The sequence below is a fragment of the Pongo pygmaeus genome, chromosome 14 (assembly GCF_028885625.2).
Source record: "Pongo pygmaeus isolate AG05252 chromosome 14, NHGRI_mPonPyg2-v2.0_pri, whole genome shotgun sequence".
In the NCBI taxonomy this organism is placed as follows: Eukaryota; Metazoa; Chordata; class Mammalia; order Primates; family Hominidae; genus Pongo; species Pongo pygmaeus.
Genome location: NC_072387.2, coordinates 54,388,488 through 54,632,280, shown reverse-complemented (window position 1 = coordinate 54,632,280; position 243,793 = coordinate 54,388,488). Strand labels below are relative to the sequence as shown.

The following is a 243,793-nucleotide window of genomic DNA, read 5'->3' as shown; positions in this document are numbered from 1 at the left end:
AAACTATGAATTCAATTACTCTAATAGATACAGGGCTATTCAGGTTATCTATTTCATCTTGAGTGACCTTTGACAGTTTGAATCATTCAAAGAATTTGTACTTTTCACCCAGGTAATCAAATTTATAAGCATAAATTGTTTATAATATTTTCTTATTGTATTTTAGTGTCTGTAGGATTTGTAGGAATGTTCCTACAAATTCATTCCTGATGTTGGTAGTGTGTATATTATTTCTTTTGTTCTTGATGAGTCTGATCAGAGGCCTATATCAATATTATTGCTGTTTTCAAATAACCAGTTTTTTTGTTTCATTGGTTGTATCTATAATTCCCTTTTTTCTACGATATTGATTTCTAATCTTATCTTTATTGTTCCCTTACTTGTTCTGGATTTACTTTGCTTGCTTTTTTTCTTAAGTTTCTTGAGGCAGAAGCTTAGGACATTGGTTTAACATCTACTTTTTAAGTATCTAATCCCATACATTTTTCAGTAGGCACTGCTTTAGCTGCATCTCACAAATTTTGATATGTTGTGTTTTAATTTTCAATCAGTTCAAAGTATGTTCTAATTTTTCTAATTATTTTTCATTGTGTCCCATGGACTTTAAAAGAGTCTATTATCTAATTTCTATACCACGATAGAAAAACTGTAATTAACCATAATATATTATGTAGTTTTAAATAGCTAGAAGATAATATTGAAGGTTCCCTACACAAAAAATGATAAATGTCTGGAATGACAGATATGCTAATTACCATGATCTGATCACTATACATTATATGTATTGAAACAACACTATGTACTCCACAAATAATTCAATTATTTTTCATTGGTTAAAAAATACAATTTAAAAAAATAAAAAATAAAAAATTTCCAAATATTTGGGGATTTTCTATATAATTTTTTGTTTTCTATTTCTAGCTTAATTCCACTGTGGTCAGAGAGCATGCTTTCTGTAATTTTAATCCTTTTAAATTTCTCAGTTTTTTTTGTACATGGCCCAGAATATGATCTGCCTTGGTGAATGTTCCATCTACACTTGAAAAAGTATGTATTCTGCCATTGCTGGATAGGATGGTCTGTTAATGTCAATTAGGTGATACTGGTTCATAGTGTCCAAACATGCTATATCCTTTCTTATTTTAGGGAAAGTGACGCTATGTAATTTCCATGCCTAGAGCATAAAAGATGAACCTTGCCTGCTAGAATACTTGTTTTTGGAAGCGTCAACCCCTACACAGTTCACATACCTGGAGGTTACCACGCTATGAGGAAGCCTAAATTAGCTCACATGGAGAGGTCTCAAAGCCAGATAAAATGAAAGCGACATCTGACCAATCCCTAGATTCTCTTAGCCCTCTGCTGTTCTGGCTCCAGCCACTGATCACAACAATATGGGAGACCTTGAGCCAGAATCATTCACCACCTTATCCTCAAATTTCTGACCCAGAGAAACTGTGAGAGATAAAAGATAATTATTGTTATTTCAAGCCACTACGTTTTAGGTATTACACCATGATTAATAGTAATAGTAGTGACGTATTACACCGTAGTAGCAATGGCACCACCAGGTTCCTCCTTACTCCGTATAGATAACCTTATCTCTTTCTTAACTAAGAAACTAGAAGTTATCAGCACTAACTTACTCAATGTCCAGACTTCCTCAAGTATAAATATATCTGCCTCTATATGACTTTATATGCATCTGTATGTCCGTCTTTCTCATTTCAGCAAAACAGAGTACCCGGATTCTCTCCTACACCACTTGTCATCACCCAGTCTTCCTTGCAAGCTCATCTTTCTTCACTTGGGCCTTAATTTTCTGTGCTCCTTAGAGTTTCCATTTTCTCTTCTCATCTCAAACTCCATACTCTTCCAGGCCCGTCTCTTCCTATCCTTCTCTCCTTTCTTAGTTTGTAGCATAACCATCTACTCAGCTGCCCATGCCAGAAATCAGGAAATCATTTTTCCTTCGCTATATTCCTCATTGTCTATATCCAGTCAATCACAAAGTCCCATCGCTGCTAACTCCTTCTTATTTACTCTCATATCCATGTAGGTCTTTTCATTCATGGAGCTAGTATTTTAGTTTGTTCCACCAATCATTTCTTGCCTGCTTTGTGATCAAAGAATTTAACCTAGAAAATTTTTACAGTTAGGAATTTATTATATTTTTAAACTGTAGCCTTATAGTTTGCGGTCAAATTTTGCAATAATTTCACAGAAAATTGGGAAAATTATACATACTCTAAAAACTAAGTTCAATACATGTCTATTAATTTAACTTTGTTATTTATATCATTCAATTTCTGAATTCTTTGAGTTCATCCATGGGAAGCTCAAGCAAGAGAACAAAGGAAAGAAAGAAAATGAGGTCAGGATTTTTATTCTCCCAGCTCCCTTCCTGCAGAATTAATAAAAACTGCCTGAGGGCTGGGTGCAGTGGCTTATGCCTATAATCCCAGCACTTTGGGAGGCCATGGCAGGAAGATTGCTTGAGCCCAGGATTTTGAGATCAGACTGGGCAACCTGGTGAGAGAGAACCTGTCTATAAAAATACAAAAATTAGCCCGGTATGCTGCTGTGTGCTGAGGATGCAGTCAGTCATGATCACACCACTGCACGACAGCCTACATGAAGGAGCAAGCCCCTGTCTGAAGAAAAAAAAGAACTGCCTGAGTCCTTCAATGGTAAGTCACAGCTCCAGCCAGGCAGCCCTCCCCTGTGGCTCCATCACCAGGTTCTGGTCACTCATTCTTTTCCTTTCCCTATCTTTTCAGCGCCCCATGTTACTATTCTTGGGACACTGCACCATACCTTGTAATTTCTTTATACCCTTCCCACACCAATATAAACAATACTTTTATTAAACTCCCCACAAATTAATAACATTGATTATACCATCTTGCAATGCTCACCAGGGAATCCTCTTAGGTTCAACCTGGCATTCAAACTCACAAGACTTCCATCAGCCTCATTGGCAACAGTTTATTCAGAGGTATGTAAGGTAGAAATCAAAGCTTGATGGTAAGACACTGTTGGGAGCTCCTCTCCCACAGGAGTAGTTCTTGGAGCAGCCATGCAGCAGCCACACCGCTTCCCAGGCTTCCCAAATGATGTTTCAGGTGTGAAGCAAGAAGATCCACATCAGGCAGGTGTAAGAATCATCCTGGCCTAGAAGTTCCATGCACCACAGTAGCCAATATCTTGTAATAACTTCATAGATGCAGCTTTCAGGGTCCCTGTGGAGGCATATGGAGTTACAGGAGTCAGCACACTCAGGGGAACTGAAAGCTATGATGTCCCAATCAGATATGAGGTCCCAAATGATTGTCCCAATCATTTATGGTTATCCTGAGTCCAGATGCAATTTATCCAACAGGAGTTATTTCTACCAAAAGTAGTGTTGCCTAGAGACATAGTTGACATTTTACCTTTATCAAGTTATTAGAGGAACAGAGTAAGGAAGATAAGTGAAGGTCAAATTTTTATGCAGAAAGAGGCATCTGTTTCCCATTGAGACATGGGCTATATATTCCCAATGTCTCATTTTGTCTATCTAAGCCATCCTAGACAAATGGGAGTGTGCTACAGTCTTCTCCTGTGTTTTTATTTATTTCTTCTTGATATTTCTATCATGTTTTGCTTTATATTATAATGGTATTTCTTTTTCTTTTTTTTCACTCTGTCTTACGGTGTTGAGGTATTTTTCAACTCATAAAGTTTAATGACTGTTGTGTATTAATTAAATCTGTTGTCAATTCCAATTGATCTTTGTCACACTTTTTGAATTGCATAGCTTAATTTTGCTTTGTCTGATTTTAATAGTGCCATGTTTTTGTTTGTGTTGTTTCATTAATAGACTACTTTTTCTACAGCAGCTTTAGATTTACAGAAAAATCGATTGGAAGATAGAATTCCCACATGTCCCCTCACTCTCCTACACTCATCCACTCCCCAACACACACACAGTTTCTCCTATTATTCACATCTTGTATTAGTGCGATACATTTATAATTCTTGCTAAACCAATATTGATACATTATGATTAACCAAAGTCCACAGTTTGACTAGGGTTCACTGGTTTTTTTTGTTTCTTTTTGAGATGGGGCCTCCCTATATTGCCCAGGCTGGTCTCCAATTCCCGGACTCCAGAGATCCTCCCATCTCAGTCTCCCAAGTATCTGGGACTACAGGCACACACCACCATGCATGGCCAGGGTTCACTCTTGTGTTGTACATTCTTCGGTTTTTGACAAATGTATAATAACATGTGTTCATTATTACTACGTCATACAGTGTAGTTTCACTGCTTTAAAAATCTTCTGTGCTCCACCTACTGATTCCTCCCTCCCTCCCACCTGAATCCCTTTTTGAGAATGTCATATAATTAAAATCATATTATATGTAGCCTTTTCAGATGGGCTTCTTTCACTTAGCCACGCGTATTTAAGTTTCCTCCAGGTCTTTCTGTGGCTTGATAGCTCATTTCTTTTTATTTCTTTACCCCAGTGTTTGTTTCTGTTTCATTGATATCTCCTTCTACATATCTTCTATTTTTAACTTCTGTGGATCATTTTATTTTAGGTGTATAAGTCATACAAAGCATAGAGTGGAGTAAAAAGTTATTTGAGAGTTTGACTTTTACTGGCACGGTTCATATTTTTTTCCTTGTACATATTCTTGTCTTATGTATTGTGTCTAGTCTTTCTCTTTGGAAAGTGAAGCACCAGAGGTGAGGTTTGGGGCCAAGAAACAACCACTAGAATGAGCAGAGCAAGAGAGAGGAGAGACAGATAGAGGATAGTGAAAGCAAGGAGAGAGAAAAACTCAGACCCAAAATGAAGGTGAGTAATGAAGGTCACTTAGACAGGTGAATGACTTGGGAAGTGGATTGGAAATCTTGTCAGATTTACACCAATGCAATCTCTTTGTCTCATTCTCTGGAGGGACATTTTGGAGAAGGAGCTCAAATGCTAGCCCCACCTCTTCTACTCACCACCAAAATGATTTCATTTCCTTCAAAGTATAATTGAACAAATTGATTTTATATTATATCTTAACATAAAAGATTAATTTAATGTGTTAAATATTAAGATTTAATATTATTTTATATTAAGATTAATATAAAAAGGTGAAGGTAGAAATAAACTAGGAAAAGAGAGAGAAATACAAAGTAAAGCACTAGAAAGTAAAAGCAATTGAAGATGGACACAGAGAAAAACAAACTACAGGAATATAAATAAAAATAGAGAAGAAAATAAATATCCTATTTACTCTAATGAAGAGATCCATAGACAAATGCAGGGAGGGAGATTTCCACGTCAAGACAACTCAAAGAGATTATGGTTTAATGAGACTTTCCGCACCTCTCCCCAATCACACAAAATTGGAGGAAAAGATATAAAAGGACAAAACCCCAAAGACAGCAAATGAGAGACAATCTCAGATACAAGAAATGGAATGTAAATGCAGAGTGGTGGCAGGTGTTGATGGCATGAGACAGGCAGTGGTGGACACTGTACGTCATGGAGACATACTAGGGTGCTACGGGTAAGCTGATTGCTCAGGGCCAGGGACCAAGTACATTCTTCCCAGCTTGTGGAATCAAAAAGCAATAGGCTGGGTGCAGTGGCTCATGCCTGTAATCCCAGCAATTTGGGATTACTCACCTGAGGTTGGGAGTTCGATACCAGCCTGACCAACATGGAGAAATCCCATCTCTACTAAAAATACAAAATTAGGCAGGCATGGTGGCACATGCTTGTAATCCCAGCTATTCGGGAGGCTGAGGCAGGAGAATCACTTGAACCCAGGAGGCGGAGGTTGTGGTGAGCCGAGATTGCGCCATTGTACTCCAGCCTGCGCAACAAGAGCGAAACTCCATCTCAAAAAACAAAAAAAAAAGCAATAAAAGTTGTGCCAGACTTTTGCTTCCATTAGGATACAGAAAGGTACAGACAAATGTTGTTCCTACCTTAGTAAGAACAAGCTGGACAACCTCCAAAATCATAATTTTTGCAGCTCATCAGACAGCTGATGCTGCAAAGGAAACTAATGAACCAAAATTGAGGGAGGGACAGGAGAGCAGAAAAGGTCCTGTCTGACGCACAGACATGCTGGTCTGCCAAAGTCTGAGAGCAGAGCAGGAAAATTGGAAGCAATTCTTTATTAGTCTAGGTTATCCAGAGAAAGAGAACCAATAGGAGATATATGTATGTATAAATATATATGTGTTTGTGTGTGTGTGTATATACGTGTATATAAAGAGATTTATTATTAGTAGTTGGCTACATGGTTATGAAGCTGAGAATGCCCCAAAACAGCAGGTGACAAGCTGGAGACCCAGAAAAGCAGATGGTCTAAGTTCCAGTTTTAGTATAAGTCTGAAGGCATAAGATTGATATCCCAGCTCAAAGTCAGCCAGGCAGAGAGAAAGAAATCTTTCTTACTCAGCCCATTTTCCTATTCAGGCTTTCAGTGGATTACGTGAAGTCTACCTTCTTTGGGCCTGTTTTATAATCAACTGATTCAAATGCTAATATCATCTAGAAACACTCTCACAGACACATTCAGAAATAATGCTTAACCAATATCTGGGCACCCCATGGCCCAGTCAAATTAATGCATACAATTAACCATCACAAATCTCAAAGGACTCTGAGCCCCAGACTGAGAACAAGACAGTGGTCATCTGTACTGGGGAAGAGTCAAGAGATCGGAGAGAGATGATCTCTTTGAAGCTCAGAGCCTGCTGACCCTCTTTGAAGCTCAGAGCCTGCTGACATTTGAGGTCAGGGCAGGAAAACAGAGAGAAAACCCATAATGAACCCAGCCTTACGCTGAATAGGAGGCAGTAGCTGCCTGTGGCTACTGGTGGGGAAGAGGAGAGCGGGAGAGCTGAGACCCCTCCTATGGCGCAGGAGCACTGGGACTGACGATGGGTGCAGGCAGGGCAGGAGAACTAAGACAAACCCTCCAGGCACTCAGATCTCAATGCTGGCTAGAGGAAATAATCTGATCTTGCTATAATAATATAACAAATAAAATTTAACAAAAATAACAGCAAAGCCTAGACCAGCTCAAATGCAGCCTAGATTGGCTCAATCCTTCACACTGGTGGCATGAGAGAAGAAGATATGGGACCTATTCTGGGCTTATCTGCTAGTTACTTTAGTCTATCCTATCCTTTTATACATAACATCTGTGATTCAATAAAAAATTACAAGTATATGAAAAAGGATAAAAAGTGACCCATCTTCAAAAGAGAAAATGGTCAAAAGAACCAGATGCAGAGATTGCTCAAAGACAATCTTTGTTCATACATGTATGAACAAATGGGAAATGCAGCAGTGAAAAGTAAACTCTAAAAAAAAAATTCAAATAGAAGTGTCAGAAATGAAAAATATATCAGAAATAAAGACTTCTTTCAATGGGCTTATCAGCAAACTGGAACTGCTGGGAAAAGAATAAGTGAACTTGAAGCCAGATCAATAGAAAATATCCAGATTGAAACATAAGGAGAAAAAAGAGATAAGAAATAAAACAGACACACTCTAGTTATTATTGTTGTGAGGAAAAAAATTACTGCAAACTTATGGATGTAGACTTATACGTACAGAGCCAATGGATTTTTTCCAAAGATGGCAAAGCAATCCCATGGGAGAAAGAAAAGTGTTTTCAGGAAATGATGCTAAAACAATTGAATATTTATATGGAAAATTAAAGAACATCAATCCCTCCCTCACAACATACACAAAAATTAATTTGAGATGGATCATAAACCTAAAAGTCAAAACTATAAAGCTTCAAGAATATCTGCATGATCTTGAGTTAGACAAAACTCCTTAGACAAGACCCAGAAGGCACTAACCACTAAAGAAAAATTAATACATTGAACTCAGCAAAATTAAAAACTTTTGCTCTGCAAAAGACATCAATAAAAAATGGGGGAGCCGCAAAGTGTCAGAAAATATTGACAATGTATATGTCTGACAAAGGAGTTGTATCCTGAATATATAAATAACTCTCGCAAGTTAATAATAGAATGACAAACAACTAAATTTTCCAAAATGTTCAAAAGAATTTGACAGGCACTTCTCAAAGGAAGATATATTTACAATACATATATCTGACAAAGGACTGATGTCTAGAAAATGTGAATAACTCCTACAAATCAGTAATAAGACAAACTATCCAATTAACAACCAGGGAAATGATCCGAACAAACACTTCACTATATATATATATATTTAAACTCTAACTGTACACTTATGATCTGTGCATTTCACTGCATGTACCTTAATACAAAGGAAAAAAATGCTGCTCACTTTTACCTAGGACCAGTTTATAAGTAGCTGCTAGTTAGTATGAGACAGAGAAGTAACTACACCAGGAGTAACTAAGCCAATAATTAAGTCAAGTCATTGCTGTTTGGTGACTGCATCTTTGAAATCCACTCCAAAAACCAGTGTAAGACAGGGCTGTGGACTGGAAGCGCAAGGACTTCCTGGAGGCATGTGCCAAGCAGAGAGCATAGGTGAAGAGAGAAAGAAGTGAAAGACTTCCTACTTGAAGGAAGACTTCCTACTTAAAATGAGCCTGCAGACCAGAGTTCCAAATCACAGAAGAATTCAAATACCAATAAAGGCAGCTAACAAAATCAATACTCAGAACATGAATTCACCCAAACATAATTAACCTCATAAAGCAGTGCAACACCGACTTTAAAATAAGTATTCTGAGGATTCTCAATGAGAGATCTAAAGGAATCATATCCACTAAAAAATTGAAAAAAATCTTAAATGATATTTTAAAATACTGGTATAAAAACAAAATCGGTAAAATGCAAAAGAACCAGCTGTAAATGATTTATATAGTCATCGAGGTAATTATTTAAAACACCTCAACTGACTATGTAGTCTAAATTAGACTCAAAGAATGAATTAGTGGATTTGAAGATAGTGCTGAGAAACTCACCCAGAATACAGCATACAGAGACAAAGATGATGAGTTTTTAAAACATGAAAGGACAGTTACAAGACATGAAAGATAGATCAAGAAGCTCCAACAGGAGCCCCTACAGGGCACTAGCAGAGATACAATAGCTGAAGAAATAATAAAATGATTTTCCAGGACTGAAGAAATGTCTAAATCCTCGGATCAAAAGTACATCCTGTGTACTGAGCAAGATAATAAAAACTAAATCCACATCTAGACCAGAGTAATGGATCTGAGAAGCACCAAGGATAAAGATAATCCCTTAAAAGTCACCAAGGAGAAAGGACAGCTAAACTGCAAGGGAACAACAACTACCTGGGCAGCAGATTCCTACCATGCAACAGGAAATGTCAAACAACAATGACGCATCCGTCACACTCGAATATTACATTCAGCTAAACTAGTACTTGAAAGTGAAGGCAAAAGAAAGTTATCGTTAAAGATACAGAGCATAAAAGATTTTATCACCTGTAGACTTTTGCTATAGGAACTTTTAAAAGATTGCTTCAGCAATAAGAAATGTAATTTAAAATTTATTATTTTTTGTGCACTCTGCTTCTTTTGTATCCTGTTTCTGTTTCCCCAGAGAGGAAACAGGACATAAAATAAAGAAGAAACACAGATACAAAATAAGTAGCACAAAAATTCATAGAATTTATTAGCATATTTTAACTATTTTGACTGTTTATTTTAAAGTTAACTTTTACGTTAAAAAGATAACGTTAGTTTTTCTCTCTCTCCTTCAGTGTGATTATGTTATTCATTTGAAACTCAGGTTCATTTGTTTTTGTTTGTATTCTTTTTTAAAATTTATTTGTTTGCTTGTTTTAAGTACATATGGGAAAACAACATGGTTCTAAAATTCAGAGTAGTTCTAAAGTTCAGAACTATTCAAAAAACTTCACCCAAAGAAGCATCCCTCCCCGTCTCTTCTATCCTGTCTTTTCCACTGTGTTTCCACTCACCTCCTGTGGATAACCAGTCTCATTGATGTCTAGTCTATCCTTCTTGTGTTTCTATCTCCACAAATGAGCGGACACACACGTATTTTCTTATTTCTTCTTCTTTCTTATACAACAAGTGGTTACATGGAGGTCACCTTAATTCATTAAATATCATTCAATAGCTTTGAATCTCAAAAGGAAAAGTTTGAAATCTCAATCATTTTCTTCTGGCCAGGCATGGTGGCTCACACCTGTAATCCCAGCACTTTGGAAGGCAGAGGCGGGTGGATCTCCTGAGCTCAGGAGTTTGAGACCATGCAGGGCAACATGGTGTAACCCTGTCTCTACTAAAAATACAAAAAAAATTAACCGGGTGTGGTGGGGCACATCTCTAGTCCCAGCTACTTGGGAGGCTGAGGCAGGAGAATCACTTGAGCCCCAGAGGTGAAGGTTGCAGTGAGCCAAGATTGCACCTCTGCACTCCAGTTTGGGCTACAGAGTGAGACTCTGTCTCAAAAAAAAAAAAAAAAAAGAAAAAAAAAATCATTTTCTTCTCAGAAGTTAATTGTGGGCAGGCCGATTTATTTTGCAAATTTGCCAATTCTGACTTCAAGAACATTCAAGTGCATTAACCAATGGGAATGTAGGGGAAGAGGGCTCCACCCACTTACAGAGGGTAGGATATGGCCTCATACTAGACAAAATGTTATTCGATGCTACTTTCAAGATGATAGGGGATGGGCCTGGATTTAATTGATGGCTATCATGGTGACCTTTAAATAAATGAGATTCAAAGTGACCTGATGTCTGTACTGCTTGAACCAGCTTCCATGAAATAGTATTCCTATCGGGGGTGGGCCCATCATTCCATATGGTCAAGGAAACATCTTTTTGAACAGAGTTCCTGTAATCATCCTTACAAACTGCACTTCAACATTGGATTGGATTAGCCAGATTTGAGGAACTCACTTTTTATGTCTTCATAAATTTAAAATGTTGAAAAAGTCAGAGGCAAGGGAAGACATTTATACTACTTCATGGTAGATCTCCCTCAACATGGGCTATATATCCATTAGTCAATATTCTATAGCTATTGTTCTGCAACAAACCAGACAAGATCCTACTGTATTACTATCCTTTTATTCTTGGCCCTATCTTCCCCAAGGAGTTACACATTTTCTAGATAGTCTAAATTAAGAGCAACTCTCATCATACTCTTTTTGAGTGTTTAATTATCAAGCAACAGCCTAACTAAGCCAATAGTATTTCTCTTTTTGGGAGTAGAAATGGAAGCTAAGTTGATTGACCCACAGGAACAAGAGGGAACATGCCGTTATATTTTAACCAGTGTGTAAAGAAGGCTGTTATGCAATCAATGATCTGGGTTTTTCTCTTCAGAGAAATTTTTTGTACAGAAAATTGCTGTTGGGATGAAGCTTTGCAGCCTCGCAGTCGTTGTACCCATTGTTCTCTTCTATGAGCAGCATGTCTTCGCGTTTCAGAGGTAACCCAATAGAATCTTAGACTGTGGTGGGCCACTCTCCTCACTTATTTGCCTCATGTCGTGTCAAGTCAGTGCACTGAGCTGGTGGGCAAAATGGTAAACTTTGAAGGCCAGGTCTTTCAGAACTTTCCAAGTTGCCCTGACAAATAAGTAGACTTTAGCACAACGGGCTATCACTAAAGACAGGGTCTTTTTTCTTTCCTGGCTCTGGTTTTGTTATTGGGAGAACCTTGGATGATATGCATATCCAGTGACTATGGAGATTCAAGAAATTAAATCTTTTATAAACGTAACTATTTATACTCTAACTTGATGTATGATTCATATTCTTCCTGTCTTCACATAAAAAAAGTTAACTATGGATCATGTATTTTCCCCTTGTACGTGGAACATAGGAGGAAGAAGAGGGTGAAGTGTTAAATAGGAGGTTTGGATCATGCATGATTATTTAGCATGGAATATGAAAGGAAGAAGAGTTGTGTGATAAAGAACTATTACCTGATTCTTATTTTGCTTAGTAGATTCCCTTAGGATAAACTATCTAGAAGAACACAAATGAACTCATGCTATAGCACATGCAATGCATGGAGTGAATAGTTCCAGGGTACATGTAATGTAATTTATTAAGTAGTCAATTTTTAGGCTTTAAAACATTGATATTGTTTCCTTTGGAGTTATCTTATTTTTTCCCCTTTGTTTTGGTTCTGTGATCGCTTTCTCCTCCGATTATCTTTAAGACAGATCCCTCTCCTCATGTTAGTAAATGACCAAGAAAGAAGAGACGTAGGGCAAAGGAATATACCAGGGACAGGGAACATTCTACCACCAAAAAAATGTTCACAGTCATAAATAACCATAGGACAACGGTTTGGAAAATAGATCTTGACTTGTGAGCCTGAAGCTGTGTTTGTACATGATCACTGAACTGATTATAGTTGATTGATCTTCTTTTGTTCAATATGATTGTCTAATGTTGAGCAACAAATTCTATCATCAAATGATATTATTTTTGTTATTTAATTGACGTGGGGGTCAAGACTGCTGCAATGATCAGTGACTTATGTCTTTCTCTGTATTTTATTGGTGAATCATATGGTCAGGATTTCTAAGGTTCTTGCTAGTTCTAATATTCCATAAGTTGATGATTGGCTTCAGTTAAGGGAAAGGGGGAGAAGAGAAAAATTGGTATCAACATATCCAACTTGGCTACTGTACACAGTGGCAGTACCATTGACAGTTAGGGGAAAGGGAGGAAACCTCTGCTTATTTAGTGCCTGTGTTTGTGCCAGGCACTGAACTAGTCACTTAGAAATGTTATCTCTTTAAATGCATAAAATCCTACATGCTAGGAATCTTTACTGACATTTTACAAAGGAGGAAACTGAGCCTCAGGAAGAATAAATAATTGGCCCAAGATCAAACAGTAAGGGTAGAGCTTGGATTCAAACCCACTTTAGCCTCATTTCAACTCCATGCACTGCACAGCATTGCCTCTATAAAATCTGGAAATTAGGAAGAGAGCCAGTTTGAAGGGAGGTCAGATTTAGTCAAAGGGAGTTGGAGGCAGCAGTTGGTTTGGAAAGTAGCTTGGAAGAGAGGTTCGGGATTAGAGGTTCAGTCTCATGGTTCTCACCCACTAGCAGATCTAATCATGGCCTTGGCATCAGCCCAGTGCAATTATCCTCAGCTGGTTATTGCAGAGGTTGGTGGGCAGGTGGGCTCACCGCAGACCGCCATCTTGATCGTAGAGTAACCCAAACTCTTGGATAGGATAATCAATAGCAAAACACACCAAAAGCTTTAGCACATCTCTTCAAATGAGTACATGTATAGCAGCTTAGTGACACTAAATATAATGCAAATAAAAGAAGTAGCCAACAATAAAATAGTAAAAAAAAAGAGTGAGAACATATCTTCATGCGTGGGTTTTCTTACTATTTGTTGCTTCAGCTTATACTCTGAAATCTGACGGATACTTATGCTTGAAAAAAGGAATGAGAATGTGACTATATTTTAACCAAAGAATATCACATTAAAAATATTTAATACTTTTGTATACTGCGAGGGTCCCTTTGCAGGGGAGAGGAGGTAAGAGGACCTCAGTATTGTAGACAGATGAATATCTGAATCCTGGTTCCCATCCCTTCACTAGAAATAACATTGCAAATTACTCTTTCTGTGAGTAAAAATAAATTTTTTAACCAAATGTTTCTGCGCTCCACTTTTCCAGGAATGGCCTATTCCTGAAGCTAAAAAGGAAATCTAATTTCATTCAGGGCGACAGACTTTGATAAATTATTGCTGGGGTTGAGAATATCAACCCTTCTAAAAAAAAAAAAAAAAAAAAGCTAACAGTCTGGCTTTTTCTTAAAGCTGTTCTTTGTTGTTGTTTTTTTTTTTTGTCATAATCATTTTCCTACTAACAGTTTTTATTCATGCAGTTTCTTAGTGGCTGATTTGTAGGTTCATTTTGATAAATTTCATCAGTGAAATGCCCTGGAACAACAACAACAAGTTTTAAAGGCATAAATATCATATGCCAAAGAGAAAGGCAGCCAAAAAATCATGACTCCATATTCATTTGCTTTTAAAAGCCAAACACTATAAAGGGTAAAAATAAAATACTAGCAAGAATCTTTGTAAACAGAATCAGTAATTGTATTGTGCAGTGATTACCTAAATGCAGACTGCCAGCCCAGACTATTTGGAAAGAGGAAGTAAGAGACACTAGGAAGAAGACTTAGGAATTAGAGAGTGGAGGAGGGTTGAGGATAAAGGGCTTCTGAATTATTAATAGACCACAGGATGTGTTCCTCTGTTGACTTCACATATTATTTGGGTACCAGGAGACCAGTTTACTCTCTTTCACTTAGCTCCTACTGATGTATTGTTTTCATCTCAAAGAACAGGCCACCAGTGGCCTTAAAACACTGTAATGTGTGCAACAAAATTGCAGCCTTGGGCTATGTTCCATTGTTCAGAGACATCTTGCCAGCTTTTTAAATTCAAAATAATCTTTCAGAACGATGAAAGTGTGAACCCTCCCCTGTAAACCATAGCAGGAGATACACCCCAATGAACATAATCACATTCTCAGAAGGGAAGGAACAGAGGAAGTGTCGCATAGGTATTAAAAGCTCAGGACCTGGATTCAAGCCCCAGATCTGCTACTTATCACCCATGCAGGCTTGGGCAATTTGCTCGTCCCCTTTGAGTCTCACTTTACTTTTTGTGTAAAGTGACCTGTTACTTCACTGTGCTTGTACTTCTCATTCTATTTTTGGTGCAAGGCTGTTCTTTTTTCTCAAGTGGTTATTGTGTAAGTGCTATAATCGTATCATTCAGAGATGCAGTTGAAACACAGCTTTATTTTTTGTCTCTCATGGCCCCATGACATTTTGCATAGTGGGGTTATCTATCACTGCTCTTGCATGGAAAGTTAGAAAATTTCAAGGCTTTTTAGCCTGCTTTTAAGTGACAGTCCTTGGGTCCTGCTAAAAATACAAATAGCCTCAATTTAGAAATTAGAATGTCAGCTCCAACCAAGGTATCATTCAAATATCCCCATCTTTGTTGTTAAAAGAAAATCTCTAAAAGAATTATATTTAGCAAAGTTTAATTGAACAAAGAACAATTTTCTAATCAAGTAACCCTCAAAAACGAAAGAAGTTCAGAGAGTTCTGCTCAGCAAGGTGGGCAGGCAGCACTTATAAACAGCAAATGGAAATGAGGTCCAGAAGCAGCTTGAGTAGTTACAGGTGAGCAGTTGACTTACTGGGCATGGGCTGATCAGTTGGCCACATGGGATTGGCTGTAGCTTAGCTGCTGTGATTGGCTGAGACTCACCTCGTTAGTACAAAAAAAAAAATACTCCTAAGTTAGGTTGCAGTTTGTTATGTAGCGACTCAAGTTACGAGGCATCCTCAGACCAAATTTAGTTTAATTTAACATTATTTATAGGAAAACAACTGCCTCACCTCTTCCACACACACACCCCTCTTTTTCTTGTTAGTCTTTTTCTCGAGTTCTAACTTCTTAGAGTTGTGTGAGACATCTTTATTGGGGAAGCCTCTGGACCAGGACAGATGCTTCTTTGTCTAGGTTTTCACTTGCCACTCCATCCTTACCCCCTAAGAGTCTTGCTTCTACCTCTGGGCTCTTGCTGCTGAGAACCTTCCATCACTTTAGGTGGCCCTATTGGACGGCATCTAACATTAAGTGTTTCTTTTCATTTTAACTACTACTATCTAGCCAACTAGAGACCAGCCACATGCAGGTTTAGCTTTATCAGGAGAAGCCAGGCACCAGTCTTTGTGTCTATAAATTTGAGGAAACATCAAACTCTCTCATTATCTCCTGGAAGTCCCCCTACTAGGCTGAGGTCAGGGGAGTGCACCCCGAAACTTCATCCCTTTGGGAGGGTGGTGCTTTACAGAACCTTAACAACTTGCTAAAAGAAAAAAAAAATTTCACAAATCCTTTCCCTCTTTCCACTCTGACAGCTTTTTATATAGCCTGTCTATGACTAAGGGGAAGCAGTCATGAAAACAGTTTCCAAAAATAGAGTGATCTGACTGACCCTCATCCCATTACCTAACTCTGTTTTGTTAGCACTTTGCTCAAATTCTGCATAAGAAGAGTCTGTTCACTACAAACTGAACTTGGACCTATCAATAAATTTTTGGTGAATTTTTAACTTCATAATTTTACTCACTATTTCCTAACTTATGTTTTGAATTTCCTCAATTTTTTCTTCTTAAGAAAGAGGCCTCATTTGGATAATATACATTTTTGCCTTTATATTTTCTTTCTTTCTCTGCTTGTTGACTAATTTTTGTACTTTTCTCCTTCTTTAATACATTTTTTTAATTTAATACTGTCCACTCAGCATTTTTTGTTCATTATTTTCTTTCTTTATTTCTTTCTTTTGAGACCTAGTCATGCTCTCTTGCCCAGGCTGGAGTCCAGTGGTGTGATTTTGGCTCACTGTAACCTCCACCTGGTGGGTTCAAGTGATTCTCGTGCTTCAGCCTTCCGAGTAGCTGGGACTACAGGTGTGAGATACTACGCCAGGCTTATTTTTGTATTTTTAGTAAAGATAGGGTTTCACCATGTTGGTCAGGCTGGTCTTGAACTCCTGACCTCAGGTGACCCACCCGCCTCGGCCTCCCAAAGTGCTGGGATTACAGGCGTGAGCCACTGTGCCCGGCCCATTATTTTCAATATAATAGATAATCTACCATACTGCCTTGTGAGGATTAAATAAGAATACCTGTAAAGCACTTAGCACAATATCCAAGTTAGTAAATATCAGTAAAAAAGAAGAAAAGTCCCCCCAAACATATTATGTTCTAGTCAACACAAGACTTCCTCTACATGGACTTGAAATTCAGCTTCTGTTTAGATAATGGAGAGCTCATTGCTTGATAAGGTGTCCTATCTCATGGTTAGCTCAAATTGTTAGAAGTTCACACTGAAATTACAGTGATTTAGTGATATGAACCTCCACTTCTCTATACTTTACATGAAAAGGAAGCTTTGAGTTTGCCACATCTTTTGTTACAACTCCCAAAATCATGCCCAACCAACTTTTAAGTAAGGACCACAATCTTGACCCCAGCACTTAAGACCCTTAACAATCAGGTCCTACCCTGCCATTCGACCTGGCTTTATTTCCTGGTATGTCTCTATATAGGCCCCATATTTCTGCCCAGCTGGATCACTTCCCCTTCCTTGAGCTCTGATTTTACTTTTCTACTTGTGCACCTGCACTTATGATGTTTCATCTCCAATTCGTTTAGCAAAATTCTGCCTATGTTAGTCTTATACCATCTCATCTTCCCTTCACCTATTGAATCCTACTATCTCAGAAGTCGAACTCAGAATATCTCCATTCTCTGACTACCTAAGTCAAAAATGATATCTGACTTTGTATTTCTGTAGCAGAATATTTATACCACTCGCATTGTACTTTTAGTGTTTTATCTCACAGAATAGGCATTTGTATCAGTTGCAGGTTAGTTTCCCCAGGAAAGAGACTCTGAGATGAAGATTGCATGGAGGAAGTTTACTGGAAAGGAATCTCAGGATCAACATCTGTGGAGGAATGAAGGAAGAAGGCTTGGGCAGAGGAGAAACTGAACTGTGATGTAGTCACAACTATGGCCTCACCTGTTCCTGCAGAGAGCCTTGAGGCTGGGTTGGCCTGGTAAAGTTTTCCCAAATTGGGGCAAGCAGGCATGCCTTTGTAACCCCTGTTTATTAGTCAGTGGGTGTGGATTGTACCTTGGAGGAGGCATCATGTTGGGCAACACAGCTCTCTTCAGGCAAGGGCAAGTCCTAGAAAGGGACTCAGGTGAGAATGTCAGCTGCCAACCCTCCCAGAAGCTGAGGAAACAAAGAAGCTGAGGAAATAAGAGTTCATCCCTGGATGGAGATCTAGGCAGCAAAACGTGACATCTACTACAGTCCAACCCTTTGTGTCACTCAGGTCAATTTTCTTCATGAAATAAGCTTTGAGATCAACTCTTCTGGGATTTTGCTTGGTCCCTCTTCCTAAAGGAAATATACAAGAGGAACGTTAGTGAAATAAACTACAACCTTCACAGCTACAGCTAGTCTTGAGGCCATAACCAATACTTGTCATTCCTCTTCTCCCCTGCCCATTCTGTTTTCCCCTCACCCTTTGCTAGCACCTCTTCTACTCTAGGTGGTTTACCTGGTGAGACAACACAGACCCTCAACCCTCAACGATCTGAGTCATAGTCACTGGGCCCTCTTGGGCCATGGCTGCTGCAATTGTCTGTATACATCAAATTTGGACAAGGGAATATTACAGAACGCCTAAGCTGCATTCCAAACATATCCTTCCCTGCCACATTCAGTATGTAAGTGCAGTCCTCAATATCCTTCTGATTATTGGAGTCAATTACCCTTCCTGCACGGCTAGAAAACCCATGGTAACTCCTCTCCTTCCTGATAATCGATCAGCATGAAGAAACTGAAATGACTGGACAGTAACAACAGCTTTCAGTTTAGAGGAACTCTTCCTATGCTCTCTGGAAACCAGAACTTTTAAAAGTACAGAGTCCATATTTGTTGATTTAAAGTACTAATTCTCCGAGTGGATTACTTGGAGTGATGGTATATGGAAACACTCCAACTTGGTTCCTGGAACCATGTATACTACCTAGTAGGGACAAAGCACCATATGAGTATTGATTTAAAGTGTGTACTGGAGGATGTTGCCTTCCAAGTTAGCACCTCAATTGATCCTTCAACAAACCATTTTTATTTCAGTAAAAGGATAGCAGCAACTAGGTATTGTGGTATGTGAGAGGCTAAGTGGATTCCATGATAATGGACCCATTTCTGCAATTACCTTGTTGTAAAGTGGAGCCCATGATCTGATAGGATGTTATGTGAGATGTTGTATCAGTGGGTCAAACACCCCATAAGCCCTTGTATGGTGATGCTTGCCTGAGGCCCTACAGGCAGGTGAGATAAACCCATACCCAGAGTGGAAGAGGACAGATGTAGTCAACTTACCACCAAGTGACTAGCTGGTCTCTTTGAGGAATGGTGCTGATTCCGGGGCTCAACTTTGGTCTCCGTTGCTGGCAAATTAGACATGGGGCAGCAACAGTAGCTAGATCAGCCTTAATGAGAGGAGTCCGTGCTGCTGGAGCCATGCACACTTCATCTCTGCCATCAGGCTATTCTGTTCTAGTGCCCTTTGTGCCAGCATTGGGGTGGCTGTTGACACAGGCTGACTGACATCAACTGGCTGAGTCATTTGTTTATGCAGCTGTTTAATGTCTATTCTGTTGTGAGTGCTCCTGGTTAGGCATTAATAAGTGATACAAAGATCTTCACACTTTCTGCCCACTCTCATAGTTCCATTCACATCCCCCTTTCTCCAATCTCTTTGTCTCCAATCTGTCAAGATTTCTTCTTCCAGGTTCTTGAGGGGTTTTCCAGTCATGTCACTTGCCACTCTCCATGAATTCCTGCATATTCTAACACTGGAAACACCTTTTCCACCCAAGGTGTATGATGAGATGCAACACTGAAGCTCTGCCTATTTGGGACGATTTCCCTCTCTGCTCTCTTTCGGTCACCCGAGTGAGTCCATAATGCAGCACCACTTCACTTTTTTTTTTCTTTTTTGAGATGGAGTCTCCCTCTGTCACCCAGGCTAGAGTGCAGTGGCGCGATATCAGCTCACTACAACCTCTGCCTCCCGGGTTCAAGCAATCCTCCTGCCTCAGCCTCCCAAGTAGCTGCCATTACAGGTGCCCACCACCATGCCCAGCTAATTTTTTGTATTTTTAGTAGAGATGGGATTTCACCATATTGGCCAGGCTGGTCTCGAACTCCTGACCTCAGGTGATCCACCCGCCTCAGCCTCCCAAAGTGCTGGGATTACAAGCGTGAGCCACCGTGCCCAGCCCACTTCATTTTTTACTTGCACCCATGCACTATCAACTTGACTGTCCACGTATCAGACTTCTTCTTCCTACTTGTGTCAGTTATGATCCTCTGAGAAGCAGACACCAAGATGGGATTAGCTGTGCAAGAGGTGTGTTGAGGAAAATGCTTGGGTGCAAGAAATGGGGAGAGGGCTGGAGGAGGCTGGGAGAGCCATGAGACTGCAATGCAAACTTAACCCCTGCGGAGGAGAGAGGAAAGGAAGGAAGCAGGTAGGGAACATCTCAGGTCGTAGTGTAGTTCTAAGAAAGTTTTGGCAAAACCAACCAAGAGTCCTGGCCAGGTACGGTGGCTCACACCTGTAATCCCAGCACTTTGAGAGGCCGAGGTGGGTGGATTACCTGAGGTCAGGAGTTTGAGACCAGCCTTACCAATATGGTGAATCCCCGTTTTTACTAAAAATACAAAAATTAGCCGGGTGTGGTGGTGCGTGCCTGTAATCCCAGTTACTAGAGAGGCTGAGGCAGGAGAATCACTTGAACCCACGAGGCGGAAGTTGTAGTGAGCTGAGATTGCTCCATTGCACTCCAACCTGGGTGACAAGAGCAAAACTCTGTCTCAAAAAAAAAAAAAAAAAAAAGTCCTATAGCCAGAGTCACTCACCAGAAGAGTTTCCAGTTTTGTAGAAAGAGCCTCCCTTAGTATCCCCACCATACTCAGTTATTAGCTGCAAGCAGCCAGTGGGAAATGTGGTATTAGCACTAACACAGGGACAGATTTCAGAGCACAGTAGTTGGGGGCTTATATCAAGTACACATCTTGCAGCTGGAGAGTGAGAAAGTTAATTAAAGCTGAGGCAAGACTGTAAATATGCACTGGTGTCTGTCCCAAGTGGATGTTAACTGTTCTGATGCTTTTTCCGACTGGCATATCCAGCGCAATAGCTGAATACCATATGCCTGAGACTCTACCACAGCAAAGATGCCACATCAAGCACTATGGCTGCAATTGAGATTGTTGCTTGGTTGAGTTTGATTGTTTGCTGTCGTTTTCCAGGATCCATCTGTTTTTTGTGGGATCCAGATGGCAAATTAAATGTGGATTTGATGGGATCTACCATCCCTGCATCTTTTAGGTCTTTAAGGGTGGTACTGATACTTGTCATTTCCCCCCAAGGATGAATTTTTTTTTTAAATTTTGATATCTTGGCTGGGAGGTTGGGCAATTTCAGAGGTTTCCTTTTGGCTTTTCCCACTATGATAGCTCTTGTCTTGCAGTCAAGGAAACAATGTGGAGGTTCTGCCAACTACCTAGTATGTTCATGTCAATTATACATTTGGTGACCAGGGAAATAATGATGGGGGAGTCCATTGACATGGTGCACCCCCTATGAGCTAGTCTTAGGCTAGGACTCCAGATACCCAGGTTTCAAAATCAACTTGGATAGTGACCCTGCATCCAACACACCTGAAAATATTTGAGTATTACCCTTTCCCCAGGGTGCAGACTTACCTGAGGAAATTTCCATAGGTCTCTTTGGGAAAGGACTGAAGGAGTCATGATCTTTTTAGATTCTTTTTTTATACAGTTGCAGGGTCTTTCCTTGTGGGGACCTGACTCCTCCTTCAGGCAAGAAATTCTGGGTCTAAGAACAGCTCAGATCTGGAAAAGGGCAATGGATTATGACTTTTGATTAGGATAGCTGTCCTCAGCCTCTCTCATTATCCAGCCTTGATTTATTTTTATTGTAAAGATTGAGCAATCCTTTCGTTGGCTGCTCCTCTATCTTGCCCCTAAGAACTCTGTGTTCTCCTAACCGACTCCACAATTTTCTGAGGGTCATGGTCCTCTGGCTGCCACTCTGACCTTACTGCTTATTGTAATAACTGTGCCCAACTTGTTACTGGTGGTTAAGCCCTCCCGCCTGGCTTCTCTATATAGGGATCTTAACATCTCCATTGGTATCAGAGAGCTCAGTTCTGTAATGGCATGTCCTATAGTTAGCCCTCAGGATCTACTCCCATCTCGCCTCCTGGCCTTCAAGCCAATAACTTGGGGTAGTCACAACATAAGCTGGCTGTGAAAGTGCTGGGCATGTTAACAAAGGAAAGGGACTATACCCCAAAGGAGATGCACTCACCCATGCTACAGAATTTAACATTCTAGTTAGTTCCTTGAGAGGTGGTACAAACACGCTGCTAGGGTGGTTTTTGGAAGCTTGGAGAAAGTATGGCCTGCACCGTCTGAGCTAGAAATGTCAGAGCGAATGCGGCAGATGGTGAAAAAAGAGATCGAGCACACTAGAATAAAAATGCTATGTAAGGCTAGAAAACCCCCTGGGTGACTATGCTACTCCAAGAGCCCAGAGAACATTCTGTTTATGAAACCAATAAGGAATGTGCTGGTGAGATGAGAGGGTTACCAGCATCACTGAGAAGCTTGTTAGTGGCTTTTTCACAGTCAAAGGAGATTTTTCTTTAAATTTAATTTTCTTGAATAAATACAAGAATAAGAGTTCTTTTGGGTTTAAAAAGTAAATAATACAGAAAAGCATAAAATTAGGGAGAAAACACTAAAATTTCACCATCCTGGGAAAATATGAACATTTTTGTGATCATCCTTTCATACATTTCTCCATGTAGTTATATCTCCCTGTGTATAATTGTACATTAGTTGAATGTTGTATCTCCTACTGGTACTATAGAAACCTTTCTTTTAAAAAGAATCTCATTTATTCTTCCCCTGCCACTTACCCAAGCCTTCAATTGCCATTTTCCACCCTCCAAATCAAAGCTAACAATGTGTTGTTTATTTATGTATAATTTTCTCCTGGTTTTAACACATTTAATTTTTCTTTATCTTAGGTCTAACATTTTTTCCAAAAATAGGATCATATTTCATAAAGTTCTCCATATCTTGCTTCTCTCCCTTAATATGTCATTTAAAGCCCCCAAGTTAACTGTTATAAATCAAACTCATTTTTTATAATGACTGAAAAGCATTCTAGAATGTGGAGACACTACCAACATTCGACAATTCTGTTACTGCTGAGCATTCACATGGTTTTTAGGTTTTGTTACTATGAATAATGCCGTAATACATATCCTTGAACATACGTCTTTAATCATTGGTTTAATAGTTGATGCTAAACTTGTACCAGAAATTGACATAAAATTTCTCAGTCTAGCTACTTTTCCCCTCTTCTAATAATCAAGTCTCTCCGTAGACTTATTTCCAGAATTCAGAATATTTTACTCAGGATTTCCAAAATAAAGCCACCCTTCACCCTTGTTAAAGTTATCCTTGGTGGGTGCGGTGGCTCACGCCTGTAATCCCAGCACTTTGGGAGGCTGAGGCAGGTGGATTGCCTGAGGTCAGGAGTTCAAGACCAGCCTGACCAACACGGTGAAACCCCGTCTCTACTAAAAATACAAAAATTAGCCGGGCATGGTGGTGCACGCCTGCAATCCCAGCTACTCAGAAGGCTAAGGCAGGAGAATCGCTTGAACCCAGGAGGTGGAGGTTGCAGTGAGCCGAGATCACGCCATTGCACTCCAGCCTGGGTGACAGAGCGAGACTCCATCTCAAAAACAAACAAACAAACAAAAACAAAAACAAAAACAAATAAAATTATCCCTATAAATCACAGCTCAAATGTTACCTTTCTAACTTCTAATTGCCTACAAGATAAAGTCCAAATTTCTCAGCATGCATTCAAGACCTTCTCTAGGGGAGGACAAACATAACTTCCCACACTCATTTCTGTTTAGCTCCCGTTCTTCTCTTGCTTTAAACATCTGTATCCTATACTTGGCAACACTGAACAAGAGCCATTTTTCCAACAATGCCCTTTATCCCTTGCTATTGTGCCTTTACCCACTCTTAGACATTCTTATGCACCCAGACATCCCTTCTATGAAGCCTTTGCTAATAACGACAAACAGAAGTTATCATAACCTCTTTTGTGCTTTCAGAGCTATTGGTACATGGTTTTCTTAAATAAGATGATTTATTTGGAATATTTTTAGATTTACAGAAAAGTTGCCAATTGTAATACAACTGTATACCCCTCACCCAATATACCCTAGTGTTAATATTTTATATTATCATGATGTATTAGTAAAAACTGAGAACTCAACATTTTTATATTACTATTAACTAAACTCCAGACTTTTTTGGATTTCACCAGTTTTCCCACTAATGCACTTTTTCTGTTCCGAGATCTAATCCAGAACACCATGTTGCATTTAGTCAAAATGTTACTGTTGTCTAATGTCTTGAGTGCTGTTGTTCCATACATTTTGTCCAGGTTTTTAGTTATTTCATAAAGGAGGGTATAACTGGAAGCAAAGTCTAAGATTAGTTTTAAATAAAGCAAGAGGAAAGCATTTTTTCTAATTTAAAATATATCTATCATCATATTTCAAGGGCAATATTTGTTTGCAAATGAAAGAAAAATCTCGTTCAGTTAAAAAAAAAAGGGGGCTCCAAGCTGGCAAATGCCACCAACATAGCTTAATTTTAATTTAAATAAAATAGTTCTTGTGAGGTTACTCAGTGGTATACTGGAAACTCGAGAATGCCATTGCCGTTAACAGAGTCCACAATCCCTCACCTCACTGCTTCCTTTCTCTCCTTATCACTTACCTATAAAACTGGATGGAGAGCTGCAGAGATGAGGACATTTGCTAAGAAATTCTTTCTTTTCTAAGTGGTATGTGAAAATAAAGTAAATTCATGTTGAGTCACATTAATCTATTGCCTTGGCTGTGTAAGAATCACCAAGAATTCTCACAACCTTAGCAACAGTTGCAAAATAGAAATACAACAAAGCAAAGGTGAGAAAACCAACCAAGTGTCTGCTTTTTAAACAATCTATTGATATCATTCACCACATTAAGATATTAAGCCAGAAAACCCATATGCTCATCTTATATAAAGCATTTAAAATTCAAACCTATTCATCATAAAAACCCTTAACAAAGATCAAGGAGTTTTTTTAAACTGATAAAAGGCATCTACCAAAAATCTACAACAAGCATTCTAATGGTAAAATATTATAAGGTTTTTCTTAAAAATTAGGAATCATGCATTTTACCTCCACTTCTATTCAATGTTGTACTAGAGTCCAGGCAACACAGCAAGACAAAAAGGAAGGGGAAAAGGGGCTCTATAAGCACTGAAATTAAATAAGTAGAATGTATTAAAAGTACATTAAGTACATTAAAAGTAACGGCAAAATCTGCAATTACTTTTGCACCAACCTAATAGTATGTGCAGATATAATGATTACTTGCAAAGAGAAAAATCCCCCCAAATATCTATACGAAAATTATCAAAACTACCAAGGGAGCTGAATAGAAAATCAACATCAAAAATCATTTTTATTTCTATATCTCAGCAAAAAAGAGCTTAGAGGTGGCATGTTAAAAGTTATCATTTACTAACGAAAAGGCAAATTTGTTAGAAGAAACATGATTTAAAAATGTGCAGCTGGGCACGGTGGCTCACACCTGTAATCCCAGCACTTTGGGAGGCCGAGGCAGGTGGATCATGAGGTCAGGAGTTTGAGGCCAGCTTGACCAACATGGTGAAACCCCGTCTCTACTAAAAACACAAAAAATTAGCTGGGTGTGGTGGTGCGCACCTGTAATCCCAGCTACTCAGGAGGCTGAGGCAGGAAAATCGCTTGAACCAGGGAGGTGGAAATTGCAGTGAGCCAAGATGGCGCCACTGCACTTCAGCCTGGGCAAAAGAGCAAGACTCTATCTCAAAAAAAAAAAAAAAAAAAAAGTGCAACATCTTTATGGATAAAATTATAAAACTTTTGGAAAGGCATTAAAGAATAGACAAATAGGCTGTGTGCAGTGGCTCACACCTGTAATCCCAGCACTTTGGGAGGCTGAGGCGGGTGATCGTGAGGTCAGGAGTTCGAGACCAGCCTGACCAACATGGTGAAACCCCATCTCTACTCAAAAAAACAAAAATTAGCCAGGCATGGTGGTGTGCACCTGTAATCCCAGCTACTCAGGAGGCTGAGTCAGGAGAATTGCTTGAACCTGGGAGGCGGAGGTTGCAGTGAGCCAAGATTGTGCCATTGCACTCCTGCCTGGGTGACAGAGTGAGACTCCATCTCCAAAAAAAAAAAAAAAAAAAGAAACAAATAGACAAATTCACTCTATTTACTAATAATGACACTCAGAATCATTATTCTGTTCAGATATCTGTTCTTTCCAAATTATTAATCTATTGATCGAATATAATTCTAATGAAAATTTCATTTTTTTCATGAAACATAACAAGCTGATTTTTTAAAATTATGTGAAAAAGCAAAGGATCAAGGCAAGAGGCTTGTAAAAAAAAGAACTGGGCAGGGCAGAGAGGAAGCAAGAGTTTGTTCTCTAAGATATTAGGATGTAATATGAAGCTACCATCACTAAGATGAGTAGTATTGGCTCAAGGGTAGACAAATATATCAATAGAACATAACAGAGAACTAAGAAATAGAGCACATTATATTAGCAAGGGTAATCCTTGATTATGCTACAATCACTAATAAAACCTGAAATAGCTTTACTTAACACAATAAAGGGTTAATTCTGTCTTAGTCCGTTTGGGCAGTTATAACAAAAAATACCTTAAATAGTGTAGCTTATAAACAACAGAAATTTATCGCTCACGGTTCTGGAGGCTGGGAAGTTCAGGACAAAGCACCAGCTAATTCTTGTGTTTGGGGAGGGACTGTCTTCTGCATAGACAGCACCTTCCTGCTATGTATTCACATGGTGGAAGGGGGAGGGGATCTCTTTTTTAAGGTCACTAATCCCATTCATGAAGCCTCTCCCCTTGTGACCTAATCACCTCCCAAAACCCTCACCTCCTAATACCTTGGAGGTTAGGATTTCAACATAGGAATTTTGGGGGGACACAAACATTCAGATCAGAGCAATTTCTCACTCATAATACTAATTGATGAAGGTCATAAAACTCTCCCTGGTGCTCTCCTCCAGCTTGGAGATCTTGGCTGCTTCCATTATGCAACTCCACATTTGGGGCTCTTTGCTTCTGGCTGCAGGATGAGAGGGGGCACATGCACATGAAGACACACCTAATCTTAGGCACCTATAACACTCCCATGCATTCCCATTGGCAAAGCTCAGGCACCGGGTCTCAACTCAACCACACGGAAGGCTGGGTAATGAAGTTTTTCTGTCTGCGCAGGAAGAGGCAGTGGTGTTGATGAACCAACATTTTCTCTGCCAAACAATATGGAAACTTGATATATGACAAAATTGACATAGTGGATCCCTGGGAAAAATATCGATGATGTAAAAAATCATAATAATAAACAATGATAAGAAGAAAAAAAAAGAAGTCTATTTCTTCTTTACACTGCACCCAACCAAATAATTTTCCATTGAATTTAAAATTTAAATAAGAAGGACAGAAGAAGTATATGACAATATCTTTATATCCCAGATATCTAGAAAGATGTCTTAAACCACACAAACCTGAAAGGAAATGATTAAAAAAAAGCACATCATCAAGAAAGAGAGAAGACAAATTACAAACTACTAGAAGATATTTGCAATACATATAACTGACAAGAAATTAGTATTTAGAATACATAAAGAAATTGTACAAATTAACTATTACAAAAATACAAGTAAATTAGAAAAAAATGGGCAGGTGATCTGAATAAACATAACATATAAGCAAAAATATGAATGGCCAATAATCAAATATAAACAACTGTACTCCATTAATAAGTCAGAAAATGAAAATCAAAATCATGAGAAAATTTCATTTCATAAAAATTTAATTGGAAAAGTTGAAAAGTCAGAGAGCATCAGGTATTGGCAAGGAGGAAGAACAATAGGAAATCTTTTCCACTGCTACTGACAATATAAATTGATACAAAAAACTTGAGGACTGATATGACACTATCCTATGAAATTAAAACTGTGCATATCCCATGAAATGGCAATTCCACTTGTAAGAAAATGCTTTCACGTGTGAACTATGGCTAGCTACTTCAACACAGATGATAATCTTGAGAATACAATACTGAGTAAAAGAAAAACAAGATTCAGAAGAATACATATAGTATACCATTTTTATAAAGTTGAATCAGGCAAATCTAAGGGTATTGTTTCAGAATCCACACATACATGTGTTTAAAAATCCATGCTATAAAGAAAAACAAGGGAATGAGCAAAAGTCAAAATTTAAGGTAGAGGATACCTCTGGCGATGTGGCAAGGGGGTAGGGCAGAGAGGAGCACACAAGGATCTTCAGGATGTCAAGGAAGCTGGACTTTTTAAGTGGGGTGATGGGTTCACAGGCATTCATTTTATTGTGTAATTAAGTAGGATCAGCATAAATATTCCCTTATGCATCAAATATTTAATTTTAAAAATTAAAACACACATGCACGCACAAGAAAAAGGAAAGAAATAAATACTCTGTAAACTGACCCCCAGTCAAGAGAGCTTTTGATTTTGCAATTGCTTAGGAGCATAAAGACTGAGAGTATATGTTCTCTTACTACACTGAGTCTGTAGTGAGATCCTCTGTCTTAATAACATTTTAAATTTTGTTTCACTTTTGCAATTACCTAAAAGCTCCTCACAGTATAATATATTCCATCTTTACTCTTTATTTAATATCAAAATCCTCTTTTATTTTTTTCCCCAGTGGCCAAGTTCTAGCTGCTCTTCCTAGAACCTCTAGGCAAGTTCAAGTTCTACAGAATCTTACTACAACATATGAGGTAATTTCTCCCTAATTTATGTTTATATTGGTTTCACTTTGTATAAGCACTGGGTGTTGAGTTTCCTCCTGTATGTTGTCCGGCTTACATGTATCTGGTATGAACTCTTCTTCTCATAGTCTTCTCTCCCTTCTCATAATCACATGATTTTGTTGGTTCCTCAAATCAAAACTTCTTCACTTGTGCTATTGGCTTTCCAGCCCATTTCATAATAGTACCTTGGGATATAAAGTGTGCACTTACAAAGAGGCTACAATAACAGAAATTAAAATATTTATAAATAAAACCTTACTCATGAAACAATGGTTCTTAACCAAGGATGCACCAAAAACACATAGTACATTTATTAAAATTCTCACCCAGGGGCCCATCTCGACATAATGTCTAAGATGTAGAAAATTGACAAGAATTACAGAATATTAATGGCAGTGGCGGCCCATCTAGAGCGGCTGCTGCCATGGGGGAGGCACTGCTGCCATGGGGGAGGCACGGCTGGGGCTGTGCGCTCCACGGAGCCAGCAGAAGCCAGGAAGAGGTAAAAGTCCCGCCCCCTTCTGTGATGGCAGAGCGGCAGCCTCATGCTCCCCAGGCGCAGCTGCAGCTGCCCGCTGCAGCTACAGACCTGGACATCCCTGTGCTCTTGGGGGCCAGGAGCAGGCAGGAGCCCTGCCCTCCTGGGTGCAGCTGCGGCTGCCCAGCTGGGGTTGCAGACCCAGGCATTTCTTCACTCTCAGTGTTCTCAGAAGGCCCCCCATTCCCCTACAGACTCAGAAGTGCCTGCTCCCACTGTCTGGCCTCTCCGAGTTCCTGGTGCTCACTCCAATCTTGGAGCAAAATTGAGGCTGAGCCTAGGTGTTGTCACAACCTGGCTGGCTGTGTGCATGATCAGGGCAGTACTGACATGCTAGCCCCCTGCTGCCTCAGCCCCCTCTGGACTTTGGGTACTGACGAGCACAGGAGGGAAGCCAAGGGGGTTGCTGAGGGCATCTCGGCACTGGCCTGCAGGCCCCCTCAGCTGGAAAAGCCTGGGTGCCATAAATAGCCGTAGGAGGCAGACAGGATCCTAGGCAGAAAAGGGCGGGTCCCTGGTGAAGCCCCACCTTCAATCCCACCGCAGTGGGAACTGACAGTGAGTTTTCCGCACCCGCCCATGGCCACCCATGAACCAATCAGCACGCACTTCCTCCCATCTGAAGCCCATAGAAACCCCCCAGATTCAGCCAGACTCTTCTGGAGAGACATGGGGAGGACCAGCTGTAGAGAGGAGCCACCCACTCCAGGGTCTCCTCTCTGCTGAGAACTAACACTCATCAGGACAACCTGGCTGCAGAGAGGAGCTCCCCACTGCGAGTCTCCTCTGAGCTGTTCTTTTACTCAGTAAAGCTCCTCTTCACCTTGCTCACCCTCCGCTTGTCCACGTACCTCATTGTTCCTGGGCGCTGAACTTGCCAAATGGTGGAGCTGAAAGAGCTCTAACACAAACAGGGCTGAAACACGCCCCTAGCTTGCCACGTTGTGGGTGACAAGAAGGAGAGAAGAGCTGCAGCCTTTTGGGGAGCTCAGACCTAAGAGCTCCCCGAGGCAGGACTATGACACCCTCTTTAGGGCTCTGTGGTTCCTGACGTCTCCAAACTTCTGGGTGCCACCACCTTCCCCGGTGCCAGCCATGGAAGCTGCTTGTGGGACACCTGGTCCAGCCACAGCCTTGCAGGGAGCCGAAAGATGCCTACCCTGCCACAGCCAGCATGCCTCGCTGTGTGTAGTAGCTGGACCCCACCCCTGCTCACTCACACACCCCTCACCGCTCAGCTCGCCCTTGGCACGAATGAGACCCAAGCCAGTAGCACGAGATGAGTGCAGCCTGCCAGGCCGAGTGGGCTCAGCGGGCCTGAGCAAAACTTAGGCAAAGGCGCCACTGACCACAGAGGTTTCTGCTGGTGAAGCGACCCCAGGGATCCCGTAACAATACCATGGTAGAAAATGGATGGCTCCTTGTTTGTTACTGTTTTCCAAGAAGCAGAGGTCAAGATTAGACTGGAGGAGCAAGCGATGAGGGGAATGCTGTTGGAGGATAGAGGCGGGAGCTGGAGAAGGCAGGGAGCATCATCAGACCATGTCACAGCTCTGACACCTCTGCAGAAAGGGGAATTTTGTGTGGAGAATCTCAGATGGCAGGGCAGGTCCAAAGAAGGCTGGGCTAGGACAGTCTCAGTCTGGCAAGAATGGGCCTGCATTAACACTTCCACAGGGCTCAGTTACTGGCTGGCTGCAGCCCTGAGACCACATGGCCTCAGCTTCTAGTGGGTCACCAGGGCAGCCACTGAAAACACCAGCCAACTGTATTTCTCTCAACCGAAGAGCTAAATGGTGCATATTCACGACCACAACATCATGGTAAAGAAGAAATACTACAAGAGGAAGCATCTGAGATTTAGAATTCTAGTTCTTGTTCTGTCACTTCTAGGTGTATGATTTTAGATGTTAGGTATTAACCTTAATTTCTTTACCTGAACAATGCAAAATAATAACACCTGCCTAGTCTATATCAAAGCGTTATAATTATCAAAAGAAATGAGTATGAAAGTGCTTTGAAAAAGTACATTAAGGCCGGGTACGGTGGCTCACACCTGTAATCCCAGCACTTTGGGAAGCTGAGACAGGTGGATCACGAGGTCAGGAGACCGAGACCATCCTGGCTAACACGGTGAAACCCCGTCTCTACTAAAAATACAACAAATTAGCCGGGCGTGGTGGCGGGCGCCTGTAGTCCCAGCTACTCGGGAGGCTGAGGCAGGAGAATGGCGAGAACTTGGGAGGCAGAGCTTGCAGTGAGCCAAGATTGTGCCACTGCACTCCAGCCTGAGAGACAGCCAGACTCCATCTCAAAAAAATAAAATAAAATAAATAAATAAATAAATAAAAAGCACATTAAGAGAGAAAAAATGTAAATCTTATTGGAAGCCATTGCCCAAAGTCCATAATTAGATTTTTTTTTAAAAAAGGAACAATGACATGATGATAATTACAAGAACATGAAATTTTTATTAAATAAAATCAATGTTTAATCAATTTTCTTTCTAGACAAAATTTTATTTCCTTTCAAATATCTGATGTACACATGCAATTTTACAGTTAAGCCATGAATATAGTCATTCATTCATCATTGTCTCATCAAATATTTATGGATTATCTTGTATGTTCCAGGCCCCCCCCTTTTTTTTTTTTTTTTAGCAACTAGAGTTATAGAAAGGAATTTTAAAAAACTCACTGCAAAATAAATGTTTATATTACCTATGTGTGTGGATCGGGACCAGCGCCTGGTAGTGTCCTTTTCATACTCCTTATAGATAAAACTGTCATGGCTCTAGCTACAGATGAGAATGATGTGAACAACTCTTTAATTTTATCAATTTTGCCCCTTAAACTGTAGATTGTTCTCTGGCAGCCAGTAACAGCTGACCTTATTGCGAAGAAAAAACAAGTCCATTTTTTTGTAAATGCATCTGATGTCGACAATGTGAAAGCCCATTTAAATGTGAGCGGAATTCCATGCAGGTAGGCACCGTTCAATACATATTGAGTAGTTATTATAAACACCTACTATGCAGTTGACTAGGGTATGGTATAATTGCTTCCTGGAAAAATAAAATGTATTAACCATGGCAGCATAGAAGTCTCTGACTGGACCAAATAGACTGGTGATAAAGCCTAAGGTCCAGCTCTGTGATCTTGGATAAATGGTTCAACCCCTCATGACCTCCATCCCTTATCTAAAATGCAGGTTAGACTCAGTGATTGGTAAAGCCTGTCATAGTTCCTTTTTCTCTGACGACTCTGTACCCAGACTCAGGGAGCAAAACTGTCATTTGCCTTGGTAGGCTTTTTGATATCTCCTGAAAAAGCAGCTGCGGGAGGGGATTTAGCTTCTGCTAATTCTTCTTCACAAAGACAGTGACCATTTCTGAATGTCTGGCTTTAAAAAGTGTAACAGGTGGTTGGACTCTGCAGAGATCTCGGGTTGGTCTAGCACTGCCCCTTACCACCTATATGACCCTGGGGGAATTATTCACCTCTCTGCTCCCAAGTTTTGTATATGAAGGGTAGAAACAGCACCTACCATGTGGATTAGAAATGATTTCCTTTTCTTAAAAAGTGTATCAGGTACAATTTCTGCTCAGAGTCTAGTCTTCTTCCTATGGAGTCTCCTGTCTAATATCTCCCCTCCATATCCACTGCCCAACTGCCAGTACCTTCCTGGTGGCCTGGCCCTTTGAGACCATGCTCTCTTCTGTGTATCAATGGGTGCCCCCTGGATAATATGCTATATTAATCATTAGTAATATATTATAGAGTATATTATAGGTGTGTATTGTTTTCCAGGAACTGTGCTGAACCTTTCTATTAATTGACATTGTGTCTATTAATCTTCATTTAACCCCGTGAAGTAGATGCAATCCCCATTATATAGATGAAAAAATATCCTTACTTATAAAGGAATTTTTCAGGGTAAATCAGAAAGAACATGGCAGAGTTAGGAGTCGAACTTAGACCTTTCTGATGTCAATGCTGCGGCTTTTATTTATTGGCCTAAATAAAAGTAAAGAACCCTTTATTAGTATGATAGCTAACTTTCAACTTGTCCACCTCAGGTGATAGAATGCCTGAATTCAGTTAAAATATTTGCCTGGTTAACAAATGTGGTGGTCTGAAGAGAACTTGAATGAGATGCCTTTCCTGTACTTCCCTTTTCCTGTTCTATTTCTTTGGCTCTGCAGAACATCTGATGCAGGTCAATGGGGGAAAAATATGAAAAAAAAAAAAAAAAAAGAAAGAAAAGGCTTTTCTGCTTCTTCTTCCTCTTTAACTGAAAACAGCATAATACAGTGTTAGTCTGGATTGAAGAAAGGTACATTAATCCATATGTTCATATAAAAGACACTGAAGAATCACCACTGAGTAATGTTGGTAATGGTGGGAAAGGGTGGTTTTTATGGAGGTCCTGAAAATATACCTAATAGGAGCTACTTTTTCTCTAGTGCCCATGTGGGCTCTACTGAAAGGTTTGTCAATCAGTTTATCACAATGTGAGATGTCTTACTTTTACCTTGATGAAATGCTTATGAAGTTTCTTAGTGATTTTTTTTCTTCATGCTCACCTGCTGTGCCTGCAATAGGCCATGTGGGAAGATCCACTCTCTGCTTGGAAACTAGCTCACTCTCTGTTTCATCACCTAGTGTCTTGCTGGCAAATGTGGAAGATCTTATTCAACAGCAGATTGCCAACGACACAGTCAGCCCCCGAGCCTCCACATCGTACTATGAACAGTATCACTCACTAAATGAAGTAAGCCATCACACAGCTCTTCAAAGCTACTATTTTCATTTAACCAGCACTGCCATTTCAACCAGGGGAATATTCAAGAATCATAATTGGTGGAAGATGGTAAAAAATAAAACACATACACACTTAGGTTAATTAAATGGTGGTCATTCATTTTTTTGGTAGATATCTTCCCTGAGAAGACTGCATCATATTTGGTAAACTGCAGGATGTTTGTCTACAGCTAAGAATATCTCTAACTGCTGGGAGTAACACTTTATGCTATGGAACAACAGAAATTAAAGAATAGGGGCTTTTAATTAAAACTGCCACCAAAAAGTTACCAGTCCAATTAATCATGTCTCTTTGGACCATTACCCTAATTTTACTATTACTAATTACCAGATTAGCTCACTGAATTAAAGGAATATATTCACTTATATGTAATACACTAAAACTAATTGTATTTTATTCCTTAGAAGGAAGCTATTTAAATGAATAATAATAATAATGCCTTTGTTTTAATCTTTAAGAAATTGGATTTTTTTTCTATCAGTACTTACAGGTTCCACTCCTTCTAGAGAGAACTTGAGTAAGATGTTGATTTGCAGGTGAGACCTCAGCAAGCTTTCACATAATCCACTAAAAGCCATTCCCTGTATTTGTTAGTTGAAAGAATAAATTCGCAGGAGGACTTTCTTTTTTATATGACATTCTCCAAGTAGTAAAAACACCTTGATGCCTTTTTATGAGTATGCAGCTATATTGCCTAATATAACTATTTTTGTCATCTTTGACTAAGTGCCCAGAAACTATTAGGGACCATATCCATATTTTTAAGACATCTAAGACTTAGGTAATGAGAATCAATTTTATATATATAATCTTTAAAAGCATCTGTTCCTTCCCAGTTAATTAATCCAGAAGTCAGTATGTTTCTAGAATGTATGCCTGGTTGATTGAGGGGGTCTTACGATTGCGCCCCCGCTTGTTTTTATTTCTCCTACATCTATCCAACTTAGACCACCTCTCTCCAGCATCCCTCAGCAGGACTGCATGAGCAAACTCGATGCAGAGAGGCTTCATTGGTGGGATTTGCAAAATACAGAAGGTGAAACTGTCACTGCTGTGATAAGTTTGGTGGGGAGAGGGGAATGCCACAAACAGAAGTATTTTAAAATATTTGTTAAAACATATTTTAATTATTTTGTCCAAAAAAGTTATGTTTTCTTACCATATCGTCAGGAAAGAGTTGGAATGACACAGGAGGAAAAAATAAGCACATGGCTCTATTAGTTTGCTAGGGCTGCGGTAATAAAATACCACAGACTGTGTAGCTGAAATCACAGAAATTTATTTTCTCACGATTCTAGAGGCCAGAAGATCAAGGTGTCAGTAGATTTGGTTTCTACTGAGGCCTCTTTCCTCAGCTTGCAGGTAGTTGCCATCTCACAGTGTTCTTCCTCATATGGCCTTTTCTTTCCTTTTTTTTTTTTTTTTTTTTTTGAGACAGTTTCTCTCTGTCACCCAGGCTGGAGTGTGATGGCATGATTTTGGCTCACTGCAACCTGCGCCTCTAGGATTCAAGCAATTCTCCTGCCTCAGCCTCCGGAGTAGCTGGGACTAGAGGCACACACCACCACGCCCAGCTAATTTTTTGTATTTTTAGTAGAGATGGGATTTCACCATGTTGGCCAGGCTGGTCTTGAATTCCTGAGCTCAAGTGATCTGCTCGCCTTGGCCTCCCAAAGTTCTAGGATTACAGGCTTGAGCCACCATGCCCAGCCTCATATGGCCTGTTGTTTGTGCACATGCATCCCTGGTGTCTCTCTCTGTATATCTTAATCTCCTTTTCATATAGGGACACCAGTCAGATTGGATTCGTGCCCACTCTAAGGGCCTCATGTTGACTTGATCATCTATTTAAAAGCCCTATCTCCAAATACAGTCACTTTCTAACTTACTGGGAGTTAGGGATTCAACATATGAATTGGAGAAAGGGGTACAACATTTAGTCCTTAACTATGACATTCTAGAAAATATCTTGTACTTCTCTCTGCACCCCCGCCCCTATTATTTTCTAAGAGGTTCATAGGAACCATAACAATTTTGTTCTCAGAATATTCCTCTAAGTGCTTCTTTCCCTTTGATCGGTGGTCTCTTGATCAGCCCTCCCTACAAGATGAACTGGTGGGCAGCAGATGTTATTTTGTCATTGACTCACACCAGGAGATCTTAAATGATCTGGTGTAGGGAGAAAGAAACAAATGGCCCAAAATTACTTCTTAGAAGAAATCGCGAGAGAAAAGAGTTATTCAAAGCATGTTACATTATTACCCCAGCTTAGTCTGAGAAATGAATAAAGTCTGTCGGTTAAACTGCCTTCATATTACACAGCCTCCCCTGTTAGAGGAAATCTACTGAAGTATCAATGCATAAATTATTTTTCTGTGGTAGCTTTCTCAGATGTATTTATGCCTAGAAGAGTAACACGGGAAATGGAGTTTCAATTAGGAAATTGCTGACGGTTACATTTCTGACACCCCAGACACTGACAGGGTCGGTACTTGGTGGCAGGTGGGCAGGAGCCCTTAATTCTCAGCATGGGGACAACCACTCACACCTACCACTCATGTTGGTTATGCGACCTCAGAGAACCCAAGGATAAATGGTGCTCCAGTTTTTACCAGCTAGGATTGCTATTTGAAATCACCTCTAGAAAAGTTCCCAGAGATAAAGCCAGGGTTTGATTGCTTCCATTTCAGAAGGCAGCAGAGTTTAAGAATGGACCCTGGAAAGTCGGTCCACATTAAAACATAACTCAGTTCAATCCCAGCAATCTCAAACCAGACAATAATTCAATGCTTGCTTTGAAGTGGGTGCTAGCCTAAAGTCAGAATTTTTTTTCTTTTCTTTTTTTTTTGCTTTTTCCTTCCCCTGTTATCTTGACAGAACCTCAAATACAACTGGACTTCCACCCAAGAGAGAGGTCCAGGATCAAACTACTTTTTAGGGGGATAATTGAGTTTGTTTGTTTTTCCTCCAGATTGTCCCCACCTTTGCCTCTCATCATTCTGCCAATCTCACTGTGCTTGCACAGGTCTTTAGTGGGAAACATTTATCCTGTGTAAAGACAGTGCTCAGGGCTCCCTTCATCTTGAAAAGTGCATTTTTAAAAAAGTCTCATATAAAAGTGAATTTTTGAATGAATGATAACGAGAATTTCATACACAGGGGCAGTGACTCAATGTGATGACTTTAAAAATAACTTTCAGGGGCCATAGTTTAAAGATTAACTTTTCCTACCTCGTTATAAGTATCTTAGCACTTTTTCACTCTTTCTCAAAACCTTGACACTTATCAAAACTTTAATTTTATTAATTTCCCTAAACAGCAGAAGAAACATCCTGCCCTAAGTGCTTTAGGTCCTCATGCATTCCACATACAGAGGTTTTCCTTTCTCTGAAGAAGTTGTCTGCTTCCTTTGGTCAGGGAAACGCTTTGAACTTGGCTTCGTGACTAACCTCTGGTTTCCATTTTGCTAGATCTATTCTTGGATAGAATTTATAACTGAGAGGCATCCTGATATGCTTACAAAGATCCACATTGGATCCTCATTTGAGAAGTACCCACTCTATGTTTTAAAGGTATGTTGTGGGGAAAGTTGTTGATCTTTCAATGTGAGGGGAGGGATTAATTCTCCAGTCGTGTTTGTTAAAACTTGAGTTTCTTTCCTTTGAGTTCTGAAAATATTTGCGTTACAAGTGTTCCTCAACTTTAATACCTGGCTATTTAGGGGTTGGTTATTTTTCCCATTAATAGTACAGTTTTGTCCTGGTCTGTATGTCCTAATCTCCTCCCACAAGGACACCAGTCAGTCTGGATTAGTACCCACCCTAAGGGCCTCATGTTAACTTAATCACCTCTTTAAAGGCCCTATCTCCAAATACAGTCTCTAGGGGGTTAAGGCTTCAGTTCTAGATGAACCCCAGTTCTAGAATTAACTCTGTTTCTGTTTATGTGACATTAGATAAGCCATTTAACATTTCCATAAAATGAAGGAAGTGGTGTTTATTTTTTTCAAGTCCTTGCTTTATTTTCTGTTAGTGGACAAACACTATTTCTGTTAGTGGACAAACACTAACAGAAAATAAAACAGGAACTTGAAAAATTAAATTAAAAATTAAAAAAAGTGGTACAGCTTTTTGATGTTAATTTTTAAAAATTGATACATAATAATTGTACATGTTTCTGGGGTACATGTGATATTTTTTTTCTCCCTCCCTCCTCACATGTGATGTTTTGATACATGCATACAATGTGTAAATCAGGGTATTTGGGATATCCATCACCTCAAACATTTATCATTTCTTTGTGTTGGGAACATTTTAAGTTCGTCTTCTAGCTATTTTGAAATATACAATAAATTATTGTTGATTCTAGTCACCCTACTGTGCTACTACACACTAGAACTTATTCCTTCTATCTATTTTGTACCCACTAATCAATCTCTTTATCCCCCTTTCTCAGCCTCTGGTAACCACCATTCTACTCTCTACCTCTATGAGATCAACGTTTTCCACTCCCCATATCAGTGAGAACACGTCGTATTTCTCTTTGCCTGCATAGCTTATTTCACTTAGCATAATGACCTCCAGTTCCAAATGATAGGATTTTATGCCTTTTAATGCCTGAGTAATATTCCATTTGTGTATATGTACCACGTTTTCTTTATCATTCATCTGTTGAAGAACACTTAGGTTGATTCTATATCTTGACTATTGTGAATGGTGCTGTAATAAACATGGGAGTGCAGGTATCTTTTTGATATACTGATTTCCTTTCTTTTGGATACATACCGAATAGTAGGACTGCTGGCTTATATGGTAGTTCCATTTTTAGTTTTTTGAGGAAGCTCCACATTGCTTTTCATAGCGGCCGTACTAATTTACATTCCTACCAACAGTGTACAAGGGTTCCCCTTTCTCCACGTCCTCTCTAGCATTCGTAATTGCCTGTCTTTTGGATAAAAGCCATTTTAACTGGGATGAGATGACATTGCATTGTGGTTTTAATTCACATTTCCCTGATGATTAGTGATGTTGAGGATTTTTTCATATACCTGTTGGCCATTTGTGTGTCTTCTTTTGAGAAATGTCTGTTCAGATTCCTTTCTCATTTTTAAAATTGGATTATTTGTTTTTTCCTTTTGAATTGTTTGCGTTCCTTATATATTCTGGTTATTAAGTCCCTGTTGGATGGATAGCTTGCACATATTTTCTCCCATTTTTTTCTTTTCACTCTGTTATTTCCTTTGCTGTGTAGAAGCAAATTTTCAGTTTGATGTAATCTCCTTTATCTATTTTTGCTTCTGTTGACTGTGCTTTTGAGACCTTACTCAAAAAATCTTTGCTGAGACCAAAGTCCTGAATTGTTTTCCCAATGTTTTCTTCTAGTAGTTTTATAGTTTTCTGTCTTACATTTAAGTCTAATCTGTTTTCAGTTGATTTTATATATATGGTGAGAGATAGGGATTTAGTTTGAATTTTACGAATAAAATTTTTCCCAATACCATTTATTGACAAGACTGTCCTTTTCCCAATGTATGTTCTTGGTGCCTTTGTTGAAAATGAGTTAACTGTAAATCTGTGGATTTATTTCTGTGTTCTCTATTCTAATCCATTGGTCCATGTGTCTGTTTTTATGCCAATACCATGCTGTTTTAGTACTCCAGCTTTGCTCATTCTGTTCAGCATTACTTTGGATTTTCAAGATCTCTTATGGCTCCATATGAATTTTAGAATTTTTTTTCTCTTTCTATGAAGAGTGTATTGATATTGACAGGGATTACATTGAATCTGTAGATTCCATTGGGTAGTATGGACATTTTAACAATATTAATTCTTTTTTTTTCAAAGCAAATTTTGTTGGTTCATTTATTTATTTATTTATTTTATTATTTTATTTTATTATTATTATACTTTAAGTTTTAGGGTACATGTGCACAATGTGCAGGTTAGTTACATAAGTATACATGTGCCATGCTGGTGTGCTACACCCATTAACTCATCATTTAGCATTAGGTATATCTCCTAAAGCTATCCCTCCCCCCCACCCCCCACCCCACAACAGTCCCCAGAGTGTGATGTTCCCCTTCCTGTGTCCATGTGTTCTCATTGTTCAAGTCCCACCTATGAGTGAGAATATGCGGTGTTTGGTTTTTTGTTCTTGCAATAGTTTACTGAGAATGATGATTTCCAATTTCATCCATGTCCCTACAAAGGACATGAACTCATCATTTTTTATGGCTGCATAGTATTCCATGGTGTATATGTGCCACATTTTCTTAATCCAGTCTATCATTGATGGGCATTTGGGTTGGTTCCAAGTCTTTGCTATTGTGAGTAGTGCCACAATAAACATACGTGTGTGTCTTTATAGCAGCATGATTTATAGTCCTTTGGGTATATACCCAGTAATGGGATGGCTGGGTCAAATGGAATTTCTAGTTCTAGATCCCTGAGGAATCGCCACACTGACTTCCACAATGGTTGAACTAGTTTACAGTCCCACCAACAGTGTAAAAGTGTTCCTATTTCTCCCCATCCTCTCCAGCACCTGTTGTTTCCTGACTTTTTAATGATTGCCATTCTAACTGGTGTGAGATGGTATTCTCATTGTGGTTTTGATTTGCATTTCTCTGATGGCCAGTGATGGTGAGCATTGTTTCATGTGTTTTTTGGCTGCATAAATGTCTTCTTTTGAGAAGTGTCTGTTCATGTCCTTTGCCCACTTTTTGATGGGATTTTTTGTTTTTTTCTTGTAAATTTGTTGGAGTTCATTGTAGATTCTGGATATTAGCCCTTTGTCAGATGAGTAGGTTGCAAAAATTTTCCCCCATTTTGTAGGTTGCCTGTTCACTCTGATGGTAGTTTCTTTTGCTGTGCAGAAGCTCTTTAGTTTAATTAGATCCCATTTGTCAATTTTGGCTTTTGTTGCCATTGCTTTTGGTGTTTTAGACATGAAGTCCTTGCCCATGCCTATGTCCTGAATGGTAATGCCTAGGTTTTCTTCTAGGGTTTTTATGGTTCTAGGTCTAATGTTTAAGTCTTTAATCCATCTTGAATTAATTTTTGTATAAGGTGTAAGGAAGGGATCCAGTTTCAGCTTTCTACATATGGCTAGCCGGTTTTCCCAGCACCATTTATTAAATAGGGAATCCTTTCCCCATTGCTTGTTTTTCTCAGGTTTGTCAAAGATCAGATAGTTGTAGATATGCGGCGTTATTTCTGAGGGCTCTGTTCTGTTCCATTGATCTATATCTCTGTTTTGGTACCAGTATCATGCTGTTTTGGTTACAAGATTAATTCTTAAGCCTGTGAGCATGAGGTATCTTTTCATTTTTTTGTGTGTTCTCTTCAGTTTCTTTCATCAGTGTTCTATGATCTTAATTGTAGGTCTTTCAATTCTTTGGTTAGATTTATTACAGGTTTTTTTTTTGGTCATTGTAAATGGTATTTCTTTCTTGATTTTTCTTTTAGGTTGTCTGCTATTGTTGTATATAAATGCTACTGATTTTGTGTGTTGATTTTATAACCTGCAATTTACTGAATTTATCAGTTCTAACACAGTTTTTTGGTGGAGGCTAGGTTTTTCTAAATATAAGATCGTGTCATCTACAACCAAGGATAATTTGATTTTTCCCTTCCAATTTGGATGCCTTTTATTTCTTTCTCTTACCTGTTTGCTCTGGTTAGTACTTCCTGGTACAGCTTTTGAAACTAAAGTAAGACCAGGACAACAAATCCCAGCAATGGACAAACAGCAGGACAAAGCTGAAGTCCTTTGCAGTAGGGTTATTATGATGGTTTCTACTCCAATTGCCGCCCATTTGGTTATTTATTTTCAGTTGCAAAATGTTATGCAAGAGAAGTTGATTAACCTATCTTGGATTGGATGTCTTCTCTCTTGAATAAATTGACCTTAGTAAAGGTCAGTGAACATAGCCACAGCCAGTTGTTTTCAGAACTAGGAAACAACTCTATAGTTCTGTTTTCTACCTCCCTCTCTTAAAAAAATTTTTTTAAAAGCTCTGGAAAATAATGTAGTCACTAAAAATGTACATTTAATTTAGTAAGATATAATTTATGCACAGTATCCCAATATTATCTAAATTGTGATAGGTGAGCCTCTTCAGTCATTCAAAGATAAGACTTTGGGTTAGGACTTCTCAATTTTTATCTGTCGTTTACAAGAACTTACAGTGCAGACTCAAGGCAGACATATGAAATGTTGGGTCCCCTTGGTCATTGAGTTGGTCAATCAGATTGGATCCATATATCATGGCATATCCACCCATGACATTTGCTTTCAGCCATGTTGTGTGTAGTCCTTGGAACATGCTTATCTGGAACCTGTACATGTTGAAAAATCATGCATTCTGGATGGTTTGGTCCTACTCTTACTTGATCAAGGATGTGCAGATAATGTGAGTCTCTGGGATTTTGCCAACTTTTCGGTGTCAGACCCAGTGCCAAGAAACTTGGCCCAGGACTTAGAAAGGCCAAGTAAATTAACTAATCCAGACAACTTAAGATTTTCTTTGCATTGAGTAGAATAAGCTAGGTAGTTCTCTTTGACTATACAATTTGACAATTAGTGGCCAATGCCATTGGGCTTTCTCACTTACTATCTTGTTAAATATTGCTAGCTCCAAGTTAGGAAAAAACCTCCTAGAGTGGTTCAAATGACAATCTAAATATCTAACTCTTTCTTTTTTCTTATTTTGGAATTGCAAGTCTACATATTTGTTTGACTTTACAACAGTCTTCTCCCTTCCCTCTATACCAGTGGTCCTCAACCCCCGGACTGCAGACAGGTACCAGTCCATGGCCTGTTAGGAACGAGGCCACACAACTGGAGATGAATAGCCAGAGAGCAAGCATTACTGCCTGAGCAATGCTTCCTGTCAGATCAGCGGCAGCATTAGATTCTCGTAGGAGCACAAATCCTATTGTGAACCGCGCATGCAAAGGATTAAGTTGCACGCTCCTTATGAGAATCTAATGCCTGATGATCTGAGGTGGAACAGTTTTATCCCCAAACCATCCCCACCGCTGATTCCACCCCACCTCTGCCCCATCCATGGAAAAATTGTCTTCCATGAAACTGGTCCCTGGTGCCAAAAAGGTTGGGGACCACTGCTCTATGCCCTAAACTATGTTGTAGCTGACTTTTAAAGGCAAATACATATGATTAATTTTGGAGTTGTTCTTGATAATTCTTCTAAAGACATCAAAGGCTATCATTGAGAAAAGGTTGACAATTCTTATTCCAGAGTTAGCAGCTTGTATTAGCCCACCATACTGGGAAAAAAGCCTCTGTCCCTGGATTTGCTGGTAAGTTCATGAGAAGTTAGATGTGTGCTTCTTTTTGTGTGAAATAAAGAAATAATCCACACCAAAAAAAAAAATATGCACTCAGAGGAAAATCTTGAGGGAGTTTCTGCTCCTGGTGTGTCTCCACACCTCCCGGGGAAGATTGCCGTCCAACTCACACCCATTTACCTCTAAATGAAGCATGAAGATACAGCCCAAATCATTAGTTCTCTGGTCTCTTCTTCTAAACTTCCACGTGCAGCTCTGACATGACTGCATAATTGTGGGAGGATAAAAACAGTTTTAAATCAGAGTCCTGGCTTCAAACTTCAGTTTCAATTCACATCAGCTTTGCTACCTTAACTAGTGTCACTTAATATCACCAGTGTTTAAATTTCCCTCGAGAATTTTCAGAGAAATGCAGAACAATGCATATCTCAGAGATTTGCTGAAACTATTAACTATAAGCATTATATAAATGAAAATTATTATCCTGAAGCTTATTGTTATTGTTTTTGCTACTTTTGGGGTTTCTTTGAGCAGGTTTCTGGAAAAGAACAAACAGCCAAAAATGCCATATGGATTGACTGTGGAATCCATGCCAGAGAATGGATCTCTCCTGCTTTCTGCTTGTGGTTCATAGGCCATGTAAGTATTCACATTCTCTTAACCATATTTCTCAACATGGTGCCCAAGATCACCTGTGTCAGACTCAACTTGGCTATTTATTAAAATGCATTTTCCTAGGTCACATCATGAAGCTTGGGAATCTACAATTTTCACAAGTTTCCCAGGTGACTTTTATGCATTAGTAAGTTGAAGAACATGACTTCAAGCATTTAAATCACCCAAAACATTTTTGGTCTTTTCTACATTTCTGCCCGGAGCTAAACAGTGGAAAATGATTAATAAATAGCATATTGATTATAATATGTTTACTAAGTAGAGGAAAGGACTGAAGGAATTATCTAAGTTGGGGCCCAATTAATTTATTTCTCTTTTGGTTTTAATTATCCAGACATCTTTTGCCACTTTTGCCCTAGGAAATTGAACATAAAGCACAACATTACAGAGGTGAAACAGAATATGTTTTCTCATATGTCATAATAGGGAATTTTGTCCCTGAAGAAGGGTTTTGCATCAAAAAAGCCATATATAAGACAAATTGTATGTTGGAAAAGTAAAAGATACAACCACTATTAACCTCCCTGATAAATGAAAACAGTAAAAATTATGCTTCAAATCCTATAAAATGGGCATATATGTTCTCTACACTGATTTCTACAAAGAATCATAGCCACTGGAAAAATAACTCAAAATATGTGTCTTTCTGATAATGATTTTTGCAGTCTTTGCATTCACAGATACATAGTAACAGAACAAATGAGTTAGGAAATTAAGATATTGGCACTTATTAAGTACATCAAGATAAAACTGTTTCTGCCTTTGCTGGACCTTGACAAATGCAACATCCCTATTTGCCTTCATTCACTGTGAATCTTCTATCCTCCATTCCCCATGGATGGGAGCTGCAACCTCCCTGAGTCTACTGGAAATTCCCAAACACCATTGGTATTACCTTGGCCAAATAAGGATGATTCCAACTGATCAGACCCTTAACATATCCCAGTCACATCATTATCTGGAACCTTCCCCAAGTTGAGTAGTTTGGTTATTTTAGGTAGTGAAGGGAGCATCAGTTAATAAAGAGAGAAAGGTCCAAAGTAGGGGAGTAAGAACATTTATTTTCCATTCTATCACTGAACATGAGAAGGGCCAAGAAGAAACCTCCATTCATATTGACTCTAATTTATATCGGTGAGGTTGTCCCTAATGACTGCCCTTCTCACCGTGACACCTCTGCCCTCCTATTAGACATCCTACCCTCTACCCAAGCTGCTTGCTGAATCTTAGTAAGATTAAATTATTTAATCCACAAATATTTATAAATTGCCTATGATGTTTCAGATCCTGGAAATACAAGAATGAACAAAATATAGCCCAAGGATCTTATAGCTGAGTATTTTGCTCCAACAATGTGAACCTGATTTGTGTAGCCCAAAGAAACACAATCAATAAGGTCTTTTTAAATGGACATTTAAACTCCATTCTTGCCTGCCTAAAACTAATTCAGATCATCTGATTCTCTTAGTGCTTCAAAGCATGGGGGAGGAAAAGTAAAATAAAATATTTACCTTTCAACAATTGTGAAGGTAGGTTTTATATTCAAAAACTAAAGCACCCAAAGGCAAATTAAAATCTTAGCTTTTAAGTCTCTCACTCTTTTCTACAACTCAATAAGGATTTCAAAAATCTTATAGTCTAGTCTCAGTGGAAATCCACTACACTACACTTTGAGAAGCCTGAAGCCAGTCATTTCTTTCTAAGCTTCTAATTCATGTACTCTCGGGAGGCAAATTTGGATCCTTCTCTTTCTGCAAAGGCAGAGCTGACACCAATTTGTGCATGACTGCATCACCAAGCCAAAATCCAGCACAGGGCTGGCACATTGTAGGACCCAGTGAATATGTGTTAACCATCACAACTTGCCAAGTACTTTTTCTGCCAAATGGCTTTTCTCACTGCTAACCTCCTGCCAAACCTCTGCCCTAGAAAACTCTCATCTAATTGCACACAAAGTTAGAGCTCTACAACCTCAGGGCCTTCACAGAATTCTCTCTGACCCTCCTCACCACAGCTGACACATGACCTAAGGACACTGCTCCCTGGTGGCTCCTTCAAGTAGAGGGACTGCTCTTTCTTTCACATCACCATGTGCTGAGAGGCCTGGTGGAGTGGATCAGCATTCTCTTCTCCTGATACTACCAATGATCCTTCTCTTCTCAGAAACTTACACAATCTGGTTGCACTCTTATTTTATTGCTATCATGCACTGACCTTCAGATAATTTCCTGGTACCCGGTTCATGATTCTTTATTCTCCTCCAACTCTTGCCATCATTCTGAGTGAATTCAAAGTTCATGTGTGAGAGTCACCTAACAACGTATCTTCACAGTTCCTTGTTCTCTGTTCTACTAAACCTCATCTCAACTCCTCTTTAGCAGATTTCTCCTGTAGCCATCCTCTGGATCCAGAAGTAATGTTTTGCTGATCCTTAGACCCAGAATGTGGCCATGGACGGCAACAAGGAAGGTTAGAAGAAGCCATCTAGCAATGTAACTTCTTAATTTCCTGTCTTCTCTCATTTCTCACCCCTACTATGACTGCTTTTTTTTCAACCTTAGTAGATTTCTAGTTCCTACACAGATCTACATCATTTTAATTTATCAGTCCCTTTCCAGGAACACTTTCTTCACTAATTGGTCCCATCACAAATTCACCCGAACCCTCAATTTCTTGCTCCCTTGACCTGCTCTTCTGGAGTTCCAACCCCAAACACTCCACAGAATTAACCATCCTTTTTCTGAGCCACCTTGTACATCTTGCCATTGTTTATTATCATACTTACATTAATAGCATTGAATTGCTGCTTTTCGCTTTCCAACTTATCACTTCTATCAGCTTTCTGAAGGCAGAGACCAGCTCTAAAGTAATTTTTTTGTTCCCCATAACCTGGTATATTGTTTGGTCAACATAATTGGTGCTCAATATCCTCTTGTGGAATTTGAAATTTAAATTAATGTTGAAGGTTTAGGCTGACATACAATTTTGGGTTCCAGAGAGTATCTAAACAGTACCTACTGTTGGGATACTTTATTGTCATTGGCTACAGTTCAAACTATACATACATATATAGAGATTGGAGTAAAAACTGAGATGGATAGCTCTCTGATATATTTGTAATGGTAATGAAAATGACATTTTGTTTTAAAATTTTCCCTTCATGTGTCTTATATATTTTTTTTAGCAACCCCATTAACTGACCTATATGTCGTTATGTACTAATTTACTATCTGTCAAATGGTCATTGGTTAATTCCTAGGCAGGAATTGTTGTTGTTGTTGTTGTTTAGGGCCACATTAAAGGCAAAGCTTGAGTGCACCCCAGGCAAAGTAAGAGGAAGAGCTGAGTAATCATTGACCACAGGCCAGCTGATGGGAATCAATCCCACCCTCTCATCACTCACTCAGTCTTACACTCTTCTCCATTCTCCTCTATTCTCATCTTCTTTTTCTTTTATACAGAGGCTTCTCAATTTATGGTGGGGTTATGTCTCAATAAACCCAATAAACAATCACAACTGAAAATATTCTGAGTAAAAAATGCATTTAATATACCTAATCTACCGAATACTGAATATCATAGCCTAACCTTCCTTAAATGTGCTCAGAACACTTACGTTAGCCTACAGTAGGGCAAAATCATCTAATACAAAGCCTAATTTATAATAAATTGCTGAATATCCATATCATTATTAAATACTGCACTAAAACTGAAAAATGGAATGGTGGCACGGGTATGGTTTCTACTGAATATGCATTGCTTTTGCGCTATTGTAAAGTCAAAAAATCATAAGTGAAATCATTGTATATTGCAGACCATCTCTAGTAGGACAGGATTTCAATTATGTTACTTGCCATGTTGGTAAATCGTACCTTCAACAAATATTTATTTGTTGTCAGGCAAAATTTCTTCAGTCACTTTGAAAAACAATGTGGAAGTTCCTCAAAAGATTAGTATAGAGTTACCATATGACCCAGCAGTTCTACTCCTAGGTGTATACCCAAGACAAGTGAACACATATGTTGACAAATGATTATAGCAATATTATTCATTATAGTCAAAAAGTGGAAACAACTCAAATTTCCATCAACTTATGAGCAGAAAAACAAAATGCAGCATATTCATGCAATGAAACATCAATCAGCAATAAAAAGGAATGAAGTACTGATTCATGCTACAACATAGTTGAATCCTGAAAATACTATGCTAAGTAAAAGAAACCAGACACAAAATGCCACATACATTATTCCATTTATATGAAATGTCCAGAATGGGCAAATCCACAGAGACAGAAAGTTCGTTAGTGATTGTCAGAGGCTTGGGGAAGTGGCGGGAGGGAAAGGGGAGTGAGTTATAATGGGCATAGGCATGGGGATTTTTTATGATGAAATGTTCCAAAAATCAGATATTAGTGATGGTTGCAAAACTCTATGAATACACCAAAAACCACTGAATTTCACACTTTAAAATGGTGAATTTCTGGAATGTAAAGTATATCTCAATAAGCTGTTAAAGAAAAAATGGGCACCCCTTCCTTCGGGATTATAGCTATAGCCACACTTGAAGGTGTGGCTTGGCACACAGCACAGACTGTATCTCAGCCCTCACTCACTCCTTCTGTCTGGAGTCCTACCTATTAGATAAAGAAACAGGTAACATTGTTCTGGGCCTAACATTGGTCATCTCTCAGAGCATAACTTTTTGTAGAAAGATTCCCATCCAACCAGAGGTAAAGGTAGGAAGGAAATTTTAAAAGTGAAGCAGAAAGAGAAGCTCATCATGCTGCATCTATTAAAAGTTTGGCCCATGTTATAGAAATGAAAATGAGAAATGCTTTATTATTTGCTTTATTATTTTGAAAGGAACAGGCTCTCCTAATATTTTTCTAATGATGAATGCTACCTTATTACTGAAAAGTGATGCTAACATAAATTTATAAATTCGTAGCATAAAAATGTATTTAACTGGTTGCTCGACTATTTAAAGCATGGCTTCCCTGGAAACCATCATTCTCAGCAAACTAACCCAAGAGCAGAAAACCAAACACCGCATGTTCTCACTCGTAAGTGGGAGTTGAACAATGAGAACACCTGGACACAGGGAGGGGAACATCACACACCAGGGCCTGTCGGGGGTGGGGGGCTAGGGGAGGGAGAGCATTAGGAGAAATACCTAATGTAGATGACAGGTTGATGGGTGAAGCAAACCACCATGGCACGTGTATAATGATGTAACAAACCTGCATGTTCTGCACATGTATCCCAGAACTTAAGTATAATTAAAAAACAAACAAACAAACAAAAAACATGGCTTCCTTCATTCTACAAATTTTGCTTCCTTTTCATTAACCTTTTATTTCTGACCTACAGTAGATTTTAAAATAACTTTTTTCTTTCCTTTCTCTCCAATTTCATAAGTATTTATTCATGGCAAAGATTTTTAATGTGACTCTTGTGATTGTTCTAGGGAAATATGAATATAATATTTTAAACGTTTAAAGGGAAAATAGTAAAGTTTATAAAAGGCTTGTTTTTATTTTGTCAATAATGAAAAAGACATTTCTTAACAATGTCATGAGTATACTTTACGGCAACAAACAATTATAAACCAAATTAAATATTTAATGTAATTAAATGTGAATTAAATTAAAATATAGCAATGTTGCCACAAATTAAGGTTTTGAACCAAAAGCTTTGTCCTAGGTGAAATGATTTGACCAGCTAAAATTTGTCTTTATAGTTCTCCTGCCTGTACATTTTGTCATTTTGGGGTAAATTTCTCAGCCACCAAATTTGGATGCCATTGGATCACATTGCAATATGTGCTGCTAAGCTGGATGACTCTAAAGTAGAGAGGAACAAGTTTGAGATGATGTCTGTTAGGAATTCATAGCCAGTACCTAGGAAAAGCTACCCTAATTCTAAAGCTAGATGACCAGAGCCTTGGGAAACACACTCAATTCTAGCAAAACTTGAGCTCCAGAAGTTCTAAGGACAATGTAGCAAATATCATGTAATCACATCTGGGGATAAAACATGGTAGGTAGTTTAAGCTCTGATGAACATGAATTACAGAAAAAGGAGCTAAACTAAATCTAGGTTTTTGTTTCCTTAAATCTTCTTAGTGGGCTCTATGGCTTTAATAAAGAGTTAATTTTATTTCTTAAGGAAAATTTAGAAAGTTTATGGTTCGATTGTCTGCCTTCATTAACTAGGAAGACTGTACCACTTGTAAGGCATTTATCACCACTTCGTAGCACACTAAGTTCAGTTCTTTTGAGGAATTAGCACTCTTTCTGAAAGTTAAATCTGCAAATCTGAACATGCCAAATGACAAATTAAAAAAAAAAAAAAAGAAACACACTAAGTTTAGAAGAACTTAAAACAGATCTAATTAAATATACTTGGTTTAATCTGCAGATAACTCAATTCTATGGGATAATAGGGGAATATACCAATCTCCTGAGGCTTGTGGATTTCTATGTTATGCCGGTGGTTAATGTGGATGGTTATGACTACTCATGGAAAAAGGTAGGAGAAAAGGCAAAGAAGACAAATCATGTTCTCCTTGGGGATATAGGATATACAGGTTGAATTATTCATAGAATTCTGGATCTAGGCACAGTGGCTTTATCATTAAATTTTTTTAACTTTTATTGTGGAAAATGTCAAATATATATATAAGTGCACATAATTGTGTAGTAAACTTCTATCTACCCATCACAGAGCTTCAACAATAATTAACTCATGACCAGTCTTGTTTCATCTGTATTCTCTCTACCCACTTCTATCTTACTCATTTTATTTTGAAGTAAATCCTAGGTACCATATCACTTCATCAATAAATATTTCAGTATGCATTTCTAAAAAAAAGAACTCTGAAAAAAATAATTATAGTATAATTATACCTTAAAAACTAGCTGTTTCTGAATACCATAAAGTATTGCCAGTATTTTCAATTGTATAACAACTTTTTTTTTTTTTTTTGAGGTGGTGTCTCGCTCTGTCCCCCAGCCTGGAGTGCAGTGGCTCACTGCAACCTCCACCTCCTGAGTTCAAGAGATTTTTCTGCCTCAGCCTCCTGAGCTGCTGGGACTACAGGTGCCTGCCACCATGCCCGGCTAAGCTTTTTGTATTTTTAGTAGAGACGGGGTTTCACCATATTGGCCAGGCTGGTCTCAAACTCCTGACCTTGTGATGCACCTGCCTCTGCCTCCCAAAGTGCTGGGATTACAGGCATGAGCCACCTCACCCAGCCTCCTAACTTTTTAAAAAGTATGTTTCTTTGATTCTGGATCCAAATAAGGCTCTTACATTATGATTGGTTTATGTGTCTTTTAATTCTATTTTAATCCATGAACTCCCATTCCATCTTTTGCTCTTTCTCTCTCTTTTTTTCCTTGCAATTTATTTGTCAAAGAAAAGAGTTTCCCATTATCAGGATTTGCTAATTGCATTACCATCTTGTAGTTTAACATACTCTTCTGTGTGTATTTTCTGGTCAATCAACATGGTGATTCATGTAAAATTACTCAAGCAATATGAAATACTCTGCTTTCTAATTTAAAGAGGGGCACATAGAAACATAACTAGGTATATATAAATTTAGAAAAACCTACTTGAGTAGCACATATAAATACTAAGAGGAATAAGATTAGTTGGTGTGATTGGAAACATATGGAATTACACATTAATTATTTCATGTAGGAGGTAATTTATGCAGAAGATATGGAAATGGCACAGGAGATTGAGGAAAAAGTCATCTCTGGTGAGAGGAATACTGTAACTGAAAATTTTGTAGGTGGAGGTGGGCAAATGCCAAACTAAGTAAATGAGAATTACCTAGCATAATGCCTAACACAAATTTGGTGTCCAATAAATGGTCATACCTGTAAACTGATAATAAAGTATATTCACACCTTAAACTGAATCACAGTGGAATTCAGTCACCCTTTAGATTTCCAGCTTCCCAACTGTTCTTTGTATCATTACCCTATTATTAATTTCCGCAGTTTGAGAGCTGGATATCCCCAGGGCCTACTGTTGCCACGGAACCACAGGCCTGGGAGTGGTAACAGGCTGGAAGGCTTGGCAGAGGGTTGGTGAGAGTAGGAGAAAAGGGTGCTATATCATCCCAAACTCAGAACTTAAATGAAGTATGTGCAACTCTTTTTTTTTGAGACGGAGTCTTACTCTGTTGCCCAGGCTGGAGTGCAGTGGCAAGATCTCGGCTCACTGCAAGCTCCGCCTCCCAGGTTCACGCCATTCTCTTGCCTCAGCCTCCCAGTAGCTGGGACTACAGGCACCCGCCACCACGCCTGGCTAATTTTTTTGTATTTTTAGTAGAGATGGGTTTTCACCGTGTTAGCCAGAATGGTCTCGATCTCCTGACCTTGTGATCCACCTGCCTTGGCCTCCCAAAGTGCTAGGATTACAGGCGTGAGCCACTGTGCCCGGCCTGTGCAACTCTTTATATGACCAAACTTTCCCAGTTTGCCCCAAGAACCCAATAGGGAATTTGCTTTATATTTAAAAACCAGAGTCAAATCAGCACAATTGAAAAAGTCACCAGATTAAAGGTGTCTTCACATCTCCACCTTTTCTAGCTTTGAAAGGGGAGTGGTAAATTCAACCTAAAGAGAGCATTTTAACTTATGACTCAGTGTTGAGACACAAAGTTATTTTGCTTTTCTTCGAAGGAGCTCAGAATGACCCTGTGCATAAAATTAATGTAAAGGAAACAAGACTAAACAAGAAGGCTAATAAGCAGCCTAGTGGAACGAAATGAAATCTTTATTTGTATCAGTCAAAATTGATCACATATTGCCATTTTGTTTGGTTCAACTAAAATAGTCTGAGTGGATTGACTGAAACCTGGATAGCAATAGGGACCGTGCAAAGGAATATTGCAACAACAGCGATGTGATGAAGCCATGCAAGGTATGGGGTTGAACAAGAGAAAGGCAATTCTGGCTTCATGGACTTTCAAATGCGTGTCTTTCCTCAGGCCTTGAACATGGCTACCCAGGTTGTCTGTTTGTATTTTGTTTATGTAGAATCGAATGTGGAGAAAGAACCGTTCTTTCTATGCGAACAATCATTGCATCGGAACAGACCTGAATAGGAACTTTGCTTCCAAACACTGGTGTGGTAGGTTGTTGGCTTTATTTCTTGCAATGTCTCTTCACTGGAAGGGTGATGTTCACAGAGAAAGGCCCATGAATTCAAATTAAATACAGAGCTGGCCTGTCTGAATCAGGGAATAATTTAAATGATAAATGCTTAGGTAAATGTAATGCTGCGAATGTTGGCCAGAGTCAGCAAATCACTTTGGCCTCTCCTCTCTCCTGTTTCCCTATCTTTAAAATAAGAAAGTTGAATCAGTTTTTTAAGATCCCTTCTAGCTTCAAAATTCTAAAATCTGTTATCTTGGAATAATAAAGAAGTGACAGTTAAAGATCCTATTTTAATAAACAAAACATTCATCATTAGAATAGCAAAGACCTGAGATGGGGGGAGGACCTCTCTTTTTTTTGAGACAGAGTCTTGCTCTGTTGACCAGGCTGGAGTGCAGTGGCACAATCTTGGCTCACTGCAGCCTCTGCCTCCTAGGTTCAAGGATTCTCCTGCCTCAGCCTCCCAAGTAGCTGGGACTACAGGCATATGCCACCATGCCTGGCTAATTTTCGTATTTTTTTTTAGTACAGGTGGGATTTCACCATGTTGGCCAGGCTGGTCTCAAACTCCTGGCCTTAAGTGATCCGCCCACCTCGGCCTCCCAAAGTGGCTCACAGGAGTGAGCCACTGTGCCTGGCCTGGATCCCTCATTTTTAATTGCACAAGTAAATGTTTACTTCTACAGTGTTTGAAGACATGTTTTTCACTATTCACTTTCTTAATTTCTTTAATAAGTAATATAAAGAAAATGTAAAAATAATAAAAATATTAAAAATAGTATAAAAAGCAGCACAGTGGGAACTTACTATTTCTTAACTTGAATGAGTTAAGGCGTTCGATGATGTTGAGTTATGCATTCAAGAACAGTCTGCTTTCAGGAGTTCGAAAATTTTTCAAAGAACTAAAAGTAGAATTACTGTTTGACTCGGCAATCTCATCACTGGGTATATATTCAAAGGAAAATGAATCGATCTACCCAAAAGACAAATGTACTCATATGTTCATTGCAGCACTATTCACAAGACCAAAGACATGGAATCAATCTAGGTGTCTGTCAATGGCAGATTGGATAAAGAAAATGTGGTATATATACATCATGGAATACTACACAGCCATAAAAAAGAACAAAATTATGTCCTTTACAGCAACATGGATGCAGCTGGAAGCCATTGTCCTAAGTAAATTAACACAGAAACAGAAAATCAAATACTGTATGGTCTCACTTATAAGTAAAAGCTAAACACTGAGTATACACAGACATAAAGATGGGAATAGACACTGGGGACTCAAAAAAGGGGCAGGGAAGGAGAGAGAGGGGAAAGAGTTGAAAAAGTACCTAAGTGGTACTGTGTTCACTATTTGGGTGATGGGTTCAATAGAATCCCAAACCTCAGCATCACACAATATACCCATGGAAAAAACCTGCACGTGTACCCCCTGAACCTGAAGACAAAGAAGTTTGCTTTTAGGGGGGTAGGTGTTAGTTGACTCTTTCTTCCCACCCACTCAACATTATTTTTCATAGTACCACATTTCAGAAACAGCCACGAAAATAAACTAACCTGACAAGGAGTATGCATCATCTATATTTTTGGGCTCCATGGGGCCCATAAGGGAGAGAAGCTATTGTACCCACAGAAACATCCTCTTCCTCCCAGACCTGGACCCTATACAATCCTATGCACATAATTTTGCCTATTTCTTTTAAAAAAGGTAAAATTTCATGATTTTAAACATTTTATCAAAATCCCAGAATACCTATTAAAACCTCACAACATTCAGCCTGGGAAAGCTGATTGCCAAAACAAAAGAAAACCAAACCTCACAACAAAGTACTTACTTTATTTCCTTATTTTTTTCCCTCTCTAGGTTAGAAACTTCATGCAGACAGAAACTAACACCCATTACCTAGTGCAGTGCCTGGCACAAGGAGGGTTCTCATAAAATATTAACTAAATGAGTCCATGAATGAATTTAGTTGCTCTGAGAGCTACAGATATGGTAGGAACTCAGAGGAAGAAGCAGTTCATCCTGACTTAGATTCCAGGGAATCATTTAGTGGTTTCTCCCTAAGAAACCACTCGTGTTCCCAGAGGCCCAAAGGTTGCTGTGGCACTAATAACGTGCCAGGGGCTCACAGGAACAGCAGTGATGTAAAAAGAATCTGAGTAAATAGAGCTGACAGTTACTCAGCGCTGAGCCATTGACATAGTTCATCTTCCAGATTTCATTATCTACGAATCATAGATGGAGAAACCCGGGCTGAAAACAGTTAAGTCCCTTCCTCAAGGGCACGTAGCAAGTATGTGCAAGTATGTGGCAGAGCTGGGCTATAAACCCAAGTTCTCAGTTCCCTTTTGGAACTTTTTATTTTATCTTCGAGCTCTTTTGGTGCTTGATTTTACTTAATATTTTTCTTGGTGAAGTCAGTGTTATTTAATTTGGATAGCCAAGTAGTCAAAATATATTCTGTTATTGTCATCAAGAAATGTCTCAGTCCCCTCTTGGGCATGGTGCTATATTGTTATGTATCATAAGAGTGAAAAACAGAAACAGAAGCAGCAAGCATATGGGTTTTTAATTTAAAAAAAAGACCCAAAATAAAAAGTAATTGTAAGGAACTCTTCTTATTACCAACTGTTCCAGTATCTATTCTGTACTACGTAAGCAAGACAGTGAGCAAGAAGAATTTACTCTTATCTTTCTCATCCCTACAACTAGAATGTGCCCCTATGATTCTTTATATAAAGGATCCAAAAAACACCTCACTTATTAACAGGAAGTGACATATCAAACCTACTTACTCATTTTATGCTCCTCTGTATTAAAATTGTGTGTGTGTGTGTTGGAGATGAGAGTGGAGGGTAGGTTGTAGGGGTGTCTTTGTCTTCTCAGGCTGCTATAACCAAATACCATAGGTTGGGTGGCTTAAACAACAGAAATTTATTTTCTCACAGTTGAGGATTGGAAGTCCAAAATCAAGGTACCAGCAGAGTGAGGTCTTCCCGAGGATTCTCTCATTGGCTTGTAGACGGCTGCGTTCTCTCTGTGCCCTCACATGGCCTTTTCTTTCTGCACAAACCTCCCTGGTGTCTCTCTTTATTCCTACAAGGGCACCAGTCACATTGGATTAGAGCCCCATGCCTATGACTTCATTTCACCTTGTCTCCTTAAAGGCCTTATCTTTAAATACAGTCACACTGGGGCTTAGGGCTTCAACATAGGAATTTGGGAGGATGCAATTCAGTTCATAACAGGAGCACATTATGAGAACCTTTGGTCTCAAACTTCCTAAGATAGCACCACACATTTTCTAAAACACTGAGTTCAACTACAAAGTTTTTGCAACTGGCTTGAATGGAAAATTCTTTATTTCTTTTTCTAGGAGACTATAGTGTTTTTTGAAATTATTTTTTATTATGGTAAAATACATGTAATATAAAATTTGCCATTTTAACAATTTCCAATTGTACAATTCAGTGGCATTAAGTACATTCACAATTACTACTATCTATTCCTAAAATTTTTTAATTGTCCCAAAGAGAGATTTTTACCTATTGTAACCAGTAGGCAAAATCTCCTCATCCCTACCTTCTCCCCAGCCCTTGGTAATTTCTTATCTACTTTCTGTCTCTATGAATTTGCCTATTATAGATAATTCACAGTGTGCTTGGTTCCATGTCTATAGATCAAAGAATGCTTGAGCTTGGAGGGATCCATTGGCCCAAGTTCCTTCGTGATACAGATGAGGCCCCTGAGGCTGGGACGGATGAAGTTGTTGCCCAAATTAACATGACTGCTTAATGGTAAAGCAGAGTCTCGACCTCAAGTTTCCTGCCTCTTCAGGGCTCTTTCCACTAAAATGCTTGAAATCTCTAGAATGACAATCATAGAATGAGAATCTGAGGCTCACTGTCCAGCATAGTAGCCACTAACCATATGTGGCTATCCAGTGCTTAAAATGTAGCTTGTCTGAATTGAGACATACACTGAGTGTTAAATACACACCAGAATTTGAAGGCTTAGTATGAAAAAAGTAACATAAAATATTTCAAGAATAATTTTTATATTGGTTACACTTGAAATGATACTTTGTACATATTTGGTTAAATAAATTATAATATTGAATTAATCTCACATATTTCTTTTTGTGTGTGTGTGGCAGGGTCTCGTTCTGTCATCCAGGCTGGAGTGCAGTGTCACGATCTCAGCTCACTGCAACCTCTGCCTCCTGGGTTCAAGCAAGTTTCGTGCCTCAGCCTCCCACGTAGCTGGGATTACAGGCGTGTGCCACTATGCCTGGCTAATTTTTTTTTGTATTTTTGGTAGAGACAGGGTTTCACCATGTTGGCCAGGCTGGTGTCAAACTCCTGATCTCAAGTGATCCGCCTGCCTCAGCCTCCCAAAGTGCTGGGATTTTAGGTGTGAGCCACCGTGCCTGGCCTTCTTTTTATTTTTCTTAAAGTGGTAACTTGAAAATTTAAAGTAAATATGTGACTTGCATTATATTTCTATTAAACAACCCTGGTCTGAGGATTCATATTAGGGCACCACCTCTCTATTTAGTGGTTATGTCTTCCCCGACCTCCATACCCAATATATAATCTCTATTCTCTAAGAATTGTATACCACATAAAAGGGCAGGAATATTCAAAGGTGACCGAACTATCAAAAATGGTTTATCCAATCACCTTATTGGTTAAAAATGAAATACTTGAGAAGACCTTAGATGTTCACATTTCCTCTCAGGGAAACAATTTTTTAACAAACATTAATGTTGTGTTTGTATAATAACAGGAAGAAACCAGAATGAGCTTAATTAAGAAAAGCAGGCTCTGCAAGGATAGTGAGTAGCCTCAGCCATGGAACCCTGAGGCAGAGATGCAGTTGGACTCAGAAACAGAAAGAAACTGGGCCTGGAGCCCTAGAGAGCCTCAGCGAATCCTTCCTCTCCCCTTCTCATCTCTGTGATGCACACTGGCTTCCTTCAGGTCTCAGTCCACATGATGATGATGATCATGATGATGATGATAAACAGCAGCAGTTATGAAATGCATACTACATGCCAGGCACTGTGCAAAGCACTTTGTATGAACTAGCTCATTTAATTCTCATTCAATCAGCATTTAATGTATAATTTTTCAATTTTGCAGATAAGGAAATTGAGATACAGATAGATTTTTAAAAATTTACCCAAGGCCATATAGCTAATCAATGGTAAAGTCAAGATTTAGAATCAAGTAATTGGGTGCTTAACAATATGCTGTATAGCCTCTTATTCTGAAGAATGGTTACCACCAAGAATATCCAGATTGCATCTCCTAAAATGACAGTATTTACTTCATAGGGCTGCTGGAAGAATTACATGAGATGTGGCAAAAATCTTAGCAGAGTTCCTAACGTACAGCATGTGCTCCACAGGTGTCAGCTGGTAGTATTACTATTTTTACTGTCTGTTCAAGAGAGCAGCTAGACTGAGACTAGACTCTTAGTATTGATTTCAAGTTATCTTTGAAGGGATTCAGATTGGCAAGCACAAGAGTCAGACCCAATCCTGAGCCCTCAACTGTTTGCAGGAAGGAATAATCTCTTGTGTCAGATGCAGCTTGTGGGGGCTTCACCTTGTGAATTAGGGACAGGGAGAGAAGTGTTGGAAGGCAGGCTACCATCTCAAGTGATGCAAATTATAATCTATCAAAGGAATGAATGAACGTTGGTCTGGCAACAAATATCACCATCTCCTTTTATTTACTAAACCACTTTAGCAAGTTAAAAGTAGCACTGAAGGCAGACTTACATATTCTGAGCTCTGAAGTGAGGCTTTTCTTTTATGGACTATATTGATGGTAGCTTTAAAACTACAAATATCAGAAAAACTAAATTTACAGTGGATTAAGGAAAATGGGGTTTCTTTTTTCTCACATAACCAGAAGTCTGGAGACAGGGCTGGCATCTCTGAGGATCTCTTAGCCACTTTCTCAAGGTTGCAAGGGAGACAGGTGCTGGGAATGACTGTTAGAAGGTCAGCTATGTGAGCAGATAAGTATTTGACTTCACGAGAAACATAAACAACACTTAGTGGAAATATGTTCTTTGCAGAGCCCTACCTAATCCATTCATCTAAAAATGTTGCAACATAGATAGGAGAATACGTTGTCTGGGAAACCACAAATTACAGTACTATGTGCATCCCCTCATAATTTCACCTTAACAATTTCGTTACAGAGGAAGGTGCATCTAGTTCCTCATGCTCGGAAACCTACTGTGGACTTTATCCTGAGTCAGAACCAGAAGTGAAAGCAGTGGCTAGTTTTTTGAGAAGAAATATCAACCACATTAAAGCATACATCAGCATGCATTCATACTCCCAGCATATAGTGTTTCCATATTCCTATACACAAAGCAAAAGCAAAGACCATGAGGAACTGGTAAGTGCTACTTAATTATTTTTCTCATTAGCATTTTGGAAATAAAATAATACTTAGTTGAAGAATCAAAAACTGGGAAAAATTTTGTCCTCTAGAAGGCAAATGATAGATGTTTTAAATCATGGTGTGATCCTGTTGAGAGTCACCCTGGGTCAGTGTTCTTTAAGGGAATATAAAGAACGTGCCTTACCCTAACAACACGCACTTTATTCTAGCACGTGGGCTTCCTAAGAAAATGTCAGACAAATTCCTTGAAGGTTAGGAAGGAACTACTACTATACTTGACCTGATCTGCATGTGAAGCGGTATAAGCAAGGATGAGTATGGAATCATGCGACAGCTTTGTGGTCACTAGCTTCCTACAACAGCACACCACAGATTAAGTCTCAACACAGCATTCATTGTTTTGGTATTAGCAGCAGGAATTGTTCCTGCCCTGACTTCCTTAACCGTCAGGGTTTTGGTCCTATTAAAGTACCTCCAATTTTAGCATTGAGGAAAGAGTCTGTTTTTTGGAACATAACAGACAATACAGGAAATTCAAAGAGGACTCACAAAATTTGATACTTTTGCACTTTTTAGTGCAAGATACTGTATGTTTGGGTTCATGGCAAAAGACGCAAGGATTCTTGAAGGATTGTAGCTAGGCTTTGACAAATCCTCATCCCAGATGCTCTCCAGACAGTGGAAGTGTTACATCAACAGCCCCATTCTTTGGAAGGGACTAATTTTTAGGTAGTAGCTTGTTTCTTAGTGACTCATTTTTTTTCTGGCTCTCTTAACAGAATAAAATATAGTCACATTACAGGAGCTAGCAATTGCTGATGACAAATGTAAGATTATTTGCATTTTCTGAAAATAGCCCATTAGAACATAAATGTACTTGATACTTGAGCTTTTTTCTTCTCAAGGGAAAACTCTTAAGGAAAGCACCTTTTAAAAATATTATCTTTGAAGAAATAAAAGGAAATTTATCATGATTTGGGAGTAGAATTAGTCTAATTATGCTTTTTTTTTTTTTTTTTTTGCATCACTGTCAGCACACATATTTGTTGAGAGCCATTACATGTAAAATACCTTGTCAATGGATGTTTAAAGAAGCATTAGGTAAAATCCTGCCCTTTAAGAGAATGTTTTATGGTTAGGGAGCTCAACCATTAGCAAATCATGTACTCTAAGGCAACACAGAGTAACTACTAAATAAGTGGCACAGACAGTACAACTCACTTCTAACTAGAATATCAAGGGATGGCTTCACTAATGCATTCAGAGGGAAATGCTGAGATAAGTGAGGAGATAAAGTAGTTACTGTCCTTGAGGAATTTACAATCTACTAAGGGGGGAAAAACTACGAATAATAAAGTGCTGTTGATGTCAAAGATCAGCCACATTTTAGACAGGCATTGAAAGAGGATTTCTATAGGCAGACAGGGAAGGAAGGACCTTGCAAGCAAAGAAGTTGGTGTTCACCATAAGAGGATGCAAAAGGGAGGGTGATAGCATCAGAAAGTAGATTAGGTTGGCTTCTGAAGGGGTGTGACTGTCAGATAAATTTGTATTTCATTATGTAGACAATGGGGTTACATTAAAACTTATTTTTTGAACAAAGAGATGGCATAAAATAATATCCGCTGATAAATCTCTGAGTTTTTCAAGGTGACAGTGTATACCATGATGCTAGTTCCGATTTCCGAAAAGTTCCAGATAAGTGAGAACTTCAGAATAAATTTGACAAAATGAACATCAACAGACAAAATGAAGTCAAATGGGGGTCTTAGTTATTATCCTGCTCCATTCCAGAGGCATAATCTTTTTTGATTTGATGAATCTATGGAAGTCATTAGACATTTTACACAAGAAGAAAATAGAAGTTGTGAGAAGGATAAGAAGTGAGTCATGCATGCATTAGATGTGTGTATGTGTTTAGAAAGGTTGGATTTAAAGTTTGGTGATAATTTTGTTCAGAAATGGAGTACCTCTAAGCCTTTGAGATGTAGTTATACTTCATTTTCCATAATAAATGAGTTCCCGAAAAGGCATGTGATAATTTTTTTCTGCAAATTAATATATTTATTTATATAAATTATTTCAATATATTGAAATAGTTTACGTTTAAAGCCACCCAATTGTGATTGCCATAAAGTGCACATATTTTAAGTTAATTTGTGTACCTTATTTATTTGCCTTTTAGATTAATCTAGATTTTCTACATGTATACTTTGATTCAATTAATGTATGATTGTTTTTTAGAAACTTCTACTTGTCATGTTTCAAAGCTGCACATTAACTGAAATTCCATATCTTATTGCTTCCAGTCTCTAGTAGCCAGTGAAGCAGTTCGTGCTATTGAGAAAACTAGTAAAAATACCAGGTATACACATGGCCGTGGCTCAGAAACCTTATGTAAGTATTTCTTCTTATGATCTTAGAGAACTTTGAGCTACCAAAGAAATCTGTGTGATTTGTTTTTCTTTGTGTATTTAATTTTTCTGAATTAAATAGGGTCACATGTAATAAAACTGAATTGTAATAATTAGGAACAGAAGATAATAGCTATGACAATGCTGAACAAAGCTATATTAATAAATGAGTTACTAAAAAGAAGCCAAAATGCTATTTAAGAAATTATATTTATCACAATCAAGTAGGAATTACAGAATTGGCATCATACTAGTTGAGTGAAGCAGAAAAGTTCATAAAACTTTTGTATGATTCCTAGGGCCACCGTGAAAGGTTGTGCAGGTTGTACACTACACTAATCTAGGGCATGCCATTTGCATCAAGTGTTTTTTAGTGTTAGCCTGTCCCCAAGAGTATAGCTCATAACACATTACAGTTGATTGTCTTTAATATATATTACACATACAAGAGCTTGTGACAAACTCTTAACAAAAAGTTTTGATTAATTTTTGCTGAAAGATATTTAGTGAGTAACTCCTATCTACACACAGTGGGAGGACAGACTGATTTTGCCATTTTGAAGTTTGAAGGAAGATGGGAAAAGAGGAGCATAAAATAAACCTGTAACCAGGCATCAGAAAACTACAGCCTGAAGGCCAAATCCAGGTTTTTCCATTTTTTTTTTTTTTAATGATTAGAAAAAAACAAAAAGAGGCCAGGTGCTGTGGCTCACGCCCGTAATACCAGCACTTTGGGAGGCCGAGGCAGGAGGATCACTTGAGGTCAGGAGTTCGAGACCAGCCTGGCCAACATGGTGAAACCCTGTCTCTACTAAAAATACAAAAATTAGCTGGGCATGGTGGCGGATGCCTGTAATGCCAGCTACTTGGTTGGCTAATGCATAAGAATTACTTGAACCTGGGAGGTGGAGGTGGCAATGAGCTGAGATTGCACAACTGCACTCTAGCCTGGGTGACAGAGTGAGACTCCATCTCAAAAAAGGTCAAAACTGTATTTATCATGAACACTAAAATATGTACACATTTTAGTTAACATGCATTAAACTGTAACAAGTCTTCTGGCAATTGTAGCTTTCATGAGATGCTTCCCAAACTGTATTAGACAGATGCTAAAATTATAAATTAAAATTTTGGGTCAGACTTTGCCATAAACCTGGACTCAATTTAGCACCCCCCCAAAAAAAGTCAGATTATTCAATTAATGGGGTTGGAAAACCTAACAAGTTACTTAGAAAAAAATTAATTGGATTATTAACATGTCTTTCACCAAAGTAAATTCCAGGTACAGCATATATTTTCATATGAAAACCCTGCATAAACTAAGTTGAAAGCTCAGTAAGGAGAAAAAATTCCTTGTGAAAGGAGAAATGAATGAAAGGAGAAAAAAAGGTCTATATGCCAAACAAAGCTAATAACATTAATGTTGTTTTTATAAGCAATTGATAAAACGAACCAAGTAGACAAATGAGGAAGGACAATTGATAGGAAATACAAAGATAGCCAATAAATATGCCAAACAAAATGTGCAACTCACTGATAATCAAAAAACATAAATTAAGACGGTTGGATATTATTTTTCACCCATAAAATTATCAGAATTCATAATTCTTATTGATGGTATGGGAAGGGGAAATGGGCAAATTCATACCTTGCTTGTGGAGGTATAAATTAATTCAGTTCTTTTGACGTCCATTTGGGAACATGTCGTAATTGCAAAAAGTACAGAGCCTTAGACTAGCAAATCTATTCTAGGGAAGAATATTCTAAAGAGACAAAGAAGCAATTATGTATAAACAAGGGTACTCATTGTAAAGTTGTTTATATTAGTTAAAAACTGAAAAAAATCTAAAGGTATACAAACAAACATTTAAATCAAACAATTCCCAGTTTGTTAATTAATTTGAAACATCTGTATTTCAACAATTTCTTTCTTCTTCTTTTAGACCTAGCTCCTGGAGGTGGGGACGACTGGATCTATGATTTGGGCATCAAATATTCGTTTACAATTGAACTTCGAGATACGGGCACATACGGATTCTTGCTGCCGGAGCGTTACATCAAACCCACCTGTAGAGAAGCTTTTGCCGCTGTCTCTAAAATAGCTTGGCATGTCATTAGGAATGTTTAATGCCCCTGATTTTATCATTCTGCTTCCGTATTTTAATTTACTGATTCCAGCAAGACCAAATCATTGTATCAGATTATTTTTAAGTTTTATCCGTAGTTTTGATAAAAGATTTTCCTATTCCTTGGTTTTGTCAGAGAACCTAATAAAGTGCTACTTTGCCATTAAGGCAGACAAAGGTTCATGTCTTTTTACCTTCTAAAAAAAATTGTAAAAGTCTAGCTACCTACTTTTTCTTTGATTTTCGACGTTTGACTAGCCATCTCAAGCAAGTTTACTAACTAGTTTCATGCTGATCATTGGATCCTACTCAACAAAAGGAAGGGTGGTCAGAAGTACATAAAAGATTTCTGCTCCAAATTTTCAATAAATTTCTGCTTGTGCCTTTAGAAATACAACCATGCATTCCGTTTGCTCCGCGATAATTAGGCGATGGCCCAGAAAGGGGAGGGGTGTCAAAAACGACAAACATAGCCTCTCATTCCAGCTCAGCTGCTCAATAAACACTGTTGAACAAATGAACGAATGGCTCTAAGTACTGTCAACAAATGCCGCATTTTGCGCATTTACAACAGCGGTTTATGGTAAGGAATTATGTAATAAAAAGAGAAAACTCACTTAAATTCACTTTTAATTGGGAATTTTAGTTCTCCTGGGCTCCCAGTTTCCTCTCCTAGGATCTCTCACAGAGCACAGATTCGATTTCCACGTCCCGCCGCACTCCTACAGCTCGCATGGGACGTTACGCCTAGAGGGCGTGTCCACGGAGGGCGGTGTCTGCGCACTGACGACTAATCTGACGGCCGGAAGCTGCCTGGATCTATAGAGGAACAGGGCAAACCTCTGATTTCCGGCGGCATTTTGAGGCGGTCCTCCTAGCGGCCTGGTAGTGTTTTTGTTGCCTTTTCTTAATCTACAATCTCTTCGTTATTTTTCTTTCTACGACCCAGTTTCGCTTGACCCTGGCGAGGCGGCGGGCGGGTTCTGCTTCTCAGCATCCCGGGGGCTCCTCGCTAGCCAAGGGCCGGTTCCCGGGAGCCGCGCGCGCACCGCTTTCTCCTCGTCGTCGTCCTCCTGGGTCCAGGCGCGGGGACAGAGAGTCGTCTCCCCCGCTCCTCGGAGCGGCGGCGGCGGTGGTGCCTCCGGACTGCACTTGCGAAGGGAGCTTGGGGAGGAAGTAAGCGTTCTGTGAATTGGTGTGGGTATCTGGGGAAAGGCATTGGGCGGACCCGGAATGCGGAGGCCCGGGTTACCCCCCGTCTTCGCTTGAGTCACTGGGATTTTGAGCTTTCCTGCAGCATCCCACCCTTAACTCTGCAATAGCCGCCTGTGCTCAGGCATAATTTCTCACTCTGATTATGATTCTGGCATTTGTCTAAGGGGGTAGGTAGACTCAGACAATAGGCTGTACCCCTCATTACCATTTAATGTAAGCACGGGAACCCTTGTATGGTGTTCGTATTTGTGTGCGATGGAAGGGTGCAGCAATTTGGGCTTAAATTTAGAATCTTCCTCTATACGCATTCCAGATCTATTAGAGAAAAACATCTTACTTGTGATTGGTCTTGTTTTTTTTTTTCTCAGCAGTGATAACGATTTAGGTCCTGGGAATTGAGTGCTACTTTATCTTCACATGCCTTAGGTAGTTAGTTTTGGCAACTGTCAGAAACGGGGGAAAGTGGACTAGAAAGAAGAGAGCCTGTTTGGCGGCATTATCTCTCTATAATAGGCTAACGCAATTTATGTGGTTTGAAAATTATTTAGAGTTGATAATACTTGAATTATATTGGTAAGATGTTGTTTGTGAAGGGTAGTCTTAAGGTATTTGGTTATACTATGGGGCTTTCAGGTAATTCGAACTACTTTGAGAATTATGGGAGTATGAAGTCTCTTAAGATTTTTGGATTTTTAAAAGTAGTTTTAAAAATTTGGAAAATATCTTTACACCTCAAGTTTTCGAAGTCCGCGATACCGTTGGAGAATAAATACTTATGCAGTTCAGTCTATGGGTATGTGGTGCCAGTTAGCGGGGTCTAGTTCTGTAACATTTGAAATTACTGGCTTTAGTACAGTATATTGGAGCGTTTTGTGAATACAATCTATAGATTTTCAGATAATTTCTAATTTCTTAATGAACTATTTAGATTGTAACAGATGACAGTTTCAACTAGAGACTAGCAAAGTTGATGCAAGCTTGTAACAATTGTGGTTTAAAAATAGTTGCACTCTGAAACTAAGGCTTTCACTGTGCATCTGGTAGGATTCAGTTTTATCAAATGTATGCCTCTTACTGGCTTCCTGATAACTGGTCATTCTAGATGAACATTGCATATTTTGAGATTTGCAAGCTTATGTGATTTTCATATTTGTAATATGAATTTAGCATACTAAAATCCAGCAAGTGGATGGTATCTTAACATCTTTACAAATTATTAAAATTGTAATAAGTTATCAGTGTTTATTTATAATATGCATTGGCATTTACATAGAGGAAACACATTGTTTAACTTACATTTACTTAGAGTTGGTTTTCAGTGGATGGTAGTCTTCCTCACCACCTCATCTCTCCCAACTCCATCTCATATAGAGGTGGAGCTATTTCTCCAGCTGTTAGTAGTAGTTGAAACATTAACTGCTGTTGATATAGAAAGAGTCTTTTATTATTTTCTTTTTGTATTTTTGTATGATGCAGTTCTTTTTACTTTACTTTAGAGTAGCTACCAGCATGGGATGTTTTCTGTGCACAGTGTTTTTAACAAATTGTTTTTTCTGCATAGTACTACAGTGTTGCTTTGCTAATTCCTATGTAGTCAGCTGAGTTCTGTCAGTTGTGTTTGGAATTTAGTTTGGAATTGTTTTAGCATTAAATTTACGGAAGCAATCTGAAAGTTTGTTTTAGAAAGTTCATTTTAAAAAATTCTCTCAAACTATGGATCAAATAAACTTAATTTTTTCTTTCTAAAAATATGAAGTATAAATGTGAAGATACCTTATTTTTAGTATCACCTTTTTAATCTTAGAAATTCAGAGTATAGGGATTTATCCTACTAGTTAGTACATTCATGTAGTTTTAATTGCCTAATTGTTTGAAATTTTCCTAATATTATGCCGCTACTCATCCAGATTAAAGTGTTATGCTTTCACTTATGCTTCCAGTAGATGAGACCTGAAAAAGATAATTAATTATGGTTTGAAGTGAAGATACTAGAACGGATATGTGTTTATTGACAAGGTTTTAGTAATTGAGCTTCTGGAGTCATTATTCAAAAAGAGACCCTTTTGTATGCTTCTCGTTTCTCAGCCGTAATTATAATGTGAACCTTCTGAGTACAGTGTTATTCTAAGTTTCCCGGGGCAAGGGAGCAGTTCCCATTTAAGACCCTCTTTTGTTGTGTCTTTATTAATAGACTCAAACTTTGTGTCCCGGATTTTCTTTTTCTTTTTCCATTTTCTTTTTTAATTGAAAAGGATTATAAAGACTTCAGATATTCACTTACTCTGCAAATGGAGAGGAGAAATAGGAAAATAATGAAATAGACTTTCACTAGTGCCACTCTGTCTTTGATAGTGCTTGTGTTTGGGAAAGACTTGATGATGTGGGTGGAAGTGTGATGGCAACTTAAACCAAATAATAATTTGAAAACAAAAATGGAGGAAAACCTTCATAGAAGAGTAAATTAGTAAGTTATTGGTATGACCTCGATTTCTATTCTCTATGATAGGAAAGACTTTAGTATTTACATTTTTGTCTTATTATTTCTAATTTTTCTCATATACGTTGAAGCATTTACTTGTCATGTTCAGCCTGTTCAGACATAATTTGAAAAAGTTTCCCCCCCCCTTAAAATCTACATTTTAACTGTTGTGGTGTTCATTTTCCTTTATGGGCCCAAAGTTTTAAATAGGATTGAAAATTCTAATTGTCACATTAGTTGGTAACGTTTAGTTTTAATATATGAAAAAGGAAATGTTTTTCTGTTGTATTGTAGATAGTGTGTATATTTTTAGACAAATGGGATTTTTAAAGTTACATATTGTGTTCTTTACAAACATGAAGCATTTTGTTTATTCAAACTCATGAATGTCTCATGAGTAATATTTAAGTAACATTCTATTGTTGACTACTTGTGGAAGTTTTTACATGGATGATCGGAAGAATTTTTTCAGTTAGAAATCTTCAGTTTCTACTTTTTTCTTTTTTCACCAGACATTTTACACACACACACACATATCACATTAAAGAACATTTTATTAAGAATATGTGTGTCTGTGTGTGTGTGTGTATTATTGTTGTTATTATTATTCTTGTTTTAAATGTTCAGTCCAGGACCTTGCTGTAACCCAGACCGCATACTCAGATGCTGTGTTACTTTAGGACAAAGTCTGGTACTCTTGGAGTCTGAGAAAAAGGAGAGTACATCTTTTTTTTTTTTTTTTTTTTTTTCAGACGGCGTCTCCCTGTGTTGCCAGGTTGGAGTGCAGTGGCGCGATCTCGGCTCACTGCAACTTCCACCTCCTGGGTTCAAGCGATTCTCCTGCCTCAGCTTCCTGAGTAGCTGGGATTACAGGCGTGCACTGCCACACCCAGCTAATTTTTGTATTTTTAGTAGAGATGGGGTTTCACCATGTTGGCCAGGATGGTCTCGATCTATTGGCCAGGATGGTCTCAATCTCTTGACCTCATGATCCGCCCACCTTGACCTCCCAAAGTGCTGGGATTACAGGTGTGAGCCACTGCGCTTGGCCACATTTTTACTTAATTTCATTTCTTCCCTAAATTGGGAGACTCAGTACAGTAGTAGCTGCAAGTGAAATTCCTGGGATAATTACAATGTAGGTGAATCTTGAATAGTTCTTGATGTCACTGGTAAAAGCAATTTTGTCTCTGTGGAAAGAATATGGGAGTAGGGTGAGGGAGGTGAGGAGGTGGATCATTAGTCTTCACTTGATTGTCTTTCATAGCAAGTCCAACCCTTGAAATCTTCAAAGTTTGTCTTAGGGAGTCTAGGATTGGAGAGAAGCTCTCAGACCAGCAAAGCAATAGGTCAAGGGAGGAGAGTAGTGTGAATCAAGCAACAGAGGACAGACCAGAAAAAGAAACTGTAGAGTTAATACCTGGAACCCTCAAAAAATAAAAAGAAAGGAGATGATAGATGACCAATGTTTTAAGTATAATAGGTACGATAATAAATAGCCTGTTGTCCTAACTGGAAACCATTACCATTGAATTTTTTGAAGGAGACTGTGCTGGGAGTGGAGGCATGTTGGGGGTAGTAGAGATGTTGGGGGCAGAACTAACTCATTTCCAGTGACAGTGGAGGGAAAAATAAAAAATGAGTGTTAGTCCACTTGAGGCAGTGTGGTGGGATGGTGTGCCTGTTTTCTACGTTCTACATAACTAGCAAATAAGGAAATTTTGGAACCTATTCAATTTTGTTTATTAAGAAATGTTTTAAAAATTGAATTAATGGTTGAGGATTACACTCTATATTTGTATATTAATGTAGCAGTATATAATGAAACTTTATGTTTTTCTCAAACTTCTTATTCATTGTGTGATACATTTACTTATTGAATCATGCTTGGATATATATTGTTAAAAAAGTGTTTTTCTCAATCAAAGCTCTACATTTTCTAGATCTTTCTCAGCTCCACTTCTCTTAGCTTTCAGTTTTTTTGTGCTCAGTAAATCAAATAGACATAGGAAATTTTACCAGCTTCTCCTCCGTATGTTCACATTTCAGCTGAGAATGAGTCTAAGAAAAATTAAATCAAAGATTATCTTATAATGCTAACACCAGTATGTAGAATTGATGTGTAGTTCCTTACTTGGAGAACAATTAATATTTAAGTGATTGTGTGTTGCAGCAAATTATTGTTTATGTGATGCTCTCCACTGGTTCTTAAATTTATAATTACTGTGAAGTAATTCTGTTTTTAAAATCACTAAAAATTAATTGCTATTATATCAAAAGAATTATTACATTTTATATTGATAAAAATATAGGTTTTCCAATTTAAAATCACCATATATTATTTCATATTTTCCTTCCTTGATGCACCATCTTTTATTTATCAAATGTTGTTCTTAGTCTTTGGATTATTTTAAAAATGTGACCCGAAATACCTCATTGAACCAAACACTGTTTATAATTTTTTATTGCTGTTTCAATTAGGTACTACCACGATTTAATTTCCTTTGAGGTGATATGTCTTTACTTTGAAACCACATTAAAGAACATTTGTGATCTTTATAGAGACTAAATTAAACTTTTTTAGCTGCTGTGGTTCATTCTAGTAACTTTTGGTGATAGATAAGATTTCAACTAATATTTCGTTTGTATAAAGCGGGATATAGTATGGTGTTTTTTTTCCTTTCCCTTATGAGGCAGTTTCTACCCTCTTCCCACAGTAGTGTATGCTCTGGATTGTTTCTTGGTCTAGAATTTAATATTGTTTTCTAATGTCATAATATACTGTCATTATCTGATACTTGCATCTCTAGTTGAATTACCCAGTTGTGTCATTGGATTAGATTTTTACTATAGTTTCAGTTTTTGACTGTTTATATATATATATATATATATATATATATATATATTTTTTTTTTTTTTTTTTTTTGAGATGGAGTCTTGCTCTGTCGCCCAGGCTGGAGTGCAGTGGTGTGATCTCGGCTCACTGCAAGCTCTGCCTCCTGGGTTCATGCTATTCTCCTGCCTCAGCCTCCTGAGTAGCTGGGAGTACAGGCGCCCGCCACCATGCCCAGCTAATTTTTTTTTGTATTTTTAGTAGAGACGGAATTTCGCCATGTTAGCCAGGATGGTCTCGATCTCCTGACCTCATGATCTGCCCGCCTCGGCCTCCCAAAGTGCTGGGATTACAGGCGCGAGCCACTGTGCCTGGCCCTTAAAAAATATTTTTATGTTTACATCAAATCTGACAGAGCTTAAACGTAAAATAAAATAAAAATATTTTTACAATTTGTCTTTTTTCTTATTACTAATAATGGTGAAAAAGTCTGTTAATTACTTTTAACACCTTTGAATTTTATGTCAGTGTAGTATAGATTATAGAAACACCTTGACTTTTTCTAGTTCTACAATCTATCCTGTTTTGAAAGTTGTTTCTATCAACATTGAGTTTTGTTTTGGTGTTACTGGAAAATAAATATGCTTGATCAGATTGTTTTGACTTCTGTAAGGCAAAGAAAATACCAAAATATCATTCATTTTTCTCAACCTGATTTTTGGAACATAACTACTGTTGTCCCTTAAACTTATGAAACATAATTTCTGCTATGAAAATTTTCACCCAATTTTATTTTTCCATTTTCTTTAGCATAACTCTTTTTCAGTTAACCAGTTGATGGTTAACAACTTTGAGTTACTAAATTTTGAAGCAATTTTTGTAAGTAACTTTTATAAAGTAAACATTTTGTACTATATCTTCTGAGGTTGATTGTACTATGAAAACTTCACTGTGTGAGTAGGATCATATTCGTTCACTCTGCAGAAGAGGTACAATTCTAGCCAACAGATCTCACAGCTGTTATAAATTCACCAGTAAGGCATGTGTTAGAAGATACTATCTCTGTTTACCTGTGACCTCTCGTATGCTTTTTTTTTTTTTAATATCCCAAGGAAAATCTCCTGTAATTTTACACTGTTACCTATAGTTTTATCTACTTGTAAGCTGTGGGCTCATTTAAAACTGAAGAATTTTACAGTTTTGCCTCTTTTTTTTTGGTTAGAGTAGTACAAAATGTCAAAAATTAGAAGGAAGGTCACAGTGGAAAATACCAAGACCATATCTGATAGCACATCCCGAAGACCCAGTGTATTTGAGAGGCTTGGACCCAGCACTGGCAGTACAGCAGAGGTGAGTTGTCACTAGTATAGTCACAGGGGTTCTCTTAGAATTCTATTATTGAAATGCTTATTTGTATCATAAAGGTGAACAGGTTGTTTTATTGTAGGAATGTTTGTTCAGTAAATTTTTTAAAGTGTGTTTTATAAAAAGAAGTGAAAGGGTGATAAGGTTTATGGGTTTTTCCATATTTTTTTCCTGAAGTTTTTATTATTTGGGGAGTAATATATCACAGGTTAGCTGGAATTTTGGTAGCATTTGTTTTAATTTTGTCCCGCTAGCATTTTTTTTTCCAGAAATAAATATGAAATTTACATAGTAATATCTGTCTCTTAGACACAGTGCCGTAACTGGCTGAAGACTGGCAACTGCCTCTATGGAAACACATGTAGATTCGTACATGGCCCTTCACCTCGTGGTAAAGGTTATAGCAGCAATTATAGAAGGTAAACTGAGAACTTTGAATTGTTCATGTACTATTAGAAGATGGCTTTTGTAATTTATCTAGTATAAAAATCTGAAATACAACCATATATTTGGTCAGATTTTCTATATTGGTGGTAGTCTTACCAGTAATCGAAGATTGACAAGATCTTTTTGTTATTATTTTCAAGATTAATAAAATGTTTGCTTTCAAATTAACTTATTTGTTCATTATTTATTTGTTTTGACAGTAGATCTTTTTGTAATATGTGTATGGCTTACTTTTTTCCCTCTAATTATGTATTGCTGCTTAAGACAGCAGAATTCCATGGTGTCTGAATTTCTTTTTAGTGAGGCTATTTTTAACTCTTAAAATAGTAAAATTCAAATAGGGTATAATTTTAGCTGTTTAAGATGTTCTGAATTCAAATTTTGTACAAATTCTATAGGTTAAAATGCATTTGCCAAATCCCTTATCACAGTATGTTAATGAAAATATGTATTTATATGTGGATGAATGTGCTCCATATTTCAAACATCGTTTTGCCTTTAATAAAGGCTTGGCTTAATAAGCTTGCTTAATAAAGATCTTTTATTTTTCTTTTGGTTCCCTCATGATGATTATTTTATGGTGTTTAAAGATGTGACATAGGCCGGGCGCGGTGGCTCACGTCTGTAATCCCAGCACTTTGGGAGGCCGAGGCGGGCGGATCACGAGGTCAGGAGATCGAGACCATCCTGGCTAACACGGTGAAACCCCGTCCCTACTAAAAATACAAAAAATTAGCCGGGCGTGGTGGCGGGCGCCTGTAGTCCCAGCTACTCGGGAGGCTGAGGCAGGAGAATGGCGTGAACTCCGGCGGGCGGAGCCTGCAGTGAGCCAAGATCACGCCACTGCACTCCAGCCTGGGCGACAGAGCAAGACTCCGTCTCAAAAAAAAAAAAAAAAAGGTATGACATAAAGTTTGTCACAAAAACAGTTTTAACTTGATTGGTAAACAGATAATTTACCTAGATCCAAAATTGGTTATGCTGATTGTTTTGGCTATAGCATAGCAACACTGTAAAAACTAAATGTTAGCAATTGGAATTTTTTTTTTTTAGTTGGATTTTTTTTTGGGGTAGTGTATGGGTAGATTTTGTTTAGGAGAATTTAAAATTCAAGCCCTCAACATTAACCAACTTCCTTTTCACGTAAACATTGTATGTTTTAGTTTATTTGTGATTCTGAATACTGTTTTATTTCTATTTAGATTGTCATTTGTCACTTCCGTTAATGTGGGAAAATTAGTGTTTATTGTATATGTGTGTTTACTTGTATATATATACACGTAGATACATACCTGGTAAAACTATTTCAATAATTTTAATGTTTTGCTTTATTAATACTATACTTTTGATACATTTTAAAATTTATCTTTGAAATTTATTAGCTGACTCCATTTTTATTCAAGAAATCATTTTGAGAAAAACGGTCAGAGAAATTTGTCTAAAATGGGAAAAAGTAATGTCATTACTAGACTTAGAATAAAGGATATTTATTATAATTTTGCTATTTGGTGTGTGTTTTTCCATCTGATAACTTTGTATTTGTGCATTTTTTTTGTCGGGAGGAAAAACATAGTTCATAATGCGAGTCAAAGATGAGAAGAAAAGCAATGTATTTTACAAAATGCTTATTTATATGTTTATATACAAGACTTTTATGTAATTAATTGAGAATTTGCTGTGTGTAAAACATTCATTCTGTTGGGTGCTGTTTAGGATAGAAACAAGTTCATACTAAACTGTTTTATTATATAAAGGAAACCAGGGCACATAGGATTTACATGTACATCATAATTATAATTTAGGGCACTTAAGTACTGGTTCTTAGTAAGAGATTCCAGTTTCAAGTTTAGCTTTAACTGTTAAAACATTTAATATAAATCTATTACATGTGCATGTAAACATTAATGAGATCCTTTAAAGTGAATTAACTCAAATTATTTCTTTACTAACCTTATGATTTATATTCATAAAATCAAGGAATTGATTTGATTGCTCAATGACTGCTTGAAATAGATGTGAATATTTATATGATTTGTTTATATCTTTCTTATATATAGTACTTTTTGGTAGTCAAAGAGGAACAGAGCATTCCTTAACTTCTTTTGCCCTGTTTTAAAGGTGTTCTAGAAATAGTCTTTAAAGGCAGTGTGTTTTCTATCTCTCCTTTGTTTTTTCCCACTGATAGTGAAAATAATTGCATAGCCATATAATGTCAGATTTCTAGTATAAATAATAAAGCCTTACCACTGTTGAGTATAAATATGTATTTTTCCTTTAGTTAAAAAATTTACAGCAGAATATGAAAATCACTGTTGTAAAATTGCCTTGAATCCTTTATCTTTATTCTGAAATAATTTAAAATTTAAGATAAATTTTAAAGCTCCTATATTTGCTTTGATTCTTACTTAAGGTACATAAAATATTTTCTCAGTTGTTGATGTTGCATCCAACCACAGGCATGTGTATACAAGAAACTTATTTCTTGTAATATCTTCTTATATCTTTCATGTATAGATGATAATGCTGCTACCTCTAGATTAATTTTGCAACTTTGTAGTTTAAAACTTTGTGTTACTACTACATTTTGCTCCCACATGTAACTAATGTATTTATATGATTAATAGGAAAACAAGTCAAGCTATTAGTTCCTTTTTCTCAGTTCACATGTAATTTCTTATTCACATCACCAGTACCTGCCACTTCATGGAATTTAACGTATACATTTTGATTGTTGTTGGGAGAAAAACTGTAAGTGTTGCTCGTGTTTTGCATATTAATATTTAAGGTGAAATTTTTCAGAAATTTAGGAGTCAAGGTCAGTTAGAAAAAGTGTATTGAGATTTGTGAGGTTATTTCTGTAAATACATTCTTATAAAATGTTATTAATATATAAATATAGATTTTTGTTGTTTTGTTTCGTTTTTTGTTTTGTTTCTGTGTTTTGGTTCAAAGGTCACCAGAAAGACCTACAGGGGATCTTAGAGAAAGAATGAAGAACAAGCGCCAAGATGTGGACACTGAGCCCCAGAAACGAAATACAGAGGAGTCATCCTCACCTGTTAGGGTAGGATTGAATTTCCCAAAACAAAGTTAAACTTCAGTAGTGATTTGTTAATTTAAGTTTCATTTTAAATATTATTTGTGTGCTAAATATATGGTAAATGTGTAATACGGCATTATAATGTTCTATATGGATAATGTAATTTAGAGGGAAAGAGTCCCCTGAGAAAACTCTGATTGGTTCAGTTCTTTATGATAGTTAAGATGAAAGGGATTAGTAGGCAGAACTCAAGCTGAACTTAGTGGGGATTTTGTGCCTTGACGAGGATCATGAGTATCTTTAAGTTTTCAGAATTCAGCCAGTCATCACATCTGCTTCCAAGAAAGATTGAAGTGGCTTGCAGTAGAACACTTACAAACTAAAACAATGAAAGCAAAACACATAGGTTTAACAAACTGAACTAGAAAGTTGAGGTAAAAGAAAGCACATATGACCACAAATTTTAGCTGTGAATTTGTTGGCAGTGAAGCCAAGAGAAATAAAATTTATAATGTAGTTCATTGAATAAAAGAAAACAAGTGTTTGTCAGGAATGGAAATCTTTCTGAGAGCTAATTTTTTTCTAGAAATTTATCATACCATATTTCACATACCATACAGTTCACTCATTAAAAGTGTTATGCCTCAGTGGTTTTTAGTATATTATTAGAGTTGTGAAACCATCACCACAGTCAATTTTAGAATATTTTCATTGCTCCGTAAAGAAACCCCAAACTTTTCAGCAGTCACCCTCCTAGCCACCAGCCCTAGGCAACCACTAAATCCTTCTCTCTCTAGAGATTTGCCTATATATTTCATATAAATGGAATAATAAAACATGATTTTTTGTGACTAGCTTTTTTCACTTAGCATAGTTTTTCAAGGTTCATGAAAGAGTATGGGATGCATCAGTATTTTATTTCTTATTTTTGTCAGATAATATTACATTGTATTGATAATATCACATTTTGTTTATCCACTCATCAGTGATGGATATGTGGGCTTTTTCAACTTTTTGACTCTTGTGTATAATGCTGCTATGAACATTTATGTACAAGTTTTTATATGGATATGTTTTTATTTCTATTGGGTTTATATTGAGGAGTGGAATTGACAAGTTCTACGGTAACTGTGTGTTTAACCTTTTAATGAACTGCTAGACTTTCATTAAGTGGCTGTATCATTTCACATTGTTGACAGCATATGAAAGTTCTAGTTTCTGCACATCATCACCAACACTTTTGTTATCTAACTTTTTTATTATAGCCATCCTGGTGGGTGTGAAATGATGATCTAACTGTGGTTTTGATTTGCATGTTGGATTCTAATGATGTTGAGCATCTTCTTGTGTACTTATTGGCCATTTGTATATTTTCTTTGGAGATTCTTTTTCCCATTTTAAAAATTGGGTTGTCTTTTTATTATTGAGTTATAAGTGTTCTCTTTATTTTGGATACAAGTCCCTTATCATATATGTAACTTGCAGATCTTTTCTCCCATTCTGTGTGTTGTCATCACATTCTTGATGGTGTCCTTTAAAGCATACACATTTTTAATTTGATGAAATCTGACTTACCTGTTCTTGTTTTTTTTGTTATTATTGTTGCTTGTTTGTGCTTTTGGTGTCATCTAAGAAACTATTGTTTAGTCCAGGGTCACAAAGATTTACATCTATGTTTTCTTTGAAGCATTTTATGGTTTTAGCTCTTATATTTAAGTCTTTGATACATTTTGAGCTAATTTTTATTTATGATGTGGTAAAGGTTCAGCCTTATTCTTTTGCATGTGGATATCCAGTTGTCCTCTATTATAGTCTTTTTATGGAAGTTACTGAATTGTATAAGCAACAACTTCCTTGATCACTTAAGGTATGTAGAAGTTTTCTGCAGCTCTTTTTGACCCATGGTAAAAAAGTATTATAATTTGTGAAACTTATTTCTTATAATACAGTTTTAAGTATTTAGTTTTCTAAGTCTAATGTTACACAGTGATACAGTCTTAAAAATCTTAAATAGTTCTCAGCTGTAGGTTTTTATCAAAATTCCTTTTGAGGGAAGATCTTTTTCGAAATACACATGCCAATATTCCACCCCTAATCTACTGAATCAGAATTTCTGGGTTGGGGCTAAGCATGTGTATTACATTTTGAAATAACCTATTGATTCAGAATAACAGATGCCTCAGCGGTCTGCTGGTAAATGTACTGCTACTCTGAAAAGAAGAAAGCCATGCTTTCCAGGGTTTGCCAGTTCTTTTATGTAAATACTCCCACCATGGTCAGTTTCAGGCTTTCAAAGACGTCACTGATAGATGCATAGTTGGGAAGAGATGCTAAGTGACATTGTATACAGTGTTCCCATTATGTATATTATAAACAGACACACAAAAAATGTAAATAACCTCAGGAGTAAAATTTACTATGAGTTCTGAGTAATTATTACCTTTGTTTTTAATAGTTTATTTGTTTAATCATGGCTGTGTTTAACAGTGGCTTCCAGAATTCCTAAAAATTTAAGTCAGCTCTTATGAGTCAGTACAGACTGACTCTAGCATACTACTAGATGAATTGTTATTAGTATAAGGAGCAAACATTTGGAATCCATATTTAGAGCATATTACTTTAGGAATTGTTAAACTCTTCTTCTTGTCTCCTTATCCGTAAAATGGAAATGCCGGCTGTCCATGTTGCTGTGAAGAATATACATGTAAATGATTTACTATTCCATGATGACATGTGCGTAATAAATGGTATATACTGGTATTGAAATGGCGCTAGCTTTTTCTAATATAAATTGTCTTTAGGCTCTTATAGAAGATGAACATCAGCCTTGGAGGTTTAGGTTGTTGACAGATAACTGGATGTAAGTGTGTTGTTTATCATAAAGGTTTTTATGTACATCAAATAAAGTTAGTACAGTGCCCTCAAAGACACTGAGCATCGTGTATACCTAAGGGATAGAGTTACAAATTTCAACAGTGATCAGGTTTTAGGTAATACACTATCTAAACTTAAACAGAACTGTTAATAACCTGGGACACCAGGATATTAATTATTATTTATTAGTATTCTTTTGAGACGGAGTCTCACCCTGTCTCCCAGACTGGAGTGGAATGGCGTGATCTCTGCTCACTGCAACCTCTGCCTCCTAGGTTCAAGTGATTCTCCAGCCCCAGCCTCCCAAGTAGCTGAGATTACAGGTGCGCGCCGCCACACCTGGCTAATTTTTTGTATCTTTAGTAGAGACGGGGTTTCACCATGTCGGGCAGGTTGGTCTTGAACTCCTGACCTTGTGATCCACTGCCTCAGCCTCCCAAAGTTCTGGGATTACAGGCATGAGCCACCGGCGCAGTATTAATTATTTTTAGTGTTGTATTTGACAGGTAACAGATACTGATCATTTTTATGGTGCATTCCTGCTGCAACACGTGACTGCTGATCTTCATGTAATGAATTTCTGTAGGAAGATCAGGCCTATGTTAGGTAAGGGCAACTGTAGAATAGATTACATAGGCATAGCTAAGATGGAATGGGTGTGATTTTCAGCAAATTAGCTGTAATTCTTCCTTTTCTCTGTCACTGATGTCAACTCCAGTGTGTTTGAATTATGAGGTTGATAACCCCTGATCTTGTGGTCATCAAATTCATAAATGGATAACTTGTAATTCTGTAGCATGTGATAGTGTGTCAGAAAGATATCAGCAAAATGCACAATGGAGAGAGTAAGTAATTACCTGGAGAACCAGGGAACGCTTCAGGGAAAATGACACTTGGACTGGTGTTGAAGGATCGACGGGGTGTCAGAGGGGAGGGAAGAAGAGAAAACCAACACAAGAACTGTAAGGAGTTTTAAAGGACTAATGTGTTTGAGAAACTTGTGAAGCTGTGTGCCTAGGTTATAAAAATGATAACATGTAGACGTGAGATGAAGGCTGAAGTAGATTAGGACCAGATTATCAGTGGTCTTGTGTGCCAAACTCACAGTTTAGCAATAGAGAAAAGAGACATGCTGAGATCTGTCTTGGTCACCAAGACAGAACTAGTAAGTTCACTTACTGAATTAATGGAAAGTGGTTCTGATATGCAGCCATGATTGAGAACCCCCGCTGATCTAAGGTCTGTGCTGTCAAATGTGGGTAGTCTGAATTGAAGTGTGCTGTAAATATAAAATACATAGTGAATTTCAGAGACTTAGTATGAAAAGAAAGTAAAATATCTCAAATTTTAAAATGTAGGTTATATGTTGAGAGGACAATGATTTTGGATATGCTGGGTTAAATAATGTTATCAATATTTTAATTTTACCTTTATCTTTTTTCTTTTTAATGTTACAACAAGGAATTGTAAAATTACTTAAGTGTTTGCATCATGTTTCTGTTGGAAAGGGCTGGTCTAGGTGATGTGACTCAGACTTAATACAGTGGAACTGAAAAGTGAGAGGCTTATTTGAGGTAGTCAGTAGGAAATAGTTGCATTTAATCAATAGAGGTTTTCAGATTAAAATGGAATTGTATTTTCATTTTGTATGACAGAGACTTGTTATTTTATGGAATTTGAGCACAAAAGATAAATTAGATTTGAAAGCAAAATTAGACCCCTAAATATAGTCAGGAAGAATATTCAAGCATTTATTGATGACAGAGACATACAGGTGCTGTAGGGCATCCTTATCTCTTAGTAGAAGCTTTGTGGCTTCATTCAAGAAAGAATTAGATAATTCGTCACTGTGGGAAGATACCTAATTTAGGAGTTAGAGGTGCCCTATGAGTATTGCTTACCTAAGTCTTACGTCAGAGCAAATTGGCAAGAGCAGTGATCTAAGTTTATTTTTCTTTATTGATCTTTGTTTTTATTTTCATTTTTTTTATTGTGGTAAAATACATATAAAATTTACTATTTTAACAATTTTTTGATGCACAGTTTATTGGCATTAAGTGCGTTTACACTGTTTTGCAACTGATACCACCATTCATTTCCAGAACTTTTTCATGATCTTTGTTTTTAAAGTGTTAAGTTTTTTGTTGTTGTTTATTCGTCCTCATATACAATATTAAAACAATTGGGATAGCTGAGTGTGGTGGCTCACGCCTGTAATTCTAACACTTTGGGAGGCTGAGATGGGCAGATCACTTGAGGCCAGGAGTTGGAGACCAAACTGGCCAACATGGCGAAACCCCGTCTCTACTAAAAATGCAAAAATTAGCCAGGTGTGGTGACTCATGCCTATAATCCCAGCTACTCGGGAGGCTGAGGCAGGAGAATTACTTGAGCCTGGGAGGCGGAGGTTGCAGTGAGCTGAGATCATGCTAGCCTGGACAACAGAGTAAGACTGTCTCAAACAAAACAAAACAAAACAAAAACAACAATTGGAATAATATTTTAACTGATGTTAATTTTCTAAATGTTAATTATTTCAACTGGTTAAATACTTTTTCTTAACCTGTTATTTTAATAACTTTTTCTGGTTCCTGAAAAAGTAATTTTTAGAGGTTTTGTTTTTTTTTCTTTTCCACCTCGAGGTTTTTCTTTTGAGACTTCACAATGTTGTTCTCTTTCCCTTGTCCACTGTTTTTTCAAAGGACCATTTCTGTCATTTGTTTGTTTCCTACCCCACCCCAACCTAATTGCTTACCTTCAAACAGATCATTTGTTTAGACTTGATATTTGTCCTGAATTTATTTAAGATGACTACACTCAAATTACTTTTTCAATTCTCAGTCTATAGGTGGATCTCAAGTTGATTATCCAACTTTAAACCTATTCCAAGTGTCTTATACTGAATTGAAAATGTATTTCTAGTATGAAGTTTACTGTCTCTGGAAACTGTACCTCCTAGAATGCCCATGCAATTATTAGTTTTGTTTCACAGTTGCCTCCTCAGTTTTCTTACTGCCCCCCGACATCCCCTATCTTGTTCTTTTTTTTTTTTTTTTTCTTGACATGGAGTCTTTCTCTCCCTCCCTAGCTAAAGTGCAGTGATGCAAACATGATTCACTGCAGCCTCCACCTCCCAGGTTCAAACAGTCCTCCTGCCTCAGCCTCCAGAAATGTTGGGATTACAGTCATGAGCCACTGCACTTGGCTTTACCTTGTTCTTTTTCTGCATCTTGATATTTCTGGCTAGATGAGAAAAAAAAATGGCACTGACTCTAGGGGAAGGGATAATACTGTAGCTGTTAGAATTAGCAGGACTCCTGCAGTGGAGGACTTTTAAGTTAGAAGGCCTTAACATTGTTACTAACTATATCTTGAGTAAGTCTCTTGACTTTGTCTTTTAACTTGTAGGATAGATATACCTGCCCCAGTTTATCACAAGTTATGGTGAGAACCAAGTGAAGAAGTACGTATAAAATTCTTTGGAAATAATAAAACATAGTTTAAATGCAAAATAGAAATAGTAGAAAGTCACCAAAGTAAAAATTTAGGAAGCTGATCACTGTAGGGGTGAATAGATCAAATGACTGTTGTTTGTTTATTTCAAAAGAAAAGGCTTAGAAGGATAAGAGTATAAGTAGAGATACAGTGTATCTACCACCTGGTAGAAATTTGGTAATGAATATGTAGTACGGAGATAATTATGGTGATTTTCCAACATAGCTATATATTTTCATTTTATATGGAAAAAACTTTTAAGTTTTAGCCTAGTATGACCTGCAAATGTATTCTTTGATAGCATTAAGAGTTGTTCCAGTTGCTATTCCTTGACGTAAAACAACCATTTATGATGTGCTCAAATTCTGTCAGTAATTCAGAAAGGGCACAGCAGGTATGTCTTTTCTCTTGATCTCTGGGCCTCAGTTAATGTACTGGAAGCACGTAGGCTGGAATCACTTGAAGGTTTATTCGCTCACCTGTCTGGCAGACGATGCCGGCTGTCAGCTAGAGGCCTCTGTTTGTCTCTATGTTGTCTCTTCACTTGGATAGCTTGGGCTTCCTCACGGCCTGATAACTGAATTCCAAGGGTTAGTATTCTGAGACACATGCACACTGGCACACACAGCAAGGGAATGAGCATGTGCATGTGCCCTGGTTTCTTTTATTGTAGAATGGTATTAGTAACCAAAACCTGGACGTTAGCTGTGTTTGTGCTACTGGGGTATTGTTTCTTTTAGGACCTCTCAGCTAGCAGAGCAAATAAATATATGCGTGTATACTAACTGGTATATATAAATATTTCTAGTGACCATCTGTTATCTGTATTAAGCTAACCATGAGTTTTTACTGATTTCTCTAACTGTAATCCATTTCCACTATTAGTATTTTTATGCCCAGATGTCCCTTCCTTAGCTTGTGGGTGATCTTTGTATTGGATCCTGAGCCTTTTTTTAAATTTACCTTATTGAAATATAATTTTCAAACATTGAAATGCACCCATTTTAAGTATACAGTTTGAGTCTTGGCAGATGTGCCACCTGTGTAACTACCACCACAATCAAGATACAGAACATATCTGTCAACCCAAAACATATCTTCATGCCTTTTTCTTGTCAGTCGCCTCCCAAACTCAGTCCTGATAACCTCTGTTCTGTCACTGTAATGGAATCATATATATTCCCATGTCTTGATTCTTTCAGCATAGTACTTTCCAAATTCAGCCACATTGTTGCATATGTCAGTAGTTCATTCCTTTTATTGCTGATTCATGTTCTATTAGATGGATATATCAAAATTTGTTTAGCCATTCTCCAGTGGATGGACATTTGGGTTGTTTCTAGTTTTCAGCTATTATGAATAAAGCTGCTATCAACATGTGTATATATGTTCTTGTGTGAAAAAGTTTTCTTTTGGTAAATATCTAGGGGTAGAACTGTGTCTTACGTATATTTTTAACTTTATAAGAAACTGCTGAACAGTTTTCTGAAGTGGTTGTTCCATTTTGCATCTCCACCTACACTGAATAAGTTTCTCTCTGTATTCTTACCAATGCTTGGCATTGTTGGTCTTTTTCATGTTATCCCTTCTAGTGGGTATATAGTAGTTTTAATTTTCATTTCTTGATGGTTAGTGATGTTGAACATCTTTTCATATGTTTATTGGCTATTTTTGATCTTATGTATATCTTTTATTGGCTAATTGTTTGTTAACATCTTTTGCTCATAAATTAGGCTCTTTGTCTTATTACCAATTTGTAATATTCTGTTTACCAATCCTTTGTGAGATATATGTGTTGCAAATATGTTTTCCCAGTGTGCAGCCTGCCTTTTTATTTTTTTTTGTGGTCTTTCAAAATGTCTTTCAACTTGAATGAAGTCCAGTTATATCATGTTGTTTTGACACCACTTTAGTAATCCTCTGTAGTTTCTTTGTTTCTATGAAGATCACGTATTCCCAGCACATTGTGTATTTCATACTGTGTGTGTGGAATCAGCCATTTTCCTCAAAAAACTTGGTTCCTTTTGCTGAGAGTACTTGAAAGCTTTTACCACTAGATTAGTAATTGTCTTTGGGGCTTTTCATTAGGTATGCTTAGGAAATTCATATAGATCTTCTCTTTAAAAACAAACAAACATGAATTCAAATAATTCAGATTTGGACTGCAGGACTTCTACTTAACTTTGATTTTTTTAGTTGTATGATTTTTCTCTTCTGCTGAAAATTTTGGTCCTTGTTGACATTGTTCATTTGCTTGACCTTACGTTACATTGAATAGTTTCAGAATAACAACTATATTATTTCTAATAGTGTTATACTGAGCTGAATTTAAGGTTTCTATATAGTTCTTAAGACATATCCTATTAGGATAATATTGTTAAATCTGTCTATTAGGAATATATAGTCAAATTCATATATTTTAAGTTACTTGAAACAGGTCTTCTCTATGTGGTTAAACCACCAAATTGATACTTAGTTGGGTTAACCGAAATAATCAGATAATTAAAACTAATTTTGAAGTTTTTAGATTTCTTTTTTCTTTCATTTTTTAATTACATAAAACGTTTACATGATTTTAAAACTAAATTTACAAAACAGTTTTACATTCAGAAAAGTCTAACTTCTGTCCCATGATTGCTGTACCCTTTTCCCTATAGGTAACCATATTTATTTAGTTTTTGGGTAATCCTGCTGTTTTAATACACACATATAATATATATATTTAATATTTACATATATATGCACACACAAATTAGTGTATATATAATCATCTTTTTTCTTTTTCTTAGATAAAAGGTAGCATTACTATATACATTTTTCTTCCCCTTGCTTTTTTAACTTAACACCGTACCAGAGATTGTTCTATAGCAGTATGCAAAGCTGTATCTTAAGCTTTTTTATAGTTACATAGTATTTCACTGTGTGATTGTGTGGTACATTATTCAACCAGTCTTCTATTAGTGGAGATTTTAGGTTATTTCAGTGTTGCCACTAAAAGTAGAGCTACAGGGAATGTATGCAATTGTTATTTTGTATTTTTGTGTCTGTGTCTTAGGGAAATATAAATCTCTAGAAATGGGATTTCTGTGTCAAAGGGTAAATGCCTACCTAATCTTACTACATAATGACATTTGCATTGTTGCCAGCAGCACACAGAGCCAACTTACTTCATCTTTGCTTTGTTAGTATGTGTTTTCGAACTTGTCTTTTTGCCAATTTCATAAAAATATTATTTCATCATAGTTTTAATTATGTTTCTCTTGTGAGTGAGGTTGTGCATCTTCATGTATTTACAGGTAATTTACTGTATCCCCTACCCATTTTCTCTCTCTGTGTTTTTTTTTTTTTTTTTGGTCTTTTTCTTCTCTGTTTTAAAAATTCTGTATTTTAGGGAAAATCTTTTACTTAAGATATCAAGTACAGATAATTTTACTTGTCACTTTTCTGGTTTTAGAAAAACACTATGTTTTCTACAGTTTTAGGATCACAGCAAAAGTTAATGGTAAATACAGAGATTTCCCATAACACTTCCTCCCCCAGCATATGCAGGACTTGCACCACTATCAGTGTCTCACACTAGTGGTGCATTTGTTGCGATCAGTGACCTTACACTGACACATTATTATTACTCATAGTCCCTAGTGTAAAGTGTGGCTATTCTGTTTATTTGTCCATTGACCTACCAAAGGACATGTTGGTTGCTTCCAAGTTTTGGCAATTATGAATACAGCTGCTATAAACATCTGTGTGCAGATTTTTGTGTGGACATATGTTTTCAACTTCTTGGGGTAAATAGGAGTGTAATTAATGGATCGTATGGTAAGAATATGTTTAGTTTTGTAAAAAACTGCCAACTGTCTTCTAAAGTGTCTATATCATTTTGTATTTCCACCAGCAATGAATGAGTTTCTGTTGCTCCACATCCTGTCAGCATTTATTGTTGTCGGTGAATTGAATTTTGACTATTCAGATAGGTGTGTAGTGGTATCTCTTTGTGGTTTTACTTTGAATTTCCTTATTAGATAAGCTATACTTATTTGCCATCTGTATATCTTTGGTGAGATTGTTCAGGTCTTTTGCCCATTTTTAAAAACAGGTTGTTTTCTTATTATTCAATTTTAAGAGTTCCTTTTATGTTTTTGGTAACAGTCCTTATTGAATATGTCTTCTGAGCTTATTTTTCCCAGTCTATGGCTTGTCTTATTATTTTGATGGTTTTTTTTTATAGAGTAGAAGCTTTTAATTTTAATGAAGTCCAGTTATCAGTTATTTCTTTCATAAATTATAGTTTGATGATGTGTCTAAGATGTCATTGCCATACCCAAGGTCATCTAGATATTCTCTTATGTTACTTTCTAGGAGCTTTATTTTTTTTTTGTCTTATGTTAAGATCTATGATCCATTTTAAGTTAATTTTTGTGAAGGCTGTGAGGTCTATGTCTAGATTCTTTTTTTTGTTTGTTTTTGTTTTTTTGTTGTTGTTGTTGTTTTCTCTTTTTTTGCATTTGGTTGTCCAGTTGTTTCAGCATGGTTTGTTGAAAAGACTATCCTTTTTTCATTGAATTGGTTTTGCTTCTTTGTTAAAGATCAGTTGACTTTATTTGTGGGAGCCTATTTCTGGGCTCTTATTATTTTCCACTGATGTATTTGTCATTTCTTTTGCCTGTCCCACACTGACTTGATTGCTATAGCTTTATAGGAAGTCTTGAAGTCAGGTAGCGTCAGTCTCATGACTTTGTTCTTCAGTATTGTGTTAGCTATTCTGGTATTGTGTTGGCTATTCTGGGTCTCCATATAGAATCAGTATGTCAGTATCTACAAAGTAACTTGTGGGGTTTTTTGGTGGGGATTACATTTAATCTATTAATTTGGGAAGAACTGACATCTTGACAGATATGTAGTCTTCTGTCCAAGAGCATGGAATAACTTCACTTATTTAGCTCTTTGATTTCTTTAATCAATTTTGTTATTTTCCTCATATATGTCTTATACATATTTTGCTAGATTTATCCTTAAGTATTTCATTTTTTTGTATACTGATGAAAATGGTATTGTGTTTTAATTTTAAATTCCACTTACTGTTGTATATAGGAAAGTGATTGACTTTTACGTATATTAGCCTTGTATTATGCAACCTGAACTAATCTATTTGTCAGTTCTTTTGCCCACCCACAGTCTTGATTGCTATAGCTTTATAGGAAGTCTTGAAGTTCTTGAACTTTATAGGAAGATCTTGAAAAAAGAACTAATTCCTGAAGTTCTTCTGTTAGTTCTTTCAGAATTTCTACATAGACAATCATGTCTTCTGCAGACACTTTTGTTCTTCTTAATAATCTGTATTCTTTTTATTTCCTTTTCTTGTCTTATTGCATTAGATAGAAATTTCAGTATGATGAAAAGGAATAGTGAGAGGGAACATCCTTGCCTTGTTTCTCATGTTAGCAGGAAGACTTCTCACTTTTCACCATTAGGTATGACGTTAGCCGTAGGGTTTTTCGTAGATGATCTTTATCAAGTTGAGGAAATTCGCCTCTGTTTCTAATTTACCAAGAGTTTTTATTATGTCTGAGTGTTGGACTTTATCAAATGCTTTTCCTATAGCTATTGATGTAATCATGTGAGTTTTCTTTGTTAGTCTCTTGATGTGGTGGGTTAGATTAATTGATTTTTGAATGTTGAACCAGCCTTGCATACCTAGGATAAATTCTTCTTGGTTGTGGTATATACATTGTGGGATTTGATTTGCTAATTTTGATTAAGTTTGACTTTTAAAATTATATCTAATTTGCATAACATGTTATGATACAAATATACATAGTGAAATGATACCTTCAGTCAAGCAGATTTCCATATCCATCATTTTATATAGTTACTTTTTGATTTGCTAATATTTTTGATACAGATTTTTGCTATTATTCATGAGAGATATTGGTCTTTAGTTTTTTTGTAATATCTTTGTCTGGTTTCAGAATTAGGATAATGTGACCTCATAGACTGAGTTAAGAAGTAGTCCATCTCTTCTGTCTCTGAAGAGATTATAGAGAATTGGTATAATTTCTTCCAGAAATATTTGGTAGACTTTACCTATAAACCATCTGGTGCTTTCTGTTTTGAAAGGTTATTAATTATTGATTCAATTTTTAAAATAGATATATACCTATTTAAATTGTTTGTTTCTCCTTGTGTGAGTTTTGGCACCTTGTATTTTTCAAGAATTGGCCCATTTCATCTAGGTTGTCAAGTTTGTATTCATGCTTTGTTCATAGTATTCCTTTATCATGTTTTCAATGTTCATGGGATTTGTAGTGAGATCCCTTCCTTTGTTTCTCCTATTGGTAATTTATGTCTTCTCTCTTTTTTTCTTAATTAGCCTGGCTAGAAGCTGATTAATTTTATTTATCTTTTCAAAGAAAACAGCATTTGGTTTTGCTAATTTTTCTCTATTGAATTTCTGTTTTCTATTTCATTGACTTTTTTCATTCTAATTTTTAAGTTTATTTTCTTCTGCTTACTTTGGGTTTAATTTGTTCTTTTTCTTGTTTTCTAAAGTGGAAGCTTAAATTAATGATTTTTGGTTGTCTTTTCTAATATATACATTCAATGCTATAAATATCTCTTTGGGTACAGTGTTTACTGCATCCAACAAGTTGTCATAAGTTATATTTTTATTTTCATTTAGCTTAAAATATTTTAAAATTTCTTTTGCAATTTCTTCTTTGACCGATGTGTTTATTAAAATTGTGTTGTTTAATTTCTAAGCATTTGGGGATTTTCCTATTCTTTCTGTTATGAATTTCTAGTTTAATTTCATTGTGGCTGAAAGCAGACATTGTATGATTTCTTTTACATTTGTTAAGTGTGTTTTATGGCCCAGAATGTGATCTGTCTTGGTGAATGATCTGTATGAGCTTGAGAAGAATGTGTATTTTGCTGTTGTTAGATAAAGCCATCTATAATCAATTATATCAGTTTTGTTGATGGTACTGTTGAGTTCAACTATGTTTTTACTGACTTCCTGCTGAATCTTTCCATTTATGATGGAAGAGTGTGAAATCCTCAACCATAATAGTGAATTTCTCTTTGCAATTTTATCAGTTTTTGCCTCAGGTATTTTGATGCTTTGATGGTAGGGTCATACACATAAGAATTGTTATGTATTTTTGCAGACTGGACGTCTGTATCATTATGCAGTGCTCTCTTTGTCTCTGATAACTTACCTTGCTCTAGAGTCTACTCTGTCTGAAATTAATATACCTACTCATACTCTTTTTTGATTAGTGTTAGCATAGTATACCTTTCTTCATTCCTTTACTTTTAATCTATTAATATATGTGTTTATATGTGGGTTTCTTGTAGACAGCATACCATTGGGTCTTGTTTTTTAATCCACTCTGAGAATATCTATGTTTTAATTGGTGTATTTAGACCATTGATGTTTAAAGTGATTGTTGATGTAGTTGAATTAGTATCTACAATATTTGTTACTGTTTTCTCTTCATTGCCATTGTTCTTTGTTCCTGTTTTTGTTCTCACTTGTTTTGTGCCTTTTTTGGTTTAAAATTTGTGGTTTTAATTGAGCATTTATGTGATTCTTTGTTCATTCTTTTTTAGCATATCAATTATACTTCTTTCTTCTACTTTTTTTGGTGGTTACCCTAGAGTTTACAATGTACATTTACAGCTAATTCAGGTCTGCTTTGAAACAGTACTATACTACTTCATCTATAGTATAGATAATAACAAAATATTCCCAGTTCTTTACTCTGGGATATTTTAAATGCATTTAGATTTTCTGCTCTTTAAAGGATTGGTAAAATTCCCCTGCGAAACCCACTTGGTGTGGTATACTATTTTATGAAGGAGCTTTAACTGACTTTATTTTTTCTTTGAAAAATGATGTAGACTTTTGGTTCTGTTAAAGTCAGTTTTGGCAAATAGTATTTTTCTAGAAATTTTATCCGTTTTTCATCTAAGTTTTCAAACTTGTTTGCATAGAGTTCTGTAAACAAATCTCACCAGACACAGTATCTCACCAGGCACAGTGGCTCATGCCTGTAATCCCGCACTTTGGGAGTCCAAGGCAGGCAGATTGCTTGAGCTCAGAAGTTCAAGATCAGCCTGGGCAACATGGCAAAACTCCCATCTCTACAAAACGTGCAGAAATTAGCCGAGTGTAATGGTGTGTGCCTGTAGTCCCAGCTACCCGGGAGGCTGAGGTGAGAGGGTGGCTTGAGCCCAGGAAGCAGAGGTTGCAGTGAGCCAAGATTGCACCACTGTACTGCAGCCTGGGTAACAGAGCTAGACCCTGTCTCAAAAAATAAAAAAAAAATAAAAACACCTCATAGTTTTATTTTTTCATTTTGCTTTGTTCTTAGAGATACTTTTACTTTGTCATTTAGGATTTTGAATTTGTGCTTTCTCCCTTTTTTCTTGTTTAGGTTAGCCAGTGGTTTATTTTCAGAGAATCAGCTTTTACATTTGTATATTAGTTCCTTCTTTGTGCTTTCTAACATTTATTTCTGCGTCTTTAAATTCCTTCTTTGGTTGCTTATTTTTTTGTTGTTGTTGAATTTGTTGAACATTTGTTTTCAGTTTTATTTATGTTCTTTAATGCTGTAAGTTCTCATCAGATAACTGCTTTAGCTGAATCTCGTGGATCTCATATGTCAAACTATGACAATTATTTTCGGGAAATTCTCCTCTTTAGATTTGGATTCCAGCCATTATCTAAGAATTGTTTAATGGAATGTTTTAAAATTTTCAGGTTGAAGGACATTTTGTTTTTTATGTGTGTATGTGTGTTTTCTTTTGATTTTTAAAAAGTAACTTTCATGTTTTTCTTCATATTTTTGAATTTGATGAGATTTTCTTTGTAGCCTAAGACAGTCACTTTTTCTCAATTTTCCACCCATGCTTTAAAAAAAAGGTATATCTTCTAGTTCTTGGTTTTTAGGTTCTATAAGTGTATATAAAACATCTATTCTTTGGGTATCCTATTTTTTAAGATTCTTCTATATTTGATCTATTTTGGTTTGAGAACATTATGTTAAAGTATCTTAGTAGTAGGTTTCTGTCTCTTTTACTCCATCTCCTATAGTTTCTGCTCTTCACTACTGTATTATTAGGTACATAGATACAGAAGTATTAATAACTGTTTCTTTTTCATTTTAATTCTTTTTGTACTTTTTAGAGATGATGTTATTTTGGTTATTTGTATATTTCTTACTTGTTTTTTCTGAGATGGGCTAATTTAATTTATATGAGCACTTCATAAAAAGAATCTCCAATAATCCTATTTGGGTATTTTTCTTTAGTATAAACGAAATAAACTACAGTTTCATTAAGTGTAGGACTAAATTACTCTCTTTGTTTCTATAATATTGAAAGGATCTGAAACTACAGATCTGTGAATAATTTCAAAATTTCAAAATATTAGGTATATATATTCTAAAACTATATATAGACTGAGCAGGCTGTTGGGCTAACGTTCAGGCCAAAGCACAACAATGAGCCATTTTACTAGATTAATAAAGTTTTTTTTTTTTTTTAGCTTTAATCAGATGTGTCAAATTATAAAGGTTTGAAAACATTAAGGTCGAAACCCTAATCTTTTTAAAATTAATAATAGTTGCTTCACTTGTTAATAATTTTGAGATACCACATGGCAGTAAATGACAGAGAAGAAAAATTGGTATTAACATTAATTCTAGAGCTGCTCAAAGAAAATCCTGGAATTCATTGATAATGTTAGTGTTCTATGAAACTAAGTTTATTTTTAGAGCAATAGGATTTGTAATAGCATTATTCTTTTAAAATAAAATGAGAAGTTAGACCTGATATCGTGGATCACGCCTATAATCCCCGAACTTTGGGAGGCTGAGGTAGGAGGATTGGTTGAGTCCAAGAGTTCAAGACCAGCTTGGGCAACATAGACTCTGTCTCTACAAATAAAAAAATTGTTTTAATTAGCTTGTCATAGTGGTATGTACCAGTAGTTCCAGCTATGGGAGGCTGAGGCAGGAGGATTGCTTGAGCCCAAGAGGTCAAGACTACAGTGAGCTGTGATTGCGCCATGGCTCTTCAGCCTGGATCATAGAACAAGACCCTGTTTCAACTAGATAGATCGATAGATGGGATAGATAGATAAGATCAATAAGATGGGTAGATAGACAGATGACAGGAGAAGAAAACAAAGTTTTATGTAAAACATTGAATGTTTAAAATCCTCTGATGTCAATATAATAAATAGGGAATTATTACTTGAATGATAACTTTAGTAGTGGATAGATTTGTATAGATGTTTATAAGTGAATATTAGTAGCAGATGAGAATGTTACTGACATACAAATAATTGAGTCATTCTTTGACTAAATGTTCTGAGATAATTTTTGTATATTAACTTCAAAGGAAATTTCTCCAAGTAATTGTGGAAAGATGTAAGTAAATCCAATATAAGAGGTGTGATTATATAGGAAGCTCAGAAACTGTTAGGGATAAACATAGAGTTGATTTTAGGCATAGAACGTTAATTGCACTGGTGTAGAATAGGGCGACTTGACCTGACAATAGTTGTCAGCTGAAGAATTTCTCCAGAATTCATCACATAAAGAGAAGTTATGGAAAGTATTGACAAGGTTTAAAAACATGGGGGAAATACTTAGAAAATTCAATATGCATCTAATTGGAAACCCAGAAGAAAAAAAAAGAACGTTGGAGAAGCAACATTTTAAGAAATAGTAGCTCAGAATTTTCCATAATTGGTGAACCATAAATCTGCAGATACAAGATGTGCAGTACATCACAGATAGACTATTATAATGAAACTGCAAAGCATCAGAGACATAGAGAAAATACTAGAAACCTCTAGATACAGAAAGACAAATCCCCATGCAAAGAAGCAACAGGATGACATCAGTAACAAACAATGGAAGCTAAAAGGCAGTGAAATAATACTTTCAAAGTACTGAGGTAAACCTATCAACCCCAAAGTATGTACCAAAGTCTGACTTTCAAGAATGAGAATAAAATAAACACCTTTTCAGATAAAATTGAGAGTGTTTACTACCACAGATCTTCACTAAATAGAGAATATTTAAAAGGATATACATCAGGAAGATGGAAAAAGACCTTAGAAGAAGGGTCGGAAATGTGAATAGTAAAGGAGAAATTTTTATTAAGTTGGAAATTCTGTCTTGTTATAGCCTTTGAAGTTATCAAAAGTGTAGCATTGTACCATGAGGAAGCGAAGTGTACTATGAAGTGTCAAGAAGATCGCTTTGGATTCCCCAGAACCTGTTCCACCACTTTTTCATTCTGTATCAGCATTGTGATTTGGGGAATTGATCCCACTTTCATGGCTGGGCCTTGATTAGTAGAATCCAGTTATAATAATCCCATTCTCCTTGCTAATTCAATTGATTCAGGAAGCAGGCCTAAGCCATTTATCCCATGGCTATTACCTTGATAGTTATTCATTCATAGGTGGCCATGTGACTGAAGTTGGCCTAGTCACTCTGAAGGAAGGAATTCTTATTTGTGCTTGTGGGAGAGATACATCGAGGAGACCCAGATTGCTTCTTATTATGGTAAGAAATAAGCTTTAATGTGAAGTCAACATTAGGAATAGCGGAGCTGTGAGAAATGAAAACAAGAGTGAATATTTGGTCTTTGATGATTTCACTGTTACTAAGTCACTTAGGCCTGAAGTTTACCCTATTTATAGACTTCATTTTATGTGAAATAATAGTTCAAGTTTGTATACTTTAGGAGATTATAGTTTCTTAGTTGAAGCTCCATTCTTCTCTCCTAAAACAAGTTAGGCTTCATTAATACAAGTATAATTTCAATTCTAAGTTAGGGGAGTTGGAAGCTGTATGCTTTATGCTGTTCTGACAAGACTAGATTAATTTGGGGTATCATGTTTCATTGAAGCACACTGGCCGATTAGTATGCCCAGAGAAGATGACAGAGTGATGAAGAAAGGGCTACACGTGAAAGAAGTTATTAGATTTGTTTTGCATAATTCCAGAGGTTAGGACTAGTCCCAATCAGTAGAAGTTCTAGAGAGGTTAAGAAAGATGCGATGGGCATGAGAAATAATTTTCTAATAATTAGAACTGTCTGGAAATGGGACAAAAGGGTGCAACAGTAGAGAGCTAAGATTTTTGCCCCCAAGAGTCTTCTAATAGAGGGCTTCCATAGCTCTACAAATATTATGGAAAATTGTTCTGCATGGGCTAGGAGGTTGGATTATATTACTTACACAGGCTCCTAACCATTTTTAAACTCTAGTTACTAATCATCGTTCTCAACTCTCTTAGCCTTGACACTTCCTTTTTGTTTCATATTCTTTGTAATGCTTGCTTTTTATCTAAAATTAGTGATGAACATAATCTGCCCACACATATAATGTTCAAGAAATAAACATGCATATGAGAGTGGAAATGAAAGTAATATAAACATCTAAAATCGTGTATTACATTTTGAAATTCAAAAAACTTAAAACCAAACATTTTTCCTAAGGCACAGACATTTGGGAGCAAAACCTGGTCTTAATTGAAATAAATTTAATTACAGTTTTTATACAAGTGGTGGTGAATTTCTGTGTTTTGCTGCAAAAATGTTAGTATATTTGGTCACAGGCTACTGTTCCAGACTCCACTGGAACAGTAGTACTACTTAATATGCTTTGAAATGCAAAAAAAAAAAAAAATCTGAACTCTTAAAATACCTGATCCTAAGGGTTTTCGCTAAAATACTGTGGTTCTTCAAGTATTTCAAGACTTAGATGTTCCAGGATGACTAATTTAGAACACATAGTAATCAGTAGGTTATACTTTTAATTAATATGTTTGGATTTAAGAGAAGATGAGAAGCCATTCTGTTCAAGAAATACAGCAAGGTGGAATAGTAGACTGTGCTACACTACATTGGACGAGTAATACCATACCCTGTTTATTTGAATATAAGATAAAATGGGAAATAACTTTGTTTGATAAAAGGAATAACATACCTAAACAAGTTACACAGTGTTGAAGTGGGGAAAATTAGGACATAAGATATTTTTTAAATTAGCTAGACCTTCTTAATAAATGTTACCAAAATAATTTCCTATATTATGATTTGAGGTAAGAACTTGAAATTCCATCACCTATTTAAGCCTGCATTCAGTCTCTGGTACCTAATAATAAAAGTTATATATGATCTCTGGGAGTAGCGTCAGAGTCATATTGAAAAACATGGACAATTCAAAAATTATAATTTTAATATTTAGGGTAAATATGAAATATTTACATACATCATTATTAATGACATTTATTGATACAACATTTCTGGCTCTAAATCTGATAAAAAATAATGTTGCAAATTTATAGATTGATTTTGCAGCACCAGCACTACTGCTCTGACACCCTTTTGAACTAGACTTGCAGTTGGATTTTACATACTTTTAAGTGGACAGAAAGCACAGAATATGTTATTTAATAATTTGGAGATACCCTTCTATTAAATATTTTTGGTATGGTTATTCAGTATATTCAGTAATATTCAGTATATTCAGTAATATTCAGTATATTCAGTATATTCAGTAATATATATTTATAGTGAGTTTAATCCACAGAACATTCAAAAATTGTTTGGGATGTAGGATAGTTCTTCATTGATGTTCCACAGAATATGTTTTAAGAGTAAAAGTAAATTATATTTCTTCCTTTTGTCTTCTGTGCAAGTAGAGGCCCATTTCTATTTTCTTGACTCTTTGCCATTTTTTTCATGGGAGGTTTTACTCTCATATAACTTACAAATTATTTTCGTCAGCCTCTGTTGTCTTACCAGCAATCCCAAATTTTGTCAGTAATATTTACAATATGACTTCATGCCTAAATATGTAGAATTTAGGGGCAGTTATATATACTAGAGTTCTTTAAAAAGAAAACTACAAAGAGAAATTAATTTGTGTTTTAAGCAGCCAAATTTTATGATTAGTAATGCTCAGAAAGAAATTTGAGCGCTTAATATCCTTGTGTGTAAGTGTCTTTCATAGTGTTTACAATGTTAGTAAAAGTGAGACTTTTACTGTGGTGGAAGATAACAATTATATAACACTGGTTACTTTTATTTTCTTAGCACCTAGTAAAATATGATTTGGAGTTCTTATGTAATAAGACATTTAATTGACTTTTATAATCTGAATTAATTTTGTCCTTTTTTGTGTGTAAGCTGCTTTTATACCTGGAATAAAATGTAAAACCTGTTTTTTAGCAGCAGTAGTGAGGACTAATTTACTGACTATTTTAGGTACCATTTGGTTTAATCAAAATGGATAAAATATCTTTTTGTAAACCTTTATAATACTATTAAATGAGTTTGGATTTATCCTTAGGTGTCTAGGAAAATGACAATTACTTGAATATATGACAAGTCCTAGATCAGTTATTTTTAGAAGTCTATGGTGAATGGTTTAGCCGTTTTTTGACATTTTAAAATATAATCATTTACAAATCTTTCCATTGTATTTTATTCATTTTAAACTGTCTTTTCCCCAGTGGTTTTCACATGGAAGCTCACTATGTAGCTGAATGTCACAAGTTTGTTAAAGTATTAGATTTGCATTGTATATTTTTACATCTTAGCTACTCTTTAAAGTTTTTGTTCTTTAGTAAAATAGATGTAGTATAGTCTACATCTCTTTTAGTTTTTGTTATTTAGTAAAGTTTTTGTTCTTTAGCAAAATAGATGGAGTATAGTCTTTTCATTGTGGTGCTAAGCTAGAATTTGTTACCTTCTCTACTTAGTGGATAAGTGACTGTTTACAAAACTGATTCTTTGATGAAACGGAAATGAATGAAATTAAAATGTTCTCTTATTACAATAAACTACCTCATAATTTTTAAAAATATAGTAATCTGAATGTATGTATGTACTTTTTTAGAAAGAATCTTCAAGAGGGAGACATAGGGAAAAGGAAGACATAAAAATCACTAAGGAGAGAACTCCAGAAAGTGAAGAAGAAAATGTAGAATGGGAAACTAATAGAGATGGTGAGTTTCAGAATCTTGGTTTAAATGGCGAATTCTTGATTATTTGCTTTCTAGAGTTTTCGTGGGCTTCAGAACACCTTTCGACTGTGATCTCCGTCTTGTTTCAGAATCATCTTATTGACATATTTCTATCTTACTGAATTATAAGGCAAAAACTGGCATATAGCAGCTGTACAAAGGCAGAGAAAGTGGTTTGCGTTGCATATTTTTATTTTCCCATCCTAGTTTTCTCTCTAGAACTTTATTGTGCAGCATTACAGCCCTTCAGGATTGTATTGCATATGTAAATTTAAAAATTCCTAACACTAAGCTTAAAATGAAATCAATATTTGTTTTACATAAAATATTATAAATGAGATTTTTAAATCTTAAGGACTTGGGAAAGTTATTTCCAAGAAATGTTTGACTTTTATCTTTCAGAAGAAATCAAAATCAGATTAAGATAGAGACTTGGATTTATTAATAAAAAATTAGCCAAAAAATTTTTTTTCTTGAGACATGGTCCCACTGTGTCACCCAGGCTGGAGGACAGTGGTACGATCATGGCTCGCTGCAGCTTATAAGGCCTCTTGAAGTCAAGCAATCCTCCTGCCTGTTATCTCAGCACTTTGGGAGGCTAAGGCTGGAGTACCACTTTAGCCTAGGAATTTGAGACCAGTGTGGGCAACAAAGTAAGACCCTGTCTCTACAAAAAAAACAAAAAAATTAGCCTGACATGGTGGTGCATGCCTGTGATCCCAGCTACTTGGGAAGCTGAGGTGGGAGCAAAATCATTTTTGAGTCATCATCTTAACAAATAAGCATTTATTTTCCACCCCTTGAATGTTTTCTCCACCTCTTTGATGTTCTGAAAGATAGGCACCGTAATGTCATATTACCAAACACAGAGAAAGAGAACTTGTATTTGTTAAATGCATTGAGTGGGGGGTGGACAATTTAATGTAATTTATATAATTGTCTAATTATTTCAATAGCTTTGTTACTCTACTTACAGATGACAAAACTAAAGATCTTAAAAATTTAAGCAACTTTTTCAGTGAGAAGCTGAAAACTTAGACCAGGGATTAGAAAACTAGAGTGTGTGGGCCAGTCACTGGTTTTTGCAAAAAAAGTTTTATTGGAACGCAGCCATGTCCATCCATTTGTTTACATATTGTCTGTGGCTGCTTTTGAGCTACAGTGGCCAAGTCGAGTCCTTATGACAGAGAGCTGAGAAGCTACAAGACTAAAATATTAACTACTATATTTCAGAATTATCTCTGAAGACTTAATAGACTAACACTTGTAAAGTATTTTAAATACATCTTTCCAGTAATTGTTACATCAGTACTTAAAGGAAACCTGTTCCACCTTTGGACAGTGCTGTTAAAAAATTGCTTCTAAGAACAAATAGGAAACTTGTTTATGGTTACTCAGGATTTCATAATCCAACCTAATACCACTTCTACAAAATAGCAATAAAGGCAGCTATACTCTCCCATTTTAGTTGACTAATTAGTATATTTAAATAAAATATTATAAACCATAACTGTTCAAGTTTGGAGAGCTAACTTTTCCTAAATACTGAGGGATTACCTCTTAACACACCCAGCATCCTTTCTTTTCATTTTAATTTTTTTGCATAAAAAACATTTTAAAATGTATTTGATACTTCTTATCTTTAAAATTTTTTCTGTTGTCATTACAATAATTAATAATTGTTGAAAATATAAAAGGTTCAGAAAAGCCCAAGTCTGTTCTTTTTCTTCCTAGTAGGTATGTGAAACCTTCTCCATAAATCTATGCTTTCATTTCTCTTTTTTGCTATCTACTAAGCAGAGACGATGGAAATCTTTAGGAATTCCCTCAACTTCCTCCTACCACACCTTCAAACTAATTTTTTATTCGTGCCTAAGCTTTTTTACTTCCCTCTTATTCGGTGTAAGAGGCCTCCTTCCTGCTGTATAAAGTTGATGAATAATTCACTTGTATTGTAGATCTGATTTCCTCCTACTTCAGCAATCTTGTTCATTTATGATACACTCTCTTCTATATCTTTAACATCCATTTTCTCTCCTCCCTATATTACTGTTAGTCGCTATCCTGCTTATCCCCACTTAACAACTAAATTCTTAAAACAGTTCTGTACCTTACTGTTTCTACTTGATACTGTTTCACCTGATACTTACTGTTCAGTCTTCTGACCCAACTCTCCACTGAAACTGCTTTTCAAAGTCACTAATGACCTCCTCATTGCAGAATAAATGGAGATGTATTTGTTACTATCCTAATGGCCCTTCTGCAGCATTTGACACATCAAGAGCTCCTGTTTTCTTGAAAAAGACTCCTCTTTTGGCTTCTATTTATCACTCTTCAGTTTTGTATCTTCCTATTCAAGCCCTTCAGTCTTACATAGAGGCTCCTTGTATTCTGTCTGCCCCTTAAATGTTGATTCCCAAGGATTTGCACTTAACTATATTCTTTTAAAAAATCTAAAGTGATTTTATTTCAAGAGCTTTTTATATAGGAAATTCTTTTAAAAGGTGAGTGTAAATGTCTTTAATAGGAATTTCTTATGCTTTTCCTTGATTGAAACGCACAGGTTTTGACCATTGTGTATCTCTGTGATTTGAAAGTATCTGTTCAGGGAATATTGAAGCATTGAGTTAAGTGCCCCAGTCCCTGGATGGTGAGACTAAACTGGTTCCATAGACTTACCTTCTGCCTTGTTATTCTATCTGGAGTAACAATTTTAGCTGGATTCAGAAAAAATTGGTATATTTATAAACTTTCTGGTTTTTAGGCCACTTTTATATGCTTTTTCAGAACCCCCAAATAACTTTTGTCCTTGTGTATTTTATGTTTCCATAACTGCCATATTATGAACCTGAGAAAATTTTAAAATATTTATGTATTCATTCATTTAACAATGACATATAAAAATCCAATATATGCTTTTATGAAAAGTAACTATTTTGCAAAGCAAAATAATAATTGTGAGGAGTTGGCAGTGTTTTGCATCATTTTGCAAATTGTTTTAATATCTGGCTTAATAGTTGATAGGTAGATTTTCTTACCTGCTTCTACATTCCACCTGTTAACCACATCACATATTCTGGGAAACTCCACTGTCTACTCATGGGAGAATGAGTACACCAGGCAAACAATGTAATGTTATAGAAATAGTTTGATTTTGTAGAACTCCTGAAATTGTCTCAGGGACCTCCTAGGTATCCTCAGACCACTCTCTGAGAATCACTTGTCTATAAGGACAGCTTTTAAAACTTGGTTGTTTTCCTATTGCCTAGCCATCTTTTCTCACTTTTAATTTTTCCTTCTAGATGACATCATGTTCCCAGTGCTTCATTAATGTCGTATGTGTAGTGACTTCAAAATCTGGAGCTCTCAATTTAGCATTGACCAACTGGGCATCTCCATCTGAGTTATGTATCTTAAGGGCATCACTTTTCCTACCAGATACCAACAGTCCTGAGAGTCATCACTGACACTCCTTCTTTCCCTCCACCCAGGCATTTAGCAGATATTTTTATGTACCAAATACGATTGAAAACCATCTGTTTCTCTTGATTTACTACTAATATTCTAGTTCTTAAGGTATTTGTTTATTGCCTACAAATAGATTTTACCAAAGTAACCTCCTAATCCCATCCCTTGCTGATAGTCTTGTCTCCTAATTTATCCTCCACTTTAAAGCAAGAATAATCTTTCTTACAAAGTTTTTCTACTGAAGTATACTGTACGTTCAGAGGAATGCACAATACATGTGTCCAGCCCACTGTATTTTCACAAACTGAACACATTTGTAAAACCACTCAAATCAGTAAGTAGTAAATTACTAGTTTCCCATAGTCCCCTTGTGTTTTCTTCTAGTCACTTCTCCCTACCCTCACCCCTCAAAGGTAACTACTGTCCTGATTTCTAGCACCATTGATAAATTTTGTGTGTTTGAGCTCCATATAAATGGAGTTGACAGCATGTACTCATTTTGTGCCTAGCTTCTTTTGTTAACAGTATTATCCGAGATTGTAGTTTATTTCACATATCATTCATTAATTGTTATTGCGTCATTAATTCTTATTGCTATATAGTGTTTTATTGTATGACTATACCATAATTTAGTCTACTGTTGATGAAGATTTAAGTAATTCCCAGTTTGGTGCTATTATGCATAATAAGGTGCTATTACTATTCTTAAACATATTTTTTGGTAAACATGTACAGATACATACCAATTCCTCTTGAGTTTATGGTTCGAAGTGGAATTGCTGGGCTGTGGAGTATGTATGTCTTCCCCTTTAGTAGATAATTTCAAATAAAAAATGGTTGTACCAGTTACCCATATGGTATTTTTGCCTTTTTCATCGTAGCTATTCTAAAATTTTGTAGTGGTATCTTACTGTGGTTTTAGTTTGCATTTTCCTAATGAAGTTGGAAACTTTTTCACATGTTCACCGACCATTGCACACCCTATTTTGTGAAGTGTCTATTCCAAATGTTTGCTGTTCTTCTATTGTGTTACCTGTTTTTTTTTTCTTGTTAATTAGAGGAATTCTTTATGTTTTCTGGATATGAGATTTTTATCAGATATATAAATATATTGTGAGTATTTTCTCCCACTCTATGAGTTGCAGAACAGTCTTTTAAAAGAATAAATTGAATGTTCATTTTATTTTCCTGTTTCAAATTCCCTAATTTCCCACTGCCTTCAGGAGCAAGTACAAATTCTAACTACGCCTATAAAACTTTTGATTATCTGGTTACTCTTTGTATTTCCAGGCCCCACTCCGAAGTCTGTGGTTTTTGTTTGGTTCCTTAAACTTCTTGTATTTGTTCATTGTGTGTTCTTAAGGACCAATGAAGTAACATAAAAAGCAAAAGTATCGTTGCAGTAGAATGTGTGAAAATATTTTGGTAATCTTGGAGGTTAGTACATCCTCCTTAAATAGGGCATAAAACCCAGAAGCCACAAACATTTGATTACATAAAACTAAGAGTTTCTGTGTAACTAAATGCAGAAGTTAAAAACAGACGAAATGCTAAAAGAAAATACTTAACGTGTAACATGTGTAAGCATTAATAAAGATACTATATAGACATATAATGAGTTTCTATAAATACATAAGAAAAAGACGGCCTAGTTAAAAAATGAGTAAAAATATGTATGTATCAGAGAGGTAACTCACAGGAGAAATAGAAATGGCCAGTAAATGCTCAATCTTACTGCAGGGAAATACTGATGAAAATAAAGAGATATGATTATTCACCCATCAGTTTGGCAGAAATGAAGAACATTAATGTTTTCAAGTGGGGGTTTACATTGGTAAAGCAGTTTTGGAGTACAGTTTGGTGATATTAGAAATAGAAATTACACTTATTTTCAGTCTAGCAATGTAGTCTGAGAAATAATGTCATAGAAAAATACTTGCACTTGAACCAAAGTATATATCAAAATGTTCATATAAGTCTTGTTTTTAACAGCAAAATACTGGAAACAGTTCATCTGTCTTTAAGAAGGAAACTCCTTTATGTAAGCTATGATAAAGTATGATCATATTAATGAAATGCTTTGCAGATGTTAAAATGAAGATAGTTGAACTCTATGACTTGGAAAGATCTTGTTATAAGGCAGTGTTGAATGTTAAAGGGAAAAATGTAAAGCATTATTTTCATGCATATAACACTAAACTGTTAGCAGTGTTATCACTGGAGTAAGGATGGCCATAGGAGGAATATAAGGGAAATTTCATATTTTACTCTGTGTATTCAGAATTATTTAAGACTTTAGCAATGAGAGTGTATCATAAAGACAAAGTACAAAATATAGAATGGAATTCAAAAACAAGTGTCTGAAATCAGTTAATAAATTTAGAAAACGTCTCAGCTTGAGGTTTAAAAACTGATACACATAAATGATTCTAACTCATTGGAAAAAGGTTAAATGTAATTAGAATGATGTAACGAGGCAATTCACAAATATTTATAGTTTTTAATCCTTATATATAAACCTTTTATATATCTATGATTATTTTTATGCAATAAATTACTAGAAGTTGCTGATCAACACAGGGAGGGGAACATCACATACCAGGGCCTGTTGTGGGGATGGGGGGTGAGGGGAGGGAGAGCATTAGGACTTAATGCATGCAGGGCTTAAAACCTAGATGACAGGTTGGTAGGTACAGCAAACCACCATGGCACATGTATACCTATGTTACAAACCTGCATATTCAGCACATGTATCCCAGAACTTAAAATAAATAAATTAAATTTTTAAAAAAGTTGCTGTATTAAAATTAAAGTTACATATTGATGTTCTTAAGGCTTTTACCCATATTGACAAATAATTTTACAAGATAGATGTACTAGTTTACATTGCTACCACCAGAGAATGAGTATGTCCTTTATTTGTACCTTTACCAACTATTAATATTATAATTAGAAAAAATGGCTCCTGAATACATGAAAAAGTATGTATATACTTTCTTCATTTCTTTTCTCTTTGTGAATTGCCTTGTAATATCCTTTGCCTGTTCTGTTAATTAGTAAGAATTCTTTATATAGAAAGAATCTTAACCTTTTCTTATGTGTTGCATATATTTTTCTGTTGTATATTCTTAAAAATATCTACCTTATTAAATATACCATTCTAATTATACTTAATATTTTTCTGATGACTTACAATCATTAATGTGAATCAGTTTTTACAAGGCAAAATTGTAGTGATAACCTGAAGCTACATGAGAGACATTTTCTAAATTTATTAACTGGCTTCAGACTCTTGTTTTTGAATTCCATCCTGTATTTTGTACTTCCTGTTTTTTCTTTTGTTGTCAAAATACTGTCAGTTGCAATGTGCCTATCTTGTAGTCCATCTCTTACACGTTAGGAAAACATCTGAGTTTTTATTATATGCGTAAAATAAGCACCTTCAGAATAAAGACCTGAGAGCTTTTCTTCTGAGCAAACTGTATTAGTTATATTTACTACATTGACTAGACTTTTTATTTATTTTGTTTTTTTTTGAGACGGAGTCTCGCTCTGTCGCCAGGCTGGAGTGCAGTGGCACGATGTTGGCTCACTGCAACCTCCGCCTTCCAGGTTCAAGTGATTCTCCTGCCTCTGACTCCTGAGTAGCTGGGACTCTGGGCAGGCGCCACCATGCCCAGCTAATTTTTGTATTTTTAGTAGAGACGGGGTTTCACCATGTTGGCCAGGATGGTCTCAATCTTTTGACCTGATGATCCGCCGTCGTCGGCCTCCCAAAGTGCTGAGCTTACAGGCGTGAGCCACTGCGCCTGGCTGACTTAGACACATATTTTAACTGCTCAAGCCTCTCCCCCTTGGTTGGATAGTTGAAAATTGAGAACTGAAAGCCGGCTTCTTCTTTCTTTTATGTGTTCTGTATTGGTGATATTTCCAGTTGTGAATTTTTAGATCGGCAGTGCCTTACTGATAATACAGTACCTTCAGAAACACTGTTAATCATTCTTCTCAATTAACTACTCTTTCCTTGTTTTACCTGGGTGTTTGGTTATGGAATTTTATTGAATTTAGGAACATAATCAAACCAGATCATTGACTCCTATTATTCACTGATGTAAAAGTTAGCTCAATAGAGTACAAAATAATAACTGGAGTTAGCTAGTAGTCACTTAATTAAATTCAGTGTCTTCATTTTATCTAGTGAAAACTACTTGCCCTTAATTAAATATTTAGTAATTGCTTTCTGACTGAAAAACATGATTTAGCCTATTTCATATATTTACTGAGAAATTGTCATCATATTCCAACATAAGATGAGTAATCAAGCTTAGTCACACAGGTAGTGAATATATATAGTTACCCTCTCAGTCCCCAAGCATGAATGGATAGTTGTCATTTGATATAGGTATAAAAAATATATATATATAATTGTCATATGATATAGATATAGATATATAATGTATATGTCATTGTCATATGATATAGATATATAATGCATTTGAGCAATATGTAACAGTGATGTTCATTTTCTTGGGTTTTAAGCTGTCAGGTAGGACTTCTTATGTTTGTTGCTTTTTTAGTTCTCATTTTATTTCTTTTCCCAAGGTTAAGATATGATCTAAAGTGCTAGAAGTATAGCTTGAGAAGGCACCTCAGTTTGTGATCAGTCAAGTCCATCGTGGTCAATGAAATTCCCACCTCTAGGCTCCTGGGCATTTATGGCAAATGAGGGTGATGGGGTTGGGTGCTAGTGCCAGTAACTTCCACATATTTTAATGAAATAGATCTGCACACCACTCTTCCTTTTTGATTTTTTAACCAATCTTCATAGCTTTTTGTCAGGAAATATTAAATGGAAATAGAAATATGGCATCAGATCCGTTGAGATGGACAGTTGTGATCTAAGGAAATAGAACAAATCACTTGTAAAGAAAGTGTCATAAATCCTTTAAAAATTAGTTTATGTACACATTAGTACTAAAATTACTTTAGTTTTAGATATTAATCAGTTGTCTCACAAATTTTAAAACTGACAAGCCTATAGAAGCAATGTTGCACATGTAATATAACCTCACTTTATATGATGTATTTTAGCAGTGTATCTTTAGGAAAATAAGGAGATAATGAGTCGCATCGTATACAGCATGGAATATTGAAGGCTTTGGTATCTTTAAGGCTTAGAAATTCAGCTGAGTGCCTTTTGTCTTTTAAAATTCCATCTCCTAACAAAAAACCCAACTTCCAAACAACCCGAAATTATTTCCAGAAAACCCAGAAACTTTAAAAATATTTGGCTTTTCATGAAGAAATCAACCATGGTGATTTTAATCCTTTATAGAAATGGTATCAATTTCTTTTATCTTTTAGAAGTATGTCATCCTGATGAAAGACTCTGCCATTTAGATTTGTGTAAGAAATTAATTGAAAAAAGTCTGTATGATTTTTGGCATAGATAATTATGCTAGTTTCTAACAGTAACACAATTTTATTTTAAAGATTCTGACAATGGAGATATTAATTATGATTATGTTCATGAATTGTCATTGGAAATGAAGCGTCAGAAGATACAGAGGGAATTAATGAAGCTGGAACAAGAAAACATGGAGAAGAGAGAAGAAATTATCATTAAAAAGGAGGTATGCTATTTATTGCAATAAATATGTTAGTACTTAATAGCAGCATTTGTATTGATCAGATAACTCAGCTTCTTGCTACATCTTAAATTATATTAGTATACTGATATATTGATCAATCCACTGTATATGTACTACTCCATAAATATTCATTTAATTTTCACATTATTCTATTAGATAAGTAGCAAATATTTATGTTATTGAATAGGTGGGCAAAGCTGAGAGTTTGTTGCCTAGAGTCACCAGCTAATGTAACATGGGGTTTGAATCTACCTATGTCTGTTTCAGGCCCATGCTATTTCTAGAATGCCTTGTTTCTTTTCTAAAAATTGAAGATACAGTTAATTTAAATATAATTTATGATTTTTCTGAGGAGATTTTGAAATTTTATGATTTTAATTTACTTTATTGAAACTGGTATATGTTAGGACAGTTATATTGCTTAAAATCATGGATTCAGGAGTCAGACTAATATCAACAGATAGTAGTTATTATAATTTATTATTTTTATTTTTATTTCAAACTTTTTTTGTAGGGATGAGATCTTTCTCTATTACCCAGGCTGGAGTGCAGTGGCACTCACTGCAGCCTTGAACTCCTGGGCTCAAGGGATCCTCCCATCTCAGCCTCCCTAATAGCTGCGACCACAGGCACCTTCCATGCCTGGCTTTTTTTTTTTTTTTTTGTATAAGAGATAGGGTTTTTTTTATGTTACCCAGGCTGATCTCAAACTCCTCACCTCAAGCAATCCTTTCACCTCAGCCTCCCGAGAAACTGGGATTACAGGTGCGAACCACTGCACCCAGCAATAATATTTAATTTTAATCTGAAATTTGGTGTGATTCTAAAATACTGTAAGCCTTATTGTACCATAAGTGGAGGAATTTCTGAATTGACTTACTGAATTTTTTTAAAGGTTTCACCAGAAGTGGTTAGATCAAAATTGTCCCCGTCACCTTCTCTAAGAAAGTCTAGCACATCTCCGAAGCGAAAATCAAGCCCGAAGTCGTCTTCAGCTAGCAAGAAAGATAGGAAGACATCTGCAGTATCTTCTCCCCTGTTGGACCAGCAGAGGTCAGTAGGGTGATAAATAGTATCAAGAAAATAGCTTTTTCTGAAGTGATACTAAAAAGAGTTAGTAGGTTATAAAAGGGTACTTTTAATACATTTTATATTTAATGTAAGCTTTTTTGTTCTAAAAAGAAGTTTGAAATGTTTCAATTAAAAAGACAGTTATAGAGAACAATAAAACAAATATCTGTGTAACATCCACATATGCTTCAGAGCTTTTTATTTTTTAAGAAATAAAAATAAAAGATACAATTCGGGTTCCTCTCTTAAATCTGGTGTTTATGATACTTGTGCATGTGTTTATACTTTAACTAATATGTGTTTTGCAATGTATAGTATTGCTTTCATCTATTGTAATACGGATATATCATAACCTGCACATTGCTTTTTCAATCTACATTTTTTATGTTTATCTATATTGATACATATAACCTTAGTTCATTCATCTTAGTATTTATATTATAAATTTGTCTACTTTTCTGTCGAACATTTATGTTGTTTCCGATTTTTAAACTGCTATAAATTATACACAAAAAAATTTTGTTTCAGTATATATTATCAAGAGATTGAATTCTTTATAAATTAGAATTACTGTAGAAGCCAGTTGAAAAAGTAAAAATAGAAATGATTATATTCAGGGACTAAGAATAAGGAGAAGATACATTTTCATTTAAGGTCACTCTGAACTGTTTATATTTTATTTTAATTAAAGTCCATACCCTAATTTTATCTTATAAAAAATGAACTAAAAATATCTTCTACCTAATATTTAATCAGTTAACAAGCCCTGTCTATTTGAACCTGTAATGAAACTCATATTTATTTCCCTCCTTCTAGTTTCTAGAGACTAACCCTATTTCAGACTCTACTTAACTTTTTACCTAGATTATTATATCATCTTACTAATTATATTGACTTTATGTAGTTTCTATCCCCCACCCACACATGTGAACATTTTCATTCAGCTGCCTCAACCCATTTATTTTATAGATGCTGTCAGAGAAATCTTAAAGGGACAATTCCAATTAATTTATTACACCATTGAAAAACTCAGTGGTTTTTCATTCTGTAGAATGAAATTCAGATTCCTTAGAATGACATTTACACTTCGGTCTTTTCTTTCTTGTCAGTAGTTTTTGTCCAGCTTCGTCCTACCTACCCCCTTCTATCTGAATTCTTCAATCTCTAGCTCAAATTCTAAGTTTTCCCATTACATAAGTTCTGTTCCCTTTAGGTACCTATCAGATTTTGCTTATACCTCCATGTTGATAATAATTGCCTGTTGCATTATATTTCAGCTGTGACTTATGTTTTACAACCCTTATTAAATTTAAGCTCCTTGAAGATTGGGATCTTGATTGTTCATAGTTCTGTCTTCTCATAGTGCCTACTTGACATAGAACTTTGCATTGTAATAAGTCACTTAGTAAAGTTGAGTTGATCCTCTCCCTCATAGTGCCTACTTGGCATAGAACTTTGCATTTTAATAAGGCACTCAGTGAAGTTGAGTTGATTCTCTCCTTTGTTCATGCAATTGAGTAAATATTGCAAAGGTGTATTGAAGAAGTTGAATGAACAGAGAGTGATACGATCCACTCCACTTGCTCTTATCCTCTTGGCTAACCAGCTGTATGACTTTCCCTCAATTCTATTCATTTCCCCAATAAACTGCATACTAGAAATACCCTTTCTTCCTTTTCTTATCTGTTCTGTTTATAGAATATTTGAAACTTAATCTTTTCATAGAAAGTTTTGATAACTATTTAGACAAAGGGTTAGTTTCATCTTTTACATACAATCTCTTTTGCTGCTTTATTAGTAACTCATCCTATTATAAATATTTGTCATGAATAATCATTCACACTGGTTTAATTACTATATTTCTTATATTCTGCTATGTTGCTGACTTTAAGATGCACCATTAATTTAATAATAAAAGCAAAAGGACCTGGAAAAACAGTATATTAAAAATACAAAGAAAACATTGAATTGAATATAGCATTTCTTTTCTTTTTTTTTTTTTTGAGTATAACATTTATGCAGTTTACATTGCCTAGAGTGTGTCAAGTAATCATCTTTTAATTTTATTGCTGGATCATACTATCAACTAAGAACATACTAAGCACATGTAAGGATTAGAATTTCAGTTAAAACTCAGTGGAGTATTTTAACCAGTGTCAGCCAACTGAGGTGTGACAATCAGGTAAACAAACTTCTTGGTCTTACTAGGTTATCATATTGAATGGAAAGATATAATCACTGACAAATTAAAACTTACACTTTTCCCTGAAAGCTGGCATTTTTCTTTGTTTGACATTTATTTTGAGATACAGTCTGATAGTAAGATTTGTCCTGATATGTGAGATACGGTATAATGTAAAATCATAAATATATTACCTATTCTGTCCATCTGCACTTTTAATCTTAGTTTTTCTTAGGTTAATTTTTCTTTATAGCTCTTTGTACAGAGGATATTAAGTATGTCAAAAGCTAATCTAAAACAATAGTTTTGAAGAGAGAGAGAAAGGATTAAAAATTGATAAAAGTAAACAGGTGGGCTCTTTGCCACAAGTCAGAAGTAGGCTTTGTGCCACTGAAACAACAATTAGTTGACTTTTTAAATGTTGAAGATCTTGGTGATTTCAGAATACACAAAATCAGTTTTGGCCCCTTCAGTCGGAAAGCACTATAACATAATTGTGTTTTCTAACCACGCATAATTTTGATGGTAATGTGAAGAAATTCTGTACTTTAGTAAGTATATTAGAATAATCCGGGTTGTGATTATGGCCAAGTCCCAAAATGTCAGTGATTTAACACCACAGAAGGTTATTTCTCACATAAAGTCAAAATGAGTGTTTCTGATTGACAGGTGGCTGTCCTGTATATGGAAATTGAGTAACCCAGGCTCCTTCTGACCATGATTCCACTTTCTTTGGTTTTCAAGGAAACCAAAGAATGGGATGTACAAAGAAAAACGGAAATTGAGTATTGCAGTTATTTAGCTCTATAGTTTGCAATTGCCTGGCATATGAGAGCCCTTTGAAATTTGGGCCTGGAAGTGGTATACATCATTTCCACTCACATTCCTTTGGCCAGTTCTTGGTCACTTGGCCTTGCTTAATTTCAAGAAAGTGTAGATAGTATGGTTTACCACTGTGCTCAGAAGAAAAGTTTGGTAAACACTCTGCTAGTCTCTGTCACAGGTGATAATGTAAAAATAGTTTGTGTCAAGAATTCCTTTGTTGTTTAATCATGAAATTCTAAAAGATAATTTTGATACAGATGCCAGTTATTGATCCGTTTTTATCTTTAAAGTAGAAAAGTATCCAGAAATACAGATATTTATCACATATCTGTTATGGTGCATAAGAAGATTGAGTCATCTCATGAATATGCAATGAGATATGTGGCTAATATAGTTGTTGGCACTATATTTAAGCCAACAACAAGTTTTCAAGGATGAAAACTAGATTTAGTCGTCATATTTTAGTAATTTCCTACTTGTTTACATGGTTAACGCTGTCAGTGATAATAAGACATAGGGATGAGGACTAAGAGAGCTACATTTTCTCAATGCTCACTATGAGTCAAGTGCTTTTAAAATATTGCCAGCAATTTTGAGGTAGATAATATCATATATATATGTATATGTATATATATATATGTATAGCTGAGAACTCTTGGGACTTGAGAATTCAGCATGATAGGAAATAAGTTCTGGGATTTAGGCTTAGGTCCTCATTTATAAATATCAGTAGATAGTGAGGTTAGTAGATAGTGAAAACTCACCAGATGTATGAAAAGGGCTACTTACAGACCTAGTACCAGACTGAACACTCTGAGCAGATGGCTTACACAGTAATGTTAATACAGTAAACAGGAACAAACTTAAATTATAAATTCATTTATAAGTTTAGTGCAATTTGTGAGGATATTGTATTTAGAGGACAAAAGCAGTTGATTATGGGAAAAAAATTGTGAACAATTATATTTTATTTTATTTTATTTTATATTTTTGCAGGAGACTGGAGTTTTATTAATCAGTCTCCCTGAGCATTTGGGGATCAGAGTTTTAGAGGACAACTTGGTGGCAGGGCAGCAGGGAGACTGGGGGAAGCCAGTGAGCCGGGAGCGCTGACTGGTCAAGTCAGAGATTAAATCAGAGGGAGTCGAAGCTGTCTTCTTGTGCTGAGTTAGTTCCTTGGTAGGGGCTACAAGATCAGATGAGCTAGTTTATCGATCTGGTTGGTGCCAGGTTGAACAACTTTTTTTTTTTTTTTTGAGGCAGAGTCTCACTCTGTCACCCAGGCTGGCGTGCAGTCAGCTCACTGCAACATCTGCCTCCTGGGTTCAAGCGGTTCTTCTGCCTCAGCCTCCTGAGTAGCTGGGATTACAGGCGTGCGCCACCACACGTGGCTAATTTTTGTATTTTTGGTAGAGGCGGGGTTTCACCATGTTGGTCAGGCTAGTCTTGAACTCCTGACCTCCTCACGATCCACCCACCTTGGCCTTTCAAAGTGCTGGGATTACAGGTATGAGCCACCTCACCCAGCCTGAACAACAATATTTTAAAAGAGAAAAGAGTTCAAATGGAAAATCACAGAAAAGGACAGGTGTAGGGGTCTGAGGTGGACAGATCACTTGAGCCCAAGAATTTGAGGCCAGCCTGGATAACGTGACGAAACCCTATCTCTACAAAAATACAAAAATCAGCCAGGTGTGGTGGTGTGCACCTGTACTCCTAGCTACTCAGGGGGCTGAGGCATGAGGATCACATGAGCCCTGGGGGTCGAGGTTGCAATGAGCCATGATCGTGCCACTGCACTCCAGCCTGGGCAACAGAGCGAGACACCATCTCCAAAAAAAAGAAGAAATCAAAAAATAGCAGAACAACAAGATTGCCAAATTTAGAATTAGCAAAATGAGTACTACTTTAAAAATTACTGAATATAAAGACAGATTTAAGATCCTGGAAAAGCAGGAAAAATGGAAATGACAGAAATCTAACATGGAGGAGAGATCCAGGAGATACAGTAACTGTGTAATAAAGAGAACTACAGAGACTTGGGTCATAAGAGAAAGTTATGAAATGAAAATAGAAGAAATTGAGTAAAAAGTTTGAAGTTTCAGATTGAAACAGTCCATTTAGTGCTGGAAAAGATTTTTTGAAAATACCTGGACTTAGTGAAAATCTTTTTCTGGTGAGTAATTTTCAAGGGATAATGTTCATAAGCATGCCAACAGAAAAACCAGCTTACCTGAATAGTAAAAAAATCGATTTTCTTTGGACTTCTTACCTGCAACGTTAAATGTTATGAAATATTTTAACTAGAGCTCTGAGGTAAAAGGATTTTGACGTGAAAATGCTATATTCAGTTAAACTGTTGTTAAAGTAAGAGGCGAAGATAGCCAGTTTTGAATGTGTATGGGATCAAAGTTATACCACTTACTTAAAATTACTTAAATTGCCAAAAAGAGGCACTTAAAGAACAAAATCTGTACCCAAAAATCAATTACAAGTAGATTAAAGACAAATGTGAAAGGCAAAATTACAAAATTTTAGGAGACCATCTTTGTGACCTCAGAGTTGGTAAAAATTTCTTAAAGAAGATTCAGAGATTTATGATGAATATATACTGACAATGGTTGGTATTTCATTTGTAGATGATGTAATTGTGTTTTTTGAACAATGATGAAAACCTGGAAGCCACCTGAAAAACTATGAAATTGTTTTAAAAAGTTTTGGAGCATCTATTCAAGGAAATTCTATACAGTCAATAAAAATGATTACCTAAATCTGCTTTTTTTAAAAAAATTTTATTTTGAGATGGAGTCTCACTCTGTCACCCAGACTAGAGTGCGATGGCACGATCTTGGCTCACTGCAACCTCTTTCTTCCGGGTTCAAGTGATTCTCCTGCCTCAGCCTCCGGAGTAGCTGGGATTACAGGCACCACCATCATGCCTGGCTAATTTTTGTATTTTTAGTAGAGATAGGGTTTCACCATGTTGGCCAGGCTGGTCTCGAACTCCTGACCTCAAGTGATCCACCCACCTTGGCCTCCCAAAGTGATGGGATTACACCATGCTCAACCTAAATCTACTTTTTGTTACAGAAAGATGCTCACACTATGTCTGTGTTCAGTATTTTAAAATTTTACAAAATATTGTAATAGGATATCCCATGAATGTATGTGACACACACACACACACACACACACACACACACGTAGAGTTACCCATTTCCAATGATGAGAGAAAATAGTTGTGACTATATATATATATGATTTGCACATATTTTCTCCCATTCTATAAGTTGCCTTTTCACTTTGTTGATTGTGTCCTTTGACATGCAAAAGTTTTAAAATTTGATGTGGTCTCATTTGTCTATTTTTGCTTTGTTGTTATCTGTGCCTTTGGTGTCATAGCCAAGAAATCGTTGCCAAGTCCAATGTCATGAAGATTTTCTTCTATATTTTCTTTTAGGATTTTTATAGTTTTTGCTTTTATGTTTAGGTCTTTATTTTGAGTTAATTTTTGATCTGGTACAATATAAAGGTCCAGCTTCATTCTTTTGCATGTGAATACCCAGTTTTAAATGAGTAGACAGAGAAAGTAAGATATATGGCAAAAGTATGTAAATATTCAAGATGTTAAAAATAGTTTTCTTTGAGTAGTAGAATTATAGGTGATTTTTACTTTGTCTACTTTTCTGTCTTAAAAAAAAACAGTTTAAACAGTCATTGTATTAACATCTTTTCTGAAAGTGTCTTCCTATTTCACCTCTATCTTTTCTCAGAAACCTGCCCCTTTAAAGTTATATAATAATAAGCAGTGTTAACAAAATAAGTATCAAGTAAATTAATTCTTCAGCCATTTCTGTTAATTTTTTTTTCTTCTTGATATTGGTTAGTAGCATACAAAATAATAAAGGGCAAGTAATATAAAGGAACGCTACTGTTTTTAAGAAGGCTTTAAAAAATATCCTTTTAGCATATTTGAACTTCTAATGATAGCTTTGTGTTACCTTCAGAAATTCAAAAACCAACCAAAATAAAAAGAAAGGACCACGTACTCCTAGTCCACCCCCTCCTATACCAGAAGATATTGCTCTGGGGAAAAAATACAAAGAAAAATATAAAGTAAAAGACAGGATAGAAGAAAAAACAAGAGATGGAAAGGACAGAGGACGAGATTTTGAACGACAAAGAGAAAAGAGAGACAAGCCAAGGTAAGTAGAATTGTATGTTTTTAACAGTATTAACTTTTGTAGAATATAGAATATTTACTTTTCAGAAGCTTTTGGGCATTAGCATATTGGGTTTTTTAGTTTTGTTTACAATAGTGTGTATATTTATTTTAATAATTCCCGTAATAATTATCTGTTGTGAGTCATGGATAATTCAGTAAGCATTAACTTTGACAATTTATTTTTCAGTTTTTTTATTGTGGTAAAAAAAACACAAAATGTACCATCTTCATCATTTTAAAGTTTATAGTTTGGTAGTGTTAAGTATTTTCACACTGTGAAACAATTCTGCAGAACTTTTTCATTTTGCAAATCTGAAACTCTGTATCTATCAAAAAATAACTCCCCCTTTCCACCTTTTCCCAGCTCCTGGTAACTATCATCCTATTTTGTTTCTGTGAATTTGACTGCTTCAGATACCTTATATAAGTGGAATCATACAGTGTTTGTCCTTTTTGACAGGCTTATTTCACTTAGCAGAATGTCCTCAGGGTTCCTTCTTGCTGTGGCATGTGACAGGATTTCCTTCCTTTTTAAGGCTGAATAATATTTGATTGTATGTATATGCCACATTTTATTTATCCATTCATCCATTTGATGGATGTTTGAGTTCTTTTACCTCCTGGCTATTGTTGATAGCGCTGCTACGGGGCATGAATGTGTAAATAATCCCTTTGAGACCCTGCTTTCAGTTCTTTTGTATATATACCCAGAAGTAGAATTGCTGGATCATATGATAATTCTATTTTTAATTTTTTTGAGAAACCTCCCTACTGTTTTCCATGGCAGTTGCACTGTTGTACATTCCCACCAACAGTACACAAGTGTTCCAGTTTCTCCATACCTTCACCAACACTTATTTTGTTTGTTTGTTTTATAGTTGCCATTCGAATAGGTGTGTTTATCTCATTGAGGTGAGGTGTTATCCCATTGAGGTTTTGATTTGCATTTCTCTGATGATTAGTCATGTTAAACATCCTTTCATATGCTTGTCGGCCATTTGTATATCATCTTTGGAGAGATGTCTTTCTAATTCTTTACCCATTTTTTAATTGGGTTATTTGATTTTCTTTCTGTTGAGTTCTAAGAGTTCGTTATATATTCTGGATATTAACCACTTAACAGATAAGATTTTAAAATATTTTTTCCTATTCCTTATGTTGCTTTTTTTTTTTCACTCTGTTAATTGTGTCTTCTTGACATGCAAGAGAACGGTTAACTGAAGACTTCAGAGTTCTTAAGTATGTTTTCTTAAACTATACTCTGTATTTTACTCAGTCCAGCAGGTGTGTTTGTGAAAATTACATGTAAATGTTTTTGGTGATTGACATTCTATCAGTAAAGCCTTCAGTTTTCCCTAATGGTTCTTTGTACTTTTATTTTGGTATTTTGACTAAGAAGTCTCTGAGAGTTGGTTCTTAACACCTGTTGCTAAGTAGTTTATCATTTAAATGGTAAAAACATTTGTATTATGAGGAGTTGAATATTACACAGGGTTATCCTTCATTTTCCAGCTTTTCTCCCTGGTTATCCCTAATTGGTATGCATAGGACTCACCTGTTACTTAGTATGTAGACAAATCTGAACTTGGTTTTTAAATTTATTTTTATTTTTTATTTTTTCGTCTAAGGACATGAAACAACAGAGCTAGGAATACTGGAAGATTATATAAATACTTGATCTGCACGCACTGGAGTTCTAAAGCCATATGTGACAAGACATTGGAAAAAGACATTTTGGTTTAGGAAGAGTTAATTTAATTACCAAGGTTCTTAGGTGGGGCCGTTATTTTCATTTGTCTCCATTACTCTGAATGAAGAAATTACAGGCGCACCAATTTTATTGAACCTCACAGATGTTGTGTATTTTTACAAATGGAAGGTTTGTGGCATCCCTGCATTAAAGAAGCTTATCAGTGCCATTTTTCCAATAACATGTGCTCACTTTGTGTCTCTGTAATTCTTGAAATATTTCAAGCTTTTTCATCATTATTATATCTGTTATGGTGGACTGTGATCAGTAATTGTCGCATTACCATTGTTAATTGTTTTGGGGCGTCATGAACTGCACCCATATAAAACAGTGAACTTAATCTGCAAATGTGTGTGTTCTGACTGCCCTACTGACTGGCTAGTCCCCTGTCTCTCACCATCTCCTTGGGCCTCTCTATTCCTAATTTCAACAATATTGAAATTAGGCCAACTAATAACCCTACATGTAGTGGCCTCTAAGTGTTCAAGTAAAAAGGAAGAGTCTCTTACTTTAAACCAAAAGCTAGAAGTGATTAAGCTTAGTGAGTAAGGCATATTGAAAACTTAGGTGGCAAGCTAGATCTCTTGTGCCAGTCAGCTAAGTTGTGAATGCAAAGGAGAAGTTCTTGAAGGAAATTTAAAGTGCTACTCCAATGAACACATGAATGAGAAGAAAGCAAAACAGCCGTATTGCTGATGCGGACAGAGTTTGAGTGGGCTGGATAAAAGATCAAAGCAGCCACAATTGAAATCAGCCACAACATTCCTTTAAGCCAGAGTCTAACCCGGAGCAAGGTCCTAACTCTCTTTAATTCTTTCGAGGCTGAAAGAGGTAAGGAAGCTGCAGGAAAAAAGTTTGAAGTTAGCAGAGGTTACTTCATGACATTTAACGAATGAAGCCATCTCCATAGCGCAAAAGTGCAAGATGAAGCAGCACAAAAGTGCAAGATGTAGCAGCACATGCTGATGAAGAAGCAGCGGCAAGTTATCCAGAAGATCTAGATAAGATAATTGATGTTGGCCACACTAAACAAATTTTCAGTGTAGTTGATACAGCCTTATTGGAAGAAGATGCCATCCAAGATGTTCATAGCCAGAGAGGAGAAGTCAATGCTTGGCTTCAAAGCTCCGAAGAACAGGCTGACTCTCTCTTTAGAGGCCAGTGCAGCTGGGGGTTTTAAGGTGAAGCCAGTGCTCATTTACCATCCTGAAAATCCTAGGATTTTTAAGAATTATGCTAAATCTACTTTGCCTGTGCTCTTAAGTGGAAAGACAAGCATGGATGACAGCACATCTGTTTACAGCATGGTTTACTAAATATTTTAAGCCCACTATTGAGACCTATTGCTCAGAAAAAAAGATTCCATTCAAAATACTACTGTTTATGATGTGCCTGTTTACGCAGGAGCTCTGATGAAGATGTAAGGAGAGATTAATAGTTTCATGCCCACTAAGACAAAAGGCACCCTACAGCCCATGGATCAAAGACTAATTTTTACTTTTGAGTCTTATTTAAAAAATATATTTTATAAGGCCACAGCTGCCATAGATAGTGATTCCTCTGATGGATCTGGGCAAAGTAAATTGAAAACTTTATGGAAAGGATTTACTGTTCAAGATGCCATTAAGAACATTTGTCATTCACAGGAGGAGGTCAAAATATTAATAGTTACAGGAGTTAAAAGAAGTCAATTACAACTTTCATGGATGACTTTGAGAAGTTCAAGACTTTATTGAAAGAAGTAACTGCAAATGTGGTGGAAGTAGAAAGAGAACTAGAATTAAAAGTAGATCCTGAAGATGTAACTGAATTGCTGCAATCTCAGATCAGACTTGAATGGATGAGGTGTTGCTTCATATGGATGAACAGAGAAAGTGGTTTCTTGAGATGGAGTCTACTCCTGGTGAAGATGCTAGAAACATTTTTTAAATGACAGTGACACCAAAGAATTTAGAGTATCACATAAACTTTGTTGACAAAGCAGCAGCAGGGTTTGAAAGGACTGAGTCCGGGTTTGAAAGGATTGAATCCAGGTTTGTTTTTTGTGTATGTGTATGCTGTTTTTTTTGTTCTCGCTGTAACCCAGGCTTAAGTGCACTGGCGCAATCTCAGCTCACTGTGTCTCGCTATTACCCAGGCTTAAGTGCACTGGCCCCATCTCAGCTCATTGTAGCCTCCACCTCCCGTCAAGTGGTGAAGTGATCCTCCCACCTCAACCTCCCAAGTAGCTGGGCTTACAGGCATGCGTCACCATACTCAGCTAATTTTTAAAATTTTTTTGTAGAGATGAGGTCTCGCTATGTTGTCCAGACTGATCTCGAACTCCTGGGCTCAAGTAATCCTGCCTTGGCCTCCCAAAACATTGTAGTTATAGGCTTGAGCCACCATGCCCAGCCGACTCCAGTTTTGAAAATTCTACTGTGGGTAAAATGCTAGCAAACAGCATCACATGCTACAGATAAATCTTTTGTGAAAGGAAGAGTCAATTGGTGTGACAGACTTCATCATTGTCTTATTTTAAGAAATTGCCACAGCCTTCCCAGCCTTTTGCAGCCTTCATCCTCGTCAGTCAACGGCCATCAGCATCAACATAATACCCTTACCCAGAAAATGGTTACAACTCTCTGAAGGCTTAGATGATTGTTAGCATTTCTTTAACAATAAAGTATTTAAAAAATTAAATTATGTACTTTTTTTTTTTTTTTGAGATGGAGTTTCTCTCTGTCACCCAGGCTGGAGTGCAGTGGTGCGATCTTGGCTCACTGCAAGCTCCATCTCCTGGATTCATGCCATTCTCCTGCCTCAGCCTCCCAAGTAGCTGGGACGACAGACGCCCACCACCACGCCAGGCTAATTTTTTTTTTGTATTTTTAGTAGAGACGGGGTTTCACCGTGTTAGCCAGGATGGTGTCAATCTCCTTACCTCATGATCCGCCCATCTCAGCCTCCCAAAGTGCTGGGATGACAGATGTGAGCCACCATGTCCAGCCTGTACTTTTTTAGATATAAATCTATTGTACAATTAAAAGACTACAGTATAGTGTAAACATAACTTGTGTGTGTACTAGGAAACCAGAAAATTTGTGTGGCTCACTTTACTGTGATATTTGCTTTATTGTGGGAACCAAACCTATCTTTCTGAGGTGTACCTGTATTAATTTTAAAACTAAACAGTATCTTTGTCACTGTCTTCAGTTTGATAAGGAGTGTAATTAAAGGTTAATGTCTAAATTTCTTTTGGAAAAAAATGCCCTTTAAAAATACTTTAAATGTCATAATGGGCATATTAGTAGTGTTTTGTTTACTAGGAAGTGTTGTGCTTAAGTAAAACTGCTAATTCATTCATCCAACAGTTACTTAAATACCTGTTCTAAAGCTGGTATTGCAGCAGTGAGCAAAAGTATTTCCAAAAGTTTTGTTAGTACAGGTAGAAGTAATATAGTGATGGGGTGTGTGTGTGTATGTGTGTGTTTGTAAAATAGTGTTTCCAAATACGTGGGTTTTGGCTTTGGGTTTTTTTTTTTTTTTCCTTCAAGTATGACCCACTAGGCTTACTGGATATAAGCGGTTGCTTAACATTTCTTAAAGGATGGCTCTCTATTGAGTTACCCATTTACATGGCATAGGAGATGCAACAATGCTACACCATCCTCTGACTTTAAATCCTTCTAGCTGTTCTCTGTGTCTCAGTTGTCCAAATTCAAAAATAAATTGTAACAGTTAATGCTTACTCAATTATCCATTACTCGTAATAGTAATAATTGTGTCTCAGTTGTCCAACATTCTGTATCAGGTGCTTCTAACCCGAAGTCCATTGGTGGATTTTAAGGGTCTACAAGCTTCTTGAGTTATGTATAAAACTTTGCCTGTGTATGTGTTTTGGTGAGGGAGAGTGCCCATACCCTTCTAGAAAAGTTCACGATTTTCCCCTCTCCGAAAAAATGTTAGAATCATGAATCATTCTTGAAGCCTAGGACACTAACCTGATGTCAAGGATTTGAGTACTTTCCTCCCAAACTGTCATTGGCATGTCAAGTTTGTTAAAAATGTACTCTTCCCAGAGTATTTATAAGTTTAATATGAAATTCTATCATGTGGTTAATTTTTAATTGAATAATTTGGAGACTTCAGCTCTTAAATGAATGTTATTAGTGTCTTCCAACTTAACTTTACTCAGCTTTGATTTATTTATTCAATGTTGATCAAAACCTGAGTACTACTCATTTACGCAGAGAGAAAGCCTTATGGATTTATTACTGTGCTTTCAGAAAATATAGCAATTTCCCATAATATTTTTTTAAAATAAACTTTCCATGACCTACTCTTTACAGAGAAGAGTAAAATACTATTTCTGCCCCCCTTATCCTCAGGGAATACATTCCAAGACCCCCAGTAGATGCCAGAAATGGCAGATAGTGCTGAACCTTGTATATACTATGCATGAATTTCTTTTTGTTTATTCATAATTTCATGTATAGACTATTCCTTCTTATTGTAGATTTTTGCAACCTCAGCATACAGTTTTTCTTCTTAAGAACTTTCATGTTTTCACTCAAAGGAAGTACTTTATGGCTTTTTTTTTTTTTTTTTTTTTTGCATATTCAAATTGCCAGCATCATTCCTCTTTGCACTTGGGGCCATTATTAAGTAAAATAAGGGTTACTGGAACTGCATAATTACTGTTATTGCCGAACTGCAAGTCAATCTGATAACTGAGATGGCTACAAAGTGATCAGTGAGCAAGTGCATACAGTGTATAGTTGCTGGACAAAGGGATGATTCATGTCCAGGTTGGGGTAGAGTGGAACGACAAAAGATTTCACTGTGCCACTTAGAACTGTGTGCAATTTAAAACATATGAATTGTTTATTTCTGGAAGTTTCCATTAGTATATTTGGACTATGGTTGACCAGGGAAAGCAAAACAGCAGGTAAGCCGGGCCTATTGTAGTGGGAACCCAACAAACTAAACTAATTTTTTTTTCCTGTAAATTGTTTAGAAGAGATGTAAATCAAAGGGAAATTAAGTTTATTTTAGGTATTTAGTCAGAAAGATAATTTTTGAAGGGAATACTCTATGTCAGTATTCCTAACCTATTATGTCTAGATAATCCTAAATTGAATATGTGTAATGATCTTTTGGTAGATCTGTAATATTTGCTTTTATCAGTGTACTCACTTATATTAGTATGTGTTCTTTATAGTTTCCCATGCTAAATCAGGAAAGTAAACTAATACATTAGTAGTATTTTAGGAACAAGGGTTTAAATGCAAAATCTTCTTGGATAGTAATCAGAAAAATTATCTGACAATTGCATGTAGCTCATTCTGCCAGATACTTTGGTTTCATTATGATTCTACTGACAGGTGATATGTTTTAATCATAATGCTAGGTTGTAGGACTTTGTGGTCAAATGAAAAAATAGTACTCAGAGCATAGCTAACTAAAAAAACAATCATTCCAACACAATTACCTGAATGTAGAAATCTGCTTATTACTTGATAGTAGTTGGATCAGGTGGTTGTTGTATTGCTATAAAGAAATACCTGGGACAAGGTAACTTATAAAGAAAAGAAGTTTAATTGACTCATGGTTCTGCAGGCTGTACAAACATGGCTCCAGCATCTGCTTCTGGTGGGGCCTCAGTTTACTAGGAGGAGGTGTGCTGAAGTAAAAGTGCTAATTCATGTATTCATCCAACAGTTACTTGAGTACCTGTTCTAAAGCTGGTATTGCAGCAATGAGCAAAAATATTTCCAAAAGCTTTGTTAGTACAAGTAGAATAATGTGGTGGGGTGTGGGTGCATGTGTGTAAAATAGTGTTTCCAAATATGTGCGGTTTGTAATATAGCCAAACATGGTTATATTGCACACTAAGCTTATGAAAGGCTTGTGTTAAGAATGAAATCATGTTATAAACATCAAAACAACTCATTCACAATGGATAAAAAAGAAGCCTTTCACATTTAGTCAAGTTAACCAAGGCTTGGACTCTCTTTAGTAGGTGTGATGTTGGGAAAATTTGTTGAATTCAGGAGAGAAACTCATATCTAGAAAGAGTTTATGACCATAAATAATTGTACTTTTAGCTTCTGTCCAACATGCTTTGCAAAATTGGAGACTTGAGGAAGGCTGTTCTCAAGTATTTTCAGAGAGGTTTTTAGTAGCAGCTGGTGGTTCGGAAGTTTAGTCCTATTCCAATAATTGATTCAGTCAGAAATGCATAATACAGAGTCAGTTCTGTTAAGAATGTAGGGCTGTGTTATAATGACATTAATAAAATAGCCTCCACCTGCGCTGTCAAAAATCCATCCTAATCTGGCTGTGGTTTGGTGCCAGGTGGTGGCATTTTTTTTTTTTTTTCCACTGATAGTTAAATGACTGTGGGAAGAATTTTGGCTCCTGTGACTAGATGGGACTTCCAGGCCATTGGCAGGGATTTCAGAAATCTCCCTTGCTTGGCACCCAGTGGCCTGATCTGGGAAGGTATTATGTCTGAGAAATGCAGATTGGGGACTTCTGCACCTTCCTCTTCCAAAACTGGATTACCTACTGTTTCTTGGCCTGGTTTGGTCCTCTGCTTCATATTCTTGCCACCCTGCCCTATCCCCAGCAGAAAGTAGTAACTTTTACTGGTTCCACCAAGCGGAAGGAGCCAGTTGTCTTATGCCAATGTGTGTTGTTTCTGGGTTTTATTGTATTTTAAATATTGATTCTCTTACTCTGGGAGCTTAAAAACAATCCACATGTGTGTGGCAGGAATACCAGCTATTTGTCTTTTTCTAACCCTTGATCACATTTGGTAGGTACAGTTTTTAGTTCAAGCCATGTTGTTGAATAAGTCTATGTAGGGCTCTTACCTTGAACCATGTTTCACAAAAGTATTAGTTGTTAAATTATTCTGGATTTGAATAGCATTAAAGGATGGGCTAATTTAAGGGTTGTCTTTAACATTTTTTATTCTGAAATTGAAACTTTTGAAATTACAGTTGACCCTTGAACAATGAAGAGGTAGGGGGATCAACCCCTGTGCAGTTGAAAATCCTTGTATAACTTTTGACTCCCCCCAAACTTAGCTACTAATAGCCCACTGTGAACTGGAAACTTTACTGATAGCATAAACATTTGATTAACACATATTTTGTATGTTATTTGTATTATATACTGTATTGTTATTACAAAGTAAGCTAGAGAAAAGAAAATGTTAAAATCATAAGGAAGAGAAAATATATTTACTGTTCATTAAGTGGAAATGGATCATTACAAAGATTGTCCCTTTGAGGAGGCTAGGAGAAGTGCAAAAAGGAGGGGTTCTTCTTGCTGTCTCAAGGCTGGCAGAGGCAGAAGTAAACTCACACGTAAGTGTGGACCCTGTGTTGTTCAAGAGTCAACCATACTGCATTTGTGCATGCAAAAATGAAATCTGAACAAAATTATTAGTACCTTAGTGAATATTTTCTTGTATTATCTAGAACTTATATGAGGTTTTTTTTTAATCAAATCTGTTTTACAAGTATCATTATGTATTTATGGAGGAGTGATCTTTTAAAAGATTCCCACAGACAAATGTCCTCCTAGTTCTGTAAGATTGTTCAGTTAGAAATGATTCCCTTTCCAGGGAGTATTTACCCTGCTGCAAAAAGAATAGCAAGCTTCTAGGTGTAAAACAAATCACACAAAAGCATTTTCTTTTTTCATCTTACATTTTTATTTAGACGAGTAAGATCTTGTTATATTTTAAATGGCACTTACCTGCCTAACACTCTCCAGTGCTTTCTTTCATGCTTAGAATAAAATCCAGACTTTTACCATGACCTGTGGCCCATATCTGGCTCTGCCTGCTTTCTGATTCCCTCATGAGACTCTGTTCTCTCATAAATTGTGGTTCCACTTGGCTTCTTTCTATTCTTATACATCAAGATCCCTCCTACCTCCTTTGTGCTTATTGATCCTAAAGCCCTTCCCTCAGATCTTCAGCACTTGGCTCAAATATATCCTCTAGTAAAGGTCTTTTCTTTACCAAGCAACCTGGAGTAGTCACCCTGACATAGTTTTTGTGTTTTGTGATCAAGGGTTAGAAAAAGACAAATAGCCGGTATTCCTGCCACACACGTAGATTGTTTTTAAACTCCAAAAGTAAAAAGCACATACTTTTTGTGGTTTTTTTGGACCTAACAGTTCTATTTTGTTGTCCTTTTGTATAAACGTTGTTACATTAATTAGCAGAAATTATCTTGCTTTGTCGTTGTTGGTTTGCTCCCTAGACCATAGACTCTGTTACTAGATAGACTGGTTTCCAGTCCTCCCTCAATGTATTAGTCAAGGTTTTCCAGAGAAACTGAACCAATAGAAGATATGTCTAGAATGAGATTTACTTAAGGAATTGGCTTATGCAATTATGGAGGCTATAAAGCCCTATGATCTGGCTGCAAGCTGGAGACCCAGGAAAGCTGGTGGTGTAATTCAGAAGCGTGAAAGGTAGAAAGCTGCCTCCATTCAGAGTGTAAGACCTGAGAAGCAAGGGCAGATCAACGTTCAGCTCAAGCAGTCAGGCAAACAGATAATGTAACCTTCCTTCACCTTTTTGTTCTGTTCAGGCCCTCAGTAGATCGGATGATACACACATTGGTCAGGGCCATCTGCTTTACTCAGTTTACTGATTCAAAAGCCAGACTCTTTTAGGAAGCCCTCACAGACGTGCCCAGAAATAACGTTTAGCCAGATATCTGGGTATTCCATGACCCAGTTAACCCAGTTATGCCAGAAGTTGCAAATTTTTTTGTGAAAAATAAGACCTTGGCCATGACCTTGAGCAGTAGGATATAAATAACTCCCACAAGCTTAGCATTATGCCTAGGCATAAATGGATTAAGTTGACACATAAAATTAACCATCACATTCAATTACCTTATTAGATTGTCATAAAGATTAGTGAGTTAATATATGACAAGCACTTAAAATAGTGTCACGCATATAGTAGCAATATATGTTACTTGCTATTATTAATGTCATTACTATTATTATGTTAGTGGTTTTGTTTTCTTCATTTCTGTATCCTCATTGCCAAAAATAATACTTGGAGCTTAGTATGTGCTCACTTAATATTTGTTGAGTGAATTAAAATGATTTAATAAGTATAAACTTCATATGTAAAATAATAGAACCTAAATATTTCTACTTGTGAAATGTGTATTATGTTGTATTTTATCACTGAAAACAGAGATGATTTTGGTAGTGCCCATATAACTTTTGTTTTTTAAAAATATATACATTTTACATGATTTTAAAAGTTAAAATATGAATGTTAGTGCATTATGTAAGCATATTTTCATATTTGAGAAATAGAAACCGTTTTTTGAGAGAAACATTGGTGTTACTATTTTTTAAGTCTGGGGTAAACCTATTAGTTTGCAGGTGAAATTACTTGCATCTTGAATGAGAGGAGTTTTTATTTTTAATTTCTTAACTTTTCACATTTTTTCCCAAAATGAAATATACCCTGAATATTCTCCTTCCACACCACATCATATCCTAATTATAGCAGCACTAAAAAGTGTTTGATTGGGATCTAGTCAGACTAAAGATCAACTTTCCCTGTACACAGTAAATCACAGTGCTCTTGCTTACATTATACAGGTTTTTGTTTTAAGGTATTAAGCTTCTCTTCATTAAATAAACTTTCCTTTTTTCTTTATTTGAATTTCAAGTTTCACTAATTTTTTTCCCTCAGATAAGAAACCAACCAATTATAAAGCAGAAGACGAATTAATCTGAAGTTACTTCTATTCTAAGTGGAAATGTACTTTACTATAGCTCTGTAATAGTCTATAGCCAAAGTACTATTAATTTTCACCAGACTTCAAGACAGTTTCATTACTTCGAATCATACCTTTTATATATGCAGAATGGACATAGGTGAAGGTTGAGTAAGAAGAAAATATGATTAAAAATTTGAAGCAATTATTTGACAACACATTAGTGTTCTGACCTTAGTGTGATAGCCTGATTATCCTAAGTTTGAAGTTTTTTCTTCCATGCTATAGCCATCAAGTTGAATAGAAACATGATTGGACCCTAATGTGTTTTTTAAAGGTAGTATATATGAACTGTTTTGTTTTTTTAAGTTTTATGAACTAATAACTCAAAGCTATTGTAGACATTCTTGAAATAATTTTAAGTATACCCCAGAAATAAACACAGAAGTAACCAAAATATCAGTTCAGTGGAGAACCATTCATTCTTTCGTTTTTTAAATTGACGAGAACCGTCAAGCATGGTGGCTTATGCCTATAATCCCAGCACTTTAGGAGGCTGAGGCAGGATGATGGCTTGAGCCCAGGAGTTCAAGACCAACCGGGGCAACATAGGGAGACCTTGTCTCTATAAAAAATAAAACAAAGTAGCTGAGTGTGGTGGCATGTGCCTGTAGTCCCAGCTGCTCAGGAGGCTGAGACAGGAGGATCACTTGAGCCCAGAAAGCCAAGAGTACAGTGAGCCATGATCATGCCACTGTACTCTAGCCTGGGTGACAGTGAGACCTTGTCCCCCCCATCCCCCAGAAAATTTACTAGAACCTAATGACATTGAAATTGAAAACAACCAGACAATACCGACTCTAATTTTTACTCTTGCAGTGATTTTTCTATTCAGTAGGATGCGTTTAGATGGGCATTGATCATAAATGGTTTTCCAAATTTGGCTAAGACCCATTGAGTATTTCCACTCATATTAGCTGTTAAGTTAATAAATTTCTACTGAGAGTCAATTAAATTTCAGTAGCTTATGGCATATCTTTTTATGTTAGAAAGGAATCACTATTTTATTAAAAGTATAAAGCTTTAATCAAGTCACAGAAAACTTGATGTTTAAGTGAGTATAGTGTTCTAGTTAGCTGACTTTTTATTTACCGTCACCCAGAGGTATTTTTATTTACCTGAATTCTTTTCTGCATATTCTTTCTAATATATTAGATCACTTTCCTGACTTAGTAACATAATTTATAGATTGAAACCTTTTTTTGATAAAAGGCGTCATTTATAAACAACATAGTTTAAGGTAATGGTTCTCAACTGGGGGTGACTTTGCCTGGTAGAGGACATTTGGCAATGTCTGGAGTAATTTTTTATTGTCATAACTTGGGATGGGAGGGATGCTACTGGCATCTAGTGAGTTGAGGCCAGGGATGCTGTTAAACATCCTGTATATAATGTACAAGACACTCCCCCTCCTCCAAAGAGTTACCCAGTACAAAATGTCAGTAGTGCTAAGGTTGAGAAACTGGTTTAGAATTAGTAATGATTTGTGCCATCATTGCACATACTAAAAAAATATTTATCATAGACACTGAAGATAATTACAGAAATACTTTGACTTAAAAAATCAGAATTTTTTTGAATAAGCTTTTAGCTCTTGAGATGATTGCTTTGAGGAATATTTATCTGGGCATGTCTAGAATATTATTTTTTAAACATTATTTCCTGCTGCTTCTTAGTTATTGCACAAAAGTTTGGACAGGACCCAGGTATAATAGACTCTAGGAGTGATTCAGATGTGCTTAATGATCACATCTGTTTCATGAGGTTATGTGTTGTTTCTCTGGTAGCAGTGAAAGAAAATGATTTGAAGGGAATAGGGGAGGCCTTAGTTGAACCAAGAACTATGAACTAACTCTCAGTTTGTGCTGCCCACAGTGAAGGCAGATTACTTAAGACAGTATATATTTTGTTATCCTTTCCTTAATTCTAGGATTCTTTCATAGTCCTAAATGTCAACCCATGCAGCGTGGACTTTTTGTTTGCCTTAGCTGATGCTAGCTCCCCTTTTCTCATAGCCATGAATTTACAGGCATTCTCAAAGCCACTTTCTCTCTAGATCTCAGTAGTATGTTTTGCCATAGTTTGTGGGTTTTCTCCCTCTAAGTACTTGTTCACACTGTCAGAGATTATCAGAGTGAATTCCATACTTTAAGTTAGGGTAGATGGTGTATGTTGGAAAATGCAGTGTACTTGGGCACCAAAGCCTGGGAGAAAAGCACCACATATCTCTTCTTGAACTGTTGCTTCTAGTTAGCTTAAAGTTAAGTCACGTCATTAAAAAAGTGACTTACTTAGAATTTTACAGCATTGTGAATTAAAATTTATCCTGAAGTTATCGTCTGTACTTTCACATTCACTTTTTTGTTTTTAAAGATTTTCCTTTGGCTAGAAATGAAGCTCTTTAATACATGTTTTATTGTTATTGTTTTCCCTTGTAGGTCTACTTCCCCAGCAGGACAGCATCATTCTCCTATATCTTCTAGACATCACTCATCTTCCTCACAATCAGGATCATCTATTCAAAGACATTCTCCTTCTCCTCGTCGAAAAAGAACTCCTTCACCATCTTATCAGCGGACACTAACTCCACCTTTACGACGCTCTGCCTCTCCTTATCCTTCACATTCTTTGTCGTCTCCCCAGAGAAAGCAGAGTCCTCCAAGACATCGCTCTCCAATGCGAGAGAAAGGGAGACATGATCATGAACGAACTTCACAGTCTCATGATCGACGTCATGAAAGGAGGGAAGGTGTGTACTGTACTTCGATTTTTTAGTTGAAAAATTGAACATCCAGCTTTATTGTAATAAGAGATGGAGAAAGGCTTTGCTATGTTAAGTCTTCTGTAACACACAGACTAGAATTCTTGAGGGCAATAGGAGATGCTTAACAACATGGGAATGTTAACTATTAGGTGTATACAAGTTGGCATTAATAGGTATGCTAAGCTGGTGCTTTCTTTAGTTAAGATGTTCTGGCCAGGTGCAGTGACTCACACCTGTAATCTCAACACTTTGGGAGGTCGAGGTGGGCAGATCATGAGGTCAGGAGATTGAGACCATCCTGGCTAATATGGTGAGACCCCGTCTCTACTAAAAATACAAAAAATTAGCCGGGCATGGTGGCATGCACCTGTAATCCTAGCTACTCGGGAAGCTGAGGCAGGAGAATTGCTTGAACCTGGGAGGTGGAGCTTGCAGTGAGCCAAGATCGCACCACCATACTCTAGCCTGGGCAACAGTGCAAGACTCCATCTCAAAAATAATAACAATAATAATAATAATAAAAGATGTTCTGCTGAGTAAGTACTCTCAAGTTCTAGAAGTTTTTGGCCATCTGATTCTTAGAGCATCCTTTTCAATTGCTGAGTTAATGTCTTTTGAAAACAAGGAGGTGAAGGGAAGAAAAGCAACAAATCAGAGAGCATAGTTTGAAAGCATCAGAAGTCTTTTGACAAAGGAGTGAGGGCTGGGGGGAATTGTAGAAGGTCATTGCAAACCAAGTCATCAAATTTCTAGGTCATAATAAAGAAGTAAGTAAAGCAGTTTTCCTTTCTAGATCCCTGAGAATTAAGTTAACTTCGGATTTGCTACTCCCTATTCAAGCTGAGATTTTATTGTTACCTGGCAATAAAGCCTGTTTAATAGCTCTCATCTCTTTTTTACTTCTTGTCTAAGCTTCTGGTCTTTGTAGATTTAACTTAACAAGTCTGTTTTCTAACTTCTCCTGTGTTCGTTTTTTAACATAGTAAGTACTCAGGAAATGCTTACTTGCAACAACATTTATATTTAATATGCACTTTAAGCGCCTCTCGGTGAGTGGAGTACAGCAGTCTCCTATGAAACATGTTGAATTTAGTATTCTCTTCCTATCAACAGTGCAAGCAATAATCAATCGGGTTCTTTTGTTCAAGAAAATGGCGGATGAGAATGATATTCAAGAAAATAGGCAGGGACTGGAGAAAGCACCTATTTGATAGAATTTTTTTTTTGTATGTATGATTTTGGAACTAGGTCAGCATAGCAGTATTTATGAAACATTGGTAAGATGGGAAAATTCTCTTATATTGTACCTTTCTATAAATTTTAATAAGATATTTAACAACTAGAGTTGACCAGGAATATAGTATTTAATGACTACTTAATTGAATGAAAACTCCATTAACATTATTAAACATACTAATGAAGGGAAAATATAAGCATTTGAGTCTCACAGGAATGCTTGTGTTAAGAAGGGACTTAAATCATAGGCGTTTTAAGTTCTTTGTAAGGAAGATGTCTGTTTAACCTTCCATACGGGAGATTTAGCAGGCAATTGTTCCTCTCTATTTAGATGTCATTTTCTGAAATAAGGATAATTTCGGTGGAAGGATAGGGAGGTAGGTAAAGAAGAAAATACAGTACCTAGACATATTTGTAAAGACAGATGGGCACATCATGAGAAAAAGATCTAGCACTAAGTGAACACATTTTCAGGTACAGTTGGTATTGGGAGAGGAGTAGAAGTGAAAGATATGCACAGAAAGGGATGGAGATATGTCAGATCTTTGCCTCTTGCCTTTGTCCTTAAACAGGATTTGTGGATATGGATATATGGACAAAGGAATTGGTGGGGGAGATAGGTTATTGATGAGGGTCTGAGGGCCTTGTGGTTACAAGATGTTTGGGTCCATGAGAAAGTCTGTGGGCCTAGCCACTAGGGACAAAGAGAAAAGGAGGTAAACTTATAATGTTTTGGGCATGAGGCTGCTAGAGTTGCCAAAATAGCCTCAGACTAGGGCAGTTCCAGGGTGTAAGAGCAACTTGCAGAAGAATCTGATAAAAAGGGCAGAATTTATTCTTTGAGGTTCTCTTGTTAATTCTTTGGCTTCATATCAGATTTGTTATAATCAATTTGTGCCCTTTCTAAATATATGTAAAGAGTGGTTTCTAATCTTTGCAAATTATGGGGCTGACTAAGCCATCTAAGTTTTGGGCCTCTATTTCTTTATTATAAAATGACATGGTTTGTTTAGATAATCAGTGTGGTTCAATCCAGCTTTTAAAAAGTGCAAGTATTTATTTTTTTTGTATGAAATGCTTTTTTGTTTGTTCATTTTAAAGAGAAAAAGTCTCATCTTACTATGTTGCCCAGGCTGAACTCAAACTCCTGGATTCAAGCGATCTTCCTACCTCAGCCTCCCAAGTAGCTGGCACTGTAGGTACATGCCACTACACCCAGCTAGAAAATGCTCTAAGTAGAGAAAGCCTTAAAGACTTGCACACATGAGTGTTATACCATTAAACAGTGCAGGAAAAGAGAGTGAATAACAGTATCACTCAACCAGCTAGCTTACTAACCATAGGCTGCCCTAAAGTGCTTAAGTACATTTGAGGAGGTCACATATGGTCTAGTTTAGCCTATCTTAACAGTTGATAGAAAAGATTAAAGTAACTGAAGTGTCTTTGTATCTAAAAGTGGTTTCTGAAAAGTAAGCCATCAATGATAGGAGATGAACTTATTTGTTTCAGTTGTTTAGGATCTGTAAGTATAGGTAAGTTGGAGCAGAGGAAATTCATGTTCAGAGTTTATCTAATGAAGAACATTGTTATCAAGTGTTAATTATCTTTGGAATTTTAGCTTCTTATTTATTTTTTGCAAAGAACATGAATTGTCATTGTAATAAAATTTTTAAAGTTCTGTATTAAGTATGTTTTCTAGTTTCCTGAAACTTTGTAAAAGCAATTACAGTCGATTTCCAAAATTGCATTACAGATACTAGGGGCAAACGAGACAGAGAAAAGGACTCAAGAGAAGAACGAGAGTATGAACAGGATCAGAGCTCTTCTAGAGACCACAGAGATGACAGAGAACCTCGAGATGGTCGGGATCGGAGAGATGCCAGAGATACTAGGGACCGAAGGGAACTAAGAGACTCTAGAGACATGCGGGACTCAAGGGAGATGAGGGATTATAGCAGAGATACCAAAGAGAGCCGTGATCCCAGAGATTCTCGGTCCACTCGTGATGCCCATGACTACAGGGACCGTGAAGGTCGAGATACTCATCGAAAGGAGGATACATATCCAGAAGAATCCCGGAGTTATGGCCGAAACCATTTGAGAGAAGAAAGTTCTCGTACGGAAATAAGGAATGAGTCCAGAAGTGAGTCTCGAAGTGAAATTAGAAATGACCGAATGGGCAGAAGTAGGGGGAGAGTTCCTGAGTTACCTGAAAAGGGTAAGGTTTTTGACTTGTCAATGAACTATATCTTATATAGAAAGTATAAAATCTCCTAAGATTTCTAATATGTTGTTTCTTACATTCGTTATCATTTTGTCACAGTAATTTTTAATTAATTGAACTTGTAGTCTTCCTTATAAATTCCTAATTGGAATTACTAGTTAAAATAGCAAAAGATAAATGGAGCTTGAGCTAGACCCCCCCCAATTATATCCAGTCATGCCTATCATCTTGATTAATGTGGAACACTAAGAAAATCACTATCAGACAAAAAAGTAAAATCACGAGGAAGTTGCTTTCTGTTAAATAGGTATAAATATGATAAAATGTTCATTAAATTAAAGTAGGATTAAAGTGGTGGGTTTTCAAAATTGTTGGCATCAGAAATTACTGATTTGTGTATTCTTCAGTATTTGTACTTGCTTCAGACCCTGTCAAACTGCCACATGTCATTATCTTGAGCCATTTTTCTTTTCATAAAAAGTATTTGCCATCACCCAAATGACTTAAATATATTGTAACTACTTCCAAACTGCTGAGACTTAATTATCATGACGTCTCTTTACCTCCACCTGCTTTTCTCCTCTCTCCCCAAACACTGCTGCAGAACTTTGATCACTTTTATTCTTTCCATTGGTCTGTTAGTCAGTCCTTGGTCAGTATTACAGCTTCATATTTGTGTTGAGGGTCCTTTAGCTTCTTTGAGCTGCCTTATCTTTTCTTGACCTTTTACTTTTTCGTATCAATTTTAGAAAACAGTTTTTAATTTCATAAAAAAACTGTTGGATTTTTATTTCAATGCATTAACTTAATCAATTTATAATATTTCCCATTAATATTTTTTACATTTTTTTCCTGGGTATCCTCTGTTTTTGTTGCCATTGTAAATAGTACTTTTACATTTTGTAAGATAAAAAAATTTTTAAATTATGCATTTACATGGTTCAAAATTTTGAATGTGTAAAAGAATATATAGTGAAAAGCCTCCGTTGTACCCTGACCACTCTTTTGCCAGCTTTGTATGTATTCTTCCCAGAAAACATTTTACACAAGCAAATATACATCCATTTGTTTTCCCCTCTGGTTTTACAAAAATAAGTTTTAAAAACACTGGAAAAAACTATGTACTTTTTTATATCCTACTATTTTCAACTAGTAAAAATATTTTTCATGTCTTTCTTTGTGGTAAACAGCTATTTTCTTCTTTTGGCACTTGTTGTCTATTGTAGAATATACCATAAAGTCAGCAAGTGCTGCATTACTGGGTATTTTGGTTTTCCAATCTTTCTCTCTTTCAAACAGTGCTTTAGTGAATAACTGTGTACATATGTTACTAAATGGTGTCTTTTAAAACATTGCATTTTCTTTTTTTTTTGCACGTATTAAACTCTTTATTGCAATTTGCTGTCTTGACAAATCAACTGTATCTGGGCAACAGGCAAAATGAACATATGGGCCAGTTACAGTTATGTCCCTGTCAACCATTATTATAGACTGTGAATATCAGGTGTTTACCTAAGTAAGAACCTTAAGGTTAAATAAGTGGATTTTTCTCTTCTGTCAATAACCCAGGATTTAGCTGTTTTCTTTTCTTTTTTTTTTTTTTTTTTTTTTTGGTAGGTTTTATGGAATTTTCGTTTTTGTTTTTTTTTAAATTTTTTTATTTATTTATTAATTTACTATTATTATACTTTAGGTTTTAGGGTACATGTGCGCAATAAAACATTGCATTTTCTAATGCTTTGTTGGTATGTGGAAATGGTAATTGGCATTTGTGTATTAATCTTACATTTAAATGATGTTGCTGTATTTTCTTGATCTAATTAGATTCTCTTAAAAAATTTTCCTAGGAACAGACTGATTTGGCTCTTCTTTTCTGATTATTAATTTTCTGTCAGTAACCTGCTGAGCATCTTTATCAATACAGTGTTAAATATAAGTAGAGTGGGCTTTGCTTTGTTTCAGATTTTAAAGGATTGTTGCTGGCATTTTATTACTAAGTATGGTGTTTATAGATTTTTTGCAGATACTTTTTATTGTGTTAAGGTTTAAGTTCTCTCCCCCCATTTTAGTTGTCAGAAAATACTCTGTTGAGTGTCAGTCCTTTGGGATATGTATTTGTTAACTCTTATTTTGTGGCTCAGTGGTCTGTTTTTGTAAGTGTTCTGCATATGCTTTCAAAGGAGTTGCATTTGTAATGGTTGAATGCAAAATGTTTCTCTAAGATAAAGTTTGTTTAACTACACTTTCAAATCTACATGTAATTTTTCTTAGTCTGCTTGTTCTGTCATGACAGAGAGGTTGAGTTCAGTCTTCCACTATCATTGTGGAATTTGTAGATTTGTTGATTTCTTCTTATAGTTTGATCATTTTTTTATTTGAATATTTTGAGGCTTTGCTGTTAGGTACACGTAAGATGAGTTATTTATTTCTTTATTCATTATAGAATGACTGTTTATGCCAGGTTCAGGTTGAGCATCCCTAATCTGAAATGCTCCAAAATCTAAAACTTTTTAATGTTTTTGTTTTTTTTTTTTTTTTTTTTTTTTTTACTGTAGCCACTAGCAACTCTGATAAAATCCAGACTTTTTGAGAGCTGACATAACACTCAGAGGAAATGCTTATTGGAGCATTTTGGATTTCCAATTTTTCAGATTAGGGATGCTGAACCAATATAATGCAAATATTCCAAAATCCAAAACACCTGTGGTCCCAAGCATTTCGGATAAAAGGCATTCAGCCTGTATTTTTCTTGAAGATTGTTTTGCTGGCAGCTGTCTTTGGTTAATATTTGTTTAATATATCTTTTTCCATCCTTTCAGGCTTAATTTTTTTTTAAATGTAACTCTAAACAACATATAGTTTTAGACAGATTAAATCTCCTCATTGTATCTTCTTTCATTCTTAACTTTCAAATTTTTCATCTCTATCTGTTTCGCCTCTAGGTCATATTCTCAGGCCTAACTTCTAGTTTACCAATTTCTTCTTAGCTGCGTCTAATCTGATGGTTAATCCATTCATTCCTAGATGTTATGTGTAGCCTTTTTGTAGTCTTTAAAAATGTTTTAAATTTTTTCTTCCTGGCCTTTAATTATTAAAATATTTTTCACAGCTATTTTGATTATTAAAATACCCATAGAATCATGCTGTAATTCTTTTAGGTCTCAAAAGCCTGTTACATTTATATTCATGGTGTTTTTGTTTGTTTTTTAAATCTTGGGGAAGTGCTTTTTGATTCTGGCTTTGGGTGGGTTCGTTTGTCATATGTTCTTTTAAGTTTGGAGTGAACTCATCTTTGTCAAGATTTATCTATGGTAATTCTAAGAGGTTGAGGGTAGGGCCCTCAGAGCTTCTGTCTTTGTTTTTGCCAGATATTCCTAAATTATCACAGCCCCAGTTGTTTCTTTCTCTACTCCTAACCCTCGCTGCCCAAAAAAAGTTTTTTTTAATTTCATTTTGTTTTGAAGTAATTAGGAATTCACAGGAGATTGCAAATAAATGTACAGGGAAACTTTGTTTATCCTTCTCCCAACTTCTCCAGTGTTAACATCTAACATCTTACCTATAACATAGTATCAAAACCAAACAATTGACATTGGTACAATCCATAGAGTTTTTTCAGATTTCACCAGTATACATGCACTTGGGTGTGTGTCTGTATGTAGCTTCATGCAGTTTTATCATGTGTAGCCCATTTCCATAGTCAAGATACTCATCTATAACATCCTAAGATTCCTTTTTATTACCCCTTTATAGCCACAACCCTCCCCTGACCCCCGGCCCCGACCCCTGGCAACCTCTTATGTGTCCTTTATTCTGTAATTGTCTCGTAAATGGAATAATGCTATATGTATCCTGTTGAGATTGGCTTTTTCACTCAGCATAATTTTTTCTTGGGGTTCATCCAAGTCGTTGCATATATCAGTCATTTATTTTTATTGCCGAATAGTATTCCACGGCATGCATGTGCCACAGTTTGTTTAACTGTTCATCCATTGAAAGACATTAGTGTACTTTGCAGGTTTTGGCTGTTATGAACAAAGCCACTGTGAACATTTGTTTCCCACATCTGTTAATGAAAATTTTCACATACAATTTAATGTTGTCATTAACCTTGGTGTTCTATGTTGGGATGTTTTCACTGTAAACTGTATTTAAGCAATAATATGTACCCATTTTTTCTTTCATTATTTTTATATATCTGTGAATTAGATATGAAGAGATAGTTTTTATTTTTTGTTTTTTTGGGGGGACAGGTTAATTTTAATGAATCTTATTATTTTATGATTTTTATCGTATGACTTTTATATAGATAGGGAAAACTGGGACTTTGTCTACTCAGGTCAGTCATTGGACACCTTGGTTGTTCTGATTCATTGCTTGATACTCTTTTCAGGAGTGATTACCACACTTTGGAATATTAAATACATATATATTAGTGGTTTTTAGGAGGAAAGATTGTGACTGATGAAATCTGTTGAATAAAGTGTATGTGGTAAACATTTGTGTGTCTATCCTTTGTTTAGGAAGTCGAGGCTCAAGAGGTTCTCAAATTGATAGTCACAGTAGTAATAGCAACTATCATGACAGCTGGGAAACTCGAAGTAGCTATCCTGAAAGAGACAGATATCCTGAAAGAGACAACAGAGATCAAGCAAGGGATTCTTCCTTTGAGAGAAGACATGGAGAGCGAGACCGTCGTGACAACAGAGAGAGAGGTTTGTCAAACAGAATTTTATTAAATAGTGAACAATATCAATTGGGCGAATTGTTTTTTGAAACAGTTACCAATTTACTTTTTAATATAAAATATATTTTAAGGCTTGTGCTTGATGACACATTTGAAACTATTATATATACTCATATAATCTTTGCTCACATGGTTTAGGAGGGATTATGTCAATAGCTAGTGACCAGTACCTACTGGCAACAAAGTGCAAAAACTTGGGTGCCCTGCTGTGTGTCTCTCATCTTAACCAAATAGCTTACAAACCTTTAAAGAATGTAGATGGTTGGGTTCTATTCCAGGCAATTCTGATTCAAGAAATACCTAAACCTTCACATCTGAGTATCCTGGCTAGTCACTCATTCGCTATGATCGATAGAATTTTATAAGGACTTCCAGAAAGGAGCAATAAAAAAAAACGGATGATAGGGCTGGGGATTGTTTAGAGAAATATTTTATTTGTATTCTATCCTGAGAAGATACGGTATTTGCTTTAGCTAATTTTACATTCTTATATGTCTTAAGCTAAAACTTTTTCTGTTTATCTGTCAGATGATGTCTTAAATCAATTTTGAAGCAAGATTACTAGGAAGCACTTAAGAAGGGTTGTAAATACTTTCTTTGGCAAGCTTTTATTTCTGTACTTATTAGGGCCTTTAAACATTAAAAATTTTATGAAGGTCTTACTAACCTTGGCTGAAGTAAGGTTCATTATAATGCTGAGATTAATGTAGCATGAAACTTGATGGCCCAGAGAATTGAATATTGATACTTTACTATGGGCTGAATCAAAGAGGTAATATTATGTCTTGATTGGTTAGTAGTGGGAGAAGAATAAAGTTTCTAAGGCATCGTCTACTTTTGGGAGCATAGATAGGATCAGAAGTAGGAGAATTGATTGGGTGGAGTTTGTAAGGTAAGCCTAATGCATTTTGGTTAAAAGATGTGTAGAATTTCCTTAGTTACAGATAGGGCCAGAGTTTCTGTGTTCTGTGTTGATATCTGAATTTTTTTCTTCCCTGGGACTTTTAGAACTGGTGATGCTTTTTTTTAAATCTCTTTTTTCCTTTTTTTCTATTTTCATATCCTTGCTCAGATTTTTCTCATCTCATGCCTGAATTCAATAGTAACATTTGGTTTCAATCTTATGGTTAGTTCAACCAAATGTATTGATCTTCTGCTAGGTGCCAAGAACTTTGTTAGTTGCTTTACATATATTCTGACTTAGTCTTTACAATATCCTTGTAAGTGTAGTTATGATAAAATAATTCATGTTTTCACAGTTTTGGGGATTAGATCTAAGAGTAGTAAGATTACAATATTATAGAGAAGTAGATTCCAGAGCTGGAATTCAAACTCAGGTCTTCTGACCAGAAGTTCAGTTCTCTATTTTAATTTTACTGTAACTACTTCAATAATTATCAGATGTATGATTGAAATAAAGATATTTTGGAGGCTAATGAATATTTTACAAATATTTGTTGAGTACCCATGTCAGGCACTTTGCTGGGCACTTGAGGTACAGTAATTTCTTGTCCTTGTAGAATTTAATGGGGAGAGGGAAGAACTCCCCACCCAAAAAAGCAAAATGTGATAAATGCTTCTGCTGTATATAAAAGTTCTGTGAGAAGACAAAGGAGCAAACACAATTCTGAGCAATTCCAAGAAAGCTGCCTAAAGAAGTGACATCTGAATTAGGGCCTGAAGGATAAAAGGAAACTATAGAAGGAGTACTTTACAGGGAGAGGGTGCAGCATGTACAGACACCAGAACTGAAAGAAACATGTGCTTTGCAGTAGTAAGGAATTACGTTATGAGATTGGAGTCAGAGTATGCTATAATTGGCAAGGTAGAAAAGAAGCCAGGGAAAAGGACTGATGAAAGACTATAGGCCAGGTAGTAAATGACCTAAGTTTAGCCTAGTCAGGCTAAAAATTTGATTTTAATTGCCTTTCACTGCCTACAAGATAACTGCTTTTAAACAGTTGGAAGAAATAATTTTCATCAAAAACATATTAAGGGTGTTGGGAAAGATTGAAAACAAGGATACCAATTAGTTAGACTATTGATGACATAGGCATCTAAGAAGACCTGATCAAGGTCTGAGTTAATAACTATAGCTATGGGGACAGGAAAAGGAACAAAGAAGTATTTTAGAAGTGAAGTTGATGGTACTTGGATAAGAGGAGGCTTAGACAACCCAGAGATTGTCAGCTTTAATGAATTGGTATGTCATTTATTAAAATAAGGAAATATGTAAGTAGAAGCACATCTTTGAATAACACATTTTGGGGGAAAGATAGGGGAAGATAATTTAGACATATTAAAGTGATGTTCTTATATTCTTTCCATTTTCCTTTGAAGAAAGTAGCATTGATATTTTGGTTGGAAAAATATCTCTCCCATAAAAGCATGTCTGAATAGTCTATTTGCTGATATTGCTGTAATTAGAAATTTAAAGTATGATTTGCTATAAGTTAATGGTATTGAATTTGTTTCAGGTTATCTTGTGATGATTATGATGTTGATATGACTCCTCCAAACTAGGAATTCAGACAATACAAAAGATGGGTAGATAGCATTCTAGGAATCCAAAGTATGGTACAGAAGAACCACTTTAAGTTGGTTTCAGCAAAAGTGAAAGGGTTTAAGAAAACTGACTTCTAATGCATCTACCATCTCTGTGACATTGGGAAGACAACTCTGGACCATAATTTCTGTTTTTAAATAGAAAGGGGGAGAAGCGACTGTGTAGGATTTCATTTTGATTTAGCTTTAAAATGCTATGATCGTTTGTATCTGGGTCTATAACCTCTAAAATAGTAAAGATAGATAATTATTGTCTTTTTAATCAGTGATTAGGAAGGGAAATCCAAAATACTATATTGAGCCCTTCCTAGAAACATCCTAAAATTATTCTGCTTAATGAGTTGATGTTAGATGTTCCACTTAAAACCAATCTGTTGGCCTTATTATAATATGATCTTTATCAAAAACCAGTAGATATATAGTATGTAAATGGAAACATCACAATATCCTAGATCAGACCACAGTAGTTGCTTTCAAAAATGCTTTTTGAAAAAGTTCATGCCATCTTCTTAAACGATTTTTATCCCAGACTAATTTTCTGCTCAACTGGGTATTTGGGCAGCATGCATTCATTTACTCTGTGTTTATGTGATTTGTGTGTACATGGAAAAAATTTATATAAAATGTGATGAGGTTATCAGTTAACATTTTAAGAAAACAGCTCTTCATCTGAGTAATCATATATAATTAAAGCTTCTAATTTATTAGTAATTGGTTATTAATTACAAATATATATCACTAATATGAAACACTTTTTACATTTATTTCAAGATTGCTAGACATCAGTACCCTTAATATTACAGTTCATGTTATATTGCAGCAACAAATTCTGACATATGTTTTGTTCTACTATATTTTCCTCACATAATAGCTGCACTTTGATGTGTATATATTTTGGCCTGAAATTAGAGGTGTGACTTACGAGGGAAATTTTTTTTTTCCTTCAGCTCCTATGTTCTACACCTCCTGCTGCCCCTATCCTTTGCCACCAGTGTTCTCAGGTCCTGCTGGGGGGACAGAGAAGATCAGAGGTGAAGGGTAGAGATGGCAGAAAGTGGGGTTGGAGCAGTGGGCTGGAGGTAGGGTAGGGAGCATGCAGAGAAAGATCAAAGATTGATCAGTGGGAGGGGGGAAGGGGGTTGATGGGGAGCAGGAAACATGGTAGTTAGAGGGCAAATAAAAATTATCTTTAAAAAATTTAAGGTCTAGGGGTGATTGTTACTTGGATATTAAATTAAAATTAAATATGCTACTTGGTTTGTAATTTGTTGCCAGTGTGACCCTATACACAGATAAAATTTAAGATTTACCATGCTGTCTTACCAATAGGTTATCTGTCAAATTAATCACTGACAAAACTTGATTTTCATTGTAGATCAAAGACCAAGCTCACCAATTCGACATCAGGGAAGGAATGACGAGCTTGAGCGTGATGAAAGAAGAGAGGAACGAAGAGTAGACAGAGTGGATGATAGAAGAGATGAAAGGGCTAGAGAGAGAGATCGGGAACGAGAACGAGACAGGGAGCGGGAGAGAGAGAGGGAACGTGAACGGGATCGGGAAAGAGAAAAAGAGAGAGAACTAGAAAGAGAGCGTGCTAGGGAACGGGAGAGAGAAAGAGAAAAAGAGAGAGATCGTGAAAGGGATAGAGACCGAGACCACGATCGAGAGCGGGAAAGAGAGAGAGAGCGAGACAGGGAAAAAGAACGGGAACGAGAAAGAGAAGAAAGAGAGAGGGAGAGAGAGCGAGAACGGGAGAGAGAGCGAGAGCGAGAACGGGAACGAGAAAGAGCGAGAGAGAGGGATAAAGAACGAGAACGCCAAAGGGATTGGGAAGACAAAGACAAAGGACGAGATGACCGCAGAGAAAAGCGAGAAGAGATCCGAGAAGATAGGAATCCAAGAGATGGACATGATGAAAGAAAATCAAAGTAAGAATAATTATCAATCAGTTATTAATAACATTTTACATTTCAGGAAAGAATTCAAAGTTTCATTTAATGCTTTTCAATGTACTCTTAATTTCCTGTTAATTTTTTTCTCTGTGTATTTTCCTGTTTTTCAAATTTATTATATGTATCCGGTGTTTAAAGTTTTTTTACCCAGCACTTTGGGAGGCCGAGGCGGGCAGATTCCTTCAGGCCAGGAGTTTGAGACCAGCCTGGGCAACATGGCAAAACTCCATCTCTACAGAAAATATAAAAATTAGCCAGACATGGTGGCACGTGCCTGTATCCCAGCTACTTGGGAGGCTGAGATGGGAGGACTGTTTGAACCTAAGAGACAGAGGTTGCAGTGAGCCAAGGTTATGTCGTTGCACTCCAGCCTGGGTGGAGACCTTGTCTCAAAAAAAAAAAAGTTTTTTCAGTTGTCTAGAAAAAATAATTTTTAAATTAAGACAGGATTCAGTGAACTTGTATCCCATCACATCCCCTAGACTAGTCACCAAGGGATATCACCTGTGCCATTCTGATGATCCTTCATGAGTTTTATGTGCTTGTAATTATGGAGTCACTACCCCCAGGCTACAGGAAGCATTCACAATGTCTTAGAACTGAGGGAATCCTTGTAATCACTGCATGGTTCGAAGATGAGAGAAAAGGAAGTGTCTTCTCATGTGCTGTGGAGTAGTTCTTTGGGGTCAAAAGATGTGTTCTTGGCATCTCATATATCTAAGGGCATTCCCCCACCTCACCCCCTTTTAACCAAAAAAGAACTTACTTGCTCAAATATCTAGGAAGTTGGAGAATAGCTTTTGCTTGTTCTGATGTGGCTATATCCAGATTCTCAAACAAAGCATTAGCAGTTTCCATCTCTCCAGTTTCCCTCTGTATTAATTTCAGTCTCAGAAAGGTTTTCTCCATATGATGGCTAAGATGGCCCCAGAGTTGTCCCTGTCAGCTTAGCAGTCCTCTCTGAGTTGGGGCTGTCATTAGTTGGTGGGGAGACAGTAATTGACTGAGCTGATCACAGTATTCATGAGAATTCTAGACTCAGATTGGTCAGTTTTGAAGTTCTGTGGGCACAAAACCAAACTTACTAGAGTTAACTGCTTTTTTGCCTCCAACTGGGATAAACACTATGGTTTACCTTGCCAAAACATACTGAGAAAATAATTTATGTATCTTCAATTTTCTTGCTCCTACCTCCAGCTCATTTGCCACAGGGTGAATACAGGGTCCCTGCTTTAGGCTTTTTTCATCCTCACTATTGTGGATTATGGTTAGGGCCAAACAACACAGCACAGAAGTAGAGCCTTCTTCCCTTAAGTCTTGACTATTCTTTAATCTACAGCCATGGTTTTCTGTAGTACACCCCTTGGATTACTTTCCTGCTTCCCTCTCCTTACATTTTGAAAAATCTTACCTGAACATAAACTTCAGAGATACCTTTTTTAACACATGGAGGCACAGGTACATATTCCCGCCCTCCCCACCCCCCACTTTTCTGACCTCTTTATTTTCTAAGATTAAAATTCTGAAATCTTTGTTATTTATCTTTCATTCAGTCCTCTGCTTTCATTAGTACAGATTGAGCATCCCAAATCCAAAAATTCAGAATTTGAAATGCTCCAAAATCTAATGCTTTTTAAACACTGACATGACACTCAGAGGAAATGCTCATTGGAACATTTCAGATTTTCACATGAAGGATGCACAACCAGTAAGTACAATGCAAATATTCAAAACCTAAAGCATTTCATGGATAAGGGATACTCAACCTGTATTTTTTTCATGCTTTTGATACCTGCTTATAATAGCAAAAGTTTTTCTGGTTTTTCATGGTTAGACAGTCTAAGAGTTGACAATGACCCCAGAAATTTAGAAGTTGAATAACTCTATAACAGAAACTAATTACATGAGATTAATATCTTAATCTTTTATTAACTGTATTGTCATCTCAGTAGTTCAATTTATCCAGCACTTTTTTTAACTGCTCTTATGTAGAAGGTTTGCCTAATCACTGTATTTATTTTACTCTAATTGTGTTTATTTAGGTATTTCCTTGAAATAACTTTTTCTCATGTTTTAAATTTTCACTTTATTCCAGTCTGTCAGTTAACTTTTGATGTGTGACACATCACCACATAAGTTAGTAGCTTAAAACAACAACCGTTTATTTGCTCATAATTCTGTGGATTTGCAGTTTTGCCTGGGCTCAATAGAGTGGTTGTTCTGCTGGTCTCACTTGGAGTAACTCATGTATCAGCATTCCATCTGACAATGCAGCTGGGCCTGGAGGCCCAGGATTGTCTCATTCATGTGTCTGACAATTAGGGCATCTTGTTTCTCCTCCACTTGACCCCCTGGCCTTCAGTAGTCTAAACTCTACTTTGCGTGTAATGGTAGAAACAACAAGAGGGCAGAAACTGAAGCGGCAAGGCCTCCTGAATCCTCTCCACATTTGCACAGTGTCAGTTTCACCACATTACCTTGTCATAGCAAGTCATTAGATATGAAAAATGGGGAAATAGGCCAGTTATTGATGGGAGAGGAGCTTTGGATAAAGTAGTACACAAGCTTGGGCCTGTGAGTTGTCATATTACACCTGGGGCCTTCTCCACATGGTTGCTCATCTATATAAAGGAGCTGTCTAGGATATACATGTGTTGCAATATGTTTTTGTTTTATTTTTATTTCAGTAGCTTTTAGGGTACAAGAGGTTTTTGGTTACCTGGATGAATTCAGAAATTTTAGTGCACCTGTCACCTGAGTAGTGCACATTGTACCAAACACGTACGTTTTTATCCCTCACTCACCTTCCACCCTCCGCCTTCTGGGTCTCCAAAGCCCATTATATCACTCTGTATGCCTTTGCATACTCATAGCTTAGCTCTCACTTACAAGTGAGAACAAGTTGCTGCAAAAGACATTATTTTTTTCCTTTTTATGGCTGAGTAGTAGTCCATGGTTTCATGGTGTATATATACCACATTTTCTTTATCCACCCATTGGCCAATGGGCACTTAGGTTGGTTCTATATCTTTACAATTGTGAATTTTGCTGCTATAAACATATATGTGCATGTGTTTTTTTCATATAATGACTTCTTTTCTTTTGGGTAGAAACCCAGTAGTGGGATTGCTGGATCAAACATCTCCTTTTAGTTCTTTAAGGACTCTCCACACTGTTTTTCGTAGAGGTTGTACTTATTTACATTCCTACCAGCAGTGAATAAGCATTCCCTTTTCACCATGTCTATGCTAACATCTACTGTTTTTTTTTTACTTTTTAATGGCCATTTTTGTAGGAGTAAGGTGGCATCTCATTGTGGTTTTTAATTTGTATTTCCCTGATGATTAGTGATTTTGAGCATTTTTTCATACATTTGTTGGCTGTTTGTATGTCTTCTTTTGAGAAATGCCTATTCATGTCCTTTGTCCACTTTTTGATGGGATTATTTATGTTTTTCTTGCTGATTTATTTGAGTTTCTTATAAATTCTGGATACCAGTCCTTTGTTGGATACATAGTTTGCAAACACTTTCTCCCATTCTATGGGTTGTCTTTGTTATTTATTTTGCTGTGCAGAAGCTTTTTAGTTTAATTAGGTTCCATTTATTTATTTTTGGTTTCGTTGCATTTGCTTTTAGAATCTTGGTCATGAAGTCTTTGCCTAGGCCAGTGTCCAAAAGAGTTTTCCCAGTGTTAATTTCTAGAATTTTAATGGTTTCAGGTCTTAGATTTAAGTCTTTGATCCTTTTTGAGCTGATCTTTGTTTGAGTTGAGAGGGATCCAGTTTCATTCTTTCACATGTGACTTGCCAATTTTTCCACCACCATTTAGTAAATAGGGTGTTCTTTCCCCAGTTATGCTTTGTATGCTTTTGTTGAAGATCATTTGGCTTTATTTCTGCGTTTTCTATTCTGTTCCATTGGTCCATGTATACAATATGTTTCTTAACTTTTGACCATAGTATTTATAAACAAACAATGTTAGTGAAAAAACAGGTAGTCAAATTTTAATGAAAATGGGGGAAAACACTAGAATAATTTAAGTACCCAAGAGATGTAAAACGCTCCTCATTTAAAGCTCAACTAAGGAACAAAAAATATAATGAACATATGAATTATTTTATTAATTTGTCAGCAAGAAAGTGATTTCCATGAAGGGGAAAGGAACTAATTTTATGGTGTACCCACAACATATCTGGCACTGGGTTTATGACATAACTAATTTATTCCTTAGTGCAATTTTATGAAATGGACTCTCATTTCCCACCCATCCAGCCCCACCCACCATTTTCAGATGAGAAACTAAGGTTCAGTGACTTCAAGGAACTTACTTAAGGCTGCATAATAACCAATACAGTTATAAGTTGAACTCATAGCTTTTTTACTTCAAAGCCAATATTAGGTTTTCTCATTCAGCTCTGCAGCTTAAGGCATTTTTATATCATAAGAATGGAAAATTGCTAAATGTTTATATCAGAGGGTACATTAATATATTGGTTTCTGTGCTGCATGTTACCACCTTACAGTATTTAAATCTGGCAATTTGCACTTGAGTTATTCTACATGTGTAATGAAGAAGAAGAAGAAATGTGTATTTTAAGTTCACAATTCTTAGCAAATGAAGTAAATAATTTGTATTAAAGACACTGAATATCCTTTGTATGATACACCTCTGGCAATATTGCTTTTCTACAGTTATATGTTCCAGTTATAGTAAAGAGATACTAGTAAAAACAAAGAAATCTCTTTTTTTGCCCCCTAGAATTTTATAAATTGTGTTTGCTTGCCCAATTTAGGAAGCGTTATAGAAATGAAGGGAGTCCCAGCCCTAGACAGTCCCCGAAGCGCCGGCGTGAACATTCTCCGGACAGTGATGCCTACAACAGTGGAGATGATAAAAGTAAGCAGACTCTGTTTTCTGTCTCTCTATATTCATATTCATTTGTGACCATGAAACCATCCTTCCATACTAGTAGGAACTGATGAATTAAGATTTTTAAAAAGTTGTCTTGCTTTGCTGCCTCTAAATATCTCCTTTTGTGACTAAAGTATGTGTTGGAGTACTGTCATTTTCTACTATTTATAGTAAAGCCATATTTTTATTTTTACTAAAATTATTGTCATTTTAAAAGTTTTTAAATGATCTTGATCTCTTGATCTCATGATCCACCCGCCTCGGCCTCCCAAAGTCCTGGGATTACAGGTGTGAGGAGAAATTGACTTATTATAATCTATATATACCATGCAGTGGTTACTAACCTGGTGAGAGTGTGATTGCTTTTATCTTTTATATAGATGAAAAACACAGACTCTTGAGCCAAGTTGTACGACCTCAAGAATCTCGTTCTCTTAGTCCCTCGCACCTCACAGAAGACAGACAGGGTAGATGGAAAGAGGAGGATCGTAAACCAGAAAGGAAAGAGAGTTCAAGGCGCTACGAAGAACAGGAACTCAAGGAGAAAGTTTCTTCTGTAGATAAACAGAGAGAACAGACAGAAATCCTGGAAAGCTCAAGAATACGTGCACAGGACATTATAGGACACCACCAGTCCGAAGATCGAGAGACATCTGATCGAGCTCATGATGAAAACAAGAAGAAAGCAAAAATTCAAAAGAAACCAATTAAGAAAAAGAAAGAGGATGATGTTGGAATAGAAAGGGGTAACATAGAGACAACATCTGAAGATGGTCAAGTATTTTCACCAAAAAAAGGACAGAAAAAGAAAAGCATTGAAAAAAAACGTAAAAAATCCAAAGGTGATTCTGATATTTCTGATGAAGAAGCAGCCCAGCAAAGTAAGAAGAAAAGAGGCCCACGGACTCCCCCTATAACAACTAAAGAGGAATTGGTTGAAATGTGCAATGGTAAGAATGGTATTCTAGAGGACTCCCAGAAAAAGGAAGATACAGCATTCAGTGACTGGTCTGATGAGGATGTCCCTGACCGTACAGAGGTGACAGAAGCAGAGCATACTGCCACTGCCACGACTCCTGGTAGTACCCTTTCTCCTCTATCTTCTCTTCTTCCTCCTCCACCGCCTGTGGCTACTGCCACTGCTACAACTGTGCCTGCAACTCTTGCTGCCACTACTGCTGCTGCCACCACCTCTTTCAGCACATCTGCCATCACCATTTCCACCTCTGCCACCCCCACCAATACCACCAATAATACTTTTGCCAATGAAGACTCACACAGAAAATGCCACAGAACACGAGTAGAAAAAGTAGAAATGCCTCACATGACTATAGAAGATGCGCCGCATCGCAAGCCTATGGATCAAAAGAGGAGCAGCAGCCTCGGGAGCAATCGGAGTAACCGTAGTCATACGTCTGGTCGTCTTCGCTCCCCATCCAATGATTCAGCCCATCGAAGTGGAGATGACCAAAGTGGTCGAAAGAGAGTACTGCACAGTGGCTCAAGAGATAGAGAAAAAACAAAAAGCCTGGAAATCACAGGAGAGAGAAAATCTAGGATTGATCAGTTAAAGCGTGGAGAACCCAGTCGAAGTACTTCTTCAGGTAATAAAATTGAATTGTGATCTAGTCACTGTTTCCTAGGTTAGTATATTTTATACACATTTTAATTCTAAAGTAATGCTAAATTGGTTACTTTACATGCTGCCTTAAATTTTATGCAACTTTTTAAAGAAAAGCTTAGCTGCCCTATCAAAATGTTACCTGTTATCACATTAATACCAACATTATAATAGAAATACATACAGTAGTGTTAATCAGTTTAATATCAGGATTTTAGTAGTATGTCTTGGTGGAAGGGTTTATGTGTTCAAGTCCTTTATTGATGCCTATGATTTTAACCTTCCTGCTATTCTTCATGCAGTCAAGGCTGCCTCTTTTGACCACAGAAAATAAGATAGGGGAGTAGGAAGAGATCAAATAACAGAATGATTAGTTCTATTAATGCCTAATCATTTTATGTACTTCTTGGAAGATATTTTATGGTTGTAGTGGAAATAGACAAGGAAACTTTTATTTATTAGAACTTTGAGAGAGGAATTTTTCTTAAAATTATTTATATATTTGGATATTTATAGAGAGAAATGTATGTGTAGAATATAGAAATATATAGAACATATAGAGACAATATGGAATATAGAAAATTACATAGAATATGGAAAAAGGTAAATTATGTTTTAAAGGACCCTGAAATGAAGCATTTTGTTTCTATTTTATCGTGTGCTAATAACTCTTTGTATATGGTATATTTATTTTAGATCGCCAGGATTCAAGAAGCCATAGTTCAAGAAGAAGTTCTCCAGAGTCAGATCGACAGGTCCATTCAAGATCTGGGTCATTTGATAGCAGAGACAGGCTTCAAGAACGAGATCGATATGAACACGACAGAGAGCGTGAGAGAGAGAGGAGAGATACGAGGCAGAGAGAATGGGACCGAGATGGTGATAAAGATTGGCCACGCAACAGGGATCGAGATAGATTACGAGAACGAGAACGAGAGAGAGAACGAGACAAAAGGAGAGACTTGGATAGGGAAAGAGAGAGACCAATTTCTGATTCTGTTGAAAGGGACAGGGACAGAGACAGAGACAGAACTTTTGAGAGTTCTCAAATAGAGTCTGTGAAACGCTGTGAAGCAAAACTGGAAGGTGAACATGAAAGGGATCTAGAAAGCACTTCCCGAGACTCTGTAGCCTTGGATAAAGAGAGAATGGATAAAGATCTGGGATCTGTGCAGGGATTTGAAGATACAAATAAATCCGAGAGAACTGAGAGTCTGGAAGGTGAGTGCTACCTCTTTTGTCTGTGATACTGCTTTATTTCTTTTCAGATTTCGTGGGAAACAACTATTTTCTTTTGAAAGGGCACCCACTAATGGGCAAATTGACTCCATTCTCCATTCTTTTATAGAGGAAGTAGATTTGAGAAGGAAAAGGCCTGTAAGATAGAGAGAGACATATATATATTTTTTTAATGTGGTCCCCTTAGCAGTACCATTAAGGCAGATTTGGTTCATATAAACCTAAATGAAATAAAAGATTGTTTAGATGCAGTGTGTATAGATGTTGAAGAATAAGCATCACATCCTTTTCTTAGATGTTAAAAAAATAAGATTACAAAAATTGAAATGACTTCTTAGTTCAGAGAGGGAGTCAAATAATTATTAGTGAATCCCTATTTTCTAGGGCAGTTGAGAACAAATACATGAAACAATAACACTACCTGAAACTGTATTTAATGTAGGATTGACTAGAATCCCACTGGTACTCCCTAGTCCTAGAATAGGAACGCTAAGTCCACATCAACTCAGAGCCAGCCTCAACTATGTGAAACCTCACTCTCCATGCTTCTATTCTTTACCCTTCAGCCCCCATTTACTAGACAAGCTGACTCATGCCTTTCCATTCTCTGCCCTTCTTTGTACCCACTCGTACCGTTTCCTGATAGACCTTTTTCTTTTATCTCATCTTTCTTACTCAAATTTCAAGTCCCAATTTATACATTATTTTCTCGATGAAGCCTTCTCTGCTCGAGGTATTTACTGTTTCAAATTCATCTCTTCACATTACATTTTCATCTCAATTTTGAGTATAAATAGCATCAAATCATAAAGCATGGTTCTGATGGAGGTACAACCCTGGGGTATAATTGAATATAATCGAATTAATCATTATAATAGCTCCCTTGTGATTGGAGTCAGTATCCCTAATCTCTAAAATATAATTTGCTAGTTATGATCACAGATAATATAGAATAGAAATATGTAGGTGAATCACTTGCTATGTGATGTAAAGTTTTTACTCAAAGTAGGAAAATGAGTTGGATCAACTTGAAAAATCAAAAATCCTATTATGTGCATTTATGTTTAGATGTATGTTTATATGACAAAGTTACTAAAATTGGTTACGTTAGAAGTGACTTAGTGAGGATATGGGGAGATTATTATAGAATTTAATAACATGGAAAATCACTAGAATGACTAGAAACATCTCATAACTTCTTATATTTTATTTGCTGCAAATTCATACCCATAAAGCATATGGTTACATTTTGGAACTTAGTATTGTAGATTCAGTGAAATGTTAGCTAGTGATTGTAAATGTTAAGTGTATTCTGTAATTTTAGGATTAAGTTCACAACTAACTCACCAAGAGACAAAGTTTAGCATAGGTGGTTGAAAAAAAGTTGATAAAATAAAAAAATAGAACATACACTAGTGGAACTAACAAAGTTATTTTTAATTGTATTAAAGCATTTTTCTAAAAATTGTGTTCATCAATGAAAGAAGATCATTGAGATAGGGAGGAGGAATTGAGATGTTGAGAGAGAATTAATGGCACTTCTTGTATTTTTACCTCACTGCTGTGAAGTTTATATAATGAGCTAAATAATATGAACTAAGCTTTAAGCTTCAAGTAAATTTTTTAAATAAGTTTGCAAGTTTTTAAATTACTTTATTTAGATAAATTGTGAAAATTTGAAAAATAACTTCAAAATCTTTTGAAGTTAGTAGATTTGTCTGAGTTTTAAAGCTTTAAATTATCAAAAATTAACACACAATCAACATTAGTATGTTAGTAGTAGCTTTTATTTGTCATATTTTAATTGTGATCTTATAAGCTGTTCTGATAATTGCTGTCCAGATTGTATTCTTGCTGTTAAAGTTTAATTTAACTAATTAAATTTTATTTTTGTTTTCTTTTGATATTATCAAGTATTTGAATAATTAAGAGATGTAGTTTTCTGATGAAAAAGATGTTTTTCACATGTTATAATGTGTGTACCCTCTACCTTTTGGTTTGACTTAGTCACCCTCTCCCTTTAATGTTGTCTTTGATCTGAAATTAATTTGTCTGTTTAGCAGGAGATGACGAGTCCAAGTTAGATGATGCACATTCATTAGGCTCTGGTGCTGGAGAAGGATACGAGCCAATCAGTGATGATGAACTAGATGAAATTCTGGCAGGTGATGCAGAAAAGAGGGAAGACCAACAGGATGAGGAAAAGATGCCAGGTAACTATCTGCAGAGGTAGTTAAACATGAAAATTATCTGTTATATGATATTAAAGTATTGTTACCTTCTACTCTGTAAAAATTGACCTAAGACACTTAGAATTTTTCCTTTTACATTTTACTTAAGGTTGAAAGGCCAATAAAATGAAAATTATAGCCTATATGCCTACTCCTTTTTAAGTAGGCATTGTCTATGAATTAGAAAGGGCCTCATTTAAAATAGCAAAATTCTAAAGTTTATTTTCCAGAATTTAAGAATCATATTATATGACTTGGAATCTAAGCAAATACTGATTGTCTAGCAGTGTTCTTTCTACGTGGTAGTTATATGGTACAAAGCTTCACAACTGTGGTGACACAAGCCAACTTTTTAAACAACCTGTCAAAAATTTACAGTAGTTGAAATTATATTTGAACACTATATACCTCCATCAATTTTCTAAATTTGGTAATTATTTTGACTTACAGTACTTTGCGTGTTGCCGGAACTTACTCTAGTGATTATACCATGAAGCAACACCCCTTAACATTCCTCTTGAATCATTCCAATTAGTGTCTGATTGTTACTAACAACTTTTTAAAATCACAGTGAGGATCTTTTCTTTGATTATATAAAATATGAAATTTTTATTTTAATTTGCTCTTATATTTTGCAATTTTTTCTACTGATGTAGAAGGTATATGTGATTGTTATCTTTGTTATTTTCTGGTATTAGGTGTTTCTAAGTAAAACATTATTTCTTCAACTGTTCCTTCTCAGTGGATGGATTATTTGCTCTCAATGTTAATAATTGTCACTCTCTGACTCTTAAAGGGATTTCATAATGAAATAGTTGTTTTTAAAAATTAAAATGTATGTGTGCACACACTGCAAACACATGTACTCCTAGATTTAACCCTTAAAAGGATTCTGGTACCAAGTTTCAAAAGATTAGACCCAATCTGAGTGAAATCAATAGAGTTCTTTCATTGGGGATCTTCCATTGAGTTAAAATGAGTTATTTGTATGGGTGGGTTGGGTTACCTGTTTTCTTTTGGTCAGAAGGTTTTTTTATTTGTCAGAGTCCTTAGATTCTGAATATTATATGGGAAGGCTTTTATTTTAATAGGACATTTTTGGTTTAAAGTACTTTTCATTTTTTTGTGTTTTCCTTGATTTATATAAATTTCTATGTAGGTAACAAGACTGCTATTTCTTGGTGTAAAACAAATCTTTTTAACTTTTTACAGATCCCTTAGATGTGATAGATGTGGATTGGTCTGGTCTTATGCCAAAGCATCCAAAAGAACCACGAGAGCCTGGGGCTGCACTCTTAAAATTCACACCTGGAGCTGTTATGCTAAGAGTTGGGATTTCTAAAAAGTTGGCAGGTTCTGAACTCTTTGCCAAAGTCAAAGAAACATGTCAGAGACTTTTAGAAAAACCCAAAGGTAGTTACATTTTACTTTAACTATATAATGTCTGTTAACCATTTAAGATGACATCTGAAGAGGATTCTGATCTGTTCTTATGTAGCACTTAACACTGTATAGAAACTATTTTTTGAGAAATCATTTATAGTCATTATTTAACTCTCATGGTCAAAGTTTCTCTTTAAAATTTATTTTGAGAAGAAGAGTTATCCCACAGAAAAGTTGGAAAAAGAGTACAATGACCTTTTTGTATTAAAATTACTTATTAACAGGCCAGGCGTGGTGTTGCATGTCTGTAGTCACAGCTACTCAGGGAGGTTGAGGCAGCAGGATTGCTGGAGCCCAGGAAATTGAGGCTGCAGTGAGCCGTGATTGAGCCACCACACTCCAACCTAGGTGACAGAGCAAGACCCTGTCTCAAAAAAAGAAATGAACCAATAAGTTCTAATATCAAAGTGCTCAGTGGTTTGCCCTTGGCTAAATGAAGCAGAGCCAGGAAAAACAGACTACTATTTTTCATGTCTAAAGAAATTGGGTATTTTGGCAGCCCTTTCCCGTAGACACCTACCCAAATGCAGGTGAGTAGGTTGAGTCTTTAACAAAGTGATTAAGAGCTTGGTCTGTAAGGCCGGATGATCTGGATTTCAGCAGGCACACCACTTACTGGCTATTACTTAATCTGTGTGTTAGTGTCATCATCTGTAAGTCAGGAATAATCATACCACCAACTTCCTATGGTAATTAGGGGCAAATGAGTTATTACAGGCAAAACACTTAGAACAGTTCCTGGCATATAGTAATACCCAATAAATATTAACTGCTACTTTGAAAATAGCCTATCACGCTGATTTTTGACCTTACTGCAACAATTTGCAGTTATTCCAGATTGTCTAGCTTATGGATTCTGGTGGTAGGGGTTGTTTGGTTTTGGTTTTTGCTGTCTCTGTCTCATCTAGTACCTCCCTTAGTTTATTTTGCAACTAACTAATACTTTATTAATGGGGAGGGACGAGCAGATGGTAAAAAGAAGGAAAAGGAGGTAAAAGGTGAAAGGAACAACATTAATTAACAATTTTATGTCATGTCCCTGGATGTAAAAGTTTAGTTAATATTAAATTTTTTACTAATACAAAATCAAAAAATAGTTTTATGAGTTTTATGAATTCATGCCCTTCCTTTAATCTATTAGCATAAGTGGTAAATTTTTTTATTTTAATATAGCCCAATAAACCTAGAGTATACATGTACAAAATACATGTAATTGTGAACGTGTATTAACTGAAAAATGATCCAAGACTTAGTTCTTACCCTACTCTATCTGCTTTGTTTGGTTGGTTCTGTGACCTTAAGCAAATAACTCCTGTGAGCCTCAATTTTATTTGTAAAGTGATGGAATAAAACCCCTAAAATCTTACCCACCTCTAAAGATATTTGTTTCTGTGACCTTTTGCTAGTAGCATTTCAAGTTAAAATCTGGTTTGATTTTGCTACCCATGAAATACGGTTCGGCCCTTACTTAACCTAAACAATGAAAATATACACTGTAAAGGGTGGGGTGATGTGGCTTAACAATCAGACCTTTTCTATTTTTTGCTGCTGTGGTGGTTGTATTAGAGAACTGATGTATTATCTTGAATAAAGACTTTGTCTTGTTTACTGCCATATCCAAGGTCTAATTATCTGTCTGTATTTTCTGCTATTGCCCAGAAAAGTACCTGACATACATAGTAGGTATTCAGTAAATATTTATGAAATAATTGATACTGATTTTTCTATTCCATTTGGTCTATTCAAGTGTACCAACATGAAAGAAAACATAATCGTACTTCATATATAATTTTTAAAAGAAACAACTAAAGCTTAAAACAGAAAATTTATAAGTGTACCGAAATTGAAATTGCTTTTGTCTGTTTTCTAATTGCACTAAGGTTAAGTTCATTTTTTTAATTTTTAATTTTTATGGGTACATAGTAGGTATATATATTTGTGGGGTACATGAGATACTTTGATACAGGCATGCAATGTGTTAATAATCATGTATGGAAAATAGAGTATTCATCCCCTCAAGCATTTATCCTTTGTGTTACCATCCAATTACTCTTTTAGTTATTTTTAAATGTATAATTAAATTGTTATTGACAATAACAGTTTTTACAACAGGGTGTTATAATCACCCTGTTGTATTATCAAATACTAAGTCTTACTCATTCTTTTTTTTTGTACCCATTAACCATCCCCCCCAACTCCCCACCCCCACTACCCTTCCCAGCCTCTACTCTCTGTCGGTTAAGTTCTTTTGAGCTAAACTTTTAAGAATGCATTTAGTCTGTTTCTTGAGTAATTTGGTGCTGCTCAGTTCAAAACTATAAAGAGACTAGAAATTTAGCCATGTTACATACTCCCTGAGGAGGTTTGCAGGTGTGTGTTTTGTAATCTACTATTTCGAAAGCCAAAAATAAGGATCCCAATAAACGGAAATGTGTGCTGATGAACAATTTTCAAGGAAGGATGTAGGCTCAGTGCATTTCTTTTACATTATGTCTGTAGTGGAATGGTAGTTAATTTTTTTGTTTTTGTTTTTAATAAATGTGCATATATGACTATATCATTGGTTGGTACAAACATTGGTATATCTGAATCATCTGAAAAAACTGCCCCTTTTTTCCCTTAAGGTATTCTAGTCCAACTATGGTGATTCTCATTCTGCAAATCTGGTGGTAGAGCCCAGGGAATGTTTTTTAAAAAGCTCCTCAGCTGATCCTGCTAGATTCCAGTGTTTGAGAACTAGTTTTGGGCTTTTCTATATATTTACACCTTTCTTGTGTTACATATCTATTGACTAGGTGTGTTATATAGGACTGGTTTCTTGTTAATTATCTAATCTCAATACTTACACTTTGCAGCCCAGAAAATTGAAATCAGCTATGTAATGCAGCTCCATTTTGTTCTCAGTAAAATGTGTATTTTATTTTTACCCAGGCATTTACTGCTTTTCTTTGTGGGTTGTAAAAGTAACCTGCTTGATCGTGTTGTATGAATAGAGGCAGTACTTGCTGTCTTTCGTACTCTTGACCGACTCTTATTTATTTGGATTACTGACTGGTCCTGTTCTGTTATTTTGACTTCCTTTGTGTCTATTTTTAACCCAACCTCTTTATATTTTATTATGTCTTTCCTTAATTCTTCTAGGGTTTTTTTGTATGTTCAGTGTTTTCTCCTCTACCTTGCATGTTGTGACTTAAAACTAAGTGATTTTAATTTAATACATTGTCCCAGGTTTTATGGTGACCAAATCTAGGACAAAGTTTGCAGGTTATCTAACACTTAATCACTTTCTTAACTAATTTTTTTAGAGGTCACAGACTTGAATGTTGTTATAACATTTGAATCTTGCTATAATAAAGTCTTGAAATCTAGAACTCTAAATAGTAGTTGATTGTAAGCAGTATACTGAATTAGAGTTCAATGATTGTTAACTTGAACGTTTCTTTAAAACATCCTTTAAAAACATTCTTCAGATAAATTCCCTGGGACTGGAGGCAGTGACTCATGCCTGTAATCCCAGCACTTTGGGAGGCCGAGGCAGGCAGATCACTTGAGGTCAGGAGTTCAAGACTATCCTGGCCAACGTGGTGAAACCCCATCTCTACTACAAATACAAAAAAAAAATTAGCCAGGTGTGGTGGTGTACACCTGTAATCCCAGCTACTCGGGAAGCTGAGGCAGGAGAATTGCTTGAATCCAGGAGGCAGAGGTTTCAGTGAGCCGAGATCGTGCCATTGCACTCCAGCCTGGGCAACAGAGAGATACTTTGTCTCAAAAAATAAATAAATAAATTTTTTAAAATTAAAAAAAAAATTCCCTGGGCTCTACCTTGAGATCTACATACAGTCTGCTTTTCTTATATTTTAAGTAAATTTAAAGTGGCTATCAGAATATTTATTCTTGTTTGAGACTACCAACATAACTACGTGTTGAAGGTGCTTCACAGAGAATATACTGCCTTTAATATGAAATAATTTTCACCAATGTTGCTAACTTTAATAAAGTATAGAATTTGTAGAATATTCAGTTAAGTAGTTGGTAACCTTTTTCTATTTTAGTAAAACTTAATGCATGTTTACTTTTTTTTGAAAGATGCAGACAATCTCTTTGAACATGAATTGGGGGCCCTCAATATGGCTGCATTACTACGAAAAGAAGAAAGAGCGAGTCTTCTTAGTAATCTTGGGCCGTGTTGTAAGGCGTTGTGCTTCAGACGGGATTCTGCAATTCGAAAGCAGCTTGTTAAAAATGAGAAGGTACTGTTATTTCCTTGGAAAAAATACAAAGTGAATAGTGTAAATGGCCTGTTTTCCATTTGGTTGTTTTAAATTGAGATTGCAATCTTATGTTTTTATGAGTTTGGTTTCCTAATCTTTTATACATGTAGAAAGAAGAATGCCATTAAAATGCATAATACGCTTTATTTTACTTCAATAGTATTAATGAATATTTGTTTTAATAAAGTTAAAAATATTCCATTTCTGTTAAACGTTTTGTGAAAAGCTTTCAACAAGCAAACATATTAGAAAAATTTATTTAAATTGAAACTCAAGGAAAAAAATTTCTTAGAGTGGTGAGGATATTTATGAGAGTAGTATTTATGAGAATATACAAAGTTGGAAGAAAGGGAAATAAAGCGACTCTGTATAAGCATTTAAGAGGAATAAAGAGATTGAGAAGTAAGAGGAATAGAAATTAGATTTGGAAGAGATCTGTTAATAAAATCTGGTAAACCCAAGATGAAAACATTTTAAACTCTTTAAAGTTAAGAAACTGGGATTTTTGGCCGGGCGCAGTGGCTCATGCCTGTAATCCCAGCACTTTGGGAGGCCAAGGCAGGCAAATCACGAGGTCAGGAGATCGAGACCATCCTGGCTAATACGATGAAATCCCATCTCTACTAAAAATACAAAAAATTAGCTGGGCGTGGTGGCAGGCATCTGTAGTCCCAGCTACTTGGAAGGCTGAGGCAGGAGAATGGCGTGAACCCAGGAGGTGGAGCTTGCAGTGAGCGGAGATCGTGCCACTGCACTCCAGCCTGGGCAACAGAGCGAGACTCCATCTCAAAAAAAAAAAAAGAAATTGGGATTTTTATTTGGGGTGGTGAGTGGGTGGGTATAGGTAGTACAGACTGAGTATTCCTAATCTGAAGCTTTTGAGCATCGACATGACCCTCAAAGGAAATGCTCTTTGGAGAATTTCAGATTTTGGATTCTTAGATAGGGATGCTCAACTGGGTAAGTAAATGTAATGCAAATATTCCAGAATCCAAAAAAATTTCCAAATCTGAAACATTTCTGGTCCAAAGCATTTCAGTTGAGGACTACTCAACCTGGATGACAAAAGAGAGTTGGTGTGATTCTTTGCTTAGAAAGTTTAGAGTAATGATAAAATGGTTAACTTCACTAGCTTTTTACTTGGGGGCAGTTAGGAAAAACAGAATTATCTTTTGACTATATAACATTGCTAAAGAAAAGATTACTTCATTAAAGAAAAATAGTCAGATTTAGGGTAGTGGGTAGTGGGAAATTCAATTTTTAAAAAACAGAAGAATGAGTTTATCTCCAAAGATTAAAATGGAAACAAATACAAGGAATAGGAGATTTTTAAAACACGTCTTGACTGTATAATCAAGTTTTCCTCACTTAAAGGTCTGGTTCAAGATTACTTTTGACAGAATCACTACAGTCATTCTCCTTCGCCCCCTGATTTCAGTATGCACTTTTCTTTGTTTTGTATTTTGTAACATTCCCTGGTCCCTTCTCTATGACAGTAACTTCCAAAAAATGCTAATGTAACTTTAAGTCACAATAATATAGATACATATTTTAATATAAGGGAGGTAGTAGTTCTTCAGCATACTGCATGATTAGCTATCTTCTAAAGGATTTATTGAGTTTTCGAGCTCACTTTTTATGGGACATTGAAAGATTGGTAAGGAGTATAGAATAGAATGTTTGGCTTACAGAAGGAAAAACTATGTGAGGAAGGAACTCATGGCACTTATCTTCGTAGAACTGAAGGATTGTCCAGTAAAGGTAAGATTGAATTACAGTGTAGCACCATAGAAGAGCTTTTATTTCATCACATGGAAGAAACAGTGCCATTCAGCAACAGAATGTGCAGTGTGTTTTTTGTTTTGTCATTGGAAATGCTGAAGTAAAAACTGGTTGATTACCTGTCAGAAATTGTTGAGAGGATTCCTACTTTAAGCAAGAGGTTAAACTAGGTGCCCTCTAAGAGTTTCTTTTCAAAGATTCATTGAGCCCAAACACATTTTCTAATTTTGCTTTGAAATCCAATAAAGCTAATTTAATATCCAAAATGAAATACTCTTATAACTTTTGATATTTTGGTTAGAGGTTAACCTGCTCATCTTTCCTACTGTCAACTAATAATGTACATCTTTTTTAAAGTTTGTTTTTGTTTTCTTCAAATTAGGGCACCATAAAACAAGCTTACACGAGTGCGCCAATGGTAGACAATGAATTGCTTCGACTGAGTCTTCGGTTATTTAAGCGGAAGACTACTTGCCATGCTCCAGGACATGAAAAGACTGAAGATAATAAACTTTCACAGTCCAATATCCAACAGGAATTGTGTGTGTCTTAAGACCGAAGTTCAATATGGTATTTTTGGTACTGTCTTCCTTCAGCAGTGCATATTCTTTTGCAGAGTTCTTTGGTTTGACAAGCATTAGTGACAAAGGCAGAAAAGATTTATCAGCCGTGCTAAAAGAGTGAAGAATTTTGATCTTTAGAGACACTAGTTTTGGGTAACTTAAGATTTTACGTTAATTTTTACATAGTATTTGACACTCATGCAAAATAATGTGAAAACATCTAGATTTAGTAGTTTATTCTGCACCTTTTGTTAAAACTGAAGATTTTGGAAAATGGTTGTCACTGCTCTTCCAGCCTATGAATATTTTTGTGAAATGGAACCATGGATTTATGTCTGGATCATCCATACAGAACCAACAATTTTATTCAAAAACAATGTGTTCATCAAAGTAATTGCTCACTTTGTGCAGTACTATGTTGTACAGACCATGTGAAAAGGAATGCTGGTCTAGCTGGCATGGTATGTTTATAGGTGAATCTCAGCAGAAGGAAGCCAAAATAGTTTTTTCCTTTTGAAAGTTTTTTAAAAATTATTTCATGGGTCTTTTTTTTAATTAATATGTGTGCATTGTTACAATGTATGTTGGATGTCTTTTGACTCTAAATGCTTTTTTTGTTATCAGAGATTGTGTACTATTTTTATTTTTAATAAATGTAACTTCCCTTTCCTTGTTTTAGATTTACTTTGCTCTTCATTAATCTTATTCCTGATGTTCTAAAACATTAGTCATCAACATTACCTGTTTCATGCTTCAGATATTTTACTGTTTGTGTCCTTGTTGTTGGGCAGCTTTAAACAGAGTTGATGTACTTCAAATATAGCTCGTTGATACTTAAGGCATCTTCTTGGAATGTGGCTTTTGTAGAAAAAAATTACTCAAAGCAAATCAAGAGTTAACAAACCTAACGTAACCTGAGGTTTAATATTCTACTATCATATTTTTTAGAGCTATAACCTTTGATTATATTAAACTGCCTCCAGCTGTACTATGTAAAACAGATTTACTTTTAAAAATTACAGTATACCTGCTTTGTTCTATATGTATATGTTTAACTCATGAAGTGGACTCTTAGAAGGATTTGAAATGGACTCTGGCCACAGAATTTGTGAGCAGACAGTAGTGATAATAATAAAAGAAGGCAATCAAAATTTCATTTTATCATGCCCTCTCACAGGTTTTTGTTATAATTGTAAGCCCATATCACTTGTGTTAGTAGTTTTGTCTCTATAGGTAACATAATGACAGTGGTGTAAAATTTCTGTTCAAGAAACATATGTTGTAAAGTTAATTTATACAAGACACCTGCCAAAGGAAATGGTCTTAATTTCAAATGATTTTGAAAGCATGTATAATTGCAAACAGAGCAGGAGAAAACTTTAATCAGAATTTCCTTGTGTCCTTTTCCTTTACTAAGTGTTTTGAATAAAGAAAAAAAAATGTATGACCTCAGAGAATGAATTCCCTTCAGGAAGCCACTTCCTGATTTTAGTGGATAATATTGTTCTCTGTAGCACAAAGATTTAAAGTCCTAGAATTTCTAATCCTAGTTCTCAGAATTGTAGAATATGACAAAAATAATGGTTTCTCGATTTGTCCACTGACTTCAGGGATATTTCACAAGTTATTTATTTATAGAAAGAAAACTATGTAGTTAAATCTGTCATTCAGTTAAACCTGTTGTCTTTCAGTTTGAAATCTTTGTGTTATGTATGTTGCAAAAGAAAATTTAGAACCATTCCTTTGTTCACTCAGTCACAGCATTCAGAGCTTTATGTTTCCAGTGGAAATGTACTGTTCAGTCTCAATTTCTTTTAATTCAACCATTCTCAGTATTAGTAACATATACCTATAAAATTTTTCTAAAGCAAATTTTTAATTGAATTTCTCATAAAAGCTCTTGGACCATAATTAAAGTCTCAGTTAAACTGGTATTCCCGAAAAACAATCTTCCAGTCTATAAATTGTTTGCTAGTACAGTTAAAAGGTCATCTATCGCATAACTGATGGCTCAGGTCTGTCCAGTTGCCATAATTGCACAACTGGATTCCAGCTGCTGGTAATAAGGAATTGTGTAGATAGATAAAGGGCAAGAGTATGTCTGCAATCCAAAATAAATGAGAGTTAACACATAATTAGCCGTTTGATTATTTTGGCAGCTGTCCTCACCATTTAGTAAAGGGTATACTAACAATACCCAACTTTACTTAACAAAGTTTTGTAAGCCTACCTAAGTAGTAACTTGATATGCTGAAAAATCTGACCTGTCACTTTGCTTCACTCTGACCAGTAAATGCAGATTGTCTTCACCATCCTAGCCCATGACTACATTAGGATTTTATGACTTATTAACTTGAAAATCTGTTCTGTAAGTGGCATTGGTAGACTATCCCACTTTGCTCCTCACTGTCCAATTGTGTAAAGATTAAGGTACATACTATTGTTGGTGATGCTTTTACACCTCAACTTGCTATTTTAAAAGGTTATATGAACTCCTCCCACTTTTAAGGATATTCCCTTTTACTGATTTTCCTAGCTAAAATTATATAGCCATCTTTCTAAATATTGTATTTAAATCTGATCTAGGACTTGCCTTATTTTATCATTTTTCTTTAATAATCTCCAATAAAATTTCTTTATTCATTAATTTTGTTGATCTTTCCATTTGAGTATTTTGAATGACACTCTGGGGAATCCAAGTTTAAATGGTGAAATATTTTTATTAAATAACTTTCTACATGCATCTGTAAACATAATTTCTCAACTTTATTGAGCTGTTTCTTTCATTTTTTTTTTTTCTTTTTTAAATTATTTTTATAGAGATGGGGTCTCGCCTGGGCTGGTCTCAAACTCCTGGCCTCAAAGCCATCCTCCTGCCTTGGCCTCCCAAAGTGCTGGGATTACAGGCATGAGCCACCATGCCCAGCCCTTCTTTTTTTTTTCAGAGGCAGGGTCTTTTCTCTGACCCCCAGGCTGGAGTGCAGTGGCAGGATCATAGTTCACTGCAGCCTCCAACTCTAGGGCTCAAGGGATCCTCCCACCTCAGCTTCCCAAGTAGCTGGGACTACATGTGTGCATCATCATAACTAGCTAATTTTAAAAAGAAAAATTAAAAAAAAAAACCACTTTGGTAGGCCAAGGCAGGAGGATTGCTTGAGCCCAAGAGTTCAAAACCAGCCTGGGCAACAAAGTGGGACACCATCTCTGCAAAAAATACAAAAATTAGCCAAGTGTGGTGGCACGTGCCTGTAGTCTTAGCTACTCGGGGAGGCTGAGGCAGGAGGATTGCTTGAGCCCAAGAGGTTGAGGCTGCAGCGAGCTGTGATGGCGCCACTCCGTTCTAACCTAGGCAACAGAATGATACCCTGTCTCAAGTTAAAAAAAAAAAAGGGGGATCTTGCTATGTTGCCCAGATGATCTCAAACTTCCGGCCTCAGGCAGTCCTTCCATCTCCGTCTCCCAAAGTGTTCGGATTACAGCCGATAGCCACCACCTGGTTATACTGTGATAGAAATACAATTGGAGGTTATACTGTGATAGAAATACAATTGGAGTAGCTTAGGTAAAGATGGGAAGTAAACAGACGTGAATAAAATGTAAATTGCAGTGATTGCAATTAAAGAAAAAGCCAAATGGCTGAGATGAGAAGTGTAGCGACTGGGAGTTGGGTACTACTTCAGATTATCAAGAAAGTCTTACGTATGAGATGAGTCCTAAAAAATGAAAAGAAGCTAGCAAAGAGCAAAAGGAGAAGGAGTATTTCAGGCAGAGGGATGGGGATATGCAAAGGCCTAGGAAAAGAGCTTTGGTGAATTCCAAGACGAAAATACTAGTGTGGCTCACCACTGGGTGGAAGGGATGGGGGTTGCTAGAGAGAAGGTCTACAACAGTGCTGTTCAACAGAATGTTCTACAATGATGGAAGTGTTCTGTAAATGCTGCCCAAAAAAAAATGGCCAATACAAGCTTCATGTGGCTTGTATTAAACACTTGAAATATAGCCAGTGTGACTGAGAAACTTGAGTTTTAAAATTTTGTCATTACTTTTAAATAGCTTTGTGTGGCTAGTGGCTACCATTTGGGGTGGTGTAGATATATATCTTGGCAAAGCCTTGTGGAATATGGAAGTGTTTCCCACAGTAGAATATAAAACAAGTTCTTCTGTATGTTCTAGTTACTTTGCATGGCAAGTGGTACTGATTGTTTTAGTTTACTGTGGCAATATAACATTTCCTTTTGGAATAAATGTTAATAACTAAACAAATTAAGTAGTCAGTGTGGAAATAGGACAGAAATTACTGGTGCTCAGATAATTGAAGTTTAGAATATGTAGGCTATGTATGAAGTTGGAATTTCATTTGAAAGCAAAAGTAATAAGGAATAATAAAAGGATAAAAGGCATTCAATCATGTCAAAACAGGCAAGCAGAAGAGAAAAAGCAATTTAGAACAGGTGAGACAAATAGAAAACACATGGATGTAAGCCCAAATGTATTCAGAAATTATGTTAAATGAAAACAGGTTCAGTATCCAATTAAAAGACAAAGATTATCAAACTGCAGAAAAACAACTGCATGTTGCTTATGAGACTGACCTAAAACATAGGGAGCTTTAAAAGTAAAAGGACGGAAAAAAGACACCATGTAAACATCAAGAGAAAACGATGTTAATGTTCATCAGTTATCCCTATGTATTTCATATGTATTGCTGTAATGGTTGCCAAATGCCGGTTTTCTAATTCCACTGTTTTTTCTACACTTACTGGAATTCCCTTATCCATTTATTTCTCCTTTATTCACTTATTTATGTCAGTATAAACTCATAGATTCCTATTTTATTTCATGGGTTATAACTCATTATTGCTCAAAATATCCAAGTTTTAGACTTGTTAATTAACTTCTGTGTGTATGTATGACAATTCCAATATTTAATGCCGATTCAGAATCTGTTTCTATTGTGTGTTGTCTCTGTTGGCTCTTTTTCATGTTTTCTTCCCTACTCTTAGGTCTGGTTATCTTTCACTATATGCCGAAATCGTGTTTGCAAAGTTGTTTGTAGAAAAAAAGTGGAGGTCTAAGATGCTGTTGTCCAGACACAAGTTTTGTTTGCTTCTGGGGTCACTGTCAGATTGAAAACGTCTTAATCCTGTTTTAGGAACTAAGATGATCTGAATCCCCAGATGACTCGCGTCTTGGCTGCAGTTTATGCATGGGCACTTGTAGCTCACTGTCATTCCCAGGGTTCAGCCTTTGGGGTTTAGATTCAAAGTACAAGGGTTCATAAGAGCCTCCATTCTTGGTGGATCCCATGTGCCAGTGTTTTCTGCCTTCCCCAAGAGGACTTCATAAGTTACGATCGGTTCCTCAGTCTGTTTTCCAGATTTTTAAATGGCACCTGGGCAAAATTGACCCCAAATGTCAGGTTCACCCCTGCATATCTATCTCCGGAATTTTGGCCCAAGATTTTTTTGTCATCTTACTGGCTTTTCAGTGTTCAAGCAGAATTTTTTAAATAAATGTTTTGTCCAGCTTCTCCAGTTCTTAGTGTGAAGTTGTTCTGAATTATCTCATTTCCCATTACCAGAACAGTTTAATTTTTTTCTTTACTTCCATTTCATTGCATTAGCATTTCTCCATTTTATTACCTGTACTCATTTGGTTTCCCACAGTGTGTATTTTTCTTTTTCTATAACTCTTTTCCTAAGCTCATATTTTTTCTTTCTGTGATTTCATCATCTCTTCCTTCTTGTTTCTTGTTTTGTGGACTTTCTTCATGGAGGCAATTGAATCCCTAGATTTTAATATTCATGTTGAATTTTTTTTTTTTCTTGAGATGATGTTTCTGTTGCCCAGGCTGGAGTGCCGTGGCATGGTCATGATTCACTACAGCCTCCACCTCCCAGGTTCAGGAGTCTTCCCACTTCAGCCTTCCAGGTAGCTGGGAACACAGGCACATGCCACCACACCCAGCTAATTTTTTATTTTAACTCTTCTGTGCCAACAAGGTCTCCCTATGTTGCCCAGGCTGGTCTCAAACTCCTGACCTCAAGCAATCCTTGACTCGTCCTCCCAAAATGTTAGGATTACAGGTGTGAGCCACCATGCCCAGCCTATTCATGGTGCAATGTTGCAGAATGATATCCATCTGTTCTGCAAAATTTTTCAGATGGTGAATATTGTCTGTTAATTTTTGCTAATTTCTCTAGTTTTTTTAATATAGTGTCTTTGTATCAGTCTTATGGTAGTTCCTTTTTCTTACTCAATACTGAATGACTTGTAATATACCATTGTTTGCAGGAAATCAGCCATGGTAGCCTTCCAGACGTCACACACATGCTTCATCTTTTCTGCTGATGTCATAGAAGCATGCTGGCTCATGTAAATAGGGCTCCTTGTGATTGCTTTTGTAGGTGGCCCTTCCTCCTCTCCTCCCCTGAACCAAACCAGGTCCAGGAGAACCTCCACAGCCAATCTCACTCTTCTCTGCTCCTAATTGATTGTTCCAAACAAGGGACATAGCTTTTGCCTTTCAAGGGGAACCCTCACATTCAAAAGCGGTATTTTTTGCTGAGATTTGCTACTACCTGGTCCCTCTCAACTCTTACTGCACTTCCTCCTTTCACTGTCTCCTGACACTACTGCTAAATCTCAGCTGTTTTGGCAGCCCTTATGTCTATTTTGACATCTGAAGATTATATCTTATCTCCTAGATTCACTGGAAATAAACTTTATGGAGATTTTTACTGTCTTTTTGTTGCTTTTATACATTTTATAGAAGAAAAACAGATTTATGCAGCATGTTCCTACCAAAGTTCTTTCCAAGCTAAAATTCAATCCAAAGGTCACTTTAATCCTCAGCTTGGATAGTTCCATCAGGATGCATTCTCAGATGAACACCTATAATGGATTAATACTTGGGATTATGGTATCAATATAAACCAAACACATAAATGTGATTTACAAAATAAAGGTTATTTGATGTTATCCTGGTAGGTAGGAATCATATTCTCTCTTTAGTCACATTTCCTTTACAATAACTATATCACATGGCTACCTCTAAAAGCAAAAGAGGCTGGCAAATTGAGCATTTCACTTTTCTAGCCCCCTTATTAGAAATGACCAGAAAGGATGAGGGTTGGGTTATAGGTGTTAGCTTTGTCAACCAACCAATAGTGTCTTCCATAACTTCAGGAGAAACATAAGTAAGGAGAAATAATGGTACCTGTTAAGGCCTGTTGGTGCCAACTTCATAAAGCTAAATAGTAGTCCAGAACCCAGAACGAGTTCTGATTCTAACTCTGCCACAAACTGGCAGAATGACCCTGAGCAAGCCATTGTACTTTGGCTTCTTCATCTATCAAGTAAGCAGGTGGTAGAGAATCCTAGGATTTAAACAGAAAGCTGACATATGATAGCTCAGAGACATGTCAAATATGTGTTCGTTTCCTTGTCAGGAGCTGAGAGCACCATTTAGAGTATAGGGTAGGAAAATGTCTCATTGTTTAGTAGGAAGAGGAATAGGACAGTATTTCGACTAAGGAAATCCTCTAATGCTTCTCAAACCCTTCGGCATCCCAGACACATTTTAATGCAGGGTAGGATTTCTAGGTCAGGATTTTCTCCTGATACTAACGTAAAGTGTATATGTGTGTGTATAAAATTATGGGCCCCTCTCCTTGAATGTGGACTGAACTGGACCAACTTCTAATGAGTAGAATACGGTAAAGGCGAAAGTATGTGGCTTGAGAGTCTAGGTGGTGGCTTGTTTCTTGGAATGCTCAGATGCTAGGTCATGAAGACATTTCAAGCCACCCTGAGGAGTTCATGTAGTGAGAGGCCAAGGCCTCCTGCCAACAGTCATGTGAATTGGCTGTCTTGGATCCCCCAGCCCTGTTAGGCCTTCTTTAGCTTAGTTTTTGGTTCTTTTTTTTTTTAAATTGGATTTGTTCCTTTATCAGAAAAGGTAAAGAATATGACTTTTTTTTTTTTTTTTTTTTTGAGACGGAATCTCGCTCTGCTGCCCAGGCTGGAGTACAGCGATGCTATCTCGGCTCACTGCAACCTCCGCCTCCTGGGTTCAAGTGATTCTCCCACCTCAGCCTCTGGAGTAGCCGGGACTACAGGTGCCCACCACCATGCCCAACTAATTTTTGTATTTTTAGTAGAGATGGAGTTTCACCATGTTGGCCAGGCTGGTCTCAAACTCCTGACCTCAGATGATCCGTCCGCTTCGGCCTCTCAAAGTGCTGGGATTACAGGCGTGAGCCACTGCACCCAGCCGGGATATGACATTTAAATCACACTTTTTTTTAAACGTTTGTCTGTTTATGTAAACACTTTAAAATAAACTGAATCTGAAGGATAGCTGGGACCTGAAGACTCCTGGACTATAACTTGAGCATTTTCCATTGTGCATCCTATATAAACTCTTAACTGACAGCAGAATTCTATATCCAAGAAAACTGAGTCAAATAACAAAAGGCTACTCAAATGAGATAAACATGAAAATTGCTGTATAAACTGTGAAGTACTATATAATGCAAGATATTTGTGGCCATCATTTCCATCTTACCAGTTCTTTGTAGAGAAGTAGTGTGGGCTGAATTGTGCCCCCCAAATTCATTTGTTAAAGTCCTAACCCTTATCTCAGAAGTTAACTGTATTTGGAGACAAAGTCTTTGAAGAAGTGACTAAGTTAAAATGAGCCCATTAAGGTGGACCCTAATGAATGTGACTGGTGTCCTAATAAGAAAAGGAAGAGATATGCAGGGCACGCTGTGCACCGAGGGATGAGCACATGAAGAAGCAGCAGCAAGAGGGCTGCTACCTGCAAGCCAAGGAGAGAGGCCTCAGAAGAAACCAACCCTGCTGAGACCTTGATCTTGGACTTCTAGCCTCCAGAACTGTGAGAAAATAAATTTCTGTTGTTTAAGCCACCTGGTCTGTGGTATCTTGTTAGGGAAGCTCTAGCAAACTAATACAGTCTGCTTCCAGTGCTGTCACTTCTCCAATTTGTATATTCCCACAGCCACAGTTCAAGTATAGGTTTACATCATTTTCTTTTAAACATTCCCAAAATGAGATTTTTATTAAGCATTATAAATTGCATTCAGTTGCCTTTAACTATATGACCACAATCTATCTACAATTAATTTAACCCAACAGTAGTTCATTCTTGCATGACAAATGAGTTAGGGCAAAACGCCTTCCATTTTTACAGGATACCTCCTTAGCACACGCAGGCAGGAAGCAGGGAATTACATCTTATTTCTGATCCCTAAAGTGTGATAAAAAGCATCAGAATTGTATGAAACGAATATGAATAATAATTCTGATTGTAAAGTACATTGAGTTTGGAAACTAATAAAAGGCATCAAAATCATACAAAAACATCGGTTAATATTGAAGATATAGATGGATAGATAGATGATAGGTAGATAATTGATGATAGATGATGATAGATAGATAGATAGATAGATAGATAGGTAGATGATAGATAGATAGATAGATAGAGCTCATCATTTCTTCATTTGGACCATTCAGCAGCCTCTTAGCTGTTGCTTACTACTTGGACACCTTCAGCCCCCTTCTTCCTAATTTGTCCTCTACCCTGCACCCAGAATAATATCTCTAAATTATCCGAAAATACAGACATGATCGACCTGGTTTCTGGCTGTGGCCTTGCCACTGTCAAGTTATATACACTTAAGGCAATCAACCTCTGTGAGTGTCACTTTCCCAATTTATAAAGTAAGGCGATTGGGTTGTACCTTAAGTTTCCATGACTTTCTTTGTCACTCCTCTGCTTAACAGTCTGGATGTTTCATGTTTTCCATGGAACAAAGTCCAAACACACCACCCTTCACAATCTCACCCCAAAATGGACCTTCTAACCACATCTTCCTCCCAGGATGACTTATCTGCTTCCTACACCCAATAGACCTTCACGGCTCCATGTGCTTGTCTTCTGTGAGACTCTGAGTATCTTAGGTATTGCATCTTATGCACCTTCCTGTCCAGTGTAGGGCACGCTGCCCAGCATACCAGTAGTTTTCTTTAAAAATGTTTGCTGTTTCTTCCTCCCCCTTGAATACTGACTGCCCCCTGCTGACCATCCCTCCAATACCTCCTTCACCTAGTAAGTTTGTGTTTATCCTTCCGATACATTCTTCGCACTTTTTCAATGAAACCTTTCTCTTCCCATTCCAAATTAACTGTTCTCTCCACACTTTGCTTTTGTCTGTTATAACATGCCTCTACAGTACATTGGACTATTACAGTCTCTACGATATCACATCTCTTAAATTAGGACTCCAGTTGGTTGTATAGGTGTCAGCCTATTTTCCATATTATTGGTAAAAGATAAGCATTGGCATATTAAAATTTAGAGTTTATTTAAGCGAACGGTGATTCCTGAATCAGGCAGTTCCAAACCAGAAGTGGTTGGGGCACCACCTGAGGTGGTTGCATTGAAAGCTTCTAGAGGGCCAGTGCAGACACTGAACAAAGACATGTTTTGATTGGTTAAGTCTGAGCAATTACCTTATTGGAACTATCCCAGTGGGAAGTTCAAGACAATGTAACTAAATGCCAGTTAGCTGCCTGTGATTGGCTGAACCTATATTTCATTTCCTTTTAAATTCTGAGTTAGAGGCTGGGCGTGGTGGCTTATGCCTGCAATCCCAGCACTTTGGGAGGCCAAGGTGGGTGGATCACCTGAGGTCAAGAGTTCGAGACCAGCCTGGCCAATATGGCTAAACCCCGTCTCTACTAAAAATACATGAAATTAGCCGGGCGTGGTGGCAGATGCCCGTAATCCCAGCTACTCGAGAGACTGAGGCTGGAGAATTGCTTGAACCCAGGAGGGGGTGGTTGTAGTGAGCCAAGATTGTGCCATTGCACTCCAGCCTGAGCAACAGAGCAAAAACTCTGTCTCAAAAAAAAAAAAAAAAAAAAAAGAAAATTCTGAGTTAGGTTTCAGTTTGCTCACTTAGGAACCCAGGGCACCGGAGCTGCCTTAATCTAACAGCCTCCCATGTAGTTATTTGACCAGTATAATCCACTTGAATTCAGGAGCCATTTCTAACTGATCTTCTTAGTCCCCACTCCTACGCTGTGCCAGTGAACAGCTTTTTCACTTGAAAATGGGGAACGCTCAAATGTTCCCTAAATCAAGTTGAAGTAAAATTTGTCTATTATGTCATAAAATTTACGGCATATTTTTTCCTTTGGATTTATTCCTTTAACTAAGGGCAGAGGAAGTTTGTGATGGAATTAATAAAATTGATCGGGTTCTAGCTGAATCCACTTCAAGATTTCATTCTTTCAGGATAGCTATTTTTTCATATTAAGATATAAATATAGGTATTAAAAATGCCTTAGGCCTCATTAATTTTTACTTTCTTATTCCTAGACTTCAGTTCTCTGCATCATTTTTCCATGACAATTAAGTTTCATCTGTAGTGATGGGGAAAAAAAGAACAAAATAATTAAAAGCAAAAAAAATTATTTTTAAATTAAAACTATAATACAGTTTTTTACATCTGTGGCTGTGATCGCAGCTCCTCTGTTAGCTTCTTTCTTGCTGTTTCATATCCTCCACGGACACACACCAATTGCTTTCCTCTGCACTGCTGTCTCCAGCACAATATTTATGAATTTATTACAATTGTTACAAATCAAGGCCGATTAAAGGCAGCAATCAGCTTTGTCAAAATTTTTACTATGGTTAGCCAGCTGCCTGGGACATTCGCCATCACAGGTTCAGCTTCAGAAAGTTAACTGGCAAACCTGTTATCAACCACTGATAAGCAGTGCTAGAGAGATGATTGCTTAATTAATCTGTGTATTGTGCTAATGAGGATGTTAAATGGGTTCATCCCTGAATTTGATTGTTCACAAAGAATGTGAATTCCCTAAAGGGCAAATATAGACAGGTTTCCTATTAAAATGAACCATCCAACCAAGAAGCTCTTTTAGTTATTTTGAAGTTGGAAAGGGTAGCTGATAATTTCAAAATAACTTCATGACATTTCTAGTGGCTACATGTGACATATTATTACCATATCTCCTGAAGCTCTTTGCCAGTTCCTTTGGGAAAGAATTTTATATTACATTTCTTAAATAGATACCAGCTTTTATTTTCAATCAAGACTCCTCAGGGTGCAGCATAAATTAAACCTGTGGCACTTATCTTTCACAAGCAGACTTTGGAGGGGATGGGAAATAGCAGACGCCAATAGCATCATCATTCAGTCAAAAATCCATTATGTTAAAAAACATTCCATATACGGGCTGGGCATGGTTGTGCATGCCTGTAGTCCCAGCTATTTGGAAGGCTGAGGTGGGAGGATCACTTGAGCCAAGGAATTTGAGGCTACAATGAGCTATGATGTTGCCGCTGCACTCCAGCCTAAGTGACAGAACAAGACCTTGTCCCTAAAATAAATAAATAAATTCATCCGAAATGCAATGTAATTAAACCAGAGGAAGATCGTGTTGGATGGGGGAGTTGCATGAGTGTGTTTAAAGTTAGGGAAGTTCTGTTTACTTTGCAGTGGCCTATCATGTGGCATTCAGGGAGAGACTATAACCCAGACCTCAGTTGACTATGGCTTGCACTGGCATTCCGTGGATACTGGTAACTAGCTGATCCCTAGCATGTGTCCCAGGGTCTCTTTACCATCTTCCTTTCCTGGTGAAATGTCAGACAGACCAAATATTTACAAAAACAGAGGGACTCTGTTGCTTGGGTGAGGGTACGTGCAAGGAAGGAAACTTTATGATTCACTTGGTGAAAAGGAAGAGTGGATTTTTCTGCTCTTTGAGAAACTGAGTCTGGGCTTCCTTCCATTACTTAAGCCCAGGTTAGGCAGAGATGCCTGTTTTCAGAGTGACTGATAACTACGAGTCATGGATACCATTCTTCTGTCTCCCTGACACCCACTCCAAAAACTGTGTGGAAATTTCTTTCTTTCCTCTTTATCTCTCTGTGTGGGAAGAAAAAATTCCTTTGTTTATGAGATATAGGATGAGTAGGAGGCATTTTCTTGATCTTGAATGTGTTTTGTATGCATAAATTGAAAGTTACTTCAATTATGAAAATTTTTTTTCCTGCTGTTGGTGCATAATGTTGAGTAAGGCTTTTTGGTATTTTAACTGTGAGAACAGCTTAAATACTACGAATTGAAATGAACCTGCTGAGTATAAGTAACAACTGACTTTAATGACTTTAACAACGGGTTCATAAAACACATTAAGATATAAGTTTAAATAATGAACTCTCTGAAATCTAAGTACATACATATTTACATGGTAGATGAGCTGCTTTAAGACTTATTCAGTTGGACATAGTTTTAAACATTGAAAATTGTGAACTAAAAACATCTATATTGAATCAAAAAGACTTCAACCTAATCTTATCCATAAGTAGGCTGAAATGATATTTTATTTGAATGAAAATCCCAAATGCCCAGGGTTTTTTTCATAACACTGAAATGTAATTCATTACTTTATTTCATAGCTCAGATATTATTGTCCTATACATGACGCAGTTTGTCTTAGAGGCATACCCTGTCTAATACTTAGCACTGTGGTATATTAAAATAGACTGAGTAAATGAAAATTAACTACTGGTATCAGTTGGCTAGCTAGGGATGTCATTCTGTTTTACATTCCTATTATTATAGTCATTATATAATTATCAGTATTCAGCTAATGATATTGAACTTTCCCTGAGTCTCACACTTTTGTGTTGCAAAAGTGGCTTACTGCAAAGAACCACCCTTCCCCATATGACTTAGATAAGGCATGTGGACTTAGGACTTTTTTTATCTATGATAAGGCCAGACATGGATCCTCCAAATTCCCGTTTTGTCTTAGTCCACTTTATGTTGCTATAACAAAGTTAATACAGACTGGGTAATTTATAATGAACAGAAATATATTTGACTCCAAGTTCTAGAAGCTGGGAAGTCCAGGAGCATGGTGCCAACATCTAGCAAGGATCTTCATGCTGTGTCATCCCATGGCAGAAAGTGGAAGGGCAAAAGAGCATAAGAGTGAGCAAAAGAGGAAAAGGATTAAAGTCATCCCTTTTTTTTTTCTTCAAGAATTCACTCCTTCAATGACCTCTTCTCTCAATAACAGCATTAATCCATCTACGAGGGCTAAGCCCTTATGATCTAATCACTTCTTACAGGTCCCACCTCTCAACACTGTTGCATTGAAGATTAAGTTTCCAACACATGAACTTTGGGGGTCAAAATCAAACCATGGAATGCTCTTTTTTCTCACAAATGATTTGCTGAACTGTTTGTCCCCACTGACCAATATGGATTAAATACCCATTGACTTGATGTGATAAAATTTTAATCAAGTCTCCCCACTCCCCACAAGCTCCTGGATCTTGAGCCACCCATGAGCTTAAAGAATAAGGAACAACCCCTCCTTGACTTCCCCTCCTGAGAATCAGCTGATTACAAGACAAGATACTTCCTAACCAGCTTTCCCATCACACCATCCATTCTATGTCCCATCACACCATCCATTCTATGTCCCATCACACCATCCATTCTAAGTCCCCACATCTGTCCTCTCTTGCTTGTGAAAGAAAAGCCCTCTTTGCTTGATGGTTCAGGTCACATGGTCAGAGTGTTCTTCCTATTGCAACAGTTCCTTCCCTTATAGCAAAAATCCCCTCCTTTTTGAAAAAAGTCTCCCCTTACCTAGGCCTGGATTTGCTTTAATTGACATGGTTTAGGATTTAAAAATATAATTCAGGTGATGATTATCCAGAGACTTTGACCAAATATAATTCAGGTGATGATTATCCAGAGACTTTGACCAACATTTGCTGTAAGATGTAGCATGTCTGCAAGTGATATCCATGTTTGTGTGATATCTCTTATATCAGTGTAGAACTTTATACTTCACAAAGCCCTTGTGCCCACATTATCATATTTTAATCCTTATTGTGGACTGGAGTGAACCATGAGGGAGACTTTCCTGATACAAGGAAAGTAGTGCTTGGATGGACTTAGCCAAGGCCACAGTGATGGGGCTGGCCATTTCTTCTTCTCGGGCACACAGCTAGCCTACGCCTTTCACCCACTTGCCTTGTGGAAAGATGGATGCAATTTTCCAGGTCCAGCCCCTACTGACCCCCGTGAAAGCCTTCACACTTTTTCTCTTTGTTCATAAACTGTCTAGACCCAACCAAGGATCCAGCAGAAAACCCCAAGACTTTCCAGAGCAGTGGCTTCACATGCTGGAAGGGGTTGAATCTCAAATCACTGCTCAGAGGAGAGCCACCTGATTGGTGTGTTAAATTAAATCACTGAGATGTGGGGTTGTTACAGCAGTACACCTATCCTGGCTAATAAAGAGGGGCCATATATAAAGAAATAAACAAGGGTCAGCAAAACTAATTCTTCCTGGTTTAATTTGAAAAAAAATTATGAAAGGACATTAGAGGGTTGGAGAACCAGGCTTGAATTTATGCAACCAGGAGTAGGGCCCAAACCCCACTGCAGGATCGCTCCCATGTGGTGGGCAGCACTATGCCTCCGGGCATGGGTTCTGCATCTTACCCTTTATATACAGAGCCCAGATGGTCCCACAAGGAGCCCTGGCACTGCTGCCTCCCTCAGCAGAATGGAGACTGTGGCAGCTGCATTTTCCTTCTCTGGCTGCTGAATTGAAAGTCCTTTGTAGCCGCTCTGATTGGTGGAGGCTGATCACACGGCCCCAGCTGCAGAGAGAGGCTGGGAAGGTGAGTTTCTTCCTTGAATTTGGGGAAGCACAGATTCACTAGGTGGAGAATCCCCTGAAGCATAGGAAGGATGTTCAAAGATGCTTAACTGAAAGAAGGATAAATATTCACAACAAAATTCAAGTTTACTAATGGCAATTTCACTCTGAAGCGCTCTGCAAATTGAATGTGGCAACACTGTCAAGGGATACTACCCTCAGCCACTTGAGGAATGGGCACAGGAGCTATTGGTTGAGTGACTCTATGTGCCAAGCACTTTCACATTCTGTATCTCATCAACTTCTCATAAACCTGTAAGGAAGATATTATCAGCCTTCATTTTCTCATGAAGAAACAGGGGTTCACAACAATATGTGATTTGCTCAAGGTCAAATGGCTATGACTATTGAACTTTAAAGCACACTTTCAGCCAAGATGACATGAAGTCTTCATGCATCAACATGCTCTCATCAAAGCAAAACCAGTGTCGCAAAGAGGAATCGAGATTTTTAAAGGATTTATTTTGTGAAATTGTCCTTCAAATTCTGAAGTTAGTCTCATTTCCTCTCTTACCCCTCACTCACCCTCCCAGCCCTCCTCTTCAATCCAAATTCCCAGCTGCCTCCCAATTTAGATAAAGGGAGAGCTTCTGTAAGGAGCAGAGACTTGAATACAATGAGGTTAGATTATTTGGCAGAAATATTTCATGCTGGTGTTGTGTATTCCAAAAGGAAGCCTATAATGTCTGATTGTCTCTTTGTGATGTCAGTAGCCATTGACTATTATTGTTTGCGCCCACTATTTTATTAGCTGTTGCAAAATGATAATAATCTGATTCCATCATTCTTTCTCCATTTATAAACTGGAAGCCTCCTAGAAAGAGAAACTTTCCTCATCGATAGCTTGGTTGTTGTGAGACGCAGTTCATACAGGAAAGATGAGATAAACACTAATTCTTTCCCTCCACTTACCAGTCACCCCTCAAGTTAGTTGAGTTTTTAAAATATATGTAATTATTTTAAAATATTTAATTAAAAACTCGCAGATTTATACATTTTTTATTTGCTTCAATCCACTGCCATTATTATTCATACAGATGCCCCAGTTATATCATCTCTGGCCAATAGAAACATTTTCAAATGGACTCCTAAACATATTGACACAATCCAGCTTTAAAAAAAAAAAAACTTCCCTATTTCCTAGTATTAGAAGACGTTTCAGAATCATTTTGTACATTTCTTGCCTAAGACGTGGAATTAGCCATTTCCTCAAAGATCCTTGTTTCTTTTAGTGGAGAATGGTATTTAGAGACCACGGTCTTATTTGTGGGCCCATTCAATGAACTGAACTACAAAATACATAAAAACTTCCCTGGATAAATAAAATACACTACGAATTCTGCTAAAGAAAAAATTCATTCCTGAAACTTGCTAAAGATGGATAAAGACTTTATTCCGGGGGCCACGGTGATAGGTAGAAGGACCACTGCAACAGTCTTCAGATTGGTCTCAACTCCGACTCCAACACTAACAAGTGGGATTTAACCAAGGAGCAGAGCGGGGCTCAGTGGATGGAAAAGAAGAGCAAACATAAAGGAAAAGGGGCTTCTGGCCCAACTGTCTCCATAGGATTCTTCCTGAAGCCAAGCCAGGATGATTAGTTATCGAGGGTGGTCTTATACCAAGGGTGGGGGATTTTTGTACACAGACTCAGCAGGATTTTTGCTCAAACCAGTTTCTACAAGGACAGGGAGGGAAACCCAAGGTCAAGCCTAGTCAGAAAGAACTCAGAGCCTGACTAAAGGCTTGGTCAGAAAAGAGTCTTCGCTAATACCCATACAATTGGTATAATGCAATTCAGAGCAATAAGGTTTTTACTTCAAATCTTCTATCTTACATCAGTACCTTCCTTCTTTCACATTAAAAATTCTGCTTCCAGCCAGGTGCGGTGGCTCATGCCTGTAATTCCAGCAGTTTGGGAGGCTGAGGCAGGCGAATCACTTGAGGTCAGGAGTTCAAGACCAGTCTGGTCAAATGGCAAAACCCCATCTCTACTAAAAATACAAAAATTAGCCAGGTGTGGTGGCATACGCCTGTTATCCCAGCACTTGGGAGGCTGAGGCACAAGAATCGCTTGAACCCAAGAGGCAGAGATTTCAGTGAGTAGAGATCGCACCACTCCACTCTAGCCTGGGCAACAGAGTGAGACTCCATCTCAAAAAAAAAAAAAAAAAAAAAAAAAAAAAATTCTGCTTCCCAGCAGCATCACTGTAACTGCTCATTTCCTTTACCTTGCAGCAACTCACATAACAACCTCAGAATCATGATAGCAACTCTCACTGCTGCCAACAATATGATTACTAAAAATGATTTGATTGTTTTTTCAGTGGTCAGCCTTTTATTTCTTAACCTGTGTGAATCTCTTTGTTTCAGATGATCTTCTTAAATACAGCATAATTTTCTATTTGGCTTTGTTAGCCAATCTGAAACTGTTTTCATAGTTAAGTCTCTTTACTTGCACTGACGTGATTGATATAGTTCACTTCGTATTTTTTATTATGTGGCCTCCTGTTTTATTTATTCTTTCTGATACATCTTTCATGTTTAGGGAATATATTAGTCCACTCTTGTGTTGCTATAAAGAAATAACTGAGAGTGGGCTATTTATAAAAAGGAGGTTGAATTGGCTCATGGTTCTGCATGCTGTACAAGAAGCCTGGTGCTGACATCAGCTTGGCTTCTGGGGAAGCCTCAGGAAGCTTACAATCATGGCAGAAGGTGAAGGGGAAGCAGGCGGAAACAAGGGCAAGAAAGAGAAGGGGAGGGAGAGGTGCCACACATGTTTAAATGACCAGATCTCACAAGAACTCATTCACCATCACGAGGACAGCACCAAGAGGATGGAGCTAAACCATTCATGAGAAATCTGCTCCCTATCATCCAACCACCTCCCACCAGGCCCCACCTCCAAAATCAGGGATTACATTTCAACATGAGATTCAGGCAGGGACAACAGGAGGGTTTGTGTTTTAGTCCAAAATTGACCTTTATATGACTGCTTTTTTTTTTTTTTTTTTCTGAGATGGAGTCTCACTTGCTCTGTTGCCCAGGCTGGTACACTGGCACCATCCTGGCTCACTGCAACCTCTGCCTCTCAGGTTCAAGCAATTCTCCCTGCCTTAGCCTCTGGGGTAGCTGGGATTACAGGTGCCCATCACCACACCCAGCTAATTTTTGTAGTTTTAGTAGAAATGGGGTTTCATCATGTTGGCCAGGCGGGACTGGAACTCCTGACCTCAGGTGATCCACCTGCCTTGGCCTCCCAAAGTGCTGGGATTACAGGCGTGAGCCTCCACACCAGGTCTATATGACTGCTTTTATGTAACACCCTCAGTCCCTCTTTTTGGATCTTATCAGTTCCCTCCTTTGAGTAATCTGATCATAGCAAGTCATCTTTTCTTTCCCCTCTTTTCCCTGTTCTCTAGCATCTAATTTGAAGTACTATAATATTATTTTACTCACAGTTAATACAAGAAAGCCATGAAGTTAGCTTTTCTTCTTTCCATATACAGGCACTCTCCACCTTCTCTCTCCACAGTTTAATGGTTGGGCTGCAGAGACATTATCAGAATGTGCAATTATTACTACACCATCTCCCATATTCTCCCCTTTAATATTAGCTTTATAGGCAAGTATGTCTCACCAGTCATTTTGATTGGTCCAAGCATGTTCTCAAGTCAATTCCTTAGGAAGGGATCGGGGGTACAATATTCCCTAAATTCTAATATGTTCATAACAATTTGTCTGTGGCCTTTATACTTGAAGATCAGTTTGTCTAAATTCGTAGTCTTTGGCCAACATTTTCCTTCCTTGGGTGTTTTAAATTTGCTACCCCTAACCTTCTGGCATAAAACATTGACATTCAAAAGTCTGATATTAGTCTTAATGTTATTTCCTTTAAAAGGGACTTGGTTGCCAGCCTCTGGTCAGTGTATAATTTTAGAAATAACACTCTGCCTGGGCAAGCTTGAGAGACTGGGGTTACATCCTTGTTTTTTTGGATTAGAGCTATGTGTGGGGGCAAACTATTTAACCCTTTCATGCCTCAGCTGTGAAAAGATACAAATATCAAACAAGATCATTGCGAGGCTTGGGTTAGGTAATGTTTCTAAAGAACTCCTGTTTTCTAATGAAGCCAGCTATAACAACAGATTGTTTTGAAATAGTATTTATTTTTCTGTAGAGAGAAAACAATTAAGTCTGAAGTTTCAGGAGCCACAGAGAAATAAAAATCAGCATTAGTGACCCACATTTCCATAACTTTATCAAATGATTTTGTGACTCGAAGCAATTTCAAAAAGCATCTAGTTTAAATTTGAAGAAAAATGGCAAACCTCCCTGTTTTTTTATGGTCCTTGTTTTTACTACACTTTTTTTTTTTTTTTTTTTTTTTTTGCATGGCTGTCCTCCACATTCAGAAAAGACATTTCAATTAGCCCAGTCCCTTGAGTTCTTTACATAAGGCTGATCAAATGATCAATATTTAACCAGCTTTATCAGTTTTTTGGACAGACCCATTAACTAATGAAGATACCATGTTAGCATAAGGAGTGACTCAACATCCAGAAGAAATTTGTTTGCCAGATTCTATCTCCCTCCAGTGATTTCTTACCAGTTATCTAAATTTCTAATCAAAGCACTCTGCTGGATGTACCCTAAGCATGCATTTCTATAATTCAGAGCAAGAATAATCTCAGAGTGTGTTTCTGACATGTATGGTTTACCTTGCATAGAAAAGAAAAAACACATCCTAGGATCCGATTAGCAGTCACTGACAGTTCAACACAGCCTCAGATTCTGCACGAAGTAGTCTGATGACCAATGCTGGCTTTTCTGAGGCCAATGCCAGAAAAGGAGAGAAATTGCTTAATCTCCGATGGATGTTGGCAGCCCCTCCCACCACCCCATTTTTCTTTGTTTCTCCAAATAACCTTTTTAAAGTTCTCACTGAGACTAACCTTTCAAACAAGCAGAACACTGACTTAGCACATGGGTTGCAGAGAGATTGTGTCAATTGCCTTTTTTATATACTTATGCCTGCAGTCATTCATAAATAAATTCACATACTTGCCGCAGCCCATATGTGAGCCTCACATTTATGGGTATGGTCCTGGTTTTGGTGAAAGAAACTTTTGCACACTTGTTTCTTCACTTATCCAAAGAGCCACAATGGGCTTTCTGCTCCCTCTTCAAACAGCAATTGTCATGTGTTTTATACGCACATTTACAACAGAGACTTCCTGCATGTGTTTTCTTTGCTTGTCAAATGAGGCTTCTGACATTAAGATGCCCCAGCAAGGGATCTCTTTTTCATGAATGGAATGAATCTGTGGACACAACACCCTTCAGCCTCACACTTCCCCCCAAATGAGACTCCAGTTCCTTCACTTCCAGGAAGGCTGAGAAATGTGATTTTGGCATTTTCTCTCACTTCCAGCTTTTGCCTAATCCTTTATGGAATTCTTTATCAATTCTCATGCCAGGGCCTGCCTGATATTTTGGGCATTTCTGAATACTGTCAATGTCATCAAAACAAAAACCCTGCCCCTGACTGTGGCAGTTGTGGGATGGTGGGTCTGGGCTGCAGACCTGGGAAAATGTCTTTTCCAACTTTCCAGGACAGGCCCTTCTCCCAACCCCACTGCCTCCAGACAACACCTCCAGAATCAGGATGCTATGGGCAGAATGTTTGTGTCTCCCCAAAATTCAGATGCTGAAACTCTAATCTCCAATGTGATGCTACTTGGAGATGGAGCCTTTGGGAAGTAATTAGGTTGCATTCAAGGGCAGAGCCTCATGATGGGATTAATGCCCATTTAAAATGAGGAGGAGACAGAGGCCTTTCTGTGTGCACTCACCGAAGAAGGCCAGGAAGAGATAATGGCCTCACATGGCCTCACATTACTACCAGAACCCAACCATGCTGGCACCCAGATCTCAGACTTCCAGCTTCCAGAACCATGAGAAGTAAACACTTGCCCAAGCCACCCAGTCTATGGTATTTCCCTGCAGCAGTATGAGCTGACTAGGACACAGGTGAGCTGGCCTTTCATTTTTTATTGTATTTTCATGAAATACAAAGTGAAAATCTTGTGTACTTGAACCTCTGTCTTTTCAAGTAAAAAAATGAGAGAAGAGAATGGGGTGAGCAGGGGGCCTTGGCTGGGAGTTGGGGAACTGGGAAGAGAGGAGGAAGTGGAACAGACTGGATAGGAAATGAAGGTAAAGTAACAAAGAGCCAAAAGTGAAGGGTGCTAGGAAGGAGGAGACACACTACTTGTGGGATGGGGAGAGACGGGAGAGAATGGGGCTTTGGAAAGCAAGGCAAGTTGATGGATTCAAATCAGCAAGGCCATTGAATTCCATTTTAGGGTACAAAAGAAGCAAAAAAAATGTCATTTACTATATTAAAACATAATAGAAACTCTGTGCAATGGATGCTGGAATCCAGACTCCACCTCTAGGTCAGTGTCAGGAGAGGCCCTTCAGCCCAAGCTTCTGCCAAAGTCTCAGCTGAGAGGCTGCTGGGGTGGAATATGCAGTTAAACCAACCTCTTTATATCTGGAGGTGGAGATAGCAGGTTACCTGTGTGAAGAATCACCTTAGTTGCTTCCCTTCATAAGCCTAAAGAGTGCAATAGAAGCTTCGAGGTTTTGATTGTTGTTGTTGTTTTGTTTTCTATTGTAGAGATGGCCTTCCTTGGTACGCAGACCTCTGGGTTGGGGTTGACGAGGAACCTGCAGAGGAAAACCCAGGGCCTCCTGGGAGCCCAGGAACAGAATCTCCAGCCTCCTCTTCCTGATACTGGAAGTTGGGAAAACCTTCCGGCATAAAACCAAGCAGGGCAGGCCATGCTCTGTGGCCATCAGCATTGCCCCGCCAAGGGGGTGCCTTGACATTGTGCAACCCTCAAGACACTAGTGAGGACTGGACCCAAGACCCCAGAGACGGAGTGTCCCACACTCCATCTACACACACCAGTTTCTCTTTGCACCAGCCCTCCTGCACCCTTCCGTGCCAGGACAGGAGGCCCTTCAGCCATCTACGTGCAGTCTCCCACCTGTGACTTGAATTCCATCCCTTCATGGCTTCTCAGGAGTCTGGCATGGTTCAGTTACCCCGCCTCCCCGCTCCTCAAACCTTCCACACCTCCTACATCTTACACTCAGCTGATGAGCTTGTCTCCCATTTTATTGAGAAAAGAGGAGCTCTGGGAAAGCTCTCCCTACCAGCATCTGCCACAGGCGTCATCTCTGTTTGCCCAGAATTGCATGGTGATGTCCTTGCCTACAGTTTTCCCTAACAACCCCCACCCGGCTGCCAGAATAACACTTTCCACACTTGATTCTGATGACACCATGGCCTGTCTAACACTCCCCAGCGGCTCCCCGCAGCTCTCAGGACTTCGCGTCATCAGCCCTCAAGTCCTGGACCTCGTCCTCCTTACGCTCCTCACTATAACTTTCCTCCAGCTCTTCCTCTGCTCATCCCCCACATGCCTCGCTCTGCCTCTCTCACGGCTCTGTATACTTCCCCAAACGCCACCCTTGGCCTGGCACTGCTTCCCCGACGATGCTTAGTCTTTAAAATGTAGCGTATCCGTGAAGCTTTCTGTGATCACTTCCCCTGCTCGAGTTTTTAGATGCCAATTTCCTTTGCTGTTGGAGCATCTGTGACATTTTTGACATGTTTAGTTTCAATGTGTGAGGATGAGCAATGCAGCGTGGAGAGCGGCACTGGGTGACGATACACATTCTGATCAGTTCGAAGAGGGATCTTGTAGAGTGGCAGCGCTGCGCAGGCTGTCCTGGACGCAGGAGCTGCTCTGGGTGCATCTGCTAGAGGAAGAGGTGGCAGCTCTGCTTATATGACTTGGAAAGTTCAGGCACAGCTGAATCCAGCAGCTCGGGCAGTGCCCTCAGTGTTCTCTCTCACTCTGTCTCTCCATCTTCCCACCCCAGCCCTGGCTCTGTCATCTTGCTTTTCTCTGTCTTCCTTCTGCGAGTAGCCTTTTTCCAGTGGCAGGAGGGCTGACTTCAGAAGCCCTGGGCTCATACTGATCTTAGCCATCCCCAAAGAAAACAAACCTCTCCCCTGAAGTTCACAAATCACATGCAGGGCACAATTGTCATTGAATGGCCAAAAGGAGGAAGAAACTGTCTGATTTAAGTTATTTCCCCAGCATCTCTGATTCTTACCTGATTCTATTTAGGACTCATCTTTCAAAAAGCATTTCTTGAGTGCTTGTCCTGTGCCAGGCAGAGGCTACAGCCATAGGGAGAGCAAAGGGAAGAAGCTGAGTGATCTCAGGATGGTGTGAGGAGGGGACAGTTTGCTGTCACAAGCTGGTGTGTGAAAGTGTGAAACTCAGGGAAACCAAGTAGCTGTGGCAAAGTGCGTTGAGGACCCTGTTTCCCCCAATGCTTCTTTGTCAATGGCAAAAAAAAAAAAGAGAAGCAGTTATAAAAACAATTTTGTAATGAACACTTCCCCAAATAGGTAAAGAAACAGGGCACAAAGCCAAGAACCAAAGTCACAATGCGTATGAACATTGTCTGGTGCCCAGGGAAGAAAATGCCTCTTAGTAAATGCTCAAAAGGGACATGCAGCTCCATAGAGGGAACTCTGGCTGTCGGAACAGGGCCCTAGGCTAAGTTGCTTAATTTTTGTAAGGACCTGAGGGAACTTCTGGGAGAGACTTTTTATTTTGAAATAATTTGAGAAGTTGCAGAAAAGTATAAAGGGTTTCCATGTACCCTTCACCCAGCTCTTTCAAAACCAAGAAATTGACATTGGTACAATACTAATGATTAAACTATAGCTCTTATTCGACTTTTACTGATTTTAATATGTACGTATACATGTGCATATGCATGTGCGTATGTGCATGTGTGTGGGAATGCATGTGTGCGTGTGGGAATGCATGTATGTGTGTGTGTGCATGTGTGTGGGAATGCATGTATATGCGTGCATGTGTGTGAGAATGCATATATGTGTGTGCGTGCATGCGTGTGGGAATGCATGTATGCATGTGTGTGTGTGTGCATGTGTGTGGGAGTGAACGTGCACTTGTGTGTGTAGAGTACTAATCAGGACACAGAGCAGTGATGGGATATTTTTGAATGGGTTGTCAATCTTAAAACAGATCTCAGCAAACAGAGAGGAAAAAGACTGGGTTCCTATCCACCTGCCTATCAGCCTCCTGGCCAGTAAGGAATCTGAGGAGACTTAGTATTTGGCAGTGGAGGAAGGCGGATCATTTTCTACAAATCCTGGAGATGCTGGCCTCATGTCCCTGTCTGGGCCAAAGATGGCTGTAAACAGGGGTGCAAACACTAAAAGCAGGACCACAGTTGCAGGGCAAGGGTAGAGGGCACGGGTTCTAACAACTGCTATTACTCTGGCTTCAGTTCCATAGAGGAAAGTGACCTCATCCATAATGGAGAAGGCAGGAAAGGTGACCCAAGGTCCATGCAGTCAGGTCATCTTGCCAACAGCACTGGCAGGCCCTCCCCACCCGGACTGGGGAGCAGTTCTCAGGGCTGACTGGGATTCGGTGGACTCTCTCTGATGCAGTGATTGTCCTCCCAAGGAAGTGGGTCAAATTCCAAGGGTAAAAATGACAATGTAAAGTTGAGATGCTTTCTGGAGCTTTGCCTGAGACTCCATAGGCTCCTGAGGGCTTTTTTTCTTTCTTATAGAAGTAAAGTTAAAAGCCCTAGAGGTCCTTCTTTTGTGAAGGAAACTGTTTTCTCCAAAGTACTGACAAAGTGTAATCATGTTTCTTCACAAAAATTGGCTGAAATCTCAACCCCAATCTAGGGCACTTTAGCAAACCATTTAAAGAAAGCCCTGGAGGCCTGAAATGAGAAGTGATTTCATTGTGGGAAGGGGTGAGCTTGTGGCTGGGGGGCTTGGAGGGACTGAATCATCAAGAACCCATCTCCCTCACGGCCACCTAGCAGGGGCCGGCATGAAAGGTTCCTGAGCTGGCCAGCAGGCTAGGCCCCGTGATGGAATGCTGGAGTCAGTCTCTGGTCTAATAAGGAGGTTGCTTTTATTCTTCCCCTAAAAGTTTTGGGCTCAAAATATCTTCCATTTCCTGGAGGATGGTTCTGGGAGACCCCTAAAATCATCATCACCAGCCACTGTAAATTCCATCATCCTCATCAACTATGGCATTGAGAATAGGCGATAAAGGGAGAATGAATGGGTATTTACTAAGTCCCTGCTGTGTACCAAGCACTGTGCTAGGCGCTGTATCTATCATACTGTGACCTTCTCATAAAGCTAAATGAGCGACCTTATCCCCATTCCTGACCCAAGCCACCAGAGGCTCAGTGAATGTGCGTGCCCAACGTCTGTCAGCTAGAAAGTAAGAGGAACAGACTTTGAACCTGGTCTTTCTGACTCCAAAGTCTGTGTGTTGTCTCTCGCTGGGTACTAGCTCCCGATAAGCCACTTTAGGTCATCAGATGGCAAAAGGAAGATGTCAGATGTGGGGAGTGAGTGAGACTCTCTTAGATCACTGCTTTCGATTTTTCTCACACTCACCTATGTTTTCTCCCCAAACCCCTTCTTTTCTCTATGCACTGGACAAGGGCAGGTAGGTGGGTGCTCATCTCCTCTGCTCAGGCTTCAGTTGCAGCCAGAGGAGCCTCTTCTCAGCCTCACCCTGTGTGCCCAAGGGCCCCCTCTCCTTGCTCCTGGTCCTTCTTTCCTCCTCTGAGTGCCCAGATTTCCAGTGACCTTCAGATTTGATAGATGGAATGTCCCCAACGGATGTTCCCATTGACATTGAGCATGCCACTGTGTAGAGCTCAGCAATAAAAGGGGGGATATTAACAGGCATTTAAATTCTAAAATTAATGATGAGAGGTCAGAGTCAACAGAACATCTGTTTCCAGCATTTTCAAGGGGGCCTTCAATTTGCAGCCAGCACTCAGCCGTGTGTGGTTATCAGCAGTTAATTGTGACTCGGCACAGCTCCGTGACTGGGAACAGGGAGCTGGCAGTGTGATGTAGCCCTGCATTCGTGGCTTTGTGGCTGGCTGTGAACAGTGTGCCCGCTGCATCTTGGGATCACAGTCTGTGGGTTGGTTTCCAAGTACCTGTCTAGAAAACCTGAGTCTGTATTTTCCTAAGTATAAAAGTTCTGGGAAACTGAGTGTTCAAAAAGAAGCCCTGTGCTGAAGAAAGGGACCAGATACTTTCTAGAGTGGCACTGTCCAATATGGCAGCCTCCAGCACCTGCAGCTGCTGAGTGTCTGAAATGGGTTCCTCTGAGATGTGCCACACATGTACAGTCACACATATTGAAGCCAGTAGCGATGGCTCGCACCTGTAATTCCAGCACTTTGGGAGGCCAAGGTGGGAGAATCGCTTGAGACCAGGAGTTTGAGGCCAGCCTGGACAATATAACAAGATTCTGTTTCTACAAAAAATAAAAAATTAGCTAGTATAGTGTGGGATGTGCCTGTAGTCCCAGCTACTCAGGAGGCTGAGGTGGGAGGATTTCTGGAGCCCAGGAGGTCAAGGCTGCAGTGAACTGTGATGGCACAACTGCACTCCAGCCTGGGCAACAGAGTGAGACCCTGACCCCTCCCCCAACAAAAAATAGACACTGGATTTCAAAGACAGTACAACTGTCTTTGAAAGACAGTATTTCAAAGACAGTAAAATATCTTTAATAATGTTTTATATTGATTATGCTGATGAAATGAAAGAATTTTGGATATATGGGGTTACATAAATTATATTATTAAAGTTAATTTCGATGGTTCCATTTATTTTATTTTACTTCTTTTTTAGACACCTTTGCTTCAGAGCTTCTTTAGCTTGGTGTTTCTCTAAGGGGGGCAGTTACCACTCCTAAAAGACCCTCTGGAAAATCTGAGGGACTCTTTGCCACATTGATTGGAGGAGGTGCTGCCACATACAGTGCATTGGACATGAAGAACGTGAAGTCCCACATTGGCCAGAGCAAAGCAGTCCAGCACAACAAAAGAGTTATCCCATGACCTGCATCATTTTGAATGTCCCAACAGACATTAGGTAGGTGAAAAATTAGTTATAATAATCTGAGTCTCACAGTCCCTGTCTGGGCCACAGGAGGCTGTAAAACAGGGGTGCAAACTCCATTGGACATATAAACACAAAGCTTTTTGGTTTTTGTTTTTTTTTGCACAAGCTAAGATTTCCAGGGATGCAACAACTCTGTAAATCAAAGGAAGATTTATAGTTTGTTTTATTTGGATGATTACCAAGGTTGTTAATCATTATGAAATTCACAGCAATGTTGGCAATGCTGCTCATGGTATTTGAGTTGCCAACAGAACACGTGACCATCACATTCACTATAATTCCACTGAGAGGTGCTAACTTCTGTCTACTTCACTACACTAGTGTGGTTGTGCTTGAGCGATTGCATATGGAGATGCAGATTATTTTATTGAAACTACTTTCCTTTTGTTTCCCCTTTATATTACAATTGGGATTTTATACTGGTTTTTAAAAATTATGTATAAAGGTAAATTATACTACTGAAAAGGAGCCTTAACAAAATATTTTTACATAGCAGCATCAACTACAAATGTGTACATATCATAGAAAAGGGCATGTTGTATCTAATAGAATTACAAACCCACAGCTCCTAATCTTTCCGTGACTTCATGCTGCCTCCTTTGGGGGTAATGAAATTGTCCTGTCATCTTCTGTGGAAATTAGCAGGATTGTCTGGAAAGGGCCTGGGGCCTCCTCCCTGGTTGCCTCCCCTGAGCTGGCTGGTACTAGAAGCTCCTCTTTCCATAGCAGGATGGACTGATCCAACCTTCTCCAAGGTCTCCAGATGTGGGCACTGCCTTTCCCAACCACGGCTGTAAACAGCTGGTGCCAAAGCTCAGATAGATCATTTGGTGCCTTCATGTAGACACTTTTTGCCCTGAGCTTCAAGTTCATTCTTATGCTTATTCCATAAACCAGGAAACCACTGGGCAAGAAGGTCCCCCTGCTGACCAGCACGTCCAGCTCCCCTGGGCCCAAGTGCGCCTCTCCCAGGCTCTCAAGAGAGCTGGATCTGCACAAAGACTAAGGCTTCTGCTAACAGGTCCAGTCTGTACCAAGTCCGTATCACTGAGCCTGTTGCATGGCCTCTTTACCTCATCACCCTCACTTTTAGATGGCACTTTACAGTTTACTTTCATATACGTTTCTTGCATCATCTGCTTGATTTAGCTGCCACCAGTGGGCCAATTTCTGCTCGCTGCCGGTTTTTGTTATTGGAACACAACCGCCTCTGTTCTTTGATGTATTGTCTACGGTGACTTTCCCTAAAATGACATAGTTGAGTAGTTGCTACAAAGACCGTTATGGCCTGCAAAGCTTACAATGTTTACTATCTGGCACCTTGCAGAAAAAGTCTGCTGGCTTCCTCTAAACAACCCCACGAGGCAAATGCAATTGTTTTCATTATTTCCATGTTGTAGGTGGAAAATAAATGGATGAAACCAAGTGGCTCAGAAACCCTAAATGTTTTCTTAAGGATGCAGAACTGATCAGTAGAGCTAAACTGAAAGCCAAATGCTTTTCTGTCCGTGGAAGAATTTATATATTGAAGAGACAGAAACATAGGGAGGGGCCCCAGAGGGTGGTTCTTTGAGAATGCCTTTTAGAACCAGTAACCTCGTCTTGGAGAAAATAACAGAAGCAAGTCTCTGATCTTCACTTTACTTATTTATCGTTATTATTATTTTTAGAGACAGGCCGCTGCTGCCCAGGTTGGAACGCAGTGGTACAATAATGGTTCATGGCTCACTATAGGCTTCACCTCCCACATTCAAAAGATCCCCCATCCTCAGCCTCCTGAGTAGCTGCAATTACAGGTGCACAGGTGCACACCACCACATCTGGCTGATTAACAAATTTTTTTTGTAGAGATGCGGTCTGGTTATGTTGCCCAGGCTGGTCTCAAACTCCTGGCCTCAAGTGATCCTCTCGCCTCCCAAAGTACTGGGATTACAGGCATGAGCCACTGTGCCTGGCTGGTTCCTGCTTTTTAAAACATGGTGGATGGCCAGCACTTCTCAGCCCGTGGATGGAGGGAATCAGCCCTGAACACGTGGCTGAAGGGTTTTAAATGCCTATCAAAAGGATCTATAATATCCAGAGTTGATATTTTATTTACTTTCTCTCTTCTAATTCCAAAAGCAAACACTCGGACAACCCCTAGGTATGCAAGAAATAAATGTGAAACAGACGCATAAGGGAGCCGTGAGCTCCCAGGTGAAGCCAAGGAAGCAAACTTCCAAGGGGCGGCTGTTCTCATATAAGATCATCTCCCCTCTCCTGCCCAGCCCCTTACCACACACACAGAATGGGATTAGCAAAGGCACCGTAGGCACGACTGTCATTTCCTCACACTGTCTATGACCAGATATGCTTCTCATGGGCTGCTTACGTGTCCATTCATGTTTATAACACAGACACACGGAGGCTTTTGCTTCTCGTAAGAACTCTGGCCAGGTGTGGTGGCCCACATCTGTAATCCCAACACTTCGGGAGGCCAAGACAAGAGGATGGCTTGAGTTCAGGAGTTCAAAACCAACCAGGGCAACATAGTGAGACCCCAGCTTTACGAAAAATAAGAAAATTAGCCAGGCATGGTGGTGCATGCCTGTGGTCCCAGATACTTTGGAGGCTGAGGTGGGAGGATCGCTTGAACACATGAGGTTGAGGGTAGAGTGAGCCATAATCATGCCACTGCGCTCCAGGCTCTAAATAAATTAATAGAACTCATCATTTACTAACAATATTTAGTAGCAGCCAGACATCACCTCCTGGTGGCTTCATCTGGGACAGTCTCACTTTTCCTACTTGCCCTGGAGAGTTTAGAATGGTGAAGAGCCAGAGAGCCCACAGGAGACTTTGCTCTATCTTGGAAATCCAGAGCCTGTGGAGCCCTAAGCAGGCAAGTTCAACATTGTATAGACTGAGAGGCCCCTGGGGACAGGGGGTGGGGCGGGGGGCGGGCAGCCCTCAGTCCTGAGGCAAGAATTTGAAGCAGGAGAGCCTTGGAAGAGAAAAAGAAGGCAAGGCCTAGATGAGAAGGTGAGGCCAACAAGGAAAGCAGAAGACTGCCAGTGAAAGTCAGCTGTCAGGGTGGTGAGAGGCAGCAGCACTAGCAGCAGAGCCACAGCATCACACAATTCCAGGGGCCAGGTGTATGGTTGCATCTGTAAATGGCTCCTCCTAGTTGTGCAGTGCACAGCCTGTGCATCCATACATGGCAGCTCTGAGAAACACCAATGCTCAAAAACTTTTAAAAATGGATTTTGTAAATATAAGGTTGAATCAAGGGTAATAAGTGTATGTATATATATGCATGCGCCTTTGTGTCAAGAAGAATGAAAGAAGCAGAATAAACATAAAATAAAATGAGCATCTTCAGGCTTTTTGTGCTGAACTGCATTATTAATGATCAAGGCCTTGCCTGGGAGACAGCAATCTAATAGAGGGTTTAAGAAAACATTTGCATGAGCAGGTCAAAGGTGTGGAATGAGAAACAGACCTATTTGAGACCCAGGTTTCTCCCTGGCACCTATGGTTCTTTTCCCCTCTCAACAAGAACCTGGAGACAGGCCTGTATTTTCCCAGCCAGCCTCACTCTTTACCTCCACATCAATATTTTCCATCAAATCGCAACCAATACCCTTAAAAACAAGATGTTATCAGCTGTAGCCAATTTCATTTTTTAAGTTTTTCAACTTAGAAAACAATGGGACACCGGGTTTGCTGGGAGACACAGTGGAGAGAGATTCTCAAACTTCAGTGTGCTCAGAATCCCCTGGACGGTTTGGGGACACACTGATGGCTGGGCCGCACCCCAAAGCTTCAGTTTCTGTAAGTCTGGGTGCGGGGCCCAGGAATTTGCATTTCTAAAAATTTCCTAGGTCATGCTGATACTGTTGGTCCCGGGACCACACTCTGAGAACTACTGAATGATAGAATAGTAAGTTTAACAGCAGAGAATTTGGAGTCAGCCTGCCAGAGTGTAAAGCCTGGTCCCACCTCTGCTATCCCTGTGGCTTGGAGCAAGTTACTCAAACTCCGCACCCTTTTCATCATCTATAAAATGGTGATTTTACTGAGACTAAATTAGTTAATGAAACTCACAGAGCACAATCCATAGAATGTAGTAAGTAACACATTCCGGTTCCCCTCTCCTCATTGAAAGATGGGGAAGGATGAAGAGGGTGAAGAGGGGGCAGCAAAACAAGTGGAGGGGAAAGTGGGAAGACAGGCAGGGCCAGGCGGTGGCTGGGGACCCCTCAGGCTTGTGTCTGCATTGGGGGCTGTGGGCTGCCCTGGCTGTCACCCCATGGCCCACTCGCAAACTGCCCACTGGCAGTTGAGTGGCTGCATTCCCACCGCCTGGGAGAATATGAAGAAAACGGAGGTGGTGGGCACTGGCACGTTTTATCTGCTAGGCACTGCCACATGTGCTATCTCATTTGGTCCTCTCAACAGTCCTATGTGTTAGACCTTATGGATGACGAAACCAGAGGCTCTGAAGGTCGAGTGGCTTAGCTTATGGTCAGGAAGCAAACGTACCTATGGCTCCAATGCAGCAGCTCCCTCCGGGCACCTTACCAGCATGGCTGGCCAGCACCTCGGCTAGATTCCCCTTCCCTTTCATTTTCTTCTAGAGGCTGGGGTTAGACTCAATGGTCAGTGCTATTCCTGGGAAAGGGGCCCAGGCAGAGGATAGCTGAAGGAGTCCCTCTCCATCAGAGACAGTCTTAGGACTTGGCAAGCTAGCTGCTGCTCCAGCATTTCAAAAAAAGGCTAAGAGAACAAGCACAGGGTGGTCTCCTGTCTCTGTGTTTGATCTGCAACTTGCTTTTGTGTTTTTGTTTTTGTTTTTGTTTTTGAGATAAAGTCTCACTCTGTCACCCAGACTGGAGTATAGTGGTGCGATCTCGGCTCATTGCAACCTCCTCCGCCTGGGTTCAACTGATTCTCAAGTGATTCTCCTGCCTCAGTCTCCTGAGTAGCTGGAATTACAGGTGCGCACTGCCATACCTGGCTAATTTTTGTATTTTGTTTAGTAGAGACGGGGTTTCTCCATGTTGGCCAGGCTGGTCGCGAACTCCTGACCTCAAGTGATCCGCCCGTCTTGGCCTCCCAAAGTGCTGGGATTACAGGAGTAAGCCACCGCGCCTTGCTGCTTTATTTTTTATTTATTTATTTATTTTTGGTTTGACATTATAATCTGTCAGTATTAACTATAGATCTACATGGATCCAGTTCACACCTTTTCATTTTTTAAATTTTTCTTTCTTTTTGAGACAGTGTCTTGCTTTGTTGCCCAAGCTGGAGTGCAGTGGTGTGATCATGACTCACTGCAGCCTCGACCTCCCGGGCTCAAGACATCCTCCCAGCTAACTCCCGAATAACTGGCACCACATGCGTTCACCACCATAACTGGCTAATATTTTTATTTTTTTGTACAGATGGGATCTCACTATGTTACCCATGCTGGTCTCAAACTCCTGAGTTCAAACAATCTTCCTGCCTTGGCCTCCCAAAGTGTTGAGATTACAGGTGTCAGCCACTATGCCTGGCCATTACATTTTTGAAATTATTTATTACTTATTTTTGTTTTTAGAGCCAGGGTCTCACTCTGTTGTCTAGAATAGATTGCAGTGGTGTGTTCATAGCTCACTGTAACCTTGGACTCCTGGGCTTAAGCGATTCTTCCTGCCTCAAACTCATAAGTACCTAGGACTACAGGTGCATGCCACCGTGCCTGGCTAAGTTTTTAAAAAAATTTTTTGGTAGAGATGGAGTCTCACTATGCTGCCCAGGTTGGTCTCAAACTCCTGGCCTCAAAGGATCCTCCTGCCCCAGCCTCCCAAAGTGTTGGGATTACAGGTGTGACCCACCACACCCAGCTGTGTGCATGGTCTGGAGTAGGAGGTCTCTGCTCACAAAGTGCTGAAGGAACAGATGCAAGGCTAACCTGAGAGCACTTAGTGCACAAATGAGCAAAGGCAGTGGGGCTGAGGCTCACTGTCAGTGTCAGGAAAGATGAAGGGTCGGGGAGGGTGGCAGCTGTGGGGTCAGGGAGGCTGGAGTGACTATTTCAGGTTATCATTGGGCCATGGAAGCCTGCCTAGTGTGTGTAAGGGGCAGGGAGGTGATGGATCTCATCTCCATTTGTCTCCTTTCTCCCTGTTTTGTCATTGCTTAGACCAGTGACCACCTGACATTTGACCCTTCCTCCCGTGAACTAGCCTGAGGGCAGCCCTGGTACACAACAGGCTGGAGGACAGACAGACTGGGCTGCCCTGTTCCCGGGCACACTCTCCTACCACCTCTTTTGCTTGGTACCCTTAGAGGGGTTAAACGTTCAGAATATCGGAGAAAGCCCTTTGAAAGTTCCTGTGTTCACGGATACCTGCCATCCGGTGTGTTCTAATTATCTCTCTTTCTGTTCAGGGAAAGGTGTTGTTTACTTGCCAATCTGACTTCAAACCAAGTAACATCATCAGAGGGATTTGAAATGCCCACAGCCACAAAAGCTGTCACGGTGAATTTCTTTCTGAACCAGTCAACCCAGAGTGTGACTCCAAGGAAAGGTGGAAATTGCAGCTGGGTGACCGCTAAATACAACACAAATGTGTCACAGACCTCATAAGCTCAGGGAGAGTGACAGAAACAGGTTGAAAATTAATATGTCATACACATATTCCTGGCTTGTCTGTTTGTCTGATTTAACCACATTTATGCTTTTATCAGCACTAGATAATCTCCAGCCACTAAATGGTCTTTTTTGGATTTTGAATGTCTTTACAATGAACATTTCTGCAGTTTCCCTTACAGATAAGAAGAGCTGGAAAATGCTTTGGGATGTGATTTGAAAGATGCTAAAATACACCCCTGTCCCAAATCTTATTCCTTGCCACCATGCCTAACATTCCCCCAGTCAAAGGCACTTATTTGGAATGCAACATTTGAGTTCAGAGGGCGTCTGCTAATATCAGATACATTACCCCAAAGAGGTGGCAGGTTGAACAGTTAGCAAACAACTCTCCCTCCATCTATCTTTCCCATTCTTCCTTCTTCAATATTATAAGTGACCACCATGTACTACCTCAGACTTCTTTTTTTTTTTTTTTTTTCTGAGACAAAGTCTCGCTCTGTTGCCCAGGCTGGAGTGCAGTGGCGCGATCTCGGCTCACTGCAAGCTCCGCCTCCCAGGTTCACGCCATTCTCCTGCCTCAGCCTCCCTAGTAGCTGGGACTACAGGCACCCAACACCATGCCTGGCTAATTTTTTGTATTTTCAGTAGAGACGGGATTTCATTGTGTTAGCCAGGATGGTCTCGATCTTCTGACCTCGTGATCCACCCGCCTCAGCCTCCCAAAGTGCTGGGATTACAGGCGTGAGCCACTGTGCCAAGCCTACCTCAGACTTCTTAACCAGGGGCTCCAGACTGGGGCTGCAGTGCTTCCATGATGTGGCCTGTTATTTAGTGTGTGTGTGTTATATGCATATACGCCTCTAGAGGGGCGTCCCTAATTTTCACTGTATTTTCAAGGGGGTCCATGAGTTCCCACTGTGTAAGTTTCATTAAATTAGCTGTACTAATGTTGTCAGTTTAGAAGGTTGGCCCAGGAACCTAAAAAAGAGGGAGTTTGGAGGGCTTCACGGCAGACCTTGATCACATTTGAGCCACTTTTTGATCGTGCCCAAAGATCCCCTCTTACTTCCACATCTGCCCTCCTCTTCATCCTCCCTCCGACACTACGTATACACTCTCTGCAGAATAATAATACAGGATAAGCAGCTCTAATTTGAATATCTGAAACCCTAAATGCTCCAAAATCTGAAACTTTTTGAACACCAACACGATGTCACAAGTGGGAAAGTCCACACCTGACCTCATGTGACAGGTCACAGTCAAAACACAGGCGCACAACACACAGTTTATTCAGCATCCCCAAGGGGAAAAAGACCTCCCAGCTCCTTTTAGTCTGGATATATCTTTTCCACGCATGCTCAGATTCCCCATGCAAGCACTCCTGCAAAGTGTCATAAAATGGCATGTGTGCAGGCCAGATGCAATGATAGCATGTAGCCTATGATGCCCTACATGGGGCAAAGATCTACGTGCATTACACACTGTGCTGTTTTGCTTATTCTCTGCTCTGTGGTATAAAGATATTGTTGAAAATGTTAAAAAGGCCTGCATATATCCCTATGGGGAACACAGATAAGAAAAAAAGGACACATCTATGTTTATCTATAGCACAGAAAGTCAAGCTGTTGGAGAAATTGGACAGCGGTGTAAGCGTAAAACATCTTACAGAAGATTATGGTGTTGGAATGACATGAAACAGAAGGATAAACGAAGTTCTATGCTGAAAGTGATGAACAGATGTCAATTGAAACAGAGAAATAATGCATAAAGCTGAAAATGGAGATCTTGATCATGTATTAAAGGAACGCATTCATCAGTGTTGCAGTGAACACGTGTAACATGATGGTATGCCAATCATGAAACAAGCAAAGATCTATCACAATAAACTAAAAGTTGAAGGGAACTGTAAGTATTTAACAGGCTGGTTGCAGAAATTTGAGAAAAGATGCAGCATTAAGTTTTTAAGGATTCATGGTGCTAAAGCATCTACTGATCACAAAGCAGTGGAGAAACTCATTGACTAGATTGCCAAGGTCATTGCTGATGAAAACTTGATGCCAGAACAACTCTACAATGCTGATGAAATATCACTGTTTTGGCATTACAGCCCCCAAAAGACACTGACTACAGCTGATGAGACAGTCCCTATAGGAATTCAGATGCCAAGGACAGAATAACTGAGCTGGGATGTGCTAATGCAGCAGGCACACATTAAGTGTCATCTTGCTGTGGTAGGCAAGCTTGCATCCTCACTGTTTTCATGGACTGAATTTCTTGCCAGTCTAATATAATGCTAATAAAAAAGACCTGCATCACCAGGGACATCTTTTCTGGTTAATTTCACAAACATTTTGTACCAGTGGCTCATGCTCAACTACAGGGAAGCTAGATTAGATGACAATGGCAAGATTTTGTTATTCCTTGACAACTGTTCTGCTCATCCTCCAGCTGAAAATTCTCATCAAAAATAATGTTGATGCCATGTACTTTCCACTAAATGTGACTTCATTAATTCAGCCATGTGACCAGGGTAACCTTAGATCTATGAAGAGTAAACATAAGAACCCTTTCTTGAACAGCAATGCTAGCAGCAGTGAACAGAGGTATGGGTGTGGAAGCTTTTTCAAAAGGAGTTTAGCATGAAAGATGCCTATATCCTGTTGCCAGTGCTTGAAACACAGTGACTAAAGACACAGTGGTGCATACCTGAGTCACAGTCTCAGACCTGCGACTGTGTTCAGTGATGGTGATGAATAAGGTGGTGACTTTGAAGGATTCCATATGTCATGTGAGAGAAAAATGATGTCTGCCTTCCTTATATATGCGAAAAAGTTTCCTTTAGAATCCATCAGTAAGCTGGAGGAAGTGAATATTGAAGAAGTTTTTAACCTTTACCATAGGGGTCCAGTTGTTCATTCATTCACCATTGGTGAAATAGCCTAAATGGTTCTGAATCAAGGAAATCACGACAATAGTGATGATGAAGATGAAGTTGTTAGTACTGCAGAAAAAGTGCCGACAGACAACAGGGTGAAAATGTGCAATGAGCTTATTGCAGGGCTAGAGCAGCATGCATTTATAACAGCACAGAAAATCATGTCAGTTTATAAAATCAAAGAGACACTTTTAAGACAAAAATTATTGTTAATGAGGCTGATGACTCTGGAGGCGACATTTAAAGAAGCCATCCAGCAGAATGCCTTGTCAACCCTAGAGGACCCACTTCCTGGTCCCTCAACTGCTTCTGATGTTTCTTCTCACCTGAAAAAAAAAAATACAGTTTGCAGTTGCCTTTTAATCAAAATACAGCATCATAGGTGGAGACCAAAAGCCTGCTACTTGCTGTTGCTGTTGTGTAACAGTTGATACAGGTGTTCTAGTAATGCTACTGTGTGGCTGAGTTACCCTGAATGCATTATGCGTTCACTCTGTTAATGGTGTGTCATTCTTTTCACTGTTAAGTACCTGTGTATGAATAAGTGTAAGAAAATTATTGCTTATTGGTAACATAAATTCAGAGTCAGGAATGATGGTGATGCCAAACAATCAGATTGTCCACATGGGTGACTGAGATAGTGACACCTTTGCTTTCTGATAGCTCAATGTATACAAACTGTTTCAAGCACAAAATTATTTTAAATATTGTATAAAACTACCTCTAGGCTACATGTATGAGGTGCATATGAAATATAAATGAATTTCATGTTTATTTATTTTTTGTTTTAGACGGAGTCTCTCCCTGTCGCCCAGGCTGGAGTACAGTGGTGCAATCTCAGCTCACTACAGCCTCTGTCTCCCAGGTTCAAGAGATTCTTCTGCCTCAGCCTCCCGAGTAGCTGGGATTACTACAGGCGTGCACCACCACACCCAGCTAATTTTTGTATTTTTTGGTAGAGAAGGTGTTTCACCATGTTGACCAAGCTGGTCTCAAACTCCTGACCTCAAGTGATCTGCTCACCTTGGCCTTCCAAAGTGCTGGGATTACAGGCTTGAGCCACAGCGGCTGGCCAAATTTCATGTTTAAACTTGGGTCCCATCCCCAAGATATCTCATCATATATATGTAAATATTGCAAAATCTTAAAAAACCTGAAATCCAAAACACTTCTTGTTCCAAGCTTTTCAGATAAGCGAATACTCAATTTGTATATAGTTTATTAAGCACATACAACATGGCAGGCACTAGGCTTAGCACTACACACATTATCTTACTTAATCCATATAACCACCTTTTAAGATCAATGCTGTTATTGCCCCATTCTACAGATGGTGAAACTGAGGCTTACAGCAGTTGATTAACTTGCCAAGGTCACCCATATAATAAAAAGCAAAATGAGGCTTCCAGCTCAGATAGCCTTATTCCAGAGTCCACACATTTAACCACTATGTCACTGGTTCACAAACTTGAGTGATATTGAAACCACCTGGAAGGCTTGTGAAAACTCAGATTTCTGGGCTTCTAGAGTTTCTGATTAAATAGGTCTGAGGGTGGGGCCTAAGAACTGGCATTTCTAACAAGTTCAGCTGCTGCTGCTGCTGCTGGCCTGGGGAGCCCTGTGCCCTGTGGTGAAGCTAATCAGCCCTTCCCTTGCACAGGCTCCTTCCACGGTACCAGAGGCAAGCTAAAAATGTGTTCATTTGATCAGACGTTTTTGTAAAATTAAAAAATATAGACAGACCACGGTAACCCAGTGCTTTGGGAGGCCGAGCAGAGTGGATTGTTTGAGGCCAGGAGTTCAAGATCAGCCTGGGCAACATAGCGAGGCCTTGTCTCTACAAAAACAAAAAATTAGCTAGGTGTGGTGATGCGAACCTCTAGTCCTAGCTACTGGGGAGGCTGAGGAAGGAGGATCACTTGAGCCCAGGAGTTTGAGATTACGGTGAGCTATGGTGGTGCCACTGCACTCCAGCCTGGGCTACAGAGCAAGATAATATATATATAATATATATTATCTATATTATATATATATAAATATAAATATACATATATAAAAGACACTTGTGTATTATTTTCTTAAAGCAGATCCTTCAGATTGTTTAAGCTTTGAGTTCCCCAAAACCTGACCTGCCCAGACTCTGGTGTCTTCCTTCAGTTATGGTTCTCTTGTTTTTATCTCAGAGCCAGCTCACATTACAAAATCCAGGCCCATGAGCAATAGCTACCTCCCACCCCAGCAGGCTAGGATTTCATGAGGTTCTTAAGTCTGGATATATTTACTGACACAATCTGTCTGCAGGTTTCAGATAAAGATGGGACTAAAGTAGCTTAATGTATTAAAGGGATCACCTCAGCCGTCAGGATATCCTAGCCCGAATCTGATTTGAGATCTCAAGTGATGTCACCAATGCCCTTTGTGGGAAGGATAGGGAGACAGAGAGGCTCCTTCTTATGCCTGGACCTGGGAGGCCAGCCTTAGGCTAGTCTCGGTGGCAGCGAGGAAACCCCTTTCTTTATTCTAGGAAGAGAACTTGCAGCCTCATGGCAATGGAAGGAGTGGATGCTCTTCAGGATGGGTGGTTTCAAATCTTCCACCTGGCAAGGGCCCAACACCGTCACAAAGGACTGTGAGAATGGTGTTTGGGGAACAGGAAGAAGAGGAAGGAGAGAAATAAACATCTGACCTTTCTACAGTGACTTGGAGGCTGAAGATCCCCCCACCCCATTCCTACTACACCACAAGCACAAAGTCACAGTACCCTGGTGTCAAATGTTGTTGAAAAGATTTTCTTGTCTCCTGTCCAACATATAATTGAAATACCACTGGAGCCATAAATGGAATTAAAAGGGGCAGAAACAGAAATTAATTTTAAAAACAGACGTAATCCAACATATTAAAAATATTATCACATCAGCATATAATCCATATAAAAATGATTAAGATATTTTACAGTTTTTTCATAGTAAGTCTTTGAAATCCAGTGTGTCTTTACATAGCAGCATATCTTAGTCTGCACACTAAATTTTCTTTCCTGTCTTTATTTCATAAGCTAGATTTTATTAAAATTAGAATTATCTGCTCTGTGAGGGGGTCAAGGCGGCAGAGGGCTGGGGTGTCAGTGCTGCCCCGAGTATGCACACACCCAGCCAGGCTCCAACAGCACTTGGGCTTGGCCTTAACCTCGCTCCAAGATCAGAGTGGGTACAGGGAGCAGGGAGAGGCCAGGCAGTGGGAGCAGACATTTCTGAGCCTACAGCTGCACCCGGCAGAGCAGGGCTCCTGCCTGCTTCCAGCCCCCAAGAGCACGGGGAGGCCTGGGTCTGCAGCACCAACTTGGGCGGCTGCAGCTGTGCCAGGGAAGATGGGGCTCCTGCCTGCTTCTGGCCCCCATGGGCTCCGTGAAGTGACAGCCCCAGCAGCGCCTCCCCGACTGCAGCCGGCATCATGGTAGTGGCCATCCCAGACAGGCCGCCGCTGCCATCGATACCTGATTTGAATTTATAAAGTACTTATTTTGCCTCTTCTGTTTCTTATATAATAAGCTATACACGATACGATGCTATACGTGTTTGTTTTATGTGTTATATATTTCACATACAAAAATTTAACCTCCCATCTCAGTTAGAAAAAAAAAGCTACACATTTGAGAGCACTTGCATATCTTTTTATAAACCCTCTACAACTACCAGTGAAACTTAGAGGATATACTCAGTATAGTTTTGCTTAAAAAAAGAAAAAAAACATTTCCTATCAAAAATGCCCATTAGGATGGCCTTACAGACAGCAATTTAAAAAGCAGGTAGTAAATAAGAATTAGACATAGGAGCAATTGCTACATTTGAATCCCAAGTGCCTAGAAATGAAAGGAATAAGAACAGTTTCAGAGGAGAGATGGAGTGAAATTTTGCCATAGTTATTACATAGGTGCATGCCCTTTCTTCATTTATTGTCAGATTTAGTCGTGAACACCACAGTCTAGATTTTAAAACCAGTTAGATTAAATTATGTCCTCTTACAATGATTATAATAAAAATGTATTTAAATATATGTATCATCTATGTAATATATATTAAGTAGGCATTCAAGTATTACTTATATTTTTCTTCCTACCTTTTCTACAGCCATCTCCTCACACTATCATTGCTAGTACTTCTTATTTACATTCAAAATACAAGTCAATTAAGTCAGGGAATGTGACTTTAATTCAAATAGGTAAATTTGGTTTTTAACTCCTTTTTCATTTTAATAGAATGATGATGGTGATACCAATATCTTCTTATAATTTGCTCATGTATTTCTCTCATATATAAATTTGTATTGTGTTATTTTACCCTGAGATGATGATATTGCTCTTCCAAATGAATGTGTGATATCTCTAGAAATAGCTGAAGTTTAGTGGAAGCAGCATTAGACTAGAGGTTACAACCTGTCTTCTAATTTCAGTTCTACCACATATTCTATACGTGATTTGGGTTTCTTCATCTGTAAAACTGGAATATTAATGCCTACCTCACAAAACTGTTATAAATACTAGTGAATATATGAAGACATTTAATAAAAATAAAAAATTTAATACAAAAAAAAGAATTATCTGCTCTGTGAAATACAATGTTAAAATAATGAAAAGAGGCCGGGTGTAGTGGCTCATGCCTATAATCCCAGCACTTTGGAGGCCGAGGTGGGAGGATCACCTGGAGGACCAGGTGTTCGAGACGAGCCTGGGCAACAAACATGGTGAAATCTGTCTCTATTAAAAATTCAAAAATTGGCCAGGCATGGTGGCGCATGCCAGTAATCCCAGCTACTCAGGAGGCTGAGGCACGAAAATCACTCCAAGGAGGTGGAGGTTGCAGTGAGCCGAGATCACACCACTGCACTCCAGCTTGGGTGACAGAGCAGACTCTGTCTCAAAAGTAAAATAAAATAATGAAAAGATAAACTACAGACTGGAAGAAAATATTTTCCAAACACCTCATTGATAAACTACTTGTGACCAAATATGCAGAGAACTGTTACAATCTATAGTAAGAAACTAAACAACCCAATTAAGAAATGGACAAAATATTTTAATAGACATCAAAGAAGTTACATGGATGGCAAATAAATATATTAAAGATGCTCGTTGTTATTGTTCTTATTTTATTCATTAGAATTATCATTAGTATTCTTAAATTTATATTTTTAATTTTAGTATTTTTAATATACCCATGTGCGGGTTTGTTATATGGGTATATTGAGTGATGCTGAGGTTTGGGCTTCTAATGATTTCATAGCCCAAATAGTGAACACAGTGCCCCATAGGTAGTTTTTCAACCCTTCCCTGCCTCTGGTCCCACCTCTTGGAATCTCCTGTGTTTATTGTTCCCATCTTTGTATCTGTGTATACCCAATGCTTAAGCTCCAACTTATAAGTGAGAACATGTGGTAGTTGGTTTTCTGTTCCTGCCTTAGTTTGCTTAGGATAATAGCCTCCAGCTGCATCCATGTTGCTGCAAGGGATATAATTTTGTTCTTTTTCATGGCTGCATCATATTCCATGGTGTATATGTACCACATTTTCTCTATACAATCCACTGTTGGCTATCTGGGTTGATTCCATGTCTTTGCTACTATGGATAGTGCTGCAATAAACACACTAGTGCAGGTGGACACTTTATCAACAGATAAAGTGAAATGTGGCCCTAACAAAATAATAAAGTGTATTTAATGGAAAAATATGTTCTACTGCCTCTATTTTTAAATTTATGTTAAATTAAATTGTATTAAAACATCAGATCCTCAGATGAACCAGCTATATTTCACATATCTATGCATGTGGCTAGTACTGGAAGCACAGCTTGAAGATGGTGCAAACTGGGCCTCTGGGGATAGCAGTTGGTAGAATGAATGAGAATGTCTATGTTTCTGGAATAATGGTAATGATAGCGGTAGTAACTGTCTGGAGACCTCACAGAAAAGATGGAGGGCTTTGGAATTTGGAGAAAGCAAAAAAAGAAAATCCAGTTGGTGAGGATTCCTATTACAGAACCTCATATCCCTGGAATAACTCCTTTTCAGCAGTTATTACCATGCTCATTAATATATCGTTTGTGTGATGAGTTGCTTAGAGTCTGATTCATTTGCCAAGCCATAAGCTCTGTAAGGGTAGGAAATGCGCCTCTCTTATTCACCATAATATCTATGGAGCCCAGCACTGTGCCTGCTACCAGAGCTCTTGGTACTGTTGAAAGAATAAATTCAAAAGCTGCACTAAATCCTTTGAAGACAAGGTGGGGCAGGGTTTATGTGACTCTGACCAGCATAAGCAAATCAGCCCAAACAGAGGGTTGACATCTAAGCAAGACTGGCAAAGGCAGACTACGGTTTAGCTAAAAACACAGAACTACCAAACTGAGTAGAGTGTCTCCATTTTGCAAGTGAAATAATTTGAGGTATCAGTAAGCCATGGTAACTTCTTAAGTCCTGATGGCCTACAGAACCCTAGAGGGTTTCCAGCACCCCTAACCTTAAGGCCACTCTCTTTCCCACACAGGCCCTGTTTTCTTCTGGGTTCCTCTTCTTTTATTTCCTCCAGTTACAAGGAAATCATGGCCAAGCAGGTCAGACTCTTAGTGAGTGATGGGGAACCACCACTTGTCAGTGGGGAGTCATGTTAGTCTGGACTCTTTAGGGAAAATGACGGAAACTGAACTTCCCCAAAGCTTAAAGGGGAACTCATCACAAAAGTACTGGAGTACAGGACCCTGGACGGGATAAAACTAGGGCAGCTCAGCCGGAAGCAGGTCACCAGCTGCCTTCTCCCGCTTTCTCTCCCACTCCTGTCTTCCCGTCTCTGTCTCTCTCCTTCTCTCACCCTCTCTCTCTGTCTCTCCCTCTCTCTGTCTGTCTCTCTCTTTTTCTGCAGACTAGCCTCCTTCCGACTTCAGCCTGGCATGGGTAATACCCAGCCACCAGCAACCAAGCATGAGAGCCTCAGTTTCACCCACGAGAGAGAGACAGACAACTCTCTTGGGTTCAAATTTCAGAATCCCACTGAGGGGCTCCTTTGACCCTGCCTGCCCAGGCACCCTGCCCTGGATGAATTGATGGCGGCTAGGCCTGGGAAGTCCCAGCACTCTGACGCTAAGGACATTGAGGAGACTTTTCTTGTTGCCCTAGATTTGTGAGTGCAGTTCCACTAAAGAGTATGAGGTGTTAGTTCACCCACATTGTAAACACAGCCACCCCAAGAGTGCACTCAAGAGACTGCTCAAGTGGCCCTACAGCCCCCAGGCACCATGCCTGGTGGGATCCTCAGCCCATTCAAGGAGATGACTGGAGTGAGGGGAGGGACAGTCCCTGGGTGGTAGAGCTCCTGTGGAGTGAGACGAGTCAAGGGTGGGAAAGGGAGGCTTTCCTTCCCTCTGGCCAAGGAGAAAGAAGGCCCCAGAAAAACCCTCTAGCATGGCGGGCTGGGAAGGACAGGGCCTGGATTCAAGGACAGCTTGGCAGGCAGGTGAGCTGTGCACTCTCACAGAATGGCCCCACACTTGCTTTACTGCTCTTCTGTCAGCATCTTGACATTTTTAATAACTGTTAAACAATTCTGGGCTGGGCCCTGCAAACGGAGTGGCCAGTCCTGCTGGCAGTCCTTTTTCTCTTCAGATGCTGCTCAGATCGTGGACATTCTATCCTGTGCCCACATCAACAGAAGAAAGATGTCAGGGCAAAGCGAGAGTGGCGCTGGGACACCCAGTCCTCCCACTCCGTTTGAAGTGGTAAGGACGTGTGGGATTCCCCTGGTCCAGAAGACCCTGTGAAGAAAAGCTGGCAGCAAAATCATCTTGTATATCTTGACCAAAGAAACCTATCCTTGTGCCAAGGGACCCTGGCAGCAAGAGACTTGGGGCCTGTTCTGATGGTGGAGGCTGAAGTGGAATAGGGCACCGCATGGGGCTTAGCAAGCTCTTCCACACCCAGGAACTGAGACATAGAAAGGGCCTGCAGGGCTCTTCAAGGACTCAAAGTCTCTGGTGCTTCCTGAGGGCAGCCATGGGAGCTGACACACTGAGGGCATCCAAGGAAGTGGGTGTGAGGCCTGCCAAGAAGGGAACTGCAGCTGAGTCCCAGCGGAGAAGCTTGGCCCCACCTCTCCTCTCCCCAGTCACTTCTTCCAGCTCCCAAGGAAAGAAATGAAGGAGGCACCCTCAGGCAGGCCCTGCTGCCATTCCCATGGTGGGTCCTGGCACTTTTGAGAAAGGACAAGATGAGCTACGACATGTCTCCGGGACAGGAAGCTTCAAACTGGGATGGAATGAGCTTGATAATCAGAAAGTGACCTGAAAGTCACAGGACCTGGCCTAGATGTTGTGAAGGGATTCTTTATGAAGCAGGGGTACCAGGCTCATCCTGGTAGCCTGGCTGGGGGTAGTTAGTGGAGGAAAACACTGGCTTTATGTGTACAGATGGCACCACAGCACTCATGAGGAAGGGGCCCTGGCAGACCATGCGGAATGTGCCCACCCCAGAGGATCCGTCTCCAGGAGGGGTGGGGCCGCATTCCCCAAACTTGAGCTCACAGCCACTTGGGGGCCCTGCTGCCCAGGGTCTTAGAACCACATGGGAACGGGTGTTCCCTGAGACGGCTGCACTGTGCCTCCCTGTTGCAGACAGGCTGGGGCTCTGCTTTCAGGACTAGCCCACTGAACACATTGGCAGATGCCTGGAGGAGTGCCTAGGCATTTTTTCTTCATTGGTTAAGAGCCATGGCTCTCCAATGTTAGGGCCAACACCAAAACCTTCTGCTGGAAAACTTGCTAAAACACACATTATTGGGCTCCTGGCCTGGGGTTTTGGATCAGAAGGTCTGGGGTGGGGCCTGAGAATTGGCATTTTTAACACATTCCCAGAGGACCACACCTACCTCACATCGATCTGCACATCTATCTTACCTAGGAGGATCCACTTCTGCAGCCAGGGATCCTGCCACCCTCACCATACTTTCTAGGCTCAGTGGCCTGGCTGCCCTCCTCTCCCTGAGAGCCACACCAGCCCCTAGAAGTGACAGCAGGGGCAAGTGGTTCTTTTCCCAGCCTGTGTGGCTGGTATGCTGGAGCAGCAGGGACTCGGCACAGGTTTTATCTCCCTCCCAGCCCTGCCCAACTCAGAGGTTCCAGCCCTTTCCTCCTCTGACAGTGTCTGCTAGGTCTGCCCTGGAGGTGACAGCGAGGCATGTGGAATCAGAGGCCTGGCAGGTGCCTCTGAAACCTGGCGTGATCCTTGGTCTCCACATACCACCCAATCTGTTTTAAACCTCTAACATCTTAGTTAACATCTAAGAGTGAGCTTGTCACTGCTTCTGCTTGATCTATCTCCCAGTGGCTTTTTATTTTCCAATGATAAAATACATATAACACAAAACTCATCATTTCACCCATTCCAATGATTTTTTAAGTGCACAACTCAGTGGTATTCAGCATATTCACATTGCTGTGCAACCATCACCACCATCCGTCTCCAAAAGTTTTCTATGCCCCAGATAGAAACTCAGTACCCATTAAACAATAATGCTCCATTCTCCCCACCCCCAGACTTAATTTCACTTAGCATGTCTTCAAGGTCCTTGCATATTGTAGCACGTGTCATAGTTTCATTCATTTGAAGGGTGATTAAGGGTGATTAATATTCCGTTGCAGACAGGCACACCACATTTCATTCATAGACTGACCAGCTGGTGGACACTTTCATTGTTTTCACCTGTGTGCCATTGTGAAAAATGCTGATATGAACCTTGAGGTGCAAGGCATAGTCCCTGCTCTCTGTTCTCTTGGGCATATATCCAGAAGTGGAATTGCTGGAGCATAGGGTAATTCTATGATTATTTTTTCTTTTTTTGAGGAGTTGTCATATTGTTTCCCACAGACATTGAATCTGATCACTCACCTAGGAATTGTTCACCAGAAACAAAGATCTCCTGAAAACCTCACCAGTATCTTCCAGGAAGGACTTGAGGCAGGCCTTTGCCAAGGGACCTACAGCTCTAAGTCAGTGTCGGAAGAGGCTTAACTAACCTCCTCACCTCTATAGGTGGAAAGCTAGCACTGCAGGGGACCCTCTGAGGACCTGGGACCCGATGCCCTTACTTTACAGAATGAGAAGATGGGAGCTCAGAGAGGTAAAGATGCTACACAACTCTGGCTGTCTTCTTATCTGTCCAGGCCTCAATCCAAATGTCACCTCCTCATAGACCCTGGCTACCCCGTCTAATGTAGTCCTCCCACCCTTAATCACTCGCTAGCCTTGTTTTGTTTTCTGTGCATTGCAGTCTAAAATTATCTTACTATTTATCTCCTTGTTTTTTCTCTGTATCCTCACATAGATGTAAGTTAGGGGAACTGGTACCTTATCTGCCTTACTCGGGCCCACCCCCAGCCTCTGGAACTGTGCCTGGCAGGCTGTAAGCACTAGAGTAGTTTTACATAAATGAATGAAATATGAATCCCTCACTAAAATGTATACACAGCTCTAATGTTTGCAAGAGAGATACACTGAGACCTTCACAATTCTCCCAAGCATAAAATCTTCTCCCTAAAAATGAACAGCCAGTTTTTTAAAGACAGACAAAGCCACTCTGAGATGCTCGTTAAGTGACTGATGGCAGCTCCTCCGTCCTTGCAATGAGTCTAAAGCTCAATGTTAACTCCGCGAATTCCAGACCTCTGCTGTCTCTGCAGCCTGGGCTGGATACGGAAGTGTTAACATTCCCCCAGGGAGCTGAGGTCTTTGATTATGATCACACCGATAATTTTCTTTCCATTAAGATGTTGAAGCCTTTTGGCTGTTCTAAGGATGACAGAAACGGTTTTCTAAGTAATGGTTTCTTCTGGCATAAAAATGCTGTAGATAATGGGAAGGAAGGGAGGAGAGAAAAGGACGTGGCCTCTCACCCCATCTCTGCATTCAATCGATGGTGCTGTTTCTGCTCCTGATGTTTTAATAGGACTCATCATGGATCATGGCAGAATTGCCAGGAATGGCAGATGTGGTTTTACTATTTTTATTTCTGATTGAACAACGAACAGAGCATGGTGAGACTTTGTCCTGAGCCTGAACTAGAGCTAACTTGGGGGCGGGGAGGTGAGACCACCACAAGCCACACAACTTGCCCGGGACCTGGGGATTTCTGCTTGTGGCTTGATGCTCCCATCTGCCTCCCCTTTCCATCCTCACAGCCCTCTGTCCTGGCCTCTCTCTTAGTTGCTGTGGCTTTGCAGAGGCTGAGCCTCCTGTCCCTGGCCAGGCTAAGCTGTCCATGTTCCCTGCAGTGGCGGTGGGATTGGAAGGGAAGAAGCAGAGCAAGCAATCCAGCCCAGAGGGAGTCATCCAGGGTGTGGCCTCTCGGTGGTCCTGCCCAGGTGACTGCTGGGATGGAGACAGCCCTGGGGCACCAGGGAGGAATGTCACATCTCCTTTCTCAGTCTGCTGTGTCTCTTCCCTCCTCTTCCTTACCAAGCCATACTCTTTCCTCCACGTGGCCAGCTCCTGTGAATGATTCTTTCCACCTGACTTAGGTCGCTGTACCCCCTGTGACTCCACTGACCTCATGTGTATTTATGACGGGCCTGACTTCTTTGAGGGCAGCATCTGCTTCTTCACGGGCTGTTCATGTATTTAATGCAAAAAAATGTTGGGAGGCAGAGGCGGGTAGATCACCTGAGGTCAGGAGTTCAAGACCAGCCTGACCAACAAGGTGAAACCCCAGCTCTACTAAAAATACAAAAATTACCTGGGTGTGGTGGCAGGCACCTGTAGTCCCAACTACTCGGGAGGCTGAGACAGGAGAATTGCTTGAACCCAGGAGGCAGAGGTTGTAGTGAGCTGAGATTGCGCCACTGCACTCAAGCCTGGGCGAGGAAGTGAGACTCCATCTCAAAAAAAAAAAGGGGGGTGGAGGCTAGGGGTACCCATGAGGAGCTGTAGCCTAGGAGGCAAGGGCAGAGAGAAGCAATCAGAGAGATTGTGGGGGATGCAGAGCAGTGGAGAGTCATGGGTGCTGAGGGAGGAGAGGACTTCAAGGGGAAGATAAGGCTGTGGAGTCCTACAGAGATGCGGCAAGAGAGATCCAGAGAGGCAGAAGGCGCCAAAAGAGGTTTTGGGGTTCAAGAATTAGAAAATCACCAGAGAACTTGGAGAGGTGGCAATTTTGTCACCATCACAAAGGAAAAAGCTAGATGGAAGAGTTTACAAGTGAATGAAGGATGGTTACCTGGGCTGGTAAGAGCACAAATAGTTCACAGAATATACATTGATGTGCCCATGTATTGAGACCTTCAAAAATACTCACGTCCACAGCTGAACATGGTGGTTCATATCTGTAGTCCCAGCACTTTGGGACACCAAGTCCAGGAGTTCGAGACCAGCCTCGGTAACATAGTGAGACCTTGTCTATATGAAAAAAAAAAAAAAAAGAACAAAATTAGCCAGGCGTGGGTGTGGTGGCACACTCCTGCAGTCCCAGCTACTTGGGAGGCGGAGGTGGGAAGATTGCTTGAGCCCAGGAAGTCAAGGCTACAGTGAGCTGAGATCGGACCACTGCACTCCAGCCTGGGTTACAGAGCAAGACCCTGTCTAAACAAAACAAAACAAACATAAAAAAATTCATATCCTTTGGCTCAAAATTTTACTTCTAGGCATAGCATATAGACAAAGATGGAGGCATCAGGTTAGTTACCTCAACACTATTTATAATTGTGAGGAAATGAAAACTGCCTGAGTATCCAACTTGAATATCAAGGATGAAATATCAGTTAACTGTTACCATTATCATAAATATTGAATCACCTAGGATTACAATATTATGTTAAACCAAAATTCAGGGTATAAAACACTATATTCAGAAATCTGTAAAATAAAAAATCGGCAAAAAGTCTACCTGTCTCTCTGTCAATCTATCCTCCTACCATCTGTTTCTCTAGCTCCATAGAGAAAAAGACTAAAGAGGAAAACTACACATTAGTAGTCAGTGGTTATGTCTGTACTGTGGCTTATGAGTGACTTTTCCTTGCTCCTTTATATTTTTCTGTATTTTCCAAATTTCTGTAGTAGTTATGAGTCATGCCTATAAACAGGGAAACAGAAAAAGTTGCTTTTAAAATGAAATGAGCCTGTGGTGAAGGTAGAAGCAAGGAATGAAGATTGTCTTGTAAAAAGTCCTGCAGTGAAGTGACAAGAAGAAAGAAAGCAGTAACTCAAGGGGTAGCTGCTTTGCGAAGGCTTGGCTTGGGGTTATTTTATTTTATTTTTTAGAGATGGGGTCTTGCTATGTTGCCCAGCCTGGTCTTGAACTCTTGATGTCAAATCCTCCCCAGCCTTGGCCTCCAAAAGTGCTGAGATTACAGGTGTGCAACACCATGCCCGGTTCAGCTTGGGTTTATTTTTGAAGACAGGATGCTATAGACCATCCTTTTAGGCAGAGGAGAATGCAATAGAGAGGGTGAAACTGAAGACTCAAAAGGAGGGCAGTCATTCATAAGAATGGCCCTGATTTCAAGGGGTTCTCACGAAGTCATCTCAGCAACCAGGAGAGGCTGGTCTGGGAGGGAAGAGGGTCTGAAGCTGGGGCCATCGCTGCTGCCCAAGCCAGCTGCCCTCCCAGGTCCTCTTCTGCTAAAGGCTCTCATCTGCAGGTGCAGGGCTGCAAAACAGAGCCATCTTTGACGCCTTCCTTGAGGATCCTGTCTACTCTTCTTTGGGTGTCTCTTGTGCCCATCTTTTTCTTCCTATTCTCACTCCCACTGTTAGCCTCAGATCCTAATGTCTCCAAGAGATGACCAAAGTCCCTGCCCTTTGACCTCTGCCTCCAGCTGCCTCCGCTGCCCCCACCCCCATTGTGCTTGCTTTCCCTGGCTTGGGGGTCTTTGGCTGTGCTGTTCCCTGCTCTTAAAATCTCTCCACTACCTTCTCTGGGCCAATTCCTGGTCATCCTCCAGACTTAGCTCCAGTGTCCCCTCCCAGGGAGGCCTCTCTGACTCTCCCAGTCAGCTCCAGTGTGTCCGGAGGATCCTTCCCTGATATTTGTCCTGGCACTGAGCAGGCTGTGTCATGTGCCTTTACTTCTCTGGATACCCCATAGGATTGTGTGAAGATGGGGCCACGCTTCTATCTGTCGTCTTAACCTTAACATCTGACCTGATATCCGGGACTCAGGGAATGCTTGGTGAGTTTTGATGAAGGAAGGAATGATGCGCACGGCTTATTCCATTCAAGGAAATGATGTGGGGAAGGAACCAACATTTGTCTTATGTCTACTCAGGCATTGTACAAAGTGTAGTATCCTAAGTGCTTTGAATATGCTATTGCAATAAGTTTCAGATAACACAGTGAGGCAAAGGTTATTATTACTCTTTTGCAGATGAGGAAACAGGCTTAGAGAGGGAAATAGTTCCCTGGAATGTACCCAATTTGCACATAATTAGCACCCATAGCTAACTCCAAAGTCCCCATAGGGGCAGACTATATCATCCCTCTATCTCCTTCTTCAAGAAACTTCTTGGTGATTGATTGCCACTCCTGGGGAACTAGAAAGTTATTCCTTTGCATAGAAGTTTAGGGTTTCTAACAAATAGCTTTGTATCATGCACACATCTTTAAATAGCTATTTCTTTTCTTCACATCAGGCTGAGAAATCCTCGCAGGCAGGAACTGTCTTATTCATCTTTCTACAACCCATGGTTCTTGGCAAGTGGTAGGTATTGTGTAAATATTTACTGACCTGATTATCAATCAAATTATTTGTGATTTATTAAGTGAAACTGGGATGTTGAATTTTCTGGAGTCAGAGGAGGAAGTATTTTTGAGCAGATGGCCTATTCCAGCACTCATAAAATTATACTAGATGGGTCATTTTCTAAGCACAGGGCCAGCCCTGAGGCTGTAGAGAGAACACATTTAAATTCATGATGAATTCATTTAAAATTCCAGGACAAGAAATCTTTCAGGAGCACTAATGACATCCCCATTTAAAACTAAATTAATTCTGTATGGTTTAAATGTTATTATAGTCAAGTGCAAACGAACATAATTGTGATGAGGCCCTGCTTCTGAAAAGGAATCCATTAACAGAGTCAATCATCATAGTTTTGCTATTCATTAATATTACTTGACATCAATGCTGCGTCACTCTCCTCAGTTCGTTTAGTCGATACATATTTATGGAGCACCTGTTCCAACCATGCAGGGAACGGGGTGCTTAGAAAACCACAACAGAGATAGAAGGCGCGGTCCTGCCCTGTAGCTCCTCGAGGCCCCACGTGTGGTCTCACAGCCGGCAGCCTCAGCATCCTCTGGGAGCTTGTTAGAAATGCAGGCTCTCTGACCCTGCCCCAGACCTACTAAATCAGAATCTCCAGTTTAGCCACATCCCCAAAAGATTTGTATGGCCTTACAATTTGAGAAGCACTATGGAAATCATGATCATCCTGTTGGCAATATAGGGCCAACCGTCAAATGAGCTAATTGCTGAATGATATAAAATCTCAAAAAGGCTTACTTACCCTGACTACTTTATCTGCTCCTGCAGCCTGAATCTCCCTACCTCACCACCCTTATAATCTCCTTTCTCTGCTTTATTTTTTCTTTTTTCATGATATTTATCACCTTCTCACATATTATATACTACATATTTATTGTGTGTGTGGTTCACTCCTTCTCCTCCTGCTAGAATTTACGCCCATAGGAGGAGGGGTCTTCGTCCCAAGAATTACAGATTAGAGCTCTTCAATGGCGGGATACTTCTGATGTTTCTCCAGCCCCCAGCACAGTCAGTGGATTTCTAAGTGCAGAACAAATCTTCCTTAATACTCAGATGGAGCTGGGTGCGGTGGCTCACACTGGTAATCCCAGCACTTTGGGAGGCCAAGGTGGGCAGATCACTTGAGGTCAGGAGTTTGAGACCAGCCTGGCCAACATGGTGAAACCCCGTCTCTACTAAAACTATGAAAATTAGCCGGGCATGGTGGCATGTGCCTGTAATCCCAGCTACTCAGGAGGCAGAGGCAGGAGAATCTCTTGAACCCAGGAGGCGGAGTTTGCAGTGAACCAAGATCACATCACTGCACTCCAGCCTGGGCAACAGAATGAGTCTTCATCTAAAAACACAACAACAACTCAGATGAAGATATACCTGGCTGCTTCCAGAGCCCAAAGACCCTTCCTTCCCTGGGTTTTCAACATGTCTCCTTGGTCTGAGTCTTGCAGGCCTCATGGCTAGTGTGACCATATCATCTGGACTGGGACACCTTTGAGATTGCTGGGGTGGGTGGTTGTGAGGAATTATTAATAGTTCCACAGCAGGTACAAATGGGGACCATTTCAAGCAACTATGCCATTACTTACAGGACCCATTGAGTTCTTTTAGAGTCTACAGTCCAGTTCCTGGAGGATGGATCTGAAAGTTGCTTCCATGTTAGTTCTTCTGATATAAACTCAGATTTAAATATGTGTGTAGCAAAATAGTGCAAATTTTCCCCTGACATACCTTTATGACATAAGTGAGATCATCTAGGTTGTACATTTGAATTTTTGTTTTTATGGTGCACAGTATTGCTACTTTCATTGGAAAGGGGGAAATGCAAACATATTTATTTTTCCAGAATTGGCTTTTATGCAGACGGTATTGCCTATCCCAGTGCTAAGCAGAGGAAAGAGCAAGTGCAAGAACTTGGGGGTTGGGGGTTAGGGGTGGTGGGAAGCAGGACCCTGCAGCGTTTCGGAGTTTGGGTTTGGCTGGGTCTTCTCCCCTCTGCTTCTTGCCCTAACAGGGCTTGGACCTCTTTCTCAAAATGAAAACCAAACCAAAACAACAAAACAAACAACTCCCTCCCTAAAATCTACTTTTCCTCCTTTCTGTCACACAACCCGAGTATAGATACATATTACTCTAGCTATCTTTTTTTTTGCAGGAGTGAGGAAACATTTGACATTTTTCATGAGTATTTAACCATACGTTGTGGGAGAGACACCCTTATTATGCTACCTTCAGTAAAGCAAAGACTGACAATGAATCCTGTCACTGGGACACACCAGCATCATTACTGAAGGTGCTATGTAAGGCTATGTGATGGTCACCTATGCTGTCCTGTCTCTCCACTGAGTTCTAAGCTTGTTGGGGAAGGGATTGTGGCATATCTTTTTTCTAAGTCTAGACTCATTTAGTTGCAAAAAAATAATTCATTTCAAATTAGGTCAAGTTTGTTTTTTTTTAATGCCTTATTGGAAGGTTACAGTAACATCTCACACCCCCACAGAATGGAGAGCGCGAAGAGTAGCCGACCTGCAGACAACAGGAACAGTGCCTGGAACAGAGCCGTCTCACCACCCTTCAGAGCCGTGAAGTCTCCCTCATCTCTGTGTCCCTCTGTCTCCTTTCTCTGAGCCCGCTTTCTCTTCATGCCTGTGCTCCCATAAAACAAAAACAAACAAACAAACAAAAAAACCATCTTTCTTTGACTTTGTGTTTTTCCAATGGAAGTGCCATTGGCAGCTCGGGTGGGACAATTCTTTGTTGAGTTGATTGTCTGATGTGTTGATGTATATTTTGCATCCCCCAATGAGTGCCAGTGACATCTCCTCACTTGTTCATTGTAACAAACTGAACTACCTCAATGCCTTTCCAAATGACCCCAACTCTGTGATAAGATGGGTACAGCATCCGCTTTCAGCAGAGTTTCAGTGTCTTCAGTTCAAATTTTCCAGAGAGAAACTGATTGGTCATCCTGCAACCATTAAATTGGACCCTGGTCCACTCAGCCATGACTGGAAGGCTGCCAAGTCCTGCCCCTTCCACAGGAGCTGAGAGAGGGATTATTCCCAGAAAGGGGTCTGTGACCAGGCGGTTATCCCCAGATAATTAACCAATTTTTTCCATCTTTGCTCCTGGACATCTAGCTTTTGGTAAGTGCCTATAAATATGTATTAATTGTTGATTGACTAAAGGATGGGGCCAATGGAAGCTAAGGGATAATGAGACTGCCAAGTATAAAGGGGTTACTGGAGAAGCTGCAACCGGCCTGCACACTGGGAGGAGTACTCACTAGTGCCTGTTGAAATTTATGAGGTTTGCGGAGCGGGGTCGGGGGAGCCTGGCCTCTCCTGTTCCAGTGTAGCACCTGGGATTCAATCTGTGAGGTGGGAAGCCAGCTAGCTAGCAGGACTTTTCGCTTTGCTGAGAGCTCCTGTTTCCCTTTATGCCCAAAAAATTCCGTTTTCCTCACCCTTCAAAGTGTCTGCAAGCCTAATCTCTCATGGTTGTGTGACAAGGACCCTGTTTTTAGCTGAACTAAGGAGAAGGTCCTACAATCCTACAATAACAGTCATGTTTGCTCAGGAGGCCCTGATTCTGTGCTGTCTCTTGCCACACTTTTGGAAGCAATACCTACAAGTCATCTATTTTCCCTTCTCTTTTCCTCTGAATCCCAACCTTAACCCTATCTTTCATTTTCTGTTTCCACTTTCCCTCCTTTTGCATTTTTCTATACCCCCTTCAATGTTTTATGTCCATAAACATGTGACGTTAGTGGTCCTCACTCCTCTTGCATACCAGATAACGTAATATTAATCTACTAAAACTTCAACGTACTACTTTATAATCACAAGAATATGTGAAAATGCCCTAATTTACCCCCTGAATTAACATACTTTTTGCTTATGTGTTTGCTTTGCGCAGCTGTTCACCATTTGAAGAGGTCATCACAATGCTCAAAAGATAATCAAAGAAGCTACTTGAGAATAACATGCCCTTTTTAAAAATAAAAAACAAACAATCCCCATGCTGAACTTGGAATGGTAATGAGCTCAGGCAGGAACCCAACTGCGACCTCCACGGCCAACCCACCCAGCTGGGATATTTGCATTTTATACAAACTGTTTTATGATGCTATAAATTTCACATTTTTTACAGTTACAGGTCTTAATCATCATGAAAACCATTTCTGCACGTATCTTTGGTAAATGGAATTAAAATTTCCACATGATCTGAAAATGCTAAATTGTTAATAGCTTCTCTAGGGCTTTGCAGCTTGCTTTGACCTCTGATGATCTCGTCATTGTTTAGGCATATAAAAATCACAATTTAGGCTGATGAGCCTAATTTAAGTCTCCAGGCAATTTTCAGTCCATTTTTGCTGCTTTTTCATGTTCTTCACCATAGAAAAAGCCATTTTATAAGCAACCTGGGTACCAAATAACAGACCCCAATTAACAAACCTGGCATATATTATAAACATCACTGTATCTATTGCCATCTCTAAAGCATTCTTTTGTAACATTCAGTCACAATGTGTAATCCTTAGATTTTTAGTTGTTTTATTCAGTAGTTGGCCCATAAACAAATCTGCTCTTCCATTTAAAATTTTCTTCTTAGAGATGGTTTTAACCTCATTCATTTGAAGTTTTTAACTTGTTCTTTTTATATTTGCTTTAATTTTAGGTCATACAGCTTTTTGAAGCACACTCAAGCAAACTTCTTGGATCTAGATAAGCATTTGATTTAAAAGTGATCTTTGAGCTGTTTAATAACTTCTTATGAATATTGTGTGCTCTATGGGAATTCTTCTGAGTTTTTCATTTACTGGCATTTTCTTTATCAATTCCGTATATTTTGGGTAAAAAAACATAAAATGGGGATGTGTTCACAAGTCAACAAATGTAACAAGCTGTTCTTGATTTAACCATGAAATGAAAGCTTGTACTTTGTTGAAAACATCTTTTGCACAAAATGAAGGCATTGATTATTTCTATGGTGATTACCTGCCATAGTTGATCAACACTCAGTGAATACTGAGCAGGAAGGAAAGTGGCTGACTGGCTCAGGAACAGCAGCATTATCTTTGCTGCAATCTTGAGGACCCAGGACTGGAAGAGCAGTGAGTGTACTGGTTGAGGCTTGTAAACCCTTTTCTCCCACCAAGTGTGTGTAGTTTGATGGAGTAATGGGGAGATAGAAAATTGACTGTTAATTAAATTTTCATGATAATAAGTGAAAACTGAAGAACCCGGACACACTTGTAAAGGTTCTGATGAATCCATCTTGTCTTTATGGTTTTGGGTCATATGAGATGCTGAATTTGTCTTTTGGATTCATGTTAAGAATTTCCGGGAAGCCAAGGCAGGCGGATCACGAGGTCAGGAGATCAAGACCATCCCGGCTAACACGGTGAAACCCCGTCTCTACTAAAAATACAAAAAAAAAAAAATAGCTGGGTGTGGTGGCGGGCGCCTCCCCAGCTACCTGGGAGGCCGAGGCAGGAGAATGGCGAGAATCCGGGAGGCAGAGCTTGCAGTGAGCCAAGATAGTGCCACTGCACTCCAGGCTGGGCGAAAGAGCAAGACTCCATCTCAAAAAAAAAAAGAATTTCCTAGTTGATCTTGCCTACTTCAGCCTCATCACACTGTCCCTAGTTTATCCTTTCCAAAAGTAAATGTGACTCAATTATGCCCTCTTTAAAACTCTTCCAAGTTGTCCTATGGTTTATAGGGGAAAAATACAAATGAGTTGGCAAGACCTCTAAAACTAGCATCAGTTGGCCCCAAGCCACCCATCTGGCCATGCCCCAAAGCGTTCCCCATTTGCTCATTCCACTGCATGCAGCCCTGCAATGAATCAGTTTTCACTTCTTGCGTGTGCATCTAAAGAACTCTCCCTTCTCTGCCCTTATAACCCCTTAGCAAACTCCTATTCATCCCATAAGACCGAGTTCAAGCATTACCTCTGAAGTTTTCCCTGACCACATCCCTCTCCTAACTGAATCAATAGTCCCCTACTTGCTGACACATCTCTGTGTTCATACCTCTATTCCAGCACTTATCATATAATATTGTAACCACTTTTCTCCAACAGGCTAGTAGTTCTTTCCTTGGTTACATAACAAAGACACACAGGAAGACTTTTTCAAAATACCTGTTCTTAGGCTGCAATCTTAAAGATTCCAATGTAGTAGGACTGGACTGGGGTACAGCTCGGGGATCTTTTTTTTTTTTCTTAAGTGTTGGAGGTGACTCTGACCAGGTGCACATCTGGTTGAGAATCATCACACCGAACTGGGAGTTCTGGGCAGGCCAGGACTGGACCTTGTTCATTTTTGTCCCCCCTGCCCTTAGCAGAGTGGCACTTAGTAGACTCCCACGTGATGTGGAAAGAAGAAAGAAAGAGAAAAAGGAAGGAAGGAAGGGAGGGAGGGAGGGAAGGAGGAGGGAGGGGAAAGAAAGGAAGGAAAGAGGAAAGAAGCAGAGAGAGTGAGAGCAAATGAGAAAGAGAGAGAGAAAGAGAAAGACAGAGAAGGCAGAGGAGTTCTAGACTTATTGGAAGAATCTTACACTCTGGGGGAAAAATACTGCAAATTAATACAGGGAGTTTTGTGAAAAGATGTCCCCTGGTTTAGCTATAAGGACCAGATCTATCTCCCAAGAAGATAGAAACCAGAAGGTAGATACACTTAGAAAAGTGTACTGGTATCTGCTGAGTGTGTGTGCACAGTCCAGCCATGGGAGTTGTTCCTCTTCTTCTAGTTATTGGGTAAGTGCCAATCTGATCCATCCATAGAAAACACCTCAATCGGCCTCTTCAGTTTGACCTGCAGTACATCACCTTCTCTGGTAGTCTGACACCCAGTTTCCGCTTCTGTAAGTGGAAGCCTCGCCAAGTATCCCCATTCTCAGAGCAATCTTATGGCCATCAGGCGGTCTGTATGTCACTGCAGAACCCAGGGTTCCTCCTCATGGCTCCATTTGTCAGTCCTGCCCCAAGCCCAGAGCCACGGCCAGGCTGATTTGCTCTAATGTCAAGGGTCTGCACAGGACTGGCATCTTGCAGAATAGGATCGGGCAGACAAGAGAAGATTCCAGAGTGGGGTTCTTTTCAATCTCTGGAGGAGCTTTCCAGTGGCAGGCATAGGGCCATCATTTTGCTCTGTACTGAATACCAGGCTTAAGGCTAAGCACCATGCAAAATCAGCCCCACCAGGGCTGCCAGACTGGTGCAAAAACAGATCTTTCCCAACTACTGGGATAATGCTTTTACACTCCCGGTTTTCCCAATCATTGGAAAACAGACCTCAAGATTTCAGCAGCCTAGATGCCCGATATGCGCCTGGTCAGAGCTGTCTGGAATTGCTAACCACTGTGGGGTTTTGTTTTTAAATATATGCCCTGGTTATGGAAGGAAAACTCATTGTGCAGAGCCCTGCATTTCAAGCACAAAACCTGATATGAGGAAGAATTATGACTGCAGCAACCACAGTGCAGCTCCACTTTGGGGCTCTGCCAGAGTTCCCATAAAACCCTCCTTTTTCTGTAGTCTACACCATGCTCTCTTTGTAATCAATTTAAAAGGCTTTTATGAGATGCCAGAGCATGTTACTTAAAACATTCCCATTTATTTTGCTTTACTTTATGTTTTTATTACACAGAATTTGAATTAAATCCATTTGGCAATGTTTTACAGTGGAGGGAGGCCAGGCGGGGGTCCGTCAGGAAGAGAAAAGGCATTTGTCATGGAGGGAAAGCGTACGTGGTCAGGTGGCTTAGACTCCAGCAAGGGGAAGAGAGATGGAGGCGCCCGAGGGTGGGGAAGTGCGCCAACCCTCCTCTCAACTCAGTGAGACACGGAAAATTCCTCATGCTCATCTGGAGCCTCTCTCCTTCCTACAATTTTTGGTAATTTTTTTAAGGGCTGGCTCTGCCTTCCATTGTTCTTTTCAAAAACCTTCCATGACAAAATTTGTCTTCAGAATAAAGACCAAATTCCACATTGTGGTATTTTTCATCACCTAGGATTTTCCCTCAATCTGCCCCTACCACTTGATGAAGTTCTTTCCTTCTCTTGCTTTTTACTCTCCAGCTAAACACGAAGTGCTTCCTGTTCATGCCTCCTGCACCAGCCTTCAAATCCTACCCCAGGGTCGAAGACAAACAAAATGTCAGCTCAGCCCCCATATTTCCCTTAATCCTTTCAGAAGGAAGTAGTTGAGCCCCACTGTGACTGCCTATTGCATTTTATTTGTACTTCTTATGACAATTAACACATTTTGTCTTGATGTCTGCAATACATGCCCTTTGTTTTCCAAATTATAAGTCTAGAGCAACAGTTGCCTGAATATTTTATCTTTGAATCACACTTACCACCTAGCCCAGTGACTCGAACATCAGAGGACTCAGAAAGTACCTGTTGAATGGCTATGTGTATGCTGGCACCAATAAGCAAGTTCAGAAATAGGAAACGTTTGCCACTTATCTGTAAGTGGAGCTAAAGCGCTTGTTTTAGAGGCTGTTTCCACCGTTGCAGCTACTCGCACACCCTACCCGAAAGCAGACGGGCGATCACTTGACTCCGCCCCATGGCCTCATGCTCCCACAGATCAGCCTGCTCCATGCCCAGAGCCACGCCAGGCTGATTTGCTCTGAGGCCAGGGATCTGCACTCAATGACGTCTTGTAGAAGCAATTTGGGCAGACAAGAGAAGAGTGGCATCAGAACGAAATCCTCCCCATTTCTGGAGGAGTATTCTAGCCACAGGAATAGTGGCATCCTTTTCCTCTGTACCCAATACCAGGACTGGGTTCACCTGGCTGCAAGAAAGAGAATCTTATTTGGCCCCGAGGACCCCTATGGTGCTGTAATCAGGCCAAGACCCCGGGGGACTCACCCGAATCTGGGGACTGACAGAGGAAGATGGCAAAAGTTTAGTCAAGGACCTACCTAAAAATGAAGCCAGGAGGCCATTTTGGCTTGAGCCTCAGGCACATCTTAAGTAGAGAACACTAGACGCTGGAGATCACAGCCCCTGCTTGAGCAACTGCCAAAACACCTGCTGTTACCTTCATTATTTCCTGCTGAGCTGGGCAGTCCCTGACCACAGGCGCCCTTTTAGACTGTTACAACCAACCCCTTGACTCCAAGGCTGCTTTAGATACAATCACACCAATTGTAATATTTGAAAAACAACTCTTGTAATTGCCCTGCTGGTTTGGCCTTTTTTGCTTTAAAAGCTTGAACTTCATTTTTGTTCTCAGGAGCACTTCCCAAAGTAACTTCGAAATGTTTCCTGGGCTCACATAAATTCATTGTTGCCTAAGCCATGCCTTAGTTTCTTTCTAGGTCCACAGGACTCTGCCACAGGGTTGAAACTTTATTCTGGTGTTCCACCTTGACTGGACGCAGCCACACACTTCACATCTGTTTTTTTTTCTGTGGAGCCACCAGCAGGGCTCTTCACCTAGATAAGGTCTCCTTATCCCTGACTCTGCTGCATGACCTTTTGGCTGTAATTCCTGCAACCAGTGGGCACATGCACTGAATCTTTCTTGTTTTGAATTTCTGAGAAAAAAAAAAAATTGGGATGGGTCCTGCCCATCTCTGTAAGCCAGATGATCACAGTCCTTGGGACAGGTGCCTTCCTTTGAATCAGTTAGCAGAGACCAGGAAGGAGGGGCAGGTGTGCACCATGGGTGTAAGCAGTGGGAGCTTGGTCAGGCAGGCACCACAGCAGACATGTCCAATAGTATCAATGCCCCCCTCTGCCATGACCTTGCAACTAGGGAAGGGTGAGGAAGAAAGGCACTCTGCTCCCTAGTCAGAGCAGCAAGAGAAACCTGGTGATCAGAAGATATGGCAGCTCATTTCCTCAGATGTCAAAGCTCTGACACACTGTAGATGAGACCTGGGGAGAAATGAAATGACTACAGGTGAGCCCAGAGTTACTGGTGCTATGATCTGCTACTGGTGTGGCTCCCAAATTCATATGTTGAAATCTAATCCCCAATGTATTTGTAGTAAGAGATGGGGCTTTTGGGAGGTGGACTAGGTCATGAGAGTGCAGTCCTTGTGGATGGGATTAGTGACCTTATAAAAGAGGCTTGAGGAAGTCTTTTTGTCCCTTCCACCATGTGAGGACACATTGAAGTTGCCATCTACGAGGAATAGGCCCTCACCAGACATTGAACCCCACTGGCGCCTTGATCTTGAACTTCCCAGCCTCTGGAACTATGAGAAGTAAATTTCATTGTTTATAAATTACCCAGTCTAAGGTATTTTATTATAGCAGCCTGAATTGACTAGGGCAGTTGCAAAATAAAAACTAAAAATATACATAAGGGAGAGAAAGAGAGAGGAAAAAAGTATTTTAAACACTTTAATTAGTAGCTGAAGCCAGAGGCCAGTCTTTTGAACTGAAGAATAACCTGTTATATTTTAGATTCATTTTTTATCCTGGGTCCTCATTTTTAAGACATTTGAGGTTTGGCCTTGGATACTTAAAAAGAATAAACCCTCATAAGACATTGCTTGATTCATGCATAAGACACCGCAGCTTCTGATGTTCACTGCAAGTATTGCCTCTAGAAGTGACTAATGCTCATTCAATTCTTACCTAACAAGCTCTCCATTCTGAGCTGCTTTCACTCCTTTATAATCACAGATGGAAAGCCATGATTAGCTGTTTAATCTGGTGACCACAAACACTAGTTATTTCTTTTAGCAGATTCAAGCAATCACCCCCATGTATCTCTGAGAGAGGAGTCTGCTAAGATCTGATTACAGGGTGCTAATGATCAAGGGTAGTGCCCTCCTCTGCCTCCTCCCTCTTCCCTCCCCTACTCCCTTTTCCTCCTATTCCCCCTCCTCCTTCCTCCTGTTGCTTCTTTCTCTCTTTCTCCCTCTAGGCATGCTCTGGTTGAGAGGACAAAGCCAATAATGATCACAACAGCCAACATCTATTGAATGCTGAATACTTGTCATGCACTCTGGGAAGTACATTCTGTAATTACCTCATTTAATTCTCAAGACAGTCCTAGGAGGCCCATATCTCTGTTTTGCAGAGGGGACCACGAAGCAGAGAGGATGAGACACAGGGAGGCCACCCCAGAGTTCCTGGGTCTTTCCACTGGCTTCTCTTTGTATCTTTTATGCTCTCCTCCCAGTCCCAGCTAGGAATGCAGTTGAGGGAGAGGGGGAGGAGGGCACAGGGAGATGAAGGCAGGGCATACGCCCAGCAGGGCTGGACTTGACAGAGCTTACTAGGTATGAGACCTGAAGCGAGCTACAGAACCTCTCTGGGCCTCAGTTTCCTCATGTGCAAAAGGAGAATGATAACAGTGTCTCTCTCATTGTTGAGAGGGTTATCTCATGCCTGAAACAGATGAACAGCTCAATTAATGAAAGCATCACTATCACGTTATCGTAATTCACTTTAGGGCTGTGCTGTGGCCCATCCCTGAAAGGTCTTGCTTCCTGAATGGACTAAGACAGCCGGGAAATAAAAACTGAAAACATACACAAGGTAGACAGAGAGAGAGAGAGGAAGCAATCTGTACTGTTGATTATTAGGACTTCCTGAATTTACCCTTCCTAAGAGAATTACAAGTCTTTGACAAGAGGGAATCTTTTGTTGACAAGATGGAACTTCTGGATCCACAAGGTGATAAAATGTTCTTAGGTTGTGGCACATAGTATTAGTTTAGGTTACATAATTTGCATAACAATTTCTGAGATAATAGATGCAATTATCCTCATTTTACAAATGGGGAAACTGAGGGACTTGCCCAACATCACAACTGGGTGAGTGGCAAAGCCAACATTTATAACTGGGCATGAATTGGCAGCAACCCCACCTCTTACCACACGGAGTTGCCACAACCAAAAGAGCAGAAAGCCGTGGGAACGTATCTGGAAGAGACCTGAGTTTCATCAGTGGGTCCCTGTCTGCGTGGGCTTTTTTCCATCCAGCAGCCCTGCCACCTCCTGCTCCCTAACCTTGGCAGCCCCTGCCCCACAGAAGATTTAGATCTGGGAGTCAATGCCGCTCTAGCACCAAGACAACAGAAATATATGATGATTATGGGCTATTTATTTTGTCAATTCATTTTAAATTTCACATTATTTTCTGTTTATATTTTTGGTGAAAATTCCACATTGTGCTCCTCTGAGCTGTGGGTGGAGGTCTTCAGATCTCTATTATGCTCCCTTGTTATTTTCATGCTTTAAACAAACAAACAAGCAAGCAAACTTTTTTTTTTACTTTTGTCCTTCCCTGGGGGTTATACAAACTCTCCCAGCTTCAGTGATCTCCTCTGCCTGGGCCACATGAAAATTTATACCTGACTTCTGGCCACTGGCATCTCCCATAAAGTTTCTCATCTCCTTACAGCCAGGGCTTCTCTTGTTCTGACTCTGTTGATGGAGGAAGACAAACGTGAGGGGACTTATCTTTTGAAATCTGGTCACATCCTGTGTTCAACATTTGCTGCTTTTGAGTTAGACAGATGAGTGCTTTTTAAAGAAAAACTTGAACCGTTATTTCCATTTCCCTTAAAAGAATTAAACTTCGTCCAGGCATGTAATCCCAGCACTTTGAGAGGCTGAGGCGGGCAGATCACGAGGTCAGGATATCGAGACCATCCTGGCTAACACGGTGAAACCCCGTCTCTACTAAAAATACAAAAAATCAGCCGGGCGTGGTGGCGGGCGCTTGTAGTCCCAGCTACTCGGGAAGCTGAGGCAGGAGAATGGCGTGAACCCAGGAGGTGGAGCTTGCAGTGAGCCGAGATCACGCCACTGCACTCCAGCCTGGGCGAGAGAGCAAGACTCCGTCTCAAAAAAAAAAAAAAAAAAAAAAAAGAATTAAACTTCATCAAATTCACGTAGATTTTATTCTTCCAAAAGAAACTTCCTTACTGGCCTTTGCCCTGGGCTGGAACAATTCCATTTCATACATAATATTAGCAAAGCTAGAAGACCCTCATACTTCAGCCTTGGAGGCGTCTCCTGCCCCACCCTTGCCCTACCCCTGCCTGGAAATCCCGTGTACCCAGTGTTGCTTGACAGTGGGTGTGCTTTGCACTTTTCCTACAGTGGGGAAGGAAAGTAGGGGCCTCCCATCCCAGAATCTTTGACTAATTTATTATCCAACAGATTGCGAGCACCTATATTATGTACCAGGTCCTGCACTAGTCATGAGGATAGAAGCGATAAGGAGACCCTAGTAGAGTTCTAAGGGAGAAAGAAATCACACTCCTGTCTTCGTCCTCTGAGTTTGAAACCAATGGAGAGATATTCAGGAGTCTGAAGGAGGGAGATTAAAATACCAGCTTTATTACTGGTAAAAACGGATTGAAGGATGTGGCTTAGATGTTCCACCTCCCATTACTTCACAAGCTTGTCCAATCCATTACTGCAGAGCCAGACCACTTAAGTGTCCTCCCCCAAAGGGCTGAGTGTGTTCAGGGAGCTTGCTGTGAGGCTGAGGGCTGATGGACATATGCTGGCTCCTCCACGGGCAGCCAGATTAGAGACAGAGAGAAAGGGCAGAGCCCAGTGTACCAGGCATTTCAGCTCATCAGCTAGATATGCCAGTTACTCTTCTGCAAAGAAGGAGTTAATGTTGGGGGCGGGGTGGGGCGGGCAGGAATATTGTGACCGAAACCCTTCCACCTGGAAACACGGCCAGGAAAATAGAGATGCCTCCCTATCAAATATGTTCCCTCCTCCCGTGGAGGGAACAGCCCAGCGGGAAGAGAGAAAAAGACTTATATAAAACAATACAATCATTGCTTTACAGAGCAGGTGGTCCCTGGACTAAGGCCAGAGGATGAGCAGGGCCCCAGCTGCTGGACAAGTTGCAGGAGGACTAGGGTGCACCAAAGATCACAGATGCAAGAGCCTGAGATAAAGAGGGTGAACATGAGAGGAGTGTGGACCTGTGGGAAGGGACAGAGGCGGCCTTCCTCCCCCATCTCTTTTGTGGTCAAGGAGTAGAGAACTGAGCGCAAGACCTGGGAAGCAGAGGCACTGCAGGGCAGAGACTGTCTTGTTCATTGCCTGCTGCAGTGCCTGTTATGTGTCTGTGCTCAGCAAAGATTTGTTCTTTGAATTCACGTCATGATGCTTTGGACTCTATATCCTGCCTGGAGCAGGCCACTTTTCCTTTATGCCTGTTTCTTTTAACTATGGAGATCCTAGTCCAAGTCACCTTCTCACTTCCCTGAGCCTCTGTTGTCATTCCAGAGTGATGTTTGTACAAAGCCTGGTGCTCTCAGAAGCACAGCTCTCAGTAAATACAGAGTTTTATTATTAGACGATACTGAATTTTAAAAATGTCAATTCTGGCCTTTTCATTACAGCAGAGTGAACTCAGGTCTGCATACAATTTGCTCCTTCTTCATCAGACGCCTCCCCTGAGGCCTCGGCTCTGGGCTGAGGGCATGAGTTCAGGTGGCAACCAAGGTCACAGATGCACCCGGAGCTAGGCAGGTCCTGCGGGGAAGGGAGCCCACCCAACTGAAGCACTGCTGCCCAACTCCTGCAGAATGCTTAGGAGCATAGGTCCAATGTCGTTTATCAAAAGGAGGCAGAAATCAGTATTTTATGTAAAATCTCCTGAATTGTAAACACTGGGTTCAAGTTCAAAAATGCTAAAAAAAATTTTTTGAAGAAAAAAATAAGGCCAGGTGCAATGGCTCACGCCTGTAATCCCAGCACGGAGGCCAAGGCAGGCTAATTGCTTGAGCCCAGGAGTTCAAGACCAACCTGGGCAACATGGTGAAACCCCATCTCTACTAAAAATACAAAAAATTAGCCAGATGTGGTGGCATGCTCCGGTAGTCCCAGCTACTCAGGAGGCTGAGGCAGGAGAATCACCTGAGCCCAGGAAGTCAAGGCTGCAGTGAGCCGTGATCCGGCCACTGCACTCCAGCCTGGGTGACAGTGTTTCAACATTGTCTCAAAAACAAAACAAAACAAAACAAAACAGAACAAAAAAGCAAAACAAAAACATTAAAAGGTCAGACATGATCTAGCTGAGAGCTGAATTGGTTCTCCCTCCCCTCCCCCAGGCTCCTGGCTTCTGATCCACTGCAACCTGACCCTAATGTCAAGTTGGACCCTATCATAGGAAGGAGAGCTGGGGTCTCAATGGAGTTACCCTCAGTCACCCAGGGAAGTACGGTGTCTGCTGTGCATGATGTTTTAAACTACTGGTCCTTAACATTTCCAGCTTCACACTAATTTTTCCTTTCATGTTTTCAACTGGACACTTGTCCTAATTAAGGTTTATGCCCAATAGTGTTGATTCTTAGCCAAACTGGGAGGCTGTAGGGTAAGGTACACAGAGCAGAGCCTGGACCATCAGACAGGCCTTGGTTCCAATCCTGATTTCATTACCTTTTGACTGTGGAATTTGAGCAAATCACTGAACTTTTCCGGGCCTCATCTGCAAAAGAGGGATGGTCATAATCCCTATTTCAAAGGATGACTGTGAGAGATACTGTAAATGAAGCACTGAGCACCGGTCCTGGCTGAGAGCAAAACCCAGAAATAGGGTTTCCTTGTCCTTGATGCTTCCCACCTTCAACACACAACCCCAAAGAATATGGGAAGCCAGATGGGTAACTCTTGGGGAGAGAAAACTAAGAAGGAGGCCAGAATCAGCTGGCACTTTGCGCATGTCCTAAGTTCTCAGCAGGCTGCTGATCTAACTAGAAAATAATTTGCCACACGCATAACTGGCCTCCTTTACTGATGGGATGAATTTCTTTTCAGAACAGCCTTTGGGGCACAGAGCCCTGGCATGTACCATCAGCCCTGCATGAGTAGACAGTCGTTCCTTCTCTTGGATGGAGATGACTTCTTTTCTCCTCCTGGGCTTGCACGGAGCTTGATGTCTCCTTCCTCCCAGAGCATTGACTATTCTACCTCATTTTCCAGTTGCCTGTGGGCAGGTTTCATTCCCTCATTAGAATATCAGTGGACAGCAGGTGGGATTGAGGGCAGGCGGAATCTGTGCCTCCATCATCATTTTATTTCTCTCTTCCTCCATCAACTTGGTTGGTGGCTGCTAAACCCCCCCCCCGCCCCCCGCCAAAAAAACAAAGAAAACCCTCTGTTAATTAAGGGGCTAAGGCCATGAGGCATGAACACCACGGTGCCTAAATTCTCTATTATTCCTCTTGCAGCTTTTATCCATGAATAGTTTTCATGTACTTTTCTGCTTTAAAGCTCTCAATGATATTGAAATTATTGCCTCCATTTCTAGATTGTTGTCTGTCTCCTCCATTACATTATAGATTCTTTGAATGCCTGTACAACTCCAGACATAAAACTGAAAATAATGCACTGTGAGGAATAAAAATTAGATCTTAAAAAATTTATGTTTATTTTGGTGAAATTCACACAACATAAAATTAACCGTTTTAAATTGCACAATTCAGTGGCACTTAGTACCTTCACACTGCTGTGCAACCACCACCTCTAGCCAGCTCCAAAACATTTTCATTGCCCCAAGAAGAAATTCCGTACCTATTAAGCAGTCATTATCTATACTGCCCTCCTCCCAGCCCCTGTGATCTGTCTCTACAGATTTACCTATTTTGGATATAAGGGGAATCTTTAATATGTGACTGCTTTGGTTTGGATATGGTTTGTTTCCACCAAAACTCATGTTGAAATTTGATCCCCAATGTGACAGTGTCGGGAAGTAGGGCCTAGTGGGAGGTGTTTGGGTCATGGGGGTGGATCCCTCAGGAATGGCTTGGTGCCATTCGCGCAGTACTTAGTTCTCATTCTCAAGAGACTGGATTTGTTCTCTGGGAATGAATTCGTCCTGCAAGAGTGGATTGTTATAAAGTGAGATTCCTCCTCCCGTTTTGTCCCTCTTTGCATGTGTCTGCTTCCCTTTAACCTTCTCCACCATGTTATGACAGCACAGAAGCCCTCGGCAGATGCCAGCACCATGCCCGGGAACTTCCCAGTTTGCAAAACCATGAGCTAAATAAAACCTTTTTTCTTTCTTTTTTTTTTTTTTTTTTTTTGAGAGAGTCTCACTCCATCACCCAGGCTGGAGTACAGTAGCGTGATCTCAGCTCACGGCAACCTCCTCCTCCTAGGTTCAAGCGATTCTCCTGCCTCAGCCTCCCGAGTAGCTGAGATTACAGGTGCATGCCACCACGCCTGGCTAATTTTTGTATTTGTTAGTAGCAATGGGGTTTTGCCATATGGGCTAGGTTGGTCTTGAACTCTTGGCCTCAAGTGATCCACCCGAAGTGCTGGGATTACAGGTGCCCAGTCTACATCTCTTTTCTTTATGTATTACCCAGTCTCAGGTATTCTGTTATAACAAAACAGACTAAGATAGTGACATTTTGTGATTGACTTCCTTCATTTAGCATATGTTTTCAAGCTTCATTCATGTTGTAATGTGTATCAGGACATCATCCTTTTTTATAGCTGAGTAATATTCTGGGGGGGGTGTGTGTGTGTGTGTGTGTGCACACACACACCACATTTTGTTTATTGATTCATTTGCTGATGGCCACTTGGATTGTTTCCAGCTTTTGGCTATGATGAATACTGTCATTATGGACATTCATGGGGAGCTGGGTCTTGTTCACCATTGCAGCCTTACAGCAGTAGGCCTGCAATCACTATTTATTAAATAGTTGGGTGGATGATGAAAAAATGCCTGTAAAAAATGCCAGTGCAATAGATTTTAAGCTCCAAGTTTAAAAGGTCATGTTGCCTCTTCTCCTCTAGCCCCAAGGAAAACAACTCACACTGTTTTGGTGCTTGACAAACGTTATTAGTGTTGACAGTGTTGATAATATATGCAATAATAATGAAGGAGAAACCAAGAATGATGTTTCTTCTAGAATCGGTTCTGGTAGTAGCATTACATTTCATAGAATCATAGGTGAATTTATGATCATAAAATTGGATAATTTAAAGATAAATAGCTTGTGTTTTAGATGTTCCTCAGCTCCTGCAGAAATCCAGAAAAGGTTAATCTTGTGTGGATTAGAATCCAAACAAGAATTATGATATTGGAAAAGGGCTTCACATCATCCCCACTTCTGCATAAGGGAGCATTAGAATTGCAGCACACAGAGCAGGGCTGCTGCACGCTGGGCTCTGGAACCACCAAGATTCCAGCCTACTGAGAGGTGATGGGTAACAGGCTTTCCTCTTTGGAGGAAAGGCAGCAAGCGGATCTGGAGCCAAAGAGAAGAAGCTGTGAACAGAATACTGACAGACCCTGAGGAAAGAGCCACGCGGTGGCATATCAAAGCAAATCGCATTGTAGGAAGAAAAATCAGTCACGTAATGGCCTTTTCAGTGACACCTGAACAAATTGTTAGTCAGTATTTTCAAGGTATTCATGTGAATATAAAGTGTATCCTAGTTTATGACACATTTTGAAATATAATGAATTGCACAGTTATGTCGTTAGAGTGCCACTCTAAAGTTGTGTGGGATAGAGAGCTTGAAACAATCAGTGATCCCACATTGATTCACTTATTCATTCATTCATTCATCAAACACTTATAGAGTAATTACTATGTGCAAGGCTCTGTAGTATGGATGATTGAGTGGAGCTCATGATCAATGGTGAGATACAATTTGGTCTTGAAGACAGAATAGAAATTTACCTGGATGGGCATGGACTGGGGAGAGGAAGGCATAGGACTGAAAATCAAACTCAGTGAAGATGGAAAGATATGACATAGGGACAAGGTTATTTTAAACCACAGATAACGCAATTATTAATTTTAAATTGTGATGCTCTATAGCTGGGCAATATTCAAAGAAAATGATTTTGGAGCAAAATATCTTACTTGTGATTTATTAAATAATGTTACCTGCCAACATTTAAAAAGGAATTGAGGTTATTTACAATAAAAAAATCCTTATTCTCAACAAAAAAGAATTCTCTTCTGAGCACCTGAAGTTGGAGTGGACGTTCTTGGTAGTCCACAGCCCTCACTACCCCCAGGTATGACTGTCTATTGCTGACAGGACTCCTGTGACTCTGCCCCTGTGCTCAGGTGCTGGGTATCTTGCTGTGTGCTCAGATGCTTGTTATTGCACTCCATACTGGTTGGCTTCCTCCTCTTTCCTTTCTAATTTCCCCACTTACTTCCCAGTGCTTCCTGGGACCTCCTCACCAATAAGCTATTTGCATTCAAATGTTTTGTCTCAGGGTTCATTTTAGGAGGAATCCAACTGCTGTAGTTTGAATTGTGTCTCACATAAAGATATGTTGGAATCCTAACCTCACTCCCTACTTGCGCATGTCACCTTATTTGGAAATAAGATCTTTGCAAATGTAACCAGTCAAGTTAAGATGAGGTCATCCTGGATTAGGGGAGACCCTAATCCAATATGACTGGAATCCATATAAGAAGAAGAGAAGAGACACAGACACACACAGGGAGAACACTGTATGAAGATGGAGGCAGAGATTGGGATGACCCATCTGCAAGACAAAGAACACCAATGAGTGCCAGACGCCACCGGAAGCCAGGAGAGATGTACAGGAAGGAATGTCCCTCAAACCTCCGGAAGAAGCCAATCCTGCTGACATCTGGATTTTGGACTCCTGGCTTTGAGAACTATGAAAGAATATATTCTTGGTTTTTTTAAGCCACCCTGGGAAACTAATACACAATCCTATGACAAAAGTATTTCATTCTTCTGAATTTTCCAAGAGTCTGGGGCTCCCAAGTCCCTATTATAGCTGAGGTCTACTTTGTTCCTGCTGTGGCATCAGACTATGATGGCCAGAGAGGTCAGGCAGAGGGGATGGAAGAAAGAGATGAATGGACTTTTCTGGAATCTTCCTGGGTGGTTAGAGCCAAGGAAAATAACAACGCAACAAGATATTACAAAGAGAGGATTGGAAAACCTAATGCTTCTGTAACATTTACAGATCTTTCTACACACATCTACAAACCCTACACTCACATATAACTGACCTTACATATAACTGACTCACATATAACTCACATATAACTGGCCTGTTCTCTGGTGTTTCTTCTCACTACCCCACCCTTTCACCTCATTTAACCTTCTTCACCTCTTTAAAATCCCTGTCTCTGCCAGGTGCAGTGGCTCACGCCTATAATCCCAGCACTTTGGGAGGCCGAGGCAGGCAGATCACAAGGCCAGGAATTTGAAACCAGCCAGTCCTCTTTAGATGGATCACAGCACTTATCAAAACCTGGCATAAGACTGACTTGCTGGAGAGTGTATAATTTTGAAACTTGCCTGTGTCAAACTGCATTCCAAACCTCTTTGCTTTTTACATTTCTATTCCATTTTTTAAAACAAAAACAAAAGAACCCCACAGGCACAATTATTGAGATCTCTTTAAAATTATCTTAATTCTTTATCAAAAACAAATTTCAATTTTCAAATCTTCAAATGTTTTTATCTTCTTTTATCTACCTTCATCGAGCAAGCTACCTCTTCACTAGCTTGCATGCCAGTCCATTTCTATAACAGATAAATCTTTTAAGTGTTTGACTTTGAATTTGGAAGATGGGGCAAAGACAGGAAAATAAGCACAGCCTGATAAAGACCCTGCAAACCCACTCCTGAGGCTGGGGGAGATGCTTCATATGTCTTCAGCAACTTTGAGTTTGACTCCTGGATTTTCATGCCTTAGACTAGGGTCATCAGATAGATACCCACAGCAAAACCCAGTGCGGGCCTCTGGCTGCAAGTGGCCACACCAATTTGGAAGTCTCTTTTAAGGATTTGATCCTGCCGTTCTGCAGACAGGGGTTGCCATGGTAACTCCCTGGGGGGCATTTTCAACTAGACAGAGACATTCCAATACTTGGAGATGGTTGGTTAAGAAAAGTCTATCTTGACAAATAGTTGGTGTTTTAATTTGGGGCAGAGTCAGAAACTCTGCCTGCAGCTCTGAGTGATCCTTTGAGCAGAAGAATGCCAGTGATCAAAGTAACCTGTGATGTCTGTAATCAGATTCCCAGTGGGGGATAGGAGGGCTCAAAGCCCTTTGTGGGAGGACTCTTCTTAAGAAAGCAGCCCAGTCAGCTAAAGACCCTGTTAGCGCTGTTAAGAGCAGAGTTAATGATGTTGATTTTAGAAAGGCAGACCAGCATTCTCTTTCTTTTACTCACTTCCTCACTCATTTGCTGTTCCCGTCTCCCTCCTAGAATCTTCCTGTGTTTCCGAGTTCTTTTTCTCTTAGCCCATGTACCATGTTGGATTTTGGATTCATTTGAACATGGAGTTCAATCCCAGTTGTGTGACCTTGTTACCTAATCTCTCTGGGCCACAATTTTCTCATCTGTTAAAAGGAGATAATACCACTTATGGTAAAGGATACCTGAAAACAGTAAATAGATGAGATCTGTAAATTGCTTAGCATAAAAGGAGCACAGTGCTATCCAATAAACACTGGCTCCTTCCCCTCTTATACCTTTTCTTTTGTAGTCTTTGTATAATGAAGAATGACTATAAATTAGAGATAAACATGTTATTCACCATAGTGCTGTGGGAGGTTGGCTGAAATTAAAGTGTTTGGTGGTATTACTGTTCAAATGGAGGAGAGACCCTCACAGGACAAAGGTGTGATATCCTCCAATAGAGTTAGAATGGGACGAGTAAAAATATCAATTAGTCAACAGAGTCTTCTGTGACCATTATGTGACTCCAGACTGACGAGGGTGGGGGTAGGAGGAAGGGCAAAATTGTAACAAATAGCACAATACGAATGTACTTAATGCCAGTGAACTGTATACTTAAAAATGGTTAAGATGGTACATTTCATGTTATATGTATTTACTGCAATTTTTTTAAAGACGATCACAAGTGGTTTCTTGAGGATTTTATACCAGATGGAATAATAATAATGTAGAATGAAATTAATGCATTAAACTAAGAAATAAATCCATTTAGGGTTTTCATTAATAACAACAGCGACATGCTTCACTGGCGCTCTGCAAAGAAAAAAATTGCTGTACATTTTGAAAAGCCAATGAGAGAATGAAAAATCATCAAATCCCACAGATCACAAATGTCTTTTCAAATCTCCTTGAACCAGGATCTCATGCACACACAACACTGATAAAGCTTCAGGCTACCTTTAAAACATCGACATTTGGTTTTCTCTCTAAATGTCTCCATATTTTACCCCTGAAGGTAAATTAATCTCCATGGAATTGCAAAGTCATTAGACAACTGCGTTTTGCCAGAAAATATGTGAGAGCTTCTGGCTTCTCATACTACCCAGATTCCCGATTCCAGAAAACATGGCCTCCTCCTGGAGGAAGGCTACTTCTCATTTATGGGATGGGCCCTAGTGAGGCACTAGGTCCTGGGCTTCTCTTTGACAGGAAACTTTTTAAATATTACTGATTCAACCTTATTACTCGTTATTGGTCTGTTCAGGTTTTCTATTTCTTCATGATTTAATCTTGGTAGGTTGTATGTGTCCAGGAATTTATTAATTTATTCCAGGCTTTCCAATTTCTTAGCATATATTTGTTCATACTAGTCTTTTATGATCCTTTGTATTTCTGTGGTATCAGTTGTAATGTCTCCTTTTTCATCTCTGATTTTATTTGAGTCGTCTCTTTTTTGTTAGTCTAGCTTACAGTTTCTTACAGTTTGTCTATTTTATCTTTTCAAAACACCAATTCTTCATTTTATTGATCTTTTATAATGTTTATTTGGTCTCTACTTTGCTCATTTCTGCTCTGATCTTTATTATTTCTTTCCTTATACTTAATCTTGGGTTTAATTTGTTCTTGTTTTTCTAGTTCCTTGAGGAGAAACATTAGGTTGTTTGAGCTCTTTCTCCTTCTTTGATGTAAGCGTCTATCGTTGTGAACTTCCCTCCTAGAACTGCTTTTGTTGTATAGGTTTTGGTGTGTTGTGTTTCCATTTTCATTTGTTTTAATAAATTTTTTAATTTCCTTTTAAGTTTCCTTGTTGACCCATTGGTTGTTTAGGAGCACGTTGTTTAATTTCCATGTAATTATATACTCTCCAAAGTTCCTCCTATTATTGATTTCTAGTTTTATTCCAGTGTGGTCAGAAAAGATACTTGATATAATTCTGATTTTGATTTTTAAAAATTTGTTAAGATTTGTTTTGTGGCCTAACTTCTAATCTATCCTGGAGAATGTTCTGTGTGTTGTTGAGAAGAATGTGTATTCTGAAACTATTGGATGGAATTTTCTGTAAATATCTGTTAAGTCCATTTGGTCTAGAGTCCAGTTTAATTCTGATGTTTCTTTGCTGATTTTCTGTCTAGATGATCTGTCCGTTGCTGAAAATGGGGTGTTAAAGTACCCTACTATAAGTATATTGCAGTCTATCTCCCCCTTTAGATCTGTTCAATGTTTGCTTTACATACTTAGGTGTTTCAATGTTGAATATAGATATTTTTTTCAATTGTTATATCCTCTTGCTGTATGGACCTCTTTGTTACTATAGGATGGCCTTGTCTCTTTTTACAGATTTTTGCTTGAAGTCTATTTTATCTGATATAAGTATAGCTACTCTGCCCTTTTTTGTTTCTATCTCAAAATTTTTGTCGTAAAGGAGGCTTCAAGGATGGTTGTATTAAATTACCACTTAAAATGGCAAATTCAGTAAATTATTTAATGACTTTTCCACTGCAAGGTTTGGGCTTTTGTTTTCTTCAAATTAAAAATGAAAAAAAAAAAGCAATTTCAGCAAGACACCGTTCAATGTTTTTCAAGCCTGTGGAGTTCCATTCCCAGCTTTACTGCCAGAAAAAAGCATGTCAATCATGTAACTGAAAGGAGCTGAAGGAAGACCTTTCCAGGGGAGCTCTGATTCAAGGCGTGAGGACCAGCGCCAGCAACCACCAGGTGGCTTCTGCTATTCTGGGAGTGAATGAGGCCATGTGCCAGAGGTGTGAGGCCACTCATCGGCCAAAGACAGAGGCACTAAACACTGATGCTGCGTGACACGGATGAGCCTGTTTCTGCCTGGCTCACAGGCTCCCTGTCAGGGAGAAAGAATAGTATTTCTCAACCTTCTTATATTAACACAGGACAGTTGGTGCTTTATGTTCTGTATCCTTCTGAGTCCTCACACCAACCCTGTGCAGTAGATACAACTCTGCCCATCTCCTCCAAGTGGAAAACGGCTCAGAATGAGAAAATAACTCCCTGAAGTTAACACAGATGGTGAAACAGGGGGCCATAGGACTCTGGAACCCTCCCTGCTTCCGCCACACCACAAAGCTTCATTCAGCAACCTCAGAGGAGAAGCCGCAGCAGCTATTGGGAGAGAAGGTTTTTCCAGTTTAGTGGAACACATGAAAGTTGGAAAGCAGCAATAAAATATGGTGCTGCTAAACCAACCAACCAGTTAAGGCCAAGTCCTAGGGGCTTTGAGTGCTATGATGAGGCTTACTGCCTGTGTGGAATAATTAATGGGGAGCCACTGAAGAGCTGTGAGGAAGGCAGCGTCCACACCAGATCTTTAGGGCATCTCTTCCCACAGCTATCTGAGGACAAACCCAAATGAAAGGGCTTTATGAGTGTCAGACAAGAGTAGGGGCACTAGCAAGAGACACCAGAGAACACGTGGTGATGATGTAGGCTCCAGAGCGTGGACTATCTCTGTTTTCTGAACAGTGAGACTTTCTTTCTGTACACATCCTCTCATGGGAGGAGGCAGCATAGTGAGTTGGTCATATGCACTACCCCGCTCTGCCTCTTTATAGCTGTGTAATTTAGGGCAAATTACTTTCCCTCTCTGTGCTTAGGTTCCTCTTCTATAAAATGGGCATCATAACATGCACCTCACAGGATTATTCTGAAAGATATCTGAGAAAAAGATTATTTAATATGTAGCAGAGTATTACATATTTATGAATGGCAGCCATTATATCAGTATTTGAAATGGATAAAAGTACTTTGCTCTTTCAATATACCTGGGCAGGCAGGTCTGACTAGAGTCAAAACTATGAAGTAAGTAAAATTAATCTTCGATCTTCCATCTCTAATTCTCATCTCCCAAGCTTCAAAGACCAACGATTATTTTGTAACTCATTTGGTGCCAAACCTGACCCAAAGTCAGGAAGGCTAATGATAGGCTTTATTTTACTTAGTGTGAGGACACATTTTGCTGCTGAAGTGTTCATGCATTTGCTAATGGGGAGTTAGGCTGTGGTGCTCAGCTGTTTCATCAAATACTAGTTTAGAAGTTGTGAAGGTATTTTGAAGGTGTGATTGACATCTAAAATCAGTTGACTTTAAGTAAAGGAGATAATCGTTAACTTGCGGGTGGACTCCTGTGTTGGTTTGCTAGGGCTGCCATAACCAAGTAACACAGACTGGGTGGCTTAAACAACAAAAATGTCTTTCTCACAGTTCTGGAGGCTAGAAGTACAAAATCAAGATGGTTGGCAGGGTTGGTTTCTCCTGAGGCCTATCCTCGGCTTGCAGATGGCTGCTTTCTCCCTGCATCCTCACATGGCCTGTTCTCTGGTGTTTCTTCCCACTACCCCACCCTTTCACCTCATTTAACCTTCTTCACCTCTTTAAAATCCCTGTCTCTGCCAGGTGCAGTGGCTCACGCCTATAATCCCAGCACTTTGGGAGGCCGAGGCAGGCAGATCACAAGGCCAGGAATTTGAAACCAGCCAGGCCAATATGGTGAAACCCCATCTCTACTAAAAACACAGAAATTAGCCAGGCATGGTGGCGCGCCCCTGTAGTCCCAGCTACTTGGAAGACTGAGGCAAGAGAATCGCTTGAACCCAGGAAGTAGAGGTTGCAGTGAGCTGAGATTGTGACACTGCACTCGAGCCTGGGCGACAGAGCGAGACTCTGCCACAAAAAAAAAAAAAAAAAAAAAAAAAAAGCCCTGTCTCCAAATGCAATCACTTTGGGGGTGAGGGCTTTAACACATGAATTTTGGGAAGACACATTTCAGTCCATGCCAGCCTCATCCAATAAGCTGAAGGTCTTAAGAGCAAAAGCAGGTTTCCTAAGGAAGGAATTCTGCCTCCAGACTGAAACATGGAAATCCTCCCTGAGTTCCCAGCCTGTCTTACAAAGTTTGGACTTGCCAGCCTCCATGATCATGTGAACCTCACTCTTTTTGTTTGTTTGTTTGTTTTTTGAGATGGAGTCTTGCTCTGTTGCCCAGGCTAGAGTGCAGTGGCACAATCTTGGCTCGCTGTAACCTCTGCCTCTTGGGTTCAAGCAATTCTCCTGCCTCAGCCTCCCGAGGAGCTGGGATTACAGGCACCCACCACCACGCCCAGCTAGTTTTTGTATTTTTAGTAGAGACAGGGTTTCCCCATGTTGGCCAGGCTGATCTCAAACTCCTGACCTCATGATCCACCCGCCTCGGCCTCCCAAAGTGCTGGAATTACAAGCGTGAGCCACCATGTCCAGCCAGAACCTCACTCTTTAAATCAAATCTCTTTATGTCTATCATATGTATATTTTATATGTGATATATATTTTATAGGTATATTTTAAATACATATGGTATATATCTAATAGAATATCTGTAACTATATCATATTAGTTGTGTAGTTGAACATATATAGTTGGATTTTCTCTAGAGAACTGTGACTGATACACTTAGTAATTATCTTAGTTTTCTCTTTAAAGAACCCTGTGAGGGAAGAAGGGGAAATATATTACCCCTTATTTTCAGTTGAGGAAACAGGTTCAGCATGTCAAAATGACTTGGTGACTCTCAGAGGTTACAGAGCTCGAGAGGGCAGCACCATGCACGCTTCTCTTCTGGCCTCTCACCTGGGGCTCTGTAGGTCGTGCTGCCCAGAGGCTGTGGGCACCAGATCTGGGGAGTCAGGGCACGCTCCGTGAGTGGAGCCGGGTTGAAGAGAAAGTGGTGAGAATGTCAGTGAGAGTAGCTCATTGAATATACATTTTATTCAATAGGGACTGGCCTTTTGAAAGTGAGCCCCTTTTGGTAAAATGGAAACTTGTTTTATTTCATTAGATAACACATTTTCTCAGTCTTTTGTAGTCAATGCTCCTTGCCACTTGTCCATTGGCCTTATAAATGATCTCAGCCGTGACTCTGGGCTACTAATTAAGTCTGCTAAACATTGGGGACTTTTTGCCTCTAGCAGTGCTAAAGAAATCAAGTGTTTTGCTGGTAAGTGACTAATCCATCTGAATATATTAATTATTACATGAACTGCTAAAGCTTTTAGAACACTCTAAGAACATTTTAAGAATACCTTGGTAAAGAAACATCTTCCCCATGACTGTTCTTTTCATGGCCAGGAGAATGTCTCACACCAGAAGAAAACTTCTGTGTTAGACACATCGAAATAAGAACTCAAAAAATTAGAATTAGGTTAAGTGATCATTAAATGTTTGATGAATGAATAAATGAATGTTCTTTCACTGTGTTAGATATGAGTTCTAAATTTCTTTTCAAAGAATCAATATGTCAGTATGTTCAATTCTTTTCCTTCTACTTTTAAACTTGACTTCCTCATAAAGCAACCTTTTTTGATTACCTGCTCTACCCTGACTCATTCCAATCACCTGCTCCACCCTGACTCATTCCGATTACCTGCTCCACTCCCGATTACCTGCTCTGCCCTGACTCATTCTCCACCCTGCATAACCATTTCTTTCCCACCAAACCACTCATGCCTGTCACTGTCTTTAAATTAGCCAATCAGAATTAGTTTAACCTGTGCGGTCTAACCCTAGCCAATAGGGGAACGACACAGCAGCAAGGGCCATGTGCGTCAGGGATAAGAACCCCTTTCCCTCCCTTGTCCAGGTGTGCACTCACCATTGCTCCATCTGTAAGGGCACACCCTTCTATAGAAGTAACTTGCCTTGCTGAGAATTAAAAAGAAAATTTTATATTCGAGTGCTATTTCTTTTGTGGCACCGAAACTTTATTTATAATAGCTGGCTTCCCTTCCATCTTGGATTTTGTTTTAAATGAAGGGAAATAGTACCTTGGCTACATGTAGCCACCTTAGATCTTTCAGAGAAGTTAGACACATCAAAATAGGACTCAAAACATTTCTCTCTTCTGATATAAGTACTAGTCGTTGTCTGTTGTTCTTGTTGACAGAACATTCCATCCAATAGCTTCAGAATACACATTCTTCTCAATAGCACATAGAACAGTCTCCAGAATAGGTAATAGGTTAGGCCACAAACCGAGTCTTAACAAATTTTAAAAAATAAAAATCATATCAAGTATCTTTTCTGACCACACTAGAATAAAACTGAAATCAATAGCAAGAGGAACTTTGTATTTGTATAAATACATGGAAATTAAGCGGCCCAGTGACAAATCAGAGAGTTACAAGTGTGGATGGTGTATGTCCACAAACCCAACATCTGTCTCATGTATAACCAGAAAAACTCCTTCGAAGGCAGGCCAAGGAAATGAGGGAGAAGGTTCATAGCAGCACTGTTTGTAAACCCTCAATCTGGAGCACACTCCATGTCCATCACCCATGGAGTGACACAGACATCGTGGTGCAATTATGGGAAGGAACGCTGTGCCGCAGTGAAAATGAATAAACTCTAGCTGCACACATCAACAGCGATAGACCTCACAAACTACCATGAGCCGAAGAAGCAAATCTCAGAAGAACAAGTTACATAGACCTCAAAGACAGGCCAAACAAAACTCTCTTTTTCCTGATGTATACATGGGTGGTAAAATCATAAAGAAAAGCAGGGAATTATCATAAAAGTTAGGATGATGGCTGCCTCTGAGGGGATGGAGGCAAGGGAGGGAAGGAGAGTCCAGAGATGGCTTCTAAGGCACCAGCTCTGTTCTGGTTCTCAATCATAGCAGTAGGAATTCAGGTTCCTGCTTCCTTAGACTCTAAAATAGATAAATTGTATATATGCTGCTGGATGTTTATTTCACAATAAACATGAAGGTTAGGCTGGGTGCAGTGGCTCATGCCTGTAATCCCAGCACTTTGGGAGGCTGAGGCGAGAGGATCACTTAAGGTCAAGAGTTTGAGACCAGCCTGGCCAGTAAGGTGAAACCCTGTCTCTACTAAAAATACAAAAATTAGCTGGGCGTTGTGGTGTGCGACTGTGCTCCCAGCTACTCAGGAGGCTGAGGCACGAAAATCGCTTGAACCCAGGAGTGGGAGGTTGCAGTGAGCCAAGATTGCACCACTGCACTCCAGACTGGGCGACAGAACAGGTTCTGTCTCAAAAAAAAAAACAAAAACAAAAACAAAAACAAAAAAAACCCAAGAAGATTAAAAATTAAACAGAAATACATAGTATGTCTTACTCTAATACACACATTCATATATCTATGTGTATGTGGATACACTAAAACGAAAATTTCACAAAGAAATGTATCTTTATTATGAGAAGTACACTTATATTTTAATCCTATTCTATTTGTTTCCATTTTTAAATGCCAGTTGTAAACTGCTAAGCTGATTTCAGAATCCACTAATGGATTACGACGTATAATTTAAGAACACTGCTTTAGACTAATGATAAATACCACTATTCCTCCTTGCTTAGCTCAGAAAGACGATTTGAAATATTTGGTAAAGCCCAATGTAGAAAGGGCAGCTGTTATTCTCAGAAGGGATTCACCTCTTTTGATCCGACATTTGCATTTCAACAGCAGAGCTTTTCCCCTGGGAAGCTCGTCCAATAAGTGGTTGCTGGTTACTGTATTGCAGATTCAGATGCCCTTATCATCTTTTTCAAACAGTTGAAGAAGAAAAAAAAAAAAAAAAAGACCCTATGCAACAGTTTAGGGGCTGTGTTTCTGGGGTGGAATAACAGCATTGCCAAGAGACAAAGTATATCATCAGGAAATAAGCAACGGAAACTATTTGCAGAGGCAGCAGGAGTAAGAACTATAGCAGGCACACCCAAAAGACAAGGAATGCTGAGATGAAAATGGAGCTGGGATAGCGCATCCCGTGAAGAGAACTTTGTTCAGTGCTGTCCTGTTGTGGTTGGCAAAATATGTCCAAGGTATGGCTTGTGGATGGAAGAGCTGCTTGCTGGCCAGATAACAGGGTGGCAATACAAATAATCAATAGACAACGGGGGAACAATAGACAATCTTTCAGTGCCTAGATTACTCAGAACGTTCCTCTCCAGTGATTCAGCTTTAGCATTTTTTTAAAGCAATGTCTTGCTCTGTTGCCCAGGCTGGAATGCAGTGGCATGATCTTGGTTCACGACAACCTCGACCTCCTGGGATCAAGAATCTTCCTGCCCCAACCTTCCAAGTAGTTGGGACTATAGGCATGTGCCACCATGCTTGGCTTATGGGCTTTTTTTTTTTTTTTTTTTGGTCAGTTATGGAGACTCAATTTTTTGCCCAGGCTGGTCTTGAACTCTTGGCCTCGAGAGATTCTCCTGCCTCAGCCTCCCAAAGTGTTACGATTACAGGCATGAGCCACTGAGCCTGGCCTAGCATTGCTTTTAAGGTTGAGAATGATCCCAGGTAGAACAAGCCAGCCACAACAGAAAGACCAGGTACCTGCTTGGATGGTCTCATGCCTTTCAGGATCCCTGGAGTAAAAGCCTTGCTGCCTTCTCACTTTCCTAGACACTCCCAAGTTCAGAACTGAATATACGTCCTATTCAATAGGACAATAGAAGCGAAGAGGCATTAACAGTTTTCTGGGGTGAAGGGGCAAGTTCGGCAAATGATGACTTCCACACAGCCTCCAGAACCCAGCTAGGCAAGGGTGGGAGCCTGTGGGGTGCTGTTTCCAGGCCCCCCTGCTCATCTAGCAAAGCCCCATATGGGCTTTATCAGATGGCCTCTGCCCTGGGTTGGTCTCAGACCCTTCTTCAGGGTGTGACTGGAGGAGGGGAGGCTCTGGCTGCTTCTGAGTACTTTGGGACACACTCTACTCAAGCTTTGAGAAGGTAAGCAGATGGAGCATCCACATGTTACCCTCCGGGAAGGGTCAGAGTTAACTGTCACCCAGTTCCCACACTCAACCAGAAGGAGGCAGAGTACCAAGTGTCATTCTGACAAATCCCGGCTGGTGGAGAGGGTCAGAACCTTTAATGTGGGCTGCCAGAAGGCAAGGAGATCGTCTGGGCTCCAGATGGTCTCTGCAGGGAGGGCAGGGCTGCCAGAGTCTGGCCTAATTGTATGGGTGGGTTTTGGTAGGACAAGGGCAGCAATGGGAGAAAATGAGGAAGAAGAAATGACAGCACTCTCACGTTCCCCTATTTTCTCCATAGTCGCTGAAAATTTCTAGCCAGAGTCATAAAATCTGGGTTCTCAAATTCCTTTCACTGCAGTATTTCTCTTCCTAAGTAGAAAGGAGACATTCTGCAACATTATTGGCTTTCTACAAATCTTTTCAAAGTAAAAAAAAAAATTTCTTACAGGGGTAACCAAGTTAAAACTACAAATCTTTTGTCACCTTTTATGTAGAGGAGAAGACAGTCCCCGGGGCAGTTGGCCTGAATATACTCATAGCCTTAGTTTTGCATCAGGGTACAAGTAATGCAGAAAATTAGGAGCATTCTGTCCTCCAAAAGTGTCCACGAAGGAGGATCTGCTGAGATGACACAAGACGCATTCCCTTCACCCCGGAAAACTGTTTAATGCTTTCTTTGTGTTGTGGATAGGACTGCAATATTGCAGCTGTGTGTGTGTGTGAGTGCGTGTGTGTGTGTGTGCATGTTTTTTTCGTAACTTAGAGAAAGAACAAGCTTCAGAGAGAAAGACCAGAAACTAAAGGAAACACAAATGTTGGCCTAATCAAGAACCAGATATTACTTTTCAGGGTGGGGCTTTTAGCCTTCTCCCCAGCAGCTGTGGCTCTTGGCTCTTAGCCCAGCCGCCTGAATAGTAATGCCTGTTTCTAACCTACTGGATAGAGAGGGCTCAAATATACATTTTAGGTAGCCCCTAAAAGGAAAACCCAAGTTTGAGAAGTATGCCATCAAAGCTTCATTAAACAAAGACAGTGTTTCACTGTAGGTGCACACATCTTGATAAACATGGAGATGCAGCTGCTGTGG

At 38.7% G+C, this 243,793-nt stretch overlaps 2 protein-coding genes and 1 long non-coding RNA gene across 23 annotated transcripts; 2 read left to right on the top strand and 1 right to left on the bottom strand.

Moving 5' to 3' along the window:
• Positions 1-394: 394 nt before the first annotated feature.
• On the bottom strand, positions 395-64,930 carry LOC129011585 (uncharacterized). Of its 2 annotated transcripts, XR_008493368.2 has the most exons (5): positions 64,800-64,928; positions 21,391-21,540; positions 18,997-19,286; positions 17,620-18,003; positions 395-3,242 (listed from the first exon to the last, which is right to left on the bottom strand). It is a non-coding gene; the product is annotated as an uncharacterized LOC129011585 (long non-coding RNA). The 2 variants fall into 2 exon arrangements; XR_008493367.2 differs by lacking the exon at positions 395-3,242 and having other exon boundaries at positions 17,495-18,003; positions 64,800-64,930.
• CPB2 (carboxypeptidase B2) lies at positions 11,352-64,579 on the top strand. Its single transcript, XM_054446686.2, has 11 exons — positions 11,352-11,448; positions 28,576-28,651; positions 32,082-32,206; positions 33,887-33,995; positions 37,517-37,618; positions 43,892-43,996; positions 50,452-50,562; positions 53,088-53,181; positions 59,434-59,636; positions 61,952-62,039; positions 64,000-64,579. The coding sequence occupies exons 1-11, from the start codon at positions 11,375-11,377 to the stop codon at positions 64,182-64,184; spliced, it is 1,272 nt and encodes a 423-aa protein (XP_054302661.1). The 5' UTR covers positions 11,352-11,374; the 3' UTR covers positions 64,185-64,579.
• Positions 64,931-64,953: 23 nt separating the features above from the next.
• On the top strand, positions 64,954-162,177 carry ZC3H13 (zinc finger CCCH-type containing 13). 20 transcript variants are annotated; one of them, XM_063650829.1, is made up of 20 exons: positions 64,973-65,358; positions 71,932-72,059; positions 72,384-72,493; positions 75,474-75,585; positions 96,860-96,968; positions 105,948-106,087; positions 107,001-107,158; positions 114,191-114,388; positions 128,412-128,722; positions 131,727-132,191; positions 136,721-136,912; positions 140,457-140,510; positions 140,885-141,440; positions 146,259-146,362; positions 146,758-147,981; positions 148,695-149,219; positions 151,298-151,450; positions 152,681-152,881; positions 157,001-157,164; positions 159,350-162,177. In XM_063650829.1, exons 2-20 carry the CDS (start codon positions 71,943-71,945, stop codon positions 159,518-159,520), a joined length of 5,064 nt encoding a protein of 1,687 aa, XP_063506899.1. In that variant the 5' UTR covers positions 64,973-65,358; positions 71,932-71,942; the 3' UTR covers positions 159,521-162,177. The 20 variants fall into 20 exon arrangements, with proteins under 20 accessions (XP_063506902.1, XP_054302657.2, XP_063506899.1 ...); XM_054446672.2 differs by having other exon boundaries at positions 64,988-65,358; positions 71,937-72,059; positions 140,457-140,540; XM_054446675.2 differs by having other exon boundaries at positions 64,990-65,067; positions 71,934-72,059; positions 140,457-140,540; positions 151,301-151,450.
• Positions 162,178-243,793: the final 81,616 nt, after the last annotated feature.

Coding starts and splice junctions, on each gene's coding strand:
- CPB2 (XM_054446686.2), top strand. CDS start 11,375: ATGAAGCTTTGCAGCCTCGCAGTCGTTGTACCCATTGTTCTCTTCTAT. Junction 59,637..61,951: donor GCAAAGACCATGAGGAACTG/GTAAGTGCTACT, acceptor TATTGCTTCCAG/TCTCTAGTAGCCAGTGAAGC. Junction 62,040..63,999: donor CCGTGGCTCAGAAACCTTAT/GTAAGTATTTCT, acceptor TTCTTCTTTTAG/ACCTAGCTCCTGGAGGTGGG.
- ZC3H13 (XM_054446672.2), top strand. CDS start 71,943: ATGTCAAAAATTAGAAGGAAGGTCACAGTGGAAAATACCAAGACCATA. Junction 147,982..148,694: donor CAGTCGAAGTACTTCTTCAG/GTAATAAAATTG, acceptor TATTTATTTTAG/ATCGCCAGGATTCAAGAAGC. Junction 157,165..159,349: donor AGCTTGTTAAAAATGAGAAG/GTACTGTTATTT, acceptor TCTTCAAATTAG/GGCACCATAAAACAAGCTTA.